The sequence below is a fragment of the Stegostoma tigrinum genome, chromosome 23 (assembly GCF_030684315.1).
Source record: "Stegostoma tigrinum isolate sSteTig4 chromosome 23, sSteTig4.hap1, whole genome shotgun sequence".
Classification (NCBI taxonomy): domain Eukaryota; kingdom Metazoa; phylum Chordata; class Chondrichthyes; order Orectolobiformes; family Stegostomatidae; genus Stegostoma; species Stegostoma tigrinum.
The window spans coordinates 50,389,874-50,652,775 of record NC_081376.1 but is presented as its reverse complement, the minus strand read 5'-3'; the positions used below and the strand labels follow the sequence as shown (position 1 = coordinate 50,652,775).

The 262,902-nt window shown below is 41.5% G+C and overlaps 1 protein-coding gene across 2 annotated transcripts; it reads right to left on the bottom strand.

Annotated features, from left to right (window-relative positions):
- Positions 1–19,843: 19,843 nt before the first annotated feature.
- cpped1 (calcineurin-like phosphoesterase domain containing 1) lies at positions 19,844–204,918 on the bottom strand. Of its 2 annotated transcripts, none has more exons than XM_048552671.2 (4): positions 204,428–204,918; positions 170,857–171,069; positions 90,107–90,529; positions 19,844–20,480 (listed from the first exon to the last, which is right to left on the bottom strand). In XM_048552671.2, exons 1-4 carry the CDS (start codon positions 204,495–204,497, stop codon positions 20,227–20,229), a joined length of 960 nt encoding a protein of 319 aa, XP_048408628.1. In that variant the 5' UTR covers positions 204,498–204,918; the 3' UTR covers positions 19,844–20,226. The 2 variants fall into 2 exon arrangements, with proteins under 2 accessions (XP_048408628.1, XP_048408629.1); XM_048552672.2 differs by lacking the exon at positions 204,428–204,918 and adding an exon at positions 203,665–203,983.
- Between the last annotated feature and the right edge of the window lie 57,984 nt (positions 204,919–262,902).

The following is a 262,902-nucleotide window of genomic DNA, read 5'->3' as shown; positions in this document are numbered from 1 at the left end:
GGTCAAACTACCAGGCTTGAAGCAAAACATATTTTATTCTTACACTATAGTTAAAATACCAACAGAAGAAAGAACAATTGGAATTACTTAACCATTGACAAACTTAACAAAATAATAGTAATATCCCATAAACTCATCCTGTGCAAAGGCAAATTCAGTAAAATAGACTGTCTCACATGCAGTTCTCCAGTCCAGGAGGAAAGAATATCAAGAGAAAACTCTGAGAGAACTCAAGCATTTTGCTGTAGCAGGGAGAAATGTATAGCAGCTTCCAAACCCCAACTGAAAGCTAAACTAAAATCCTGGTTCCATGGGAGTTTGACCCCATCTATTCAGGCTGCTTCTATTGTTTCTAACTTTAAAAAAAACCAAGGCCCGTCAAGCTGTTTATTGGCTTGGAAACAGAATGCTCTGCACCTTCCTCGCAAAAAAAGGACAAAATATACCTTTTACAACCATAGTATTGTCACACGTCCCTCTGTAAAAGAAGAACCATCAATATATAAAGATGGCTTCTTTTTTGAAACCCTTTAGCCTAATGCTGTTAGTACCATACAATGCATACAGATTGTATTGAATCTAAGCATGTTAACGCACACCACGACAGTCCATTTTGGTCTGTTTGTTTCCTCCGATTAGACATTCCTCCCGTTGAACATCTCTGTCTTTTTTCATGAAAGTTATGACGATGGATTGGCAAGTATATTCTCTCATCCTGCCATGTGTATAACTTTGAAATTGAATGGCTACAATAATAAGCTCCATCTAAATAGTCCAGAAATTTTATCCTTAAATTTTTCCAAAAACTTTAAGGAAATATGGTGAATATACACAAATGTCTCAGGTGCATTAGTGGCAACACAAATGTTGAAATGTTGCAATGCTAACACCAAACTCAACGTCTTCTCAATTGTGGAATATTTCCATTGATGAATATTCAGCTTTTCAGAAAAATATCCAATAGGTCTTTCTACCCTCGTTGTCATCTTGTAAAAGTCCAGCACCAACACCCACATCACTCGCACTGATAGCCACCTTGAATAGCTTTGTGTAGTTAAATGTGGCTAACACCAGAGTAGTGATCAACACAGTTTTCAAGTCGTCCAACATCTTCTGACACTTTCACACATTGGAACTTTTTGCACTTCTTCAACAGGTCAGTCAGTCAATAGAGCAACCACACTGCTAAAATTTGGTATATACTTACAGTAAAAAGGAGTAGAGGGTTAAGACTCAGTCCCAGGAATCTTAGTACTTCCCTCTTCGTCGATGGTATAGGAAACTCCCCAATAACCTTTGTTTTCACATTCCGTGGGGCCATCTGTCCATGAGCAATGTCATGGCCCAGAAAAGTGATTTGGGCTTTTACGAACTCATCCTTAGCCCGGTTTATCACCAAGCCCACCTCCTAAAGTTGATCGAATAATTCTGCTAGATGCTCCGAATGTTCCTTCCATCAGTGACTAAAAATCACCAGATCATCTATGTACAACACACTATTGTGAATCCTAAAGTGACTGTCTTGGTTATTTGAAGTGTGGCTAATGCATTCTCCATCCCAAACAGCATGACTTTAAACTAATACAGTCCATTCAGTTTCACAAAAGCCAAAATTTCCTTCATTCTTTTGGATAGATACCTGCCAGTATCCTCAGAGTAATTCCAATTCCGAAATATAAGTTGCTTGCCCCATCTTCTCAATACAGTCTTCCAAACGTGGAATAAGATATGAGACAGCTTTTGGAACAACACTGACTTTGCGATCATCCACACATAATCATTGCATACCATCTGGTTTTGGCACCATTACTCTGCAACTCACTTCAATTATGTCATCTTTGAATATACTTCCAATCTCTTTTTGAACTTGTGCCAACTTTAAGGGGTTAAGTATATAAGGATGTTGCTTAATTGAATCAGCATTTCTACATCATCCATAATCAAAGTAGGACTTTCCAGCCTATTGTTTCATATCTCCTTTTGATCATAATAACTCTTTCAGGTCATCTCAATCTTTCTGTGGAAGGTAATTCAATAATTTATCCCAATTTTTGAGAACTTGCTCATTGTCTGGTTTAATTTGAGGAATGACCGATTCAGAATCATCTGAACTTAGTTCTTCACTTTGTGTTGTAACCAGTAACACATTCTCTTTTTGATTTCCCTCCCCATCAAAACACCTTTTCAGCATATTCACATTGGCACACTCTGTGAGTTTTCTTCCTACCTGGTGTTCTTATTTAATAATTCACCTCACTCAATTACCTTTCAATTTGATAAAGCTTAGTAAAGGCTTTAAAGGTTTACCTACCACTAACACTTTATCTCCATGAGCAAATTTGGGAATTTTTGATCCTTGTCTGCTTCCTGTTTCATCACATACTTTGCTAGTTTAAAATGCTGTCTAGCTAACTGGCCTGCTTGATTTGATCTTTCCCTAAAATTTGACACATAGTCCAGATATGTGGTCTCTACGCTTTGAAATCATGTCAGCATCGCTGTTTTTAGGTGAAGTTGGAGGAAAATCTATGATCATAATAGATAGACCAAATGGAGCAGGTTTGATTGAGACATTTTGACACCATTATTCTCTGAGAAAAATTCAATGTTACTTCTTTGTTTGTGGCTCTATGAGTATTCTGTTTAAAAAGATACTTCCAAAACACTGCTGCTGACATAGCTTCCTTTTTCCAAAACCATGGGTTCCATGGTTGACATGACCCTCAACCGCATCTGACCTGTCACCCATGCCTCCAACCTTTGTCCCCTCTCATCAAATCCCCCTTGTCCTCATTTTTCATCCCACCAGTTTCTGCATTCATAGGATCATTCTCTGCCATTTCAGACAACTCCAGCAGAACGCCATTGCCAAACACATCTTCCCCTCACTCCCCAGTCTGTATTTCACAGTGATTGTTCCCTCAAGGAGACCCTAGCCTGTTTCTCCATAACTACCAACACCACTCCATCCTCCCCACAGCACCTTCCAGTGTAACTGCAGAAGGTGCAACACCAGCCCCTTCAGCTCTTCCCTTGTCACTATCCAAGGGCATTTCACCTGTACCTCCTCCAATCTGGTCTGTTACATTCACTACACCCAGTATGGCCTACTCTACACTGGAGAAACCAAACGCAGACTGGGTGACTGCTTTTCAGAAAACCTCTCGTCCACGTGCAAACATGACCCCCAACCTTCCTGTAGCTGGTTATTTTAACACAGTATCCTACTCACGTACCCACTTGTCTGGCCTTGGCGTGCTGCAACGCTCCAGAAAATTGCAGTGCAAACTGGAGGAACAGCGTCTCATCTTCAGACTTGGCAGTTTACAACCTTCTGGACTTAATATTGAATTCATCCCCTTCAGATTGTGAACTCCAATTTCCTCCCATTCTTTTAGCTTTACTTGTTATGTTCTCTGTCACTATGTCCTCTCTTCCTTACCCAACCCCCCCACCCCCCACGCCAGTGGGACTATCTATTCTTTCCAGTCTGGCAGTTAGACACACCACTGTTCTGCCATTCTCACATTCCAATCACTTAATCTGCACTATCAGCACCTTTTCTCCCCCCAGCAGTCCATCTGCCCACTATTGAGTAAATGCTGCTCCCTCCTCACTTCATGTTATCAACGATGAAGAGTCATATAGACTGGAAACGTTAACTTGCTGTCTCTCCATGGATGCTGCCTGACCCGCTGTGATCCCCAGAATTCTCTATTTTCAACAAAGAACAATCTTGCTGTATTGTTGAGCCTTGATGGTTTACGAACTTATAACCAGTAACTTACAGCAGTGTTTAACAACAATTTTAGGTAAACCCCTCATCGACTTGCTTTCACTAAAATGAAGCAGCATTTTACTTTTCAGTAAGTATGAGCTGTATAAAAAATAGCAAAGGTCATTCAGATAATCTGCACAGTACAAATGGACGAGGAACTTTCCTGTGAAGTACCTGCACACTATATATAGACTTAATATTCCTCGTCACCAACTGTCGGAATGGAAGCCCTTGAACATGGTTCAAACCAACTTCTAAAGTTTCCTCAATGCCTTTATTCTCCTTTTGACTCGCTATTTTGCTTTAGTTTCTTGTTAACCATCTTAAATTGACTCATTTGCCTTCTGTTGCTGAAAGTGATGCAACTGCAGGGTGACAACCAAAAGTGGACGAAGGAGCGAAAAAAAACTGCACAACTAATAAAGGAATCACAGGTCTCTGCTGCTGAGATTGAACTGCAGCCAACACTCTAGTCTTTTTTGGTTGATGAGCTAGCCAGGAAGTACCTGCTGCACAACTTATTTGGTGAAATAAAGAATAAAAGAAGCAGGGCACTTCCTGTAGTGAGGTATCCACAGTGATGAGTTGTGGCTTGGAAATATTAGACTACAGACAGTTCAAATAGAACTATTGTAAACAGTTTTTATTACGGATTATCTGGGGTCTTTAGACAGTTGACCATTGATATTCAGGTTATTATAGTGCAAAGTGGTTCTTGGTAAGTAAGTTGAATGTGCTTGATTGTTCTTGTTCATTTTTAATAAGATTCTGACAGCAGAGTTTTAGAGATCGCTGCTTAATCATTTAAATGAAAAACATAATGAAGTGTAGAACCTGAAAAATTCACGAAACGTTAATTACATTTTAATGTGCTTTCCTACAAGCAAACAGCAGAATGCCACGTCTCTGTTCTCTACTTTGACAGCTGTTAATTTCTTGTTTTAACTGTGTGAAAGAATATGCACTAGACAAGTATTTTCTGCCAGCTTTAAAGGTCGTGTTTAAGTACAGTTCTGACCTTTTGTACAGGTAAAGCATCAATTTGTCCCTAATTTCACAAGAATGGTGACTGGGATTGGAAATGCAAATATTTGCACAGCTCATTGCTGTGATTAAAAACTGAAGGAGCTGTGGATGTTGTAAATCAGAAACAAAAACAAAGTTGCTGGAAAAGCTCAGCAAGTCTGGCAGCATCTGTGAAGGACAAAACAGAGTTAACATTTTGGGTCTGGTGACCCTTCCTCAGAACCGTTCACAGTTCTGAGAATTTGATATCCTCTTCCTTGGGTACTCACACAACTGAGCTTAGACACTGTCAGCTTTGAATAACCTCTTCAGAACTTAACCATAGAATTCTATGCTTGGATCTTTCAAACTTGATCTTGATACTGAGATAACCCATTTCTGGCTTTTCTGAATTAACTCCTTGCTCCAGAAGAAGTGTTTTCTTATATATAACTTCACCCAGGATTTGTACAAATTGAAATAAAAAGCTTCCAAGCTATGGTTATCCACCTTGCAAAAATAAATCAATCCCTGATTCTTCTAAACGCAAGTAGCTTAATGCTCTTTAATGTTTATTCTAATGTTTATTCATAAAACTCTCTCATTGAAAACAAATTAGCACTTTAGGAATGACCTCTCATACTAGTTTTAAATCTCATGCCTTCAAAAGACAAATTTATAATCAAACCCCTTCATACACAGTCCAAAACCCTCATGCCACTAGTTCAAAATCCAAACTCTAAAATAAACGATATTAAAATCTATACAAATCACACATCTTACATCAGAGTATAACAGCAAGAATGCTAACCCTGAAAGAGCAGGGAGCTTGGATAGAATTGTGTAATCTGGAGGATTTTCAGAGAGAGGTCACATGGCCCAGATTATGACTGGAATAAGGCTAGTGCATGTTTGAACTCAGTCAGAGAGCATTCGAATGGCCCAAAGAGCAACAACCCCTTGCTTCCTACTTTTTCTCTTTGCACCTCCTCTGTGCCAGCTGAAAACCATCTTTACCCATCAGAGAGGATTCCTGGACAGGGTTCATTAGAAACAACACCACCATTTCAGCAAAGGGAATTCAGCCAACTCCATCATCATCATCATCATTATCACCATCTGTCGTCCCTCTCGGATGAGGATGACTCTTTTCCACTCTCAGGCTGTGTGCATAAGTGAATTACAGTTAGATTACAATTATAATCAGCCAATTACGACTGTTCCAGCCAGACTCCCCAGGAACTTATGTTGCAGAATATTGTTGGAATCAGAACACGATTTGGGGAAAACTGTGACTTTTTTCGTGAGTTTAGCTCTAATTGACCAAAGTTAAAATGGTAAGTTATCTCATTCAGATTTTTGACACCAATTCTATTTTCTCCAATTCTTTGTTCATACAACACTATACTCACACAGCTAAGTCTGTTCATAGATTTTGGTTGTTTTCACTGAAGAGCAATTTTTTTTGCTTCTCCTCAGACCTGTTTGTGTGTTATTGTTTTTAAAATCTACACATATTATTTTACTAGTTCAAACCATTTGTCAATAATCTTTGTATCTTTGTTTAAGTAGTTTGTTTTTGGTATTGAACCAATTATTTGTTGTTGATGCAAGGAACCCAGCTGATTTGTTCTTAATACTGAACCTGATATATTCTGAGACCTATATAACTGGCCAGATCACAGATGTGATTAATTTTTAAAATTGTTCTGACAATTGGAAGAGTGAGACCAGAAAAGGGAACAGTGAACTTTCCAACCTTGAGCATAATTCTGTTGGCCACTGTATAACATTTCAGTAGCTCCTGGGGTTCAGTCCAAAGAAAGAAGTCTATTTGAATGAGAAGGCTGAATTACGCAGGTTCTCATTTCCACATGGTGACATGCTATGTTTTAATTTGGTTCAAGTATTAGAGAGCTCTTATAGCATCTGTAAGAAAATCCAACTCACACGGCTGCTTATTTCTTCCGAGGCTGGTCTTAATGAGGAAATATTGATTTGTAGGAAATCTCACTTGCACCTTTCACTGAAGTTGAAAAGATATCTACCTAAAACTGGATTAATTTATGTTGACAAACCATCTGTAATCTGGCTGTGTGGATGAAGTACTCTCCTCCATTAGTCATTTTGAGCAATATAATTCTAATGTGTTATACTAATGAGCAATTAGTGCACTCTGTAGCCAGTGATGTAGTTACCACGTGCAGTATTACAAACACATGGTATCACCTTTCATGTACAAAGCAGTTCTCCATGACACAATGCAGGAAAATTAGTAAATTAACTCTGTTCTCCTACTCCTTTACAAATCTCTGAATAATTGTATAAAAAAAGGTGTCAACTTTATATAACAAAACAACCAAAATCTATGAATAGACTTGGCTCTGTGAGTATAGTGTTGTGTGAACAAAGAATTGTAAAAAATAGAAGCAGCGTTAAAAATCTGAATGAGATAACTTAAAATTTCCAACTGATTTGGCAAGAACACTTGATAATGACAGAAGTTCTGTTTAGTTTTTAGCCATCTGTGTTAGCTTCATATTAGCTTTCCATAATATTATCTTCAGACTTTGACTTTCCAAGTTTAGTGTGCATTATTTGTACTGTTTAAATATTCATCCTCATTGAACAATTTATTTTCATGAATCTTGTGTATTTTTCACTTCTCCCAGTGTCTGTGAATCTATTGCCCAACCAACTGCTCTTCATGTATGTTAGATATTGAAATGTGAGGCTGGATGAACACAGCAGGCCCAGCAGCATCTCAGGAGCTTTTGTGCTCCTGAGATGCTGCTGGGTCTGCTGTGTTCATCCAGCCTCACATTTCATTATCTTGGATTCTCCAGCATCTGCAGTTCCCATTATCGCTCTTCATGTATGTGCCTACTTTGTGCATGTTAATAGACTATGATGTCATAGGGTGAGGACAGCAAAGCCTAGCCCTAGCCCTGGTTGTTAACTTCACAAAGAAAAAGATCAAATGTTAGTCCTTAGTTACTTTATTTGTTTTACTCCTCCCTAACTTGAGATATTAACATTGTAGAATTCCATTGTGCTAAGGAGAACCAGAGCATGAGAGAACACAAATTTGAATATTCAATCTTCGTGAACTATACAGCTCCACAATGCACAGTGTGTTTACCATTTGAGGCACTGGAGGATTTCTTCAAGTTTTCAAATTATATTTTCGTATTATTGTTTTTAATTATGTCTAGGCTTTCCCCCCATATATAGTTTTATCTCACAAATATAGAATATGTTTAAGTAATGACAGCATTAATGAGCAACTGCAGAGATTTTAATTGCATTCCTATCAGCTTTATTAATTATTAGGGGTAGTTGCTATCCTAACTATTGTATGAAGAACATGCTGATAAAAGTGAATCCATATACATTCACGTTCACAGTGCATTACAAGACATGGCTCTGAAACAAAGGTTGAAAACAAGATATCTATGAGTGGTCACAAATCTTCAGGCCCAGAGATGTATTTACTTGAATGTCATGGACAATTAATAACATAACTTATATGCTGAAATGTCCTGCATGCATGTACAACATTTGCTCCTCAATTCTGAGTCACACAGATTTGTAAACTAGTTAATCTTGCAGCAAAATAAGATGACATCAAAATAAGGAGGGGAAAGAAGGGCCAGAATCCAGTTATTAACTGTACAAAAAGATTTAGATTGATGATGCAATTGGTCATCCAAATGACAAATGAAATTTCAGGCCAAATAGAAACAAATGCAAATGAATGAAAAATGTGGCTAAATATACACTCTACGAAAGGCATAGAATTGATGTTGAAGCCTTAGGAAGGTATCTGGAAGTGACAGTGAGTATTCAAATTTGAGGTTGAGGCAAAGATTTTAGAATCAAGATGTTAGAAGCAAATTGGAATTTCATTGCTAGAACAATATTGTAAATCTAATCTACTAAAGGTTTGGTTATTGGTTAGATATTATGGCACAAGCAACATGCAACTATCAACAAGGTTCATAAGTGCATCACGGATGACATACAGAGAGAAACATAAATGAATGCAGGAGTAAAGGGGTTGGTCCATAATTTGCTACAGGTTAAGACCATAAAATGTAGAAGCAATGTAGGCCATTCAGCCTATCACTGTTTATCTGATAATCCTCAACTCCACTTTCTTGCCTTCTTCCACAACCCTTGTTTGATGAAATAGCTGTCAGAATCAGCCTTGAATATACTTGACATAGCCTCGACAGTCTTCTGTGGTGAAGAATTCCACAGATTCACTACCCTCAGAGAAGAAATTTCTCCTCGTCTCTGTCCTAAAGCAGCAACCCCTTATTATGAGATCACACTATCTCATCAATGGCTCTCCCACAAAGGGAAACCACCTTTGTCAAGTCCCCTAAGAATCTTGTATGTTTCAATATGATCTTCTCTCACTCTTAATGTGTTAACAAAAAATTAATTTCTTAGCAGAGGGAGATATCCCTAATGCAAATCCGTGTCAGAATGCAAACATACCACATCTGATTTAGCTCGACATTCTGCACTGGAGGCCTGCTATTTCAGGAGCAGAAGAAAGATCACTACAATATGCTCCTATGCAGCCTAAGCCTCAAGAAATGAAGTCCAAGTCTACAAATGTTGGTGCTAAAATAAAGCATCGACTGATGGAAAAACTATTCATACAAAAAATTCAACACCTTTTTAAGGCATATTTGTTTACAAATGGTACACAATTCATTTAATATAACACAAAATAAACAGAATTTTGGAGAAACTCAGCAGGTCATTTCCTAGGATGGTGACGGCGAGCACGAGGGGGCATAGCTTTAAATTGAGGGGTGAAAGATATAGGACAGATGTCAGAGGTAGTTTCTTTACTCAGAGTAGTAAGGAAATGGAAAGCTTTGCCTGCAATTGTAGTAGATTCGCCAACTTTAGGTACATTTAAGTTGTCATTGGACAAGCATATGGACCTACGTGGAATAGTGTAGGTTAGATGGGCTTGAGATTGGTATGACAGGTCAGCACAACATCGAAGGCCGAAGGGCCTGTACTGTGCTGTAATGTTCTATGTTCTATGTTCTGAACTCCTGTGAGTGCAATGCACCCTCATAAGACAGTCCCTCTGTATCAGGGATCAGCGTAGTAAACCTTTTCTAGACTGGAATCAAGTGGCACCTGCTGTCCAATTTGCAAGATCATGTTTTTCCATTTTTGGGCTTTGCATTGCTGAATGTTTGAGACAATAACAAGGCTACAGGAAACCATGCACTTGGAACTTGAACAAAGCAATGAATCATATTGCTATTAACAGTGGAAGGACTGGTAAGAAATGTAAATTCCTTCACTGTAAATAGGTTAAAAGCCTGAAACTCTCTCCCTAACAGTCCTACAACTCGAGGGCTGTAGCGGTTCAAGAAAACAGCTTACCGTTGGCCTTTCCAGGGTATTTAGGAATGGTCGATATAGGCTGGCTCAGCCAGTGACACCCATATTCTGTGAACAAAGTGCAACAAATAATTCTCAAGGCACAATTGGGAAATGTAATTGAAGACTCTCTGCACGAGCGTATGAGTGCAGCTCAAACAACATTCAAGAAGCTTGACACCATCTAGCACTCGATCCACTGCTTTCAACATTCACTTTGTCTACAATCCCTGAAACGAGGCAGTGGTGTATACTTCGTACATGACACACTTTAGTATCACCAAGGATCCTTCAACTGCACCTTCCAAATGCACAATCTTGAAAACAGCAACAATTTATATTTATTTACCAGCTCCAGGAACAAGGGCAGTAGATGCATAAGAACATCACCACTGCAAGTTCCCCTCCAAGACACTGACTTGGAAATATATCACTGTTCCCTTACTGTCACTTTAGAAAGGAACTGAAGAATTTAAACTAACAGCATTGTGTCTTTACCTGAACCACATGCACTATAGTGTGAAAGTAATCACTCAACATACAGTTCAAAAACACAATTCAAGATGGGCTGTGTGGCACTGACATCCCATGAACAAATAAAGAAAAAGGACAAGATCTAACTTTCTGTGGCAAATTTAACTCATTTCTTTAATTCAAAAATAGTCACAACAATAATTGAATTTCAATTGTAAGATAGGCAGTGAAAAGATACTTTTGAGGCAACAAAGCCAGAATGGCATGAGTCAGAGAGCAACATATGGGTCACCTTGTTTAATCTTACACCTGCTTTTGCCTGGAATTCCTGTGCAATTTGAAAAAAATAGAAGTAATTGGCCTTTGACCTTGCCATTACGTTGGCAGCAATTATGTGTGGGTAAGTTATAAAGAAAGACGACCTGAAATGCAATATTCTCGGATATAATGAGGAAATATAAGCAAGGTTCTCTGTTTAGTTTACCTTTAGAATATTTTTTATTTGTTTGCAGGATGCGGGCATTGCTGGCTGCACCTGCATTTATTTGCCTGTCTCTGGTTGCCCTTGAAAGGTGATGGTGAGCTGCTTTCTGAAACTGCTGAGTTGCATGGAATTTAGAAACATCTGCATGGCTGTTAGGAGGGTTTTCCAGGATTTAGATTCAGCAGCAGTGAGGGAACTTTGCTGTATTTCTAAGTCAGGATGTTGAGTGATTTGGAGAGAAACATGCAGGTGATGGTATTGTCTGGCATTTGTAACTCTGAGGAAGGGTCACTCAACCCAAAATGTTAACTCTGATTTCTCTACACAGTTGCTGCCAGACCTGCTGAGCTTTTCCAGCAATTTCTGCTTTTGTTTCTAATTTACAGCATCCGCAGTTCTTTCAGTTTTTATTTGTAGTTCTTATTCTTTGAGGTGTTAAAGGTCACTGGTTTGGAAGGCTTTTTTTAATCAAAGCATCAATAACATGAACAGTTGAATTCTTTTAAAGAGGTAAACACTAATACAATTCATTTCAATATTGTCTGAAAAGTGGCACATTACACCACTGTATGCAAACTGTAAATATTTGAGACAATGTCTGTGAAACATAGGGCACATTCTGAAACTCCTACCTTGGAGTCAAGAGAGTGCTGGTTAAAATTCCACTCCAGAGAACTGAAGACATGAAGTTCGCTAACATTTCAATGCAATGCTGAGGGAGTGTGAGACTACCAAACTTGCCATTATTTAGGCTCCATCTGTCACCTCCAATAGCTGGAAGAAAAATCCATGGCATAAATTGAAGAAAAGCAGAGGCTTTCCCTTTGATATCTTGGCCACCGTTTATTATTCAAATAACACCTTACTCTGGTGCGTCTGCCATTTATTTCATTGCTGTTCATAAATTCACTGAATATTTCCTATACTTCAGAAGTGCTTAACTGGCTGCAGAGCACTTTGGGGTGTTTTGAGATCATGAGGCTACTATATGAATGCAAATAGTTTATTTTGTTGGCTTCTTTGTCACTATGTATCATATTAATTCCATGTTGGAACTCTGATTATACAGTTTACTCAGTTGATATCATGTAGGCAGGGGCACTGAACCAAATATATTTCACTTTTCAGATTCAGTTTATAAACACAAAAAAAGGCTATTCAGTCCATCACCACTGGTGTTATGCTGGTGTTTCAGCCTCTTCCAAGCCCCTGTAATTTCCTGCAAGCCTGGGAGGGAGGAGAGAAATAGAGAAAACTTTGCAGCTTCCCCTTAAATAGTTGCCTAAAATACACCCTCAAAGGTGAATTAGTTTAGATTTCAGGTGTTTCATTCTCTATTTAAACTCATTTCCCCCAAACCCCTCGATTAGATTTCAGTCTAACATACTCTTAGATACCTGTTCTTCTATATATACATCCCATAATTTGATTCCACCCAAGAATTCATAGATCATCAAGGTTGTTGTATCAGAGTAGAAAATTAACTGTTTGACTATATTGTCTAGAGAAGAGCCAGGAGGAAGGGTCAGTCTAAGAACAAGGATTGTTAAATATGTTTAAAATATACATTGAAAATCATCTAAGTTCTAACTTACTTTGAAAAGTTTTACCAAGTACTTTTTGTACTCCTAAGAATGGGCAATAAATGGAGGCCTTACCTGTGAAGAGTACGTTCTGAGCGCGGTTGGTGAGCATGTGGGTCAGAATAATGGAAATCAACCTTTTCTGGCTGTGGTATAATTTAGACGGTGTGGAAAGCAATGGCAAACCAATGCTGACAAAGAAGAACTGCCAAATAAAGGGCTCCAGTTAAAGAATCAAAAAGGAGTCAAGGGGACCTCTTTGCAAGCTAGGCACAGATACCTGACATGGCATAAGTATCAAAAAATGTTCAATGTAAAATAATAGTCTTCTGTGTTGTCAAAATGTAAAAATTTTGTGACTTGATAGTTTTGGGAAATTGGTGGCTGTGATCTCTGCAGGAAACAGTCACCAGCAAATACTCAGCACAGGCACTTTAAGTAAAGCCAACTGCTGAGGTTAAAATGGTTGTATTTTATATGCAGATGTCTGGAGGGATGCAAATTTCTCCCTTAGAGTCATAGAGTCATACAGCACAGAAAGAGACCACTTGATCCAACTAGTCCATGCCAAACATAACCCTAACTAAACTAGTCCCATCTCCCTGCTCCTGGCCCATATCCCTCTGAACCTTTCCTATTTGTGTGTATTTTAAACATTGTAATTGTGCCCGCATCCACCATTTCCTCCGTAAGTTCATTCCACATGTAAATCACCCTCTGTTTAAAAAAATTGCCCCCATCTCTTTTTTTCAAATCTCTCTCCATTCACCTTAAAGATATGCGCCCTAGTCTTCAAATCCACCATCCTAGGGAAAACACACATGCCATCATCCATATATAAAGTATTCATGATTTTTTAAACCTCAATAAGGTCAGCTCTCAATTTTCTACGCTCCAGCGAATAGAGTCCCAGTCTTTTTTGTAATTCAAACTGTCCACACCTGGCAACTCACGGTAAATCTCCTCTTAATCCTCTCTACCTTAATGTCTTTCCAGAAAAAGGCGACCAGAACTGGACATACCATTCCAGGAGAAGCCTCACCTATGTCCTGTAAAATCTCAACATGATTTCGCAACTGAAACAACTGAGCAATGAAGGCAAACATGCTAAACACCTTCTTAACCGCCTGTTCTGCACATAATTATGACTCTGGTTCATTGACAAAGAGCTACTCTGAAAATCACAGATAGAAAAGCTATCTTGAATACTGTTCCAACAGACAAAGTTGGAATGCCAGTTAGTGGGGAAATTGTAAACACTCTAATAGGTGGAATGTTAAAACATCAAAAAGTACTGAACCTGATGCCAACTCACCTAAGGTTTTAATGAAAGTAGGTGGCTGATATGCTGCATCTTGTTAAGATGTCATTGCTGCAGTCAGCCAATCTGAGACATCAACTAGCTTTTCGACTGATAGGCCTTTGAAGAGAAGGAAATGAGAACAGAAAAGGCTGGAATTGTCGGGGGAAATCGTCAGGGGCAGGGAGATCCAAACCTCATGGATGATATAGGAGCATTGTAACTGTGCGATTGGTAATTTAAATGCTGAATGTCTCATATTTATTTACCAGTTTTAATTTAATCTTGTTTCCAGGCCATTGTAACCAAAGCAGCATGGGTAGGTAAAGTCTACTAAATAAGAAGGAAAATCATGGATGCCATTTCATATTATGAGGTTAGTAAATATCACACTTCTTACATCATGACCAAACACCTTGCTGATTTCTCACACACTCCCATCACACAAACCTGATCAAATCCTAGAACCTAATATCATAATAGAATCCCTACAGTGTGGAAGCAGGCCATTTGGCCCATCAAGTCCGCACTGATCCTTCAAAGAGCATCCCACTGAGACCTACCCCAACCCTGTAGCCTTGCAATGCCCATGGCTAATCCATCTAACCTACACATCCACAAAACACTATGGGCAATTTAGCATGGCCAATCCACCTAACTTGCACATGTTTGGACTATGGGAGGAAACTGGAGCACCCAAAGGAAACGCATATAGACACAGGGAGAATGTGCAAACTCCATACAGTCACCCAAGGATTGGAACAAACCCAGATTCCTGAGGCAGCAGTGCCACCATGAGCTGCTCCTATATCATCCATGAGGTTTGGATCTCCCTGCCCCTGACGATTTCCCCCGACAATTCCAGCCTTTTCTGTTCTCATTTCCTTCTCTTCAAAGGCCTATCAGTCAAAAAGCTAGTTGATGTCTCAGATTGGCTGACTGCAGCAATGACATCTTAACAAAAAGTGTGAGTCCTGCCTTTAAATTTGTCAGGGTTTTCAGGGAACCCACTCTTCTGAGTTTCCCAAACTCAAAGCAGATAGCTCCCTACCCCACCCATCCCAACACCGTCCACACAGTAATTTCCTTACCAATGTCTCCAAATATGGACCTCCAAGCCTGTTTTGTATAATATTCTAACTTAAAACCTAAATCTACTTCTATTGATGGTGAGTTTAAGATGTATACTCAATCTTGAGCTTACTACATCCTTCTAGCTTCAATTGAAGACCTGTGGGCTCATTTACAATTTTATTTTTCAAACTTTCTTAAACAAGAGACAGAACAATGCAACATCCAACAATAATATAAAAACAAGAACTGCCAAGCTGGGAAATCTGAAACAAAAACAGAAATGGCAGAAGAAATTCAGCAGGACTGGCAGCAAAGGTGGAGAGAAAGTTAACATTTCTGGTCCAGTGACCCTTGTTCAGAACTCAATGTAACACATTAAACTCAAATTTCACATTAACACATTACAATAATCAGGTTTCTCCACTTGATTAATTTCTCCTCCATTTTGTCAGAACCAATGATCTGACGCAAGATTTTTTTCTTTATTTATTCAAAGGATGAGGGTATTACTGACCAGGCAGCATTTATTCCCCATCCCTAATTGCACAGAGGGCTGTTAAGAGTGAACCACGTAGCTGTAAGTCTGGAGTCACATGTAGCCAGACTAGGTAAGAATGACAGTTTCCTTCCCTAAAATACATTTGTAAGCCAGATTTTTTTTTCCCTGACAATTGACAATGGATTCATGGTGATCATTAGACTCTTAATTCCAGATATTTACTGAATTCAAATTTCACCATTTGCCACGGTGGGATTCGAACCTGGGTCACCAAAATGTTATCTGAGTCTCTGGGTTAGCAGCCTAGTGAGTAATACCACTGTGTCATTTCCTCCCCAAGAAAGATCAGTTTTCATCTGCACAGTGTTGATCGTCTAGCACAGACTGGCCAACTGCTCAACAAGCAAGTGATAGATTGTTATAATGAATAAGTAATAGCAAGATCAGCTCCATTAAGTCAATTTATTTTTATTCATTTGTGGGATGTGGATGTTTTGCTGACTCAGCCAGCATTTATTGTCTGTCCCTAGGTGCCCTTGAGAAGGTCGTGGTAAGCTGCCTTCTTCAACTGCTGCAGTATAAATGCTGTAGGTTGACCCATAATGCCATAAGGAGGGATTTCCAGATTTTGACCCAGTGACGGTGAAGGAACAGCAATATATTTCCAAGTCAGGATGGTGAGTGGCTCGGAGGGGAACTTGGAGATGGTGGTGTTCCTATATATTTGCTGCCCTTGTCCTTCAATATGGAAGTGGTCATGGGTTTGAAAGGTGCTCTCTAAGGATCTTCAGTGAATTTCTGCAGTGCACCATGTAGATAGTACACACTAGTGTTACTGAGCGTTGGTAGCAGAGGTAGTGGATGTGGCGCCTAACAAGCAGGCTTCTTTGTCCTGGATGGCATCAAGTTTCTTAAATGTTGTTGGACCATTCAGGCAAGTGGGGAGTATTCCATCACACTCCTGACTTGTGCCTCATAGATGCTGGACAGGCTTTGAGGAGTTTTTGGTGAATGGTAAAGCTCAATGATGTTGATAGTGGGGAATTCAGTGATGGTAACACCACTGAATGTCAAGGATCTATGCTTAGATTGTCTCTTATTGGAGATGGTCATTGCCTGGGTTTTGTGTGATGCAAATGTTACTTGTCACTTGTCAGCCCAACCCGGGATACTGGACTGCTGAACAGCCTATGACTAACATGAATGGTGCTGAACATTGTGCCCTCAATGGTGAATATTTCCAATTCTGAGCTTATGATGGACGTAAGGTTTTAGATGAAGCAGTTGAAAATGGTGGGCCAAAGACTCTACCCCGAGGAACTCCTGCAGAGATATCCTGGAGCTGAGGTGACTCACCTCCAACAACCATAACCATCTTCCTATGTGTCAAATATGATTCAAACGACTGGAGAGTTTGCTCCCGATACCCATTGATTCCAATTTGACTCGGAGTCTTTAATGCCACACTCAGACAAATGCAACCTTGATGTCAAGGGCTGTCACTCTCACCTCACCTCTGGAATTCAGCTCTTTTGTCCATGTTTGAATCAAGGATGTAATGAGATCAGGAGCTGAGTAGCCCTGACCAAACCCAAACTGGGTGTCACTGAGCAGGTTATTGCTGAGCAGGTGCTGCTTGATGGCTCTGTTAATGACACTTCCCTCACTTTACTGATGATCGAGAGGAGACTGACGGGGTGGTAATTGGATGGTTTAGGTTTGTCCTGTTTTTGTACAAAGCATGTACCTGGGCAGTTTTCCACATTGTTGAGTAGATGCAAGTATTGTGACTCTACTCGAACAGCCACAACCTCTGGATCACAAGTCTTCAATACTATTGTCAGGGCCCACAGCCTCTACCCATTTCTTAATATCAGGTGGAGTGAATTGAATTGACTGAAGACCTGTATCTGTGATGCTGGCAAAGTCTAGAGGAGGCTGAGATGGATTATTCACTCAGCATTGCGAATGCTTCAGCCATATCTTTTGCAATGTACGTGTTGGGTTCTTCCCTAATTGAAGATGGGGATATTTGTGGAGCCTCTTCCTCCAGTGAGTTGTTTAATTGTCCACCACCATTGTTGACTGGATGTGGTAGGCCCGCAGAGCTTAGATCTGCTTTGTTGGTTGTGGGATAACTTACCTCTGTGTATTGCTTGCTGCTTATGCTGTTTGGCACACAAATAGTCCTACTTAGTAACTTCATTTTTAAGTATGCCTGGTGCTGTTCCTGACATGTTCTCCTGCACTCTCCACCGACCCAGGCTGGATGGCAAAGGTTGAATGGGCAATATGTTGGGCCATGAAGTTGCAATTCTGCTGTTGTTGATGCCCAACGGTACCTCATGGAAGTCTGTCCCATTTAGCATGGTGATGGTGTCACACAACACCATGGAAGATATTTTCAGTGTGAACAATTCCACACCCTCTGTGCAGTAGTAGCTCTTACTGATCCTGTCATAGACAGGTGCATCTGTGGTCAACTGATTAGTAAAGATGAGGTTAGGTATGCTTTTTCTTCTTGTTGGTTCCCTCACCAGCTGCTGTGGACCCAGTCTAGCGTCAATACCTTTAGGACCCGACCAGCTCGATCAGCAGTGCTGCTGCCAAGCCATTCTTGCTGTGGACATTGAAATACTGCACCCAGAGTATATTTTGTGCCCTGTCCACTGTCAGTGCTTCCTCCAAGTGTTGTTCAATGTTGAGGAAGAAAACAAGGGAGTACAGATTCATTAGCTGAAAGAGGGCAGTACAGGTCAGGCAGGAGATACAGAAGCTTGAACACAAGCACCAGCAGGTTCAAGAAAAGCTTTTTCCCTACTGCTATTAGACTGATGAATGGATTCTGTGACTTCAAATAATGCTGAAAATGGTGTAACCTGTAGGTGTTACTCTGTCCAAAATTTTTTCACCCTATGATCTATATATCCTCGTTTACTATGATCTGCCTGTACTGCTTGCAAACAAAGCTTTTCATTGTACTTATTGGCACATTACAATAAATAAATCAAATCAAAACAAAAATCAATAGGTTATTTCTTAGCCCATGTTTAACCTGAAGCCATAAGACTTCATGTGGTCCGGAGCCGAGGGCAACTCCCTCCCAACTGTATACCACTGTACCCACCTATGCTGGGTCTGTCTTGCTGGTGGGACAGGACATATCCTTACAGACAATGTCAGGTTGTTGCTTGACTAGTCTGAGAGACAGCTCTCCCTTCTTTAGCACTATCCCCCAAATGTTAGTAAGAAGGACTTTGCAAGGTTGACTGGTCTGCTTCTGCCATTGTCTTTTCGGTGCTAAGCGATCACTTTGGCATTTCTTTTCTTATTTCATTTTTTTTGAGACTTTGTAGGAACTGGTACAACTGAGTGGCTTGCTTGGCCACTTCAGAGGGCAGCTAAGAGTCAACCACATTGCTGTGGGTCTGGAATCACATATAGGCAGACCAGGGAAGGATGGCAGATTTGGTTCCCTTAATGACATTAGTGAAAATAGATGGGATTTTCTGACAAGCGACAATGGTTTCATGGTCATCAACAGGCTCTTAATCCCTGACTTTTTTATTGAATTCAAATTCCACCATCTGCCAAAGCAGAATGAGAACCCAATTCCCCAGAACATTATCTGGTTTTCAGGATTAGTAGTCCAGTGGTAATACTACTAGGCCATCACCTTCCCTTAAACTTATGTTCCTTTTGATAATAAAATTAAATTGAACTAAAGACCGAGCCAGTCTGTTATGAAAGATTATCATTTTGCTTTGTTGTCAATTTTGCATTGTGCTTTCAATGCAAAAAGTTCTAATTACTTCAAAATAACCATCATCAAAGCCATTTCAATTTTGAAAGCTGTGCTGATCTTAATCCTAGATACCCACCAATTTTCAATGAATAGGATGGCTTGCAGATTGTGAAGTTCTCTACAATGCTTAATCTTTGTATTCTTGACGAGAATGAAAATTACTGATGGGCCCAAGCTGTTTTGTTAACACAATGACACCTAATTAACACCCTGGTCGGACACACACCAAAGTGTCTGCCTGAGGTCCTGCCTATCGGCAAGCTTCTGAAGTGATAATTAAAACTCGCCATAGGTGGAATCCTGCAAACTGTGCCTTACATAGAAAAAGCTGTCGCTATAATTGTTAATTATCTCAGCTATGAACATTTCAAAAACAAAATCCTTATTGCGATTTTTTGTTAATTAAGGAAAGTGCATTCGGTATTCTTGTTTACATTGCCTTTATTATTTCATTTATTTCAACGTGTACAGATTGTGTACAACTTGAATACAGATCATGGATTAAAGTGATGACAGTTGGTAGAACGTTGTCACAGATGGTCGCAAAAAGAGTGTAATTAAAGTCTCAAGATTATGTGTGTAACTGCATTGGATATTTACCTAAATATACGGAAAAATGTGCAGCTGATTTGGTAAAATTCACATATATTGGTGCTCCCAGTTAATGCAGCAGAAATAATCTTTCTGGGCATTTCACTGTGTAGTTATAGAATTGAGTTCAACAGATGTTCAAATTTACCCAAAAATGCTGCTCATCTTGCGATGGTCCTTGTATACACTGATTCAACAGCCTCTTCTCACCATTATTAATGAAAAAGACAGGGGCTCTCATCATTTACTTCCAGATGGTCTGAAATCACTTCCTTGACTGTAACGTCATTGAGTTCATCCAAACTGATATACTTGTGATGGATCTTGTCCTCTGTCACCACCACCACCCGCACACCATGCGTGTCCTCTCCCAATTGGCAGCCTATAGCTGAAGTCACCACCATGTCCAGATTGTTAAACTTGCCACCAGCATTCCGATGGTAGTGGCCCGAAAAGACTGCCTTTACACCTGGAATGAGTGAAAATGTTTAGTCAGCATAACAACAACGTCAATGCATCTCAGACTTCTCCATTCAGTTTCTTTTGACAGCCATGCCTGTGCTAAAATACTTGATGATCTTCAGTTTATACATCAGCCACACAAATAATTTAGCTTTTTGAAGCCTGAGAATGGATTTAAAATCTATAAAATACATGTTTGTAATTCTGTTTATTACACCATGATGCTTGATTGAATTTAGCTGAGTATAATCAATGTTGGAACTGTTGTACAGATTCAAAGATTGAGAGGAACTGGTGGAAAATACTTTTCAATGCAGTGAAATAACTTGAAACTTTTTTTAAACAGGGCACAGGTCACATTCTTTTCCGTAACATGCTTTCTTGTGATTCTAAAAACTGTGAACCAAGGCTGACTACTGATAGGTATGCCTGTGCTGGGACCTTGGGAAAGCTGACTAAATTGATGGGACGTCCCAAATACGACCAAAGTCTTGTTTAAGCCACTAGTGTTGCACTTACCAGAACAGACACAAGAATGTTAAAATAAAAGGAAACAATAATATATGCTGAATCAAAAAGGAGGTCTAACTGGTTGGCCAGTTAGCCATACAGCTCACTTCTTAATATGAGCTCCTTGTACTCTTCATCTGCACTTTTCTGTTTCTAGAACTTTCCTCTTACTGACCTTTAAAGGAGACGAGCTGCTTTCTTGCAGACTGTTTTGGAGCTAACCAGACAGCATCTCTTTGTTTTGACTAAATTTGCACAGTGCTGGATTTTCTGGCAGGCTGAGCTTTGCCATGGAGAATGCACCAGAGAGCTGCTGTTCCTTATGCTTTTGTTTAATTCAACAACGGTACAACATGTCCTTTCTGCTTACAGGGGACAGGTTTCTGTGTATGAATATATGCAGCTTCTAGTCATAGTAAGTGAGCCACATTGCAAGCCTGACTGATCATCTGAAACTTGTTGCCAGAGTAATTCATGGCTAACTCAGGATAATTCATTAATGGTGAAATAACATTCAACTTTAGGCATAATTGTTAGATTCCAGCTGGTGTTAATACTGGACAAGTTAGATCCTAGAGAGAAACTTGAATTGACTGACTGTAAGTTTTACTTTTCCAATTAATTTCCAGTGGTGGTCAGTCACTGAACATATTCAAAAGATTCTGCTGATGTTCTTTTGTTAAAAGTACATAAAACTTTACTGTACAAAAACTTGTTGAAACAGTCTTGTTAAAAATATCAGAAATAAAGTTGCTACCCTTTTACCCTCAACAAAAACCTCACAATTACTCAAACCTCAATAAAGGATCAGTCTGTCCCCACTTCAAAAGGTTCTTGTTCAGTTGGCATGACTGTTATTTATCTCATTTTATTATAGTTCTGAATTCATGTTTTTCTTCTACTTATGTTTCTTTTTGACACCCTGAAACAAACTGCTCACATAGCTCACTTCTTAACATGAGATCCATGAAATCTTGTCTTTCAGTTTTCTGTTTCTGGAGATTTTCTTTGACAGACTTGTAAGATACCGGGTCATTTTCTGCAGAATGGTTTGGAGACTGCTAAACTAACATCATCTCTGCTTTTACTGAACTTGCACAGACTGCCTGATTTTCTGGATGGTTCTGTCTTTCTGTAATACTGGACTCCAGTCACTAGGCAACAGTATTTTCTTTTTCTTTTACTATTCTCTACCAATGAACTGAATTATTTACCTTGGGGGTTTTAAAACGTCATTTAAATGTAAACAATTCTCCGGACAACCTGATACCACTCTTGGAATCCAAAAACAGAAGAAAGTCTGACCTTGCCTTCTTAACATGAACGATACAAACATTTTAGAATCCAAGTGATGGATCTTGTCTTCTGTCAGCACCACCACCCGCACACCATGATTGTCCTCTTTCAATTGGCAGCCTACAGCTGAAGTCACCACCATGTCCAGATTGTTAAACTTGCCACCAGCATTCCGATGGTGGTGGCCCGAAAAGACTGCCTTTATACCATTTTAGAATCTAAGTTCCCAAACAGTACTAATATATTTTGAATCTTTACTGCATATTGCTCTGACTTTTGCATGCAGGGCCTATTTGAGTATAGTCAGTAGTTTGCCTGTTGCAGACTAAGGGACGTGTTGTCGTTTGAACAATCATTACCTATTAGGATGTACAAACTACGTACCTGGCATTGCACCAGTACTGAAATTCATAATCCATGTTGTTTAGCTGTGCACTAGACAGAATGAACTTTTGGCTTGACAGTAGCATCATGCTAGTAGACGATAACAATCAAGTTGCCAACTGCAAATTGGTAGCATGACACAGCTACCTTCCCCTGTATAATTTCAGTAGAATATATATCTTTGTGGTCCTTGGGCATATTCATGACTATGCATATTACACAGTAAGGAATGATCTTGAAGGACACTTTGGTGTGTTTATACCTTCAGCATACATCGAGTGTATGGACCAGTGCAGGTAGAAAGTAGTGAAAAACCACTCTGGATTTCTCAATTAACCTGTTGAGGAAAGGGACCACATTAGAAGTTACATTTCAATGATGAATTTGAACACAGGATGGAGTGCAGCATGGTGTGCAAGTAAATTGTTACTCTAAACTGAAAATAAGGATGAAAGTATAATTGCAGCTATACGAAACCCTGGTTAGACCCCACTTAGAGTACTGTGAGCAGATCTGGGTATCTCACCTTAGGAAGGAAATTGGACGGAGTACAATATAGGTTTACAAGAATGATATCAGGCCTTCAGGGATTAGGTGGATGAATGAGAACAAGCTGGCTCGGCAAACAAGTCAACAATCTCACACACAACCTGAGCTACAGTTCTTTGCCAAAACTTTAAACACCTATGGGTGTTACATACTAAAAATTGCCCGACAATGGGAAACTTTTGCCAACTGACTGAGCTCTGCCTGCGAACAACTTAACCCTCCACAGATGCCTCAAGGACCAGGTACTGCCCCACAATGTGAAATATAAAGCTCCACTCAATGACACACAGACATAAAATAGCTGAACAGTCTGGATGCAGAATGCTATGAGCAATGATTAACGATGTCCCTAACTGACTCCACAGCTACGAACAGGAAATATTGCACCAAAAATCACAGTATCTAAGCACTACAGACCAGCAGTGGACTGAAACCCTAGAACAGGCCATCACCATCAATCAACACAAGACCAAAACTAAGAAGAGATGCAGGCTACAGGAGAAACTCACTAAACTGATCAACCACAGAGACAAGGACAACAACAAACTGGACAATGGATAAGAAATCTATCCAGCAGACAACTCACAGAAACTGAGAAAGCTGTTCTATTATGTAGACTGAACATGAATGAAAGCAAGCCAGCTTGACAAGCAAATCAACAACCTTACCCACAACCCAAGCTACAGATCTTTGACAAAACTTTAAATGTCAGGGATTAAGTTATGGGGAGAAGTTATACAAATTAGGCCTGTTTTCTCTAGAATTCAGAAGGTTATGGGGTGATCCAATTGAAGTCTTCAAGATATTGACAGACAAGACAGAATGGATAAAGATAAACTACTGCCACCGGTTGGATATTCTACAACTAAGAGTCATGGTCTAAATATTAGGGCCAAGCCTTTCAGTAAAGATGTTAGGAAGAACTTTTACACTCAAAGAATGGTAGAACTTTGGAATTCTCTTCCACAAATGACAAATGATACTAGATGTTTGGCCAGTTTTAAGTATGAGATAGAGCTTTGCTGAGCAAAAACATACCTAAGGGATATAGGCAAAAGGCAGATCTATGGAGTTAGGCCACAGATCAGCAGTCTCTCACTGAATGGCAGAACAGGCTTGAAGGACTGATGGCCTACACTTGTTCCTATAAAGTCAAAAGGTTGCTTATCAGAAACCAGTGCAGGCCAATGAACACACAGGAAAAATTGATGGGGGGACGTAACTTTGTGTAATAACTGCACATTAGGTACAACTCTGGATGGCATCATACAGAGAGTAGAATATAGCAGACTAGACAGGTGTGTAGGAATGGTCAAGACAAAAGGTAACAAAGGAATGAATTTTTGTTCCAGAGAATCATAGAGCTGTACAGCATGGAAACAGCCCATTCAGTCCAACTTGTCCATGCTGATATCCTAAATTAATCTAGTCCCTTTCTCCAGCATATCTCTCTAAACTCTTCCTATTCATATATCCAACCAGATGCCTCTTTAATGTAATTGTATCAGCCTCCACCACTTTCTCTGGCAGCTTATGCGCACCACTCTTAGGTCCCTTTTAAATCTCTCCCCTCTCACCTTAAACCCTCTAGTATTGGATTCTGCTAACCAAGGGAAAAGACCTTGGTTATTCACTCTATTCATGCCCCTCATGATTTTATAAACTTCTATAATGTCACCCCTCAACCCCCAATACCTTAGGGAAAACAGCCCCAGCCTATCCAGCCTCTTGCTATAGCTCAATCTCTCCAACCCTGGCAACATATGATTTTTTTCTGAACTATTTCAAGTTTCACAAAATCCCTCCTATAGCAGGGAGACCAGAATTAAATGCAGTATTCCAAAAGTGGCTTAACTAATGTCCTGTTCAGCTGCAATATGACCTCCCAATTCCTATGCTCAATGCACTGACCCATAAAGGTAAGCATATCAAACACCTTCTTCACTATCCTGTCCACCTGCAACTCTTCTTTCAAGGAACAATGAACCTACACTCCAAGATCTCTCTGTTCAGAAATACACTAATGGTAAGGTCCCAGGGAGAGCAAGTCCTGCCCTGATTCGCCTTTCCAAAATGCAGCACCTCACATTTCAGCACAAATGAGTTGAGCAAGGCAAAGAACTGGGCATTATTAGAAGTGGAAATTGGTGGTGATGATACGAGTACGTGGTAGGAAACTCATCTCAAGGTTGTGATGAGTTTCGTTTCGTCACAAAATCATTTCCAGGGAGAATGGAGTTGAGAAACATCAGCAATGATAAAATGGTTGGAAAGACTTGATTTTTTTCTTTGGGATTCATGGGATGAGGGTGTCGATGCCTAGGCAGCATTTATTGCCCATCCGTAATTGCCCAAAGGGCAGTTAACAGTCAACCACATTGCTGTGCATCTGGAGTCACATGCAGGTGAGACCAGGTGAGGATGGCAGTTTTCTTCCCTAAAGGACAACTGAGAACAGATACATGGCCATTATAGACTCCTTTTTCCAGACGATTTTTTATTGAATTCAAATTTCACCATCTGCTGCGGTGAGATTTGAACCCAGGTCCCCAGAACATTATCTGGGTGTCTAGGTTAACAGTTCAGCAATAATACCACAGGGCCATCACCTCCCCACTGGTCTGGACAGTCTAACCCTACTCCCATGTCTTATGGTCTGATAAACAGAATGAATCAGTAGGATAAGGACAATGGACAATGCCTTTGGCTTACTCACTGTTTAATTGGACTGAATTTCTGTTCATCCAGTACTAACCGCTGGACAAACCATTTGCTTATTTAGAGACAATGGAGAAGGCAAGGAAGCTGGTGGTGAATGGAGCTAGGTGTCACTGGCTAACACTGCTTTCAGATGATGTCGCAAAGTAGAAACATGGATGAGGGAAATCAGGACAGAGAATCTTCTCTATTGCCGCCATTCAAGTGCAAGAAAAAGCTCAGTTGATTTGGGGGATGTGGGGGGCGCTTCTGTATTTTATCTAGGGGTCAATTTCGAAATTCATTATTAATCTGGCTGTTAATGTGGCAGAATAGAGTGCTCACCTGTTATTCTTCTCAGCAATTTACTTAGCTGCTCTAAGTTTTAAAATGTAAAATGCTTATTCACACGTTTAAAATTATTGGCCACCACTGTTTTAAATGCTGCCATTTTGTCCATCCTGTGGTGAAGTAATTAACTTTATTCAATTGGGAATGAGTATGTTGGCAGTTATGCTTCTGTATTGTATCCAGCCTTTCATAAACAGGTGTAGGCCATTCTTTGAGGAATGGAGTAGTAGTAGACGGATGAAACAGAGAACATAGGACAGTACAGCACACTACAGACTCTTTGGCCCACGATGTTGTGCCGACCTATTATCCTACTCTAAGATCAAACTACCTTGCATAGCCTACATTTTGCTATCATCCATGTGCCTATCCAAGAGTTGGTTAAATGTCCCTAAGATATCTGACTCCACTACCACTGCCCGCAGCGCATTCCACGCACCACTATTCTCTGTGTAAAGAATTTACCTTTGACATCTCCCCTATACCTTCCTCCACTCACCTCAAAATTGTGCCTGCTCATAACAGTCATTTCCGCCCTGGGAAAATGTCTCTGGCTATCCACTCTATCTATGCCTCTCATCATCTTGCACACTTCTATCAAGTCACCTCTCATCATTCTTCACTCCAATGAGAAAAGCCCTAGCTCCCTCAACCTTTCCTCATAAGACCTGCCCTTCCATCCAGGTAGCATCCTGGTAAATCTCCTGTGTACACTCTCGGAAGCTCCATATCCTTCCTACGATGAAGTGACGAGAACTCAACACAATATCCCAAGTGTGGTCTAACCAGGGTTTTATAGAGCTGCAGCATAACCTCACAGCTCTTACACTCAACTCCCCTGCCAACAACAGCCAACACACCATTGTTCACCTTTAAGTCAAAGTTTAGTATTACCTTGAAGATTTTTGACTGAGTGAATCAAGGTCATTATAAACTCATACAGCAGCAAATGAGGAATGATGTTATTGAAAATACAGAGACATAACAGGCCAATTAGCAGGTGTTCTAAGGACATTCAATTGACTTGTCGGTTAAGGAAAAACAAGAAGTGAACAAACAAATAAAATCCAAAAATCGGCAAGTTAACCACAGTGGAAAAATAATCTATCAAGCTGTCACAGACAAATCATGGAACTATTAGGATATTAATGGAAAACAGTGTGCCATTAGCAAAGAAAGTGAGGTGCATGAGTTAAATTGAAAATGGAAAATCCATGGGTCAGTGCAAAGATTGTTTGGCATTAACTGGCTTCTCATATTTGGTGCTAGCCTCCCTCATCAGCAATTCCAACCAAGGTAATTACAGATCATTTCCCTAAGATAAATATCAAATTTAATTATTTCACAATAAAAAAAGTATTCCTACATTTAGGGATAGTGGAACTGCAGATGCTGGAGAATCTGAGATAACAAGGTGTAGAGCTGGATGAACACAGCAGGCCAAGCAGCATCAGAGGAGCAGGAAGACTGACGTTTCGGGCCTTGACCCTTCTTCAGAAAGCCCGAAACGTCAGCCTTCCTGCTCCTCTGATGCTGCTTGGCCTGCTGTGTTCATCCAGCTCTAAACCATATTCCTATATTTAGTTTTCTGTTTTAAAAAAATCCAGCATTGATTGATTATTAAATCTTGAAATTTATTTGAACTCTCCTTTTTGCTTTGATGTACTGAGAAAAATACTTTGACCGAAGTATTTCAGATGGTTTACAAAAAGTAGTTTATCTGTTTATTTTGTGCCTAATGTACATAACTATACATCCATCCTGAATGTAGTTTATGGAGGGTCATTAAGCAAACAATTCGTAATCACTAGAACAAAATAATAGAATTAATGCAGAATGAAAATTTTAACAGAACTTTATTGAACAATTTGAATTTTGAAACTTTCTGCAGTTCAATGTCATTCAAGGCAGTTCTGTGGTAATGTCATTTGAAATTTCTACTTATTCAGCTTGATGACATTTTATGGTATTTGGTCACGTTATTCAGTCATTCAACATTATAAGTAGTCATTCTCAGAGTTGTGCCATGAAAGCTTGACACAATAGTATCTACAGTGGCAATGATGAAAGTTATGTGCACCAATATAATTTAGAATAAAATGATATAAAGATCAATAACTAATGAACAACATTTTGAAGAGGGGTCTAAGAAAAGACTCTGACAATTTAAAAGAAAAATGCCTTCTCGGAATTTACGTTTTGAGTTCTGAAGAAGGGTCACTGGACTTGGAATGTTAACTCTGGTTTCACTCTACAAACGCTGCCAGTCCTGCTCAGTTTCTCCATCTGCCCTGATGTTACATTTCCTGTTAAATATTTTATATTGCATGTCAAGGCATAATTTCCATGACATATTTCTCATGTTTTGTAGGGGTGACCTCAATTGTAATTACTGGGATTATTTTTCTTATAAAATGAATATTTAAAACCCAAACATTTTAATCCCATCTACACAACAAGAAACTAATTAGTGCTTACACTGAGGGATGTAACCTATCGTTAAACACATCTCATTACCTCTTCTAGCTAATTTTAATCCTTCACCAAATTAATTTTTAATGTATGTCGCAAGTGAAATACATTCTGAAGACGGATGGGATATAATTTATATCAATTTAGCATTTTTGAGAGCTAATTATTGTAATGGTTTTACTACATATATATATAGGTAGGTACATAATGCTAATATTTTCCACTTAACCCACTTACAATGAATTGTATCTGGAGGTTACCCATGAGGTTATAATGTCCTTTGCTTCATGATTCTCTTCTAGCTTTCCATAAAGTCTGATGACCCTGGGATCATGTGCATAAATTTACCATTGATCTTTCCTTTTTCATTTGTATACGATTTCTTTGCTATTTTCTCTATATCATTAAGCCCAAAACAGGTTTGTGGGCAGTTCCTTCAAAATAAAAGTTCCCTGAATTCTACTTCCTTACCTTTAGTTCAGAAGATCATGATACTTAAGCCAAACATCTGATTTTGTAAAGTCAGAAGTCACATGACACCAGGTTATAGTCCAACAGATTTATGTGAAATCACAAGCTTTTAGAGCACAGCCCCTTCATCAAGTGAAGTGGAGGTAAGTGCACAGGCACCGAATTTGTAGGGAGAGAGATAATGGCAAGATAATTCCAGGTAATTAAGCGTGACAAAAGATCAGTACAAATAGTGTGAGTGGAGTGTTGACAGGCTGAATGACAAGTCTTTGCAGGTGATCAAAAGTGTAAATGGTGTGTGTAAGGTGTCACCAGCTGAACAGCAAGTGAAGGGATGATTTACGATCTGATTAATTAAGGCAGAGAGATAATTACAAAAAGTCAAAAATAAGATGATGAAGGAGAAGCGCTGTGAAAGCTTGTGGTTTCAAATAAACTTGTTGGATTATAGCCTGGTGTCATGTGACTTCTGACTTTGCCCAACCCAGTCCGACATCGGCACCTCCACACTGATTTTGTAGGATGCGGGAATTCTCAGCTCACTCATGGCCAGAACAAATGTTATCCACATTGCATTTATATGGAGAAGTGAACTCAAGTCAGCTAGCTTATTTTTATATGAAATATCCTTTTACATGATTTCCCCTCAAACACCAGTAAAGTTTCATTATAACTGTCATGCTACTTTGCTAAAGAGAGTACAACTGTAAATGTTTCATAAATACATATTTATTATTCAGTTACTTTGAATTAGATGCATGATTGCTTAAAACATATAACCAGTCTACTATGCTATATAAAATAAAACAAGTGATATATAGTCTACAATATCTGAAATGTTTACATGGAGCAAGGCGTAAGAATCAATGAACACACAGGTTCTGAATGACAGCTGCCTTGAAGGACTCACCATTGTAACATGTCCTCTTGCTTGAGGTGTGGTAACCCTCCATTTAAACCACCACCATTCGGCTCTCTCTAATGAGAGAAGAGCCCTATGGTCATATAGAACAATGGGGGCATGACCTTTCAGGGCTTTTGTGGTATAGTGGTAGGAGCCATGTAGCTCAGATTCTCAAGTCCCGCTTGTTCCAGAGGTACCTAATAACATCTCTGAACAGGCTGATTAGAAAACTACTCTGAACAGGAGATGCAGCGAATTAACATTTTTAATATTCCATTCTTATCCTGGAGATATGAATGGGGGGTCAGGGTGGATACCTGATATGTCGCTGCATTTTTCAGTGGTACCTCTGGTTGCACAGTCAGATAAATAGCAAATGTTGTAAACCTAATTTATCCATAGCCTTGAAATGGCACTGACATTGATCATCATTCCACAGAAAGGCCTTGGGTTTACTGGCCACAAAGCTTCAACAGGAGATTAAAATGTTTATTAAATATCAGGTGAAGAAGAAGCGAGACTCCAAGAGCTTGTGTTTTCACATAAACCTGTTGGACTATAACCTGGTGTCCACCCCTGTCCAACACCAGCACCTCCATATCATGACAATCCTGGAACAGACCTTCAAGTTTCTGTTATGATCTGGAAATGGACCAACAGCTTTTATTTTTAAAGTACAAGAAGTGTGAGATCCAGGGGACTTCAATAGGAGAATAAAGCCACAAGGTTCCACAGTTCCCTCTCAACAGTCCTCTGACACAAACTGCCTCAATGACTGTTTTCATCTTCGTTGATAACCTTCCTGTGTGTTAATATTAAGGGACTCCAAAATTGCACTCCAGTACTTCTTTACAAGAAAAACTCCAGCTGTTCACGAACAGTGTGTACCACCAAGCCAACACTACCACTGGATTTTTCTGAGCTCCAATCTTGCTCAGATCCATGTCATAAATGTTACAGACACTGATTGCTGGCTTTCTTCATACAAAAACAGGATAAAAATAGCAGATTTCAATCACAACTTTGTGAAGAACTGCTGATGTTTCAATTGTTCAAATGTGTTCTCAGTATCTCAAAAAGCTCAGCATCTGTGAATAAAAAAGTCAGAGTTAATGTTTTGAGTCCAGTGATCCTTCCTCCGAATTTCTGGACACAAAACATTAACTCTGATTCTTCTTCACAAATGCTGCCAGACCTGCTGAGCTTTTCTAGCAACTTCTGTATTTGTTCCTGATTTACAGCATCTGCAGTACTTTCGGTTTCTCTCAGTGTTTGTCAGGTGGTACCGAAAATCGCGGACAATATGCATCAAAACTTGATTACACGCCTGTGTAGCCATAGTAGGATGTTTTAGAACATTAAAGCTGCCATGTAAATACAAGTAAAGCCAGCCTTAGAGTTTACTGATTCAGATATTGCCAGGGTATGTGAGCCTCGCTGCAACTTCAGAATTAGCACGAGCACAAATTCACTCAGGCATTCTGAGGTTGCAGTATAAAACCATATGATGTAGGAACATAAGCAAGCCATTCAGCCCACTGAGCCTGCTCCACAATTCAGTGAGATCATAGCTGATCTGTTACTCCTTAATTCTACTTTACTGTCTTTTTCTCATAACCCCAAATTCATTTATCAATTAAAAATCTGTGTATTTCAGCCTTGAATACACTCAATGACCTGCCGTAGACAGTCATTTTGGAATAAAGAATAACACAGATTCATGATCTTCTGAGAGAAGAAATTCCTCCTTATCTGACTTAAATGTGTAACCCCTTATTCTTTTAGAAAAAAAGGAGAGCCAATGGATGTGATCTATTTAAATTTCCAGAATGCCTCTGACAAGGTGCCACACGGGAGGCTGCTAAATAAGATAAGAGCGCATGGTGTTAGAGACAAGGTAGTGGCATGGATAGAGGACTGACTGGCTGGCAGAATGCAGACAGTAGGGATTAAGGGGTCTTTTTCAAGTTGGCAGCTGGTGACTAGAGGAGTTCTAAAGGGTCTGTGTTGGGACCACAACTATTCATATTATACATTAACTATCTGAATGAAGGAAATGAAGACTGTTGCTAAGTTTGTAAATGATACAAAGATAGTTGGAAGGGCCAGCTAATGTTCGGTGAGACAGGGAGGTTGCAGAGGACTTGGACAGACTGAGTGGGCATGAAGTCGCAAATGGAATACAAAGTTGCAAATTGTGAGGTTATGCACTTTGGTAGGAAGAATGGAGGTGTAGAGTATTTTCTAAATGGGGAAAGGCTTTGGAAATCTGAAGCACAAAGGGACTTCGGGGTCCTAGTTCAGGATTCTCTTCATGTTAACATGCATGTTCAGCTAGCTTCTCATTTTGACATTTTGTGCCATCCACATTTACCAAATATATAGTTATTAAAACACACAATTCAAGGACATCTTATGCGCCTACTTATCTTTATCGGTTTAGCTGATAATTAACCAGTTTTAGCCTTAGATACTGGATGAAAATAATGTGCATGGGAGCTCAAATTAAACTAAATGGACTCTATCAGCAGGGATGTAATCTTACTCAGGAGGCATTGCAACTACTCGCTTTTTGTTGCAAATTCTTGTCAAGCAGCCTTTGTATTCATAATACAATGCCTAATCACATCACAGGAGTAAAGTGATGTCTGTTTAGTTCTGGATTATTCCACTAACAAAACCAGTTTTTTTTAAATCCCTGTGTGGCATGAGTGTGAACTTGAGACTTCCCACAATAAATCAAAAATTTATATTAATAAATTAATAGGAAGCTGAAGGTCATTGCTTTCAGCTCAAACTTAATTAGCTTTTCTTAAGCCCTGCTTTAGGGATGAAATGTAGTTGCAATTCAATTGTAAATGGCGTAGAATATTCTTCTGTCATCTTAGTTATATCAAAACAACTGAAATTAATAAAAACAGATTATACTGTTATTAACCTTCATTACACAAAGAGCACACATGGTTCAAGGACATGAATATTAATACTTTTTCAGGATGTAAATTATTTCTCAATATTTTATTCTAATTTGTGTCAATTCTTTCCTGCCCATCACTGGATTTATTCTTACATAGAACATGCATCATTGAACTGAGAGAGAAGACAATACACCACCTATTTGTCTATCAATGGCACCTAAACAAATCAATTGAGACATGTATTTGAGATATAAATGGATTAAATGTTTTAGCCTTTAGGTTCCTTCTCCTGTGGAAGTATCTTTCCTTTAACATATTCCAAAGACACCAAGAAGATAGAGAAGGCACCATGTGGAGAATCAGAGAGACAGAGACTAGTACTTTTGCTCTTTGCTGAGTACAGACAGTCATAAGAGCATGTAGACTAGAACTTTCATCTCATTGCTTAGTTTCTTTAATGGTGCAGTACATCGCAACGTTTTCTCTTTTTTTATGAAACCGGTTTGAATTCATATATGAAGAAGTCTTATTAAATTTCAGGCATTCCAGCTTCCTCTTTAAGAATGGTTGCACCTTTTATGAATTTGCATACATTGCATTTGCTCATTATTCGGACGTTAAAGGCAACCGTGCTTGAATGAGGGACAGGTATCACTATTTGCTTAAAGCCATGTCCTTTCTGGTACAACTGCCTCCATTTAACCTTCATAAAAATCTAACATATTGGGTAGATTTTCAGCTATGTCATTTTAGCATGTGGCAGATAATCAGACAGAAGACCCGAGAGGCCTTTTTTTAAACATCTAAAACCCTCCCAATTCACTCCAATTATGTCAGAGGAGGAGGAGAGGAAACGGAAAAGTGAGAAGCAGAAATCTAAAATAGCAAAGCTTCAGGGAAATACAGAAGTTGTTAAGAACTGGTGCAGGTGGGTAACAATAAATGGTTTTAAGGAGTAGAAAACAAAAATGAAGCATGCAAGTTAAACGGGAAAAATGAGACAAAATGAACAAACACAACGAACATTAAAGAATCACATATAAAGCAGAAATTAAAGGTTAAAATATCCTCTGCTGAAGATAGAGAGTTAACCCTTATTTTTAAGAAGTTCAGATTTTATCACACTTTTGGCAATTTTTTTTCTGAATACTAGGCCTTAAACAAAATTAGTTAGTTAGTCTAGCAATTCAGGCTTCAGCAGAATTGGTTAAAATTGCTGTAGATATCTTTCACTTTGCTTTTTTTCAATAGCAGTTTTTACTTGCAAGGTAGTTAAGCTTATTTTCTCATGACAGCAAGAGATGAATCTCCCTCTTCCAAAAGTACTCCGACTGCATGTTCCTCTTGTGCTCGCATTATTTTCCAAAGATTTCTGGAAGGGAATTGTTATGAACTTCAGTCACCATTTTGATTGCAGAATGAATTGACTGTTTTTCCAGAAACCATCACTACGTCTGGTTTACAATGACCTATTAAAGCAACCTACTCAGCTGTTATAAGCTTATGGGAAAGAATGGTATTGATGATAGCTGCCAGGCCTGGGTGACATGAAGTCTAGAAGGTTTCCACTCCACCACCTTTCTTGTATGACTAAAGTGAAATTTTGTTTCCCACAAAGACTTCAGAATTCCACCATGTCTAATTTTGCTGTTTATGTCCTCTGAGCTGGACTATAACTCTTCTGATGCTCCCCAGTTCATCATGATTCAGACAACCAGCTAAATAAATATCCACTAGCATATATACAGTCTAAATCCCATCTAAAATGGCTATACATTCTGACTTTACTTGAACATGGAAGTGTAGCATTTAATAGCCCCTGCTGTTACTACAGCAGCTGGTGGCACTGGGTGTGAGGGAGGTAAACATTAAAAGGGCAAGGACATGCTTGCCTCAGTGAGTTGATGATCAGATAACTTCACCAGATGGCATACATGAGTGTACTATGCACAGTCAAAGAGGGGTCAATAGCAAGCATGGAAGCAGAAAATAGCTACACATTTGATGATTGAATGCCTGGATTGCAGCCTGGCTGATATCAGAGTTCTCCTGTGGCTTCATGAAAGTTCAGTTACCTTCAAGGCACTGACAGGGGAGGTTGGTCAGAGGGCCATATTTGTTAGATTCCGTACAGTGCGCTCAGGATATCATAAAGTAATTGGCATAATCCCTTTAATGCCTCAAGATTTCCTATGGAGGTCGTTATTGCATATTTGTAGTCAGCATCCTCTTTAAGGATGCTGGTATATTGAGCAGTGTTATTGCCTTAAACATTGCCTCACTAATATTTGCTCCCAACTGTGCTATTGTTCTTTCTCTTTCTTCAGAACAATGTCGAAGAGTGGTACACTCATTGGGAATGCTGTAGCTGATTCCAAAACCTGCTCAATAAGTATGGAGGTCTGAGCCTCCTACAAGTCTTGAATTTACAGACTGTCAGAACCAAATCTAGTACAGTAAAAATAACTGTTTCTAGCTTTAGTATTTCACAGTCCGAATACTAAGAAACTTCAGGCTCAAATGTTCCTGTCTCAGCTCATGCTTTTAAAAGCTACAGCCTTCAGATTGCATTTTATATTACCCCTGTTCATAGCCAGATTTTTGGGTTCCAAAGAACCCTGCCCTTTTCCTATTATTTAAATTGATTTGGATGGGCATCACAGATGAATTGTAGTAAGACAATCCCAATCTCAGACGTACCGGTTTTGAGGCAGAAATGGCATCTACCTCAACTTCCTTAGCATAAAAAATGGTTGTGCTAATTGTAAGCCTCTGGGTGTTTTGTAAATGTTTAGGTATTACAGATATACCTTAAAGCTACAATCCATGTAAATCCTTTTCAACTGCAGAGCTTTGCGTGAGAAGCAGCAAACAGCAAAGTTGCATCAGGGATTTTGTGAAGAAGGAAAGGTTGTAAGCTGTTAAATTTCAAGGTTGTCTGAACTTAAAGTCTTGAGAGAAAATCTGGGCATGGACAATGTAAAATCAATGATCAGTACATCTAAGAATGTGTGGGGATTTTCTTTTTTGGCTGCAAACTGAACCAACATGCAGCAATGCTACTAAACCGTTTTAAAATTTCTGTTTATTCTAACCAATTTAAACTGTTCATTTGATAATACAGAAGAAAATAGAGTTCATATTTTAAAAGGCAGCAATGTTTTGTCTTATACTTCAAAATGAATGCACTTCAAGGAGCTGTTACCAACATAGATGGTAAATTAGGTCAGTTCCAAGTGGATGTAACTTTCAATACAGGACTCTCTGGATTTTGATATCCAGTCATTCCTGCATATTTGTGAGGGTTCTGTTCCTGAGAATCCCCGTGAATGATGAAAAAGCTTGTTAAAAATAGGTTAAAATGATTTAAAATATTGCAGATATGCAATTTTTGCACATGGACCTTGAAATTTATTGTTATTTATTTTTTGACACAGTAGATAAATTCATGATTCATGATTTTGTGGGATTTACAGTATGATGTTATGACACAGGATTAATAAGCCAGAGCAAATCAGACTCATTAACACTGGATTCACAGCACAACAAAATTAAAACATTCGATGACACTCAAAATTGCCCAATTGTACTTAACCAGACTTTAAGAATAACAGATATCACACACTGAATTTATCGCCTGAAGAAAAATTAACTTATTATTATGATGCTGTAACTTTAGCAGAGCAAAGATAAATAACAAGGTATGTAATTATGATTTGTTATTTAAATCCAAATTTCTTTGATTTTTATCCCACTCATACACATAGACAAGACAGACAGGACAGACACACACACGGACACAAAGATAAACAATGAATTAAAAAGAATTGTAACTGGCCAGTTCGATAAATGTTCAATGACGAGTACTAAGTCTTTATGGAATCTCTAAACGACGCATTGTATTACAGACACACAGGATCTTGCTTGATTTCTGAAGTCAGTAGTCATTTGCAAACAGCTTGCAGCAGGCTCTAAGGAATATTCACTTATTTCTTATAAACTGGGATCCTTTACTCAGAACATTCAACAATTCTTCAAAGGAATACAGAGAGAATAAAGCTCAAATATAGCTTCCCAGTTCAGCAGCTTCCAAGCCTTCTGTCCCTCCAAATCAACCTAATCAAACCAGTTCAATCAATGGTTTGTCTTTGTTTTTGGCACATTCTTTGTAGTTCACTAGCAAGTACTGGCATCCTCTTGGCTGATAAATGCAGCATCTAATCAGCTGCCATTCCTTGAGCTAAGAAATCCTGGTACCAAAATATCTGTTGTGTTCTTAGAACAATAATCTAGGCCAGTTCCCACATGTAAATATCAGTTTTTTATTTTTTTTTGAAACAAGGTACTGTTCAAAGTTCAATTCGCAACTCAGCATTCACAGTAACAAACAAATACTAGAAAAATCAAGAAAAACATTGCTGCTCTCAACAATATGCTTGCTGAGAAATTACTAAATCCATCCACATTTTGTGCTGTCCACATTTGGCAATTACAAGGTTTATAAGATTGCTACAAATCATAAGATCATACAGCACAGAAGAGGTCCTTCAGTCCAGATGTGCACCAACAAAATTGGTTTATGTTGGGAATCCTATAGTGGGTCCCAAAAGCTGCTTAACTGTAGAGGAGTCTTGTGAATCTCCTACAGATCTTGAATTTACAGGCAGTCAGAAACAAGCTTAGTACAGTCCCATGTTCCAGCACTTTGTCTATAACCTTGAAAGTTATGACCTTTCAATGTTCATCCAAGTGCTTTTTAAAAGTTGTGAGGTTTTCCATCTCAATTACACCTCAAGAAATTTAATCATGCTTTGTTAAGCATGACTTGCCTCTGACAAAATCATGCTGACTGTCCCTGATCAAACCTTGCCTCTCCAAATCTTTCCTTCAAAATTTCTCCAATAGTTTTTAGATTCCCTACAGTGTGGAAACAGACCCTTCAGCCCAACAAATCCACCCTGCCCCTTGCAGCATCCCACCCAGACCCATCCCCCTATAACCCACACACCCCTGAACACTATGGGCAATTTAGCATGGCCAATCCACCTAGCCTGCACATCTTTGGACTGGGGGAGGAAACCGGAGCACCTGGAGAAAACCCACGCAGACACGGGGAGAATGTGCAAACTCCGCACAGATATTCGCCCTAGGCTGGAATGAAACGTCCCTAGTGCTGTGAGGCTACTGTGCTAACCACTGAGCCACTGTGCTGCCATTGTTTCCTTACCGATGATGAGAGACTCACTGGTCTGGAATTTCCTGTTTTACTTCTACTATCCTTGCTGAGAAGTGGAATCACATTAAAAGTGGTGTTCTCCAATCCTCTTGCATCTTTCCTCTGGCAAGGGACGATTTAAAAATTTGGGTCAGAGGTCCTGTAATTTGCTCCCTCATGTTCCACAGTAGCCTGGGAAAGAACTCACCTGTACCTGGGGATTTATCCACTTTGGAGCCCACCAAAACCTCCAATACTAATGCCCTATGTCAATCTGCTCAAAAATCTTACAATCCATCTTCTTGAATTCTGGTCGTACATCCTTGTTCTCCTGAGTGAAGACGTGAAGGATGAATTTAACACCCTATCCTATTGATGTCCTCCAGCTCTACGCACAGATTGCCTCCTTGTCCCTAAGGGGTTCTACTCATTCCCTGGTTATTTTCTTTTCCTTGATATACTTGCAGGATATCGTGATTCTCCTGAATTTTACCTGTCAGTGTTTTGTCATGCCCCTCTCTTTGCTTTCCTAGTTGCTTTCTTAAGTTCCCTCCACATTTTTTTGCACTCCCTGGGATTGCCACTAATTTGATCCTTTTGTACCTGTTAAAAACCTCTTTTCCTTTTTATCCAGTCCTGAATATGCCAAGATATCCAGGGTTATCTCAGCTTATTGCCCGAGGTAAAATAAAGGGGGTCATGTGACTGGTTCTGAAGTCTTCTGACAACAAGTCTGGGTTATTTGAATGTTGGAGTTTAAAGAGTGGTAAAATGGTTTTACTGGGAAGAATATGTAAAATGTTTCCACTGACAGGCAATGACAGCAGGCTAGGAGTAAATTACTACAGATGTTGCACCACATTCCAATCACTTAATTTGTACTATCAACATCCTTTATCCCCCACCAGTCCAACAACCTGCCCCCAACTGTTGCATAAATGCTGCTGCTTCCACATTTCGCTTCATCTCCATGGATGCTGCCTGACCTGCTGTGATCTCCAGCAGTTTTTGTTTTCGATGACAGCAGCTTATGTTATCAAAGTATAGATTCAGTCTCAAACCTCCCCTAAAAGCGTTGAGTTTCTTGGATTGCAAACCATTATGCTTTAAACTGTCAACTTACTTTCAAGGTAGACAGATGGGTCTCAAGGATATCTAATCATAAATATATAAAGGCATATAAGGCCTATGTGATTCATGCTGCCATTAAAGGTGGGCTTTGAGAGGGGAAGGATCCAAGATATTCCTAAGGTCTCAAAAACAAGATTAATATGCCAGGATCAGACAGACAGTCAGCAAGTTTTAGTAACAAGACACTGGTTAAGGATGCAGGAATATGACTGGGTTTGGTTTCATAGGAAGTTAAAACACAGCTTGCAGGTTCGCTCAGGACTGAGCTGGATGAAGAATCACTTGGGTGCAGGGTGAATGGACAAAGATTGAGTTGATTGTGGATAAGGGTTTATGGGCTTAAGGTTGTTAGTAAAAATAAGGAGATATTTAAAAAAGTGATTTTTAAAAATGGAAAAATTAAGAAGAGTGAGAAGATTTTAAAAATGGAAAAATTGAAAAGAGTAAGATTTTAAAATGGAAAAATTGGCTAGTGTGAGATTAACTTGTCCTTTTTACTGCAGAAATAAGTAACTTGTGGTGGGTTATTCAAAAAAACAAAACAAGTGATTTGATTTGATGGTGAGTATTCAAAATAAAAAGGATGTTGTCATCCTGGTAAAAGCTGGCGGTGTTAAGATCTTCTTTTAAAATACTTTTAATTGGTTTAATCATTACTAATATTTATTTCTTAATAGACACTGACTTAAGAATAACCAAGAGAGAGGAGATTCCAACTCCATTTTGATTTAGTCCCTCCTGTTTGTCCTACATTTCCTTTATTTTTGCTGTGTTCCACTGCCCATGTGGACAGTGTTAATACTTTGTTCTTTGATTAAAGAGTCAGAAGGGTGATTTGGTGGGAATTTAGGAAAGGAAAAGGAAGACAGCTATTCTGATGCCGTGTTAGAGGCATGCCTTAGAAGGTTGACTAAAAATATCCTTCTCTTAAGAAAAAGTAGGGAGATTACACTATCCCTGGTAGACAGTATGTGTTGATTTGGCGGTAGGCACTTCGAAATAAAAAATGATTTGAAGATTTATTTGATAAAGTTATCTGGGTGATTTAGTAATGGGACTTCTTTTTAGTATGTGAAGAGATTGGGTGGGATCATAATTCCTGACAATCTGCCTCCCTTCTGCGGTGATGTTCATGTCCAGGTATTCTTGCAGAAGGAGCATGAGTGTCCACCAGCATCCTCGAAACCTTTAGGAGAGAAGGAGACACTACGGGGGCTGGAGGGTATCTTCACACCGTCCCACACAATTGTAATTTGGTCCCCTCTCTTGTATATCCTAGCCGTTCTTGACTTTTATTTGTTATTGTGACGCTGTCCCTAGTGGGTAATGCTTCAACTTTGGATTTTTTAATTGGCTTACTGACTAATTTGGTGGTGGATTTTTAAAAAGAAGAGAAAGGGAGTAAGGAGAGTAAAAAGAGACAAAAAAAAAATCAGATGCTGGAATCCAGGTAGGACTGAAGAAGGGTAATACCCGAAACGCTGGCTTCTCCTTTCCTCCAATGAGATTAAAAGTTGAATTCTTAGAGGTCTGTGGCACAGTGGTAGTGCCCCTTCCTCAAAATCCAGAGTTTGGAGCTATCTCTTCATACAGAAGGTTTTTAGAATATGGGCTGTTTGCCAGAAGGATTGGTTCAGGTAGAGGCAATTTAGCAGATAACTGAATAAATATTTAATGCAAAAGATGACTTAGGAATATCAGATGAGAACATGCCACAGTGGGATTCATTTCAAGGTTCTCTAGCAAAAATTAAGCACATATATAATTCTCTGAATGTTGACTTTGTGTGCTGGAAGTTGTATAATCAAGATGCGAATGTCTTGCAACACAGTGAGTTGCCTCCCTGCCTCTTAGCCAGATGCTGTGCATTTGAGACCCACTTGATAGCTAACACAACATAATGGGTTGCGTAACAACTTGCAAATTCTTCCGACACATGCCAATAGCAGGTGGCAGAGGTGGGAGAGATTCCTTTCAGCCATGTGATGGAAAGAAATTGGAGTCTCTACCACAGCTATAGGCTACAATATGAACGCAAAGGTTCATGTTGTCACAGTGACGTGGACTCCCTCTATGAACTGTAACACTCTCAGTATGCTCAGGTTAATAGTTGCCTATCCTTAGGCAAGGCCTGGCTTATGGTTTGGGAGTAATACTGAGCACTGGGCGCTCATATCTGCTTCATCTTAAAAACTGTTGAGGTAAAAAAGGGGAGAACGCTGAGCCTAGTAGCTGACCAGAGTGACGTGGCTTTATCTTCATCCCAACATATTCCCTGTCAGTGTCATATGTCATGGAAATAGGCACAATGATGGAATCCATCGAAAACAGACAAGATGAGTCACCCCTGACATTAAAATGTTTCAGAAACATCATTCATCCTCCAGCCAAGAGTCAGAACATTACAAGTTACATTTCCCGTTTAAGAAGAATAGAGCAGCAGTTGGATTTGTGCCTTGTCTCAATGACTCATTTTGGATAAACCCCAATTTTCTGAACATTTTTATTGGGTGCAGGTATCTAATCCTGCCCTGTTTGAGGTTTTTTCTTGTGTTATGGAGCAGACCAAACCCCTCAAAATGTATTAAGAATATAGCCTAGACCCTAACATTTTCTTACTTTAAAAGGTAAGAGTAAAGCATTATGTTCCAGATACCACTAGATTGGTCAAACTACTTGACTTTAAGCAAAACACAATTTAATTTTACACTTAGATTAATATACTGACAAAATAAAACTAAAAGAAAAGGATTGGCTTAACTGTAACTCTATTGTAATGTTTAACCAAATAAAATATATATTTATAACTACTAATTAACTGTTCCAATACAGTGACATCCCATAAACATACCCTTGGCAAAGACAAATTCAGGAAAACAGATTGTCTCACATGCAATTCTAACAGCAGGAAGAATACCCCAGCTTTTAGCTGTAACAGAGAGAGGAATAAGAGCTATATCCAGCTGCAAGACTCCAGTAACTGCAGATAGCTATAGCTAAAAATCTTGGTTCTAGGGGAACATGACCTGGCTGCTTTTATTGTTCCAACTTTAAAAAAGTACAGGGCCTCACAAGCTGTTTACTTTATTGGGTGTGAGCAGACCACCAGGTACCTCTGTCTCAGCCTTTCTTCATAAAAATCCTAGGACAAACTACATCTCTTAAAGCCACAGTATTGTTGCAAACATAAATCATTTACTAGGAGAATGTTGATTAGCATGCATCATTACTTTTTAATTCTATATTGATCTGAGATATTTATTGTGAAAGTATTCTATTGTATATTTTGTTGTCCTTATTCAGACCCCAAAGCATCCAAGAGGTGCAATTGGTTTCTTATATTTTTAGCGAATTTCTGTCCTCATTCAATTAATAAGCTGGAACTGATGGTGAAACTGTGAATGTCTGATATCAAATGTAAGCTTTTCCAGAGGCACACTTCAAGTTCAGTAAGTTGCTCTATTGTATTAATTTACTGCTTAACTTTTCCTTTTGCTAATTTTAAAATAAACATCATTTGTAGTGTACTGCATAAAAGGTTCATTGGTTACAGGAATCAGGACAGCCTGAGCTCCTTCATCTGCGAAGAAATAAAACAGAGTTAACATTTCAGGTCCAGTGACCCTTCCTCAGAACCAGCCCTAAAACGTTAACCCGGTTTTGTCCTTCACAGATGCTGCCAGACCTGCTGAGCTTTTCTGGCAACTTTGTTTTTGTTCCTACTTTACAGCATCTGCAGTTCTTTCAGTTTTTACTGAGCTCCTTCATGGTGGCTATGGGAGGTTATCAGCAGATTAATGGGATACGGTTCATACTTTAATACTAACAGATATCATGTATATAAGGCACTTCTTGGATAAAGGATTAAGAAGCTTTGGTTATGGGAGGGTAGGAAAGAAGTTTTAGAATTAGTGCATCAAAAGGATCTGAAATTTATTACCTTCAAATTCAAAATATACTTGTAAAAAATGCATCCTTCTGTATGATGATTGCATGATTCTAGCGGAGATTTAAAACCGTTCTTTGTGTGAAAATTATAAAAGTAGCTGACAAAATTATCAGTTTTGCCAGAATTTGTTGCTGCTATGGGTTACAATGCATTTCACACTGAATGATGCGAAGAGCTGCTCAAACACAATGTCTGGGAGGTTCTAGGCCCATATTAGAATGGATTTATCACCTAAAATCACAGAGATCACAGAATGATGCAGCATTGGTGGTAGCCATTCTGCTCATCACTTGTCAACTATTTATCCACTTTCCTTTCGGAACTTTTTAGTGAATCTATATCTAACACCCTTTCAGACACCCTTTCAGCATTATTGATAATAACAGCTCATCCCAGGTGACTCAGTTAGTTGTAGGGAGGGATAGGAGAAAAGCTGGAAGAGCAATGGTGATAAATTCCTTGACATGGAGATAAATAGTGATGAAGGGTGAACTGTGATGAAGATGCAGAGATGTTTCAGTGCAATTTGGACAAGTTGAATGAGTAGGCAAATACAGAGCAGATGAAGTGTAACATGGATAAATCTGATGTTATCCACTTTGGTGACAAGAACAGGATAGCAGACTATTAATTTGAATTGCAATAGATTGGAAAAGGGGGAAGTGCAACATAGTTGGGTGTCCTAGTAAGAGACCAAAGAGTATGAAGAGAAAGCGGGAACAGGGTAATGAGTTGGATGATCAGTCATGATTATACTGCTTGTACAGCAGGCTCAAAGGGCCAAGTATCCTATTCCTGCTCCTGTTTTCCATGATTAGATGCAGATGAATACAGGATGGTATGTTGTCAGCCTGGTGCCAGGTCCAAGGATGTCACTGAGTGACTGCAGAGCACCATGAGATGGGAGAATGAACAACAGCACTCAACATGTGATGTCAAGAATAATGGAGAGCATGATGATTAACCAGGCAATGTCCCAAAATCAATTTCTCACTGTTAAGAAAAACTGACATAGATAAGTTCTGCCTTTTTAGATGTTGAGATCAGCCAATCTACATTTGCATGTCATTAATTACACAACTCAGAAATTTGAAGTTTCAGAAAACTGACTGTAAGAACCAAATAAATTTCTCAAACAAAGAATTCTAGAAAACTCATTAGTTCTGGCAGCATCTGTTGAGAGAGAAAGAGAGTAAAAATTCTGCGTGCAATATGACTCTTCAAAACTGGAGAAGAGGAGTCTGAAGAAAAGTCATACTAAGTTTGAAATGCAAACTTCATTTTTCTCCCCTGCTAAGACTCACAGCATTCTTTGTGTAATGTTTCAGATTTCCAGCATCCACAGTATTTTCCTATTATATGTGTCAGGTTTGGTCCTCTGCCTCTACTCTGGGCGAGTACACAGTTGTTGCCTACCACATTCTTTCTCTTCACTTAAGATGGTATGGCTACAACTGAGCAGTCAACTCCATGGTCACTAAACGCAATGTCTCTCTGGATGCCCCATCCACCCAACTAGGCAACAACAACTCAGCAGTGTCAGATTCTAAGATTGTACATTTGTGGACAAGCTCAGGCAGCAGCCTTTCACTGGCAGCAGGTTGGAGGGCTAGGGCAGCTTGTGGCTGAAAGGGAAAACTTTAATACATAAGAAGGTGTTTACCAAACGATGTTTCCCACAGAGGAATGGCAAGCAGCTACAGTATACAGGGAATAACAAACAGTAAATGTAAAGGACCCAGCGAATTCCCTCCTCTCCAACTTCAGTTTGAGCTGATTGAGCTCACTGAGCCTTGAATGAGAAGACGTTTTGAACATTTCCTTCAGATTATTCATATCTCCAAAGAAAGTTTCAGAAAGCAGAATAATTGTGGTTCCACAGTGGGCACAACATTCCAAATCTATAGAAAACCAACTACTCCAGTACCAAGGAATTGTTTCATGCTGTGAGATCCTGTTAACCAAGTGTCTATTAATGGCAAGCAAGTTAACAAGGAAATTTAGGTTTTGGTAGCAGTCAAGATTACAATTTAAAACAAGTCATTCAGGCAGGAAAATTAAATAACATTTTGTAGTTGTTATGTTTAAGAATTCAGGGAGGAACAATTTGATTTCTTACATAAGGTACAATTTGTTAACCACCTTGAAATACTCCAATATCATTTCTCTCTAAAATGTGCATCTTTAAAACAGCACAAAAATTATTAATGAGACCAAATCATGGTTGAGTAAAACTCCAAACCTAGTGAATTGGACTCTTCCCCTCACTTTTATCTTCATTTTTTCATGTATATAAATGGAACAGAGGGCAGACACCACCAGCAATGAGTTAGTAGTGCAGTCATGGGAAGATCTGTGGAAATTCTACAACTGCCTTCAAATAATTGAGCAATTTAGTGGAAGAAATGTACAGAATGGAAACCCACCATCTGTCAACTTTCACATTTTTGCAGATTGTTAAATTCTAATTATTTAAACCCAACAGATGCCGTAAATTTTAAAAAAACTAGGATTTTTCAAAACTTTTTTAAACAGTAAAAATAAACAAACTATAAATTATACTTCACTATCCTGAATATTTCAAGTAGACTAATTTACATTAAGTGACTAATACTGTTTGCAATCCATTCATAGGATATAGACCTTGTTGCGTATATAGCATTTATTGACACCCTTAATTCTCCATAGGAGTTGGAGTCCCAACACTGTCAAAGAAGAACCATCAAAAATATCTTGTACCCCCTTCATGATTTTGTAGACCTAATAGAGGTATTGGAGGATTGGAAAACTGTCACTGTGACACCCCTAATCCAAAAGGGAAGGAGGTTAACTATAGGCTGATGAGCATAACAATGATTGTTTAGAATCGATTATTAAGGAAGTAATAGCAGCAAAAAAAACTAATCTAATCAAGCAGAATTAGCATGCCTTTGTGAAAGGAAAATCGTGTTTGATTAATTTATTATAGTTTTTGAAGGAAGTCCCATCTCGAGTAGACAGAGGGGAACCAGTAGGAGTGTTGTATTTTGATTTTTCAGAAAGCATTCAACAAGATTATTCAACTTGATTGAGATTTTTTAAGAGCTAGCAAAGAAGATAGATCAAGGCATAGTGATAGACGTCGTCTATATGAATTTCAGCAAGGCCGTTCAACTCTGTTCCACACAGTAAATTGGTAGCAAGGTTTGATCGTATGGAATCCAGGGGGAGCAAACCAATTGGATGCAAAATTTCCTGGAAGGTAGGAAACAGGTGTGGCATTAGGGAGTTGTTCTCCAGACTGGAGGCCTGTGATCAGTGATGTGCCTCAAGGTTCAGTTTGGATCTGCTGCTTTTTTCCTTTTATATAAATGATTTAGATTTGAATATAGGAGGTATAGTTAGTAATTTTGGAGATGACATCAAAATTGGTAGTGTAAATAGACAGATGTAATAACAACATTTTGTTACAGTGGGATCTTGATCAGATGGACCAGTAGGCCGAGGAGTAGCAGATGGACTTTAATTTAGATAAATGTGGGATTTTACATTTTGGTAAGGCAAACCATGGCAGGACTTCTAAACTGTTAATGGTAAGGCCTTGCGATGTGTTGCTGAGCAAAGAGCCCTAGAGGTGTAGGTGTATTGTATTTGTACCTTGAAGGTGTTGTCATAAGTTGACAGGATCATGACACTCTTGCTTTCATTGGTCAATGTATTGAATATGGGAGTTGGGGTATCATCTTGCTGCTGTACAGGATTTTTGTAAGCCACTTTTAAAATAATGCATTCAGTTCTGACCATACCTGCCATAGGAAAGATGCTATTAAACTTGAAAGAGTTCAGAAAAGATTTACATGACTGTTGCTGGGATTGGAGGTTTTGAGCTAAAGAGAGAGGCTGAATAGGCTGGGGCCTTTTTTTTCCCTGGAGTGTTGGAGGCTGAGGGATGACCTTTTATAGATAGAAACTTGTAAAATCATGAGGAACATGGATAGGGTGAATAGCCAAAGTCTTTTTCCAGGGTTGGGGAACACAAAACTAGAGGGCATGGGTTGAAGATGATTTGGGAAAGATTTGAAAGGGACCGAAGAGGCAAACTCTTCACGCACAGGATGACGCTTGTATGGAATGAACTGCCAGAGGTCATGGTGGAGGTGGGTACAATTACAGCATTTAAAAGGCATCGGATTGGTGTATTTCCTAGGGTGGAGGTACATAATTTAAAGCGAAAGGAGTTAGATATTGGGGCGACGTCAGAGGTGGGTTCTTTACTCAGAAAGTGGTCGGGGTGTGGAATGCATTGCCGGAGAGGGTAGTGGAGTCGGCCTCATTAGGGACATTTAAGTGGCTATTAGATAGGCATATGGATGATAGTAAAAGGGAGCGGCAGAGGTTAGATAGCCTTAGGTTTCAGATAAAAGTTCGGCACAACATCATGGGCTGAAGGGCCTGTACTGTGCTGTACTGTTCTATGTTCTAATGTGAGTTCAAATCATAACACTTGGTGAAGTTAAATGATTTCCTCCATGTGGCTGTCCTGAAAATTTCTTCCGAGAAATGTAGATAAAATTCTTCCAAGCCAGATGCATATCAGTTGTAGAAGTAAGTTACATTAGTCTTTCTATTTAACTAGCAGAATGATACACCTGCAACGTTACCAAAACAACTGCAGATGCTGTAAAGCAGAAACAAAACCAGAAATTGCTGGAAAAGCTCAGCAGGCCTGGCAGTGTCTGTGGAGAGAAATCAGAGTTAATATTTTGGGTCTAGCAACCCCTCCTCACAACAGAGAGGGTTCTGAGGAAGGGTCAGTCGACCCGAAATGTTACCAGTGTCTTCTCTCCACAGTTGCTGGCTACGCTGCTGAGCTTTTCCAGTAACTTCTGTTTTTGTACTTTCAACATTACACCTGTTTGCCCACAGTGGATAGCTTGCTGGATTAGGTGGAAGAAGGATATGGAACTTTTCAATTTCTAATTTATTTTTCTTATGGATTAGTTGAATTTTATTGAAAGGGGCAAAATATCTGGCCAGGATTGAAACACTGCTGGCTTCTGAGTCAAATTTGACTTGAAATGTTAACTCTGCTTCTCTCTCCTAAGATGTTAACTGACTAACTGAGTGTTTTCTGCACTACATTTATTACTGAAACACTGCATTTTAGTTAATGCTTAGAGAGACTGGGGTGCATTTAATTCCCTCAAACATTTCCTATGACTGTAATTTATATTGAATAAAAACTACAGGGCACAAGTGAATTTCCTGAAACATGATTCCTAAGAATACAGAAATCAATAGTAAGTGACTTGTACTTATGAAATAGACTGTTGAAGTGACCCAAATGTTTTACTGAGTAGGAGCCTGACACTGCAATATTCAATGACAAAAAAGCCCAGCACTGCAGGAGATAAAAATCCCCTTAACTGGAGACAAAACCACTGTCTCCACCTCGTAAAATTCAAATCATCTTCTTAGTGTGATCAACTATTTCCTGATCCATTGTACCATTTGCTGACAATATATTTATTAAATACATATTCTGAAGTCATGGGGATTTACATGGGTGAGAAGATATCACAGGAATAAGCAAACAGTTTTGGGATTTGGCAGCAGTTACTTGACTTTGCCTTGGATGCCATTATTCTTGGCTGTCCAGAAGTGCTAATAATTCATTAAAATGTTAATTAGAAATGCGTTGTAATTGCCACCAACTAATTATTTTCTATATTAAAAGACGTGTGTAGGGATTAACTGAAAATCATAGCATTTGAAATATTTAAGATTTTGTCTTCCAAAAAGTACAGCATCTGCTTAACAAATGTTTCTCATTCATTCATTGACTGTGGGCTTTGTAGGTATGACAGCCATTGTTTATAACGGATTGTCTTGGGAAAGGTGGTGGTAAGACACCTACTTGGATCATTGCATTCCATACGATGCAAGTACACCCATACTGCTGTTAGGTGACAACTTACAGAATTCTGACCCAGCAACAGTGATCAATAGCCAATATTTCTCCAAATCAGGAGATGGAGGTGCCGATGTTGGACTGGGGTGGACAAAGTCAGAAGTCACATGAGATCAGGTTATAGTCCAATAGGTAATTGAAATCACATAAGCTTTTGCAGCGCAGCACCTTCATGATGAAATAAACCTGTTGGACCATAACCTAGTGTCGTGTGACTTCTGAATTTAACCAAGTCAGGATAGTATGCTACCTGGTGGGAAACCTGCAGAGATGGTGGTGCTTCCATGCTCCTACCTCCTTATTCTTCTGACTTGTACACATCACAGAATTAGAAAGTGCTGTTAAAGATATATTCTGAGTTCCTGCATTGCATCTGGAAGAAATGACTGCCTTTGGTATCAAATCAGCATTTGACAGAATACATCAGCCAAGTGTCCTTGTAAAACTAAAGACAACAGAAATCAGGAAGAAAACTCCCCAGTGGTTGGAGTCATACCTTGTACAAAGAAAGATGGTTATGGTTCGTGAAAGTCCATAAGACCATAAGACATAGGAGTGGAAGTAAGGCCATTCAGCCCATCACATCCACTCTGTCATTTAAATCATGGCTGACAGTCATTTCAACACCACTTCCCTGCACTGTCCCCATAGCCCTTGATTCCTTTTGAGATCAAGAATTTGTCGATCTCTGCCTTGAAGGCATCCAACGTCTCGGCCTCCACTGCATTCTGCGGCAATGAATTCCACAAGCCCACCACTCTCTGGTTGAAGAAATGTCGTCTCATTTCAGTTTTAAATTTACCCCCTCTAATTTTAAGGCTGTGCCCACGGGCCCTAGTCTCCCCGTCTAACGGAAACAACTTCCCAGCGTCCATCCCTTCTAAACCATACATTATCTTGTAAGTTTCTATTAGATCTCCCCTCAACCTTCTAAACTCTAATGAGTACAATCCCAGGATCCTTAGCCGTTCATCATATGCTAAACCTACCATTCCAGGGATCATCCGTGTGAATCTCCGCTGGACACGCTCCAGGGCTAGTTTGTCCTTCCTGAGGTGTGGGGCCCAAAATTGGACACAGTATTCTAAATGGGGCCTAACTAGAGCCTTATAAAGCCTCAGAAGCACATCGCTGCTTTTATATTCCAACCCTCTTGAGATATAGTCAATTATTTTAGCCCCTGGACGATGTTGTAGGAGAATCAGGTCCAGGCTCAACCATCTTCAGCTGTTTTATCAATGACCTTACTCCATTATAGAGGTGAAAAGTGGAGGTACCAAGTCATGATTGCACAGCACTCAACAGTATTTTTGACTTCACAGACACTGAAGTGTTAAGTGTACATTGGCAGCAAGACCTGGACAAAATTCATGCTTGGGTCAACAGGTGACAAGGAACTTTCACAGTGCAAAAGTGCTTATTTCCAACAAGAGATTATCTTATCATGACCACTTGAGATTCTACGGCATTACCATTACTGAATTTTCCACCATCAACATCTTGGAGGGTTATATTAACCAGAAACCTAAATGGATGTGCCACATAAAAACTGTGACTATAAGAGAAGGTAGAGGTTGGGAAATTTGCGGTGAGTAACTCACCTCCTGACTCTGCAAACCCTATCACCACCGAGAAATGAGGAATGTGACGGAATGCTCTCCACTTAACTGGATGAGAGTCTTCCAGCAAGAACAATCCAAAATAAATGCTTGATCATCCTCCTTTCCTCCATTTTAAACAGCAGTGCTCAACATCCTCAATGTGCAATGTGCAACTCACCAAGCCCTTTCATAGCTCCTTTCAAACCTATATCTACCACCTCAAAGGATAAAGGTACTGGCAGACACATAGGAATACCACCATCTGCAAGTTTCCTTCTGTGGCACATTGCATCCTGGCTTGGGAAATAATTGTCATTTCTTCACTCTCATTGGATTAAAAACCTGGAACTTCTTTCTTAATAGTACTGTTGGTATATCTAGCCAGTAGGACTACAGTGGGTTGAGAAGGCAGATTTTCACAGGCAATTTGGGATGGGATATGCTCACATCTCATGAATGAATAGAGAAATATACCACAATTATATGGAGAGTGTGTGTTTAAGATGTGGGGTGAGGGGTGGAAACCACACTATCACCCAGTGGTGTGTTAAGGTAGCAGGATAGGCTTCTTTCCAGTGTGTCAGCCACAATCTGACTTTCCTTCTGAAGGGGTGCCAAGATGTCACATCCACCACCCATGTAAATTCAAACCCCGTGCTTTGTTTACTAAGTGCTTTGGGGCATTATAATCAGGTGTTACACATTTCTATCCAGAACTCACATCACCTTTGCTCTTTACACCAATCATACACTTGTTACCATTTTAATCCATTCCTCCTAACATCAACTCGTCCTGCCCAAACCATGTATGAATAGTAACTTTCAAGGTCAACATGACTGGCTATTTACACTTACAAACTTACAAATTCCTCTGAATCCTGGTCACTGAATTGTGGAAACATCTCATCAATAGGAACAAGGCAAAGATAATCTTGCAGGGTTCTGAATAATCAGATACAACACATAGTCATAATTTATAATAAATACAGACTTCATCATCTGTTTACTGAATTTTAATAGGTGATTCATAGAGAACTGATTTTTTTTAATGAGAACTATTGTCAAATAAATGATGCTATTCATTCCTGGTAATATAGCACAACAGGAAAGTTCTCTACCACGACAACAAGCTTTTTTTTTCAAATTTAATTTCAGGAAACTGATCACCTCATTGCTTATTTTCCTCATACATTCTATGGATTGTAATTTTAAAAGATCCAGTCATGATCAGATGATAGATGGATTTGAATATAGCTCTAATTAAGTTGCTTATTTCTACATGAATTTTGCTCCCAGCTTGTGTTATGATATTAATCTGTTTTTTTCTGTATTACATTTTCTTTCTTTAATCATGTAACAAGTCATAAAATTACTACTCTGGTTTAATTTGTCATTAAATTCCTATTTTCATTAAAATTCTGTTAAAAATTGCATCTTTGAATGGACAGGGGTCTCAATGGTCTCTGATTGGCTGGAAAGCAGAGCATTTCTTTGCTTGTCCAATTCTCATCCCCTTTTCTGGTTCAATATTATCTCCTTGGTCATTTAATTGTTCCTATCTTCCACCCTGTCAGTGACCTTCCAGTTTGTTCTTTCCTCCTATCCCCCTTTATTTCCTTAACTCAGTATTTAAATACTGTTAAGTCACCAATTTCTTCCAAATTTGATGAAAAATCATTGAACTGACTTAACTCTGTGGTACAGACTTTCAGCACGTCAGCTCAATTTTGGGCTTCCAGCTAGCCCCATTTGTTGTTAATGATTTCACCCAGATTGGATAAAGAAACAGGGAGCAAGCCCATACTCTGTATTAACAATCTGGTTTGCAAGAATAGGTCTCTTACAGTGACCTACAATTTCTACAGAGGTGGGTCAGCTTCTTCATAACTTGTGGTTCATATTCCTGCATAAGAATGGTGAACTATTGTCTGAATTGACAATGACTGAAAAGCAACATTTTTTCCCAAAGAAAATATCTGAATAAGTCTTTTTTCCCTCTTCCCCTCAGCACTTCAACACTTGCCACTGATGTGGTTCATTTGTTTTGTCCATTGTGTTTACTGGGTGAAGAAGCATGAAAGGCCCAAAGGCAGCCCAGAGGGGACATGGAGGGTAGACCGTGTGAGGGCCTTACATCTTCCAAAACAATTAGAACAAATTCAGGCCTTCTAATCAGCCTACTTTGATACTTGCCCACCTCTGTGGTCACCTATGATCTGCTTCATTGTCGGTGAGCCCAATTCTAAACCATCTCTGCCTCCCCACAAAAAAAAAGATTTAGTGAAACAGGACCTTGAAAATTGAGGCAGATATAATGACTTAAGCATTTATGTGATCCAAGCTACCTGGCTTTATACCAGAAATTCATCCCTGTCACTTTCTGTGCAGATGCTGTTAAATCTATTAAGTGCTTCCAGAATTTTCCATTACTTACGAAAGAAGTGTAGATGGCCTAAATTAATTTTAGAATTCATTTCCAGTTTAAAGTGGACAATTTCCCTACGAAACATAATTTTGTTGTTCTTCATAATTTTGGAAACCTGCCGAGTTAACTCAAAACTCCTACTGCTAAAGAGAACAAGTGCAACTTTATCTGCCCTTCTTGTAACTGACAGTACATTTACGAAAGTGAGCTTACAAACTGTTGAAAGTATTTTCATTTTGCACCAATGCTAAAGATGGAGTGCAAATCCATGGTTAGCTCCCAAACTGATTATGGAATCTGACTCAGATTGCAATGACGTAGTCCTTTGGTTTGTCGCCACATGGGGTGTAAACTCGAACCTGTAACAAGCCTGATTTAAAAAGCAGCCAGATGGCCCAATGACCCTCTAGATAATTTTTAAACTCATGAGACTCCATTTTTGAGACCGAGGATTCTTACCTGTCGTCTAGCACTTATTAAATATTTAAATTTATAACTGTTGAAAGAGACTGTACACACTAAAAAAAGAAACCTGTTCAGAGCATTCTCCCAAGGCTTGATTTTACTGCCTCCTCAAATTACAGGCAGCTCAGACACTGCAAGGGCACTAGAAGTATCGTCAGCCATAGGTACAAAGGGTACATGGGGTAGCATTTGAGGGATTTAAAACAGACTGGCAATTACCTCTTAAATAATGACAACTTAAATTTGAAAGTATGTGAACGTAACTTTAAATATTCCAATTTTTACAAGTAACATTTCTATTACATCATCAGGACCCCGAGATGAATTTTAGCAGCAAGTACAAAATGAAGCCTTGCTAAGGAAATCAGGTGCCGAAGAGGATCAAAAACGTAAGGACAGCATGGACCTTCACTGCACTGACTGTAACTGTCTTCCTCCTCCTCCAGCTGTGTATCTGCCACCTTCAGGGGCACTGTTCTCATGATTTCCATGATTGCAGCCTCCTGCTGTGTTAGTTTGTTTCTAAACTGTACAGAATCTAATCTAATCTAATCAAACAGCCAACTCAGCATCATTTCCATCTTTTTGGGCAATAGGTAGGTGTAAAATTGGACAGACCTTGTGCTCCCTCGCTTTTCTTTAATGTGGAGGTGCCAGTTTTGGGGTGGACAAAGTCAGATGACACCGGGTTATAGTCCAGCAGGTTTAATTTGAATATCACAAGCTTTCGGACCTCAACCCCTTCGTCAGGTGCAGTGAGAGAGCAGAGCATACAACACAGAATTTGTGGGCAGAGAGATCAAAGACAGCGAGATCAAAAGATCATACAACTGGTGTGAGTGGGTGTCAGATGATAAGTCTCTGCAGGTGGCCAAGAGATAGATGGTGAGTAAGGTGTCAACAGCTGACTAACCAACAAAAGGATGACCTATAATCCGACTAATTGAGGCAGAGAGATATTTACAAAAAAGCAAAGTGGTACTGGAGACAAACTAAATGACTGGAATCGCTTGCCGAATTCAAAACTGTACGAACTAATTAAGGTGGAGAGATCATAACAATTTATCAAGGTGATGCTTTCAAAGCAGGTCAGTAAGGAAGACTTTACAGATACAGAACAGTACGGTGGGGTCACCTGTAGCGCCTCATGAACCCAACATCACAGTTGAGGCTGTCTTCATGGCTATGGAACTTGGCTAACAGTCTCTGCTCGATGATTCTGCATGGTTGTGTATCTTGGAGTCCACCTTGGAGGGCGCTTACCCAAAGATTGGAGGTTGAATGCCCTTGCCCGCTGAAGTGTTCCCCGACTGAGAGGAAACATTCCTGTCTGGTAATTGTTACATAGTTTCCATGCATCCTTTGTCATAGCATCTGCATGATTTCGCCAATATACCATACCCCACAGCATCCTTGCCTGCAGCTTATGAGATAGACAACATTGGCTGAGTCACATGAGTATCTGTCGTGTGGGTGGTGGGTGGTGTACCCGTGTGTGTTGGTGGCATCCATGCCAATGATCTGATTTATCCATGGGCTCACAATAAATTCAGGTACTGAGGTATCCATCCTTGATGGAGACGCATGAGTGCAAGAATGAGGCCGATTCTGAAGAGTAATCCATGGTAAATCTGATGGTGAGATGAAACTTGTTGATATTGCTGTGCGGTTGTTTCAGTGATTCCTTGCTATGAGTCCGAAGGAAGAAAATGTCATCAATGTATCTAGCGTATAGCATTGGCCAGAGATCAGGTGCAGAAAAGAAGGCTTGCTCAAACTTATGCATGAAAATGTTGGCAGATTAGGATGCAAATTTGGTCCCCATGGTAGTTCCGTGCATGTGGATGCAGAACTGATAGTCAAAGATGAAGATGTTGTACTTGAAGATGAGGCCTCAACCACAATCTTGGGTTTACATCACACTGCAGGTGACCCCACCATACTGTTCCATAAAATCTTTCTTGCTGTACTGTTTTGACAGCATCACCTTGATAACTTGTTCTGATCTCTCTACTTTAATTAGTTTGTGCAGTTTTGAATTCAGCATGCAATTCCAACCATTTAGTTTGTCTCCAGCAACACCTTATTTTTAGTTTTTCATAATTATCTCTCTGCCTCACTTAATCAGGTTATAGGTCATCCCTTTGCTGGTTAGTCAGCTATTGATACTTTACTCACTGTCTAACACTCTTAGTCACCTGCAGAGACTTATCATTTGACACTACACTCATACCAGTTGAATGGTTTTTGATCTCTCTGCCCAATGAACTCTGGGTCTCTGTGCTCTGCTCTCTCACTGCACCTGATGAAGGGGCTACACTCCAAAAGCTTGTGATTTCAAATAAACCTGTTGAACTATAAACTGGTGTCATATGTCTTCTGACTCTGGCTTCCCAAGGTGATCCCTCACTTGAAAATTCTAGAGAGCCAATCAGAACCTAAAGAATGGAAACATGGTGGTGACTGGCTGGAATACAATGGTAACTGCTTGTCTCAGTTTGGGGGGTTGGTTACCTGAGTTGGCTGACAGCTGAGGTTACCATGAAGAATCCTCCTTGTCAACCTCTCTCCTCACCTGAATGTGTTGTGACCGTCAGGAAACCACATCAGTTCTTCTCCACCCCACCCCACCTCCCCCCCCAGCTTCTCTCTCTCTGACAGAGCAGCTCTCAGTCTGGTAGGACTATGGCAAGTTTACCTTTGCCTCAGATTGTTCAATGTTGTTTTTGAGACTTTAGACTGCTAGGCAGACATAATGGGGAATAACTTAAATTATGGTCAATGGTTTGAAGTAGGCGGTATCTAACTGGTCTCCTATTGTACACCCTCATATAATCATAGGGTACAGAACAGGCCTTCCTGTCCGCTGAGTTTGTACTGCCAAAAAAAAAGTACTTCCTATGCTAGTCCCACCTTCCTGCACTATGTCTTGAATGTTATGACACTTCGAGACTATTGTTCATCCAAATGCATTTTAAAATGTTGAGTTTCCTGCCTCAACTGTCATCACAGGCAGTGCACTCCAGACATCCACTGGATGAAAATGCTTTTCCACACATCTTCTCTAAACCTCTTGCCTTTCACTTTAAAATTATGGTACCTTCTTACCGGTCTTTCAACTAAAGGGAACAGTCCTGACAAATATTCTTTCCTTTTACTACAGTCAAAATTATAATAAGACATGATATGTCATCATGAACGGCCAACTTGATGTTGCCCGTCTTCTATTAAAATGAAAATCACCCCAAAAGAAGTAACATCCAGATGTAACGGGAATCTATGACGTGGTAGTCAGTAGATGAATGGTATTCCAGGGGAAGTCTAAACTGAGATAATGGGAACTGCAGATGCTGGAGAATCCAAGATAACAAAGTGTGAAGCTGGATGAACACAGCAGGCCAAGCAGCATCTCAGGAGCACAAAAGCTGACATTTCAGGCCTAGACCCTTCATCAGAGCTCTGATAAAGGGCCTAGGCCTGAAATGGCAGCTTTTGTGCTCCTGAGATGCTGCTTGGCCTGCTGTGTTCATCCAGCTTCACACTTTGTTATCTTGAAGTCGAAACTGAAGCTGGTTTGCTGTGTAACTGCATTCGAACTATCAGAAAAAAATAATATAAATAAATCACTTAACCTAGTCTGTAAATAAATCATGGCCAAGAATATAAATTTGAACAATCTTAGCATTATGGGCCATAGAATTATAAATAGCAGGCAACAAAGTATTACACTTGTTGACAATACATCTTTGGAGTGAAGTAAAATAACTATCACTTCTTGTGTATTTTATGATAGGTGGAGGTAATTTGTAAGGGAATTATTACTTATTTCATATTCTCCCAAACAAAAATGGTGCGTGGTTTTCAATGTGCAATAATTTTGAAATTTTACATTGAAAAGAAGCAAAGCATATTCTGTTGCTGATTTAAGTATCTTCCTCCAATCACAGGGTTTCTCACTTTTCTATAAATAAGGCTCTTCCATATATAAAATATCCCTAATCATGGCCATGGCAGCTCATTGTCCCCCAGCCACCAATCCACAACTAAATTAATAGGCCTTACTGAGCAGCTGTTCTACTGAGATAATTCCCTCTTGATGCAATTTTGATAATGCAAGTACAGAAAGAATATGACCATGGGGACCATGTTTGAGTACTTGAGACTATGTTTCCAAGGAAAAGATCAACTATGATTATTTGATGGGATCTTACTCAACTGTCTTCCAAAAGTTATGGTCTTGGTAAAGTCGGCCACTGGAATCATACAAAAAATTTCACAATTGGTATTAAGTCCTTGAAACTTTTACAGCAATACAATAATTTGAACGTCAGCACAAACCTCTGTAATAGTACATCTCCCTCTAATGTAGATTGATGCTGTAGAGTCATTCAAATTTATTCCAATTGCTTCAACTAATGATCACTAAATCAAAATGACATTTAATATTAATCTGAATGCTCTGAACACGAAGCATGGTGGTGGAATTTATTTGAATTAAATATGTGCTATCAGTACATTTAACATGATCAGCAATGACTAGTTGGACCAAGGGTCAGTTTCCATGCTGTATAACTCTTATGACTCTAATTTCTACCTAAAAGCAGCAACGTGCATATGCTGTTATATCCATAAATCAGAAACCAAAAATTACTGAAAACTATGCTACTCCTCAACTTAAACACAAAATCTGAGAAAAGTTTGGTAGAATTTTACATTTTATATTAATTTGAGGATACTGCAAGTGGAAACTCGCCCTATTTGTATTTGCGAAGAAAAGGACCGATTAGGTATAGTCAACATGGCTTTGAGTGTAGCAAATCATGACTCATCAACTTGATTGAGTTTTTTTGAAGTAAAGAAGACGACTGATGAGGGTAGAGCGATGGCTGTGATCTATATGGGCTTCAATAAAGCATTTTACAAGGTTCTTCATGGTAGACTGGTTAGCAAGGTTAGATCACTTGGAACTAGCTATATGGATACAGAACTGACCCTGAGGTAGAAGACAGAGGGTGGCGGTGGAGGGTTGCTTTTCAGACTGGAGGCCTGTGACCAACGGTGTGCCTACAGGGATCGGTGCTGGATCCACTGCTTTATGTGATTTATATAAATGATTTGGATGTGAACATAGGATGTATAGTTAGTAAGTTTGCAGATGACATCAAAATTGGAGGTGTAGTGGCCAGCGAAGAAGGTTACCTCAGACTAATGGGATCCTACAATGGGATCTTGACCAGATGGGCCAATAAGCCAAGGAGTGGCAGATGGAGTTTAATTTAAATAAATTTGAGGTGCTGCGTTTTAGAAAGGCAAATCAGGGCAGGACTTATACACTTAACGGTAAAGTCCTGGGGAGTTATACTGAACAAAAACGCGCTGAAGTACAGGTTCATAGTTCATTAAAAGTGAAGTCACAGCTAGTAGGAAAGTGAAGAAGGCACTAGGTGTGCTTGCCTTTATTGGTCAGTGCATTCAGTATAGGAGTTGGGAAGTCATGTTGCAGCTGTACAAGACATTGGTTAGGCCACTTGTAGTACACTGTATGCAATTCTGGTTTCCCTGCAATACAAAGGATGTTGTGAAACTTGAAACGGTTCAGAAAAGATTTACAACAATGTTGCCAGGGTTAATGGGTTTGAGCTTTTGGGAGGGGCTGAATTGGCTGGGGCTATTTTCCCTGGAGCATTGGATGCTGAGGAGTGACCATATAGAGGTTTATAAAATCATGAGGGGCATTGGTAGGATGAATAGACAAGGTCTTTTCCCTTAGATGGGGAGTCCGAAACTAGAGGGCATCGTTTTAAGGTAACAGGGGAAAGATTTAAAAGGGACCTAGGGGGCAACTTCTTCATACAGAGGGTGGTATGTGCATGGAACGAGGGCCAGAGGAAGCAGTAGAGGCTGGTACGATTACAACATTTAAAAGGCATTGAATGGGTATATGAATAGGAAGGGTTCAGAGAGATATGAGCCAAATACTGGTGAATGGGACTAGATTTATTTCAGATATCTTGTCGGTATGAATGACTTGGACCGAAGGGTCTGTGTCCATGCTGTATATCTCAATGACTCTAATGAATTGTTGAAAAGCAGGTTACAGCATAGGGTTTCTTAAAATGCAGGATACTCCAAAAGGAGGGGACATTTCCTAATTCAGCACTGACAAACAATTGTGGCAGAATCCTCCCAGTCCCTGAATGACATGGGCACCACTGAGTCAGTTGGAAAATCAAGCAAGATGAGCAGAAATGAGATTCTGCACATTGAGAGGAAATTGTTCAATTCTCCAGTCAGATTTTGAACTGAGAGACATGAATTCTGCTAATGTGCAGCAGGAGACCTATTAGCATCCATTTACATGCTAATATTATATAATCTTGCCTCACTGATATGAAGTTTCCCACTCTCCTATCTGTCAGGTAGAAACTGGACAGCGACAATTCCAAATATGAAAGTCTGAAAGGGTACTGGACAACCCCAGCTCTCCATTTGCTCCTCTGGGCTTTTATCTAGAGCAGCAATCACCAACATTTCAGTGCATGATCACACCTCACCCATTCATGGACATTGGCATCAGATACGTATCAACATCTACGCATCCACTTACAATATTGTTATGCACTTCGGAGTGTATTAGCACCTTTCATTGTAATGTTGCTGCCAAGACATTTTATCCTCAGGGACAGCCACCAATCTCAGAGATTGGTCCAGGGTGCATCTCAGGCCTCCTCACTTGCTCTCAATGCTCACTTATTTTGTGTCTGCCTTGCCATTTTGCACTTTGACCCTCAGTGACAGGTTATAAGGTCACAGAGCTTCTGTCTTAATTTGCCTTTTAGCACACACACAAAGCCAAATGGTTTGTCATGGCTCTCAGCAGTGACTAGTCATGGGATGGACATATTGCTGGATGGCAGCACGCTGTGCCAATCTCACACTCACAACATGTGCCAGCAGCTTATTCAGCAAACATGCGAATATGCTTCAACCAAATGGCCATATCTCAAAGTCTAAGTAGAGTAGTCCTCAATCAAGCCCAGGCAAACAACCTGCAATCAGATGATGCAGGCACTGTAAGTCAAGGGCAGCCTCCACTATCAGTCCAGGGATTTGGACATGGTTGGCTGGTTGGAGTGCCCAAAAGAACAGTGTTCATATCATTACTGACAAGTAGATTACTGTCAGTCCTGCAGGTTGAGTGCAATCAGTTCAGGGATGTGTGTTTAAGTCAATTAGATATATGTACAGACATCAGATGGGGGACCGGACACACAACAGCCGGGGACGTCCATCCATGTTGGTGAGACAACTGGGCCTTGGTCATTCCTGGGGGTCAGATCAATGAATGTTGAGGGGTTATCAGGAACTACTGCTGTGATAGGGAATGGGGAAGTCAGTTCTAGGGATTGGAGGCAGCGGTACAGAGGGGATGATAACTGTGAAAGATAAACTCAACATATAAAGAGTGGAGAAAGTAATGCAACAGGGAGTGCTGAGAATAGGAATATGGATTTTTGGGGCAAGCCCCTTAAGTACTAGGTTCAGCCTGTGACTTATTGTGTGAAGCATGATCCATGCTGCTCTCTGTAATCATGCAATTCACAAATGCCTACTGCTAATGGAAAAAGACCATGACCACATTTGGAACGGGTGGAGTAAGCGTTCGTTTTCTGTTTGAGTACGGGGGCTCTACTTGTGAATGATGTGAGGCCTTTTGGGAAGCAACTGTATTAATCAGGTACTTTCACAGAACAGGTTTTTAGCACTCTGCATGTGGAATGAATACAGTGTCTAAATGTGTGGGATACAAATTCTGATCACAAGTAATCTTGATTATGTCATGCCAACCAGCAAAAATGCACTAAGAATGTAGTGGTAACACCTTAGCTTGGCGTTTATGAAACATATTTCACAATTAACAACGGAAGACATTGGTCAGTTACCACATTTACACACTAAACTGTAAGTATGCAAATCTGTGATTTTCAAGCATGCCTTTTTGGGAATGGGCCTATCATGGTAGCTTACTGCAAGAATTCCCACTCCCCGAATGTAGCACAAACACTTTGATTCCCAAATTTATGTTGCATGAGGGTTACATATTTCAAAGTTTTTTATGAAGGCATGATACTGACCTACTTGTGAAGCCACCATAGCACACTGTCAGCAAATAAGATGAAGGGTCTAGGCCCGAAACGTCAGCTTTTGTGCTCCTGAGATGCTGCTGGGTCTGCTGTGTTTATCCAGCCTCACATTTTATTATCTTGGATTCTCCAGCATCTGCAGTTCCCATTATCAATGACACTTAACTGTGACTGGTACAAGGATTCAGGAGTACAGTTAGTGAAAACTGTTCTCTTTATGACATTCCCCACAGATCACCTGCTCGTGTATCTGACAAGGGAATTACCACAGCTGGAATCATTGTGATGCTGCTTCGATTATGAAAATAATGCTGAAGAAGACAAAGTAATTGTAATAGGATCTGAAAGCCTAACAAGAACAGCAACCTCCAGAAACTGCTGCACAACCTCCAGAGGGAGGTGGAGGAAGAAACGATCCCCTAAAATGAGGGAGAGGAGAATAGTGTGCATCTATAGACATCGCTATCATTTATAGCAACTCACAGAAATACAGTGCAAGCATTGATTAGGGATGTCTTCGGTCATTAGCACCAAACTGTGTCATCTCCTGGAACATGAATTGTGACCAAATCACTATGAGGCTGTCAAGGTTGCAGCTGCCCTGAATATTTATTTCATCTGATCATCTCAAGGTCAGGCAAGATCAGATTTAACCTGCTGTGGAGTCTTCTCCCCATTAGCAACTCTGCTGGAGCTATCCCTGTAGTTGCATGAGGGATGATCCTATAATCAAACAGGAACTGGGACAGTTTGGTATCTAGTAAAACTGTAGGCTGTTTCTTTAAAACTGTCTTCAAAGTTTCTGCCAGACCATTGGATGATGGATGGTATGGAGCCTTATATGTCCAATACCATTCAACTTTAGGAAATACTCAAATTCTCTGTGGCAGACAAAGGCCTATCATCTGTGACCAATGCTTCCAGGAGTCAGTGTATTACAAAAGATGCTTACAGTTTTTCTGTCGTATTACAAAAGATGCTCACAGTTTTTCTGTCGTATTACAAAAGATGCTTACAGTTTTTCTGTCATTGTTCCCATGTTTGGTAAATGAACTCTCTGCAGGTCTGCCCACTTTGAGTGGGTGTCCACAAGAGCACTGAGCCCATGAAAGGACCTGCACGGTTGATGTGTAACTGAGTCCAGGATATACCCGGCCATTCCCATGAATGTAGGGGGGTGGGGCTGCTGATGGTAATTTTTGTCTTTGTTGGCATTCTGGGCACTGTCCCACAAACACGGGCCACTGGACGTAATTTCTCACCAACGTCTTCATTTTGGAAACCCCTGGATGACCCTGGTGGAATTCAGCCAGTACTTGACAGCGACCTTTGCTTGGGACAACATCTCTTGCTCCCCTTAATAATATGTTGTTCTGTACTGTGATCAGGGTCCCACTGAGTCCAAAAAGGTTTCAGTTTAGTTTATGACAGCTGTTTTGTTTCCCCCAACTGCACCAGCTGTTTAAGTTTTGCTAGGACTGTACCTTTCTGCAATTGACCATTCCTCTAAGGGCCACCTCTGAGCTAATACTGCCCCGAAGCTGTACAGAGAATCATTGCATGTCAAATACCAGATCTTGCTTGGGATCATGGTGTGCCAACACCTTAGAGGACGATAGCTGTTTCCTCACTTCCCTGAAGACTATGGCTTGGCTACATGACCATTTCCAAGGCAGACCCTTGCTTAAAATTGCTGCAAAGGTGCCAGGATGGAGGTCAGGTTATGTACAAAATTTCTACAATAATTCACCATCCCAAAGAAAGACCTTAGCTCCGGTACAAACATAGGAGCCGGGCACTTTTGATCACCCTAACTTTATCTTCCAACACTTTATCTACAACCCATTCTTGTCGATCCTGTAGCCCAAGTAGGCGCTTAGTGTGCATGGATCACATATTTTTCCCTTATAAGGCATGCACCCACCTGGGAAAAATGTGTAAGGACTATGTCCAAATTCTTTAAGTGCTCCTTATTGGTCTTCCCTGTATTCAGAATCCTGGCAACCTCGGGATAGACCTTATAAAATATTCCTAATTGTCTCCTAAAAAATTGCACTGGCTGACAATATCTCAATTGGCAGTCTCATATATTGATACAAACTCTTATGGGTATTACTTATAGCATACTTCTGGGCATCCTTATCTAACTGTAATTGCAAGTACGCACGGCTCACGTCCAGCTTCATGAAGGACAGCCCCACTGCTAGCTTTGCATATAAATCCTCTAATCAAGGGATCGGGTATTTATCCAGCTGTGAAAAGTAGTTTACTGTTTGTTTAAAATTCCCACAAAGATGAAACAACCCACTCTGCAAACTGGACTGGCTTAATGAATCAGACATAATGGGAACTGCAGATGCTGGAGAATCCAAGACAACAAAATGTGAGGCTGGATGAACACAGCAGGCCAAGCAGCATCTCAGGAGCACAAAAGCTGACGTTTCGGGCCTAGACCCTTCATCAGAGAGGGGGATGGAGTGAGGGTTCTGGAATAAATAGGGAGAGAGGGGGAGGCGGACCGAAGATGGAGAGAAAAGAAGATAGGTGGAGAGAGTATAGGTGGGGAGGTAGGGAGGGGATAGGTCAGTCCAGGGAAGACGGACAGGTCAAGGAGGTGGGATGAGGTTAGTAGGTAGATGGGGGTGCGGCTTGGGGTGGGAGGAAGGGATGGGTGAGAGGAAGAACAGGTTAGGGAGGCAGAGACAGGTTGGACTGGTTTTGGGATGCAGTGGGTGGAGGAGAAGAGCTGAGCTGGTTGTGTGGTGCAGTGGGGGGAAGGGACGAACTGGGCTGGTTTAGGGATGCAGTTGGGGAAGGGGAGATTTTGAAACTGGTGAAGTCCACATTGATACCATTAGGCTGCAGGGTTCCCAGGCGGAATACGAGTTGCTGTTCCTGCAACCTTCGGGTGGCATCATTGTGGCACTGCAGGAGGCCCATGATGGACATGTCATCTAAAGAATGGGAGGGGGAGTGGAAATGGTTTGCGACTGGGAGGTGCAGTAGTTTGTTGCGAACTGAGCGGAGGTGTTCTGCAAAGCGGTCTCCAAGCCTCCGCTTGGTTTCCCCAATGTAGAGGAGGCCGCACCGGGTACAGTGGATGCAGTATACCACATTGGCAGATGTGCAGGTGAACCTCTGCTTAATGTGGAATGTCATCTTGGGGCCTGGGATGGGGGTGAGGGGGGAGGTGTGGGGGCAAGTGTAGCATTTCCTGCGGTTGCAGGGGAAGGTGCCGGGTGTGGTGGGGTTGGAGGGCAGTGTGGAGCGAACAAGGGAGTCACGGAGAGAGTGGTCTCTCCGGAAAGCAGACAGGGGTGGGGATGGAAAAATGTCTTGGGTGGTGGGGTCGGAGGATGTTGCGTTGTATGGCGGAAGTGTCGGAGGATGATGCGTTGTATGGCGGAAGTGTCGGAGGATGATGCGTTGTATGCGTCATCTACAATCCGGAGGCTTGGAGACCGCTTTGCAGAACACCTCCGCTCAGTTCGCAACAAACTATTGCACCTCCCAGTCGCAAACCATTTCCACTCCGCCTCCCATTCTTTAGATGATATGTCCATCATGGGCCTCCTGCAGTGCCACAATGATGCCACCCGAAGGTTGCAGGAACAGCAACTCGTATTCCGCCTGGGAACCCTGCAGCCTAATGGTATCAATGTGGACTTCACCAGTTTCAAAATCTCCCCTTCCCCAACTGCATCCCTAAACCAGCCCAGTTCGTCCCTTCCCCCCACTGCACCACACAACCAGCCCAGCTCTTCCCCTCCACCCACTGCATCCCAAAACCAGTCCAACATGTCTCTGCCTCCCTAACCTGTTCTTCCTCTCACCCATCCCTTTCTCCCACCCCAAGCCGCACCCCCATCTACCTACTAACCTCATCCCACCTCCTTGACCTGTCCGTCTTCCCTGGACTGACCTATCCCCTCCCTACCTCCCCACCTATACTCTCTCCACCTATCTTCTTTTCTCTCCATCTTCGGCCTGCCTCCCTCTCTCTCCCTATTTATTCCAGAATCCTCACCCTACTCCCCTCTCTGATGAAGGGTCTAGGCCCGAAACGTCAGCTTTTGTGCTCTTGAGATGCTGCTTGGCCTGCTGTGTTCATCCAGCCTCACATTTTGTTGTCTTGGCTTAATGAATCCTTTGCTTTCCAGCCTTCTGATGTCTGCCTCTACTTTTGCCCGTAAGGCAAATGGCACTGGGTGGGGCTTGCAGAATTGTGGAATTGCCCCCTGGTCAACATGCAAGTGGCTTGGCTCCTTTGATACAATAGACAATAGGTGCTGGAGTAGGCCATTCGAGCCAGCACCACCATTCATTACGATCATGGCTGATCATCCACAATCAATATCCTGTTCCTACCTTATCCCATAACCCTTGATTCCACTATCTTTAAGAGCTCTGTCTATCTCTTTCTTGAAAGCATCCAGAGAGTTGGCCTCCACTGCCTTCTGGGGCAGAGCATTCCATATATCCACCACTCTCTGGGTGAAGAAGACTTCGTAGACCTTCCTGAAACACATCCAGGTATTTAATTAAGACTTTACTCATGCAGCCATTTTCTAATCAAAAAAGTGTTGAGCCAATCTAAGTGAACCTTTCGCAAATCTGGGCCATCAAGTCTGGGCCTGAGCTTTTTACTACAAGCAGTGGTAACTGAACCAGCTGCTTTTCATAAGAGACCAGAGCAGAATTTGTACCCTTAATCTGTAAAGGGTCCCCATTATACATTCTCAGTCTAGCCAAGGCCTGACACATACTTAAGGGTTGGAAACCAGAGTGAATTTGTTAAAAACTGTTTCTGCAATCACTGAACCAGACGTGCCAGTACTGACGTCTGTTAGAATCAAGTAACGATTTAACCAGGCATTTATTTTGATTGGTTCTGAATGGTATGTTGCTAAGCAATTTAACTGTTCTAAACCAGATATAGGTGGACTTTTCAGGGTGTGCACTCTCCTAGATACCAGCCTCTAAATTCTCTTACTCAATTTCGGTCTTTTCTGTTGCCTCCAGTCCACGTACCAGCAGCAACTACAATGGGTTGCCAGCCTGCATCCTGAAGAGAATTCTAACCATTTGGTCAAAGCCTAACTTTGCTTAGGCGTTTTTCTGTGGTTTAGCTAGAGTCCCTCAGTTCAGGATATGGCTTGAGTGAGACTATGCAATTGCCTGCAATCGACTTAAAATTGCTGCAAAGGTGCCAGGATGGAGGTCAGGTTATGTACAAAATTTCCATAATAATTCACCATTCCAAAGAAAGACCATAGCTCCGGTACAAACATAGGAGCCGGGCACTTTTGATCACCCTAACTTTATCTACAACCCATTCTTGTCGATCCTGTAGCCCAAGTAGGGCACTTGGTGTGCATGGATCACATATGTTTCCCTTATAAGGCATGCACCCACCTGGGAAAAACTCAGACAGACCTGCGAAAAACTCAGACAGACCAGCAAGGGTGTCCACTTCTATCACAGTACTCTGCAATGCATATACTCCACTTGCGAAATTTCCCAACGATAAAACTAGTAGACACTTTTTCAATGGTAACATCATTAATCCCAAATCCCAAATGGTCCCTCAGCATCTCATTAAGGGTTAAACCAAAGTCACATGTCTCTGCCAGGTGTCTTAACCTAGTCAAAAATTTTGACAAGGATTCTCCTGGTTCTCAAATTGCTGAGTAAGACTGAGAGCATCTCAGAATTAGAGGAGGCTTGGAGTCAAAATATTCCTTAATGGAATCCATCAAATCTTGAAAGATTTTTGTATCTGGTGCCTTAGGGAAAGTTAGGCTCCAAATAACCAAAAAAGCTGCAGGTCTGCAATCTGTAAGGAGAGTTACTCACTGCATTTCATCGCTTGGCAAATATAGCACATTCTTTCCACATACTGGGCCCAGTCTTCAATGGCAGCCCTGAATGAGTTAACTTTCCAAATAATAGCATAATGCCAGAAATACTTACCACAAATTAAAGATAACTGTTGTGAATGAATTTCTTCAGAAGCGTGCTTTCCTCTCGCCACCAGTGAAAAAATTTCACAGACACTGGTATGCTGTCACCAAGTCATTTTTTATTTAGACGTGGCAAGCCCTTGACGCTGATCTAGCTCCCTCAGAGCCAGCTTTGAGGGTCTAGGCTTGAAACGTCAGATTTTGTGCTCCTAAGATGCTGCTTGGCATCAGCAGTGTAAATATCACTAGCTCCTGGCAACAGTGAGCATATTTCTGCTTCTCTTGCTATGTGATTGCCTAGAACTCGTGACATTATTGATGAGGTGAAGAGTGGAAGTACATTCGGGAAAAATCACCATGAGCCACAGCGAATGCAACACCATGAATCTCACTTCAAAAAAACATTGCCAAACATTGCATGAAAATGGGAAAATCCAGCCTCTTATTTCAAGTCAATGACCACTCATCAGAATTGGAAGAAGTTACAGATGTGGTAGATTTTGACCAAGGGTGGGTGGGACAAGGACCAAAGGATGGTCTCTGATAAATTATTTAAATCTAGCCTACAAATAAATCACAGATATGAATATAAATTTGATTGATCTCAGAATTATAATACTGCAGCACTGTAAATAGCATCATATTGATTTTCACCCTGTAGGACTAACTTTTCTCTCACTCAATCTCTCCTTTCACCTTACCATAGACTTTCCTTTTGCTCTTATTCCAGCCAGACCTTGATCAAAACTTGATGCATTTCAAATGCTTCCTAATTCTGATGAAAAGTCATTGATCTAAAACATTAACATTCTCCTTCCATATGTTGTTTGACCCACTGAATATTTTCAGCAGTTTTTTGTTTTTACTGCATAATGTCATTGTTAATGCTCCGTCTAAATGTGATCTCTACCAAACAGTTTTAATTTCTTTTCCTGACAGCTGGTCTATTTCTTTCTCATTGGGCGGCACGGTGGCTCAGTGGTTAGCACTGCAGCCTCACAGCGCCAGGGACCCGGGTTCGATTCCAGCCTCAGGTAACTGTGCAGAGTTTGCACATTCTCCCTGTGTCTGCCTGGGTTTCTTCTGGGTGCTCCGGTTTCCTTCCACAGTCCAAAGATGTGCAGGCTAAGTAGATTGACCATGCTAACTTGTCCGTAGTGTTCAGGGGTGTGTGGGATGCTCCAAGGGGCAGTATGGACTTGTTGGGCCAAAGGGCTTGTTTCCACATTGTAGGGAATCTAATCATTTCTTTTCTATTTTACCGTCTTCAATTTTCACTTCGTCAAAATGAGATTTTTCTATTGTTTCTTTTTGTCTGACTTATATGTTGTTCAATTAATATTTCAAATTTTACATATGATAGCTATTACCTAGATATTCCCCGATGATTAGTTTGCTTATCAGCTCTCATTTCTCATTACTGAATCCAGGAGCATTAAGGATTGGGATCTCACTCATCAAATAAAGCACAATAGCAAAAAGTAAAAGGCAACTTTTGTCATGTTCACTAATATTGAATGACAAGCTGTGTCAAAATTGTCACAAATTTCTCAAGACTGATTCAAATGCCCTCCCACACACTTTCTACAGCATAAGACTTGAAATTTAATTACAACTGGACTATGTTTCATATCTTCAACACAATGAGACAATTAACTTTGAAGTGAAGACAATTTTAGCCTATTCGTGATTAAAGAGACTACGTGATATTATGAAGATCCTATACCATGTCAAATCAAACAAGTATCACATCTTTTATCTATCTGCTTACAAATATCAGTAAAATGCTTGACCATGCTTCATCTTGACAGGGCAGCACAGTGGCACACTGATTAGCACTGTTGCCTCACAGCACCAGGTATCCAGAATTGATTCCAGCCTTAGGTGACTGTGTGGAGTTCATCTGTTCTCCCTGTGTCTGTGCGGGTTTCCACCGGGTGCTCCAGTTACCTCCCACAGTCCAAGGTTAGGTGGATTGGCCATGGCAATGGCAGAGTGGGGGGTGGGCAATATAGTGTCAGTGCAGACTCAGTGGTCTGAATGGCTTCCATCTGCATTGTAGGGATGCTAAGAATAGGTGCTGAACATCTCTAAGCACAGAATTAATATGGTGTGTTGCATTAAAATTCTACATGTTACATAGCAAAAGAATAACCTACAATTTCCTCTTTATGATGCCTTAGGCAGTAAGACCAAAAAAAGTATAGAGATCTGTTGTGTCAACCATCCATCCCATTGTGCTGACCCAAGATTTTCTAAATCTGAACTTGAGCAAGATAGATTGAATAGAATTATTTTAGTGGATGTAAAGGTTTGAAGAACAGCAAAGATGTTCTCTCTAGCGTCCTGGACAATCTTTATCTCTGAACTAACATCATGAAAACAGGATGATCTCATCATTACTTTATTGCTGTTTGTGGAACTTTGCTGTGTGCAAACTGGCTGTCACATTTGATGTCTCATAACTGTAATTACACTTCACAAGTATTTCTTCAGTTTTAAAGCACTTGGGGCCACACTGAGGTTGTGAAAGAAACTGAATATATACAAGCTTTTCTTTCCTTCTATTATTTCGTCTTCCAGTTGCTTTCGAGCTATATATAAACTACTGTATGTTCAGCATGGAAACTGAATAACCTGAAGCAACAATGAAACAAATACAAATCCTGGGTTGTAAATAGAGTGGTCTTGTAATTTAAAAGCAATTTGAAAAATAAGCTTTGATGCAGAAGTCCAACAACTGCTGAAGAGTTATGGTAATCTATTATGCGAATCCTGGTAGAAGTGAGGCAGCCTCCAAGTGCATGCAACAGAGCTTCCATCTGGCATGGTTCACATCTACTGATCCAGGCAAACTGCTGAAATAGACAGAAATCTCTGCTCATTATTTCAACAGAATTGTTTCTGATGCAGTCTGCACAGATATGAACATCAACTGAAGGGGCTGTTAATTTTAGAAGAAAGCTGAAGTGAATAACCAATTTGCAGCTGAATGACAATGTCTTTCAAGGATCTCTTGCTCATGTGGAGCAAGCAGCAGGCCAATAGTCATTGTAATAGGTTTGGTGCTATCCTAAGACCAGTTCTCTCTCTCTCTCTCTCACACACACACACACTTCAGATTTCATGTCCCTCATATCATGCACAGTACTGTTCAGAGGTAAATCCCAGCTCCCCATGCTTTCACAAGCGTATTTACTAGTCTTGACGTCTATGAATGACATTCAGCAACACATCTCGGAAATTTCTGAACTTTGTTAAGATATTGCAATTACTCTTATGCTCTCAATTCTTGATGAATGATAGATCACATTTTAAGCCGCATTTTAATTTAAAAATGCATGGCAAATTAATTAAATGAACAAAGAACAACAGTATTACACTCACAGATTTCAAAACATATAAAATAGCACCTATACAAGTAATGATAGGCCACAAATCCACATTCTATCCTGGATTTCTATAAACAATTTAATATTCAAGGCAAGGTATAAACACTTCATCTTTTTACATTTTTGTATTTTTGATTGTGGTCTGAAATGGGAAAAGGATTGTTTTAAAAACCAAGGATTGTGGAAAGAATTACTATACTTTGTAGAAGCAAGTTACCTGACATCCATTGTAAGTGCTATTTATATTGCTTTTGTTCCAGCATTATTACAGATTAGTTGGAGCCAGAGGATGTGTATGAAAGAGATTTGGCCAACAATAAGTAGATGATTGGTCTGGGAATAGGTGCCCAGTTGTCAACAACAGAGGCCTTCTGCGTGCTAAAAGCAATGTGATTGGCTCACAGGCAAGTGGACTGCTAATGGGTGGAATGTTTGGTCAGATGCCTTGGATCTCCAAAAAGGAAATAAGTATCTCTTGCTTTGCAGTACAAAAAAAGTTTCAATCCTGAAGAAAGCCAGTTTATCTTCCTTCATCAGTTACCAAAGCTACTGCACTTAACCAATGAGTCTGAGACTTGAAGCGTGAATCGGTCACCATGTGCCTCCTGCAAGTGAAGATACCTGGAGAAGAAAGATCAAGGAGCAGAAACAAACAAAAGGGTCATCTTAGTAAACCCTGTGGACTGGGACCATTGGACTGTCTTCCCTGTTTTTCCCTCTGCCATATCAGCAATTTTTTTTGTATGTATGTAGGGGTGTGTTATAAAGAGATTATCATTTGAACTAGTACAGTCGTATGTTAACAGCACATAATTATTTACCCGTAGCTAGTATCAATTTATTTGTCATAAACAGTAATTCTTGATTAGTATAGAACCTTGTCTGTGTTTTCTGTTACCTGGATCTAAAAGACAGGTAATCTGGGAAGTTTTGTGTACTTTGGTAAAATCTTTACCGTATGTAACAACTCCCGAAATAATGGTGTTTGATTTCCAATGTTAACCCAGTGAGGCATGACAAAGATAATTACAGATGATAAAGATCAACCAGTTTATCTTGAGTCATTAATTCCAAGTGACCTGAAAACTCTCCAGCCTTCAACTGGTCTTGAAGAAGTTCATGCATCTTGCCCTAACCCACTTTCTCTTTCCTTGAATCAATTCTACGGGTTGATAATGCTTTGTGTGGAAAAACATTCTGATATAGGTTCTAAATTTGCTCTTTACTATTTTAAACTTCAATGGTTGGAGGAAAAGAGCAATGAATTCAAATTATCTTCCCAAATTAACATTTTGCGGTGTTATCTAAAATCTTCTTTTTTGAAATATTACCTCTCAAGATGTCTTATTTGAAGCCTGTAAATCCCAAGACCGAAAAACGTAATGATGTCACACCCATTGCCTGCCATATTGTTTATAGTGGAAGTATAACTGTCCAGAGCACTTGAAAAAGGCATTGGGTTTAAATATACAATTAGGAAGCCTAATCCCATTTCAGATACCCTGAAAGCAGCCTATGATTAATAAAAGGATAGCCAAATCTGCATGTGGGTTTGTCAGTAGTCTTAAAAGGAACTTGAACATGGTGAGAGTGTTCCTTCCAGCTCCACTGATATCTCCAAAGCTCCCCTCTATCAGCTCTTTTCTAATTGCCTCACCCATACCCTGAGAACATCCACCTGAGAATCACTGTCTGAAATGTACTGCATTCTTTACAGGCAGCCTGCCAGTCTAATTTAAATGAGACCCAGGATTGAGTCTGCCTTGTGTTTCTGCTTAGTATTACCTCCAACACTTGAATATGTGTTGTGTTTCAGTGACCAGCACTGAGCACAACATACAGGGCTTGCCTAGAGGTGTAGGCACCATTTGGAGTTCTAGGACCCAGAGCACTAAACAGTGACCAGAACTGGGCATTGTAGTAAAAGGACCACATAAATGGATGATATAAATGCATAAATAAACTTCATCTAACTTGTAGTTCTGAGAAAGTAGCATAATATTTTGTGTTGTACACATACAACATTAAGTCAAATAGGCCCCCACATCTTTTCACCTTCTACGTTATACTCATCTTGCAACATAAAGGAGCTGATTGAACACTACTCAGTGATCTACAAAGACCTGATGAATTCAGTTTCACTATGAAATAGTCGTGGATAGTTTGACTTCCAATAAAACAAACAATATGAAGTAAGGCGTGTCGTGGCATCAGTGTTTTTTAAATATATTCTTTGCTGTTGTCCTTTCTGGAATATTTGATGGAACATTCATCCAATTGAAAATAAATGGCAATCTCTTCAACCCGAGATGGCTGAGGTTTTAAACTAAGGTATCAAAGGTGATGATGTGAATTGCTGTTTACTGAAGACTATACCCTCTTTACACTGTGAGCATGACCTTACAAACATAAGAACAAAGGGCAAGAGCAGCCCACTTGGCCCTTCGATTGCCCCGTGTATTCAAGATATTAGTAAACCTTCACTCAACTGCTTCCCATACATTAACATCCTTCCAGTAAATAGTGACCAGTACTGTACACAGTGCTCTAGATGTGATCTCACCAATGTCCTGTATAACTGAAGCATAACCCATAGGCTTGCATTCAATTTCTCTCGCGTTAAAACATAACTTTCTATTTATTAGCTTTCCCGATAAGTTGCTGCATCTGCACACTAACCTTCTCCAGTTCATGCACCCAGATCTCTCTGCATCTCAGAGCTCTGCAATCTCTCACCATTTAGACTATATGCTTTTTTTTAATTCTTTCTGCCAAAATGGACAATTGCAGACTTTCCCACATTGTGGGAAATCTAATGCCAGATCTTTGCCCATTCACTTAATTTATCTATATCCATTTGTAAGTTACTTATGTCTCCATCACAACTCACATTTTTACCTATTTTTGAGTCATCAGCAAATTTATCTAGCATACTCTTGGTCCCTACATTCAAATCGTTTCTATAAATCATAAACAGTTGTGGCCCCAGCACTGACCGTAGTGGCACACCATTCATGACACCCTGTTTGCCTGAAAATGACCCAATTATTCCTACTTTCTACTTCCTATTAGCCAGCCAATCTTCAATCCACGTCAAATGCTACCCCCTACAACATTAGCTTTCTTTTTTGCAATAAGCTTTAATCTGGCACTTTATCAAATGCCTTCTGGAAATCTAAGTCAATACATCCACTAGTTCCACAAGTTACTTCTTCAAAGAACACCAATAAATTAGTTAAACATGATTCCCATTTGACAATACCATGTTGGCTTTGTCTAATGATTATTTCAAACCTATCCAAGTTCCCTGTTAAAAAAAACTTTAGTAACAGCTTCTAACATTTCCTATGACAGGCCTTCAAAGAACAATGTGCAGTTTTCAAAAAAACACTGACCATCAGGGGTTATCAGTTTAATGAAGACAGTGATGGTCCACACACACCACCAATTTTTGACTGTGCTATCTACAATGACAGTCAATTACACAGTCCTTGAGGGAATATGTAACTGCATCTAATACAGAAGCACATGCTCCAGAAATGTCTGCATTGATGACGACGTGGCAAACAGCAAGCTCAGTATTTCACACAAGAGACAATAGAGGAAACAAGACACAAAAACTTTGAACAAAACTTGTGTACAAACCTATAGTAACATCCTGCTCTCCCATATGGCCCGGACATGGACTATGTACTCAGATATTTTAAACTGTTGGACAGATTCCATGAGATGCATTTGGAACATCACGGGCATTAAATGTGAGAAAAAACGTGTCTAATACTGACGTACTTCAAAGAGCAAAAACGTTTGAAATTGAAGAATTATTGGAGCCCAGTTCAGATAAATCAACAGGTAGTATTTATGACAACTTAAACCTGAACACCACGTGGACTTCTTGGATGTAAACCTAAAGAAATGTTGCATGCCCACCACAGACTGAAAGAATATTGTGTAAGATTAATGGTATAGTGGGCAGTGAAGAAGGTTATCTAAGATTATAAATAGATCTCGATCAATTGGACCAATGGGCTGAGGAGTGGCAGATGGAGTTTAGTTTGGATAAATGTAAGGTGTTGCATTTTGGTAAGACAAAAAAAAGGGCAGGACTTATATAGTTAATGGTAGGGCCTAGGTAGTGTTGTCAAACAGAGACAAGTAGGGGCTCAGGTATGTAGTTCTTTGAAAGTTGCATCACAGGTAGACAGGTGCTTAAGAAGGCATTAAGCATGTTTGCTTTCATTGCTCAGACCACTGAACATAGTGGATGAACAGGATGGCGATAAAGCCACTTCTGGAGTACTATGCACAATTCTGGTCACCTTGCTACAGGAAGGATATTATTAAATTGGAAATGGTTCATAAATGATTTACAAGAATGTTGCCAGAACTGGAGGGTTTGACTTGTAGGGAGAGGTTGGATAGGCTGGGACTTTATTTCACTAGAGTGTAGGAAGTTGAGCGCTGACCATTTAGAGATCTATAAAAATCATGAGGGGCATAAATAAGATGAATAGCAAATATCTTTTCCCTATGGGTTGGGGAGGTCAAAACTGAATGACGTATTTTTAAGGTGAGAGAGGCAAGATTTAAAGGGGACCCGAGGGGTAATTTTTCCATACAGGGGGTGGTGCGTTTTGAAATGAGCTGTCAGAGGAAGTGGCTGATGTCAATACGGTTACAGCATTTAAAAGGCATTTGGACAGGTACAGAATAGGAAATGTTTAGAAGAATAATGAGCCAAATGCAGGAAAATAGGCCTAGTTTCATCTGGGAAACTTGGTTGGCCAAGATGAGCTGGGCTGAACAGTCTGTTTCCGTGATGTATGAGTCTATGACTGTAACTGGGCAGTGATCAGTGAACATGGTTGTATTTTCATGAAACAAGCAAGCCATGCAGCAAAGGGTAAAAGGCGAGGTAAACCGAGTTGTCCCACAATCAGACAACTCATCCTTGCCCGCAATGTTGAAAACCATGATTCAGTCAAGAAACTGCAGAAGGGTATGTCACGATTAGCACCAGGCATATCTAAAACGAAGTGTCAACCTGATAAATCCACAATATATAATTACTTATATGTCAAACAGCAGAGGCAACATTTGATACACAGCTAAGTGGTCTCAAAACCAATGGATCAGTGTTAGGTTCTGTAGTCCTGCCACATTCAGTCATGAATGGTAGTGAACTACTGAACAACTAACAGGGGGAGGAGGAGGCTCCACAAATATCCCCATCCTTGATGATGGGCTAGCCCAGTACATCATTGCAAAAGGAAAAGGCTGAAGCATTTGCATCAATGTTCAGCCAGAAGTGCCACAGGGATGATCCATCTCACGTCTTCCAAAGGTTCATTGTGGGATTGAATTATTTTTCAACAATTAATGATTTTGACTTGATTAAGCAAATTGGAGATCATATTATATTCTGTTTGGTTATGCACAGTTGTAAAAACAAGAGAATAGTGACATGGTCAGGGCTAAAATACTGAGTCTTGCCTCCAGAATGGCTGATGATATCCTACTTGGATCACATAACCAGATTCTTGAAGTGACAGTCCAATACACAGTCTAATATGCACAAATACATATTACTTCCCTTTACATCAGAGGTTCCTGCAATAAAAGCATTTACAACAATAAGTACAGCAGGCAGTAGGTAAGATGTTCCAGAGGACTTTGATCCCTGTGTGGCTGTCAGCGCACCTCTGGCATCAGTTTATATTCTCGTTGGCTTTTCAGACCATTCCCTTTTCTCTAATGGCTGTTCTATTTCACATTCCTTTCTCTAGTTTTTATTTCATGTAATTCTCGGGAAATTAATTTACCACCTAATTTACAAAGACAGTGACTCCGATTTTAGGATTCTCTGTTTCACATGCAAAATCTCCCTGACTCCTTTGTACTGACTTGATGAATGGTCAATTTTTTTCATCTTTAAACTACTTCACTAAAGAACGAGGCTTACAAGTTTCACAGCTCAGTAGAATCTCTTTGCCTACTATCGTCACCAGTTCCTCGGTAGCTTTCTGATTTCCGTTGGTTCTTCTCTCACCAATGAGGTAGTTGAGCTGAGGTTTCACATGTGGAAAATTATTGCTCCAGCATCTGAAAAGTGTAATCTCCTTAAGAATGTATTTTGAGCCAATAAAGAAATGCATCAAATTGTTTATTGCCTTCCACTAACTTTCCACAACCCAGTTACAGTCCAATAATATTCATTAATGCTTTCATGAGAAAGTATGCATTCAAAAGATCCATTTTTGCCTGCTTTAATCTCCCTGCTGTTTAGTTGTTTTGTGATTCCATTATTTAGATCTTGCATAGCGACCTTAGCAATTGCTCTGTCAGTGTCGAGACCACAGAGTACAAAGACACTGGCTTTTCTTTCACGTTAAGGGAAGCTGTGGTCTGTTGATTTCCTGAATCAATTCTCCTACATGTTCAGCACCAGTTTGCTTGTGTTATGTTTCGTGAAGGACTAGGAGCCACAACATTTTAAACTACAAAATAAGGAGGTGTTCACTCTGCAAGACAGCAAGCTCGGAGTTGTTTCCTCCAAAATGACTGATAATGCCGCCCTAACTTCACATGACCAGAGTCTTAAAGGTGAAAGTCTAAAATACTTACACAAATACACAATACTCACCAACATCTCACGGCAAACTGCATGGGCAATACTGCTTGCAAGCCCTACCCACAGACGTTGGCATTGGACATGCACCAGCTTTACCATGGCATATTTTTGACTCATTTACAATACAGTCCTCCACTTGAATACTGCACTTTAAAGCACACTGACACCATTCATGTAATGCTGCAGCCAGGCCACTGCGCATGTAGGGATAAGCACCCATCTCACGCATCACAGCATCTCAGGGCTCATCACTTGCTTTCTTACAGGTCATTCACTTCGGCATCTCTGCCTTGCCTTTTTTCACTTCACCACCTTATTCAGAATTTACAGGTTTATGGTATTTCTGTCTTGTCTTGCCTTTCAGCACAGACAATATCAGGCAGCTTTTCATGTCTGACTGCAACAATCAGTCAAGGGGAGGACATGTTGCTATATGGCGCCATGCTATGTCAATATGACGCCTACAACATGGCCAGCAGCTTACATCGTAAACATACTGCATGTGCTTCAACTAAATGGTCACATCAATATACAGAAAATTCTGGCCAATGAGGATATCCCAGACAAGGGGTTTGGATATGGTCAGTCAGTGGTTCCAAAGGACTGTTGGCTAGGGAGTGTGCTATGGGTCAATCCTGCAAGTCCAGAGCAACCAATCCAGGGATTAATGGTAAGTCACCCAGGAAGCTGCAAGGAGATCAGTCAGGGGTTTGATCACTCATTAATCAAAGCTGTCCTGTCAAATCGATCGGGGAGGCAGTGAGCTATGGTCAGTCCTGGGGGCCTGATCACTGAATGCCAAGGCAGGTTATCAGGGGCCACTACTATGATGGGCAAGCCAATTTATAGATGGAAGGCAGCATGCTGGGATGTAGAGTGAACAATAACTGCTACCCAATATTTGAGAGTGGGAGATGGCAGTGCAAGCTGAAGACCGAGAAACTAAAGGTAATGTTGAGAGATGGTTTAAATGAATGAGTTGGGTGGGAATGTGTGGAAGCTGAGACTGATGGAGCCAACAGAAAGTGAAAGGTTTGGAGCTCCACTAGATTGATAAAGGGTTGGTTTGTCTTATGACTGTCTTCTCTAATGGACCAGTCATCCATACATGAAATCTAGGAATTTTCAGGTGATTAGGTTTGATGCTTGGTCTTATCGAGCTTGACATATCAACGTTGTCATATTCAAACGGGATGTATGGTTCATTCCCATCCATCTGAGGTAATTTTCTTTGTTGGGTCACTTTAGTTTGTGTCTTGCCAATTTATTTTCAGATTTCCAACCAGGGAATTAAAAATAAATTATTTGTCATGAAACATGCAAAGCCTGATGCATAAGGCACTTGAGAAGGTAAGATTCAACAGTTTTCTGCACTGGACCTTTCCCAACTCAAAGCAGAATAGATATTTTCAGTCTGGAGGGTGTTCCACCAGGGATTAGGATTACAGTATTGCTGTCTATAGAGGAGACAGTTTCTAAACTTGCATTCAATACAAAAACAAGGTAATGTGATGAAAGGTTATGATCTGAAACATTAACTCTGCTTCTCTCTTCACAGAAAATGTGTAGATAAGATAGAACCGGTACAGTCCAATGTTATATATATGCAGAATTTGTATGAAAGGTGCGACTATCAATTACTGATCTATATATTTCCTGACAACAGTGTTAAGATTTAGAAAAAAATGAAGCCATCTTTTCATAATGATGCTTCATTTTTTTTCTCAAGGGGGTAGGTGTTGCAATGTTGGTTGAAAACCTATGAATTGAAAGGCAGGAGGTTAGAATTTGTTGGTAAAGATGATAGTGGGGTAAAAGCAGTGTGTGGTCCCTTTAAAAAATAGCGCTTTGTCTGTGCTTGAAAATAGCATGTGCTGTACAGAGAGCCTCAAAAAGTGAAACAAGTACATTGAAAGGCTTACAGGCGTCAGGCAAAACAGCAGTCTTGTTTTGATGTTTTGACAAGTTTGAATTTGGCCAATTAAGTTAAATCAAGCACTCAGTGATTCAAAGCCAATTGAATTTAAATACTGATGGAGTTGACAACCTGAAACCAATCATATTATAAGATTTTGATATGTCATAGGGGAGAAATAAGAAAGGCTTTTTGTTTGAAGAGTGGGGGGCAGCCAAACTTCAGCTGTAGCAAACGCAAGTCTATTATCTGACAGACAAGCCTGGCTTTCACACGAAACCATTAAGCTCTTTGAAAAGACTCAGCAAAATACCACAGTAGTTTTAGCTCAAAGTCTTCGCAACAAATTACAGAAAAAAACATTCCTGACAGCAGAATCATCAGAAGAACACATTTGTGGCATAATGGAAAAGCAGACTGTTCCAGAACACACAGTTTGTGCGAATTTGGAGACTAAGTTTTAATTTAGTGTTTCCTATTAATTGGGTTTATATAAATGGGTCTTGTGTTTATTTGAACAGTGCTCCAGTAGAATTTAGTTCAGTTAGACAATAGTTAGTACTTAGGGGGAAATTGTTTGGTTTGTTAGTATCTCTTTTAATTTGTTCATTGTTAGGATTAAATAAATAGACGGTTACTTGTTAGTTATAAAGTGGAGATCAGGGATTTTCTTTCCTTTAACCAATCTTTCAACAGATTACGAAGGGCGAGGTGAGTTTCTATGGGCTATTTAATTATTAGAAGTGAGCCTCCACTTCCATCATAACAAATTGGGGCTTGTATGTTGATTTAATTATTGGAGGGGTTCAACATTCACCGCGCCCCGCCCCCCGCAACAGATGCTGCAAGTTCCTTTAAATATTCCAAGTATTTTCTTCCTTTATCTCAGATTTCCAGTGTCTGTAGAATTTAGTTTTGGGCTTTTATGTTAGGGCGGTGATGGAATCAGGATTAATAGTCACACTCAATAAGGCATTCCTTCTAAATGGTTCCAAAGTAGAAGAAGAATTCTTTCAGGTGTGCTGGCAGGGGTCAAATGATTCCCTGTAAATTCAATAATTCTAAGAATGGAGAGACTATGAACTCTAAAATGAAATAAAATGGATGCATAGAAACAGACTCTTGATTGCTACTACCTATTATGTTAAGGCTTTAACTAGTTTCATTACTCCAAATATTAACATTTATTTTAGTGTCACAGCATGAGCTGAATATTATGTCTGAACGTGGAGACTGGAATGTCCCTAGACCAGCTGTCATTTCATGAGCCTGCACATCTATATACCATAGTGTTCCCAAAGCAATACTATCTGGTCTAAAAATTATTCCAAGAATATTCATTTTTTTGGTCTTTTAGGGTGTAAATGGCAATTAATGCATCGTTTTCACTTGCTGCATAAATGAGGTCTGAGTTGGCAATTATTCCAAGTTTCAATATGACAATGTATTTCTGGCATGCCGACATGGTTTTAACAAGTTGTTATTATTAAAACAAAGAGAAATCACTAGTCATGAGTTGAATGCTGGCATAATTTTCCTATCTAGTTAATAAGGTTTTATAATTGAATTTTTAATTAAGATAACAATTCATTTACCCTTGGAAATGCGAAATCTTCATTAAGTCACTACCATAAGCTATTTCCTGCCGCAAATGATTCTACTCGAGACAACATAAAAACCAGTTTCCAGCACTTCTAAGAAATCTTGGCAATATACTATATGTTAATCCACAGTGAGGTTATTAAATCCATGTACTGCTATGATGGAAAGTGATATCAGAGTGACATCCACAGAAATATATTAGGAAAAGTAGTGAATTGGGCTTGGCAATTTGATTCTGAATTGTCTAAGCTCGATACAGAAAGTTGAGAAGTGAAAAAGCAAATATAAGAAGCAAGAGAAGGGATTATAGATAGAAAACTAGCAATTTACGCAAAAGGAAATCCCAAAGTCTTCTATAAGCACTTCATTAGTGAAAGGGTGGTAAAAGGAGGACCAAAAGGGGGATTTATGCATAGACATAAGAGGCACGAGAGGGTTGATGAGGGAAAGATTATTGACATGGTGTACAGAGACTTCCAAAAGGTGTTCAATACAATGCCACACAACAGACTTGTGAGGAAAGTTACAGGTTGTGGAATAAAAGCAATAGCAGCGTGGATATAAAATTGGTGAAGGGATTGGAAACAGAGAATAATGGTTTTAAAGAATAATAATTAATGAGTATTTTTCAAGCTAGAAGCAGATTTGCAGTGGAAATTGCAGGGATCAGTTTTGGGTACTTGAACAATACCTTCCTGATATGTATATCACAGATGATCAACATCTTTGTGTAAAGGAACAATTTCAAAGTCTGTGAACAACACAAAAAACACAGAGAACTTTGAGGACAGTGTAGAACTTCAAAATGTCAGTGACATATTGGTGAAGTGGGTGGACAAGTGTTGGTTGAGGCTCAATGCAGAGATGTGTAAATACATTTTGGTATAGAAGATAGAAACACAGTGTAAAATTCTAAAGGGTGTGCAGGAGCAAAGAGAGCTGGGTGTATTTTCACATGAATCATGAAATGCGGTAACACAGGTAGTGACAACTGTGAATGAAGTAAACAGCATTCTAAGCTTCATAAATAAGGAGATAGAGTGCAACTGAAAAGAAGTTATGACGAACTTACACAAGACACTGATTTGACCTCAAGTGAAGTACTGTATACAATTCTGGTTGTCACATATAGGAAAAATGTGAATGCGTACAAAAGGTGTTTATGAAAATGGTCTAGGAATCAAACACTTCAGCTATGAAGAATGAAGAAGTTGGGACTGTTTTCCTTGGAGAAGATAAAACTAAGTAAAGATTTGATAGGAGCTTTCAAAATCATGAGGAATTTGGAACAAATAGAGAGAAACTGTCCTCATTTGTGAATGGGTTGAGAATCAGCCAGCACAGTTTTAAACTGTTTTGCAATAGAAACATATGTTAGATGAGGAAAAAGAAACTTTTTTATATAGCAAATTGTTAGGGCTTGGGATGCACTGCCTGGAAGTGTGGTGGTGTTAAGTTTAATTGAGATATTTACTAGGGCATTAGATGACTATTTAAATTGAAACAATGTGCAGGGTTATGGGGAAAAGGCAGGACACTGGCACCAGACAAAGATGCTCAATGTGTCAGTGCAGACACAATGGGCCGAATACTTCTTTATGCACAGTAACAACTGTGTGATTCTGTTTCTGGTTCAAATTGAAAGAGGCCAGGAAGTAGATGACAGTATTGTCCCAAATCTTTTGAAGCTGCGGCTGGTGATTTTACAGTTTCTGGCCCAGGTCTAATCTTCATCTAATTCTGAGAGAATTAGCCACCTGTTGTGCTGCTTGATATTTTGTGTGTGGGGGGGGTGATATGGATAAAAAAATACTATTCTACTATAGTATTGATTGTAACCACTTAGCTGTTAATTTCAAACAAACTCATGTGAAATGTAGCACGGAGATAACAAAGTGTGGAGCTGGATGAACACAGCAGGCCAAGCAGCATCTGAAGAGCACAAAGGTGACGTTTCAGACCTAGGCTCTTCATCAGAAAAAAGTCTGATTGAATGTTTACAGTGACATTTTCCAAAGATTTGGAAATCACAATGATTGATGCACCATCTACAAAACCAGCAGTATTCCGTGGTCCGTGCTGACTTTTCCTGTAGCCAGTCACTGATCCTCCCACTTCCTAATTGCTGCTTTTCTCCCACCCTTTGTCTCCCTCCTGCTAACTTACCCTTCTTTGTTTGCCACTTCTCTCCCACACAAACTCTCACCCCGTTTCATTCCTTCACTTGTCTTTTCCCTCTTGCATCTCTTCCCTGAAGTGAGAGGATTTGGAAGAAGGAAGCAGTGAGCAACACGGTTGGTCAGTGAAGGAAGCAGCAAGTGGGAGGGGCAGTAAGTTGGCTATAAGTAGAAAACATTAGCAAATTATTAAGAATTAGAAAGTTATTAAACACACTGGTAACTGTGCCCATGGTATACTGTATACAGTTGTCACTGAAATTTTTCTTTTATAATTTTTTGTGCATTTTCCATGTTAAGATTCCACTTTGAAAAAGTAATTCTTAATGTTTCTGTAAATAATTTCTACATTCTACTCGCAGCCTGATTAAAATTCAATATTCCAAATTTGTCTTACTATTTTGCTAGCAAGTTGCATTGAACCAAAGTAGTGACAGAGAAATATGTCAACACAAGAACATAACATTCGTAACATTTAAACTGTGTTATCATAAGAATAGCACTGAATTGACAACTATCCCTATCGATTTGGCTCAGCTGTCTTCTTACCAAACTGTGTGTTCTTTTCTGTCACAAAGAGCAGTATCACCTTTTTGTTAATCTACTTCCCAACTGTATGTTCAGTTTCAAATTCCTTTTCACACTGGGTTCCAAAATTAACAATTCTACCAGCACTTTAAAGATTTCCACATATGCATAAAATTGTATCACACATGAAAGCAATTTTCAGTGAGGAAATACATTACAAATACAATAGTGAGTATTCCACAGTAAGAATGCTTTACATAATCTGCAGTAAATGAAGCTAGAGCATTTTTTGTTTTCAGATTAAACAAAAGGCAAATGCTACCAACTACAACCATTGTAATTTTTTTGAACCAACAACTTGATTTAATTGAAATTCTGTTCTAGCAGTTAACAAAGAGTTATCAGGTACACCTTGTCACTCGGTGGGTCGTGCATACTTTCACTCCATGCTTGAATTCATTAGGGTTTCTAACAATATACTGTTGTACTGACCTGCCTTCCCGCTGAACTTCCAAAAGCTCTGCAATTAATAAAAACCTGTTACAAATTACAGCCAATGAGGTCAATGTGAATGCAGTGACTCCTGGATGCTGTAAAAGATTAAAGTAGGCATCCCGTAACAGTAATCAAATACTAGCTCTCATAAATCCTAAGTCTATAAGTGAAATCGATTCTAGCAAAGACATTCTGATTCACAAAAATCAATATACAGCACAGCTTGGGGATATCTTTATTACCAGTGTGTTGTCATTCCCCCCTGTTTATTTAACAGAAGAGACTGGTACTATGTACAGGTTGACTTTTACAGCCTGTGCTATATTGTGTTGATATCAACTTTATTAAAATAACATTAGCTTTAAAGTTATTCTGGTTTCTAACAGACACAGATTCATTAAAGAATCTCCTCATAAGTCATGAGTATTTATTCATATTTACTGTTCCTTTCTTTAAGCAATAAATTAACTATACGGTCAATAGCTTTGAACAAACTTAGCCTTATCAGTACACCTCTGTGCATTTTAACCATTTACTTTTAGCTAGTTCTTCACTAATGTCTTTTGTGGCATAGATCAGAGATAGAGACAAGCTGCTGTTTTCTTTGATCTGTTTTCATAAATTGCTGCAAAAATAAATCTCCAGTTTTTTTTAGATTACATTCCCTACAGTGTGGGAACAGGCCCTTCGGCCCAACAAGTCCACATCACCCCTTGGAGCATCCCATTCAGACCCATCCCCCTATAAACCACACATCCCTGAACACTATGGGCAATTTAGCATGGCCAATCCACCTAGCCTGCAAATCTTTGGACTGTGGGAGGAAACCGAAGCACCTGGAGGAAACCCACGCAGACACAGAGAGAATGTGCAAACTCCACACAGGATGGAACCGAACCCAGGTCCCTGGCACTGTGAGGCTGCAGTGCTAACCACTGAGCCACCATGCCACACCAAATTTTTCAAATTAACATTTCAGAAACTGGATTTATTATTACAGTATTAGCATTTCTAAATCAATTCATGGGATGTGGGTCCCTTTGGCTGGGTTAGCATTTATTGCCTTAAATACCTGTCTTTGAGAATGTGGTGGAGAGCTGCCTTTCTTACCTTTGATTTTGTATTGCAAAAATCACACGTTTAAACCCTGTTAGCGCCTGAGGGTAAAAATTTGATCCTTGAACTGCTGTCATTCATTTGTTCTAGGGAACAGCATATCGACTTGCCTTGTCTACCTTGACAGAAGTGTTTGTGGGTTTCGAATGTGCCACGTTAGGAACTCTGGGGAGCTTCTGCAGTGCATCTTGCAGGTAATACACACTGCTGCTACTGAATGATGATGGTAGAGAGAGAGTGAATATTTGTGCATGTGGCACCAATCAAGTGGGTTGCTTTGACCTGGATGGTATCAAGCTTGTTAAGTGTTGTTGGAGCTGCCCCCATCAGGCAAGTGGGGAGTATTCCATCGCACTCCTGACTTGTGCCTTGTCAATGGTGGTCAGGCTTTGAGGAGGAGGTGGTGAGTTACTTACTGCAGAATTCCAAGCCTCTCACCTGCTCTTGCAGTACTTTTATGGCTAGTTCAGGTCAGTTTCTAATCAATGGTAACCTCTAGTGTGCTGATAGGAAGAGATTTGGTGATTGTGGTGCCACTGAGTTTCAAGGAGAAATGGTGAGATTTTTTTTGGAGATGGTCACCGCTTGGCACAAATATTACGTGCCATTTGACAACTCAAACCTGGATACTTTCCAGGCCTTGCTACATTTGGGCACAAACTGTTTCATTATAGGCAGATATGCATTTTAAAATTTACCCCTTTACATAAAGCCCCCAAATCCTCCAAAATCAATTTACCTCCGCTTTTTAGCTGTCTTGTCACTTCATGCACATATAACTTGACTGCATAAAAGACCAAGTCAAAAACATTGGTAATACATTGATCCCAATTTTTTCACAAGCATTCAACTGCACAGTGAAAAGCAGCAAAGTTACTTATGGCTTGATTCCCCGCTCAGAAAATTCCAAATATTTTCCACTTTTTTTGAGTAAATGATTCCTTACTGATGTTAATTGAAGTTGGGAATTTTCTCAATTCAGCTGCTGCCATTCAATGCTAACTTCATCAGAAGTGCTTTGGAAATTCTATTTTCTTGTGTAAAGCAGAAATAGCTTTAAGGAATTCTCAGTTTATATTTTTTGGCCTCCGTTGATTAGTTAAATGCAATGTAACAATATGGCTTTAGTTCATCTATACCATTTTATTACAAAGTACACTCTGAGCTTTCCCTTAATTCTCTTTTATTACAATCTCAGCTAATGTTTCTACTGGAATGGACAGATCTCAGAGCGCGAAGCTACAAAGGCTACCCATCTTTAGCACTACACTACGTTAGAACCTAGTTTATGGGAGTACTACTCTTTCAAAACGCCCAGCACAGCATAACACCTTTTCATTGTTCAAGGCCGAATGTGGCCCACATCTCTGACCAACTTGGAAGTAAAACTCCAACGTATAGCCAGGCCTCTGAGGGATCTCTGTGAAGCTCGCTGAAATTACTAACCATTAATCCTCTGACTGGTTGCACTGGGCCCGCAGGACTGATCATGGGCTACTCCACGGAATAATACAGAAACCCCCTGAATGTCCCAATTGGCTGACCAACTATGTCCAAGTACCTGGGCTGATATCAGATGATGCCCCTGACTTACTATATCAGGACCCCTGATTTACAACTTTCTGGCATAAACTGACTGAGGAACAATCTCCTTAGACTTTGAGGAATGGCCATTTGGTTGAAACCCATGAAGTGTGTTTGTCAGGTAAGCTGCTAAAATATGTTATAGATGTGACAATGATGTGACACTATGTTGTACTACATGCCCATCCTCTTTACTGATCATTGTTGGCAACCATAACAAATCTGGTTTTGCGTTCTGCACTAAAAGGCAAGAAAAGATGTAATATTCCCAAATTCCATGGATGCATACAACGTTTCAATAAATTGGAAAAATGCTAATATAACATCCTCATTCAAAAAGTGATGTAGGCAGAAAATAAGAAAGTACAAACCAGCTAGTTTAACATGTTATTGGGAAATTATTAGGATCCATCACCAAAGAAGTAATAACAGGACTTTTGGAACATCAAAATGCAATCCAACAGAGTTAGCATAGTTTTATCAATGTAAATCATGTTTGACAAAGTCGCTAGAGTGCTTTGAAGATTTAACAAGCAATATGGATAGTCAGAATCCTGTAAATGTAGTATATCTGGGCTTCGAGAAGGCATTTGATGACACAGTAAGATCACACAAGAGTAGTTTATGATCTTGGACAGAGGATTGGCTAACCAACAGAAAGCAGAGTCAGGATAAATGGATCTTTTTCTGTCTGGCAAGACATAACTAATGGGGTCCTCGGGCCCAACTATTCACAATCTATATTAATAACAGAATAACAGAAAGGCAGTCACATTTATAGTTGAGATTAAATTGGCTGGGAAAGTAAATTGTTGTGAACAACAACTCTTCAAGGGGTTAAAAATTGTATGCAATACTCCACGTACGGTCTGACACCTTGTGCAGTTGCAGCAACTCTTCCCTACTTTTATATTTAATTCCTTTAGCAATAAATGACAAAATTCCATTTTCCTTCAGTATTACTTGCTGTATCTGCAAAGTAATTTTCTGTGATTCCTGCATGAGGACACCCAGATCCGTCTGCCCTGAAGCACTCTGAAGTTCCCCTCCACTTCAATCATAAGTTGCCTCTGTATTCCCCTGACCAAAATGGAAAACCGCACACTCATCTACATTAAGTTTCATCTGCCAAAGTTGGCCCATTTAATTAACCGATCCATATCCATATGTAAATTTCATGAGAATCTCAAATGGATGATCATTCATGAATGACTCCCCAAACTTCAGAAACAGTACTTTCCCTTACTGCTTTAGCAGAAATAATCATATTATCTGGAATCCTTCCATGTAGCCACAGCATCTTATATCCGGTGTCATTCTGTCTGCTGCTTAATTGTTTTACCAAGCTTTTCAGTTGTATCAAACATGGCAACTTGAGATGAGAGGTAAATGCCAGACTTGACAGAAATTCCCACATCTCAAGATAAATACTTAAATAACGCTTCACGATAGCATTTTATGTCCTTTCTATATAGGGGTGTCCTAAGCTCTACACAGTATTTTGATTATGAACTAATCAGCACGTTTTATGAATAATTTCTTTACACTTGTACTCCAAGAAGCTATTGAGAAAGCCATATTCTAGCCATTTTTATTTTATCTACCTGCACTTGCACAAAGAATTAAATGCCTGAACCCCCGAGATGCACAATTTTCCCAAGTTCATCGATGTTTTTCCATTAAACATGTATTGTATTCTTGTTCTTTTCTCACAAAAGATATTGCCTCATGTTTATTTGCATTAAATTGCATCTGTCACCCGTTTGCATATTCCAACAAGCATTTTGTGTTTGGTCAATTTCTTTTTACATATTTAGGTGTTACATTTAATCCATTTCAAAGCAAAAGGAGCTATTAACTGGAAGAAAGTAATGGAGCAATGTTAGAAGAAAATGGATGATGTTTTTCCAATGGTCAGACTATTACCCTGATTTCTCTGAAGCAGATAAGTGACATTTTAATGTTGCTTTTGTTATGTCATGACATTTGAAATGAGTTTGAACCAGATAGTACACTACTGTTTTTTGTGATACTTCAATGAGCAGGTGATGTGACAAGCAATATCTTGTGCAAGCTATTGAAATGTCTTTCAGTTAAACAGCAATGCATTTTTTCCTTCACAGATGCTGCCAGAACTGCTGAGCTTTTCCAGCAACTTTGTTTTTGATCCTGATTTACAGCATCCACAGTTCTTTTGTTTTTTAAACAGTAGTGTACTATCTGGTTCAAACTCATTTCAGATGTCATGACATGCAAAATCAACATTAAAAAATGTCAGTTATCTGCTTCAGAGAAATCAGGGTATTAGTCTGACCACTGAGGTGAGAAACATTGATAGAATTTGGCTAAAAGGCTGTGAGCAAAAGTACTATAGCGTGAAAATGTAATCTCACATACTACAGGCTGAAGTTATGACATTTACCTATTATTTGGAGGCATTTCTCCAATTGTCAGGTGAATACAGTTAGCTGTGACAGTAAGTGGTGAATGGATTTCCTCTATTCGCCCTTCACATCCCTGCTGCACTTGGCTTCAGACATCCCTGAATCTACCTTCAAATACCAGTATAAGACCTATTGGGACTGAACAAGGTCTCATGTGTGCAGCTGGATGAAACAAAAGGGCCCAAGGGGGGAGTTTGAGTTTTATCTCTCTAAAAGGCACAGTGACCCTCAGGAACAGTATACTGCAAGAGGAAAATCTGCACTCAGGTGCCATAGCTTTGAAATCTTTTCTGACTTCTTACTTACTGAATAGAATAACACATGCTACACGTAGTAAAATAGAAAAAAAAATACCTCCTTTCTCAAATTTCTGCAGAAGATCCAGTCGTTTTGACTTCTCCAGGTTAAAATAGCCATCCTCTTCGTCAGCGCTTTGGAGAAATAGAGGGATGTGCTGGAACACAATCACATGCTTGATTTTTAACTGTTCAGCAGCAGCAAGTTGATTATCCAGCCAAAGATCGTGGGCTTCCTTTAGCTCAGGGCAATTGGAAGAATCTTGAAAAAACTGAGAGTTCAGCACAAGAAATAGCACTCCCCCAACCCAGAAACTGAAGTAGTCATCTCCCCAGTTTTTGCAATATTCGGCAACAGTATCTGGGGTTGGGGAATTTCCTATATCATGGTTGCCACTGGCAAATACCAATGGAATCTTAGGATCAATGCCCATCAGAACATGCTTGAGATCATTTGTTTGCTCCTCACGCAAAGGGTTACCTGAAAATAAAAGAAAAAAAACTGGGATTTACGTGAGTTCATCTTTCCCCGAATTCATACCCATAACTGAGAAACTATCTTGCAAGATTTCCACTCTCAATGCAGTAGATTTCCCATTTTGCGATAGAAATTAATGTCTTCACACGTAATACCCATTGCATCCGTTCTCCAGATGATGTGATCTCATCCGAATTACATAAATGGCTTGCCACAGTGAAAGGCTGTGATCAATGTTTCCATTAATGGTGTACAATCTGATGATGGACTGTACGGTATATTTCATATTATTGCATTGCCTCAAGGGAATATTGGTTATATTACTAACTGTATGTCAGAACACCAATAAGGACTGCCACTGTGTTGCTTTATAAAATATTTTGTTCAACATCACGTATGCCGTGTGCAGATTACAGAACTGTTGTAATGTTGTTAGACTATTTGGTGTAGAAAATATAATAGCATTTACTTAGCAAGTAATTTCAAAATGCACATGAATTGGAACATTGAAATTAAAAATAGTAAATATGTATAATCATGAATAATTACTTTTAAATTACTGAACAGTTTTAAAAAATACTCAAGTAAGATGTGTATTTTATTCTTTTAGTACAGAATGTTGACAGAATACATAAGTAAAAATTAAATCTAACACAGTGAATATGGTGCCTGCTAAAAGATAATTTATGTTTGCTGACAAATTTGATTGCTATCATTCTTAGCCTTCACATTGTTATGGATTTTGTTCCTTTAGCATTTGAACCAAAAACACCAAACGTCAGCTTTTGTGCTCCTGAGATGCTGCTGGGCCTGCTGTGTTCATCCAGCCTCACATTTCGTTATATTAAAAAAGCTGGCTTCTGTTACATAATTGTTATCCCTTGTTTTCCAAAAGTGCCGTTTTAGTTCAGCAAGTATATTTTTCTTGCCCAGGGCTTCAGACAAATGTTTCACCAATTACAATTTTTTTCTAATCAACTAATATTGATTTGTGTTCAAATATTTTTCAACAATTTTAATCCCCAAGTTATTATTAGAAGTTGAAAACCATTACACTCTCCAATTTTAGTGCAAAAATAAAAGTGATCAATTTTTGTTTTAAACTCTTCATCTTCAGATCTGATAACATTTCGTCTCACCAAGTCTCTGGATCTTTTTGGTCCTGCAGCTGCCGGCTTTTCTACTCTTGCATTTCTTTTTAATGTCACTCCCATTGCTCTACCATCTTAAGATAGCCCTAGTCTTATTTTCTAAAAATTCCTCCCAAATCGCATTTTATCTCTCACAACATCTAAGGATCTTCTTCAATCCCATCTTTTCCCATCCCAGGGTTTTGTCACTCTAATTTCTCAATCTGCCGTTTAATGCCCAATGAGAAACTCACAAGTGAGTAGCAAGAGACCTACTTTCATTACCATCTAATTGTTACCTAACCTTGCTTCATTTGCACATTGTTTGCTATTTTCCCAGGCAATGGAGAGCAGCTAGATGGCAAGAATTTCCAACAACGTCTGAGCAGGTACCTGGCATTTGTAGCTTATTGTTTGCTCCTCCAAGCGTGCCCATCCTGATCACCAGTCCCCAACTTCTCCAAGTACATTCCATGGGCAGCAATCACCTGCAACAGCTATCTATGAAGGTTGGTATCACACATGTACCAGCTTCATCACATTATCATGGCACACTCTGGACTCACTTGTACACCACTCACCATTTCAATAGCACACTTTAGAGACCACTGACAGCAGCAAAATCTTTCAGGCAGGGTTATGACATGGTATGACACTAAGCACAAGTAGCCTCTATAGCTTCATTCTTGTAGGTGTCGTTACAATGACAGTTGGTCAGACAGCTGACGATGTAAAGTAGTAATGCATTTACAAATATGACCTTTCATTTCCAATGAAGTATCACTTGTGCCACCTAAGTGCCCTCAGAAACTTTTCTTATTCATTTCCCTCTGACAATATCTGCTGTGAAGACCTATTCCTGTCTGGATACATCTGGTGCACAAGGCTTAATTATGGCACTAGTGGCACAAATCCCCCAGAAGATCCCCGCAACAGTGAGCATTTCCGTCACTTGTCAGTGCAAGATAGTGCAAGTTTAGTGCCATAGGTGTGTGGTGCATTTGTAGGAAAATGAGCATCGGAGGATTATATGACATAAATCACTAGAGCTCTTAGAGAGAAACCCTCCATGAATCTTCACTGAAGCAGCCAAACTGCGGCAAAATTCTGCACTGGAAAATCTTGGATTGTTCAGCCACAATAATGAAGCCATTGGAAGGCGACACAAGGTTTTAACATATGAAAATATAATTTTGGACTGATTTTACAAGAGGAAGGCTGTGGGAGGAAGGATAGGAAAGAAGAAATTTTGTAATGAAATATCTACAGCAGTGCTCCATTAAATGGTCAGCCTAATCATCACCCAGATGAAATAAAATTTACATTTTGCTGTGACACAAAGTTAGTGATCTCAGATTGGTTGTTTTTTATTCACCTAGCCTTGTTCTTCAAAATCTGGTACGGCCCACGGTCAGTTATCACTGAAATCAAACATCACAGAATCATACAATTGGCATACTGTGGGTGGTGGCCACTCAGCCCATCACAGACAGGCATCTGAATGAGCAATCTGCCTAATGGCATTATCTCAACTTCTCGCTGTAACATGTCATTCACTAATAAATCCCTGTTGAACCTGCCTCCACTACAGTAATCAGATGCCGAACGGAAAAAAATACTTTTCTCAGATCACTTTTGCTTCTTTTGCTAATTACTTTAAATCTACAAAAGGCCATGCCACCTTACAATAGGCCTCATCAGCGGGAACCCCAGGCAGCTGCACCCCAGACAACTTCAGGCCCAGCAGGGCCTGTCAATCCGTATAGGACGTACTAGGGGTGCCCCGAGGACCTGTATGGGAAGGGTCACTACCCTGTAGTAACGTGGGAGGCTATCCAAGAACCAATTGTACAGGTTAACATAGAGGGGCAGCAGACTCCAGCGATGATAGATACTGAGGCTACATATACATGCTTACAACTGCATTATGGCTCTCACCTTCCCATGTCTAACAAGTTTGCTAAAACAATAGGGTTCTCGGGGAAATCACAGTTAACTCAATTTACAGCTCCTGTACTATTGGAAATGGATGGCAGGGAAATAGTCTTGTCAATACTAGTATTGAAAGAAACACCAATAAATTTGTTAGGTAGAGATGCCTTGCTAAAATTAGAGGTGTTATTAGAATGTACGCAGCAAGGTTTGAGTGTAGAAAAGGCTAACACACAACTAGTATTGCAGGACGAAAAAGATGCCAGTGTATACTGGATAGGTGACATAGCAGATGACATTCAGAAAATCTGGAAGAAGTGGGAAGCGGAAGTGTTAACAATACTGCCCAGGGCAAAGTCGCCCAGGTCCGAGCAGCATTGTACAGTAATATTTGATGAAGCTCAAGATAAAGATCTAGAAAGAAGGTGCCATCAGGAAGTTAACAAAGTGCAGAGCTGGATGAACATAGCAGGCCAAGCAGCATCTCAGGAGCACAAAAGCTCACGTTTCGGGCCTAGACCCTTCAGAGAGGGGGATGGGGAGAGGGTTCTGGAATAAATAGGGAGAGAGAGGGAGGCGGACCGAAGATGGAGAGAAAACAAGATAGGTAGAGAGGAGAGTATAGGTGAGGAGGTAGGAAGGGGATAGGTCAGTCCAAGGAAGATGGACAGGTCAAGGAGGCGGGATGAGGTGGTAGGTAGGAAATGGAGGTGCGGCTTGTGGTGGGAGGAAGGGATGGGTGAGAGGAAGAACAGGTTAGGGAAGCAGAGACAGGCTGGGCTGGTTTTGGGATGCAGTGGGGGGAGAGGAAGAACTGGGCTGGTTTTGGGATGCGGTGGGGGAAGGGGAGATTTTGAAGCTGGTGAAGTCCACATTGATACCATTGGGCTGCAGGGTTCCCAAGCTGTTCCTGCAACCTTCGGGTGGCATCATTGTGGCACTCATGGAGGCCAATGATGGACATGTCGTCTGAGGAATGGGAGGGGGAGGTGAAATGGTTCGTGACTGGGAGGTGCAGTTGTTTGTTGCGAACAAAGCGGAGGTGTTCTGCAAAGCGGTCCCCAAGCCTCCGCTTGGTTTACCCAATGTAGAGGAAGCCACACTGGGTGCAATGGATACAATATACCACATTGGCAGATTTGCAGGTGAACATCTGCTTGATATGGAAGGTCATCTTGGGGCCTGGGATAGGGGGTGAAGGAGGAGGTGTGGGGGCAAGTGTAGCACTTCCTGTGGTTGCAGGGGAAGGTGCCGGGTGTGGTGGGGTTGGAGGGGAGTGTGGAGCGGACAAGGGAGTTGCGGAGAGAGTGGTCTCTCCGGAAGGCAGACAAGGGTGAGGATGGAAAAATAGCTTGGGTGGTGGGGTCGCATTGTAGATGGCGGAAGTGTCGGAGGATGATACGTTGTATCCAGAGATTGGTGGGGTGGCATGTGAGAACGAGGGGGATCCTCTGGGGGCGGTTGTGGCAGGGGCGGGGTGTGAGGGATGTGTTGCGGGAAATGCGGGAGATGCGGTCAAGGGCGTTCTCGACCACTGCGGGGGGAAAGTTGTGGTCCTTGAAGGATGTGGACAGCTGGGATTTGTGGGAGTGGAATGCCTCATCCTGGGAGCAGATGCGGCAGAGGCGGAGGAATTGGGAATAGGGGATGAAATTTTTGCAGGAGGGTGGGTGGGAGGAGGTGTAGTCTAGGTTGTTCCACAGCAACTGAGTGGTAAGGCAATAATAATAGGAGAGCAGGGAGCGATCTTACAGATAAAACGAAATGAGTTTCTGAATGAATGGTATAGTGTGCCAGGTGCTGCACCTCATGTGACATTATTAGTGAATGAGGGATATCAATCCAAGGACTTAGGGGTTACGTCTGAGCAAGAAGAATCAGTTCAGGAGTGGTATGTGCTGACACCGGGAGTATGGGATTCTAGGGATGGCAGCTACATTAGGGTCATGGCATGCAGCAATATGATAGAGAATGCGAAGGAAGTCACAGTGACCCCCCCCAAAGGAGTATGCCAGTGACAGTAGAAAAGAACAGACAACAGGCTGATCTGCAATTGGATACGTTACCGACTATTTTAAGTCAGGTCATGTTACTGATGTGGGAAAAGTGAAATCAGTTAGACCAGTGGAAGTAAAGGTAAAGCCAGGAGCCAATCTGCCTCAGCGACCACAGCATCCCTTGAAACAGGAAGCGATAGCAGGAATAGCAGCAACAATCCCAGGGCTGCTGGAGTCAGAGGTTCTTATAAGGACAAACAGCCCTTGTAACACCCCTTTGTTACCAATTCTGAAAGCAGATGGAACAAAATGGAGGCTAGTACATGATCTAAGAGCAGTCAACGAGGTAGTGGAGGACTGGCCTGCAGAACTCCCGAATCCGCATACATTGTTGACTAATATACCTCCTCAGGCAGGGAGGTTTTCAGCTGTTGATTTATGTTCTGCTTTCTTTAACATTCCTCTAGCAGAACATTGTCAGTATTTGTTTTGCATTTACCTATGAAGGTCAACAATAGACATACACTAGGATCCCACAAGGGTTCAAGCACTCTCCACATGTCTTTAAACAGACACTGAGGGCAGAGTTAGGAGATCTGTTAATACAGACCACACTGCTACAGTATGTAGATGATTTACTTGTCTGTTTGAACAGTTGGGAACAGTGTGAGCAGGACACCTCCTCCTGCTGAGAAAACTGGCAGATGGAGGACATAAGGTGTCTAGGAAAAAACTTCAGTTTTGTCAGCAGCAGGTTGAGTATTTGGGCAGACTAATCTCAAGGGGTACTAAAGCAATTGCACCTGACCAGATTGAGGCCATTGTTAAAACTCTGAGGCCTGAGACAGAAGGACAGATGATGACGTTTTTGGGTATGACAGGATTTAGCTCAGATTGGATTGAGGGATATGCTGCAGCACTTCTAAGAAAGATGAAGAAAGAAGTGGGACATTCATATTTGAAAGGAATGTTGCAATGGAGTGAGGAGGCAGGGACTACGTTCAATACCCTTAAACGGGCTTTGATGTCAGCCTCAACATTAGCCCTACCTGACTATGACAAGCTATTTCACTTGTGTGTGTCAAACAGATGGGAAGGATACGCTGCTGCAGTACTTATGCAGGAGACAAGCGTAGGAAGGTCTAGGTAACCAACTGCCTATTATAGAACTCGATTAGATGAGGTGGCTCAGGGTTATCCACCGTGCTACCAGGGGCTAGCAGCGGTTTATTTTGCGTATGAAAAAGCATTCTCAGTGACAATGGGATATCCTGTTGCTTTGCACATGCATCACAAGGTAGCAGAACTCTTAGAGAAAGGCAAGTTTGTACTGACACCAGCTAGAGTACTGGCATATCGAATGTTATTGACATTTCCAGATGTGACTATACAGAGGTGCACTACAAAAAACATAGCAGACTATGTTCCAGTAGAAGGTGAAGGGGAGCCTCATGACTGCATAAGGGAAGTGACTACGTTTGCTAAATTAAGGGCTGACCTGCAGTCTGAGCCACAGCCTGATGAGGATAAAGAGGTTCTATTTGTGGATGGCTCTTGTTATAGGGACTATATAGGGACAATGGGAATCATTCAGGATATTCAGTTGTCAGACAGGATCAGTCTCAGTTCAGAACAATTAAGCTTGAGTCGTGTCCACAACCTTGTTCAGCCCCATTAGCAGAAATTAAGGCATTAACATCGGCATGTGAGATGATGGCAGGCAAAAAAGCTGACATATATACTGATTCGGCCTATGCGCATGGAGTATTGTTTGGGGCAGTGTAGAAACAAAGAGGCTTTAAGAAAAGTAATGGGGAACCTAAACAGCTTTATCAACAGATACAAGAGCTAACAGCAGCCATGATGAAACCCAGAGCACTGGCCATTCATCAAGTGCCAGGCACACAGGAAAGGAGACGAAATGGTAATAAAAGGCAATCAGGCAGTCAATGAGGCGACCAGAATAACTTCACGATGCTCTTCAGCTATAATTGCTCCCCAGGTGCAATTAGATCCAGAGCCAACAATAGAGGATCTTATAGACATACAGGGGAGGGCAACCCTTGCAGAACAGACACTATGGAAGCAAAGATGGGCCAAACGTAATCAGAATGGTTTGTGGACCACTGAGAGTGGGTTATGGGTGGTGCCCAGTTCTTATTTCAGAAGCACATGGATTGGATCACTGTGCAAGAGGAGAAGTGATGAGGAACATAAAACGGGATGGTTTCTGGTCACCTTATCTACAGGCCTCAGTGGACTATGTACTGTCGCAATGTGAGGTGTTTGCACAATATAACATCAGGAAGGGGATAACAACCCCCATGGGACACACACCAGTACCTGAAGGACCATTTAAGCATTTGGTGATTGACTATGTGGACATTATAAAGAGGGTAAGAGGAAAGAGATACATGCTGGTGGTGATTGATAGATTTAGCAGGTGGGTTGAAGCAGTTCCATCTAAGGATGTAGGAGCAGCAACGGTCGTGAAGTTTTTGACGAATGAAGTGATCCCAAGGTTTGGTATTCCTTCAGAAATTAGTTCATCCAGAAAGTAGTGAAGTTGGTGCGGCAGGCACTGAGGATTAAGCAGAGGTTTGGCTATGTATATCATCGTCAGTCGCAAGGAATGGTAAAAAGGATTAATGGAACATTAAAAGCTAAATTGAATAAAATTTGTGCAAGTACCAACCTTAATTGGGTCGATGCGCTGTCGCTGCCGTTAATGAGTTATCGCATGCAGACTAACCGCATGACCAATTTAACACCGCATGAGATGCTAACAGGGAGACCGATGCCAGAACACAAATGGAGGGGCCCCTATGAAGGGCCCAGTCTGGAGCAATTGAGTCTAGAAATTGAGATATATGCAGCAACTAACCATGATGCGTGAGTCTATCCACATGCAGAAACAGAAAGAACCAGCGCTCGATACTGAAGAAGGACCTATTAAGCCCGGGGACTTGGTGTACGTACGAGCGTTCTGCCGACGATGGAATGAGCCAAGAGAGGGACCTTTCACAGTGACCAAAGCAACACCCACTGCTGTTCGAGTGGAAGGAAGGACTGTATGGTACGACCTTAATCACTGTACCAAAGCTGTCCCACCGGCACATGCTGACACGGGGGAGGAGGTAAGTGAGAGTGAGGCTGAGGGAAGTGGACAAGAGGAAAGTTCTGAATTAGCACAAGAAGATAGCCCCACACTGTAGTTCCCTGAGCCAGTACAAGGTGATAGTCCTCCAGCCCAAGATTCTGAGTCAGCATGAGGTGATAGCACCCCACACCAGAATTTTGAGTCAGCACAAGGGGACGAGGCTCCACAGCAGGATCCCGAACAAGGTACAGAGACAGACTTTGAGAACACTGACCAATCAGGGAATGATAGCCCTGGGGATGTGGAGGGCAGCCCTTCTCCTGACAATGGGGATGAAGGAGGTATGGGGGAGGCCCCGGTGACCCGCCCTCCAGTGCTGACTGCGGATACTCAGACTTTGGGACTATCAACTTGGATGACCTGGCCTGGTAGTGCTGAGGTTGATTAGGTTGGAGGGCACCGGGAAGGTAGAATTTCTGATCTAGCATCCTTAACACGGATGAGGGCTCGCAATAATCACTGGTATCAGTGGGCAAATTATATGGCTGTAATGATGACCAGACAAGATTGCTTTCTATGCACTAAGGCAACTGTTCATTTTATGTTGTCCCCATGCCATATAATTCAACCACTTGTGACCGGTGGCGAGTGCAACATTCTAGCCGACCCCTTAATCCAAATAATACATCAGTTTATACTCAATTTCACTGCCCCTTCTGGTGTCTCCTTCTTCAAGCCTCCACATTTTATCAACAAACTGAAATGGAAAAGCAACAATTTCGTCGATGGTGCGGCTACAGCACCCCATGGTTCACCAGTAAGGCCAACCACATGTTCCCTATGACAGCTTTTAAAATACAGGAGGGACTGAGTTTTGAGTGCTTCCAGCGAAATGGTTCTCGATCAGTAGGCTATTTTACAGGGTTCTGTGGGAATACAATTGAAATTGAGGTAGAAACCACATTTGGGCTGTTTCAAGTTCTCAACTTATTCCACTGGCAGACACATGTTGGCTATGTGCTAAGAAAGGAGGGCTGCGTCCAACTCTACCCATAGACTGGAGTGGCAGCTGTGCCCACGTAATGCTTCTGCATGAGGTTGCTATGTCACCGCATGCCCGGTTTGGCACATCAACACAGTCTGCCATATGCCACTCCAAACGGCGATATGTCCCTGACCCTGATAGTATAGGGCAGCCCAGAGGCATCCCTAATGAATTCAAGGCTCGTAATGAGATCACTGCAGGCTGGGAAGCTCTTATACCGGTGATAGGAATTAGTAAGAACGCTGAATGGATTAATTACATTTATTACAATCAGCAAAGATTTATTAATTATACTGATGCTGCCCTTGAAGCCTTGGGGGAACAACTAGATGCCACCACTAGAATGACATGGCAGAACAGAAAGGCTATAGATTGGATACTAGCTGAAAAAGGCAGGGTTTGTGTGATGTTTAGGCAACACTGTTGTACCTTTATACCAAACAACACCAGCCCCGGAGGTTCATTCACTAAAGCAGTGGAGAAGCTGAAGAACTTAAGGCAGGAACTGAAGGAAAATGCAGGGTTTGGCCATCAGGCCTTTGACTGGCTGAATAATGTATTGGGAGCATGGGCAGCATGGTTCCTTAGGATAGGAATTATTATAGGTGCTGTGTTACTTGTTGCCTTTGTGCTTTTCCTCTCGTTAAGTCTTTTCTAGTACGCATTACTACACGGCAGCTGGTGGCTATCTCGTCGATCGCTGGACACACCTTTTCATATGACTGGAAATCACCATGCTACTACTACAATTCAGCATTCGCATCGGTGCAGGAAACATATCCGACCGCACCTCCTGCAATTGAAGAATGCGCGAGCAGTAGAATGTAAGGGGCCTTGAGTCTTCTTCCCTGTTCTAAGCAATTACAGGACAGGTTTTTGGCTCAGAAGACCCCAGGGCAGAGGAGGAACCCAGTAAGGAGCAGACTCTGAAATTATCTGGTCCACATTGAAACCTGGTGAACCTTGATTGGAATCCAGAGATCTATACTTGTTGGTTTCCTTCGCTAGGTGAGATCTGTAGGTCTCAAAGGGGGGAATATGGAAAATAAAATGTGAACACTGGCAGAATAGTAAGAGGCTGTAAAAGGCTACCTCAGTCAAACAACTATACATTAAGCATGTGATAATGGGAACTGCAGATGCTAGAGAATCCAAGATAATAAAGTGTGAAGCTGGATGAACACAGCAGGCCAAGCAGCATCTCAGGAGCACAAAAGCTGACGTTTCGGGCCTAGACCTCTCTGATGAAGGGTCTAGGCCCGAAACGTCAGCTTTTGTGCTCCTGAGATGCTGCTTGTCCTGCTGTGTTCATCCAGCTTCACTATACATTAAGCATAATGTGACAGGAAGGGGAAACAGGACAAGGGTCAAAAGTCATTAAACTAGCTCAGCACAGTCAACTATAGTATACACAGTCGAGTATAGATAAGCATAGAACAATGGTTGTATGATTAGATTAGTCAAGTAGACTAATTAGGTTAGGCACCCGTACCAGCATGTTTAGGGTGAATGCGACATGTGACAGATAAGATAAATACTAGTATGAGGTAGTGAGGCCACTTTAGGGTTGAAGACCATTGTGGCAGAGATAGCAGTAAACATCTAATTATAATAGAATAAATTAGAGATAAGTCTGAAGCAGAGAAACCATTGTGGCAAGATATAGTCATTATATTATGAATTAAGTAGAAGAAGAAAAAGACCAAAGTGGCAGAAGTAGAAAGATAACACAAACTAATGCCATTGGGTTGCTGCAAGATAACTCGGACTAACACGTTTGGGCATGCTAATAAGCTTAACAAGAGCACAATAACGCAATGATATCAGAAACGTAAGCCCAAAAGACTCGGGGGCATTCTAGAAATGCTTCTGGATTGTCACGGCTTTTATTTGCAAATAAAGGATCATCTTCTTGAGGAACTCTCCGCATCTCCGGGTGTTTTTCTACCACAGTACCATTAAGAATTTTTAAAAAATGTTTGTCTTATCTGCATGGAATAGCATAAAACATGTTTTCCAGATGTTCCATTATAACAGTTGATTTCATCCAATATGATACATTATAGCGGAATTCAGCTCTTTTGACAACACAGTAATGTTTCTGTTTAACAATGAGCAACATTTCCATGGTTCATGTATTAGGAGGTGGAAAGCCTGAATAAGTAATTCAATAAGAATATAACCTTCCAATTAAGAAAATATTGCAATTTGAGGCAGCACAGTGGCTCAGTGGTTAGCACTGCTGCCTCACAGCGTCAGGGGCCCGGGTTCAATTAGATCCTCGGATGACCGTCTGTGTGGAGTTTGCACATTCTCCCCATGTCTGCGAAGGTTTCCTCCAGGTGCTCGGGTTTCCTCCCACAGTCCAAAGATGTGCAGGCTTGGTGGATTGGCCATGCTAAATTGGCCATAGTGTTCAGGGATATGTAGAGTAGGTGGGTTACAGGGGAATGGGTCTGGGTGGGATGCTCTGAGGGTTGGTGTGGGCTTATTGAGCCAAAGAGCCTGTTTCCACACTGTAGGGATTCAATAAAAAAAACTTTTATACGCTTTGCAAGTGGAATGGTGTGAGAAAATGGCAAAGTTACATGGATAATCTAATTACTATTACAGAAACATAGCTGCATGGGATGAAGACTGGGAAATGAATATTCAAGCACACTCAGCGTTTAGGAAGAACATACGAGAAACATAATGGAGGTGGTATTACACTGATAATAAGGATGGGATGGGCACATTAGAAAGGATGAAACCTAGATTGTAAGAACAATATTTGCAATCTGTTTGGGTAGAGCTAGAAAATAGCAAAGGGAAGCAGACACTGGCCACCAAATAGTAGTGGTAGAGTAGGACCATGGCATGAATCAGGAGTAGAGAGAATCATACAGTATGGGCAACACAATTATCATGGGTGACTTTAATCTGCATATAGACTACATAATGTACTGGAGCTTGGACAGACTGCACCGAGGGCACTGTGCACAGTTTTGCTCTTCCTATTTCATGAAATATCATTGTAATAGATGGAATGTAACAAGAGTCCATTGGACTTATTCCCTATAAAGAGTGTGACTGGGTAAACTGAACCTGTATTCTCTAGAGTTTTAAAGAATGAGAGGTGATATAATTGAAGATTACAAAATAGTTAAAAGGGTAGATGCAGATAAGATGATTTCCCTTCATTGGGAATTCAAAATGGAAGGATTGGGTGGGTGGGGGGTACTGTGTACAGTTTATAAGTAAAAGAGAAGTCAATTACGTCTGAGATTTGGAAGAATTTCTTTACTCAGATAGTTGTGAATCATTGGAATTTTCTACTACAGCAGTTTGTGGAGGCTCAGTCTTCCAGTATGTTTATCGTAGTGATTGATAGATTTCTGATTACCAGTTATGGGTTCAGGTGAATAAAAGGTATTAAAGGTGTTCAGTCAGCTTTGGCCAAATTGATCAGTGTCCAGCCTCGATGGGCTGAATGGCTACTATTGGGCCTATGTTCACAACAAGTGTAACCAGACAAAAACGGACACTAAGCCAAAAGAAAAAAAATACTGGGACAGGTAACCAAACACTTAGTCGAAGAAGTAGATTTGAAGCAGTATCTCAAACGGCTGAGAAGTTTAGGGAGAAAGTTCCAGAACTTAAAACCTGGATAGCTAAAGGCACAACCATCAATGGCAGAATGAATGAAATTGGGAAGCATAAGCAGCCAGAGTTGCAGGATCATAGAGACATATAGCTGAAGAAGTTCACAGAGATAGAGTGGCAAGGCCAAGGAGGTGCTTGAACGCTAAGAATTCTTCTAAAAGTGGCAAATTCCTACAAAGTGAAACAGGTTACATCAAAGTCCTAAATTCAGTTATTCATGTCTTATATATTGAACTAGATTGTGTACTGCTGAATGACTAAAGAAAAGATATGTGGTTTCTCAGCACAACTGCACTTCAAACCAATATAATGAAATGTGAGGCTGGATGAACACAGCAGGCCAAGCAGCATCTCAGGAGCACAAAAGCTGACGTTTTGGGCCTAGACCCTTCATCAGAAAGGGGGATGGGGTGAGGGTTATGGAATAAATAGGGAGAGAGGGGGAGGCGGACCGAAGATGGAGAGAAAAGAAGATAGGTAGAGAGGAGAGTATAGGTGGGGAGGTAGGGAGGGGATAGGTCAGTCCAGGGAAGACGGACAGGTCAAGGAGGTGGGATGAGGTTAGTAGGTAGGAGATGCAGGTGCGGCTTGGGGTGGGAGGAAGGGATGGGTGAGAGGAAGAACAGGTTAAGGAGGCAGAGACAGGTTGGACTGGTTTTGGGATGCAGTGGGTGGCGGGGAAGAGCTGGGCTGGTTGTGTGGTGCAGTGGGGGGGATGTGAAGAACTGGGCTGGTTTTGGGATGCGGTGGGGGAAGGGGAGATTTTGAAGCTGGTGAAGTCCACATTGATACCATTGGGCTGCAGGGTTCTCAAGCGGAATATGAGTTGCTGTTCCTGCAACCTTCGGGTGGCATCATTGTGGCACTCATGGAGGCCCATGATGGACATGTCATCTAGAGAATGGGAGGGGGAGTGGAAATGGTTTGCGAGTGGGAGGTGCAGTTGTTTATTGCGAACCAAGCGGAGGTGTTCTGCAAAGCGGTCCCCAAGCCTCCGCTTGGTTTCCCCAATGTAGAGGAAGCCACACCGGGTACAGTGGATGCAGTATACCACATTGGCAGATGTGCAGGTGAACCTTCCTCCCACCCCAAGCCCCACCTCCATCTCCTACCTACTAACCTCATCCCACCTCCTTGACCTGTCCGTCTTCCCTGGACTGACCTATCCCCTCGCTGCCTCCCCACCTATACTCTCCTCTCCACCTATCTTCTTTTCTCTCCATCTTCGGTCCGCCTTCCCCTCTCTCCCTATTTATTCCAGAACCCCCACCCCATCCCCCTCTCTGATGAAGGGTCTAGGCCCGAAACGTCAGCTTTTGTGCTCCTGAGATTCTGCTGGGCCTGCTGTGTTCATCTAGCTTCACACTTTGTTATCTTGGATTCTCCAGCATCTGCAGTTCCCATTATCACTGCACTTCAAACCAAATTATTTTCTTTTGTTTACCTGTTTCCAGTAGTGCTACAAGGTTTTTGCAACATTTTTCATCTGCAGCGATAGACAATGAATAATTCTCTGTCAACAGCCTCAGATCAGAAAATTTCTTTTCATTATTAATCTGCGGCATGTCGGCATTACTGTTAAGGTCAATATGTATTGTTCTACCTATCCTTAACAAAATGATAATGAGTCACCTTCTTGAACTTCTGCAGCCCATCTGGACAAGTGCACCCACCATACTGCTCCAGCAGGAGAATCAGGATACTGCCAAAGCAAGAATGAAGGAACACCCAAACATTTCCAACTCAGGGTTATGCTTGGCTTGCATATGAACTTGTAGGTGCTGGTATTTCCGTGCATCTGCTGTCATATTCTTTCAGAAGGCAGAGCCTCGGGTCAAAAAGATGTTTGCAAAAAGAGGTTTAGCAAATTGCTGTAGTGCATTTTGCAGATGGTACACAATGTATTGGTGGGGCAAGAACTAAATGTTTTAGGCTGGCCGTAATGTTGATATAGGTCCATTTGTCCATTTTTCCTGACCAAAAGTGTACTAATTTTCTAAATGATGAGTGAATAATTTGTGGTCAAGCTGTTTGGTACTGGGATCAACCAGCTGAACATTAATAGCTGCATAATGGAAAACAATAAAATTTGTCAAATATTTCTGAGCACTTGATTCTTAGATAACAATTAAATTCAATGTCAGTTAAGTGGCTGTTGCACTTGGACAGTGGAGAAGACCTGCGTTAAATGGGCAGAATCTTCAGGAAGAAGTGCTAGGCAAACTTCTTCGTATTGGTTTTCAAATAAATCATACAGTGATTTGACTTGCCTTGTCATGATACTGCTATCAAAAATAACACCACTTTTCATAGAACATTATTTACTTAATGCCTGTAATGATGATAGGATGGCAGTAATTAAAATACCATCCATCGCTGATAATGTTTTCAGGTGCTTGTATTTGATTACACAATAAACCAATTTGAAAAAACACAGATCAACTCATTCACATTCAGTGGATGTTGGGGAGGTATGGAATAGGTTCATTGCCGATGACAACAAATATGCATGTTTTCAAACTCCCACTCAAAATATTTTATCATAACACAGTACATATACTCCATATATTCATAAATAATGGCTGATATTGTGTAAAGGTTAATCCCCAATGTTCAACCAAAAATTATTAACTTCTCATGAATCTGGTGTATATGCGTGTCACATAGATCAAACTCGCCCTAGATGCAAACTGTGGCAATACTATGGCTTTAAGAGGTGTGTTTGGTCCGTTTTTTTTAAAATGAAGAGTGTTTGAGACCGAGGTGAAAAAGGTGCCTGCTCCAAGCCAGTAAAGTAAACAGCTGGTGTGGCTTTGGCTTCTTTTATATAAAGTTGAAAGAATAGAAGTGGCCTGAATGGGCGGAGTCAGGTTTCGACAGAGCCAGGGATTTAGTTTGAGTTTCAGCAGTTGCTGGGGTCTTGAAGGTGGACATGGAAACTGTCTCTGCTGCTAGAATTGCTGCTAGAAGAGCAGATGCAGGAAGGCATTCAGAAATCAACTGCTATTCTTCCAAAAAGTCCAGCAATCTGCACAATCTTAACTGCAGACGTAGTGAAGGAGGAGGAAGAACAAAAAAGAACTGGTGCAGGCATAATGGGCCAAATAATCTCCTCCTATTCAGTAACACTTCCGTGATACTGCAAAATTTCTCGCTGAAATCTTGCTAAGTCCACCTCTATTGGCAAACTTCCAATTTATTCAATTATAGAACTCAATGTAGCTGCTGGATCTGACTAAGTTTTCAACATCTTTCCTTCAGAAAAAGTAGCCAGGTCTGCAACGATAATGGAGACTGATCTCATTTTCATTCAATAGTTATGTAATAAACAAATATTTATCTTAGTCAAGAATTAAACTTGCTTTTTAAAAAAAAAATTCTAACATTTGAAAACTATGAAGGGTGCTATAAACTGATTATACAAATTCACAGCTCACAAACCACAAAAAGGATAGTGGTTGTGATAACTGAAACCAAAGACTTTTAAAATGTAGAATGCAGAAGAATGTTGAAGCTATTTTTAAAAAATGAACATCTTTTGTACTCCCCTCCATTTTGGTTCTTGGTTTTTCTACTCTGGGTATTTCACTTAGTTCTGAAAAGATAGTCAATCAAGGATGAATGACAGCAATTTTATCTGTGTCTTTCATTCCTCACTTTGCTAAGTTCCACGGCACTCATTTCTCAAGGGTGAGATTGTAAAATTCTGTATTTTGGAACTATTGGGTGTAAATCTTCCAAACTGTTGTGCTGAGATTGCAATCTGAATGTTATTAATGAATGATATAGGTATTAAAGAGGATTCAATTTAGAAAGCTGAACTAAATTTAGAAACTCTATCAAACAAACTGTTGAAGTTTGATCAAAAGACACAAAGTACCCCTAAGTTATTTTCAAAAAATTAAAATATTCCAAACACTATGAAGGTCAAATGTTAAGGCTCTTTTTTGAGGGGAAGAGAAAAGACATTTGTATTCCCAAAGGCACAAAAGAATTTCTGGAAAAGGACAGCTCACTCTTGAAAAGGACCATGTGCCCTCTCCACTCCTTCGCCACTGTGTATGACAGCAAGTAATTTTTCACTGGTTTAGCACCACAGGGGGATACAAAATAGGTCTCACATCAACATTAAGCTATTCACTAGTTCCAATTATATAAGTGAAATTGTGCATCTGTGTGACTTTTTCCCAGTTTCTCTGTACAAACTACACAGTTGTCCGTATTCCTATCTATCACAACACTTCCCTCCTCAGTCTTCAACAGTGATAATAATAATAGTGATGCATCTAAGCAGTTTTTGACTCAGCATCCACCCATCACCTCAGCAGTGTTCTAACTTAACTAACTGTAATGGGCTACACATTAGCTTTCACAAGACTTTAGCCACATTAATTATAGGGCAATCATTTCGGTAGGAGGCAACTTTCATTTACAGATTAATTTTTGGACATTTAGTGTTCAAGTCACAATGAGCCTATTTTTTACAATGTAAAAAGTGATAAATCAATCATTGAAAAGTAAACATTTACTGGAAAGAGTTATGATAGTTTTACTTGCAATAAAATAATTTTGTTGGTGCACTCATCATTTGATTCCAAAGTCGGTCTACATCATTGAAAGAGACAAATGCAAACAATTTTACATTCACTATGAAAAACACTACATTTGGCAAACAATTATTGGAACAGAATCCCAATTTCTCTGAATCACAGGGCAATTTGGCATGGATAAAAAGCACAAATTAAAACTATACACCATGACTGATAGATTAGGTTATTCAGAGATTTCTGTTTACATAGTTTCTTTGCAAACTCAGGACATCCAAAGCACTTCAAAGCTACTGAAGTCACTTGTGGAAAATAATCATTGCTGTCGTGCAGAAAAGTGGCTGTCAATTTGCACTTGGAACAAGCTCACAAATAGCAATGTGATCCTGACCAAATAATCTCTGTTAAGGAAGTCAGTTCAGAGTTAAGTATTACCTTGAACATCAGTCTGAACCCATTTCCTCTTTTCACGATTGCACCCCAAAGTCTTGAAAATCCAATTGAGAAGGCAAATGGAGTCTCAGTTTGACATCTGACTGAACAAAAGTACTTGCAACTGTGCAGCACTACCAGATTATTGCTCTGAAGTGTCAGCCTGGATGCTGTCCTTTATTCCCTGGCGTACAGTTTGAACCCGAAGACTGCTGATATGGCAGAAAAAATACTATTACTCAGCAACAGTTGCTTTAATTCACAGTCTGCTTCCAGATTTTTTTTTACTAGTTCTTGTAAGTTTTAAGAAGTATGCTTTTAAAAACACAAACACTAATGTTGGCTCCACTATGGATTAAGATCAAAGCTTCATCCAGTTAGTACAATGGAAGATACAAGGCTTGTTGCCTCCCCCCTCCTTTTGTACATTGTGTTACCCCATTTCTGCGTTTATATTTTGTTCCTGGTATTCACTTAGGCCCCAAGAATGGTGTTCTAAGTCAGACCATACTCACGACAATCTATGGGAAGTATTACTTGAATTTAGTCATTAGGAGGCACCTATGCCAGACTTTCTGCAAAGATACTGTACAAAGATAGACTGATTTTCTTAACTCTCAACCCTGTCTGAGCATGTCAGATGGAGTGCACTCATAATGTGCTCTGTCTTAATGGACCCGAACATACACATATGGTCTCAGCGTCCTTTGGCATATGAACACCGTGAGTATCTAACCAAAAACGACAGGAAAATGCATCAAAAATTATAGAAATAAAGCAAATAATATTACAAGCTAATGGATGTCAACTTTTTATCCTTCTGTCATGTTATCCAAAAGCACAAAAAAGTTCTGTTAACCCTCTTTGTTGCTTCAAGAAAAAAAAATTAACTGCTTGGAAATGCACGGTTTCTATTAAACCACATACAAATCAGAGGTTATAACAAAATAAAGGCTCATTTTCATTAGGTGCAGCAATGATGGACCTCCATCAGCTCAAAATGGGCCAGAATAATGACATTTCATATGCTCGTCTGGACATCAATACCACAGCACTAAATTTTAATGTAAATCCTTCTATTTCAAGTAGCATAAGCTCAGAAAACAGAGGTACATGAGAACCTTGAAATGGGTGAAGATGAAACAGACAAAAGTAAGCAGGTCTACATATGTCACTGAAAATTCATTAAAAGCAGCACAGGAACAGCAGATTCAGATAATGCAGTAGAAATAACATATTTGGAACCTTTGAAAAGTCTTTCAGTGAGATACTGCAAAACAGACTCATGACTGAGGTCACAACACATGAAATCAGGCAACAATCTATGGTTGTAAAACAGTAATTGTGTGGACACTTGAAGGAATTTAACTTGCAGAGCCTTAAATATAAGAGAGAATGAATACTAAATTACTCCACAGATCTAGCAAAAACCAGAGCTATACGGTCTCCTTAAATGTAATAATGGTTTTATGAGCGCATTAACAGTCAACTAGGTGCACAATTTTCAACTAAACTGTACTGATCAGCTGCAATTAGAATTTATTCTTCAAAAATTGGTGACAAACTACCATTTAAACTTTGGCAAAGTTTCTGATACATCAATAACTCATTATGGTGTGCCTAAAAATCAGATGGCAACAATGACATTTTTAAAACCTTAAATCGAATGTAGTCTTTAACACAGGCTTTGCACAAATAATCACTCAGAAGTTTTCTTTATGATATTGTTTTAAAATTCTGATTTCAAATATAAATACCAGACCCTTGAAGATTGCAGGCTCATCCTAAGTCCTCCAAGGACTGATGGCTTTGTTTGAAACTGACAGACTTTTCAAATTTCTCCTTTACTACCCCCTTCAACATTGAAACAGTTTTGATGTCAGCGAGAGTGATCTGTGTCATTTCTACTCTCTTGCACTAAAGACAGAAAACACAAAGCAGAAGACAACAGTGCCACTTTTTTTTATTTCTGCAAATCACAAATATATAAATATATAGTTTCTGTGTGATAACAGCTTTAAAAGAGTATGAAGATCTGAATGGGCCTCCTAGAAGTGACTTAACAATACAGGAACTGAGCAACTGGGTGATATTGTTCACCCAGGTAGTATCATATGGCTGAAGTAATTGAAAAAAATTGTTAAAATAGGAAATAAATTTCCTAAAAGATTTTCTGTGTAGTCTGAAAACATTGCTGGTGTTAAAAAGTAACAGCATTTATCAGGACCTTGAATGCTTACATAAAACTGGAGACATCTGATTAATAGAGCTACAGACATGCTGAAGATTAGTTGGACAAGAATAATAATTGGGTCCTTGAACTAGCACAAGAGATGAGGTGGATTTTGGACGGGAAAATAATAAACTGTGCACCACTGTCAGTCAGTTGACATTGTCATTAACTGGAAAGAATTATTGAAAGAGACAAACATGAACGTGATTAGACAAGTGATGGAATGCATGTAACATTAAGGTTTATGCAAAAAGATAGGACTGCGCTGGTCAGCAGCTGATTCACAATAAGAAGCAGAGACAGGGGGAGAAAATGTGACAGTTTATTATAAATTCAAATCACAAAAAAATGGTAAATGAACTGTCTTTCTTTTTGCAATGATTTGACATTTTTAGCAAGTATTAAAGGTAAGGGAATCACTGCAAAAAGAGAAACATGAATAAGCGATCCCACTTATACCCTGGAACAAACACAAAGTTGCGAGAAAAGCTCAGCAGGTCTGGTAGCATCTATGAAGGGAGAAACAGAGTTAACGTTTCGGGTCTGGTGACCCTTCCGCAGAGCTGAACCCGAAAGGTTAACTTTGTTTTTTCCTTCACAGATGCTGCCAGACCTACTGAGCTTTTCCAGCAACCTTTACAGCATCCGCAGTTCTTTCGGTTCCCATTTATACCCGGCACTATTTTCTTATCCATTGACATCTGAAGTATTTTTGGCTGGGGGGCCCCAACCCATTATTTACAAATGAAAATAACTATAATTTTCAATGACTGCCAGGAATTCCTGTATTAAGCAAGGCACAATATCGAGTCAAGCAGTTTCCCAGGGGCCCGATGATCTCTGAAGTTGGGTTTCTGTTGCTTTGGCTTACTTACTATATTTTAAGCTCAAAGAAAACTACCTGTAAGCCAACAGGTGAGCAATGCTTCTTGCATAACATAAAACCCAGTAACTTCCATCCGCATGTGTCTTTCTCTAATACTTCAGTAAGTGAACTTAATAATAGTGAGGTGAGATCGGAATGAAACTTTAAAGCCATGTTAGGGAGGGTGCAGAGATTTTGACTTCTTACTGCAGGCAGAACCTAATTATAGGCAAAATGGTAAACATACCTCATATTCCCAATGCAGGTGCGCAAATTGCCTTTAATTGCAAATGTTAGATGGGACCAATATGAGGTGCCATTCGCCTGGTTATTCCTTCATTGTCAAATGGTAAACAAATCAAGTTCAATGTATATTCTAATGATTTCCACATCACTCAGATTATTCAACAAGAATGATCTTTTTTGATAAGTGGGCAGGAGTCATAGTGTCAGAACTATTAATCTAGAGATCCAAGTACTGCTCCAAGGACTTGGGTTCATATCCCACCATAACAAATAAAAATCTGGAATTATAAGTCAAATGACCTTGCATAATTATCACAAAAACCCATGTGATTCACCTAATGCCCCTTAGGGAAGAAACATGTCATCCTTACCAAGTCTGGACTACATGTGACTCTAGCCCACAGGAATGTGGTGAAATATGCCCTCTGAAAAGGCCTTCCGAGCCATTCTGGTCTATCAGCTGCTCAAAAAGGAAAGAAACCACGTGAACCACTCATGGCACAGAAACGATAACAGCAAAGTTCAGTCTGCAAAGTCCACCTTCCCAACTTCTTGGGGCTTGTGCCAAAATTGGAAGATTCTCTCATACTATATTCTGTACTGATCTGATGCCACGGGACTTCAAGTTAAAAGCCTGACGGTCATAGTCATAGAACACAGGACACAGGACAGTGTATCACATGAACAGCCCTTTGGCCCACCGTATCAGTGCTGACCATTCTGCCATTCTAAAATAATGATGAAATCATGCCTCACAAGCAATATCCCAGGCAACACCATAGTATATATTTGGGAGAGGCTTGCTCTGGGAGTACTCAACATTAACTCTGGACCGCACAAGATCTCACTGCATGAGGTTAAACATGGGCAAGCAAATTCTTGTAGATCATCACATACCACTCTCCTCATCTCTTCAGCTGATGAATCGGCACTCCTTCATGTTGTGCACCACTTGAGGAATCACTAAGGTGGCAAGGTCAGAGAATGCAATGTCGACTACTGACCCAAATGGTTGAGTCCTAAAAGGCATAAGGAACTCAAGACTGAGCATCCAGGAAGCACTGTGGGTCATCAACAACAGGAGAATTGTACTCCAACATAGTCTGCAAACTCATGACCTGACATATCCCCCAGTATACCATGACTATCAAACCAGGAGTTCAATGAAGAGTGCAGAAGATGTCAGCAGCACCACCAGGCCCACCAACCCACTGAAGTTACAAAACATGATGATTGCAAGTGAACAACAGGGATAGGTGACTGCACAACAATTTAATCAGATCCAAGCATTGTAATCCTGCCACATCCAGCGATGAACAATGGCAAACAATTAAACAGCTCTCTGGAGGAGGCTCTACATTACCTCCACCTACAATGACAGGGGAGACTAACACATCAGTACAAAGGACAAAAACATTTGCAACAATCTTCAGCCAGAAATGTCAAATGGAGATGATCTATCAAAGGCCCCTCCAGAGATCCCCAGCAACACAGAAGCCAATCATAAGCCAATTTGATTCACTTCATGTGATATCAAAAAGCAGTCAGAAACAGTGGGTAATGCAAAAGTTATGGGCCCTGACAAAATTCCAGCAATAGTGCTGAAGGTGTGTGCTCCAGAACCTGCTACATCACTGGCCAAGCTATTCCAGCACAGCTGCAACTTAGGCATCCAACCAACAATGTGGAAAATTAGTCAGGGATGTCCCGTACACAAAAATCAGGATAAATCCAACCCAACCAAAAACTTCCAAGATAATAAAATGTGAGGCTGGATGAACACAGCAGGACCAGCAGCATCTCAGGAGCACAAAAGCTGACGTTTCGGGCCTAGACCCTTCATCAGAGAGGGGGATGGGGTGAGGGTTCTGGAATAAATAGGGAGAGAGGGGGAGGCGGACCGAAGATGGAGAGAAAAGAAGATAGGTGGAGAGAGTATAGGTGGGGAGGTAGGGAGGGGATAGGTCAGTCCAGGGAAGACGGACAGGTCAAGGAGGTGGGATGAGGTTAGTAGGTAGATGGGGGTGCAGCTTGGGGTGGGAGGAAGGGATGGGTGAGAGGAAGAACAGGTTAGGGAGGCAGAGACATGTTGGACTGGTTTTGGGATGCAGTGGGTGGAGGGGAAGAGCTGAGCTGGTTGTGTGGTGCAGTGGGGGGAGGGGACGAACTGGGCTGGTTTAGGGGTGCGGTGGGGGAAGGGGAGATTTTGAAACTGGTGAAGTCCACATTGATACCATTAGGCTGCAGGGTTCTCAAGCGGAATATGAGTTGCTGTTCCTGCAACCTTCGGGTGCCATCATTGTGGCACTCATGGAGGCCCATGATGGACATGTCATCTAGAGAATGGGAGGGGGAGTGGAAATGGTTTGCGAGTGGGAGGTGCAGTTGTTTATTGCGAACTGAGCGGAGGTGTTCTGCAAAGCGGTCCCCAAGCCTCCGCTTGGTTTCCCCAATGTAGAGGTAGCCGCACCGGGTACAGTGGATGCAGTATACCACATTGGCAGAGGTGCAGGTGAACCTCTGCTTAATGTGGAATGTCATCTTGGGGCCTGGGATAGGGGTGAGGGAGGAGGTGTGGGGGCAAGTGTAGCATTTCCGGCGGTAGCAGGGGAAGATGCTGGGTGTGGTGGCGTTGGAGGGCAGTGTGGAGCGAACAAGGGAGTCACGGAGAGAGTGGTCTCTCCGGAAAGCAGACAGGGGTGGGGATGGAAAAATGTCTTGGGTGGTGGGGTCGGATTGTAGATGGCAGAAGTGTCGGAGAATGATGCGTTGTATCCGGAGGTTGGTGGGGTGGTGTGTGAGAACGAGGGGGATCCTCTTTGGGCGGTTGTGGCGGGGGCGGGGTGTCTCTCCACCTATCTTCTTTTCTCTCCATCTTCGGTCCGCCTCCCCCTCTCTCCCTATTTATTCCAGAACCCTCACCCCATCCCCCTCTCTGATGAAGGGTCTAGGCCCGAAACGTCAGCTTTTGTGCTCCTGAGATGCTGCTTGGCCTGCTGTGTTCATCCAGCCTCACATTTTATTATCTTGGATTCTCCAGCATCTGCAGTTCCAATTACCCCCAACCAACAACTCCCATTAGTTTACGTTCAATCATCATTAAAATGATGGAAGGCATCATCAACAGTGCTATCCTGCAGCACCTGCTCAGCAGAAACCTGCTCAGTGATGCTCAGTTTGGGTTCCGCCAGGACCACTCAGCTCCTGGCCTCAATACAGACTCGGTACAAAGATGGGCAAAACAGTTGAACTCAAGAGGTAAGTGAGAATGACATCAAGGCTGTATTTGATGGAGTGCAGCATCAGGGAGCCCCAGCAAAAGCAGAGTCAACGGAAATCAGGAGAAAACTCTCTGCTGATTGGCATCATAGCTGGCACAAAGAAAAATGGTCGTGGCTGCTGGAGATCAGCTATCTCAGTTCTAGGCAGGAGGGCCTTGTATCTCAACCTTCAGCTGTTTCATCATTGACATTCCCTCCATCATAAGGTCAGAATTGGGGATGTTTGCTGATGATTGCATTATATTGAGCACATTTTTGTGACTCCTCAGATACTGAAACAGTCCATGTTCAACTGCAACAGACCTAGACAACATCCAGTTTTGGGCTGACAAGTGGCAAGTAACATTTGTAGCAACAAATGCCGGGTAATAACCTTCTTCATCAAAAGAGTATCAATATCACCACCAATGACATTCAATGGCGTTACTATCCCCCACCATTAACATCCTGAAGGATACCATTGACAAGAAATTGAACTGAATTTGCCATCTATATACTGTGTTTATAAGAACAGAAGACAGGCTACATCTTGAGTCAGAATTCAAAAAGAAGCAAGCGCATATTGGAGGCTGCATGAGTAAAACTTAAAGGTTAAAATATCAGGCCAAATAGTTAAAAACTTAGTTGCAGCTCAGGTCAAATGTCACCACCAAAGCAAACAGGCATCAAGGGGCACAGCTACAGAAATGGAAGTAAAGGACCACAAACATTATTCTGAGATCACAGGATTGGTCATGAAGTCAGTAGCTAAAGTGATGGGCAGAGCAAAAGCCTTCATTGACATGACTGAAAGGTCACAGTAAATTTGGGAGACCTTTATTCAAATTGTGGAAAAGGTGAGTAATCCTTCTTGAGAGTGATAAAGGTAAGAATCATTTATTTAAATTACGAGAAATGGGAATCATTTAGTAAAGCAGCAATTGAAGAAGGAATCATTTATTAAAACTGCAAACAGCAGGATTCCTACAGTGAAGATGCAAAATGGCAGCAACGCTCAATTTTACCCATGAAGTGTAGAATCTTTCATTTTCATTGCTAAATCTGGGAAAACCCTTTAAGTCAAAGAGCTGGAGAATTGCTACAACAATGAAAGCATAGTTTGTTTTAAGCATTGAAAATACATCATCACACTGGGGAGGCAATGGTATCAGAATTAATATTGTCAGGAAGCCTTAATTTCAGAGAAGAGGCAAAAAGAACACAGAAATCAACATCTTGGAAAAAAAAATTTCTGTAATATAGAACTTCTTTCAAATTAGATCCTCAACCAGAAGGTAGGACCAAGAGTAGGCCATCTGGTCCCTCAAGACCACTCCCCCATTTGATGTGATCATGCCTGATCATTGAGCTCAATACTCTAATCACAACTTTGCTCCTTATTCTTTGATCCCTTTAGTCACAAGAACTATATCAACCTCCTTCTGAAAAACAAAATGTTTTGAGCTTGACCTTTCTGTGGCAGTGAATTCCTCATGGTCAACACTCTCTGGGTGAAGAAATTTCTCATCTCAGTCTTAAAACGTTGACCCCTAGTTCTGGACTCCTTCACCATAGGGAACATCCTACCTGCATCTCACCCGTTAAGTACAGTTAGAATTTTAAGCTATGAGATACCCCCTCATTCTTCTAGACTCCAGTGAACACAATTCTAACCAACTCAATCTCTCCTTATTCATCAAACTAAAAAGGTAAATATACCTAGAATACAGATGATTATGTTATAGCTCGCCCAAGAGTTAAAGAAGCAACAGGTACTTTTGAAGAATTACCAACAACTGTTTGACAATTACTTCATTATCACGAATAACATTCATGAAGAAACAAGATTTAACAAAATTCAGCAGTGAGAGGAATCCATAAATTAATTTATTAACGATCTCTACAGATTAATGGAAAAATGCAACTGTGGTGACTTCAATCAAAACTCATAAGAGACAGAAATATTGCAGATATTGCTGATAAGTTTGTCAAATTTATTACAGGTAAAATAAAATCTGACTCCAGAGAAAACAACTCAGATGGAGATTGAAGCAGAAGTTCAAAACAAAACAGATCAATCCCAAGAGGAAAACAACCTTGGCACAGGAGATCACTCAACTATATTCAATTCTTAAGCTACAAAACCACAAATGACATGTGTGAAACCATTACACTGATAAGGACAGGCACCAAATATCAGAAATCCTCAATATTGCTTTGGAGCAAAGAAGCCTCACAGGCACAGCCAGTTCCCAGCTGTTAAAAGTGAATGCTTTATCTGTCACACAGTAGGTCATTTTCAGAAAAAGTTCAGAATTTTAACATGGTTTCAGAAAAGTTAGGAATCAAATAGTTACCCACACAATGAGATAGAATGAGATACAAAAGTCTACAGAGGAGAAACCTCAAACGTTTCTTGGAGAAATAGCTTGGGGAAGAGTATGAAGGAGACAGAACTGAGATTAGTTACATGGGCACAAAAATTTATTTCAGAGTGTCAATGAGATGGAAACCTATGACTGTATTAGATTGGCATGAATTTTTCCTATTGCTACAACACTGAAAAGTGGTTAAACTACTACAGCCAGCAAGGTTTGCAAGGGAAAACAAGCAATGAGATAACCAATGAACAGCATACTCTGTTTCAGCCGAATGTGACATCTTTTTTCTTGGAATAAAATGCAGCTTGGTGAACAAATAGCAATGACTAATTCAAATAGGATGTCTGATACTGTGAGATTAGGCAAGTTCAAACATAACATGTGACTTTCTCATCAGCCTGGGAAGAAATCTCAGTAACTGTGACAGAGATCATGCCAAACCAGAAACAATCTTCAAAAAGCAGAACTGAGGAAGTGAACAAAGTGTGGAGTTGGATGAACACAGCAGGCCAAGCAGCATCTTAGGAGCACAAAAGCTGACATTTCAGGCCTAGACCCTTCATCAGAGAGGAGGGTCTAGGCCCGAAACGTCAGCTTTTGTGCTCCTAAGATGCTGCTTGGCCTGCTGTGTTCATTCAGCTCCATACTTTGTTATCTTGGATTCTCCAGCATCTGCAGTTCCCATTATCACTAAGGAACCGTTGGTTTCAGCAACAATGCAAAGGCAAAGGGTGAATGAGAATGTCCAAGTCAAACAAGATGTTGAATTAAATAGTTTACATGCTTCAACACAGACCTACATGTAAACGAAGAATAAAAATTTGTTCACACAGATTTAAGATGTGGTGTGTACAACTCTGTGGAAGCCAGCTGAAAGGAAGAAATTGCCTGCTTCAGTTATTCAGAAAACTGCAAAGAAGAAATTGTAGGCTTGGGCAGGGAATACAAACATCATGAAGAAAATCTCAGACATTACAGATCATCCATTTTGTAGGGACCTACAGATGTCAGACAATCAGGAAGCGAATCAAAGCCAAAGGTCTTCCAACCAGCCTTCCATGTATAAAAAGGAATATGCGCCGAAGAATAGTGTAAGCTCCAGATCATACGAATATGTAAAGTCGGAGACTTGCGGGTGTTGGATAATGATAAATATAAATGTATAATATTAATTGTGAGAAATTAAAGTTGCTGTACGGGCTTTAAAAGGGATCCAAAAAAGTTAATACTGAGGACTATATTAAGCATTACCCACTGTGGTGCTGTCATTGAAACTTGTGGGCACATCAGTTTAGGGTTCACTCCTCTGAGATCCTAAGATCCAAGCTTCCTCATAGTGTCAGTAGCAATATCTATTATATCAAAGTGACCTGTACTTAGTTGCTTAATGATGTAACCTATATCTCGTTAACTAAAAAGTCAGATCAGGAAGTGATTTTCCTCTATCATGCTAGATTAAGCAGTTTCCTACCCCTAAAAAAGGATGGTGGCTCCAAACTTCATCAGAAGCAGCAGCTCATGCAGCATGTGAGCTGGTGTGGCCATTTGCCCATCATTTATGTTAACAATGGGTAAAGAATAAGAAATCAGTACTATATAGGTTATACCTCCATAATCCAGCAGCCCTGGGACTGGGCCTTTGCTGGACTTTAGAATTTGTTAGATCATAGGAGCTCATCTGTCAAGATCAACACAGGAGCTTTTTTAAAAAACATGTTCTAAAAAGTGTTGTGTGGCAAAAATTCAGATTAAAAAGAAACTATTTCTTTAAAAGAACATAGCTGATCTCTCTACCTATTGGTATAATTCCAGACAACCTCGTTCTTCAGAAAGCCGGAAATACAGTGGAGTTCGTGTTGGCAGAATATGCTGGACCAGAAAGAGCCTGATTAGGGAGGTCCAACCTGTATATCATTGTCACTGGTGTAAATAGCAGCTGCTGCTTTAAAACTCTGCCATTTGAGAACTGTGCAGTCTATAAACCAAAATCTTGCTCTGAGACTGTCCCACTATTATGTCAAATAGTTTATGGTTATAGGCATCTTGGTAACCCAAACACAATCTTCAGTTGGCACTTGGCAAATAGCAAGAAGAAGAGTCTTTTGAAATTTTATGAACAAAACCTGTCTGAAAATCTCATGGCAGATTATTATTTCTGAAAAATAGGTAAAATGCCTCGTATTTTTTAAAAAATGCAAAGAATCATGGAACTTCATACATTTGGGATTTTTTATTAGTTTTTTCTATGCAGGGGTTAAATAGAAGTTATCCTTCTGTGAAGTTACCGGCTTGCTTATTATTAAATAGTAAATTCGCTTAATTTTGACTTCAAAAAACTTCAATAACAGGTTACGGAAGCACAATACAGACCACCGTTATTAGTAACTTTCTAGACAGGGTATTCCATTTGATTATCCAGGCTGGCGTCAAGGAGTAGCCACAAAGTAGGGAAATAGTGAGGGGTGAAGCGTAGAGGAGAATTCTTTTCAAATTCCTTGCACATCTCCTACTCACTGGATTATGAAGTTGATGTAAAAGGTTGCCGTTTACATCAATAACAAAATCATAGTAACACAGACTTTTTTAATTCATTCATGTAATGTGGACATCAATGGCTAGGCCAGCATTTATTCCCCATCCCTAATTGGCCAGAGGACAGTTAAGAATTAACCACATTGCTGTGGCTCTACAGTCACATGTAGGCTACACCAGGTAAGGATGGCAGTTTTCTTCCCGAATGGGCACTGGTGAACCAGATAGGTTTTTCTGACAATCAGCAACAACATTGTGGGCCGAAGGGCCTATACTGTGCTGTACTGTTCTATGTTCTATGTAACACATCAGGTTTTAGTTAATTAAACTTCATTATGAAGCACAGGTCAAAAGCCAGGAAGAACAGCACAACATCTCCAGTTTGGCTTTACTGACTTTGCAAACAGTTTTGGCTTTCGTTTCTATTTCTTTTCGAAAGATATTACTTGGACTGACAACTGCAGAATAATTTTTCACCAACTGACTTTCCGTCTTTACTCAGTCTTATATTTAAAACAAAACTTATAAGCATATAACCCCTAACTCAATAACTCCTCTCCAGTTCGGGTAGGTGTCTCTTAACAATTATAATCGCACACACTTTCTGACACAGTTCTACGGCAAGTAGGACTTGAACCAGGACTTTCTGGCTCAGAGGTAAGGACACTACTACTACAACACAAACCCCTATGGTATTTCTTCACATGTACTCCTGTAAAAATAGCCCAAATTCCCTCCATTTGCATATAATTAACCACAACTGATCTACAATTTTCTGACTAAGGCTTGCACAGTCTTAAACCCACCAGCTGTTGCAGCCAGACTGCTGGCCACAGGATTAAGATAGCTGAAACATTGTATGTGGGCAGGATGGTCCTGCCAACCCCAGAAGAATAAAACAAAGCTATCATAACTATATGCTGCCATTCTCAATCATGACTAGATTTTCTGATCCTAAATCCATGTTGTCAGTGGGCCTCCCACCATTTAATTTCCATTTCCTACACAAATTTTGCTTCCAGTCTACCTGTGGTGACATAATTTCGGTTGGCTTTAAGTGTAAGTCAACATCAGGACATACTTAATTCTGTTTAATGCATTTGTTTTGAAAAATACATCGGCTAGTTGAAAAATTACAGTAAAGATTGTATTTACTTCTTGGAATTATATGTTGCTTTGCTAAAAATTGAAATTACATTTCCCCAAACAACTTACATTGCTAGCTTGCATCAAGCAATGCAAGATTATGTTTTAGAAAAAAAATCCAGTTGATAAAGGAAAATGCATTAAATTCATTTTAATTCAACAAGCTTTCCAGTGATTTATTTTCTATGCAGCTTGCAAATTACCACAGCAATTGCAATTTAAAACAAAAGGTAACTCTATAAAAAGCATTTCCTTAACAGAGCTAGCACACATTCCTTACTAAGAGTACTTATTTTCTGCTTCACTCACTTCAATGCTGCACCTCCTCCTTCCTCACAGTAGCTTTTCATTTTAAGCACATGCCAGCCTCCTGCTGGGAATCGGCTTCATTTTTCTTCCCCAGTCTGAGAGGGTAGCATGTAGTTAACATCATATTTAGAGGCAAGGCAGGACCAGGTGCAGAACTGAAGGGGTAGGAGCAGCTACTTGGTATTTACGCGCTGCTGCATTATTCCACATCCTATTTGAGCGCTTGAAAAATCAGAGGAAGATGGTGGCACAGCTGTTGGAAAAATATAAAAAAGACCATAATTTACATGACAGGCAAACGGAAATGCACAGATTTTACTTAGAGTACATGTAAATTATGTTTAGGGTCACAATTATGTTTACAAATAGCATTTCCTGCACTATTAATGGAACAAATTCTTTCTTTTTCTAAGTGGGGCCAACTATAGCTCATAAATGAAACTTTAGGAGGAGAGAATATTCTGGTGCAAATTATCTCCATAAATGTTTCCTGACATCTTTTTTCACGGGCACTATACAGTTACTTTAATGAATAATACAAGTAAACAACTATGGAGTCAATAGCTCTGGTTTGGTTGGTAAGCACCCACCCAAAGCCACAGGTTGTAGGTTTCAATCCCACTCCACAGACTTGCTTGTACAACCAAGGCTACCATTACAGTGTTGTCTCTCAGGTGAGATGCTAAATAGAGGCCTGTCATGAATCACAGGGGTAGCATGCTGGAAATCAAGCCCACTATTCCCAGGGTCATCACAGAAGTTAAAGATGTTAAAGTAAGTACACAAAATTCCCCAATTTGTCAGATTTTCAGATCCAGGTTGATGGAAAGCACTGACCAGGTTTCTATACTTAACAAAAATGACTATTTATTATAAACAATTAAACTCTGGTGAGAGACAGCCATCAGCCTATAAATTTAAATTGTAATCCTTTTATAAACTCCCCCTTTCTAACATAAACAAAAACACATGCACAGATTCAAACAAACTGAGAAGAGAAGAATAAGATACAGGTAGATGAAAGCTGGAAGACAGTTCAGTTGTTCCTATTCATAGTTGCTGAGATGATCCTTACGACTCTCATGCAAGTCAGAATGTTGCTCTCAGTCATCATTCTTTGGATATTTCCATTAGTTTGCAAAGGATACAGGTGACTGGTTCACTTATAAAAGGTCTCTAATGTATCAGATAAAAGTCACAGCCTACAGAAACTGCTGAAGGAAAGAAGAACTTGTTTTCTTTAGGTTTTGAATGGGCTTTAACTGCAGAGAACAGAGAGACAATTTCTGTGCTGGTGGAGAGCAAAACTTTTTTTTAAAATCTTGTTGCTAGCCCCAAGCCATTCAGTTACCAGAGAACCAACCACACAGTTGTTGGCAGACAAAAGGTTCTTGTCATTGATAACTGGTCACTAGTAGACCAATCAACTTCGTGTTGCCATACAGCTGCAACTGTACATATAACTCAACAGCTCCAATTTGTCTGTAATCATTTCAATTTACTGCCTGTTCAAACAGCTGTACAATCGATCACTTGCCATAGGTGTCAGGTTGTTTGCTTTTCAAAACATGCAACAATCCTTTAAAACACTGGTTTTAAAACTGTTCTCCCTATTTCAGTGTAAAATTTTAAAAAGCACAGAAATAAGGAGACACAGACCCCCATCTGTGCCCTCAAATGGGTGCAAACAATTCCATGACACTATTTCAAAGAACAGCAAGAAAATTCTCGCTGTGGTCCTAGCCAATGTGACCTAGCCCTCAACCAACATCAGTAAAATCAGATTATCTGGTCATTTCCTCACTTCAACTTAAATGCAAGGTAGATAAAGACAACGATTTCAAATTTAAAGCACTCGCTGCAGAAGAACTTGGACTGGCTAGGAGAGTGGGCAAAAAAGTGGCAAATGGAGTAAAATGTGGGCAAGTGTGGGGTTATGCATTTGGTAGGAAGAATACAGGTTTCGACTATTTTCTAAATAGAGAAAGGCTTCAGAATTCTTAAGCACAAAGGAACTTGAGAATCCTAGATCAGGATTCTCTTAAGGTTAACAAGCATAAAGCTGGCAGTTGGGAAGGCAAATGAAATGTTGGCATTCATTTCAAGAGGGATGTACTGCTGGGACTATGCAAGGTTCTGATCAGATCACGTTTGGAATATTGTGAGCAGTTTTGGAACCTGTATCCAAGGAAAGATGTGCTGGCAACAGAGGAGGTCCAGAACGCATTTACAAGAATGATCCTGGGGATGAATGGCTTGCCATATGAGGACCGGCTGATGACTCTCTGTTGGTAGTCAATGAAGCTTAGAAGGGTGATGGGATATCTACCTTCAGAATACTGAGATACCTGGATAGAGTAGATGTGGAGGTAGTTTTTCCACTAGTAGGAGAAACTAGGACCCGAGAGCACAGCCTCAGAGTGAAGGACAGACCCTTTACAACTGAGGTGAGGAGGGATTTCTTCAGACAGAGGATGATCAGTCTGAGGAACTCATTATCACAAAGGACTGTGAAGGCCCAGTCATTGACTTTATTTAAGACAGAGATAGATATGTTCTTGATTAGAAAGGAGATCAAGGTTTGAAGGGAGAAGGAAGGTTAATGGGGTTGAGTAACATATCAGCGATGGTTGAATGGCAGATAACATTTGACGTCTTGAATGGACTGATTCTGGTACCATATCTTAAGGTCTTCAGACACTTGGTTGCCATTCTGAGGGAATGCTGCATTATCAGATGTACTGTGCTTCAGACAAAACATTGATTCAAAGATAAATCTGCCATTTCTGTTGGAATTTAAACTTTCCATGCTTCTAGAAATGGTTGAGCAAGGAATTCAATCATTGTCTTTCAGCCATTATATTCTCCCAATCAGCACAAGGCAGAAATACGCACCCAACTCATGGATTGGTCGCTGCTTACTTGTTCTCTTTGTACTCACTTACTTAGTGCCTACCTAGGTATTCATAACAAACCTGCCTTGGCTTGCCTTATGGCACTTTGCTCCCTTAAACAGATTGTAGAGGGTCAAAAGGACTACTGTATTGCCTTACATTCTGTGCAACACAAAGCCAGGCAGCTTGCCATGATGGTCAGTATTAATAGAGGAGGTGGATATCCCACCAGTGGCAGCAGAAACAAAGGCACCTTACCATTTACCAAGTCCTACCTTGGTTTGATTTTACAGTTATCTGCATTGAACTGCATTTGCCAATCCTCAGCCCACTTCCCCATCTGATCAAGATCCCTTTGCAATTTTTGATAATCCTCCTCACTATCAACTATACCTCCTAAATTTTGTGTCATCTGCAAACTTACTAATCATGCCTTGTACATTCACATCCTGATCATTTATGTAAATAACAAAAGTCCCAGCACCAACCACTGTGGCACACCACTAGTCTCCGGCTGAGAAACAACATTGACCTATCACCCCCTGCTTCCTATCGTTGAGCAATTTTGAATCCAATTAGCTATGTCTCCCTGGATCCCACGCGACCTAACCTTCATGACTAGCCTGCCGTATGGGACGTTGTCAAAGGCCTTACTAAAGTCCATATAGGCAACATCCACTGCCCTATCCTCATCCATGGAGAGAGAGCAAGCTAACGTTCCGAGTCTAGACTCTATGATTTCCAGTATTTGTTGTTTTCATGTCTATAAATTATATTACCATGGTATCCCAGGGGGACTGTCAGAGTTCTTATATGGAATATATATGTCTTCTATGTAGTATGCATAAAACGGCAGTTTTTAAGACAAGTCAAGTGACTCATCACCATTTTAGCTTAAAGTATACATTTGCAACAATGTTGTCTGAAGTAGCTGTTGCTAATGCATACTTGTATTAGCAAAGCACAGGGATGACATTAAAAAATTACGGGCTAACGTTGACAAACACTACATTGGACAAACAAACAGGCAGAAAGCTAGCCACCAGGATACATGAACATCAACTAGCCACAAAACGACATGACCCACAATCACTCGTATCCTTACATACAGATGACGAAGGACAGCACTTTGATTGGGACAACACATCCATCCTAGGACAAGCCAAACAGAGACATGCACGGGAATTCCTAGAAGCATGGCATTCCAACTGGAACTCCATCAACAAACACATTGGCTCCAAATCAATCTACCATCCTCTGAGAAAAAGAACAGGAAATGACATCACCAACCCAAGGAAACCTAAACAGATAATTAGAAAGCGGGACATAACACCAGCGCTTTGTCAGAGGCTCACTGATGATGTTACCTAGAATGGTGACAAAATGTCTGAAAACTAACCTTCCAGCTCAGCGAGCAAACTCACATCCAGGTCATACAGAGTTTGTATTGTGGAGAGTTTGGCGTTGCGAATAAGTCGGGGAACATATTGCATGCTATAGTGACAGTGGTACTGAATGAGCCTAAGTGAGAGGTGAGTGCAGTAGTAGAGATAGGGTGAGTATGTAATAGTAGGGAGCAGATGGTAGCATTTACCCAGCAGGGCAAATGAAGTCTTCTGTACTTTTGGCCATTCCTCTGAAATGTGGAAACAACACTGATCAGGTTGGTGTTCTCCAAGGAGGCTGGCAGGGTCTGGTGGCACATGTCCTCTGACAATCCTCTGGATAGATGAGATTACATTACACTGCCCACCAAGACGTCCAGGTCCCTGTCAACAAAGCAGAATGCCAATTTCCCCTGGTCAGCCATGCCCAGAGAAAACATCTATAAGCCTACATGGCTGCCTCAGACAGCCAGCAATTGACCACTTTTATAAACTGCCTTTTAATGACAGCACCAGCAACAGAGGATGCTATGATATGCTGGGATAACCAGGCTTTTTAATTGTGATTAGTTTTTTTTGTAATCCAAGGAGGGCTCAGCATAGTATCAAGCAGTGGTGTAACGGTAAGGTCACTGGATTAGTAACAGTTTTGAATCATGCCCTGGCTGATAATGAAATCTGAATTCAGTAACGATCTAGAAATTAAAAAAAGTAAGCTTAATGGCATAGCCCCCATCGATTGTAGAAAAACCCATCTGGTTCATTAATGCTGTTTAGGGAAGGTAATTTATCATCTTTATCTGGTCTGGTCTACATGTGTCTCCAGACCCGTAGCAATGTGGTTGAGTCTTAACTTGCCTCTGAGCAACAAAGAGATGGGTGATAAAGTTTGGCCTAGCAGGTGATGTCCACTGCCAATGAATGAACAAAAAAAAACTTGATTGGTTACTGAGCAGGTGGCTTAGGAATGGTCAATATGGCAAAAACATCCACTCTGCAGCGAGCAAGCATCCATCTCTGTCTCCCTCCTGCATGGAGAAGGGGGGAAAAAAAACCTCATCGCTCTCCCTCACCTTTTCAATCTAAGTTGTACTCTCCACAAATCCAAATCGAATATGGTTAAAAAAGAATTCAGAGACAAAGGAGCTAATTCTCAAACAGTGAATAAAACACTGAGAATTGGTGTGTCCAAAATCTTCTGCCATTAGCACAGAATCAGAGTCAAAAGAAAGCCAAAAGAAAACAACTCATTGATATTATGATCTAGCCTGGTGACAGACCTGTGCTTCCACTAATTTCTTTTTGTCTTTACCCACCTACAATATTTGCGTCTTTTACCCTTGTGTGTCTGTTTGTATGCGTATCGGAAATTTAGGACGCAGACAGAGTTCAAATTGTGGAGTTTATAGATTAGCGATTAGAGAGTCCCTTTTTTTGCCATTGGTTAAAAAAAGGTTTGAATACGATGAATAATTATTTCTCTTTTTTGTGGGGGCAGGGAAAATTTGGTGTACATTTCTTTTAAAGTGACGTAGACAGGTAAAATTGCACAATTCAATGCTTTAATCAAATGTTCACGTTTATGACGACTCCAGGAATAGCAGGGATTGATTTTCAATGCACTATTCCACTGAGTCATGAGGGTATTGCTCACCAAATCCCACCCATGTGAATCAGATACTGCAACCGATGACAGTGTTAACTAAGCTTTCAAACAATGTGAGAAATACACATATGCACACATACAGCAAGCGCATCCTAATAAAAATTTAAGTAACTATGACATTTTAGAAAAGTAAACTAGAATTTTATTTACATTCCAACTAAGTTTGTTACTGGTGTAAAATACCATTAACAGTAACTATATTGCAATATGCAGTTCCAAATGTCCATTGTTTAAGCAATCATATGATTATTAGGATAAGCAATTAATTAAATCATTGAAATATAAGCTGTGGAGTTCTCAGCAACGTTTTCCTATATAACAACAGTGACTGATCTTCAAGGTTGCTTCATTGTCTGTGAAGTGCTTTGTGGCTTCCTTTGAGGACATCTAAAAGTTCCATACTTACTTCTCTATTCTATTAAATCTTTTCACAAATTCTGCACTAAAACAATCACTGAAGGCAGCGTCTTTAGACATTCAGTGTTTCATCCTTATACTTTTTATCTGATTTTCACATTGAAGAGTTTGGAATTTAAAAGTTGACATAAATGGAATGCTGTACAGCCAACAGTCAAGTGTGTTAAATTTGTACAACTTCAGAGATTTAAATGTGATACGTGTTTAGAATTACATTCATGTTCCAACGTTTATGTCTATGTGGCGAAGTCACCTAATCATTAGATCAGAATGTGGTGCATTTATAGTCCATGAATACTCTAGGCTAACACTGCTGTGAAATGAAATATTATTGGAAGCTTGTGCCTCTGAGAACACAAAGTGGAGGTCCTGATTACTATTCAGGTAAGGTTTAATAATCACGAGGCAATATTAAAAGAAGAGGGTTTGCCCTGGTGAATTGTTTTTCTTTCAAATAATGACACCAAAACAAATCGGATAAACAACTATTCACTGATCACATTGGTGGTGTTTGATAGTCATTGATATTGTGGAATATCCGTTTACATTCACAAGTAATGTATTTTCTGAGGTGCTTTGAGGCATTTTGATGTAATGGAAGTAATGGCAATGCAGTAGACTCCAAAACATTATTTCATAAAGTAGAACATAATACACCTGTTAACAAATTTGAAACTCATGAAATTAAAGGAGCAGCTAGATAAAAAGCTGATAAGAGAACCAAACTATGATGAGTATTTTTTAAAGACTGGAGGGATGTTAACAGCAGTCCAGGGGGATTTCAAGACAACCGATAAAATACAATCCCAAAAGCCTCCTTTATAGTCCCCACGCATTTATAGTTCCTTCTATTTCACATCTATCAAAGATTTATCGGTGCAAAAAGGCTCTTAGCCCATCGAGTCTGCACTGACATGATGATCACTAAAAGTGTGCTAATCCCAATTTCCTGCACTGTCCTATATCCTTGAATGTTATGATATCTGGAGTACACATCCAAATTTTTATTTTACAGATTGTCAGGTTCCGGCCTCCACTACTTTTCTCAAACAGTGCGTTCCAGGTTTCCACCAGCTGCTGAGTGAAAAAGTTTTTCTTCAAATCTTCTCTGAATCTCTGCTCCTTATCCTAAAACAAGCCAAACAGAGACATGTCAGGGAGTTCCTGGATGCCTGGCATTCCAACTGGAACTCCATCAACAAACACATTGAACTGGACCCGATATGTAAATAACTGAAAAACAGAACCAGAAGTAATGCCAACCACCCTAGCAAACCAAAGCATATAAATAACAAGTGGAACAGAACACTAATGCTTCGCTGGAGGCGCACTGACGATTTACCTAGCAGGGTGGTAAAACATCTGCAATCAACACACTGGCTTGGCAAGCAAGTCTACAACTTCATCCACAACCCAAGCTACAAATCTACTCCAAAATATTAAGTGTTAGGTTTACTCTTACTTCAATACCCCAGCTTGAGCATCTGATAGCCTTTCCTACTATGGGAAGGTAATAGCTTAGTGTTATTATTACCAGTCCGTTAACCCAGAGACCCAGGTAATGTCCCAGAGCCTGGGTTCAAAACTCTCCCTGGCAGATACTGAATTTGAATCTTAAGTCTGTAACTAAGAATCTAATGATGACCAAGAAACCACTGTTGATTGTAGGGAGAAACCCATCTAGTTGACTATTGTCTTTTAGGGAAGGTAACTGCCATCCTTATCTGGTCTTGCCTTTTTTTCATTCATTTGTGGGCTGTGGGCATCATTGGCTGGACCAGCATTTATTGCCCATTCCTAGTTACCCTTGAGAAGGTGGTGGTGAGCTGTCTTCTTAACTGATGCAGTGCACCTGCTGTCTGTTGACCCACAATGCCCTTAGGGAGGCAATTCCAGGATTTTGACCCAGCACCAGTGAAGGAACAGCAATATATTTCCAAGTCAGGATGGAGTGTGGCTGGGAGCAGAACTTGAGGGTGGTTCAGCTCCTATGTATCTGCTGTCCTTGTCCATCTAAATGGAATTGGTTGTGGAGATGCCATCAGAAGACCTTTGGTGAATTTCTGTAGAGCATCTAATCTTGGACAGTACACACTGCTGCTGCTGAGTGTCAGTGGTGGAGGGAGTGGATGCTTGTGGGTGTCATGTCAATCAAGTGGGCTGCTTTGTCTTGGATGGTGTCAAGTGTCTTGAGTGTTGTTGGAGCTTACATATGACTCCAGATGCGTAGCAATGTAACTGAACTGTAAACAATTAGGGATGTGCGAGAAATACTGGACTAGCCAGCAACATATACACCCAGTGAATGAATTAAAATAAAGTTAGCAGGGAAAGGGTATCAGATTTTCAAGATGGGGCATTAACAGCCACAGTTAAAGTAAGCTTTATCAGTGTGAAACAGAAAGGAATTCTCTCCGGTGAGGGAGATTATTTTGTAATTAGTATTAGTTAGTTAGAGATTAGTTTTTTTGAGAACTTTAAACCTGTGCAAATAGTTTGTTTAGTTTATTCTTCCTTAATTTCTTTTGCATAATTAATTTACATTTTGCTGTTAAATATAATTCTGCAAAATTGCAGCGAGTGATCACCTCACTAAAACCAGAAAAAATACAATGTTATCAAGCCAGATTCCAGTCTAGGATCTGATTTTCCTGTAACAACATCAGTTCAGGGATCATAATAGTGGTTAGATGCATAACAATTGCAACTTAATGTAGAGAAATTTCAAATCAAACATCGTAGTTGGAAGAATGAGAAGAAGCAAGATGAAGTAGATCTTTGAAAGACAGGGTAAATTGAAACAGTTGTTAAAAAGCATATGAATTCCTATTAATCAATAGCACAGAAAGGCAATATTAATCCAGCAACTCAAGTATTATGTTAAATTCTGAGAATTACAGTTCAGGAAGAATATGAGACCTAAGGATTGGTGCAGATTTATGAGAATGGCACCTGAAAGCAAGATTACAGTTAAATGGAGAGTTGGAAGAACATATTTATTCTCTTTAAAGCATGAGTTTAAAGGGAGATTTAATATACACTCAAAATCTTGAACATTTTTGAATAAATGAAAGGAATAGAATGGCAGAAGAGTCATACCCAGATGACACAGATTTAAGGCAATTGTTAAGATGAGAGAAATTTATTGTATTTAATGATGTGGAATACACTGGCTGAAATGATAGTGAAATCAGATTAAATAACAAGTTTCTAAAGGAAATTGGATAAATATTGACTAGGAAAGTGTGTATGGCTCTGAGGGAAGGACAGCAGAATGGAACTATTTGGATAGCTCTCTCACACAGGGCCCGACAGGCCGAATGGTCTCTTTCGGAGTTTACATCATTTTGTGATTCTCTAATCTCCTATTCATATCTCTCCTCATGATTTTTCTCCCCCACATATATAAAGATAATGATTTAACCAGGAGTACTTCCCTACAGGTTACTCTGACTTCAAATTAAAAAGTGGTGCATTTGCTCTCAGTCAGCAAAGGCCAGGTATCCATGGCAACTTTCTCAGTGTGATTGCCAGTATGCATTCTGGAACATTCGCTGCCCAAAAAATAACCGCACCGGAACAACAACAAAGATTCACATGGCAATGCTATACTTGATACAATGTCAGACAAACTTTTACAGATATCACTAAATGTGACACAGTGGCAGTGTCCCTACCACTGGATCAAGAGGTTCAAGTTGCATCTGCTCTACAGGTGTGTATAACATATCTGAACAGGATGATTAGAAAAATAGGTTAAATTGAAAATAGAATAAAATGAATGCAAACCTGCAGCTAAAATTAAATCCCAATAACTTGCACATATACTTTTCGGCATCAGAAGTATGATTGAATTGTGGATTTCCTGATCACAATGGCACAAATTCTTATCTTAAGGTATTAAAACATTAGGGAGGATTTTTGCCAGGTATTTTGTTCTTAACACAATAACGAAGGGGTTACATATCTGCATTCGATCAATGCCTTCGTCTTTACGTCCAGAAACACAAATAATTTACAAGTAACACTGCCACATGGTTATAAAGTTATAAAGCTGTTGTTTCATTCAAACACAATATGTATTACATTCCATCGTATGCTGGATAAACCAAAACTCACTTACAAGTCTTGAGATAACAAGGTGTAGAGCTGGATGAACACAGCAGACCAAGTAGCATCATAGGACTAGGAAGGCTGACGTTTCAGGCCTAGACCCCGCTGCCAATTGCGCTGGCAGCTTGCTCTATTGGTTGGCTGTTAAGCTGTTATGTTATGGATCAGCTGTGTTTAAGTGCCAAGTAACCAAATCAAAACTGGCATGGTAATGTCTACAAGTCATGAAGTCAAGATAATAAAATGTGAGGCTGGATAAACAGAGCAGGCCCAGCAGCATCTCAGGAGCACAAAAGCTGACGTTTTGGGCCTAGACCCTTCATCAGACAGGGGGATGGGGTGAGGGTTCTGGAATAAATAGGGAGAGAGGGGGAGGCGGACCGAAGATGGAGAGAAAAGAAGATAGGTGGAGAGGAGAGTATAGGTGGGGAGGTAGGGAGGGGATAGGTCAGTCCAGGGAAGACAGACAGGTCAAGGAGGTGGGATGAGGTTAGTAGGTAGATGGGGGTGCGGCTTGGGGTGGGAGGAAGGGATGGGTGAGAGGAAGAACAGGGTAGGGAGGCAGAGGCAGGCTGGACTGGTTTTGGGACCATCATCTCCAACACCATTCATGACCTCATCACCTCAGGGGACCTCCCACCCACAGCCTCCAACCTCACTGTTCCCCAACCCCGCACGGCCCGTTTCTATCTCCTTCCCAAAATCCACAAACGTGCCTGTCCTGGTTGACCTATTGTCTCAGCCTGTTCCTGCCCCACCGAACTCATCTCCACCTATCTGGACTCCATTTTCTCCCCTTTGGTCCAGGAACTCCCTACCTACGTCCGTGACACCACCCACGCCCTCCACCTCCTCCAGAACTTCCAATTCCCTGGCCCCCAACACCTCATTTTCACCATGGGCGTCCAGTCCCTATGCACCTGTATTCCGCATGCAGATGGCCTCAAGGCCTTCCGCTTCTTCCTGTCCCGCAGGCCTGACCGGTCCCCCTCCACCGACACCCTCATCCGCCTAGCCAAACTCGTCCACACCCTCAACAACTTCTCTTTCGATTCCTCCCACTTCCTACAGACCAAGGGGGTGGCCATGGGCACCCGCATGGGCCCCAGCTATGCCTGCCTCTTTGTAGGTTACGTGGAACAGTCCCTCTTCCGCACCTACACAGGCGCCAAACCCCACCTCTTCCTCCGTTACATTGATGACTGTATCGGCGCCGCCTCTTGCTCCCCAGAGGAGCTCAAACAGTTCATCCACTTCACCAACACCTTCCACTCCAACCTTCAGTTCACCTGGGCCATCTCCAGCACATCCCTCACCTTCCTGGACCTCTCAGTCTCCATCTCAGGCAACCAGCTTGTAACTGATGTCCATTTCAAGCTCACCGACTCCCACAGCTACCTAGAATACACCTCCTCCACCCACCCTCCTGCAAAAATTCCATCCCCTATTCCCAATTCCTCCGCCTCCGCTGCATCTGCTCCCACGATGAGGCATTCCACTCCCACACATCCCAGATGTCCAAGTTCTTCAAGGATCGCAACTATACCCCCCACAGTGGTCGAGAACACCCTTGACCGCGTCTCCCGCAACACATCCCTCACACCCCGCCCCTGGCACAACCGCCCAAAGAGGATCCCCCTCGTTCTCACACACCACCCCACCAACCTCCGGATACAACGCATCATCCTCCGACACTTCCGCCATCTACAATCCAACCCCACCACCCAAGACATTTTTCCATCCCCACCCTTGTCTGCTATCCAGAGAGACCACTCTCTCCATGACTCCCTTGTTCGCTCCACACTGCCCTCCAACCCCACCACACCCGGCACCTTCCCCTGAAACCACAGGAAGTGCTACACTTGCCCTCACACCTCCTCCTTCATCCCTATCCCAGGCCCCAAGATGACCTTCCATATCACGCAGATGTTCACCTGCAAATCTGCCAATGTGGTATATTGTATCCATTGCACCCAGTGTGGCTTCCTCTACATTGGGGAAACCAAGCGGAGGCTTAGGGACCGCTTTGCAGAACACCTCCGCTTGGTTCGCAACAAACAACTGCACCTCCCAGTCACGAACCATTTCAACTCCCCCTCCCATTCCTCAGACGACATGTCCATCATGGGCCTCCATGAGTGCCACAATGATGCCACCCGAAGGTTGCAGGAACAGCAACTCATATTCCACTTGGGAACCCTGCGGCCCAACGGTATCAATGTGGACTTCACCAGCTTCAAAATCTCCCCTTCCCCCACCGCATCCCAAAACCAGCCCAGTTCGTCCCCTCCCCCCACTGCACCACACAACCAGCCCAGCTCTTCCCCTCCACCCACTTCATCCCAAAACCAGTCCAACCTGTCTCTGCCTCCCTAACCTGTTCTTCCTCTCACCCATCCCTTCTTCCCACCCCAAGCCGCACCTCCATCTCCTACCTACTAACCTCATCCCACCTCCTTGACCTGTCCGTCTTCCCTGGGCTGACCAAACCCCTCCCTACCTCCCCACCTATACTCTCCTCTCCACCTATCTTCTTTTCTCTCCATCTTCGGTCTGCCTCCCTCTCTCTCCCTATTTATTCCAGAACCCTCACCCCATCCCCCTGTCTGATGAAGGGTCTGGGCCCAAAACGTCAGCTTTTGTGCTCCTGAGATGCTGCTTGGCCTGCTGTGTTCATCCAGCCTCACATTTTATTATCTTGGATTCTCCAGCATCTGCAGTTCCCATTATCACAAGTCATGAAGTCAGTTTGCTTTCATAACATTGACAGATCCAATATTATCACCCATTCTTCACCCCAATTTTCCTTTGCATTTGCTTGTCCAGCGGAGATTCCAACAGATGATCCCTGGAATGATAGATTTACGTACGATGAATAGCTAAGGATCCTGGGATTGTATTCAGTCCAGTTTAGAAGGTTGAGGGGAGATCTAATAGAAACTTAGAAGATAATGTACGGCTTAGAAAGGGTGGACGCTGGGCAATTGTTTCCATTAGGTGGGGAGTTGAGGACCTGTGGGCATAGCCTTAGAATTAGAGGGGGTAAATTTAAAACGGAAATGAGGAGACATTTCTTCAGCCAGAGAGCGGTGGGCTTGTGGAATTCGTTGCCTCGGAGTGCAGTGGAGGCCGGGACGTTAGATGCCTTCAAGGCAGAGATCGAAAAATTCTTATCTCACAAGGAATCAAGGGCTATGGGGAGAGTGCAGGGAAGTGGAGTTGAAATGCCCATCAGCTGTGATTTAAATGGCAGAGTGGAGTTGATGGGCCGAATGGCCTTACTTCCACTCCTATGTCTTGGTCTTATGCTTCTCAAGGGCAACTAGGGATGGGCAATCAATGCTGATCTCATGATGCTTACACCCTGTAAACGAACAAAAGCAATTGATTCTCAGGGAACTTGATGGGCTGGATGCTGATAAGGTGTTTTCCCCTTAGGACGTAATCTTTAAAAATAATGGGTTCCCCCATTTAACTGTTTTTCTTGGACAGTCCCAAGTCTATGAAATTTTCTACCCCAGAGTGGTGGAGATGCAGTCATGGAATTTTTTTTAAGTGCAAAGAAGTCAGAATGAGTCAATCCATTAATCCAAAGCATGGGTTCTGCCAAAGTTCTGCCATTCCCACCACCAGCAGAACAGGAAAAAAAAACATTCTGGACTAGTAACTGTGGATTAGCCAAATTCAGAGAACTAGCTCATGGCCTTGTGATCATGCCAACCAAATGGAGCAAAGTTGGGTCACAGTACAGCATAAAATCAGAGGCAGTCATCAGTGAACACTGAGCTCTCTCTGTGAAATCCTGCAACTATGGCTAAACTGGTCAAAAAGCTAAAACTACCATCCATTGGAGACAAAGTGAAGTTGACACTGCAAGTGGAAACGTGTGGTATGAAGCTAAAAAGCAAACATTGTGAATGAGTAGAAGATTTCACCAGAGTTTGTCAACTATCTGAAGCACAAGATAAAATCACTGGAATGCTCTAACTAGCAAGCATTTTCTCCTGAAGAGAACTTTTCTCCCAAAATCTGTGGAATTCTCTACCCCAGACAACGGTGAAGATATGACCAAGGAATGTTTGATATGTTCCAATGAAGAGTGTGCTCTGCTAATATGATTTAAGATAGCTCAAGCCAAGAGTGTTCCCATCTCTAGTTCAATCTTCTAGGAAATGAGAGTAGTTCTGGTAAAATGAATGGGCCACAAAGGGTTCACTTGCAATGATGGATAGCTCAACCAATACAAGACAAAGCACAGCATTGTCTTCCACATGTAGGGTTGCTACAACAAGAATAAAGATGACTGACTACAAAATTTTCTTGAGCACATCCTAGACAAGTATTCACCAAGGGGCATTTTTGATGCACCTGAATCCGAATTGTTTTACATCCTTTACCAGAATGGTCTTGCATGGTTGAAGCTGAAATGTCAAAAGGTGAGAAGTGAACCATGGGACAGATCACTGTTCTGGTCTGCGCCAACATGAATGGCAACAAAAAATCTTCTCCTACTTTTGATAGGAAAGTCCAAGAAAGTACGTCGCTTTGTGAATATCAAGACTGTAGTCTCAGACAGCACAGCTAACACAATTACCTGGAACACTTGCAGCATTTGAGGATCAGCAAGATAGACAAAACGTAATAGGAATAAATGATAATTTTATCATTACAGACAACTGCCTTGTGTCTGGATGTGAGTTTGCTCGCTGAGCTGGAAGGTTAGTTTTCAGACGTTTCGTCACCATTCTAGGTAACATCATCAGTGAGCCTCCGATGAAGCGCTGGTGTTATGTCCCGCTTTCACCGAATGGTGACGCAACGTCTGAAAACTAACCTTCCAGCCCAGCGAGCAAACTCACATCCAGAAACTCAACCTGAACTACAAATCTTCTCAAAACTCGCTAACTGCCTTGTGTATTCTGACAATGCTGGCCTCAAGAGTATCAAGCTGATGCTCTTGCTTCCCAACACAATGGTGAAGCTCGAGCCAATGGTTTGAGGTTGATTAGGAATTTATAAAAATCTACCAACAGCAGCAGATTTTTCACATTATTAAAGTCACTCATACTAAGAAGGATGCAACCCAAATGTTCTGGAGACTGCATTCACGATGAAGGCAGCATGAAAGATGGTGATAGATGCCACAGTCACTAACTGCTTCAGGGATCAAATTGGCTACAACTATGCAGGAAGCCAAGAATGAGGAGGAGCAGGAAGAAACAAACCAATGTCAAGGCTCTTCTTACTCACCTGGCAGGAGGCCAGCAACGAAATTCCAGAACAGGTAACCATGGAAACTTACACCAAGGTGGATGACACTGTTCACAGCAGAAAGAACTGACAGTTGTGATAAATGTACACATTGTATACTTTTCAACCAAGCAGCCTGAAGATGCTGGTGATCCTGATCCTGAGTACTTTGGTGAATGGCTGCCCACCCAACTGTTCTCCTAGCTGAATTCACAAAGGCCACTGGGATGCGTTGCAAAGACATGGAGAAGCTTAGCTTGACTGCATTGATGACAATGACGGACTGTACATACTCATCCAAAGACAGCAAAATAAGCAGAAAATGACTACTGAGCTTTTCCAAAGCTAATACTCTATATTTTCAATGCCTTTTGATGCATTCGATCAAGCCATTGTAAACCTAAACAAATAAAAAAAGGACATTTTTCACATATTTACTGTATCACCAATTTCATTTGTTTTTATGACATTGGGCAAAACTGGGTGGCATAGCAGCCTCCTCTGCTATTTCAAAGATACACTTAACAGGAATTTGTGGATGAACTCTGCCATTTATCTTATTGCAATTTTACTCCATTAGCTAAAAAGGGTTTTGAGCTATCCAGCGGTGATGAAATACACAATTTAAATGCTAGTCCCACTTTTATTTAAATCAGCTAAGTCAAAACATGCATGGGTTCTAAGCATTGTGCACTATGCCGTTCATGTACCTATTACTGGTTATAATACACATCTGGTCATCCTGATAATCAAATGAATATAATTTCACTTGCTTTCCAACTCATTTTTGAGGATCAGAAGTATTTTTGTTGGGATGAATGTTTAGTATTCATAGCTGCACTAATGAAAATGCACTGAGCTAGCAAGTGAAGAAAAATAATGGTCATTTCACAGTGAAGAAACAAAAATTAAAATTATCTTAGTGAATTTTGAAGGCACAAATTGCATTAAAATCTACAGGTTTTCTTTTTTTAAAACCCCACTACTCATTCCAAGCTAATAAAGCAATATGCCAAAATTATGCTGCTCATTTGCCTTTGTACAATATTGTATTAAGACTCCTATTTGCACACAAGTCATGTCGGTGCCACTCGATGGTTTGTCACATTTTTGTTAACTTTTTCTTAATAAATTGTGATGTTCACATTAATGAAGAGAATTGTCTCTGTTAAGTTGTTACAATCATTATTCAATCATATTGTTGTGGGACTGCTTCTGACCATCTTTGAACTTTTCCATATTAGTTTCCTACTGTGGTATGTTTATGCCAAACATGAACCTTGATTTTCACGGGGTGGGAATCCAGGCAGTAGGAAGCAAGAGGAACATCAATTCTCCCTGGCCTTTTCAACTGAGAGGTTGGATGATTTGAATTCCTGGGTCTCATTTGCATAGACCCATCCAGTTGCTCATCAAAAACCAATAGAAAGTGGTTGGCAGGAGACTGGAAAGTCAGATAGCAGAACCAGAATGACTGCCATCTTTGCCAACACTGTCACGAGTTATATGTTGAAAGCAAAAGCAAGTAGATTATTTGAAAATTCTTCACACAATCTTGTGGACATACCATGTGCCCCAATTTCTTCTTTAAAGTTGAAAAAAAATCAAATCTAGGATGGGGTTGAAGAGCATTTTGCAAGAAAAATGTAGCTCTTCTCTGCAGTGCTGTATTACTTACATTAATCAAGTCATAAAACAAGAAATTGCAAGTAAAGATGCTAGTTGCCTTACAAAGACGTTACTTGCTTACAATGTTTTGATATTTAGGTATCTTCGTACTCTTACTACAACATTTATAAACTGAACATATTGCTTAGAAGATCCAGCTGGTATTTTCACATTTAAATAAAGTAACTTAAGTAATTGAGGTGGGAAAAATGAACTCGATCTAACTAATATTTTTAGAAACTCATTGCAATTGAGACTAGGATGTATGGTGCTTATTTTTCTGGCAAAAACAGGCCGAGAGTAATTGCACTGAGACAGCCTGAATCCAATTTCGATTTAAATGTTAATAAAGGCTTGCTGCATGGCTCCAACACCCCTACCAATTCCCCATCACCTGCCAAATCCTTTCTGGTGACCAAAGGACATATCTTCTTTATTTATGCATTTGTTGGATGTGGGCATCACTGGCTGGGCCAGCATTTATTGCCTGTCCCTAGCTACCCTTGAGAAGGCGATGGTGAGCTGTCTTATTGAACCACTGCAGTTCACCTGCTGTGGGTTGACTCAAAATGCCATTAGAGAGGAATACCAGGATTTGGAACCAGCAACAGTGAAGGAACGGCGATATATATCCAAGTCGGGATATTGAGTGGCTTGGAGGGGAACTTGAAGCTGGTGGTGTTCCCATATATCTGCTGCCCTTGTCCTTCTAGATGGAAGTAGTTGTGGGTTTGGATAGTGCTGTATGACAATTTTTGGTGAATTTCTATAGTGCATCTCGTAGATGGTGCATGTGCTGCTACCGAGTTTCAGTGGTGGAGGAAGTGGATGCTAGTCGATGTAGTGCCAATCAAGCAGGCTGCTTTGTCCTGGATGGTATCAAGCTTCTTGAATGTTGTTGAAGCTACACACATCCAAGCAAGGAATAGAGTATCATTCACTGTCAGAAATACAGCAGTACAGTGAAAAGTTTTTACACTGGCTAGCTCTAAGGGCACCATTTTAGCTACAAGTACCTAGGTACAAGTCTTGGAAACAAAACTGGAATAAAAGGAAAAACAGTGGCATTACTTAGTGTCTAAAAAAAGTTAGAAATAAGGTAGTTATAGTAGTCCATCACACTCCTGGCTTGTGCCTTGTGGATGCTGGGAGGCTCTGGAGAGTCAGCAAGTGAGTTATTCCACACAGTACTCTTAGCCTCTGGCCTGGTCTTGTAGCTACTGTGTTTATGTGGTGAGTTCAGTTGACTTTCTGGTCAATTATAACCACCAGAATGTTGATAGTGGGGGATTCAGTGATGGTAACACCATTGAATATCAAGGGACAGTGGTTAGATTGTCTCTTATTGGTGACGGTCATAGCCTGGCATTTGCATGATGCGAATGTCACTTGCCACTTGTCAGACCAAGCCTGGATATTGTCCACATCTTGTTGCATTTGAACACAGACTGCTTCAATATCTGGAGTCATGAATGGTGCTGAACATTGTGCAATCATCAGTGAATATCCCCATTTCTGACTGTATGATGGACAGAAGGTTGTTGATGAAGCAACTGAAGATGACTGAACCAAGGACACTACCCTGAGATACTCCAGCAGAGATGTCCTAGGCCTGAGATGACTGACCTCCAACAAACATGACCATTTTCCTTTGTATCAGGTATGACTCGAACGACTGGAGAGTTTGCCATCCAACACCCATTGATTCCAAGATATCAAAGTGTGGAGCTGGATGAACACTGCAGGCCAAGCAGCATCACAGGAGCACAAAAGCTGACGTTTCCGGCCTAGGCCCTTCATCAGAAAATTTGACTAGGGCTCCCTAAAGCCACACTCCATTGAATGCTGCCTTGATATCAAGGGCTATCTCACCTCACCTCTGGATTTCAGCTCTTTTGTTCATGTTTGAAACAAGGCTGTAATGAGGTCAGGAGCTGATTGGTCCTGATGGAACCAAAACTGGACATCACCAAGCAGGTTTTTGCTGAGCAGATGCTGCTTGATAACACTGTTGATGACATCTTACATCTCTTTGTTGATGATTAAGAATAGACTGATGGGGCAGTTGTTGGCCGGTTTGAACTCGCCCTCCCTTTTATGTACAGGATATACTTGGGCAATTTTCCACAATGTTGGGTAGATTCTAGTGTTGTAGCTGTACGGAACAGTGTGGCTACCGGAGCGGCAAGTTCTGGAGCACAAATCTTCAGTACAACTGCTGAAATGTTATCAGGGCCCATAGCCTTTGTAGTATCCGGTGTCTCCAATCATTTCTTGATATCTCAAGGAGTGAATCAAATTGGCTGGAGACAACTGCAGAAGACTGATATGGGCCCATTTTGTTTTCATAGAATCCCTATAATGGGCAGACAGGCCTTTCAGCCCAATGAGTCCACACCAATTCTCTGAACAGCATCTCACCCAGACCTACATCCACAACCATCCCCTTACCCTATCCATGTAACACTGCATTTCACTTGGCTAAAACACCTAACTTACAGATTCCTGAACGTTATAGGTAAATTAGCATGGCCAATCCAACTAACTTGCACATCTTTGGACTTTCATTGCGGTTTCTTCAGAGGACCCTGTCACCAGCAGTGGATGGAAAATGAAAGGTCACTGCTGGCAAATCAGTCAGTTCAAAATCAGATCATGAGGTCTGCTGTTAAAACAGATGCAATTAGTGGTTCTATATCATCACATATTGGTAATCGAGAGTGGAGCAGCAACTCCCCCCAGTTATTCAGATCTCTTTAGGAATGCGCTTCCTCCTCCCTCTATGAAAATCTACTACATGATGTTTATTTTAGTAGATTGGATAGCATTACACTGCAGGTTGCTAATTAAATTTTGTACCGCCCTGGAGTACTTCTCAGCAACAAAAAATCTCACCAGAGAGTGTAGCTGTTCCCCTTAAGTTCCAAGGTCCACTTTCTGAAGCTAAATACCAACAAGCATTCAATGGAGCAGTTGTAAATGATGGGTAGATGAAGAAAGATGGTTAACAATCATGTATTTCACCCCACTGCCTGTAATCTTGCAGAAATGGAAATTCTGATCAAAGGGTCGACCATTGGAGGTTATCATCCTGAGGCTGTCCTTTCTTTGTTATTTTCCAAATTAAACATGAGTGTCAACTGAAATGCAAAAATACTGCTGCATTTATGCTAATTCAAATTTATTACAATGTTGATCCTCACTGATTTACACTATTCTGTGTTAAAGATCAATTGAGAAGGGCATGAATGGTGGCTGATGTCTTAAAAGCTACCAGTAAGTATCCCAGCCTATTAAATTATAATTTGACATCATGAAATGTTTAATCAAGTGCAAATGCTTTCTATGACAGTCGAAGAATGCAGGAATATTCACTTTAATACTTCTGCTGCACGGAATCATCTCAGGAGACCTCATTAAAACAGAATACTAAATGTAGATATGAACTAAAAGTGTGCAACTGCACAAGATGGCACCTCTGTATAACCGCGTATAGATTTGAAATTTAACTTTCAAAACAGTAACACAAATACAGTGAACCATTAGTATGCTACCAGACTGAGAAGTGTTTTTAAATACATTTTATAAACTCTACACGAGTAATTCTCTATGTCCAGTTGTTTCATAGCTTATGAGCCACTTTAGCAGTAAATTTGATTATCTCCCAAGGACTGACATCTGTCTTGTTCCCTGGGTTCCTACTCTCTACATAAGTCATAGTTTGAGAGTGTAACAAATCAATTTCCTAAACATAACTCTCTAAATAAATACACAGGCAAGCAGGGTGTTTAGCACCACTTGCAATTTCTCACATAATGAAGCAGTCCATTCCTGCACTCAGCACGATTTGGAAAACAGCCAGGCTCACAAGTGGCAAATAAAATTTGCACCACACGACCACCTGACAATGTTCATCCCCGAAAATACAACAGTCTAACCACCAGCTTGGTGCTTCACCTCAACATCAACATATCCTATGTTTCACATATGGGTGTGAAAAGCCAGCAAGGAATACAAGTGAAGTGGGGATAATACTTCCTCTTTTTTTGGGATTCTGTGGATGGCATTGAAACCAGAAATCAATGCATTGGCACACCAACTGCCATGGGCAGAACCTCGGAGCGGCTGCTTGGCTGCAGGGCTTATAAGAAATATTAAGTGAGGCACAAGTTGGACAAGGCTAGAAAGATGCAATGCAGGCCCTTTTTTAAAGTCCTATAATCTATCCTCAATTTTACATCAGCCTTGTTTCAAAATTGTATGTCAAATACACATAATTGGAGGTGCAGGTTAAATGTGAGTTGAACTGGATCCATGGCTGGCTTAGTGAAAGAGACAAAGGATATTGGTCGATAGCTCCCCTTGTGAATGGAAAGCTGCTTCAAGTGGTGTTCCGCAGGATCTGGTGTTGGTATCCCTCCTGCTTGTTTTATAGATTAATGATTTGGACGTGAACATGGATAGCACAATTGGGAAATCTGCAGACAGAACAAAGATTGTCTGTGTAGAGGATAGCTGAAAGCTCCAAAATGTTACACATGGGTTGGTGGAGTACAACACTGTCAAGTCTGATGTGTCTGCTTTACAAGGTCAAACAGTAAAAGGGAACACACAATAAACAGGAACATAATAAAATGCGAGGCTGGATGAACACAGCAGGCCAAGCAGCATCTCAGGAGCACTAAAGCTGACGTTTCGGGCCTAGACCCTTCATCCTCTCTGATGAAGGGTCTAGGCCCGAAACATCAGCTTTTGTGCTCCTGAGATGCTGCTTGGCCTGCTGTGTTCATCCAGCCTCACATTTTATTATCTTGGATTCTCCAGCATCTGCAGTTCCCATTATCTCTCATAAGCAGGAACATACTGAGAGGTGGATGAGGTGAGTGTTTGGCATGCAAGTGCACAAGTCCCTAAAGGTAGCAGTGCAGATAGATAAGGTGGTAAAGAAGACAGGAGGGATAATATACAAAACTAGGCATATAATGATGAAACAGTTAAGACATTTGTCAGGCCACAGCTGGAGCATTTCGTGCTGTTCTGGTCACCACATTGCAGAAAGATCAAAATTGCTCTGAGAGAAAGTGCAGAGAAGATTTACCAAAATGTTGCCAGGACTGAAGAATTGTAGCTACGACGACAGATTGGAGAATTTGGGGTGTTTTGAGGAAGGGTCACCAGACCCAAAACATTAAATCTGATTTTTTTTCTTCACAGATGCTGCCAGACCTGCTGAGCTTTACCAGCCGCTTCTGTTTTTATTCCAGATTTACAGCATCCACAGTTCTTTTGGTTTTTATTGGAGAAGCTGGGGTTGTTTTCCTTGGAACAGAGAATATTGAGGTATACAAAACTGTAAGGGTTAGAGATGGAGTAGGTAGAAAGAACCTGTTTCCCTAGCAGAGAGTTCAAAACCCAATAGTCATAGGTTCAAGCTAAGTGGCGGAAGGATTAGAGGGCCATGAGGGAAAATGTTTGTCTTCAGTGAGTGGTGGATGTCTGGACTTCCCTGCCTGAGCAGAGATTTAGGCAAAGACCCCAAACTCCTTTACAAATTATCTGGATTTTCAACTTCAGTGCTGTAAACTGCAGGGATATGGGGTGGGTTTAGGAAGATAGGATTAATAAGGGCATCTGGCAGTCTTTGGCCAGTTGGAATTTCAGATGAGATTGTTAGTAATGACAGCGGAACTGAAAAAGACTCATTGGACCTGAATCCTGTTTCTTTCTCTGCAGATACTGCCAGATCGGGGTTTATTCAGTATTGCATCTGTTTGTTAAAACAGATATTTGATTGCATTGATCGTAAACAGGAGTATATCAATACTATGAAGCAAGACATATGCAGCGCCTGTCAATTGATTTCATTGCCCTAATCTCTATATTTGTTTGGTTACTGTTTCTAGTTCATGGCCCATTGGTGTACAAGGTGGTTTGGCTACTGGGGAGGTTATTCTAAGTCGGTGTCTACGAACAGACTTGAAATGTTTGATTATTTCAAATCAGGCAGAGGAGAATGTAACAGCCTTGCATGGGGCAACAGCTATACATATTTTAAACTACAGCATTTTTTTGGGAGGGGGAAGCCGTCTTGCACTCCATATTTCGTGCTGCATTACTAGGCTGTGTGCTGCAGCGGACAATATTTGTTCAAAGCAAGCTGACTGCAAATCCAAGTCCATTCATGTCATGGTCTCTTGCATTTCTTGTGGGAGAGGGAAGATGCAGAAATTGTCCTTTTCTTTCCTGTCACTGCTAATTGGATCTAGAAGTACTGTATTACTATTCATTCATATTTTTACATTCTGGCTGCTGAGAATGCTTGTTTCTTTTTCCTCTAACTTGTCACCCTTCCTCTCCTTTCCTGTCTTTCTAAATTATCTCACTCTTACTCATGACTTCTTAAAACATACATAATTTTAAAGCAATTAACAGTACTTCATATTTCACGTGGGGGTTGCAGAAACAGCACATCATATTTCACTTGGGAATCCTGCAGCCCAATGGTATCAATGTGGACTTCTCAAGCTTCAAAATCTCCCCTCCCCCAACCGCATCCCAAAACCAGCCCAGCTTGTCTCCACCTCCCTAACCTGTCCGCCCTTCCTCCCACCTATCCCCTTCTCCCACCTCAAGCCCCACCCCCACCTTCTACCTATCAGCCTCAGCCCACCTCCTTGACCTGTCCGTTCTCACTGGATTGACCTATCCCCACCCTAACTCCCCACTCACCTTTACTGGCTCCATCCCCACCTCTCTGACCTGTCTGTCTCCTCTCTACCTATCTGTTCCTTTATCCATCCTCAATCTGCCACCCCCTCTCTATTTATTTCAGAATCCCCTTCTGTTCTCCCATTTCTGAGAAAGGGTCCAGACCCGAAATGTCAGCTTTCCTGCTCCTCTGATGCTGCTTGGCCTGCTATGTTCATCCAGCTCCACACCTTGTTATCGCTAATTTTAAAGCAACATGTATTTCAGAACTGCTATCTGAATATTAGCCTGTATTACTTTCCATCTCCTGGTGGCTTCACTGTATTGGATTTCAGCAAAGTCAAGACTTCTTAAACAATGCCCATGGCGGTCAGCAAGTTGAGAGTTCTGCAGCATCCCAATGGAGGTCTTGGGTCGTATATCAGTCTTGGACGTTCTTGCCAATGATGCTTACGGGAGAAAATCACCCATATGAGGGGGTGTAAGAACAATTAGCTAAGTAAATACTGGTGAGAAAAAAAAATGCTCAAAATAAATTGGGGATGTGGTTGGAACTAGAGTTAAAAACAGTGGCAGGGTGATTTCAACTGTAATGAAAATTGTGACCAGTAATCCCTTGATTTTAAAATTCTTGTCCTTGATTTCAATTCTCTCCATAGCCTTCACCATCCCTAGCTCTGTAATTTCTTCCAGTCTTACACTGCTCAAAGATATCTGCACTCTTCTAGTTCTTGTCTCATGAGCATCTCAAATTTTAATCACTTCACCATAGTGACTTCAGTTGTCAAGATCCAGCACCCTGAAATTTCCTCCTCAGCCTCTGTCCCTCTCGCTTTTGATGGTGCAAAATTAATCAATGGCAATGTCTTTAAACATCAACAGAAATTATTATGTTCTCTCTTCTAGGAGATGGTAATTGCCTGGTGCTTCTATGACACGTATCTTACTTGCTACTTATCAGCCCAAGCCCAAAATGTTGTGCAGGTCTTTCTACATAGTTTGTACCTATATGTCATTATCTGAATAGATAGGAATGGGACTGAACACTTATGAATAAACGCAGGCAAGACGGTAGGGTGGTTCCCCATTTTTTTTTCACCACTTCACTGACTACAGATACATGCATTTTTAAGATTGCAGAAAGTATGATTTAACCCCTTGACTACTGTGACTGAAAACAAATACAGGCAAAAAGGTTTTCTCATTAGTTTTTTTTAGAAACAATTGTTTATTTCTCAATATTCAAAGTATTCACAGCAGCACCCATACAGACGCAAAAGGTGATCTTACAAAGTAGCAATCATGTTGTGTCAAACCCCACTGGGGTGGACTGCTGGAAATTGGACCCCCATGACTCCCAATGTCGTCACAAAAATTAAAGACTGCAACAAAAAGTATGCAAGATTCTTCAATTTACCAGTCCTCCTAGCCTCAGGTTAACAGAAAGCATGGACCAGATTTCTATACTTAACAAAAATAACTATCTACTACAAATAAATGAACCATTATATCGCATTACTAGTTAAAACTTTCTGATTTTCTGAAGGGTCCAGGCCCAAAACATCAGCTTTTCTGTTCTTCTGATGCTGCTTGGCCTGCTGTGTTCATCCAGCTCTACACCTTGTTATCTTAGTTAAAACTCTAACTCTCTTATAAAACCTCTTGTACACAAGGGCACAAGAATGGTGTGATAAGTGGAGGAAAAGAACTTTGAAAACAGTTCAATAACGCGTCTACGGTTTTATTGAAATGATCCTTTTTGTTTGCCGGGACTTGCTGATCTGCAATCTCTCTTCTCCAGTTACTTTCACTTCCTTGCAGGTCACAACTTATTTGTTAGCAGCAGTGTAGAAAAATTGTCTAGAACTTGGATTTTCATGGAACTGCAGTGTGAAAAGGAAAAAGAATCTTATAATACTCAGCAAGGCTGGAAAGAAATCAGAGTTAATGTTTCAGGTCCAGTGACCCTTCCTTTGAAGGGTTCGTGAGCTGTGAAGAAGACTCGCTGTCTGAAACATTAACTGATTTCTCTCCACAGATACTGCCTGATCTGCTGAGTTTTGCTAGCAATTTCTGTTTTCGTTTCTAATTTCCAGCATCTGCAGTTCTTTCTAGTTTTCTTCTGTGTAACGTCGTTGTTTAGTTTCTTTTACCTTACATGTATTTATAAAATCCTTTTCTATTTCTTTTGGGATGTTGATCTTTCTTCACAACTCTTCTTAGTATTGCCAGTCTTTCAGATGAAATTTTAAAGCCAAGGTTCTGTCCACTCTAGAAAGGTGGATATAAAAAATTCCCTTACAGTAATAAGTTCCACAAAATAAATCAATTAATCATTCTCTGGGTAAATAGGTTTCTGAATTCCTCATTGATTTATTAGATACAATATTTATGGACCCCAATTCTATTCTCAGCTGTGACCAGAAATATCTTCTCAATGTCAACCCTATCAAACATTTCAATCTTTCCATCCTTAAGCCCAATACAACATCTTGATGCAACACATTTCCCCTTTCTCTAGTGACAGCTTCTTACAACCAAAATCTTGATAGAGAGAACTTTCTGGACTCCGAAAGTATTTTACATGACCTGTTAAACTTTACAGTAATTAAGCCAAACTTCCACAGCAGCAAAACAGCACCCTTCAATTAAAATAAAGATGATAATGACACAAATGTAGCATGACACCAATTACTTCAGTTGTTTTGGACTGAGAGACTTTCAGGACTGTTGAAAATTAAAAGCTATTGGTCAATTACTGCAAATAACAAATTTTATAATGCTAAATTGGCAAGTAGTTTTTTTTTACAGTCATGCTAAATAGAAAACAAAATGCAAACTCCTCCTTCATCATTGTATTTAACTGCCGGAGGGGGTCATATTTTCTGCAAGAACAAAGGATTTTTTTTAAAAGAAAAAAGTCTTCCAGTTTATAAAGGTGCTTTCTATAAGATGAAGAAAATTTACAAATATTTTGCAGATATTTGTAGAATATAGCATATTTAACACTGAAAAGGCCCAACACAAGAAAATGGATCAGAAAACATTGGTGTGATCGAGTGAAGTAATTCCAGAAATGCAAACAGAAAACACAGGATTTAAACAGAGTCTGGCAGCATTTATTGTCAGATAAAGAGCTAAAATTTCAGGTTTAATGACCTGAAGAGTCATTGACCCAAAATGTTAACTGCTTTCTCTCTCCATGTGCTGCCGAATTCACTGAGTATTTTACAGCATTACATTCAACATAGAACAGTACAGCCTTTTGCCCACCATTATCTGTCTATATTTCAGATTTCTGCCATACATTGCATTTTGCTTTTTGAGTTATGGAGTAAATTCAATGCAATTTATGTTGTATTTCAGAAATACAGTGGGAGGGGGAGGTACTGTGGGGAGGAGCAGGGGCAACATCTGAGTAACATTGTCTTGCTGCATCCATGTTGCTAGGCATAAAAAAAGAGATTTCAAGATGCCACACTGACATACTTTGTATTTCTCCTGCCGTCTTGTTAGTGTGAAGTGTAATTCTAAACATGAACACCTTGCACAATCTAACAAGGTTTACAACATGTATTCTATTGGGAGTTAGATAAGCCACTAGAGTAAATGATTGTTCAGCAGTAACACTAGTTCAGAGAGCTGATGTTCCAGAGCCAAAGTCTCACTGATACAGTCACTGACCTGGCCAAGAATATTGCGCAGACTGTCTCTAAAGCATTTTGAACCACTGTAAATAGGGAAAATAAATGTCAGCACAATACTGTTCATAAAGAATTCTGTATCCTACCTAACAAAGATGAAACTATAGGAATGAAAACCTATGGGGGACAAACTAACGGCAAAAAATGGGCATCCACACCCAGAACACCTTTATTCGTGATGCAGTGTTTACATTCACGGGAAAGGTGAACGCTGTATGCTGCAAAAACCTGCAGGTGAATCTAGAATGACCGTGGATTGCAACCCAAAGTTACCATGCTCAACTATCCGAGTTAAATACTCTGCAAGCATCCACATCAGAATAAATCAATAAAACACAGAAAAAGAAAGAACGTTTTAAACTCCTTTTCCCATCAATTTTTAGTGCTACACTTTTGTCCGGAAATTACATTCTAAATCTAAAAATCATAGATTCAAATTAGCATTAGTTGAAATATTTTTAGGATAGTAAAGAAAAGACATTTGTTTCAGCTGGGGTTGAGATCCAGCTGTTCATTCCAGATAACAATATCATCAATCCATAAAGTACATGATAGCAAGAACAGTGACAACTGCAGTGTGTCTGAATGACAGCCAAGCTTTGCTGAAACATATGGCTCAGCATCTTTATGGGAAACTTTAAAATTCATTTCAATTTCTTGAGGGTAACTTACTGCTCAGGGAGTGTTCTGTGGTGTTTCAACCTGACCCTCTTTTGACCCTTGTTTTCATGTCACATAATGTAATCGGACCATGAAAATACACTGTAAAATGTACTCTCAGATATACTTGAAGAACAAACTGTCCTCTGTTCAATGATTCAATTCCTTCCCAGCGACAGGAACTAACTGCGGAGAAAAAGCCTTGGGCATAGTGTGCAAACACGTATTATCCAAGGTGAAAATTTTTTAATAAGTCGGAGTATGGGTTTAAGCCTCAAATATTCATCCTTTTGCTTCATTTTTATTTTATTAGAATTTAGTTTTTTCAAAATTTATTACATAGCGCAGGGCATTGGATTCAGTCAATTCTCATGCTTCCATTTGTCTCATTACATTTTTTTTGTACGTGACTTTATTTCATAAATGTATGTGGGTGATTAAAACAGAAGCCCAGAGAAAGGAACATAACAAAACGTTCATGTGCAGAGGTTCAGCTACAATCCCAGAGATCAGAAGAAACCCTGTAGAAATTCCAGGCGTCAAAAGGGATTCCATTACATGTGAGCTTTTTCTGCCAGAGACAGTTCTTAGGATGTGTCTCCTGATGCTTCATCCATTGCTGTTTCGCCTGGCACTTGTAAATCAACCAGTGGTTTGTCATTGCTTTTAATTCCCAGGGGAGGGTGAGGAGGTGGCTCCAAGTCTACCACAGCCTGAGGAGGTAATAAATTTGTGCTACCGATGTCATTCTGAACCACACGCTAGCCATCCAGCCAAGAGAGCTAAGTGGCTCCCAGGCTATATGGAAATGGGATGAAAATATGGAGTATTTGAATATTTCAATTAAATGTGGGTTTCTCAGAGTTTAGGTAACACGCACATTTAAAAGCCATATCCTGCTCAGCTAATCTTACTTTGAAGAAATAACAAGAAAGTGCAATGGGTGTACTCCATATGGACCTTCAAAAGGATTTTGATAAGGTATTGAGGCAAAAATGAAATATTTCCACTTCAGTCTGGTGAAGTGCCACCGATTCAATTTTTGCCTCCCTCCCCACTCTTTCCATGTGCTTGAAAAGACAAAGAAAAAACCCCAAGAAAGGTCAAAAGTAAAATTTCTAACAAGGAAAGTTCATTTACCCATCAGATCAACTAGCAAAGTGAACATCAATCATCTTTATGGCGTATCATTATGGCTAAAACCCAAAGAAACTAAAAATAATTTAACACATCTTTGTGATTAGGACTTTTGATCTTCAGAATTTTGTTTTTGGCCCAGAAATTTTCCACCCACAATGTGTATTAAACTATCTTTTGCTCGTCTTATTCGTGAATGAGTATATATATTGATTTTTAAACAACTATTAAAAGTAGGTTCAATAGACCCTACTCCTGCCTTTTTTTTAACCCCCTATTCTTAATGCAAAAGGCATCAAGGAATTGTTGTGCCTCGGAAGTCACACAGACTAGACCAGGCAAGGAGAGAAAGTTTCCTTCTCGAAAAGGATAATGGTGAATTAGATTTTTCAAAACACTGTATTGTGACACAGATGGTTGTGATACTGATCACCAAGGCAGTCGCAAATCTGGACGAGGACCAGGCCCTTCCCACAAATAACATCAGGTGCAGTGTCTATCAAGCTTTAGGCAGGTGAATAGCCACAGCTGGTGCCTGGTAGCAGACACAGAAATTGTTCATTTCAGTGGAATTGGCTATATAGTTAAGCTTAAAAATTACAACCTGAGAAATGGTACATCTATTGTGCCCTATCAAAGGTGAAAACTGCATTTGTCTGCAGTATGGAATAAGTGGTAAGGACAGTTTAATGTTACCCAAATTCTTTGCAGAAAACCCACACTCGTAAATAAAACTTTATCCCAGTTCCACCCAGCCTATGTTAAACCAGACACTTCCTCAAAGAGCATCTTGCATATCGAAGAATTAGAAATATTTATTTTTAAACAACACACCTATTATTTTCAGCAAAAGTGATGCAGACTGGTTCTGCAGAAGTTGCTGGGACAGAAAAAGATACCTGCTGCTCTTTTAATATTTCCTTAATGAAGATGAAATGGAAGTAGCTCTCTTTTCTTCCTTTGATTTGAGTAACTCTACCTATGGTCAAGTCTGAAGAAGGAAAGGGGCTTTAAAATTGTAACTAATGGTTTTAGAAATTAAAGGGCCTCCTCACTGCAGGAACACACTTTGCACTTAATCATCTAGAAAGGAATAATTTGATTAGGGATAGTCAACACGGTTTTGTGAAGGGTAGAGTTCTTTGAGAAGGTGACTAAACAGGTTGATGAGGTGTATATGGATTTCAGTAAAGCGTTTGATAAGTTTCCCCATGGTAGGCTATTGCAGAAAATACGGAGGCATCAGATTGAGGGTGATTTAGCAGTTTGGATCAAAAATTGGCTAGTTGGAAGAAGACAGATGGTGATGGTTGATGGGAAATGTTCATTCTGGAGCTCAGTTACTAGAGGTGTACCGCAAGGAACTGTTTTGTGGCCACTGCTGTTTATCATTTTTACTAATAACCTGGATGCGGATGTAAAAGGATGGGTTAGTAAATTTGCAGACGACGCTAAAGTCGGTGGAGTTGTGGATAGTGCGGAATGATGTTGCAGGTTACAGAAGGACATAGGTGGCAAATGGAGTTTAATGCGGAAGAGTGTGAGGTGATTCACTTTGGAAGTAGTAACAGGAATATAGAGTACTGGGCTAATGGTAAGATTCTTGGTAGTGTGGATGAGCAGAGAGATCTTGGTGTCCATGTACATAGATCCCTGAAAGTGGTCACCCAGATTGAAAGGGTTGTTAAGAAGGTATACAGTGTGTTTGGTTTTACTGATAGAGGAATTGCGTTTGAAAGCCATGAGGTCATGTTGCAGCTGTACAAAACTCTGCTGCGGCTGCACTTGGAGAATTGCGTAAAGTTCTGGTCGCCGCATTATAAAGGATGTGGAAGCACTGGAAAGGGTGCAGAGGAGAGTTACCAGGATGTTGTCTAGTATGGAGGGAAAATCTTATGAGGAAAGTCTGAGGGACTTGAGGCTGTTTTCGTTAGAGAGAAGGTTAAGAGGTGACTTAATAGAGACATACTAGATGATCAGAGGATTAGATAGGGTGGACAGTGAGCGCCTTTTTCCTTGGATGGTGATGACTAAAATGAGGGGCCATAGCTTTAAATTAAGAGATGATAGATATAGGACAGATGTCAGAGGTAGGTTTTTTACTCCGAGTAGTAAGGGCGTAGAATGCCCTGCCTGTAACAGTAGTAGACTCGCCAAGTTTAAGGGCATTTAACTGGTCACTGGATAAATATATGGATGATAATGGAATAGTGTAGGTTAGATGGGCTTCAGTTTGATTTCACAGGTTGGCGCAACATTGAGGGCTGAAGGGCCTGTGCTGTGCTGTAGTATTCTATGTTCTACTTCACAGTTTCCTCTACATATAGTAAGAGATAAATAATGGAAGATCAGAAAGATGAGTTTCTCAACATCCAAAAGGAAAGTCTGATTTTCCACTCAGGGTGTTAACAGTACGAAAGAATCTCAGTTAGCACTGACGGGTCTACTTGCATGTATTAACATATTATTGTTGTTGGATATATTGGATATTGCAATTTGCTATTTCGAGGTAGTGGAAGGAAATTAGATGGTAACATTTCTGATATTGAAGTCTGAGCTAATAGCTCCAGTTCACCACTTGCTTCTCCGGATGTCCATCATAGTGAGCACTCCCAAACAACCACCTGCAACAGCCCTACCGTTAATGAAGATTATACAAAAGAAGGAATCTAAAACAACTGCCATTACTAGGGAAACAACCACCATTACTGAGCAAAGTGGGATGAAAGGCAGCCATGTCCCCGAGGCCTAATGCTTTACAGGGTCTTAAAGGGTTGAGGTTCTTAAAAGGAAGTGGCAGCAGAGATCCAAATTCAGTGGATTGTAAAGGTTCCAGTAAATTGGAAGAATGCTAATGTAACATCTATATTCACAAAAGGACTGGAAGCAGAAAATAAGAAACTATAGGTCAGTTCGTTCAACTTCTGTCATTGGCAAACAATGTCAACGATTCCAATCAGGATCAATTATTAAGGAAGTAGTAATGAGATATATGGAAAACTGAAATTTAATCCAGAGCCAGCACGGCTTTGTGAAGAGTATATTGTGTTCAACTAATTTGCTACAGTTTTTCAAAGAGGGCAGCACAGTGGTTGGCATTGTTGCCTCAGTGCCAGGGAGTGGAGTTCGATTCCACCCTTGGGCGGCTGTCTGTGTGCAGTTTGCACACTCTCCCTGTGTCTGCAGGGTTTTCCCCCCAGATGCTCCAGTTTCCTCACGTAGCCAAAGGTAGGTGGATTGGCCTATTTCTTATTTCTTAAGCTCTTATGTACCAGAAATGCACCAGCCTCACGACACATGGCTCATTTCCAACTCAATTATAATATGTTCATAATTTCAGAAGTCAACTTTTGAGCACACTAACATTTTCATTGCAAGTGTCTAGGGGTTTGCAGGGTAGGTGGATTAGCCATGGGAAGTGCAAGGTTTGGGGTGGGTCTGGATGCGTCAGAGGGTCAGTGTGGACTAGAATGGCCTGTTTCCACACCGTAGGGATACTATGATTCTAAGTAACAAGCGAACAGGATAACAGGGGTTTAGATATAATATACTTGGACTGCCTTAAGGCTTTTGATAAATTGCTACTCAGAAGGTTAATGCGGAAAATAAGATCACACGGGATTAAGGGTAATATATTATCTTAAGGACTGGCTAACCAACAGAAAGCAGACAATAGGGATAAATGAGCCTTTTTCAGTTTGGCAATCTAACTAGTGGGGTGCCACATGGTTCAGTCCATGGGCCCCAACTATTTGCAATCTATATTAACAATTTGGATGCAGGAATAGGACATACTACAGCCAAACTTGCAAGTGATGCTGACATAAGTAGGAAAGAAAAGGTGCAATGAACAAATAAGGAATTTGACAGCTGGAACTTAACATGGATAAGAGTGAGGTTATCCATTTTGATCAAAGCATAAAAAGGCAACTTATTATTTAAATGGAGAGAAACTTCAAATTACTTACATACTAAGGAATTCGAATGTTCTTATGCATGAATTACAGAACGCATTATGCAGGTATATTATATTATACAGAAGAAAATGAGGAGGTGGAAAAGAAATCTTGGCATTTATTGCTAACGTAAAGGAGTATAAAAGTAGGAAAGTGTTGGTACAACTGTATAATGCATTGTGAGACTGCATTTGAACAGTGTATAGTTTTGGTCCAGTTACTGAGGAAGGATGCAACTGCATTGGAAGCAGTTCGGGGAAGGTTCACCAACTTAATTTCAAAGGCAAATAGCTCGTCTTGTGAGGGACTGAGTGATTTAGGGCTATACTTGCTACAGCTTAAAAGAATGAGAGGAGATATAATCAAGGAATGTAAGATACTAAAGGGGATTGACAACATCGAGGTACAGCAGAGAATGTACAACGAGTGGTTATATTTTTAGGCTAAGGGAAAACAGATTTAAAATTGAGATGAGGAAGAATTACTTCCCTCAAACGGTTGTGAATCTGAGGAATTCACTATCCAGAATGTAGTGGGCAAGGGGGAAGCTGAATAAATTTAAAGTGGAGATAGATTTTTAGTAAGTAATAGGTTAAAGGGAACAGGCAGGAAAGTAAAATTGAAACTGAGAGGAGATCAGCCATAATTGTCTCAAATGGCAGAGTAGGCTCAAGATGTTGAATCGCCTATTCCTGCTTCTATTTCTTAAGCTCTTATGTACCAGAAATGCACCAGCCTCACAACACATGGCTCATTTCCAACTCAATTATAATATGTTCATAATTTCAAAAGTCAACTTTTGAGCACATTAACATTTTTATTGCAATTCATCTGCCAGGCAGTTTTGTACAGAGACACAGGCACACCTCTCACAGAGATGGGCACGTTCTGGAGTCTTCACTTGATTTCTTAGCAATTATTCACTCTGTGCCTATCTGGATGTTCTTAGCATCGCTCTTGTATTCTCAACTCAGTCAGAACCTACAGGCTCATAGCACTTTGGTTTTACTTTTCCTTCTGGCACAGATACAAAGCCAGGCAATTTGTCTCCAGAACCATTCTCATAAGTACTTTCTGTACATTCCCCATGCCTTCCTACATTGCGAGGCCCAGGATCGGACATGATATTGGACAAAATCAGTGTTTCATAAAAGTTTATCATAACTTTACTGCTTTTGCATTCTATACCTTTACTCAAAGTCCAGGAAGCCGTAAACATTCTTAACTACTTTCTCAATGTGTCCTGAGATTTTCAACAACTTGCGTACATGTACCACCTGTGCCTCTCAAAGCCCACTACCCTCCACTATCCACTACTCCCGTCAGCTTAAACAATTTGTGACATTTGCATTTTGAAATGCAGACCCAAGTCAAAGTTAGCAATAAATACCTAGAAAACCCAACACCCGAATACCAAGATAATAAAATGTGAGGCTGGATGAACACAGCAGGCCAAGCAGCATCTCAGGAGCACAAAAGCTGACGTTTCGGGCCTAGACCCTTCATCAGAGAGGGGTGATGAAGGGTCTAGGCCCGAAACGTCAGCTTTTGTGCTCCTGAGATGCTGCTTGGCCTGCTGTGTTCATCCAGCCTCACATTTTATTATCTTGGAATCTCCAGCATCTGCAGTTCCCATTATCTCTGATACTATTTTAACCCGAATACCACTTGCTTCTCCAAGTGTCCATCACAGCCAGCACTTACATGGAAGTTTGAATCTAAAGTTTTACAGTTGGCTGATCATTGGAGGTGCTATCGGTAAACAACTCCACCTCAAGAATTCTCTCAAAAGATGACTCTGCATACTATATTTTGGTGAGGCAAAGAAAACTAACTAAACATTATAATTCTGTAGGTGAAGAGGAACAAAAGGAGGTCAATATTGATAGTCATACTTAATTTGGCATGTACTGAATTTTTATGTGAATCACATTGTTTCATGAAGGTGTCATCCAATAGTGTTGGTGAAGAGTGTGCCCTGGATTAGGGTTGCCAAGCAGAATGCATTAATGTGGAAGAATGATTAAAAATAAGCTAAATACTGATTGATTCATTCATGTGTTTACAAATGTAAGAGAAAGACAAAATTAATTTATCCGTTTCATCAGTTTGGTAATGATGTAATTTTAGACATGACATCTGGTTCTTCCACCTTCCAGAAAGAAAATGGGGTTTGGAGGGACTTGGGAAACTGTTTAAAAAAGGTACACAAAAATGTCAGGTAACTATGGGTCTGTTAGCTCAACTTCTGCAGTGGGAAAAATTCTAGATTCTATAATCAAGGAAGAAATAGCAAGATATCTGGATTGTAATTGCCCCATCAGCCAGAAGCTGCACGGGTTCACGAAAGGAAGGTCACATTTGACTAATCTACGGGAATTCTTTGGGACATTATAAGCGCGGTGGACAATGGGGAATTGGTGGATGCAGTATATCTGGATTGCCAGAAGGCAGCTGACAAGGTACCTCACAAAAGGCTGCTGCATAAGTCAAAAGGTACACAGCATTATGGGTAATGTATTAACATGGATAGAAGGTTGGTTAACTAATAGAAAGCAAAGAGTGGAGACAGATGGGTGATCTTCTGGTTGGCAATCAATGGCTAGTGATGTGCCTCAGGGATCAGTGCTGGGACCACAATTGTTTATAATTTACATAGATGATTCAGAGTTAGTAGTTAGAGCATAGTATGTCAAAGTTCTCAGATGACACCAGGATGAGTGGTACAGCAAAGTGTGCAGAGGGGTAGAGATAGGTTAAGTGAGTGGGCAAAGGTCTGGCAGATGACATAAAATGTTGGTAAATGTAAGGTCATCCATTTTGGTAGGAATAGCAACAAATGGCCCATTATTTAAATGGTGAAAAATTGCAGCATGTTGCTGCGCACAGGAACCTGGGTGTCCTTGTGCATGAATCACAAAAGGTTGGTTTGCTGGTACAGTAGGCAATTAAGAAGGCAAATGGAATTTGGTCCTTCATTGCTAGAGCATTGCTAGAGTTTAAAAGCAGGGAGGCTATGTTGCAGCTGTATAGGGTGCTGGTGAGGCCACACCTGGCGTACTATGTACAGTTTTGGTCTCCTTACTTGAGAAAGGATATACTGGCACTGGACGGGTGCACAGGAGGTTCACTAGGTTGATTTCGGTGCTGAGAGGGTTGCCTTATGGAGGACAGATTGAATAGACTGGAACTATACTCCTTAAAATTTCAAAACATATAAAAAGTATGAAGGGAATAGATTAGATAGAAGGGAGGTTGTTTCCACTGTCAGGTGAAACCGGAACCAGGGGGCATAGCCTCAAACTAAGGGGGAGCAGAGTTAGGACCGGAGTTAAGGAGGAACCTCACCTAAAGAGTTGTGAATCTGGAACTCCCTGCCCAGTGAAGTAATTGAGGCTATCTTGTTGCAGGTTAAGGCAATGGTAGATAGATTTTTTGAACAGTGAAAGAATTAAGGGTTATGGTGAACTGGCAGGTAAGTGGACCAGAGTCCACAAAAAGATCACCCATGACCTTACTGAATGACAAAGCAGGCTCGATGGCCCAGATGGCCTACTCTTGCTCCTATTTCTTCTGTTCTTGATCTTCAAACACTGGTAGTGGTAACAACATATTCCAGAACTTGGGAGGAGGATGTAGGTACAGAATCCAGCAAGAGGGGCTACGAGGCTCTTGAGCAGTTTGACATTGGGGTGAGATGGTACTGAAGATTTCGGTTGGGTTAAAAGTGGACAAATCCCCAGGGCTGGGTGAGCTGTATCCCAGGTTGCTGTGGGAAACAAAGAACGAAATTACAGGGGCTCAGACCCAAATTTTTACTTTCTCCTTGGCCAGACAGAAGATGCCAGAGGGCTGGGGAGTCACCTCGTGTGACTCCACTTTTCAAGAAAGGTGGTGGAAAGTAAAATAGGGAATTAGACACCAGCGAGTCTCACATAAGTGAAAAGGAAACTATTGGAGAAAATTTTGGGAAGGAGCTCTTATCTCCACTTGGACAGGTGAAGTCTGATCAGGGTTCTGTCAGAGGCAGGTCGTGCCTAACAAATCTGGCTGTACTTTGACAGGAGGTGATCAGGTGAGTAGATGTGATTGATGTAGTTTATTTGAATTTCAGCAAAGCCTTTGACAAAATCCTACATGACAGACTGATAAAGAAGGTGAAAACACATGGAATCTAGGGTAACTTGGACCAGAGGATATAGTCTCAGAATAAAAGGAGCATGAATTTAAGGCTGAGATGAGGAGGAATTTCATCTCTCAAAGGATTGAGAGTCTTTGGAACTCCTTGCCAGGCAGAGTGGTGGGAGTAGAGTCCTTGTGTAGATTTAAGCCTGTGATAGATAGAATGTTGATCAGTCAGGGAATCAAGGATTTAGGAATCAGGCAAGAAAGTGGATATGAGGAATGACTCAGTCATGATCCTATAAATGGCAAAGCAGCAAAGGGTCTAATAGCCTTCTCTAATTTCTATTACTTATGGTCTTAAAGCTGCTGTCACCATACTAGACTAGATCTCCTAAGTGAAGGTGCTTAACTACTGGAATACCTTTTATAAAGCCTCCTTCTCAGTCTCTTTTTCAATGAATGTGACACAAAACACACCAATAAAAGCACTGAAATACATTCAGTTTCAATCAAGCAAATAAGCAAAAGCAAACGGAATAGCTGAATGACAGTCTTAAATATGATGATGCACGCATTTCATGACGCACAATAGTTTGAGTTGGAGTTTCAGCCTCTCAGCTAATTCAGTAGACCTAATATGCATAATAATCCACTCACTTTCTAAGTAGCAAGTTTTAAACCTTCTGGTCAGTTATATAAATAATAGAATTATTTATTAAAGAAAAGCAAAACATTGAGGTTATGTTTTAAAGCTAATGTAGATCATAAAGTTACATTGCTCCTTATCCATCCGTTTGTTGCATTAACAAAAATGTCTCCCTCTTGTTGTTTATCCATTGGTCTGCCCAAATACATTTTCCTGCCATTACAGTTTGCAATGTGATCAGGTACAAGTCTTTAATGCACCAAAGATTTCTTATCCTGTCCCCATTGCTAATTATTAGTTTTCTCATCAAAATGTTTATACATTTCTCAACTTCAAGAAAATAATAAAATGACGGCAATCACATAAATATTATTTTGCCTTAGCTCCATCATAATGTGATTTTCTGCTTCAGGAAAAAAGACCTTTAAACTGACCTGAAGCTTGGTGAAAAGAAGCAACCTCTCTCACTGGTCTCCCCCTCCCCCGCTACATCACAAAACCAGTCCAGCTCGACCCCGCCTCCCTAACCTGTTCCTCCTCTCACCTATCCCCTCCTCCCACCTCAAGCCGCACCTCCATTTCCCACCGACCAACCTCATCCCGCCTCCTTGACCTGTCCGTCCTCCCCTGACTGACCTATCCTCTCCCCACCTAATACTCTCCTCTCCACCTATCTTCTCCTCTATCCATCTTCGGTCCGCCTCCCCCTCTCTCCCTATTTATTTCAGAACCCTCTCGCCATCCCCCTCTGATGAAGGGTCTAGGCCCGAAACGTCAGCTTTTGTGCTCCTGAGATGCTGCTTGGCCTGCTGTGTTCATCCAGCCTCACACTTTATCTTGGATTCTCCAGCATCTGCAGTTCCCATTATCTCTCTCACTGTCTATTGTAATTCCTTTTGTTTAAACAAATACATATTTTAGTGAAAAATCTAAACTACTCAAATTAATGATAAGAAGTTAATAATCAACTATCCACTTATACACTTAAAATTTCAACACTGGTTCAAAGAGAGTAATGTCAGAATCTTCATTTAGAGCAGAAAATATGCTTAGGCACGACATTGTATGCTATTTGTTACTTGATGCTGAGTCAATGTTACTTAGGTTTCTGTCAGAGAAACAATCAAGATGGTTTCCAGGTTTACATACATTCCTGGGCTTCTTGCTATCATGTTAATTTAAATAAAAAACTTTTTGCATATGCGCACAATTGCTTATCCATAGAAAATGTATCAATCAAGGTTTCCAATGAATATAATGCATACCAATAACTTCATTACAACAGTATGTTGTTTGTATAGTAAATGCATTTTAATAACTTAAATAGATGTCGTCAACCAACAATTAAAGTTTTGTCTTTCTGTATGGAATTCTATAAATCTCACGCAAGCCGAGGCTGTTATCAGTTCATAGCTCAGTACTCTTCAATTCCTTCTGTTCTGCTACACTTGAAAAGACCAAATTTAACTTTTATAAAGATGGACTGTGATCAGGTCTACAGTGACAGTAATTTTATTACTACGTAGATATGACTTCAATCTTAATTCAATTAGCAAATAAAATGGAACTAAGTGGACTAATCAAGCAACAGAAAATCTGCCACCTATGATCATCTGGATTAGTGGAAACAGTTCGGGTGCAGACACGAAGGGCCAAATGATCGTTTTTTACACTGTAACAATTCTGTGGTTCTGAATATCGATGTTACTAGTTATGTAATTAAAATAATACTGTCTCCACCCACTCTTCCGTTCTCTTTCTTCTTCACAAGCACATCTCCTCAATTAATTGGTTATGTCTATTCATTCTTAGACAGATCAGTTCACTTTACATTAAATCAACCTATTTCTGGTTCATCAACCTACTTCATCAGTTCAACAGTCTTTAGTCCTAACACACAATGGCTAAGAAATTACATCTTGATTTAATAGGGCACTAGGGATGGGCAATAAATGCTGACCACCCAGCAATGCCCTCATCCCACAAAATGAATAAAAACATTTCCTACATGACCTGTAGGAATGGAGCAATGATAATTCTGTTCCAATTTTTTTGAAAACAGTCAGTTCTTTATGTATTTTACAAGTATAAGCAACAACTACCAGCGCACACCTTACATGATATAATTTTCAATCTAGCTACTGACAAGCTCGTCCTTGGTATTTTGTAAAAGGTTTTGATGCAGAAGATAGCTTTTCAGCCCCACAGGCCGAACGGTGGCTGTTTGGAAGAGCTATCTAAATAGTCCCACTCCTTTGTTTTTATCCCATAGCCATGTTTTTTTATCCCTTTAAAGTCTTTATCAAATTTGCTTTAGAAAGTTTTGTCTCAAATCATCTTTCAAATAGTATATTCCACAGGTCCCAAAAATCAGCCGGAATTTAGAAAGAAAAAAAAAACAACTTGGGTCAAGAGAGTACTCGATTCATTTCTACATTTTAATGACCAACATCAATTCGATACTTTACACTCCCAAACTAGCCTTAAATACTTGCTGTATTTTGCACAAATTATCAAACTGATCATAATTAAGTTATTATATATTTTTGAATCCTGTACAAAATATGCTGAACTCCATTGTCCCTAATTACCTGCACAGGGAAGTTATTTTTAAAAAAGGAACCTTCCCAAAATACAAGTAATATTCTGCTGAAAGGTCATCAACCTGAAATATTAATCATTCTCCTCTCCACTAATGTTGCCACACCCAAGTATTTTCAGCAGTTTGTGTTTTCATTTCAGATTTCTAGCATTTGTAGTTATTTGGCTTTTGTATTACTTCTTAATTCTGTTTTTCCAACATTCGTAACAGCTAAAGTAATTTTCCAGTGAAGTCCATAGCTGAACCTGTTGTTTAATTCAATAATAGGACGTAACTGTTTATTAAAAAAATCTAGATATTAAAACTCAAATTATTTAGCAATCATCTCCTTTACTGCTAATGTTGTCTTCTGGAACTCAATTTTCTCTTTCATCAAGGTTAGCAGTGACTTAGCAGAAACAATCTCACCTTTGAGTTAGAAAGTTAAATTTGATTGACTGTGGTGTCAGGGAATGCTAGCAAAACAGGAGTTAATGGGAATCAGGAGGAAAACACTCCGTTGGGTTGAATTAGACTTAGCACAAAAGGAACATGGTTGCGATTGTTGGAGATCAACCATCTCAGGACATCACTGCAGGAGTTCCTCGGGAAATATACCCCGCCAAACCATCTTCAACTGCTTCAATGATCTTTCTTCCATCATAAAGGTTGGGGTTAGGGTTTGGGGTTATTCACCGTTGACTGTGCATTGTTCAGCCCCACTTGCAACTCTGCAAGTATCAAAGCATTTACTGTCCAAATGAAGCAAGCCCGGGACACCAGTTAGGCTTGGGCTAACAAGTGACAAGAAATGTTTTTGCCACACAAGTGACCACTTTAATTTTTCCATGACCCCTTTCACTTGTAACTGGGGTGGTGCAGGGTTCAGTTCTTGAACCTCAATAATTTACAATCTATATACATGATGTGCAAGCAGAGAGAGAGGGTAACATAGTAAAATTTGTAAAGTAAAGTAAAATGATACTAAAATAGGTGGGAAAGCAGGCTGTGATGACAAGACAGAGTTTACAGATGGATAGTGATAGACTAGAAGCATGGGCCAGAATCTGGAGACAGGGTTTAATGTGGTTTAAATGTGAGATTGTCAATTTTAGCCGGAAAAATTAAAGGGCAAATTATTATTTAAATGGGAAGCAGATTCAAAGTGTGTCAGTGCAGAGGGATAACAAAGTGCGAAGTTGGGTGAACACAGCAGGCCAAGCAGCATCTGAGGAGCACAAAAGCTGACGTTTCGTGCCTAGACGAAATGTCAGCTTTTGTGCTCCTAAGATGCTGCTTGGCCTGCTGTGTTTGTCTAGCTTCACACTTTGTTATCTTGGATTCTCCAGCATCTGCAGTTCCCATCATCTCAGTATAGAGGGATCTGGGTGTCCTTGTGCATGAATCACAGCAAGTGGATAAACAAGTGCATCATATAATAAGAAAAGCAAATGGAATCTTGGTATTTATTACAAAAGGACTGGATTATAAAAGCAAAGAAGAGTTACAATTATATAGGGCGTTGGTGAGTCCACACCGAGTATTATGCCCAGTCTTGGACTCCTTAAGGAAGGATGTGGTGGCACTGGAATCAGTCCAAAGAAATTTCACCAGATTGACTGCAGGAATGAAAGGCTTGTCATATGAGGAGCAATTGAATAGCTTGGGCTTGCACTCACTGGAATTCAAAAGAACAAGGGGGGGATCTGACGGATGTACATAAAATGCTAACAGCGATTGATAAGGTAGATGTTGAACAGATGTTCTAGACTGTCCCACAGGGAGAACAAGAGATTATACATTTTGAGGGAAAGGACGTGGGTTCAAAACTGAGATGAGGAGAAACTACTTCTCTCAGAGGGTTGAGAATCTGTGGAACTCATTGCCCTAGAGAGAGTGTACTGGAGGTAGAATCTGTTGTTTGCTTCAAGAAAGAAATTGATATGTTTCTGATGAGAAGCAGAATAAAGGGCTATGGGGAGCAGGCTGGAAAGTGGCACTGAGACCAGGATCAGATCAGCCATGATCATGTTAAGTGGCACAGCAGGTACAAAATGGTGAACAGCCCACTCCCAATTCCAATGTTCGTATGTAAGTTTTAAGCCAGCAGATACATAGAAAAATAGTATCTGCAGGTTCCTTCCAAGTCACACACTACTATGGCTTAAAACTAATGTGCCATTCTTTCACTTTCGCTGAGTCAATAGGAACTCCCTCCTTAATAGCACTATGAGTGTACCTACTTCCTATGTACTGCAATGGTTCAAGAAGGAAGGTGACCACTTCTTTCTCAAAGACCACTATGAACAGGCTATAAATACTGAAATGAATAAAAGAAAGGCTATGGCTTCAAGTCCCATTCCAGAGATTCGACTACAGTCAAGTCCAACAATTCAGTGCAGTACTGAGGATGTGCTGCACTGTCAAACGTGTCATATTTCAGCTGAGACGTTAAACTGAAAGCCCAACTGTCCTTTCAAGTAGAAAAGGGGATTCATCCACAATGTCCACACAGTTCTCATTCCTGAATCAGCATTACTAATAATAAGAAAACCTGTTCGTCATCACATTGCTGCTGTGTTATCTTGCTGTGCATAATTTGACAATTATAATACTGACTAGTCTTCAAAAATAATTCTGTGAAACAGTTGGGACATTTCACAGCAATGAAAGGCAAGTAGATATTTTCTATTATTATTTTATCTCTCAATAGTTCTTAACTCTGTAAAGCCCACGTTAATCCAAGAATTAAATGGTGCTCCCTAGCTGGACAAAAAAAAATCTGCTACTTCTTTGCAGAAGGCAGGGTATAAGTCTAGGCTAATTAGCTGAGGGCATTCCCTTCACTACCTTTCTTACTTTTTGCGGTTAGTTCTCTTTGCACTTTCCACATGCTAAATTTACCACCTTACATTCGTTGTGATCTCTGTATCTTTGCAGAATTGCTAATTGAGTCTCATAATAATCTCCTCTCCTAATGTTTCCTTTCTCATCCATAAAACCATGCTGGTATTCCCAATTATTAATTTCTGAAAAGGTATTTTTCCCCCACTCTGTTTGCTTTCAGTGATGTCCTGTACAACGGGTCAGCATCAAGTACAAAGAGCTCAAGGCCCTTTTGTCACTAATATCATGATGGGTTATTCAGCAGCTTTTGCTGCTTCCCTCTCTTAACCGCAAGTCCTGAGGTGCTCTCCTAGCTCTGGACTCAATTCTCTTTTATTTCTGTTCGATTTCCATCAAGCCTCGATAGGATGATCTTGTCTCCTGATCAGGCTGCACTTCTATTTAGCTGGATCATTAACAGTCAGATCCTCAGGTACAGTCCGACTCTCCTTCAAATCTGCCAATAGTGTCCTCCTAATCAATAAGTTAATATTTGCCCCAGCCCAAATAATCAGAATAGCTGTCATGAGGTCACAACGGCATCCCATATGATTGTGATCCCTTCTTGCCTTTTCAAACCCATCTGTGCAAACTATCCTCCTTCAAAGCTTCTCTACTTTAGCCCACTGATGGTACTGCACTCACCTGATCTCATTATTATCAATTTAAACATAGAGAATTACTTGAATTGGCTACAATTCCCATCTCATACCATTCTCTTTAGTGTCCCCCAAAAGTCTATCCTGAATCCTCTCTTATTTCTCATTTGTACACTTTTCCTTGGAGATATTATTTGAAAGCAGCATCAGGATGCTGAGATCTCCCAACTTTACCCCACCACCATCATTCTCAACCACTACCCTAACTAATGATGATTAACAGCATCTAGCACTGAATGTGCTGAAATTTAATTCAACCAAATATTTGGAAGAGACTATTGTCTTTAGTCCCAGCCCCAAATTTCTTACCTTAAATCCCCAATTTCATTCCTTTCCCTAGCAACTCTTTGAGGTCAGTGATGCTTCTTTTTGCAAACTGGTGTTTTAAAACTTTAATGTGGTTTCACAAGCTATCCAGTCTGATAGGATTACATTTCTTCTTTCAGCTAACTGTAAAACCATTTCATATGGTCAATCCTAACCAAAAGTTCTGGTGGGTGAATACATCAATATTTGCAAGTTACACTGGAGAACGCAAATAATGGTTGTCATGAGGTAAGTACAATTTCACAAAATACACTAAGACTGAGGTTGGACCTGAAACTAAATTTTAGGAAGGAATTTGGCACCATATACCTGCAGTGATTGTCTCGATGTGGACAGTCATTCCCCAAATAGAAAAAAAAGTTCTGTTCCCCATTAAGTTAATCATGAGCAAACAATGTATAAATTTTAAAGTCCTGATGAAGGATTTCAGCTTGAAATATTGACTTTCCTGCTCCTCCGGTGCTGACTGAACTGCTCCACTGTTGAACGTCCAACTTCACGGTTATTGACTCTGGCTTCCAGCATCTGTAGTCCTTACTTTCTCCTATAAATTTTATATACCACTTTTTGCAAGGTCACCAGATGGAGAAGAAATCACCTTCGGTTACATATTGGTTGCAAATTCATCTGAGAATGTGACAGAACTGTAATCTAGTGCAAGTGACCAGTATATTGTTTCTTTTTTAAACATACCTGGAAGCTTCAGCAGAAAGCAACGCTGTGGAAGTAAAGTACACATTTCCTTCAGCAGTCTAAGTGTACTAGGATAACAACTACTTAGATGCTTATAAGTAATACTTAAGGCAAAGATAAGTAAATATTCAAGTTTGTTCCAGCAATAATGAAATAGAGTGGCTGCAGTAAGGACTGCTTATGTTCATCAAATAGGGTGGATGGTGATTGACTTGAAACCAGAAGTCTTTAAGTTGTACAATTGATCGTGCATTCCTCTCTCACTCAAGCCTAACCAACCCACAGTCATTGCTATTCATCCAGCAGCTGTGAAAATATTTTAGTAGGGCATACAAGTGCAGCAGTAACATAAATTAACAGTTCTAAAAAAAAACTGTGTTCTGAGCACAGGTAATAGTAGCCTCCTGCACTGTCTTTTATACGCCACCTAGAATGTGACAGGATAGGTTGAGAGATTATGCTGCAATGATCTTTTCACTCTCCCTCACACACACTCTCAAAACACAAAATGTTTCATGGTCACTTGTGTTACCAATTGAAGCACAAGAAGAGCAGCACAGCAACAAGACTTCTCACAGGTAGAGAGAGCACAGCTCCATAAGTTATGAAATTATAAAATTGTCCATTTACAGTTTATTGCCAAAAGAGACATAATAATGGATTCTGTGAACAGAACACAAAAATAGTTTCAGTTCCTTCCATTTGATGAAAGACAATTCAATACACACAAATATGGCTCCCCCCTGGTATTCAAAAGATTAACAGCTCTGTCAGTTGCACCACAGTGCTTCGCTCACAGTCAGTATAGCTAACATACAAATTCAGACAGCCCTCTCCCATCCAGCAGCTGTGAAAATATTTTTGGAGGGCGTGCAAGTGCAACAGTAACCCAAATTAACAGATAAAACATAACAAGTGTCCCAAGCACAGGTAACAGTAGTCACATGCACCATCTTTTACATAGAATATGATAGGACAGATAGGGAGACAGTGGGCCAGCTCTCTAAAAAGAACAAGAGACTCGTAATTTAGTTTCTGTTCTGACAGCTAGGGTTGCAATACAGCTGCAGCAGAGTCAAATCAGGAGTAACCTTTTCCCAGAAAATCACATTATTAGCATTGCGAGCTGACTTTGCTTTCAACGTGGAGGCTCAGTATAAATCCCACTTTATTCTTTTCTATAAATAATTACTCAGTTTACAAATCATTTACAGTAACCACGATAAGAATTACACAAACAAAGTGAAGACTTTAAAGTTGCAATGGTTTTACTAAAACAGGAGATAAGAGGTAGTATTTTAATGATACCGAACAAATTCAGAATATGGTGTTAAATCCCAGTTACCGGTGACTGACTTACGGAAGAGGTGAATAGTTTTACTTTAAACACTTTAGAGTTTGAGCTTTGTAGACAAGACTTCATATTGTCTAACATTGTTGCACCACTACTTTTTGTGCCTTTGTGACCAGCTGTCTTATGGACAGTCATCTCTTCATTCAAACAGTTGAAGATCAGTTACTTATATCCTCACCATCTCAAAGATTCCTGCTTCCATCTCTGTACTATCAACAGCCATCTTTATAACATCACCCATGTCTGTACTTGCCTCAAATCATCTGCTACCAGCAAGTCAACCTTTAGTCACCCCAAGATTCAACTATTCTAATAAGCTCCCAGCGAGGCCCCCATCTTCATCCTTAATCTACTGATCTTTAGAACACTACTGTCCATGTCCCATCTCATATCAAAGTCATGCTTGAGCATTCACTAATCTATTCCGATTCCACAAATTCAAATTTCTCATCATCATGATCAAGTTCTTTCTTCATCTGTCCCAATCTCTGTAACCTTCTCCAGGCTAAAAGCTCTGCGCTCCTCCACACTGACTTCTCATGCATTTCACTCCAGCACTAGTGGCAGTGCCTTTAACCATCCAGGGCTGCAGATGGGGAACGTCTTTCCTGACACACTATTTCCTTTTCTTCCTTTAAGGCCATGCTTGAAACCCACCTCACTGCGAGTCACAATGATCATTTCAGCTAATTCCTTACTTGAAATCAACTTTTTTTTAAAATGTATGTGTTTCGGTTTCCGGAACATAATTTGTTCCATTTGCAAAACTGACTTTAGTTTGACACATTATTCATTAGATCAGATCACCGTTGCATATCACCAATGAAACTTAAGTGGCAGTCAACTTATCGGATCCTGACTTTTCCTATTGTATAGGGAAAATAGATGTGTTGAAAATGCAAACCGTTTTAGTGGAGACAGCACAAAAGAAAACACTAATTCAGTTTAATCTAACAGCTGCAATATTTCTTTTGAGTCGGTTTTGCAAATGTCTACTTCCTGATCTGTGTATTTCAACTAAACTTTAATTCCCAAGGCTAAAAATTTTATTCGAACAGTAGAAATTGGATAAATGCAAATAAAGCATGTTAAAATCTATATACTGAAGATTAGGTCATGTTAAGAAGTTACTTATGTTTGTTTAATTTTGAATAGAAGACATGGAGTTCTAAAAACAGTAGGTGGCTTGCCGAGTTAAAGAGGTGGAGTCTATAACACTTGTAACGAAGACACTTCAGGGGTTGTTTTGGGAGCTGAAGCCAAAATTAGTTGAAAGTATTCAGTGAAGTCAGGCTGTAAAACCCATTAGGTCAGAAATAAGTTTGCTGAAAGAAGTTAGATACAGTTACAATTTTTGCGGGGATAGTACTGAAGCAAAGATGAGGATTCAGTAGTGTTGCTGTTAGCAATCTCCAGGCAGTTACGGCAGGAGAAGTCCCTGAAAACCATCGATAGTTCAGTGTGGATGAATTAAATCCACAATGAACTTGTGCAAAGAAATACTGGAGCTCAGAGAAATCCTAGGGGCAGTGTCTGCTTAGTGAAGTTAGCTGTCAATGAAAAGAACTGAACAGATCCTGGACTGCAGTTTGGGAATCCAGTGGAACACAGTGTCAGAGAAGGAGACTGAACTACCTGAAAGTGAGCAATAATTGAGACAGCCTTTTACAGAGGGGTATTTGAGGATGTTTCAAGACTAGATCTTCAAGAGTGAAGCATTTAAATCCCTTGCACAGGAGATAGAATTTTCATGAAATTTGATTACTCTCAGTATCACTAACATCTGGGGATTTGCCAAGAAATCTGTGAAATCCGTTTTGATTGCATTTGCTATTTAATGTGCCCTTTGGGGTGTTTGACCACTACATGATTTTTATTGACAGACTTACATAAATTTGGTGGTCTTGTCAGGGATCATATAAACAGTAATTTACATTGTTAAAATGAATAACAGCAACACTTGGTTGAAAAGTGATCAGTAGTAGTTATTCTGTCTTTTCAGGACCAAATGGTCTCTTTTGTCATTAACTGGTGTATGAAAAAAATGTATTCAGTTCTTCGCTAATTTAAATTGATTTCCAAACTGAACAAAGCCTCACCAATGATAAGACCATAGTAGTAATCAGCAGGTATGTGCATGGAGCTTCAACTCATTCACTTTCTGTCCTCTCTCTGATGACACTGCCCCAAAATAAATTTCCCTGTGATTGAATGCCAATGATTAACTCAACAGAGGAGAGAAGTAAAGAATGACCCATATTCCATCACCTTGGTAAACTGCAGCACTAATACCCAGCATCATGCTTATTGCTTTAGATGGGGGAAGAGGGTTGGCTTGTAGGGTGGATTTCTGCTTGCTCACCATAACTTTGGTGCAAGGGCAGCAGAGAACAGAACACAATGATTTGCATGGGTTTTCCATATTGTTCTGGAGGTATTCATGCTCTTCAGTCGTAATTAAGTCAGGCAAACAGGTGAAGCCCTGCAAAAATTCACCCTTTATCGCGAGGCTTGTTAAGCGTTGTATTCTACAAACACAATAACAAATATTTGTAGAAACAATAGGGAATTTCTGTTTCTCGGCACAGTGTATTTTGGAAACAGAGTGGAAGACATTTAATGCATTTCACAAAGTGGTGTAAATATACTGCTTGTGTCAGATGTCATGGCATTTGCAATAGGTGTTGTTGACAGTGATTACCTGGCATTGCGTGAATAAGATCTCCGCACAGTACAAAGAACTTGGGTTTCAGTGTTAACTTGTTGATAGCCTGCACTGCTTGCTCCGTGAGCTTGATTTCTTCCTGCCATTCATCCCCGCTATTATCATGATCTCCAACCTTCCATGCCTTCATAAGGCCAAATTGTGGATCGGCTCCTTGTACGAAGTAGAAAGGTCCTTTCCAATCTTTCTCTAAAGAACAGTTTTTTAAAAAAATCGTATTCAGACTTTTGACACCTTTTTACAGTCATAAGACAACATAACAACAAGTTGCTCCTCTCAATATGGCTATACCAGCTGCTATGTTCCTACTGAGAAAGAAGAGAGAAAGGTGAAGAAGTGAGCACAGTTCAAGAGGGAGACAGATAGAGCAGTTCAGGGAGGAAAATATAGACTGCTGGCGATTATTTTGTCCAATGAATGAAGCAGTAATTTTAATGCAGCTCCCTAGTATTGCCATTTACTCTTCATGAAGTAATCTTCTCTTCAAAGAACTCAAACTTCCAACTGGAACTCAAAAATAAGAGTTCATCACTGAATTTATTTCTACGCTTATCAAGGTAGAGATGTCAGTGTGAGGAAATGTAATACTACACTTCTCTGCTCAGGTATCAGAATGAAGCATTCTAAAATTAATGCAGGAATAGTGTGAGGAGCTTACTGATTTGTTCTCTGCCAAGGTTAACAATCTTCTGTGCCACCCCTACCCCTCTTTAGCACTATTTGAGATTCTTTGGCTAGTTTTCTCATGAGAAACTCGGACCTGAACTTCAGGTAAGCCGTGCAGCACATAAAACAACAGGTGGACAAACAACAAACGCAATACAATGAACAATTCTTGAGATAAGTCTGGTTATTTAGTCTTTGGTGTTAGCCGTCACTTTTTGTAATTGTGGAGGCTGTAAGAAAGATTTGTAATACGAAGAACATCATAACAGAAGCACAATGGAAAATCGGTCAGATAGAAGCAGGTAAGACCATAAGACATAGGAGTGGAAGTAAGGTCATTCCGCCCATCAACTCCGCCATTTAAATCATGGCTGATGGGCATTTCAGCTCCACTTCCGTGCACTCTCCCCGTAGCCCTTAATTCCTTGTGAGATCAAGAATTTGTCGATCGCTCCCGAGAAGGCATTTAACGTTCTGGCCTCCACTGCACTCTGTGGCAAAGAATTCCACAAGCCCACCACTCTCTGGCTGAAGAAATGTCATCTCATTTCCGTTTTAAATTTACCCCCTCTAATTTTAAGGATGTGCCCATGGGCCCTCGTCTCCCCGCCTAGCAGAAACAACTTCCCAGCATCCACCCTTTCTAAGCCATACATTATCTTGTAAGTTTCTATTAGATCTCCCCTCAACCTTCTAAGCTCTAACGAGTACAATCCCAGGATCCTTAGCCGTTCATCATATGCTAAACCTACCATTCCAGGGATCATCCGTGTGAATCTCCGCTGGACACGCTCCAGGGCTAGTATGTCCTTCCTGAGGTGTGGGGCCCAAAATTGGACACAGTATTCTAAATGGGGTTGCTGGTTGAAGAAAGATTGTCTTTGCCTTGGCAATCAGGTATTAGAGTTTGAGAATGACCTTTTCCATTTTGTAAGGACCCACAGGACACGTGATTAAATATTCTTTATTTATTCACTGGCATGCAAACATAAACTGTATTAGTTACATCAGATGTTTTTATCCTTTAGTGTTCTGTATCGTTTTGTCAAAATGCAGCATAAAAACAGTTTACAAATCCAACCAAATGACATCTCACATACGGTCAGTGAAATAACACACAGTAACAAAGAAGCTACATTTTACACCCTTAAGTACTAACACGATGCTCTATTTATAACCAATGGGTGTCATTTGCCATTAGAGAAAGCAAATTGCTTAATGGAGCAATTATCATCACTGAATTCATGAAAGCATAGTTGGTAGATTTGTATTGTTATACATCTCCTTCCAGTTACACCCATGGTCTCTACCACCTAACACCACCCTGCTATCTTTTCCCCCGCAACACCCCATTCACTTCTCTAGTCTGTGGCCCATGCACTTATCAAAAGTCATCACTGATATCCTTTCTGACTTCAATCATTATATGAATACAAGTATGGGTCAGCTTCTATTATTAATGTCAATTTGCTCAAAGCTTCATCGTCTGCATCATATACCATAATATAGCTCTTCTCATCATTACTCCTCGTTCATTTCCATTGGCTTCCCATCGATCAATGCAATTAATTGAAAATCCACACACTCATTTACAACTCCCTCCAAAACCCAATGTCCTAGTTTGTTCCTAGTTCTTTGAACACTCATCAAATATTCACTCCATTCACACTCCACTTCCTAAATCAGTGACAGACTTGAGAGACAGAAAATTTGTGTGATAGGTCATTGACCCGAAAAGTTAACCTCATCTCCCTTTCTCAGGTGCTCCCCAATCTGCTGAGCACATTCTGATTTTATTTCGCAGTTCTAGCATTTGCAGGATTTATATCCATTAATATCTTAAATACTTCAAGCTCAATTGACATCGATCTTTGGAGATGCAAGAGACAGGCAGCTTTTGTTTCATTGGTTTCAACTGTATTCGAATCCACTGATCTTTTTCAAACATAATCTTTCATCTTACCTGGAGTTCTATGAAGAAATGAAAGATAAGCAATGTTGACAGAGTGTGCTATTTCGGTCAGTTCCATTGCACATGAGGCAAGTTGGAAAACTAATAAACAATGATTTAAACAATAAAATGAGGGCTGAGAACAAGAGAAGGAATGTCACTGCATAAAGCATAGTGATTAGGAGTTTGTCTGCAAGATCTCAACACTAGCAATTGTAGAATTGTGAACATTCAGCAAAGCAGTAACTGCAGGAGAGAATAGTTTGTGAAAGTGCATTCTTGTAAATTAACAGTAAAGTCACAAATGTAGGAGGTTTGATCGGCAAGTTTACAGATGGCACAAAAATTTCTAGAGAGTGAGGAAAGTCATAGATTACAGGATGATATGGATAGGCTGGTCAGATAACCATAACAGTAGCAAATGCAGTTTAATGCTGATAAATGTGAGGTAATGAATTTTGGGAAGATGAACAATGAAAGGGAGTACATGATAAATGGTAGGGCCCTGACAAAGTATGAAAGATTAGAAGGACCTTTATGTGTATGTCTACAGATGCTTGAAGGCAACAGGGCAGATTAATAGGGTAGTTAAAAGTCATATGGGATAATTGCCTTTATTAACTGAGGTACTGAAGACATGAAAAATGAAGTTAGAGCAGGGCTGAATAAAATATTTGTTGGGCCACAGCTGGATGCATTTCTGGGTGGCCACAAAATGTGAAGGATCTGATTATACTAAAGAGGGTACAGACAAGATTCACCAGGATGTTGTCCAGTCTGGATAATTTTAGCTATTATGAGAGAGTAGATAGGAAACAACCCCAGCCTTCAGGCAGAGAAGACTATGAGGAGATCTGGTGAGATCAGCAAAGTGATGATGGGCGTAGATAGAATACATAGGAAGAACTCATCCCTTTAGGAAAGGTGAATAACTATGGGATACAGATTTAAGGCAAGGGGCAGGATGTTGAGGGGATTTAAGGAAAATTGCTTTCACTCAAAGGTAGTGCATATCTGGTATTCAGTACCTTAAGTAGTGGTAGAGACAGGAACCATCACAATATTTAAATAAATACCTGAAAATGCCATGCATTAAAGGTTAATGGCCAAGTATTGGGAAATAGAATTAGAGTAGATAAGTGCCTGACAACCAGTGCAAACACAGTGGGCCAAAAGACCTTCTTCCACGCTATAACATTTTATGACTGTAGCACTGATGCTCAGTGTGCCATACATGGTAGCATAGATGTCAAGGGGGATGAAGATGCAATAACTGGAGCAGGACGAACAGGATAAGTGGAAAGAGCAAGTCTAGAAAAAGAGACTCAGGCTTCCAGGGAAGACATGGTGGTGAGTCACGATAGGAAGAAGCACGCCATGCGGGTAGGTTCAGGTAATTATGGCCGATGAAGTTGGGGGGTGTAGGACGCTAAACGCGAGTCCATCTCCTTCTTCTCGCACAGAAGATTTAAAAAGTGATGGGCATGTCAAGAAGTTCAAATGAAAGGGACAGAAGCCATAGGGAATGGTCGGTACATCTGTTTGTAACAGAATTATTCCCTGATAAAACAAAGCTTTTGAGTTTGCAACAAATTAATGGGAGGTGATTTGTCAACAAATAAAAATTACTTAGTTTCTCAGAAGACATATTCAAGTTCAGCATTTTAAACTTTTACAGATGATATAGATGAATGTGTTGATAAATACCTTTTAAAAACTGTGTGATGAATGAGTAATAAAAATATAATTTAAAGGTTACAGAAAGAAATAAAGATGATGAAATACTCTATGGAATTATAGGCAAAGATTTCTGCTGTTAATAATTTCCTGTGACATCTTAAAAAGTGTTTTTATTCATACATTTTATGATCTTGATTCAAACAGTGAATCGTAGAACCCTTTCTTAATTATGGTTACTGCACTACTGGGACCATAGAAATGTCATCTTTGAAATGACTAGAGCTTTTTAAAAACAAACATTGTAAAATTAGATTCATATCCTGGTGTTTTTCCTGATTAACATTATGGATCACAGTTTTATCTACGGGATACAACTTCCCCAAGAGTTTAAAATTGATGGATTTGTTCACATAAAAATGTACATAGCTTTCAAGTAGCGTCCTTTAATTGTCTATATGCTGAGACTAAAACTTTGCTCAATGCTCTTAAATTAAGCACAATATCTTCCTTAAAACCCCCTAATCATGTCACAACCAGATATAATACTGAATCCCAGTTTCTTCAATGCAAGGCCAGCAAAGTTTATTCACATTTCTCAAAATGAAATGTCAATGCTAAATGCATCAATGTCCAGCCTTACAATAGCAAATATTAAACCTAATATAATCCATTTCATGAAGTAGTGATCCACATAATGAATTTCGTAGTAATTGTTGAAAAAAATCCAAAACAATTTCTTGTACCTCCAGCATATAAAAAAATGGCCTAATTAGAGCCTGAAGGAAAGAAATTCAAGAAGATGGCCCATTTCTTTCAATTGTGTTGATTGCAAACATTAAGTAGTTATTTTTAGTGTCCAGTATGCTTTACTAAACATGCAAATCAAAAATAATGGTCATAGGAGTACAAAAGGAGTTCCATGCAATTACTGACAATTATGAACTACAACTCTTTTCCCAACGGGACCTGGATTGTGTTTGATATACTAATCATTCAGAATGCAGGAACCTGATCAGGATAAACAGTAAACTCTTGATCATTTCAAAGATGGCATCACAGTGGTCCATGTGGTGGACTAATCATAGTGATAGGAAGAAACATGACATTGATAACTCCAGTAAATAGGTGGAAAGAGCATCCTGTGGTGGACTGTCAATAAAAAGCATCCAATTGCAGTGATGTTAAAAGTAAAAGGTTGAATGGAATACTGGACACTTCATGCAGGGGCAAAAAAAACTTACACTTAAATGTTTTTATGAACGCTCGACTGCAGTTAAATACTTTCTGCCTAATATCCCACTAACAATACTTCACTCCGCTTTGTAATAATTCTTCTTGAATGATGTAAACTGATTTGGATTCTTCCAGGAATCTGTTCCACATCCTCAAAATGGTGTTCATGAAAAAGTTCTGTTTTCAGTCTTTAAATACCAGTGGATGAATTTCATCTCCACATCATTAAAGGTAGCAACAGAAGTAGGCCATTCAGCCCATCAAGTACACCCTATCATCCAATGAGATCAATTTGATCATTTTCATCTCCACTTTCCTACTTATTCTCCTTAATCATAGACAGAATTCTGATCAGTAAGGGAATCTATCTCAGCCTTGAATATATTTAACAAACTAATTACTACAGCTCTCTGAGATACTACTCTCAAAAGAAGAAATTCCCCTGCATTGCTGTCTTATATGGGTGACCCTTTATACTGAGATTACACCATCTGGTCCTATGTCCTTCCACAAGGAGAAACTACCTTTCCTCATCTATGCTGTCTATCCCTACAAATCTCACATGTTTCAATAAAGTCACCTTTCTTTCTTCTAAACTTCAATGACTACAAGTACAAACAATCTTAATGTGTCCTCAGGAGGAAGTTTCTCTGCACCCAGGATCAACCTAATGAACCTTCTTTGAATTGCCACTAATTGGGGGGGGGGGGGGGGGTGTGGTGGCAGGGGTGATGGTGGTGGTATATCTTTCTTTACATGAGGGAGCCAAAACTGGTCTGACTAGTGCCTTGTATAATTTCAGCACAAACTTCCTATTTTCATATTCCATTCCTTTTGAAATAAGGGCCAATCGTCCATTTATCTTTCCTATTACACACAGAACTTGTGTGATGTTTTCTTGTGATTCATGCATGGATTAAGAGTCTAATGATTACCACAAATCCAATGGCAATTGTCAGAACAACCCACCTGGTTCATTAATATCCTTTTAGGGAAAGAAACTGCCATCCTTAACTAGCCTTGTGCAATGTGGTAAACTCCTGACTGCCCTCTCGGCAGTTAGGGATGACAATAAATGCCGCCGAGACAATAACACCATATCCTGTGAATAAACTTAAAAAAAACTCCAAATTCCACTGTGCTGTAGCTTTCTGCAGTCTTTCCCCAGTCAAATAATATTCAGGTCTTCTTCCTGTCAAAGTACATAATATCACACTTTGCCATATTATATTCCATCTGCCAAGTTTTTGCTCAATCACTTAACCAGATAATATTTCTCTGTATATTTTGTGTGTCAGCCTTACTATACGCCCTCCCATATATTTTAATGTGATTCATAAACCTAGCAATATTGAGTGTATGTTTGGTCCCTCAGTAATCCATATTGTACTTTACTAGTTACAGATTACTGTCTTGAAAATGCTCCCTTTATCCCAGCATTTTGGTCTCCTATTAGTCAGCCAATCCTCTAGTCACCCCAGTTGATCATCCCCAAAACTACAAGCTCTTACCTTTTTGTGTAGCTTTGTGAAGTATCTTATCAAACAGCTCTTAGAAATCCAAATATATTATACCTACTAGTTCTCTTTTATCTATCCTGATTGTCACCTTCTCAAAAGAATTAAAGTAAATTTGTCAGGCATGATTTCTCTTTCATGAAGCCATGCTGACACTGTTGGTTCTATTCTCTATTTCTACACGTTCCGCTATTAATATTTTCTCAACAGCACATGTTAAGCTAACTGGCCTATAGTTCACTGTATATTTGTCACCTCTCTCTGAATTAGGGTGTTATATTGGCAGTTTTCCAACTCTCTGGGATTTTCCTGGGATCTAGGGATTTTAAAGATCAAATGGTTCATTAATAGTACTTATCCTGTCCAAGAAGTGGAATGCAAAATAACACTGAATTTTAATCTCAGTTGCGTTCAATTAACAGAGATAGGGACATTTTAAATTCCACAGTCAACAGAAAATTGTGAAACCCTTTGAAGATCTACAAAAGGAAATCTCAACTCATCAGAATAACTAAGCAAACTGAAAGAACTGCAGCTACTGTAAATCACGAGCAAAAAAAAAGTTGCTGGAAAAGCTCAGCAGGTCTGGCAGAATCTGTGAAGGAAAGAAACACTGCTAGCACTTCAGGCACAGCAACCTTTCCTCAGCTTTTCCAGCAACTTTGTTTTTGTTTCATCAGGGTACATGGGTAACAAAAGAGCAACCCCAAATAAAGAGGGTTCAGAAATTAACAGGATACCTGATGCTGTATAATGGCTGTTAAAGTTAAGGACCTAGATCCACGACTGCCTTCTGAGCCTCTGGAACTCTAGCCCCAAGAAGACAGTCCTGTCATTGAGAAAATACTAGACTCGATTATGAAGGGTGCAAAAGCAGAAAATTTAGAAACACATAATATGCTCAAGCAGAGTCAGCAAGGCTTCATGAAGGGGAAATCAAGCCTAACAGATTTACTAGACTTCTTTAACAAAAGGGTAGATAAAGAGAAGACGTGGATGCAATAGGCATTTGATAAGGGACAACATTAGGCTATTTAACATGATGAGAGCCTATAGCATTGGAAGTATTACACCAGCATTGATAGGGGATAACCAATAGAAGACAGAGTTGGAGAAGAAGGGCATTTTCAGGATGGCAACCGAGAACTGGTGATGAACCACAGGGACAGTGCTGGTCAAATAACGCCACAGACGCTGGTATCTTGTCACCAAGTCACCCTTTATTTATACATGCACAGTACTTGACACTGGTCTGGTTTCCTCAGAGCCAGCTGTCAGAGTGAACAGAACTTCTGACAGTTCTGATTATATCAGCCAGCACTCTATCATTGGACCAGGTTAACAGTCCCAATCAGGGAACTCATTCTCAATGATATCCACCAGGCTGAACTCATTACAATCCCTTCGACTGGTGCCACAACTATTTGCATTATGTATGACTTGGACAAACTAAGCGCATATTCAATAGCCAAGACTGTAGATGACAAAAATAGGTGGGAGGGCAAATGGTGAGGATGACAGAGATTTCAGAAGGAGATAGACAGGTTAAGCAATAGCAAAAACTTGGCAGATGGAACATAAATGTGAGCTCTGTACTTCAGCAGGAAAAACAGGGGAGCAGAGTATTATTTAAATTGGAGAAAAAAAATGCAGAAAGTGACAGAAGAGTTTAAGGATTTAGGAGTCCTCTACTATAACTCACAGAAATGCTAGCATCCAAGTTCAGTGGGAAACAGGGAAGGTAAATGGGCTAGGTAACAAAGTGTGGAGCTGGATGAACACAGAAGGCCAAGCAGCATCTCAGGAGCACAAAAGCTGACGTTTCGGGCCTAGACCCTTCAGCTCCACACTTTGTTATCTTAGATTCTCCAGCATCTGCAGTTCCCATTATCACTCTCCAAGGTAAATGGGCTGTTCACCTTTAGTTCAGAAGGAATGGAGTACAGAAGTAGGGAGATTTTGCTAAGCTAATAGAAGGCACTAGTCAGACTACACCTGGAATACTTTAAAGAGTTGTGGTGCCCTCATATAAGGAAAGCTACATTGTCAATAAAAACCAAAAGAACTGCGGATGCTGTAAGTCAGGAACAAAAACAAAGTTTCTGGAAAAGCTCAGCAGGTCTGGCAGCATCTGTGGAGTAGAAAAGAAAAGAGTTCACGTTTCAGGTCCGGTGACCCTTCCTCAGAACTGATATATTGCCATTGAACACAGTCCACAGACAGGACACTAGGTTGATACCAGGTACGGAAGGGCTATCTTATGAGGAGACATTGAGTAGAGTGGAGTTGCATTCATTGGACTTTATAAGAATGAGAAGTGACCTTACTGAATTTTCTTTGAGGATCTGACACTCGGAGAGTTACATATACAAATTAATTAATTAAAAACTTCTAACTGATTAAAGATTTAACAGCATGTTAGGTTTGTTTAATACATCCTCAGTGGCGTGGGCCCTTTGATCTTTTACTTATGAATTCTGTATCTGATACTACCTCTCTCACTAATGCCTGAAGAAGGAGCAAAGCTCCAAAAGCTTGTGTTGTCAAATAAACCTGTTGTCGTGGGATTTCTGATCTTTCCACCCAAGTCCAACACAGGCACCTCCACATCATAGCTACCAAACACAGATAAGACACAGGAGCTGAAATTAGGCCATTCGGCCCACCGAGCCTGCTCCGCCATTCAATCATGGCAGAAAAGTTTCTCAACCCCATTCTCCCGCTTTCTCCCTGTAACCCTCGATAATCAAGAACCTAACTATCTCCGTCTTAAATACACTCACTGCCTCCACAGCCTTCTGTGGCAGTGAATTCCATAGATTCACCACTCTCTGGCTGAAGAGGTTTCTCCTTATCTCTGTTCTAAACGGTCTTCCCATTCCTCTAAGGCTGTGCCCTCGGGTCTTAGTCTCTCCTACCAATGGAAGCATCTTCCCAACATCCACTCTGTCCAGGGCATTCAGTATTCTGCAAGTTTCAATTAGATCCCCCCCTCATCCTTCTAAACTCCAATGAGTATAGTCCCAGAGTCCGCAAATATTCCTGATATGTTAACACTTTCATTCCTGGGATCATTCTTGCAAACTTCCTCTGAACCTGCTTCCAGGCCAATACAATCCTTCCTAATGCATAGGGCCCAAAATTGCTCACAATATTCTAAATGTGGTCAGACCAAAGCTTTATAAAGCCTCAGAAGTACATCTCTGCTTTTATATTCTAGTCCTCTCAAGATAAATGCCAACATTGTATGTGTCTTCCTAACTACCAACTCAGCCTGCAAATTTGCTTTAAGAGAAACTTGGACTAGGATTCTCAAGTCCCTTTGCACTTGAGATTTCTGCGTTTTCTCCCCATTTAGAAAATCATCTATGCCTCTTTTCTTCCTACCAAACTGCATTGCTTCACACTTTCCCACATTGTATTCCATTTGCTACTTCTTTGCCCACTCTCCTAACCTGTCTAAATCCTTCTGCAGCCTTGCCTCTTCAATACTACCTGTCTCTCTACCCACCTTTCTATCATCTGCAAACCTAGCCAGAATACCCTCAGTTCCTTCATTTATGTATAAAATTTAAAAATTGAGGTCCCAACACTGACCCATGTGAAACACCGCGAATCACCAGCTGCCATCCTGAGAAGGACCCATCTACCCCACAATCTGATTGTCTGCCAGACAATCATCTTTGATCCATACTAGTACCTTGCCTCAAACACTATGGGCCCTTATCTTACGCAGCAGCTTCCTGTGCGGCACCTTGTCAAAGGTCTTCTGGAAGTTCAGATTGATAATATCCGTTGGCTCTCTTTTGCCTAACCTGATCATTACCTCCTTAAAAGAATTCTAACAGATTTGTCAGGCATGACCTCCCCTTGATGAAACCATGCTGACTTTGCCCTATTTTACCATACACTTCAAAGTATTCAGAAATCTCAGTCTTCACAATGGACTCCAAAACGTTACCAATGACCAAGATCAGGCTAATCATCATGCAATTTCCTGACTTTTGCCTTACTCCCTTCTTAAAATGGGGGTGTACGTTAGCCATTTTCCTGTGATTTCTGAAAGATCACCACTAACACTCTAGCTATCTCCTTCAGAACTCTAGGGTGTAGTCCATCTGGTCCCAGTGATTTAGCCACCTTCAAACATTTTCTAGCACCTTCTCCTTGGTGATGGACACCGTACTCACCTCCTTCACCCGCACCAATTCTCTTGAATTTTTGGGATCTTACCCCTGTCTTCCACCGTGAAGACAGACACAAAGTGTTTGTCCAGTTTCTCTGCCATTTCTTTGTTTCTTGTTACTACTTCTTCAGCATCATTTTCTAGCAGCCCAATTCCACTTTTGACTCTCTTTTGCCCTTTATATACCTAAAGAAACCCCTAAATCAATTCCCTGATATGATGTACTTTGACTCGCATAACACATACTCATGTTGTAGGAATCCAACAGCATATTTAAAAATACCTCAAGTTCAGAATGGGTTTGAGACACACTTGATGACCCTTTGCATTGCATTGCATTTGTTACACAATGAAAAAAAACAAACATTTTGTTCTGGTATCTGACCCAGAGCCTGAGGTTACAAGCAATGCAAACTCTAAATCATCTTATGGATTCATAAATTGCTACAACCACCTAGATTTCCAGAGTAACTGGCCAGCTTCACCAAAACACTGGCCATGTTAGCATCACAAGCATGCCTCAGAATCTAGATAAACTGAGCAATGCTATAGTAGATTACATTATTGTCCAAAACAGTTGGTTGCACTCTATTGTTTAGTACCAGCACCCTCTGGCTAATTTGTTACAATGTTCTGAAGATTTTTAAGAGCATCACAACCTAATGTGTGACTTACTAGCTTTGATCAATAGTTTTTTTTATTCACAGAAACAAACCTGATAACTCTGAAACCTGTCACCCGAGATTCTTAAATACAAATGAACTTGTTCCATTTACAAAACCATCCCCAGTGAGTGAAAATAAAGCTGTCAAGTCTGATTTGCATTTCCACTGAATTTTGCAGCTTCAGAAGTTTTATTTTTAAAAAAAAAATCACCAAATCCCTTCAGATTCATCTCCATTTATACACCAAAATACAAAAATCAAATAGCGATTAAAGTGGAAAAAATGAAAGCCACTTTTTGTGCAAGTCGATTGCTGACAAAACAAATTGATTAGAAACAGAATTGGATGGGATAATACCTTGTGAGGATGATTGGTCCCAGCATACCATGCATTAGAGTCTTTTTTTTTAAGTATAAAAGTTTAAAGGTTTAACTCAAAATCTGCAAGCCAAATTCTACACAGCATTTGGACATTAGGCAGAGTTGAGATTGGGCCTCTTTAGTTTTCCTCCGTCTGGAAAATTGATAAAAGCAATGACTTTGCTATCTAGGCAAAGTAAGCAATATAGAAAGCTAAAAAGGAAGGCAAAGTAAAATAAAATTTAAAAAAAGGGAGAGAGAGAAAATCCAAGAAATTACAGGCCAGTCAGTCTAACATCATTAGCAGGTAAGAAATTAGAAAGAATTGAGGGATGGGATGTATTTTCACTTGGAGAGACATAGATGATTAGTCATTGATGGCACCAATTCCCCCATTTCCTGATGTTTTTCTGGACATGGCAAATGTTCAAGGCCAGTTCCAACTGACAGTGCTTATCCAGATGTACAGAAGTCTTTTGAAAGGCAGCACTGCTACAAGGGATCAGAGAAAATGGGAACTGCAGATGCTAGAGAATCTGAGATTACAAAGTGTGGAGCTGGGTGAACACAGCAGGCCAAGCAGCATCTGAAGAGCACAAAAGCTGACGTTTCGGGCCTAGACCCTTCACAGAAAGGTCAGTCAATTCTGGAATATACAGTTGTTCCAGGAATAGTGCATGGTAAGGTGGGACAGAGGTCAAGATAATATTGGGGTGAGGTAGGCAATTACTGAGGTAAGCTTGATTAAAAAAAAGGGCATCATGGCAACATCTGCCATTCTCACCTGGGTCTGGCCTATATGAGACTTCAGACCCACAGAAATGTGGTTGACTCTCAACTGCCCTCTGAAATGGCCAGCAAGCTATTCAGTTGTATCAATCATTACAAAGTCTCAAAAAAATGAAACCAGATAGATCACCTGGCATCAACTTAGGCAATGGAAAAGGCAGAAACAGCCCTGTTAACCCTGCAAAATCCTCCTTACTGACACATGAGGGCTCATGCCAAAATTGGGACAATGGTCTCACCAACTTGTCAAGCAAATCTTCAGACAGCACCTTCCAAACCCACAATCACTTACATCTTTGTGAAGGCACTCTGACTCTTAATCTCCTATTCCTTGTAGATGCTGTTTAAAAGCCACCTCTTTCATCAAGCTTTGTCATCTCTTGTTACTATATTTTACCCAAATCAATTTTTATACAGCTATACATCTAGAGTACAGGTTGTTGGTATTCATATTTCTGTGGTTAAGCTGTTTGCAATTCATCATTTTTTCCTGAGGGTAATATCTAAATTGGTTATTTAAGATGGCTGCAGGGATGTTGGCTTGTAAACTCTATCCACTTTCCTTTTTCTTCTTCTCTCGTTTTGCCTTTTCTTTCAGTTTTTTTTTCATACTTACCTACCTTCTGGAGAGAGCTTGGTCATGGAGGGCATCATAGCTCATTGCAGTCTAGAGTGTGGCAGCAGCTGGGGACCTGGGACAGGACTTCAGCAGTCAGAGACTGAGTCCAAAGCAGGAAGAGCGAGCCCAATGCAGCGGTGAGGGAGGCATCTGGGGTGGTGACGACAACAGGCAGTTTGAGCTCTCCCTGACGGAGGGCTAAAACAGAGGAGATTGAGCCCTTGGTCGGGACTGTGAGCCCAGCATAGCTAAGCACTTAAGACTGTGGAACTTTTACCTTTTTTTTAAAAAACATTACAGTCGTTTTTAGTATTAAGTAGAACTTTTAACTTTATTTCTTCATTTTTCTACTTTGTACTTAAGATTTTGTTCCTAGGTACATGGCACCATCTTCGGTACAAGGAATAGCAGCATTGTTCACTTTTCACTGGACTTGTGTACTTCTGTACTCGAGTACATGTGACAAAAAAATCTAATTCTAATTCTTATCACCTTCAGATTCGCCTCCAAGCCACTCACTATTCTGACTTGCAAGTACACTGCTGTTCCCTCGTTGTCACTGGGTCAAAATCCTATAATTCCCTCCCTAATGGTATTGTGGGTCAACCAACAGCAGGTTGACTGCAGAGTTCATAAGACAGTTCACCACCACCTTCTCAACAGCAACTAGGGGTGGGCAATTGGCTGGGCAATCCGGTGACACCCACATCCCACAAATGCATAAACAATTAAAAAATCAAGCTGGATTTCAGTCTGAGATTGGGCTGGTCTACTTCCATAAACACAAAAAGAACTGCAAATGCTGTAAATCAGGAACAAATCTGGCAGCATCTGTGAAGAAAAGAATCAGAGTTAACGTTTCAGGTCCGGTGACCCTTCCTCAGAGGGTCCCTTCTAAACAGAAGGGTCACTGGACCCAAAACATTAACTCTGAATTTCTCTCCACAGATGCTGCCGGACCTGCTGAGCTTTTCCAGCAACTTCTGTTTTTGTCCAGTAACATCATCATTTGAAATCCTAACAATGATCAAGAAGTTCACAGGTGCCTCAAACGTTAGTAGCATGGTGAACAGATTAGCCAAAAACTGCAGGATATGAACAGATTGGTCAGGTGGGCAGAGTGTTAGCAAATGGATCAGTGATTATGGGAACTGCAGATGCTGGAGAATCCAAGATAACAAAGTGTGGAGCTGGATGAACACAGCAGGCCAAGCAGCATCTCAGGAGCACAAAAGCCAATGTTTTGGGCCTATACCTTGCAGACAGCAGATCTGATGAAGGGTCTAGGCCCAAAACGTCAGCTTTTGTGCTCCTGAGATGCTGCTTGGCCTGCTGTGTTTACCCAGCTCCACACTTTGTTATCTTATGTTAGCAAATGGAATTCACTCCAGAAAAATGAGAGGTTTTTGCATGGGATGGTGGTGCTAACGAGGCCAGGTATTACTCTATGAATGGTAGGGCCTCCGAAAATTACTGAAGAGCAGAGGGATCTTGCTGCGCATACCCACAGACCTTTGGAGATACCAGGACTGTTGGCAAAGTATTAAGACATATCAGAGACTTGCCTTTATTAGTGAAGGCACAAAATACAAGAGCAGGGAAGTTATAGAGTCACAGATGTACAGCACGGAAACACACCCTTCAGTCCAACATGAATGTGCCGACCCAATACCCTAAATTAATTTAGTCCTATTTGCCAGCATTTGGCCCATATCTCTCCCAACCCTTCCTATTCATGTACCCAATCAGATGCCTTTTTAAATGTTCTAATTGTACCAGCCACCACTAATTCCTCTGGCAGCCCATTTCATTAACACACCACCCTCTGCGTGAAAAACTTGCCTCTTAGGTCCCTTTTAAATCTTTCCATTCTCACCTTAAACCTATACCCTCTAGTTTCAGACTCCCTTACTCTGGGAAAACAACCTTCGTTATTCACCCCGTCCGTGCTCCTCATGATTTTATAAACTTCTACAAGTTCATTCTTCAGCCTCATGCTCCAGGGAAAATACCCCAACCCATGCATCTCTACCAATAGTTCAAGCCCTCCAACCCTGGCAACATCTTTGTAAATCTTTTCCGAACCCTGATTCATCCATAACTAGAATACTGCTGTAGACCTAGTCACCAAATATCAGGAACATTATGATTGCACTACAAAGTGCGCAAAGGGGATTTTGCTACATGGGCTGGAGGGTCTGAGCTGTGAGGAAAGACTAAATAGCCTGGAGATCCTTGCAGCACTGAAGGTTGAAAGGGGCCCAGAGCACTGTATAAATGTTATGAGGGACACAGATAGGATTAATAGAAATCCTATAGGTGGATTTAAACTAGCTCAGCAGGGTGATGGGAATCTGTGGTGTAGTTCCAGTACACAAGAGAGGACATGGACAGGATTTCACTGTCACAGGAGTGTGCTGGCAGTGAGCTGGTTTGAAGTGTGTCCAGAATAAGTGCGTTGTGGGCATTTCGGAGAGATGGATAGAGCAAGGTCAGGAATGGATGTTGCAGGTTCCAGGGTTTAGATCTTTCATAAAGATCAGGAAAGGTGGTAAGAGAGGGGCAGGTGTGGCTTTGTTAGTCAAGGACAGCATAACGGTGGATGAAAGAACTTTTGACGAGGACTCGTCTACTGAGGTGGTATAGGCTGAGGTCAGAAACGGGAGAGGAGAGGTCACACTGCTGGGAGTTTTTTTTTTAAAACTGGCCTCCGCAAAGTTCCAGGGATGTGGAGGAGAGGAGTGGCAAAATGATTCTGGGCAGGAGTGACTTTGACTGGAAATGCTATAACTCTAGTACGTTGAATGGATCAGTTTTTGTCCAATGTGTGCAGGAGGGTTTCCTGACACAGTATGTCAAAGGGCCGACAAGAGGGGAGGCCACACTGGATCTGGTACTTGGTAATGAACCAGGCCAGGTGTTTGATTTAGTGGTAGGTGAGCATTGGAGAGAGTGACAATAATTCGGTTACATTTAGTTTAGCGATGGAAAGGGATGGGAACATGCCACAGGGCAAGAGTTATAGATGGGGGAAGGACAATTATAATGTGATTAAGCAAGACTTAGGAGGCATAGAATGGGGTAGCAAAATGCAGGAGATGCAGACACTCGAAATGTGGAGCTGGTTTAAGGAATAGATATTGCGTGTCCTTGATAGGTATGTCCCTCTCAGAGAGGGAGGAAGCGATAAGGTAAGGGAACCGTGGTTTACTAAAGAAATTGTATCTCTTGTTAAGTAGAAGAGGGAGGCTTACGTGACATTGAGACGAGATGGTTCAGATGAGGAGATGGAGAGTTACAGATTAGCTAGGAAGGATTTAAAGAGAAAGTTAAGAAGAGCACAGACGGGACACGAGCAGTCATTAGCAGGTAGAATGAAGGAGAACCCTAAAGCATTCTACAGGTATGTGAGGAATAGAAGGATGACTAGGGTAGGAATAGGGCCAGTCAAAAACAGAAGTGGGAAGTTGTGTAGACCCTATGGAGATCGGAGAGGTGCTAAACGAATATTTCTCATCTGTTTTCACTCAGGAAAAAGGAGAATATTGTAGAGAAGAAGACTGAGATACAGGCAATTAGACTTGAAAGGATTGAGGTTAATAAGGAGGAGGTATTATGAAGGTGTGAAGGTAGATAAATCCCCTAGGCCAGATGAGATTTCTCCGAGGATTCTCTGGGAAGCTAGGGAGGAGATGGCGGAGACTTTGGCCTTGATCTTTGAGTCGTCATTGTCTACAAGTTTAGTACCAGAGGACTGGAGGATTGCAAATGTTGTGCCCTTGTTCAAGAAGGGCAGTAGAGATGACCCAGGTAATTATAGGCCAATGAGCCTTACATCTGCTGTAGGAAAGGTTTTGTAAAGGATTATAAGAGATAGGTTTATCATCTGGCAAGCAAGAATTTGATTGGAGATAGTCAACATGGATTCGTCAAGGGCAGGTCGTGTCTTACAAACATCATTCGAGTTTTTTGAGGTGACCAAGCATGTGGATGAGGGTAGGGCAGTTTATGTAGTATACGTGGACTTCAGTAAAGCCTTTGATAAGGTTCCACATGGTAGGCTATTGGAAAAAATGCGGAGGCATTGGATTGAGGGAGATTTAACAGTTTGGATTAGAAACTGGCTTTCTGTAAGAAGGCAACGAGTGGTGATTGATGGAAAATATTCAGCCTGGAGTCCGGTTACCAGTGGTGTGCCACAAGGATCTGTTTTGGGACCACTGCTGTCTGTCATTTTTATAAATGACTTGGATGCAGGCATAAGTGGATGGGTTAGTAAGCTTACAGATGACACTAAAGTTGGTGGAGTGATGGAGTGTGAAAGAATGTTGCAGGTTGCAGGGAGACTTGGATAAACTGCAGAATTGGGCCGAAAGGTGGCAAATGGAGTTCAATGTGGATAAATGTGAGGTGATTCACTTTAGGAAGAATAATAGGAAGGCAGAATACTGGGTCAATGGAAAGATTCTTGGTAGTGTGGATGTGCAGAGGGATCTTGGCGTCCATGTACATAGATCCTGAAAGTTGCCACCCAGGTTGATAGTGCTGTTAAGAAGGCTTACGGTGTGTTAGGTTTTATTGGTAGAGGGATTGAGTTCTGGAGCCATGATGTCATGCTGCAACTGTACAAAACGCTAGTGCGGCCTCACTTGGAATAATGCGTGCAGTTCTGGTCACCCCATTACAGGAAGGATGTGGAAGCATTGGAAAAGGTGCAGAGGAGATTCACCAGGATGTTGCCTGGTCTGGAGCGAAGGTGTTATGAGGAAAGGCTGAGGGGCTTGGGTCTGTTCTCATTGGAGAGAAGAAGGCTAAGAGGGGATTTAATAGAGACATACAAGATGATCAGAGGATTAGATAGGGTGGACAGTGAGAGTCTTTTTCCTAGGTTGATGACGTCGGCTTGTACGAGGGGGCATAGCTACAAATCCAGGGGTGATAGATTTAAGACAGATGTCTGAGGTAGGTTCTTTACTCAGAGTGATAAGGACGTGGAATGCCCTGCCTGCCAATGTAGTTAACTCAGCCACATTGGAGGCAATTAAACAGTCCTTGGATAAGCATATGGATGATGCTTGGCTAATATAGGGGGATGGGCTCAGATTAGTTCATAGGTCAGCACAACATCGAGGGCCAAAGGGCCTGTTCTGCACTGTATTGTTCTAAATCTATGTTCTAATTTTCCCATTAGCACAGAGATCAATAACCAGGGGCATAGATTTAAGTAAAGAGACAGAATGTTAAAAGGAGCGTTGAGGGGAATTTGTCTCACTCAGGAGGATCATCAGAGTCTGGAATTCACTGCCTGAAGGTCTGGTTGAATCGAGAACTCTCATAGTATTCAAGCAGTATTCAGATATTCACTTGCCATACCCTAGAAAAATAGGATTAATGTAGCCAGCCAATTGTTGATCAATGTGAACATGAGTGGCCAAATGGCCTTCTTCTGTGCTGTGAGCCTCTATGGTGTCTATAAAATCGAAGATATAATCAATTAGCTACAACAACATTTGTGGATGTACTTTTAATCATTGTATTCAGATGTTATGACACATGTCTAGGGCAGGTGGGACTTGAGCAAAGACCTTCTGATTCATTGGTAGGGGCACTACCACTGTAAGAATATCTTACATATGTTGCACATTGAGTCCTTCCAGGTTTTCGTCACCTAAAGCAATGAATGAGAGTGTACTGATCCTCAGCCAAATGGGCCTAATTGGAAAACACTGTTGGGTAAAGGAAGGGAATATTTCATGATTCATTATAAATATAGTATTCTGGTTGAATGTTCAGAGTCCCATTAAACATCGACCCATACATTCAACACTATTTTTTGAAGCAGGTCAACGGTATTTAATTTTGTGCAGCTTGAGTTTTCCTTGAGCATAAATAAAAAAGCATTTTAAAAGGGTCTTATGACTCAAGGATTATGGTCCTACTTCTAAGTCAAGAGGCCCAGGTTCAATTCCCACCTGCTCAGAAGCCTGTCGTAACCTGTCTGAACAGGTTGATACAAGTATATCTGAAATGGATAGTTAACCCAATATCATCTACCTTTGTACCACTGAAGGGCTAAAATTCCCCTTACCATTTTTAAAATACTGTAGTATTTACTACATTACGATATTTGTCACAAAGCCCCTTTTAAAATCACTCTTCCACAGCATCTGACAAGAGTGGTATGCACAGAAGTTAAAATATCACAAGTCAGGACTTATCAAAACCAGTTTCTTCACATGCTCTGCCCAAATAGTTAACAGGCATGTTTCAGGCTGCGAGACCCTCATCCCAGGCTACTGATGTCCAATCTCAGTCAAATTCGGAATATAATTTTAACCTGCAGCAAAATTCAACTGCATAAAAAGGCCCAAAATAGGGAACAGGCTCAAAGGCCAAGCGGCCTATTCTTGTTCTTTGTTCATAGACAAGTACTCACTTGAAATGTTGAAAGGCAATACCATGAAAAAGGAAATGGATCAAAAAGAATTGCAGCAAATCTTTAAAGCTGAGAATGTCAAAATCCAGTGCTCAAAAGTGTTGTATCATTACCTCTTTTATGTGCTAAGTAACTAATAAACACATTCCTTTAACTCAAAGAGGCCTGATTAAATTGTTTCTTTCTTAAAACAAAATCTGGTCTGGGAGAAAACTTCCCTTGTGGATACCTATCTTCTTTATAACCTTATTGCAATTAATTGAGGAGACAGGTTTACAAAGAAAGGGAACCAATTCATCCCTCCTCACCAGAAATCATAATTTGGAATATCCTGTCTGGAAATGTAAATTTGAGCCTCACCTAGGACTGGTCATACTATACCTTCCTCCTTCGCCAATCCACATGCTTTGTCAGAGACTCAGCCACGATATTAAAAAGGATGGAGCTGGAAAAAATTCCCATCTATTGGTTCAGCCAAATCAACGGCTTATATTGTGTCTTTGGGCACCATGAAGGGTAAAAGTAGGACACATGTTTTATGGAATCAGCATGTCCTCCCACTTATAAATATTTGTGTATCTGTGTTCCCAAGTCTCTCTGCTCATCTACCATTAAAGTTTAATGTTAATTACAATTTTTGTGTTCATTAACCAGATTACATCCCCTCACTTACTGCGTTAGTTTTCACTAAACATCCATTTTGTCAATTTACAAACTTGATCGTAGTCTTGAAGTCACTTAGTGTTGTCACCATTAACAAGACTTTCTATTCTCGAGTTGGCTACGAATCTTTGATAATCCAGATCAATTACATTTAGAAGAGGTGCAATCACTTCATAGGCCCTCTGAACCTAACCAGTCAGTGAAAAACATTCAGCAATTGCCCTTTCAGCTTTCTGTTCTTTAACCAACTGTCAACCTACGATGCCACATTTCCTTCAATCCTTGTATTTTACTTTTAATCAAACCTTTAACATAACATATTTTCAAACACTTAAAATTTCCATACGCACATCAATAACTACATTTATGCAGATTCTTTAATGCTATGATGGTACAGGTCGCTTCACAGGAGCGCTGTAAAGTATAAAACGTGACATTAAGGCAGACTGGGAAATGTTTAGACAGAGGTCCAAGTAAGTTTTAAAGAACATTAAAAGAAAATGAAGATGTGTATATGGAGAAATTTAGAAGGGGGGGTGAATTTCAGGCTTAGAGTCTTGGTTAGAGTCAAAGATAGGAGTGCTTGAAATCAGTAAATGGAGAATGAGGCCAGATTTGAAGGAGATCTGATGAGGGTTATAGAGCCAGAGGTGGTTACAAAGAAAGGAATAGACCATTAAAAAAAAATCAGAACAGGAGTAGGCTATTTGGCCCTTTGAGGCTGGTCCACCATTCAACACTCCCATATCTACACTTCTGCCCTTTCCCTGTACCCTTCGAGTCCACTCAACTGGTCAAGTATCTACCCCAGCCTTAAGTATACACAGGGACTCTGTCCACACAGTTCTCTGTGACAAGCAGTTCCAAAATCTCAACCCTCAGGAGAATAAATTCCTTGACATCTCAGTCTTAAACTGATGTCCCTTTATTCTGACACAATGCCATCTGGTTCTACTCTCTCCCATGAGGGGAAATATCCTCTCGGCACTTACCCTGCAAAGCCCTTTAAGAATCTTACAGGTTTCAATAAGATCACCTCTCATTCTAAATTCCAATGCGTACAGTTCCAACGTGCTCAACGTTTGCTTGTAAGACAATCCCTCCATACAAACCTTTTCTTAACTGCCTCCAATGGAATATCTTTCATTAAATAAGAGAACCAAAATTGCTCATAGTTCCAAATGTGATCTCACCAGCATCTTGTACAGTTGCAGTAAGACTTCCCTACTCTAATCCTCTTGAAATAAGGGCTAACATGGATGACGTTATGGAGGCAGTTGAAAAAGTTCAGTTATTTTGTCAAAGGATTTTTTCAGATATGGCTTAGCTTGTATGAATCCATATTTGGTATCCTCAATTAGCTTTCTTTTTCCTACAGTGGCATTAATTTTATCCTACACTACCATACCTTTTGGAAGCTTACCTATTACTGATGTTAGGTGGATCGGTTTAAAAGTTTCCTTGCTTTTCTCTTTCCTCACATTTAAGCAGAGGTTTTACATGGGCAATCCTTCAGTCGTCTATTTTAAATTTCATATCCAAGACTGTTTGAAAGATGTAGTCAGAATATTTGCTATTTCTTCCCTGGAAGGCAAATACATCTGACCCTTTTTCCATTTTGGGTTCAGCCATTTTTATCAACATGACTCCTTTAGCTACAATTAACATTGCTAATCCCTGTATTCATTCTCTTACACTATTTAATTCCCACTATCAAAGGACTCTGTGACAACCAATATTTCCTCCATTGCTTCATTCTTCACTTGCAACGTGAAGTGCATCAACCCTTGCAAGATTAGAGTTAAATATAAAAAAGATGTGTTTGTATTAACATTATCAATACTACATGGTATCAATTACGTACAAGGAATAGTCGAGATCAGCAAATAATGATTAAGTGCTTTTAGAGCATTTAAACGCTTGCATTGAAGTAGCTCTTGTTGTTTCGGGCACTCATCCAGAACTCTGTTAAAATCATAAAGTGTCACTGATATAGTCGTTCCTGTTGAAACTAATCTGGACGAGTGTAAGAAACCACTGATTTGTGGTGTGTGTGTATATATATATATAAAAAACATATCTTGAGCATTGATCAGAGAAATGTTTTGATCCTGACTATGTGAAATTAACAAGTGTTTCCTTGCCCCCTGTTTCCTCTCCCTCATAGGCGTTTATCTTTTCCATGAGCACTACATCAGGTTAATGAGTAACCAGAAGTTGCAGAAATTTTGAGTTCAATATGAAACATCTCTCCTGCAGCACAATAGATTATCTGACTCATAACCTATGATCGACAATGTTCAGTATTGACGCCAGAGGTTCTACCAGCTCTAAGGCTATCAGGAAATTGACCTTTCCAGTAAATATGGCCAAAGAGGGCGTTGGAACGATGTCTCATTCAAAGCATGGCCCCAGCGCAGCACTTAAACGGCTTTTTAAATATACATATTGTGGAGCTTGTCTGACTCGGGGTGAGAACTCTAGCAGTTCTTTGAAGCTGACAACACAGTAACAACAATAATAAAAGGGAATGTTTCATAAACTTGCTAAAGGAGAACAAAGTCTTGAGGACAAAATATTACCTGAACCTTTGGCAAACAGCATAAAATAAACATACTGATCTCAATGTAATGATAGCAAATGAGTGTGACATATCACCGTTCTCAGCATGGTTCAACTGAATTCCCATAGGAAAATCCACCCCTTACTTAACTTTTGGTAAGTACTTGCATTTATTTTCTTCTTTCATTTTATGTGTGATACAAGGTTAATCGCATTTTTGTTTATTTTCATTGATTTGACAATAACTCAACTTGAAGTTTTCAGATATGAAAAAAGCGAATTAAAGTAACAAAACACAATTATTATATGCCAAAAAAATTACAACACTCAGAAGGCAACAACAGGTCACCATTCCGAAGGTACCTATAATCAATTCATGACTTCAACGTTTTAGCTTCACTTGAGGAAATGTTTAGAACTCATCATGACTGACATTATTGCAATTGCACTTTTACAGATCGATGAACCATCCCTCAGAAGGGCTGCTTCCGAATAGAAAATGACGGAATCATAGAGGTACCGTAACCAAGCAGTGGCCATATCGTTCCTCATGCCTGTGTCAGTACACTATAACCCACTTCACTGCCTTTTCCCACAATCTTTTGTTCCATAAGTATCAAGCAATTGCATTATTACTAAAATATCTAATGATACCCTCCTTTGTATAATATTGCTGCAATGGAGAATGAAATTGTTCTCATATCCCAAAACTACAGTAACTTAGTACTCGTGAGACTCACTCACTGCAGCTATTTGAATTATGTAATTGACTAGCCTTACAAACATTTTTGGGGACTTTTTAAATACATCTGGGTAAGTTGCTTTGAGGGTAGGTGCGGAATTGATGGGCTGAATGGCATCTAACTGCACTCTAGAGGTTCTATGATTTATAAAATTCACCACTGGACGTGCAGAGATTTTCACCAATTAAACATTGGGAAGACTGAAACCATTTACGAGTCCATAATTCATGCCTTTTTATTAATTTAAGTTCCATGCCTCAGGACTTCCTGTACAATTCGCACCTGACTGATCTCCCACATTTTACTCTCCACAAGCTAAGCTCATCCTAAACACTGCTGCCCAAGTTTTAACTTGTAGCAACTCCTATTCTTTTATAGCTCCTTATTAAGATGTCTGTTTTTACATCTTGTGGTGTGTGTGAAGTTGAAGTAGGGGGCTGCATTATCTTAAGGCATTGGTCCTCAATTTCTGGTTACATTTCAGTCCTATGCTCCTGATCATTAGCCACACAGCCATGGGCAGATCTGTTGACTTAGGCTGCTCCTGATTAAGGTGACTATATTAACAAGTCATCGAGAGGATTGCCCAGCCAGAGGGGATAGAATTTTTGCAGGATGGTGGGTGGGAGGAGATGTATTCTAGGTAGCTGTGGGAGTCGGTGGGCTTGAAATGGATATCAGTTACAAGCTGGTTGCCTGAGATGGAGACTGAGAGATCCAGGAAGGTGAGGGATGAGCTGGAGATGGCCCAGGTGAACTGAAGGTTGGGGTGGAAGGTGTTGGCGAAGTGGATGAACTGTTCGAGCTCCTCTGGGGAGCAAGAGGCAGCGCCGATACAGTCATCAATGTAACGGAGGAAGAGGTGGGATTTGGGGCCTGTGTAGGTGCGGAAGAGGGACTGTTCCACGTAAACTAAAAGAGGCAGGCATAGCTGGGGCCCATGCGGGTGCCCATGGCCACCCACTTTGTCTGTAGGAAGTGGGAGGAATCAAAAGAGAAGTTGTTGAGGGTGAGGACGAGTTCGGCTAGGCGGATGAGGGTGTCGGTGGAGGGGGACTGGTCGGGCCTGCGGGACAGGAATAAGCGGAGGGCCTTGAGGCCATCTGCATGCGGAATACAGGTGTATAAGGGACTGGATGTCCATGGTGAAAATGAGGTGTTAGGGGCCAGGGAATTGGAAGTTCTGGAGGAGGTGGAGGGCGTGGGTAGTGTCACGGACGTAGGTAGGGAGTTTCTGGACCAAAGGGGAGAAAATGGAGTCCAGATAGGTGGAGATGAGTTCAGTGGGGCAGGAAAAGGCTGAGACAATGGGTCGACCAGGGCAGTCGGGTTTGTGGATTTTGGGAAGGAGATAGAAACGGGCCGTGTGGGGTTGGGGAATAATAAGGTTGGAGGCTGTGGGTGGGAGGTCCCCTGAGGTGATGAGGTCATGAATGGTGTTGGAGATGATGGTTTGGTGCTCGGGGGTGGGGTCATGATCAAGGGAGCAGTAGGAGGTGGTGTCAGAGAGTTGGCGTTTGGCCTCGGCGATGTAGAGGTCAATGCGCCATACTACCACTGCGCCACCTTTGTCTGCGGGTTTGATCGGTCAAATGCACAAACCAGTTTCTGTACTTAAGAATTACTATTTGTTACACGGAATCAGACTCTAGCTATAGGTAAACAGTTGCAAACTGTCAGTATATAACACTACAAATTAAAAGTCTAATTCTCTTTCAAACATCCCCTTATAAAAACTGGGAAATAAAATGGACAGAGGGAAAAACTGGGAAAGCAGTTCAGTAGTCTTGACAAGATCTAGTGTGTTGGTTCGTGCTGATCGGTTTTCTTCTTAGCCTTCCCTTTTCTGAATGTTTCCACCAGTTTGCAAGTGACACAGGGTGGCTGGCTCACTTCCGAATGGATTCATGCTTATCAATTTAAAAAAAGTTACAACTTATTGCAACTCATGAAGGCAAGATAAGCTTGTTTTCTTCAGGTTTAAAATGGGTTTTCACTGCAACGACAGAAAGATAGTTCCTCAGCTGGAAGAGACGTGATCACCTCACTTCTCTGTATCTTGTTCCCAGCCCCAAGCTGTTCAGTCACCCAAAAATCAATCACATGGTTGTTGGCAGGTAAAGGCCTTTGTCATCTGTAACTATTTCACTAGTCCATAGGCCAATCAACTTTTTATTGCTAACCAAGTTTCATCCATCATCAACCAGAGGATGCAGTCTCAAGACTCAGGGTAGACCATCCAGAGCTCTGAGATGAGCAAAAGTTTCTCCACTCAAAGGGTAATGAACCTGTGGAATTATTTACCACACAAGGCTATGGAGGCCAAATCATTGGATATATTTTAAAACGCTGCTTTTTATTTTAAAGGCACGAAGGGCTATGGGGAGAAAGTGGGATAACGGCACTAAGACAGAAGATCAGCCACGATCACATTAGAAAGCAGAACAGGCTTCAAGGGCCAGATCATCTACTTCTGCTCTATGTTTCAATGTTCCAATTCATCTACAAACACTTCAATTCCTGCTTATTCAACCAGCTTAATAATGGAACAACTGCCATGAGTGATAAGTTATTTGCTTATCAAAAAATCTGCACACATTTTGTTACCATTCTAGGCAACATCGGTGCAACCTCCCATCGAAATGTGTCTTTAATGAGCAACCGTTTTCTAAAAAAAATGAGATTCTTTGTTTGTAGATGCTCCCTCAAAAAGAAAGATCCTTTCCACCTTCATCCTGACCAGATCCCTTGGGATCTGTTGTTTCAATCAAGTTACCATTTACTCTTCTAAATTGCAAAGATGGACAGGTGAGGCTATCCAAACATTTCTCACAAAACAAGCCCCTTATTCCAGATATTAGTCTTAAAGACCTACACTGTCCTGCTTCATCTGCATTATTCCTTAAACAGGTGAACAATACTGTGGACACAATCCTCTGGATATGGGTTCACCAATGCTCTGTGAAGCATAACATCTCTAATGTTATGCTCAACTCCTTACATAGTAAACAATAACCAATACACAGAACTTATTGTAGGTAAACATAGTGTGGGAGCACTGGGAGGAACAAGGGACTGTTCCGACTCAATCACTGTTCAATTTAAAAGAATCTTCAATTTTGATTTCCAGGCTACATAAAAAAGTAATATATTTTTAAACAAGATCAGAGTTTGCTAAGAGTTCACACAATTCTTACAGGAATTGATATCCACCCAAAGCTTCAGCAATCCTTTTCTCCTATGTCATGTAATTGATGAGGCTGTGATCTTTGATGTTTTATAATTGTAAAGGTATGGAACACAAAATTATGAATTCACATAAGGTACAATTATAAGCAAACATATGAGTAAAATGAAGCATGACCCTTAGTTCTTTGACTGGGCTTCACATTTACTGCCTCCAATGATGATTCTCATATTATAGTGAGTTGTTTGAGATGGAGCTCTTACTCTGGATAGCATGACAGTCAGAAAACAAACAACAAATGGACACCCAAACATCCTGAACTCAAATGATAAAATCATGCAATAAACTGTGAAACTCTGATTTAGAAAGTAAAGATTAAAGTAAATGCAAAAGCAGAAAGTCTGTTTGATGATAAGTGTTCAGTAAAATTTTTCAGACCTGGGTGTATCAATTTGGCGACACCATTTTGTATTGGCACAATATTTGGGTTTTACTAAGCTATTTGGCTGACATATTACATTAATTAGGAAAGAATGAAGAGTCCAGGGTTCTTTTCTCTTGAAAAAAAGTTAGAGGTGACCTCATGAAGGTCAAAAGATGAATTAAAAAATGCAAACAGAGATGTATGTATCTGCAAGATAATAAAATGTGAGGCTGGATGAACACAGCAGGCCAAGCAGCATCTCAGGAGCACAAAAGCTGACGTTTCGGGCCTAGACCCTTCATCAGAGAGCTGCAAACGAGACCAGGTCTGGAAGCCATAAATGAGTTTTCTACCAGTAAATCCCATAGGAAATTCAGACTCAGCATCTTGATCCAGAGCTTGGAAACAGACTCTTCAGTCCAACCAGTCCATGCTGGCCCTTATCGTTCCAAACCTTTCCAACTCATGGACTTATCCAAATGTCTTTTAAACGTTGTAATTGTAACCGTGTCCACCACTTCCTCACGAAGTTGATTCCACATTCGAAATACCCTCTGTGTAAAAAAATTGCCCTTATGTCGTTTTTTTTAAACATCTCTCTCCTCCTACCTTAAAATTGAGCCACTTCATCCTGAAATTCCCCCATTGTAGGGAAAAGACAACTACCACTAACTCAGATTATACCCCTCCTTATTTTATAAATTCTATAATGTTGCTTCCCAACATCTTATGCTCCAATAAAAAAAATTCCAGCTTATTCTGCCTATCTTTATAACTTGAACTTTCCATATGCTGCAACGTCCTAGTAAATCTCTTCTGAACCCTCTCCAGCTTAATAATTTCCTTCCTATAACAGGGGACCTGAACTGGACATTCCAGAGGAGGCCTCACCAATGTCCTGTACGACACTATACTCAGGAGGTGTGAGCAACGAAGGCAAGCTTGCTAAAATATTTTTTGCTGAGGATTTTTCTGAACAAGTGTCTCAACCTGAAACGTCAACTTTCCTACTCCTCTGACGCTGCTTGCCGTGTTGTGTTCATCCAGCTCTACATCTTGTTATCTAAGCTTGCTAAAGCCTTCTTAACCACCTTGTCTATATGTGACACAAAGTTCAAAGAATTATATAACTGTATCCCTAGGTCCCTCTGTTCAACAACATTACCTAAGGCCCTACTATTAATTGGATAAATCTTATCCTTGTTTGTTATACCAAAATATAATACCTCACATTTATACAAGTTGAAGTCCTCCGCCATCTTTCAACCCATTGACCTATTTGAATTCCTTTATAATCTTAGAAAACCATCTTTACTGTCTAACATGCCACTAATTTTTGGTATCATCTGGAAACTTCCTAACCACACCTTTAATATACCATTCCAAAGTCTTTAATAGAAATGGGAAACAAAGGAGGACCCAAAACTGATCCCTATGGAACAGCGCTGGTGACAAGCCCCCTGTCAAAAAAGCAACCCTCAACTAGCAATTTGTCTCCTGCTGTTCAGTCAATTCTGTATCCAATTGGCAAGCTCACCCTGAATCCCATGTGACCAATTAGTCTACCACACGGAACCTCGTAAAACGCTTTTCTAAAGTCCAAAAAAAATGTCTACTGCTGTGCCCTCAACCTTTTTGGTAACTTCCTCATCAGCACAATCAAGTTTGAGAGACACGATTTTCCTTGCACAAAACTATGCTGACTATCCCTAATCAATTTCTGCCTCTCTAAATGTCCATAAATCCTATCTTCTAAAATCACATCCAACAATTTACCCACAACCGAAGACAGACTCACAGGTTAAGAGTTCCCTGGTTTCTCCTTACAACCATTCTTAAACACAGGCACAACATTTGCCATCTTCCAGCCATCAGGCACCTCTCCTACAGTTACAGGCAATGCATATATTTCTTAAGGGATATCACAATTTCATCCCTTACTTCCCAATGTTCTGGGTGACATTAGATCAGGTCCCAGAGATTTACCCACCTTTATATTCTCCAAGACCTCCCATAACTGCCTCTTCTGCAACGTGAACCGTTTTCAAAATATCAGAATTTATTTCTCTGCATTCTCTAGCCTCCATTTCTTTCTCCACAGTAAAAACTGACAAAATATTAATTTAGTATCTCTCCCATCGCCTGCAATTAGTATTTTTGTGAAATCCCCTTAAGAGTACTAGAAAAAAAATGACAAAATGCATATTTTTTCAGCCAGACAACTTATGTACTATCAAATGACAATTTGAAATTAAAAGACTGAAATGACAAAGACAAAAAAAAGAGACCGGATGGGAAAGAAGTCTCATTCCTTTATTATACGTAAAAAGTACCATTCATTTTGCAGGACTTTCCCCAGGGCATATGGCCCATATTGTTACTGGATTGCAACCAGCAGCTCAAAAGATTAAAGCAGAGGAGAAGGCAATTTGGTCCATGTTAACTGCATTGACTTTCTATATATAGGGAGGGGAAGAGAGAGAGGACTGATTTAACCTGAAAGTCACCATGCCTCAGCAAGGGGAGGGGTGCACATAATCTAGGCAACTGCATGAATTGAACCCAGAGTTGGTGTTAACTCAGCAGTGTAAACCAGTCGTCCAGCCAACTGAGCTAACTGACCCCATTTTAGATCAGAATGCTAGACTCTTCCTAGACCACAGGGTCTCTCATTAGAAAAAGATGACTGATGGTGATTTAACCCAAGGGTCACCACAGATGAGGAGAGGGGTTCAGGTGGAGAAATCACCAAAGAAAATGTTGAACCAAAAGGGAACCCAACCTTTAATGGTAAATTATAAAAGGGGGAGAAAAGTTTAATGTATCAGATGATCAAAAATCATGATCAACCCTCCAGTTAAAAAGCAGAACCTCAAGAGGTAGTAATCTCGGTTTTACACCTGGTTGATGTATTAGTAGGAGTAGCAGTATTAAGATGGGGCAGATAAATCAGTGGCTATGCAGCTGGTCTAGGGGCAGGGGTTCAGATTTTTGGATCATTGGGATTTCCTCTGGGGCAGAAGAGACTTGTTCAAATGGGACTGGTTTCACCTGAACCAGTGGATGCTGATATCCTGGCAGGGAGATTTTCTAGTTCTATTCAAGAGCCTTTTAAACTAGTAGGGAGAGGGTGATGGAAATCCTAAGAAGTCGTGAGAATAGGGAGATAGATAGAGTCACAGAGTTGTACAGATAAATAAAGATATTGAGGCTCTGGTCAAAAATAAAAAGGATGGATATGTTAGGTGTAGACAACTGAGATCATGTGAATCTCTTCAGGAGTGTAAGGGTACTCTTAAGAGGGCGAAAGGGGAGATGAAACAGCTTTGGCAGATATAGGTGACGGACAGGGACAGAAAGACCTGGAAACCAGGGAAATAAATGGTGATGTCTTGAAAACAATCCATATTAAAGAAGAGGAAGTGGTGGAGATCTTAAAAAAAACACCAAAAGTAGATAAATCTCTGGGACCTGATCAAGTGGATGCCAGGACGTCGTGGGAAGTTAGGGAAGAAACTGTGGGGCCCCTGGCAGAGATATTCCAGGGTTGAGGTGCTGGAAGACTGGAGGGTGGTGGATGTTGCGCCTTCATTTGAGAAGCCTGGGAACTATACACCGCTTGTCTGACATCAGTGATGGGTAAGTTGTTGGAGGGGATTTTGAGAGATAGGATTTACATGCATTTGAAGAGGCAAAGGTCAGTCAGGGATAATCAGCATGGCTTTGTGCATGGGAAACCATGTCTTAAAAACTTGATTATTTTGAGGACGTAGCCAAAGACTGATGAAGACACAGCAGTAGACAATGTCTACATGGATTTTAGAAAAGCCTTTGACAAGGTTCTGCATGGTAAACTGATTAGTAAAGTTAGATCACGTAGGATTCGGAGAGAGCTTGACAACTGGATACAAAATTTGCTTGACAGGATGAAGGAGAGTTGTTTTTCGACCTCGAGGCCTGCAAACAGTGTTCCACATTTATATAAATAATTTGAATGTGATTTTAGGAGGAATGGTTACTAAGTTTGCAGATGACACCAAAATTGGTGGTATAGTTGACAGTGAGGAAGGTTATCTCAGATTAAAAAGGGATCTTGATCAATTGGATCAATGGGCTGAGAAGTGGCAATGGGGTTTAATTTGGATAAATGCGAGGTATTGCATTTTGGTAAAGTGAACAGGGACAGGGCTTAAATCAATACAGCATGGAGCTAGAGGAACACAGCAGGTCAGGCAGCATCACAGGAGCAGGAAGGTCGACATTTTGGGTTTGCACTCTTCATGAGAGCCCAAAGCGTTGACTTTCCTGCTCTTCTGATGCTGTGTTCCTCCAACTCCAACATCGGCCGTTCTTGCTATCTCCTAAGGGCAGGACTTATATTGTTAATGGTAGGGCCTAGGCATTGCTGACAAACAGAAACATACGGGTTTACATTCACAGCTGTTTGAAAGTTGTGCCATGGGGTGGTTAAGAAGCCATTGAGTATGCTTGCCTTCATTGCTCAGAACATACGAATACAGGAGTTGAGGCATCATGTTGAGGTTGTACAAGCCATTGGTGAGGCCACTTTTGGATTACTGTGAGCAGTTCTGGTAGTCTTACTTTAGGAAAGATATTATTAAATTGGAGAGGGTTCAGAAATAATTTACCAGGACATTGCCGAGACTTGAGTGTTTGAATTATAAGGACAGGCTGGATAGGACTGGCATGTTTTTGACTGGACCACAGGAGGTTGAGGAGTGACTTTATAGCAGTTTATAAAATCGTGAGGATAGGGGAGTTCAAAATTAGGGGGCAAACGTTTAAGGTTGAGATTTACAATGGACCCAAGGGGCAACTTTTCACACAGACAGTTGTGCATTTAATGGAATGAAATGCCAGAGGAAGTGGTGGATACAGGCACAGTATAATATTTAAGACATTTGGGCAGGTACATGAATAGGAAAGGTTTAAGAGGGATATGGGCCAAATTCAGACGAATGGGACTAGTTTGTGAATATGTTCGTCATTGACTGGTTAGATTGAAGGGTCTGTTTCCATACTCCATAACTCTACAAAAACAAGCATGTACAGTACACGGTGAACCCTAATCCGTCAATCCTACCATGTTAATTCTGCTGCACTAATTCACGGCTGATGGACGCTAACAGCTGCCTCCAGGCCCTCACTCAGGGACAACTTTCTGCTCGGCGACAACTTGCCGACATTTTAATGCAGCGGCTGTCCTCCCTCACACATAAGTCATTGTCCTTTCTGTGTAAGGTCTGAACGACAGAAACCCCACACAGAGCGTGATAATGCCATCCTCGAAGTGGTTCCGTCTCCTCAGGACCCGCTCTCTGAAGGAACGTTACCCCACAAGCCAACGGACAACACCGAGCACGCGGGAAAACGAACGCGCACAAGCGCGAGTCTCTCTCCAACCCATCACAACCACAAACCAGGCGCACACCCGCGAAAACAATCCCTGCCACCCTACAAGGCGCGCACCCGCGAGGGGAACACCCCCACCCCAGAACCGATGCGCGCACCCGCGAAGAGCCGAGCCAGCCCCTCCCGCTGCGGCTCCAAGGCGCGCACCGACGAGGAACCCCGCCATCCCGCTCCAAGGCGCGTACCCGCGAGGGGAACACCCCCACCCCAGAACCGATGCGCGCACCCGCGAAGAGCCGAGCCAGCCCCTCCCGCTGCGGCTCCAAGGCGCGCACCGACGAGGAACCCCGCCATCCCGCTCCAAGGCGCGTACCCGCGAGGAACCCCCGCCCCAACGCGCGTACCGGTGAACAGCCCCCTCCCGCTCCAAGGCGCGAACCCGAGAGGAACCCCCAGTTCAAGGCGCGCGCTCTTTCTCTCTCTCTCTCTCTCACCTTTGGTGAAGCCCTTGAAGCGCCTGCATTGGGCTCTGTGGAAAATGGCCTCCTTCGCTCTCGCCGCCATGGGTCGCTTTATCTGATCCGGTTCGGAATTGACGGACTGTGCTCCCGAACACGGTCCAACTGAGTGGGAGGGGGGGGGAGAGGGTGGCGCCCGGTTTCTGCCTCCACGGGGTAATGGCTGCGGGCGCTGCTCTGCTTTCGCCTTCAACAAGACGGGGAGGCCCAGCAGGCAGCCTCTCCTGTCTTAGTGGCCTTTCTTTTAAATGGTAGATATATGATGATTTTCAAAGTGGATTGGTATATTGTTCTGACTTGGTGATCCTGGTATTAATATCATCTCCTCCACTTCCTCCCCAGCCTCGTCAATGAAAACGTTCAGTACTTTTGGGAAACTCTTCATTTGAACTTCATGAAACACATCGGATGCGCCACTTTCTATTAATGTGTTGATACACTGAGCGAAGCTGCAGACAGATCAGAACTATTTATGGTTCAGTCTTTATATATATATTTTTTAAAATCTAGTTAGGTACAGGAAACAGCCGGTTGTTGTGAGTGCATTACGTCAGAATGAGTGGTTTATCTCAGGCATTATTGTTACTGCTACTTATCACCTTGATTCAGAAACTTAAGGGCAGCTAGCCCTTAGTACTTCAAGGAGAGAGAAATATAAAAGTTATGCTGTTGGGAGTTTTTAAAAGAACATATAATTTCATGGAATGTTGGCGTCACTGGCAAGTTTGCCACCCAGCCATAATCACCCTGAACTGTGGGACTTGCTCAGCCATTTCACAGGGATGACTGAATAGACTTTGAAGGGCTGAATGGCCTTTTACCTGTTTCCACCTTCGTGTAAATAGAATGGAATTGGAGGAGGTAGTTCAGAAATTATGGAATGGGTTGTGCAAAATGTGGAAGGGCTCTGTGAGAACAAATTAATGGAAAATAACTGTAAAGTGCCACACTTGGGATGGAAATATAGTTGATATTTGTAGCTCATGAATGCTGTTGGAATAGTCTACCATAAAGCTTAAGGAAAGTTTCAAGTTTAAATATAGCCAACCAATGTATTGCAGAAAGCAACAAAGCCAATCGGATGTACAATGATATACCTATATAACCAAACACTGGAACATGTCAGAGAATGTAATGAATTATTACAGTGCTGTAGTTATGACATTTGTTGAATAATGTATGCAGGTCTAGTCACTATGAAATATAAGAAAGAACAGTTGGAGGCCATGTGGTAAAGAAATGACAGGCTGCTTCCCAGTATGGGAGTTTGCATTTTGTGAAAAGGCTGGAGAATCAGGATTTTTCAGCTGGAAACAGCAGTGTCTGGAAGTTGATCTATCTCTTTGTTGTCTTCTGTAATATTTCAATATTTCTCTGAAAAGATACTTCCAACCTCCTTTACTACAAACATGAGCCTCCAAACATCTATTGCCTAAATCTGACCAGCATTAAGTCTCACTTACCCATCTGCGCTGTTCTCACTGAACTACATTGTCTCTGCTGCTGATGAACTCCAATACACACAGACTTTAAATTATCCTCTTTCATTAAAAGAACACCTTACAAGATCTTGGTCATCCCTATTTCAAGCATCTCCTACCACTTGGTTGAACTCTCCAATTCTTTGACTTTGGCCTCTTATGCATTTTCTCCTACTACTTGTAGTCTCTAGTCACCTGGGTTCAAGCTTCGATAATTCCCTCCCAAAATCTCTTGTGATGTACAATATATCCTTTCTGATTCTCCTCAAAGACCAAAGTTTTTGCTAAACTCACATTCGGGGACTTGGAACATTTTCACTGATTATAACTGTTAAGCTCTTTGAGAAATCTTTTGAAGTTAAGATTTAACTATTAATATAGGGTTATTGAATTATTTACACTGCAATTTCATTAATGGTAGAGAAAAAAATAAACCCACAATGATACTTTAATGTAAAATGTGGAAATTATACTGATTGAACATATGCTCATTCTAGCTACTTGCAAAATCTAACTTTCATACTGGTATCAGGAATTTATTGTTGCTCAAAAGATAATTAATGTGTCAAGTTCAACTCCTGATAAAGTATATATTTAATAGAACCCCTACAGTATGAAAACAGGCCCTTCAGCCCAACAAGTCCATATTTTCCCCCCCCACAACCCACCTAATCTACACATCCCCAAACACTACAAGCATTTTAGCTCAGCCAATCCACCTAGACTGCAGGAGGAAACTCACGCATATGGGGAGAATGTGCAAGCTCCACACAGACAGTTGCCTCAGGGTGGAATTGAATCTAGACTCCCTGGTGCTGTAAGGCAGCAGCTCATACACTGAGCCACTGTGCTGTCCCTATGTGATGACAAAATCCTAGAAACGACATTGGAAGCAATTGGAAAGGTACTTCAGGTAACTCAAACAATAACTATGATGAACTGAGATAACAAGGTGTAGAGCTGGATGAACACAGCAGGCCAACCAGCATCAGAGGAGCTGGAATGCTGATGTTTTGGGCCTAGACCCTTCAGAAATGCGGAAGTGGGTTCTGAAATAAATAGGGATAGAGGGGGAGGTGGATAGAAGATAGAGGAGAAGATCAGTGGAGAGGAGACATACAGGTTAAAGAGGCGGGGATGGAGCCAGTAAAGGTGTGTAGGTGAGGAGATAGGTCAGTCCAGGGAGGACGGATAGGTCAAAGGGGACGGATGCGGTTAGCAGGTAGGAGATGGGGGTGGGACTTGAGGTGGGAGGAGGGAGTTAGGACAGGTTAGGGAGACAGGGATGAGTAGAGCTGATGTTGGAATGTGGTAGGGGGAGGGGAGATTTTGAAGATTGTGAAGTCCACATTGATACCATTTGGTTGCAGGATTCCCAAGCGGAATATGAGTTGCTGTTCCTGCAACCTTCAGGTGGCATCATTGTGGCACTGCAGGAGGCCCAGGATGGACGTCATCTGAGGAATGGGAGGGGGAGTTGAAATGATACTGAACTAGGAGGTGCAGTTGTTTAGTGCGAACAGAGCATAGGTGTTCTGCAAAGCGGTCCCCAAGCCTCCGTTTGGTTTCCCCAATGTAGAGGAGGCCACAATGGGAACAGTGGATGCAGTATATGATATTAGCAGATGTGCAGGTGAACATCTTCTTGATGTGGAAAGTCTTCTTGGGGCCTGGGATGCAGGTGAGGTGTGAGGCATAGGGGCAGGTGTGGCACTTCCTGCAGTTGCAGGGAAAAGTGCCGAGAGTGTTGGGCCTGGAGGGGAGTGTGGAGTGGACAGTGGAGTCACAGAGAGAGTGGTCCCTCTGGAAAGCAGGTAAGGGTGGGGAGGGAAAAATGTCTTTGGTGGTGGGGTGGGATTGCAGATGGCAGAAGTGTCGGAGGATGATGCATTAGATCCGGGGGTTGGTGGGGCGGTACGTGAGGACGAGGGGAATTCTGTTTTGGTTGTTATTGCAGGCATAGCTTGGGCCCATGTGAACGCCATCGACACCACTGCTGATGCCACTGCCTCCATCTCCGAGGCCAACACCACAGACACTGAGGACGTACCTACCATCACTGCTGCTGCCGCCACCTACCTCACTCCGCCGACGCTGCTCCACCCACTATCGATGCCAACACATCTCTGCCCACCACTGAAGCTGATGCAACTTCACCCACAGCCAATGCCGCATGGCCCACCACCGCCGATGTTGCTCCGCACATCACCTCCACAGCCAGCATCTCCAGAGGACACTGTAGCACCCAGCCCTGCTGAGTCTTCACCGTCCCCCCAGACCTCCTCCTTACTGAAAACGAACGGTCAGTCCTCAGTAAAGGGCTCCCCTTTGCCCCCCTCCACCCACACATCAACAAATACACTTGGCCGTTGAACAGTTTTTCCCCCGCCTCTGCAATTACTTCTTTAACTGTGAGCCAAATCCTCCCTCTACTGACTCCGTCTCCCGCTTCCAACACACCCTCTCCTCCTGGACACCACCCCAAGGCCTCCTACCCTCCCTTGACCTCTTCAGCTCCAACTGCCTCGAGACATCAATTGCCTCAATCTCTTCACCCCTCTCACCCACTCCAACCTTTCCCCCGCAGAACATGCAGCCCTCTGCTCCAATCCCAACCTCACCATAACACCTGCAGACACGGGAGGCACAGTTGTATAGCGCACTGACCTCTACATCGCTGAGGCCAGGCGCCAACTCTCAGACACCACCTCCTACCACCCCCTTGATCATGACCCCACCCCAGACTACCAAACCATCATCTCCAAAACCATCCACAACCTCATCACCTCAGGTGACCTCCCACCCACAGCCTCCAACCTCATTGTTCCCCAGTCCTGCACTGCCCGCTTCTATCTCCTTCCCAAAATCCACAAGCCCGCCTGCCCTGGTCAACCCATTGGCTCCGCCTGCCCCACCGAACTTATCTCCACCTATCTTGACTCTGTTTTCTGCCCCTTGGTCCGGGAATTCCCTACCTATGTTGATGACACCATCCACACGCTCCACCTCCTCCGGAACTTCTAATTCCCCGGTCCCCAATGCCTCATCTCTAGTAGGGACATCCAGTCCCCATATACCTGCATTCCCCATACAGATGGCCTAAAGGCTGTCTGCTTCTTTCTGTCCCGCAGGCCCCACCATCCTCTTCCACTGACACCCTCATCCGATTAACCGAACTCATTCTCACCCTCAAAAAGCTTCGCTGTCAATTCCTTCAGCCGAAGAGAGTGGCCATGGGTACGTGCATGGGCCCAAGCTGTGCCTGCCTCTTTGTAGCTTACATGGAACAATCCCTTTTGCGTAGCTACAGCGGCCCTAAATCCCACCTCTTCCTCCGTTACTTTGATGACTGTATCGTTGCCACCTCATGATCCCACGAGGAGGTCGAACAGTTCATCCACTTCACCAACGCCTTCCATCCAACCTTAAGTTCACCCAGACCATCTCTAATACCTCTCTCTCCTTCCTGGACCTCTCTGTTTCCATCTCTGGCAACCATCTAGAAACCGATATCCACTTCAAGCCCACCGACTCCCACAGCTATGTAGAATACACCTCCTCCCACCCACCTTGCTGCAGAAATGCCATCCCCATTCCCAATTCCTTCGCCTCTGCCGCATCTGCTCCCAGGATGAGGCACTCCACTTGTATACATCTCAGATGTCCTCGTGTTTTCAAGGACTGCAACGTCCCCCCTGCCGTCAGTGGTCAAGAATGCCCTCAACCATGTCTCCCGCATTTCCTGCAACTCATCCCTCACACTTTCTCCCTGCAATAACAACCAAAACAGAATCCCCCTCGTCCTCACGTACCTCCCAACCAACCTCTGGATCCAAAGCATCATCCTCTGACACTTCTGCCATCTGCAATCCAACCCCAGCACCAAAGACATTTTTCCCTCCCCACCCCTGTCTGCTTTCTGGAGGGACCTCTCCCTCCATGACTGTCTTGTCCGTTCCACACTCTCCTCCAGCCCCGCCACACCCAGCACTTTTCCCTGCAATCGCAAGAAGTGCTACACCTCACCCGCATCCCAGGCCCCAAGAAGACTTTCCGCATCAAGCAGATGTTCACCTGCACATGTGCTAATGTTATATACTGCATCCACTGTTCCCATTGTGGCCTCCTCTACATTGGGGAAATCAAGCGGAGGCTTGGGGACCACTTTGCAGAACACCTACACTCGGTTCATACTAAACAACTGCACCTCCCAGTCGTGAACCATTTCAACTCCCCCTCTCATTTCTCGGATGACGTGTCATCCTGGGCCTCATACAATGCCACCCGAAGGTTGCAGGAACAGCAACTCTCATTCCACTTGGAACCCCTGCAGCCCAATGGTATCAATGTGGACTTCACAAGCTTCAAAATATTCCCTCCCCCTACCGCATTCCAAATCTAGCCCAGCTCGTCCCTGGTTCCCTCACCTGCCCTTCCTCACCACCCCACCCCCCCACCACCGTCCTCAACCTAGTAACCTCATCATGCCCCCTTGACCTGTCCATCCTCCTTGGACTGACCTACTCCTCACTAACTCCCCACCTATACTCACCTTTACTGACTCCATCCCTGCCTCTTTGATTTGTCTGTCTGCTCTCCACCTATCTTCTCCTCTATCCATCTTCTATCTGCCTCCGCCACACTCCCTATTTATCTCAGAACCCCCTTCCGCTGTTCCCCCCCCCATTTCTGAAGAAGGGTCTAGGCCTGAAACGTCAGCCTTCCTGCTCCTCTGATGCAGCTCGGCCTGTTGTGTTCATCCAGCTCTACACCTTGTTATCTCAGATTCTCCAGCATCTGCAGTTCCTATTAACTATGATGACCTGAATGGCTTTCCTCATCTATAACAGTTTTTCTATTCAGACAAGTATTTCAGTCATGAGATTTACTGTTGCAATTGAAGTTAGGGTCATAAACTCTCCTTCAACCACAATTTCTTTTTGTTCTGTTCAGAAATGTTTTTATACACTTCTGCAGCAGGTGGAACTTGAACTTGGGTTTCCTGGTTGAGCAGGGCGGGGGGACTTTTCCACTGTGCCTCAAAAGGCCTGTTGAAATGCCATTTTAGGTGAAATGGATATCATCTGATATTAGTTATTTTAGGAGAATTAGGAAATTTGATGAAATAGCCAGCAGTTATGTCATTGAATCCCTGCTGTGTGGAAACAGGCCCTTCAGCCCAACAAGTCCACACCGACCTTGAAAGCATCCCACCCAAACCCTTCCCTCTATAACCTACCTAATACACATCCCTCAATGCTACGGGCAGTTTTGCATGCCAATCCACCTAGCTTGCACATTTTTGGACTGTGGGAGGGAACCGGAGCACCCAGTGGAAACCCATGCAGTCATGGGGAGAACGTGTAAACTCCACACAGATAGTTGCCAAGGGTGGAATTGAACCTGGTTCCCTGGCACTGTGAGGCAGCTCTGTTAACCACTGAGCCACCGTGCCACCCCTAATTACTGATTGCTGATAAAGAGCAAAGTCAAATTATGACTCTTTGGAAGTATATATATACTGTCTGACCAGACTAAAGGTTGAGGGAAACTGGACCTTGGCATGACAGTACAAGTGCTAGCTGATTGAAGATGTTTTAACTTAATTCACAGAACTGTGTCAATTATTCCACTGCCACCTATGGCAAATGAGGAAAATTGCTGCTTTTTGTTAATTCAAGACTTTTTTCCAAGGCACCGTTGATGTCAATATCTCAGTTTTCTTTGAAACACAGGAATTGTCAGTTAAAGTGAAAGGGACTGTCTTGGATGATAAAAGGTCCATTTCTGGAAACCTTGGCCTTGAATTAGGTATGCACAGAAAATGATCAATGATGAAAATATTTGTGGACTGTTCTTTGAGGGATATCATGTAATTTGTAAAACAAGTTTTCTTGAGAAGGTGTCACTCTCAAATGGTTTCCTAACGGCACTTTGAGCAATTAATTATTTTTCTTTGACTGTCAAAATACTCCAGTAAGTAGTTCAAAAGGGATCAAAGAGGGAATAAAATGTGAGGCTGGATGAACACAGCAGGACCAGCAGCATCTCAGGAGCACAAAAGCTGACATTTCGGGCCTAGACCCTTCATCAGACAGGGGGATGGGGTGAGGGTTCTGGAATAAATAGGGAGAGAGGGAGAGGCGGGCCGAAGATGGAGAGAAAAGAAGACAGGTGGAGAGGAGAGTATAGGTGGGGAGGTAGGGAGGGGATAGGTCAGTCCAGGGAAGACGGACAGGTCAAGGAGGTGGGATGAGGTTAGTAGGTAGGAGATTGAGGTGGGAGGAAGGGATGGGTGAGAGGAAGAACAGGTTAGGGAGGCAGAGACAGGTTGGACTGGTTTTGGGATGCAATGGGTGGAGGAGAAGAGCTGGGCTGGTTGTGTGGTGCAGTGGGGGGAGGGGACGAACTGGGCTGGTTTTGGGATGAGGTGGGGGAAGGGGAGATTTTGAAGCTGGTGAAGTCCACATTGATACCATTAGGCTGCAGGGTTCCCAAGCGGAATATGAGTTGCTGTTCCTGCAACCTTCGGGTGGCATCATTGTGGCACCGCAGGAGGCCCATGATGGACATGTCATCTAAAGAATGGGAGGAGGAGTGGAAATGGTTTGCGACTGGGAGGTGCAGTTGTTTATTGCGAACCGAGCGGAGGTGTTCTGCAAAGCGGTCCCCAAGCCTCCGCTTGGTTTCCCCAATGTAGAGGAGGCCACACCGGGTACGATGGATGCAGTATACCACATTGGCAGATGTGCAGGTGAACCTCTGCTTAATATGGAAAGTCATCTTGGGGCCTGGGATAGGGGTGAGGGAGCAGGTGTGGGGGCAAGTGTAGCATTTCCTGCGGTTGCAGGGGAAGGTGCCGGGTGTGGTGGCGTTGGAGGGCAGTGTGGAGCGAACAAGGGAATCACGGAGAGAGTGGTCTCTCCGGAAAGCAGACAAGGGTGGGGATGGAAAAATGTCTTGGGTGATGGGGTCGGATTATAGATGGCAGAAGTGTCGAGAATGATGCGTTGTATCCGGAGGTTGGTGGGGTGGTGTGTGAGAATGAGGGGGATCCTCTTTGGGCGGTTGTGTCGGGGGCGGGGTGTGAGGGATGTGTTGCGGGAAATGCGGGAGACGCGGTCAAGGGCATTCTCGACCACTGTGGGGGGAATGTTGCGGTCCTTGAAGAACTTGGACATCTGGGATGTGCGGGAGTGGACTGCCTCATCGTGGGAGCAGATGCGGCGGAGGCAGAGGAATTGGGAATAGGGGATGGAATTTTTGCAGGAGGGTGGGTGGGAGGAGGTGTATTCTAGGTAGCTCCTGCAAAAATTCCATCCCCTATTCCCAATTCCTCCACCTCCGCCGCATCTGCTCCCACGATGAGGCATTCCACTCCCGCACATCCCAGATGTCCACGTTCTTCAAGGACCGCAACTTTCCCCCCACAGTGGTCGAGAATGCCCTTGACCGCATTTCCTGCAACACATCCCTCACACCCTGCCCCCGCCACAACCGCCCAAAGAGGATCCCCCTCGTTCTCACACACCACCCCACCAACCTCCGGATACAACGCATCATCCTCTGACACTTCCGCCATCTACAATCCGACCCCATCACCCAAAACATTTTTCCATCCCCACCCTTCTCTGCTTTCCGGAGAGACCACTCTCTCCGTGATTCCCTTGTTCGCTCCACACTGCCCTCCAAAGCCACCACACCCGGCACCTTCCCCTGCAACCGCAGGAAATGCTACACTTGCCCCCACACCTCCTCCCTCACCCCTATCCCATGCCCCAAGATGACTTTCCATATTAAGCAGAGGTTCACCTGCACATCTGCCAATGTGGTATACTGCATCCATTGTACCCGGTGTGGCCTCCTCTACATTGGGGAAACCAAGCGGAGGCTTGGGGACTGCTTTGCAGAACACCTCCACTCGGTTCGCAATAAGCAACTGCACCTCCCAATCGCAAACCATTTCCACTCCCCCTCCCATTCTTTAGATGACATGTCCATCATGGGCCTCCTGCAGTGCCACAATGATGCCACCCGAAGGTTGCAGGAACAGCAACTCATATTCCACTTGGGAACCCTGCAGCCCAATGGCATCAATGTGGACTTCACCAGCTTCAAAATCTCCCCTTCCCCCACCGCATCCCAAAACCAGCCCAGTTCATCCCCTCCCCCCACTGCACCACACAACCGGCCCAGCTCTTCCCCTCCACCCACTGCATCCCAAAACCAGTCCAACCTGTCTCTGCCTCCCTAACCTGTTCTTCCTCTCACCCATCCCTTCCTCCCACCCCAAGCCGCACCTCCATCTCCTACCTACTAACCTCATCCCACTTCCTTGACCTGTCCATCTTCCCTGGACTGACCTATCCCCTCCCTACCGCCCCATCTATACTCTCCTCTCCACCTGTCTTCTTTTCTCTCCATATTCGGCCCACCTCCCCCTTCTCCCTATTTATTCCAAAACCCTCACCCCATCCCCCTCTCTGGTGAAGGGTCTCGGCCCGAAATGTCAGCTTTTGTGCTCCTGAGATGCTGCTGGGCCTGCTATGTTCATCCAGCCTCACATTTTATTATCTTGGATTCTCCAGCATCTGCAGTTCCCATTATCACTAATGCTGAGGGAAACTAGTGATCCATTCCCAGTAACATTTAGCATAAATCACAAGGAGCATATTAATTCCAAAAGCTGTTTAGTCTTGCCAATCCTCATCCCTCGCCTGCTACCCCTCCAGGTTTTCTGGCTTTCACTGAGGATATATAGCACAGAGACAGGCGTTTCAGCCACGCCATTCTGTGCCGGTGTTCCTGCTGTAGGAGTATCTTTTCAAATTTTCTCATCTAAATTTACTAGCGTAGTCATTCATTGCTTCTTGCTCAGTGCTAACCCCGACAATGTTACTGATGGGAAAACCTCCATGGTCAGAACTGAACTGGACCTACCATATAATGCTGCAGATACAAGAGCAATAGAGGCTAGGAAATCTGGATGTAACCCATCACCTGATTGTCAAAATTTGGCTGCCGTCTACAAGACACAATTTAGTAATGTAGTGAAATGTGGTCCACACGTCTGGATAAGTACAACTCCAACACATACATCAGTACAGCTGCTGGTTTTCACATCTGCCACATTACCTACCTTAGTCAATGGTTTGTTAAAGCATTGATTAGTCTCTTCATCACTGTCAGACTTGAAGGCTCCAAAAGCTTTCTTGCTCTCATCCTCCTTTCTACCTCCATGAATATAAAACAAAGGTCATTGCCAATCTAAATTAAGTTTAAAATCTCAGGTCTGTTTTCCTCATGGCATTGCCTCACACAATCTTTGCAACCTCCTTCAGCCTTAAGTTGTACTAAACACTTCATTTCTCTAACTCCAGAATCATGTATGTCTGTTATGCAACATCTCATCCCTTAAATCATCTTGCCACACTGAGCACTTCCAGACTTTGACACCAGGCTTTTTTAGGCTTCTACGGTCTTCAATTTCTTTCCTTCCTTTTCCTAAATCTTTTCTCACAACTTTTTTTTACCCTTTTTCAAATTTCTCCCCTGCTAGCTTGACTTTGTTTTACTTGTCTGTGAAGTAGTTATTTCAATTGACATGTTTGGACAGGCTGTGACATACTGCTGAGGCAAGTGGATCTTGAGCCCAATCCTCATGGTGACTCAGTGGTTAGCATGCTGCCTTACAGCACCAGGGACCTGGGTTCCGTTCCAGCCTCAGGCAACTGTCTGCATGAGGTTTATAAATCATCTTTGTCTGCATAGGTTTCCTCCCATAATCCAAAGATGTGCAGGTTTGGTGGATTGGCCTTGGGAAATGCAGGGTTACAGAAATAGGATAGGTTGCTCTTTGGAGGGTCAGTGTGGATTGATGGGCTGAATGGCCTGCTTCCACACTGTAGGGATTCCGGCTCATAAGTAGGAATGCTACTACTGCACAACCATATCTCCTAAGCAGTAGCATTTAACAGTGGTTAGCACTGCTGCCTCATAGTACCAGGGACTTTGGTTCAATTCCACACTCAAGTGACTGTCTGTGTGGAGTTTGCACATTCTCCCCATGTCTATGTGAGTTTCCTCCTAGTGCTCTGGTTTCCTCCCACAGTCCAAAGATGCGCAGGCTAGGTGGATTGGCCATGCTAAATTGGCCACAGTGTTCAGGGCTGTGTAGATTAGGTGGGTTATGAGGAATGAGCTTGGGTGGGATGCTCTGAGGGGTGGTTTGGGCTTGTTGGGCCAAAGGGCCTGTTTCCACACTGTTGGGATTCTGTAACAATGACATGCATTGTGAGACTCAAACCCGCAAGCCTAAGATTAAAAGTCTTATGTTGTACCAACTGAGATAACCAGCCACCTTATCTGTGAAACCCTGGAATTTTTTTCATGTTTAGCGCACCATCTAAATTAAGGTAATTGTGGGAGTCACACTTTGCTGTATTTGTTAGGCGCCTAGGGATATGACATTTAAGCAGCTTAGGCCTCACATCTATCACAATTATATTGATAAGAAAACATTCCTCAATAACAAAAACCTATCTCTTTGGAATGGTGCATTCTTTTGATGTTTTAATTTAATGAATATCAGAATTACTATAAAAATTCCCATTTTGCTCTGCTCTTCAGCAGTAACATTGGTTAACTATCATAGCACTGCTCTGTCTTGACATTGTCAAGCTATTAGCTGAGAAATGAAAGGATAAGAATACAATGACTTGGTGAGAATAGTGCTGGTGGGTGAGGGAGATCTGGTGACAGTTCATGAGTAACATTTTGCAGGAATTTTAAAAACTCACCAGGAGGCATTTGTGAAAACAATAAAAATTCAGTTTCAAGAAAGGAACTTTGTTAAAATCTGATCTAATTTCATTCTCTTTTCTAGAAATGTACATGATTTGGCAAATTATTAGAAATACTTTACAAAACATTTTGACTTGAATATTACAAAATTTGAAATAAAATTCAACTTGTGCCCATACAACATATTAGTGGAAAGGATGTAATATTAATAATCAACAACTGGAGCAATAATAAAAGATGACCTGGGTTCAGGAGATCAGGATGTCGAATTGGTTTGGATGAAGATGACAAATAGTAGGGGAAAGAAGACACCACTGATAGTATTCTACAATCCCCCTTTCAGTAACGACAATATAGGATGAAGTGTGCAAGAAGAAATATTTGGTGCGTAGGATAAAGGGACAGCAATAATCATGGGTGACTTTAATCAACACATAAATTGGAAAATTCGGCTTAGTGCCTGAGAAAGGACTTCATAGAGTTCTTTCAAGATAGTCTCTGAAAGCAGTATATTTTGGAATCAACCAAAAAGCAGGTTATATTAGACTTGGAAATGTGTAATGAAATAGGATTGATTAATGCCACCCCTGTGGGCAGCAGCGACCACAATATGATTGAATTTTACAACCAGTTTAAACAGAAGATGAACGGGTCTGAGACCAGTAATTTTAAACTTAAATAAGGACAGCTGAAGCTGAGCTAGTTGAAATTAACTGATGCCAAGCAAGGGGTTAAACCTATAGAGGAGCAGTGTCAGACACTTAAGGAAATATTTCATAATATTCAGAATAAGTATATTCCTACAAAAAAAGCAAAGTTGTAATAGAAGAACACACCAGTCATGGCCATCTAAAGAAGTTAAGTCACACGGTATATTTTGAAGCGTTTATTATACGTGGAGTTCATGGAGATGGAGAGTGGGAAGTCAATAAAAAAAATTTGGAGTATTTAAGTCTGACAGTGATGAGGAGACACTGCACACAGCCTAAACTGAAAGACTTTCAACAGTGATCTATCTCGAATGTGCTTCTTTAGCAGCTGCCTCAAATTTTAGCACAATAGTTAGCACCTAGTCCTGAACATTAGTATGTGCAAATCTGCAACTCCCAGTCTAGGGCAATTCTACTGGAAGTCCAAGATAACAAAGTGTGAAGCTGGATGAACACAGCAGGCCAAGCAGCATCTCAGGAGCACAAAAGCTGACATTTCGGGCCTAGACCCGAAGGATCTAGGCCCCTAACATCAGCTTTTGTGCTTCTGAGATGCTGCTTGGCCTGCTGTGTTCATCCAGCTTCACACTTTGTTATCTTGGATTCTCCAGCATCTGCAATTCCCATTATCTCGCTACTGGACGTCCGCAAACTTTGGGCAGATCAAAAAGTGTCTTCACTGAGTTGATTATCTTCAAGGTGCTTGTCTCAATGTGCATTCCTGGGTGAAGTTTGTAGAGCACGGAGTCCTGTGGAGCTGCTCAAGATGAATTTCAACAAAAACTGCTACATCTCTCTAGAACTTTGCAAAGGCACGTTCCACAAGAAGGTAGACAGCAGTCTTTTTCTCCTCCCACTGCTACCTCAAGGGCAACACGCAATGGGGGTCAGACTCTGAACTTGTAGGAGGGATCTGAAGCAAAGGGCCTTTCTCACCACCAGCAAAACTAAGTGTTGGTGCTGGCTTGTAAGTTGTGGCAAAAAGGCATTCTGCCAAATGGCTTAGGAAACTATCTGATAGGATCTGGCATCTTGTCCTGCAGGATCCTGAGCCTGATGCAATGTGGTCAAAGGTATTTTTTTCTATGATGGACAGGTGATAAGACACGATCCAACTACCTGGAGTGCTCTGCAACAATGTGGCCAGACCTTAAGGTAGGCACAGGTAGAACCTCAGCACGTACTGCAACTTGGTATTTGCATACTGATGCAGCTGTACAAAAAAAATGGCCTCCAGGATGAGGGTCATGTTGGCTACGTCTTTTCGCCCTTTATCTAGAGATTTGTAAGTTGTATCTTTGATCTGATTTCATAGCCTTAACATTGTATATTTTGTCTGTTCTGTAGAACTTATTTATTTTGATCAAGCAAATTAGAGTTGAGCACATGGAATAGTTTGCCAGTGGAAGTCGTGGAAGCGGAGTCATTAGTGACATTTAAGCGACTGCTGGACATGCACATGGACAACAGTGAATTGAGGGGAATGTAGGTTAGGTTATTTTATTTTTGGATTATGATTTTTCCATGGCACAACATTGTGGGCCGAAGGGCCTGCACTGCGCTGTACTTTTCTATGTTCTATGTTCTAAATGCAAGACATGGTCTGTTGAATATACCTTTCTTGAATATGCTGAAAATTATCAGGCGATTGTTTTTCTGTGAGCTTGGGGTTAAAGACTGTTGCATTTAAAAAATGAATGCTTTTATTTCATTACAGCAGTCTGATTATGCCATTTGTCCTAATTTTACTACCTCTTCTGAAGACAATGACTTGTGCTGGGCTATCGTTACGTAAGTGTCAGCAGTGATCCAGCACCTCGCACCAGTAATTGTTAATGTACAAGTTTAACTGTGATGTTGAACTGTTAGTTAGCTTTGGTGATCATGACTGAATTTTATTTTGTCCTGGTTGGTATCGATATACTTCCAAATAGAGTTCACTACATAATGATCAGGTAGAAGGCACCCAGACAACTTTGCCCTTCTCTTTCCCTAACAGTCAACAGCAGCACCTCCAGGTATGGAACTTTTCACCTCCCTGGTCAATGTAAAGGTAGTAAATATTTGTAATTCTCCCTCAAAGGTCAGTTGTAGCTTTTGAGATTGATAGTGACATTTTTTGTATCTATGATCATGGGATATTAAACTAATGCTGGTAAATTGAGTTGAGGTACAAAATTTGCAAATAATAAAGGAAATTAAGGAAAGAACTTTCATTTACATAGAGCCTTTTACCACCTCGTGAGTGCCCAAACCTACTTTAATAGTCAAGGTAATTGTACTCATAGATATATGAAGACAATGATCCAGATCATCCAATCAGTAGCAATGTTACCTGTGAAGATCAGTGCACCCTGAACATTTTGCATCCTTCTAGCTAGGACATTTTGTCTGGACTGCAGCAGTAATGCCTCAGTGCATCAGCGAAGCAGAGTAGCATAGGGAAAACACACTCTGTTACAACATCAGCTGCCACAATTGGCCAAGTATTTATAGTTATAGAAAAATTATAAAATCCCTACAGTATGGAAGCAGCCCGTTTGGCTGATCAAGTCTTTTTTTCCTTTTTTAAAAATTCATCAATGGGCTCAGGTTGTTGCTAACTACATAGCACTTAATGCCCATCCCTAATTGCCCAGAGGGCAGTTCAGAGTCAACCACATTGCTGTGGGTCTGGAGTCACCTGTCGGCCAGAACAGGGAAGGAAGGCAGTTTCCTTCCCTAAAGGGCATTAGTGAACCAGATGAGTTTTTCCGACAATTGGCAATGGATTCATAGTCGTCACTAGATGTTTAATTCCAGATTTTTTAATTGAATGCAAATTCCACCATCTGCCATGGTGGGATTTGCACCTGTATCCAAATCCTGGGATTTGGGAGTTCAGAGTTAACTAGGAGTTTCCCAGCCACCATCAGTTCTGAGGAAGGGTCACCGGACCTGCGATGTTAACTCTGATTTTTTCTTCACAGATGCTGCCAGACCTGCTAAGCTTTTCCAGCAACTTCTATTTTTGTTCCATCTGGTGCTACTGTGTTTTCAAGGCTCTAGCTTAATACAAAGGTATTAGTCTGTTGTATCAATCTCTTGTACTCCACTTCCATAGAACAAACTTAAATTGATATGAGTACTCTAACTAAAATGACTGGTTATGTTGGAAGGTGCAATTATTTAATTTGTATTACAATGGTCTCCAAATACAAGTATTAGCCATTTTTAATTTTTGGCATTCCAATAAGCACCTGGTCTGCATGCCTATAGTCCTGAATTTTTCTCTGCTTTGTAATATTAATTCTGATGATATTGCAGAAGTGGCTGAGTAACAGATTCATATTTTCAGCTGTTTCCAGAGGTGATGTTTAAAATATTTTTGTCTTAAAAATCCTGCAATGCTTGGAAATCTGAAATAAGAACAATAAATACTCTAACCAGAGCCCAAGTTAGTACGCACCCAGAAAATGTAATGACTCCAGTGTAATATTTACTGGATAGTTATTGTCTTTCCTATTTATGGTGCAAATTGAACTGCTATGTATTGGTCGGGTTCAGTCTTTGTATGTTTCAGTGTCAATCATGGATGTTTGTAGCATCCTTGCCTCCAAGTTAAAGTGTTGTCAGTTCAAATCTCACTTGATCACAAGGAGCTAAGCAGAGAAAAAAGACAAACGAAGAAGTGCTGCACCAACAGAGGTGCCATCTTTCGGGTGAGATGCTAAATTAAGGTCCTCACCTTTGTCCTTCGGTAGTTAGTTATGACCAATTCTGAGCCCATCTGAACTCATTTCTGAGGAAGGGTCACAACCCAAAATGTCAGCTTTCCTGCTCCTCTGATGCTGCCCGGCCTGCTGTGTTCCTCCAGTTCCACACTGTGTTATCTCTGACTCCAGCATTAGCAGTTCTTACTATCTCTGGGTAACTATCATATTGCTGCTTGTGTGTATATCAGCTGGTGGGTTTCCTGCATTACAAGTTATGATGTAGTACTTCATTGGAAAGTTATTTCTTTGTTTTCAATTACCAGTAATTTCACTAACAGTGTATTTTCTTTTTATTTACTCAACATTATATTTTGGAATTTCAATTTTCTGTTACTCCTGGCTGTCACATTTGTCTCAGGCCATTTGCACTTCCTAGGTCTTCGAAATGCTACCGATAGAATTAGAAGTAACCACACTGAAATCTATAAAGTGCCAGGAAGTGGTGATTGAAACACATTGCCCAGCTCAGATGTGCCTGTTCTATCAATATAGCAGTCATGTTTTCTAAGGGCCTGTGAAAGAACTGGAAACTAAGTAAATGGTATTTTTGTGGACCAGTCACGTACCATAATAGAGATATGCCTTCCTTTCTAAAACCTTTTAAATGTTCTGCTGTAGGAGAGCCCTTGATTATTTTGTGACTATCACTTCAAAGTTATTTTGTGTTCAAAACGTATTAGCAGAGAGATGCTAAAAGCATCTTAGCATGGCTTTTATCCCCAGACTGTTGAATGCTTTCCTATATTGGCAATGAATCCATAACTGTGATTTTCTGGTCTCTACTGCAATTTTTGAACATTATCATTTTAATGCTTTTGTTCTTTGTGAAAACTGAAGTGGGGTAGGTAGGGGAGGAAATAATTTTGTTTGCATCAAAAATTGATGTAATTGACAGTATCTGTTTTGCAGAAAATTTGTGAAAAGTTTTCTTTGGTACAGATTGAGTTCTCAGTGAGTGAATAGATTTGTGTACAAGCTTCTGGTTAGCCATCAGTTCAGAGCTAGCCTTCATTTAGCCTTAGCCACACACATTTATTCGTACCTTTATGTTGCACATCTCCATGCCCCATAACAGCAGAATTGTAGACTAAGGTTAAAGATGTTTTACTTAGGCATGCTTATTTTGTGTTATAGAGCATGAAATGTTGATAATAGGTATATGTCATGTCATGATATGCACTTTGCCCAAAGGCCGGTCTGCTGATGTTTCACCCTGAGCAATTTCTTTGGCAGTTTTTTATTATCATTGGTGTTTCTAATTGTCCCCCACTTTCAGGGACAGAGGAGGAGGCAAGTCCCAGGTCTACCTCAGCCAGAGCAAGAACCAGACGTGTTTTGTCGGTGTCCTGAGCCACAAGTCAGCCACCTATTCAACTGAGCTAACTGGTTCATAGATCTATACAAATTCAAATGCTAATAGGCCTCCTTCAATGGAATGACCACACGTTATACCCTCCATGAATTTAGTTACATGTCTACTACTCAAACAAGCTATTCCTGAACTTCCCCAAAAGTTTGCTTTTACCAGTTGGAATTCCTTATCATTGTACAGATGAGAAATAAACGGGTTGCAAAAATTTCCAAGATGTTCATGAAATTTTCAGATCAGTGCTTAGCGCTGCTGCCTCACAGTGCCATGGTCCCAAGTTTGATTCCACCCTTGGGCGACTGTCTATGTGGAGTTTGCACATTCACCCTGTGTCTGCGTGGGTTTCCTCTTAGTGCTCCGGTTTCCTTCCACAGTCCAAAGATGTGCAGGCTAGGTGGATTGGCAATGCTAAATTGTCTGTTGTGTTCAGGGATATGTAGATTGGGTCGATTATAGGGGGATGGGCATGTGGGGTGGGATGCTCTGGGAGTCGGTGTGGACTTGTAGGGCCAATGGGACAGTAAACACACAGTAGGGATTCTATGGTCTATGATCATTTATGTAAGTATTTCCTTCATGTATATTCATCCATTCCTGATTGCAAACATTTCTGTATGTAAGGTAATCAGGTAGCCTCATCCCTTGTCTTTTTTTTTCACTTTAGGAAACATCATTTTTGCCAACTATGACAACAGCACCACTGAATTCTATTTGATTCATAAAACAGGTATCTATTTCTATTCAGTAATATGTTGCAGAGCACATTTTCCCTTACGTGAGTCAGTTGCCTAAATTCTTCCCAAATCTTCTGGTATCAGCCTGGTTGGGGATGCTGTGTTGATTCTCTGGATGTCTTCATCCAGGGTATGAAGTGAGTGTGATCTTTTTGCAGTGTAATATTGTAATATTGTAATATGTAGCAGACCTAAAAACAATTAATTGTGAATTCAGCATCACATCCACCCAGATTGAAACTGTATGGTTTCTAAATGGTACTTTCCTCATTTGTCTTAAATGAGAGTTCTCAAGCCTCCAGTTTTGATTGCTGTCTCTATATCAGTTATTAGGATTACTAAGAGGTGCCAAACAATCTACTTACTCATTGGCTATTTTTATGTTAGCAGGAGTGAACAGAGGAATAATTTATGCAGCAATATTTATCGCAGTCACACTAACTCCCACTAATCTCTTCCAGTATTAATGGTATGGCTCATCACCAAAAGCAGGGACCTTGATCCCTGGCCTAGTCCAGACGGCAGTCTTCAGGATATCCACCATATGCAAATTAGTGTTGTTGTTATATCCTTGCAGAAGAGAAGATTAAAATGAGAATGATTCCACATGGATGCAAGTTGAATGTAAAGGCAGTAACCTTACTTAGGGCGTGGCAGAGAAATGATCTCGAGCAGGTCTCAAGCAGCCAATCATTCAAAAGGCCACTCCGTATCTTTCCATGGAAGGTCCTGGCTCTGCATTGATTGTCTGATTTGTTCACCCAGCACATTGGGCACAGGGACTTGTAAACCCTCTGGTACTGTTTGTGTTGTCAGACATCTTTGCCACTTGCCAACAACACCTTCTAATAGTGATGATAATCCAGATAGTTCAGGAAACAGTTGTGGGTCTGGGTAAAGCTGGGAAATTGAATGGTGAAGGGACCTGACTTGAAGTATTTGATGCATTCCTGGATAGTGGTTATGCCTGATGAGGATTTGCCTTTCGTGAGAGCTATGTGGAACTCCTTCCTGAGGAAGAGTAACTTGACCTGAGACGTTAACTCTGATTTCTCTCCACAGGTGCTACTAGACCAGCTGAGCTTTTCCAGCAATTTCTGTTTTTGTTTCTAGTTTACAGCGTCCACAGTTCTCAGGGTTTTTTTCAGCCAATGCTGTCGTCCACATTGGCACACCAATTACTGCGTGTGGAACATCAGAGTTGCTATGCACGCAGCAAGTTGAGAGGGAAACTGCCTGACTTAGTGTCAGCACTAAACAACAGGGCAATGCAGCAGGACAATGAGCCATTAAACCCTGATTGAGGGGAAAAGCACAAAAAGTCAACACAAAGATGAAATGCTGGCAGCATCCAGATAAGCGCAAAGTGTGTAAGCATTAACAGAGCAAATCTTTTGTTTTTATTCACAGGATGAGGGCATCACTGGCTAGGCAGCATTTATTGTCCATTGCTAATTGTCCAGAGGGCAGTTCAGAGTCAATGACATTGCTGTGAGTCTGGAGTCACATGTAGGCCAGACTAGGTAAGGGTGGCAGCTTCCTTCCCTCAAGGATATTAGTGAACCAGGTGGGTTTTTCCTGACAATCAGCAGTGGACTCACGGTCATCATTAGATTCTTAATGCCAAGTGTTTATTGAATTCAAATTCCACTATCTGCCATGGCTGGATTTAAACTCTGGTCCCTAGGACATTATCTGGGTCTTGAGATTAACAGTCCAGCAATAATACCACTAGGCCATCACTGAGTTGCTCCATAGTCCAAACTGTGTGCTGGAATGCCTATGTGTAATGTGCTCTTGCAGCATCATTTCAATGATAGTTGCCAATATATTGCTGATATATCATTGTAGTGAAAAACGGACTACAGGTGGATTGGAGATATGCTATGATGGCACTAAGATGCTGGCACATGTTGGAAACCAATCTGTGGATGTGGTGTGTGCATGGCGCTGCCCACTGAGCCTGCCCTGAGATGTTGGTGCTGGGTATCCAAAACTGAGGTCTAGAGGAGCAAGTGGTGAGCTGGTATCAAAAGATAACTGCTCAGACTTCCAGGTCAGGTATTCTCGGTGTTTAATTTTCTTGTGGCGGGTGGTATGAAAGAAAGCTGCAAATTAATGAGGCAAAGTATTCAGGTAATGAGGGATTAATAATCCCCATTAATTAGCCCCTTGCTGCTGCCTAGTGACAATCATGTCCTGAAGCTTGGAACTGTGCTGGAAGATGCAGGTGGTTAGTCCGGACATCGAGGCAGGCCTCACTCAACTTCTCACATGATTCTCCCAGATTTCTTACCTTAGCCCTCATCGTTCAAGGTCTGGTGAGATTCCATCTATAGTTAGCAAAGGGTAGGCAATGTCTTAGTGGTATTATCACTAGACCATTAATCCAGAAACCCAACTAATGTTCTGGGGACCCAGGTTCAAATCCCACCATGGCAGATGATGGAATTTGAATTCATTAATTAAAATGAAAAGTCTGGAATTAAGAATCAACTGATCACCATGAAATCATTGCCTATAGTTGGAAAAACCCATCTGGTTCACTAAGGAAGGAAATCTGGCACCCTCACCTGGTCTTACCGACATGTGATTCCAGACTCCCAGCAATGTGGTTGATTCTCAATTGCCCTTTGAAATGACCTAGCAAACCACTCAGTTGTACCAATCGCTGCAAAGTCTCAAAGTAATGAAATCAAACATATCACCTGGGATTGACCTAGGCACTGGAAAAGACAACAATAGAAACAGTGCTGTGGACCCTGCAATGTCCTCTTTGCTAACATCTGGAGGTTAGTGCCAAAATTGGGAGAGCTGTCTCACAGACTAGTTAAACAACAACCTGACATAGTCATACTCAAAGAATCATATCTTATAGACAATGTCCCAGACACGACTATCATCATCCCTGGATATGTCCTGTCTCACTGGCAGGACAGAAATAGCAGAGGTGGTGGCACAGAGATATACAGTCAGGAGGGTGTTGCTCTAGGAGTCCTCAACATTGACTGTGGACCCCATGAAGTTTTATGGTTTCGGGGTAAACATGGAAACCTCTTGCTGATTATCACACACCATCCTCCCTCAGCTGGTGAATCAGTACTACTCAAGGTTGAACAACCCTTAAAGGCAACACTGAGGATAGCAAGGACACAAAATGTACGCTGGGTGGAGGATTTCAATATCCGCCGCCAAGAGAGGCTCAGCAGCTGATTGAATTGATAGGGTTCTAAAGGACATAGCTGCTAGACCCGGTCGGCAACGGGTGTAAAGGGAACGAATAAGAGGGTAAAACATTCTTGACCTCATCCTTACCAATCTGTCAGCTGCAGTTACATTTGTCCATGACAGTATCAGTAAGAGTGACCAGGAGGGCATACCTGAAGATGAGATATCAACCTGGTGAAGCCACCAAACAGGACTACTTGCATGCCAAGCAGTGAAAGCAGCAAGTGATAGGCAGAGCTAAGCCATTCCACAGCCAATGGATCAGATCTAAGCTCTGCAATCTTTCCATATAGTGGTGAATGGGGTGGTGGACAATTAAACAATTCACTGGAGGAGAAGGCACCACAAATATCCCCATCCACAATGATGGAAGAGCCCAGCATGTCAATGCAAAAGATATAGCTGAAGCATTTTCAGCAAGCTTCAGCGAGAAGTGCTGAGTGAATGATCCATCTCAGCCTCCTGCAGTGGTCCCCAGCATTACAGCTACCAGTCTTCAGCCAATTCGATTCACTCCACGTGATATTAAGAAATAGTTGGAGACATTGAGCACTGCAAATGCTATGGGCACTGACAACATTCCAGCAATAGTACTGAAGACTTGTGACCCAGAACTTGTTGCTTCCCTAGCTAAGCTGTTCCAATTCAGTTACAACACTGGTATCTATCTGGCAATGAGGAAAATTGCCCAAGTATGTCCTGTACACAAAAATCAGGACAAATCCAGCCCCATCAAGTCTACTTTCAGTCTAAAGTGATGGAAGGTGTTATCAACAGTGCAAAAAGCAGCACCTGCTCAGCAATAATCCGTTCAGTGATGTCCAGTTTGGGTTTGGTCGGGGCCATTCAGCTCCTGACTTCATTACAGCCTTGGTTTAAACATGGACAAAAGAGCTGAATTCCAGAGGTGAGGTGAGAGTGACAGCTTTTGATATAAAGACTGCATTCAACTGAGTGTGACAGCAAGGAGCCCTCATAAGATGAGAATCAATTATATCGGGGGCAAGCTGTCTGGTGGTTGTAATCATATCTGACCCACAGGAAGATTGTCATGATTGTTGGAGGTCAATTATCTCATCTGCAGGACATCTCTGCAAGAGTTCCTCAGGATAGCGTCCTCAGACCAACCATCTTCAGCTGCTTCATCAGTGACCTTCCCTCCGTCATCAGGTCAGAAATGCGTATGTTCACTAATGATTGTGCAATGTTCAGCACCATTTGTGACTTCTCATATACTGAAGTAGTTTGTGTTCAAATGCAACAAGATCTGGACAATATCTAGGCTTGGGCTGACAAGTGGAAAGTGACATTCACGGCACACAGATGCCATGCTATGACCATCACCAATAAGAGACAATCTAACAATCATCTCATGACATTCAATGGTGTTACCATCACTGAATCCCCCACTATCAACATCCTGGTGGTTATCATTGACCAGAAACTGAACTGGACTCACTACATAAACACAGGGGCTACATGAGAAGACCAGAAGCTAGGTATACAGTGCTGAGTAACTCACCTCCTGGCTCCTCAAAGCCTGTCCATCATCTGCAAGACACAAGTTAGGAGTGTGATGGAATACTCCCCACGTGCCTGGATGAGTACAGCCCCAATAACACTCAAGAACCTTGACTTCAGCCAGCACAAAGCAGCCCACTTGATTGGCACCACATCCACTCCTTCCACCACCGATGCTCAGTAGCAGCAGTGTGTACTATTTACAAGATGCACTGCAGAAATTCATCAAAGATTTATCAGACAGCACCTTCCAAATCCACATTCACTTCCATGTAGAAGGATAAGGGAATCAGACATATGGGAACACCGCCACCACCAAGTTACCCTCCATCCCACTCACCATCCTGACCTGGAAATATGTCACCGTTCCTTCACTGTCGCTGGGTCAAAATCCTAGAATTCCCTTCCTAATGGCATTGTGGGCCAACCCACAGCAGGAGGACTGCCATGGCTCAAGGCCACTTACCACCACCTTCTCAAGGGCAAGTAGGGATCGGCAAGAAATGCTGGCCAGCCAGTGACTCCCACATCCCACAAATGAATAGAATAGTTAGCCAGCAACTAGGTGGTGTTCTGGTGCACTGGTTGTAATTTCTGCTCTCAACATTTGGGGCTGTGAGCTTGCATGGACTGCCTATTACCTGACATCATTACTTCTATGATCATATGTAAAGAGGTGCATGGCTCAATGCCTGGCTCATTCTGCAACTTGCTGCAAACAGACAAGAACTCAAATAACTGATGTCTTGTCTGAAAAGCAGCGAGAATGCAACATGGCTACTTTGCCTACTACATGCCCATTTTATGTTAAAGTTAAAATTCACTTGCAAAGTCTACCAGTGGTCTGAGTCCTCTACTTATTATATTGTCAATGATGGCAAAAATAACTTGTACTTTTGTAGGTAAGAACAGGTCATTATACAGGTGACATGAACCTGGTTCATTTGGTGAGATGTTAGAAGGATCCAAATGACTATGGAAGTGTAACACTTTAGGAGTAACAGGTTAACAAAACAAAAAAACAAACAGGTGAGAATGATGAGATAATGGGAACTGCAGATGCTGGAGAATTCCAAGATAATAAAATGTGAGGCTGGATGAACACAGCAGGCCAAGCAGCATCTCAGGAGCACAAAAGCTGACATTTCGGGCCTAGACCCTTCATCAGAGAGGGGGATGGGGTGAGGGTTCTGGAATAAATAGGGAGAGAGGGGGAGGCGGACCGAAGATGGAGAGAAAAGAAAATAGGTGGAGAGAGTATAGGTGGGGAGGTAGGGAGGGGATAGGTCAGTCCAGGGAAGACGGACAGGTCAAGGAGGTGGGATGAGGTTAGTAGGTAGAGGGGGGTGCGGCTTGGGGTGGGAGGAAGGGATGGGTGAGAGGAAGAACCGGTTAGGGAGGCAGAGACAGGTTGGACTGGTTTTGGGATGCAGTGGGTGGAGGGGAAGAGCTGGGCTGGTTGTGTGGTGCAGTGGAGGGAGGGGACGAACTGGGCTGGTTTAGGGATGCAGTTGGGGAAGGGGAGATTTTGAAACTGGTGAAGTCAACATTGATACCATTAGGCTGCAGGGTTCCCAGGCGGAATATGAGTTGCTGTTCCTGCAACCTTCGGGTGGCATCATTGTCCCCACAGTGATCGAGAACGCCCTTGACCGCATCTCCCGTATTTCCTGCAACACATCCCTCACACCCCGCCCCTGCCACAACCGCCCAAAGAGGATCCCCCTCATTCTCACACACCACCCCACCAACCTCCGGATACAACGCATCATCCTCCGACACTTCTGCCATCTACAATCCGACCCCACCACCCAAGACATTTTTCCATCCCCACCCCTGTCTGCTTTCCGGAGAGACCACTCTCTCCATGACTCCCTTGTTTGCTCCACACTGCCCCCCAACCCCACCACACCTGGCACCTTCCCCTGCAACCGCAGGAAATGCTACACTTGCCCCCACACTTCCTCCCTCACCCCTATCCCAGGACCCAAGATGACATTCCACATTAAGCAGAGGTTCACCTGCACATCTGCCAATGTGGTATACTGCATCCACTGTACCCGGTGTGGCTTCCTCTACATTGGGGAAACCAAGCGGAGGCTTGGGGACCGCTTTGCAGAACACCTCCGCTCGGTTCGCAATAAACAACTGCACCTCCCAGTCGCAAACCATTTCCACTCCCCCTCCCATTCTCTAGATGACATGTCCATCATGGGCCTCCATGAGCGCCACAATGATGCCACCCGAAGGTTGCAGGAACAGCAACTCATATTCCGCCTGGGAACCCTGCAGCCTAATGGTATCAATGTGGACTTCACCAGCTTCAAAATCTCCCCTTCCCCCACCACATCCCTAAACCAGCCCAGTTCGTCTCCTCCCCCCACTGCACCACACAACCAGCCCAGCTCTTCCTCTCCACCCACTGCATCCCAAAACCAGTCCAACCTGTCTCTGCCTCCCTAACCTGTTCTTCCTCTCACCCATCCCTTCCTCCCACCCCAAGCCGCACCCCCATCTACCTACTAACCTCATCCCACCTCCTTGACCTGTCTGTCTTCCCTGGACTGTCCTATCCCCTCCCTACCTCCCCACCTATACTCTCTCCACCTATCTTCTTTTCTCTCCATCTTCAGTCCGCCTCCCCTCTCTCCTTATTTATTCCAGAAACCTCACCCCATCCCCCTCTCTGATGAAGGGTCTAGGCCCGAAACGTCAGCTTTTGTTCTCCTGAGATGCTGCTTGGCCTGCTGTGTTCATCCAGCCTCACATTTTATTATCTAGGTGAGAATGATGAACTGGCAGGAACTTGTGTTATGTGTAATTTCTTTTATTCCCTTTTATTTCTCACCTGGGGAACATAATCTGAAGCAGAATTTTTTTCTGAAGCATTGTTTGTTGAGAAAAGATACCCAAATCAGAATCAAAAAGAACAAACTAGAGAACAAAGCAGAATGAGATAAATGATTGTTGCACTCTTCTTCAGTGACACATTGTCACTAAGAGTAGAATTTCACCAGTCACGAGGAGACAGCATGGGAGATGAGGTGTTGCTTTTTGGTAAGGCAACTCAGAGCAGTACTTATACACCTAATGGTAGGTTGCTGGGCTGTGTTGCCAAACAATGAGACCTTGGGGGCGCAGGTTCATAATTCTTTGAAGGTCGGGACACAGTTAGACAGAGTAGTGAAAAAGGTGTTTGATGCACATGCCTTTATTGGTCAGTGCATTGAGTGTAGGATTGGGGATGTCGTGTTATGGCTGCACAGGACATTGGTTAGGCCACTTTTCAGATACTGCATTCCATTCTGGTCTCCCTGCTTGTAGGAACGATGTTGTTAAATTTGAAAGGGTACAGAAAAGCTTTACAAGGATGTAGCCGGGGTTGGAGGGTTGACCTACAGGGTCTGGAGCTATTTTCCCTGGTGTGTTGGAGGCTGAAGGGTGACCTTACAGAAGTGTATAAAATCATGAGAGGCATAGATAGGGTGAAAAGCCAAGGTCTTTTTCCCAGACTAGGGTTTTTCAAAACTAGAGGGCATAAGTTTAAGGTGAAAGGGGAAGATATAAAAGGGGCTTAAGAGCCAACTTTTTCATACTGATGGTAGTGCTTGTTTGGAAGGAACTGCCATTAATGAAGCTGAGGTGAAGAGAGGGTTGAGAGTGTCAAGTTCCTTGGAGTGATGATAACCAACAATCTGTCCTGGACTTCCAACGTAGATGCAACGTTCGACAAGGCACAACAACACCTCTCCTTCAAGTGCTTTAGGAAATTAAGCATGCTTGTAAGGACCCTCACCAGATTTTACAGATGAACCATACAAAGCATACTATTTGGGTGCATAATGGCCTGGTACAGCAACTACTGTGCCCAAGACCATAAGAAACTACAAAAGGTTGTGTACACAGCCCAGACTATCATGGAAGCAAATCTGCCATCCACTTTTACACATCTTTTTGCTGTAGAAAGGCTGCCAACATCATCAAAGACCCCTCTTACCCCGGTAATACTCTCTTCCAACTTCTTCCATCAGGCAGAAGATACAGAAGGTTGAACACACACACCAGCAGGTTCAAGAACAGCTTCTTCCTTGCTGTTATTAGACTGTTAAATGAAGTATCTTCAAATAATGTTGATCTTGCTAATGCTCATCTTGCTTTGGCACATCTCCTGTGCACTTGTAACCTATTTGCCTCACTTTAAGCACTGTATGATCAGTGTGTCCTTGTTTGTTATAACCTGCCTGTACTGCTCGCAAAAAAATTCACTCTACTTAGGCACACGTGACTACTATAATTCAAATCGACTCAAACGCAATTTCAACATATAAAAGGCATCTGTATGTGTACATGAAAAGGAAAGGTTTAGAGGGATGGTGGGAACTGCAGATGCTGGAGAATCCAAGATAATAAAATGTGAGGCTGGATGAACACAGCAGGCCAAGCAGCATCTCAGGAGCACAAAAGCTGACGTTTCGGGCCTAGACCCTTCATCAGTTTAGAGGGATATTGGCCAAATGCTGTCTAGTGGGGCTATATTAATTTAGGATATCTGGCCGGCATGATTGAGTTGGACTGAAGAGTCTATTTGCATGCTGTACAACTCTTTGATGTGTCAACTCCCTGACATAGCCACTGGGAAAATGCCCCAAAGGCGTGACTGGAACAGCAGCTTCATTCCAAGGAGCAGGCAACCAATTCGTAAAATTAGCAGCCAAGAAGTAATTCATAAGTAGAGGGGTCATTTTACAGCATTTAGCTGACAGTAGGGCTGAGTAGGAGGCAATGCGGAGGAAGGAAGGCAGAGGCTTGAGCACTGGAAGTGGGGGCACACATAGTGAAGGCAGTCCTTGTCACTAATGATCTTCTGACCCATGAACCCCTGAACTCTGGATTTTCTCGTAAACTTGCCTGACCCCCAGTTCTTGAATCCTTTACATGTCTTGATCAAGGTGACTACCTTCTTTTGATTGGACCAATTGTGCAACCGTTGAGGCAGTTCCACTAGCAATAAACAACAGTGAAATACCCTCATTTTTTTAGTTTTGTTCTGATATGATGTTGGCAACATCAGCTTTTGTTAAATGTTTTTAATTGCCTCAACAGAGTTGCATGCTAAGTCATTTCAGAGTCAAAATTGTTGCTCTGGGTGTGGACTCACACTTAGGTTAGACCACATAAGAATTTAAAATGTCCCCTTCCCTAAAGAAAAGAACATCAGTGAACTGGACGGGTTTTTTTAACGACAATACGACTGAGTGGATCGGCAAAAGAAACAACTCTCAGCATTACGGTTGGGAAAACATTTACAAGTTTACATTGCTGATCAAACAATGGAATTGTAAGTAATTCTAAATATGTAAACAGAAAGGCAATATGTTCTTGAAGACACAGAACTCCTCATATGCTACTTTACTTCTCATCAGTAATATTTGAATTATTATAACAGGAATTCAGATCCTCAAACATTTCTGCCTCAATGTTCCAAACTTGTCAGTTATACTAAGTTTAGTCAGTTAGACTAAGACATGATCCAGAATGTCTGTTTTCTACGTAAGAATGGGGTTATTACTTGCAAATCACAATGTTTGTCTTTATTTGACTAGAAATAACTCATGGGTCACAATTGATGAGATTGGCTTCCATTTGCAGATTTTAAAAAATTATTGGAATTAAAAGTCCACCAATTGCCATGGTGGGATTTGTGCCAATGTGCATAGAACACTGGTTTCAGAGATAGTAGGAACTGCAGATGCTCGAGAATCTGAGATAACAATGTGTAGAGCTGGATGAACACAGCAGGCCAAGCAGCATCAGAAAAGTAGGAAGGCTGACGATTCGGGCCTAGACCCTTTCCTGAAGAAGGGTCTTAGCCCGAAATATCGGCCTTCCTGCTCTTCTGAGTGCTACTTGGCCTGCTGTGTTCATCCAGCTCTACATCTTGTTACTTGCATAGAACACTATCCTGTTCTGCTGGATTACTAGTTCAGTAACGTTACCACTATTCCAATACTTTCCTTCTTTTCATTCTGACTTTGAGTTTCTAATTTCAAAACTCAGCCCAGAATGTACTTATAATAATTAATAAGTTGAAGGGTTTTGGAGAGGGGACAGGAGATTGGAGTTGAGGTTGAAATGAAATCAGTAATGACTGTGTCAAATGGCAGAGCAGGCTCAAGGGGCTGAATTGCCTACTCCTGCTCCTAGTTCTTATGATCTTAATGAAGCTATAACATTCTGAACTACTTACTACTGAGCAGGTTGATCAATATGAATTGAGTGCAGAACTGAGGCATTGAATGCCAGTTAACAGCATATGAGAAAGTACTGACTTGTTCCTTAATGTTCATTGTGGAAATAATTTTTGAAAGTTTAATGAATATTGCTTTCTTTTTAAAAGATGTCCTTTTCAAAATTTAATTCTCAAAGTTTTGACAAAATATGTCTTTTTCCACAGCACTCAAGTTGTGTACTACCAAGAGACAGTTTGAATTAAATGACTGTTTGAAATCTAAAATTTGAAATCATTGGTAATCAGATTGGCTTGAAATGGTGACTGAATCTGTTTACATGAGGGAGTAGAATTTACTTAGACTCATTAACCCAGAGAGTCGCAGCAATTATGGATATATGCTGTACATTAATTCAGCCTGGTCAACTGTTAATTATATTTGTTATTTTAATAATTGCAGTGTCTCCTGCCTATTCAACAAGATCAACATTGTGAGTGACATGATTGCGGCAGAATATTGATGACATTTTGAAAGTGTTCTGCTGGAGTGAAGAAAACACTGTAACTGGTACACATTAGCATGTGTTAGCAATGGCAGTTTTACACCGAGAGGTGACTTCTATCTTGTATTCAACACTACAGTTATTTAACAGTCTGTGAAATAAATACCTTTTGTTTTAGGTTTACCAGTCATACTGGGATCATATGATTGCCTCTGTCTACAAGCCTCCAAGTAGTTGTCCTAAAGCAAGTGCAATTGTTGAATCTCACAGGATAGAAGGGTCAGTTCTTTGAAAGAACTATCCAATTAGTCCCAGTCCCCTACCCTGCCTCCACAGACCTGCAAATATTTCCTTTTCAAGTATCTATCTGTTACTGGTCAAAAGTACCTCCAATTTGCGTAATAGCTCTCAATGAAGATAAAAAGTCCCAATAAGTTACCGCTGAAACTTTAATCTAAGCTCCTTTTCTATAAAGTGAAAATTTCCAAATAATAAGGATGCACATTTCTTTAATCATCATAAATGATTATACCCATATGTTATTTCTGCTTAAATAAAGGCAAATATAATGGTTTGCAAATGATAATCCAGTTCTTACATAGAAAGTAGTCATTGGAAAGTCTTCATTCTGGACCAAATGCTTATCTAGTAGTACTGACAGGTTTGGAAAAGATTTGTACAAGGTTGTTACAGTTTTGTAAGTAATTCTAAATATGCAAATAGAAAGGCATAGCGTTCTTGAAGAGCCTGAACTTTACATGCTGCTACCTTGCCTCCTATCTGTAATAAGAGATAATGAGAACTGCAGATGCTGGAGAATCCAAGATAACAAAGTGTGGAGCTGGATGAACACAGCATATGCTGCTAAAATGCTGCTTGGCCTGCTGTGTTCATCCAGCCCCACACTTTATTATCCTATCTGTAATATGTGTTTATGTGGTGGGTAGAGGTTGGGGAGGTGATGTTGGGGAGTGTTGATTTGGCCATCTACTTCTAATCTGTGGTCACTGACATTTACTAATCAGTACATGATCATTATTACACTCTCAGTTTGCTCTGGTGGGATTCAAACCTGGGTCTCTGTATTAATAGTCGAGCGATAATACCACGAGATCATCCCCTCCTTCCTGTGCCCTCTTTCCAATGCCTTCATTCATTTCCAAAAGTGTGATGCCCAGAATTGAACATACTAGCTGAGGTCAAACCGGTGTCATATATGCATTCAACCAAAACTGAATTCACATTTGAAGGTCTAGAGATCATGACGCTTAAACAGATTGTTGCTGCACTTAAGGAGCTTTTACATTTACTCCATAAATTTGTGACTTTCACACTGCAGGTTAACACTCTCGGAACTGCAAAAATGGGAACTGTTTGAGTTCAGCTTGAATTTCAAATGGCCCTGCTGTGTTTGAATTCCCTGTATGATTCATGCGCCTCCCCTTCTTCCTGTCAGCAAAGATCTGACGTTTTGGAAATGGAGATAGGACTTCTGCACCTGGGCCACTCTTCCTATTCTCCAGAGTCATGTAGCGAATAGAAGAATCATGTAGACTCCACAAAAATCAGCCATTTTATGTGAGGATGAGCTTCATGGAAATTCAATTTGTTGTCAACCTAAAGCAAGAAAAGTAGCAAATATCAGTGGCCATATATTACAGGTAGCTATCCAAAGCAACCCCTCCTCCACAATACTGATGTTAGGCAAATTGACAGCGTGCAGAGTTCAGTATCTTCAAGAACATTATGCCTTTCTATTTGCATATTTAGAATTACTTATAGTTTCATTGTTTGATGCATACTCCAGAGTGAATCTGGGTCAATGTCCTGTAATCAGCGCACTATTAGAATTAATATAGCCTTGAATTATGCATATTAAAACTAATTTACATTATCAGATTGCATTAATTAGAAAATAGACTTTAATGCAGAAAGTGCAAGCCATATTTTTATGAAATTCAAAGGGAATTAAGGATAATACATGAATGAAGCCTGCTAATTAGGTACCTTTGATGTCCCTGAATTTGAGTTTACTTTAGCTCAATTTTTGCAAGCTGTGGTGAGTTTTTCTGTGGAATAAATCTGAAGTTAAAACTTTGCTGAAAGGTAGTTGGGGTTCTGTACTACCAACCTGATTAAAATATTCAATTTAAGATTAAATCTTAGGATCAAATTTTGTAAATGGTCCTGTGCTTTTCTTTTGTTGAATATTAAACTGTCTTGAATATTCTGAATGCCCTGCAATTAATGTAATTTCATGTGGTAGTATTGTGGTGGCATGATATTATCATGCAAACTTTGTGTCACTGTAGGTCCCAGTGAACTCTAAGCAGATTTGCAAGTGTCATTCTGGGGATTAATTTGTTTTGACTTCAATAATGACTCTTTATGCACCTCACACCCAAATGTTACCATCATTTCCACATTTAGCGCTAATTGTGTGACCGATAGCAATTTTGAGAAGGTCATTGAAGAGTCTATTGTAAGCACAAATTTAATGAGGAGAGCGGTTTTGTTAGACTGCCTTAAGAAATCATTATTTTTGTGAGAAAGTAGCACTATTTTATGCTGTGAAAGCATTATTTTATTTGGATTATTATACCCCTTTGGCTAATATTTCTATATTGATTAGGAGGTTATGCTTTCTGTCTTTTAGTAGTTGCCACACACACAAGCATGCTAACTTTGCATTTATTTCCCAACAGCATTTTCCAGCAGGCTCTAAAATGTGTGAACTCTCATCTCTATTGCTCTGCTCTAAAAGGAAAATGTTGAATTTTAGTCACCTATAGCTATTGAAAACCATCCCAGAGAAACTGAGATCGTAGGAACTGCAGATGCTGGCGAATCTGAGATAACAAGGTGTAGAGCTGGATGAACCCTAGAGGGTTGAGGCTCGAAACATCAGCCTTCATGCTCCTCTGATGCTGCTTGGCCTACTGTGTTCATCTAGCTCTACACCTTGTAATATCAGAGAAACTGAGATCTGTGTTAAGGGTCACGGCTAAAAGTGCCAAAATCTAAAATGAAGAAATGAATTTGACAGCATATGGTAACATCACACATAATAGAATCTGACACTAATGACCCCTTATTGATAGGCTTACAAACTTGACAGTACATCTTGAGAAGATTTTAGAGACCATTTGGAGAGAACAACCTAAAGCAGCTGCCTAGAATTTTGGGGCAACATCTTTCCGAATCTGCAGGATCTACCTTGATGCCATTAGATCTTTAACCCTTCTAATTAATGAAAAGCTACTGAGATGCAGGACAATCATAGTGGATTGTCTCCGCTTTCATCGTGCTCTTGCAACCTCCAGCTGACAGCCCATGTTATTTTCCAGCCACCTGGCTCAGGTCATGGTCATCTAGGTACAGACCAAGCTGCCTATGAACTTTCAGTGGCAATACGGAGGTTACAAAAAATGAAAGTTGGGTGGGATTTCAATGAGCTGCCGGTCATCTGTTGCTTATTCTGCTCCGCCATCATAGACTATTTCCACGACGCACATATAACCTTTGTAACCTTATATCAATAAACAGCTGCACTGTAGAAACACCTAACAGACAGAATGGCCACCTGTGCTACTCTACTTTGTGATTGCAATTCTTATTTCTTAAATGGATAAAGTATTTTATTGGGCAACAATAATCTTTGTATGACTTGATTGGGTAATACCTTGTAGCACTTATTGATCAACTTTAAAGTATTCTATTTCTAATCACTTTTATGTATGTACATATAAAATTGCTAATGAAAAGGAATGACTATCAATCATACTCATAGGAAGACACAGTTTATTTTAATTACTATTATAATGTGTGAGGAAATAGCTGAGAAATTTCCATCAAGTAAGAATGAGGTGACAAATGTACCTTAAACGATAATTAAAGGACATTTATGTAGGCACGTTTACAAAACCATTACCCCTGTTTTTGTTTTGGATTACACATATAGTGCTGATGGTCTCATTGAGGGCTGACTTGGCTCAGTAATTGAATCAAACAGTACAAAAGCTGAATTAGAGTTATTGGAGATATGGTTACAAATATTATGTTTTTCAGTGTTAGATGAAGGTAAGTTCATTGGACCACTGACCAAGAAAAATGCTGTTTGGATTTAGGACTATAACATGTTTGCCATTTTTCAATCCAGAGCTCCCCAAGTGTAGTTTCATGCTGGGAGTTAGGATCAGTGAATTTATCCTTTAATTCCAACTTTGATATTTAATATCCCCATGCTGTCAGGCTCAGAGTCTCCTCTGAGACATTTCTCCTCATCATCAGTCATTGTTATTAAACAAAGGATAGAAAAGCTAATCCTAATTACTAATGTTTGTCATTTTGACAGAAATACTGCTGGTTGAACCCATATGTAGGTTTAAAATATCCCATTGTTCTCAGAACAAACCATTGAAGTTCTGTATATTTTTACTTATATCGTCAAATTTACATTCAGCATTGACAGATAAATAAACTATATAGGAAGAAGCAATGATTTTGAAAAGAAATGTTTTTATGGGCACTCAATATTAGTGACCTATTCTAATCGGCAAGCACCTAAATTGAGGCCATTTTTGAAAATCCATGTGATAGGTTAAAGTAACACAAACTGAGAAAAGCAATTAAATGTCATGACACCTGCATAATTGAAAATTTCAGGAAATTCCCAGGCTTCAGACATAAAGGTATGTCTGACTGAGGCAAACATTCCTGACACATTTCCATTTTAATTATCCAAATGTATATTTGTTTCCTTTTCAGAGTTTCAAAGTTCTGGCAGATGTTGGGTTACAAATTGCTTTACACTCAGCTGTTTAAGAAGAAAAATGGAAGGTAAAACTACTTTAAGAAATTATTAAAAGCATTTGATCATTTTTGACATACTTTCACTTAGTAAATTGCAACTTTGGGGAAACAATAATCAAGTTAAGAGTTGAATTTTCTCCAGTTCACTTATTTCTAATTTTTAATCTAAGTACATCTTCACACACTTCCTTTACTCTCTGGGGAATAGTGGAGAGTTGGTAAAAGAATTTTCAGACTGATTATCATCCCACTGAACCACACAATGAATGCTCTTTGCGTGACCAACAAATCCTGGCTTGGAACTAGACAGCGAGCTGTTGGCTAAGAACGAAGGACTCTAACATCATGCTCGAAGACTTCTGTTTCTCATTGATGTTCGTTGAATTGAGTGCTTTTCATATGTGTGTTTAATTAAGTAAATATTTGATTGAACAATAATAGCTAAATTCTCATTTCAGCCTATGACTAATTTTTGCTCTATGAATGTGCAACCTCCTTAAGAGTGACATTGACGATAAAATACGATGCAATGTAGACATGTCGGACCAATGCTTAATGAACAATTACATAATCCTTTGATAGATTCTGAAGAAGGGTCATTCAACCTGAAACGTTAAGTCTGATTTCTCTCCACAGATGCTGCCAGACATTTTGAGCTTTTCCAGAAATTTCTGTTTTTGTTGTTGTAGACTATCCTTTAACCCTATATTTTTAAAGGAATGCAAGCCTAATCTATGCAATATGTCACTAACTCTTTAAATCATTTTCTGAAGAAGGGTCTAGGCCCATCAGCCTTCCTGCTCCTCTGATGCTGCTTGGCCTGCTATGTTCATCCAGCTGTACACCTTGTTATCTCTTTAAAACATTTATTCACTTTATGTCTATACATTTTGTGTAACACAAGTATCCAAAATTATTTTATAATTCAAATGCACCTGTATCTGAATAATGCATGAGCAGTCAATTGTGATGACCAGAATAATGAAAACAGTAAAGAGTCATCACTTGAACTAAGTTTATAAGATTGAATTTATTTGCAATCTTTTAGATGGAGCAGAACAGAAAATCCGTAGAGTACATTTAAGTGTATATTGACCCCCCTCAATTTTATGTAACCTTATTAGAAGTAAGCTGTTGAAAAAGATTATATAAAAACAAAACACAAAATATAAACTGCTTAATGCTAGAAATACAGGAAATACTTTGGGTATGTCACTTGTTGGATTGCAAGTTAAATTCCAAACGGCATGATAAATAGAAGCCTCTTAATCTCAGTCATTGAAAACAGATGTTTTCTGGTGCAACGACAGAAGGTTTTCCAATTTGATCGTTGTAGAAAGCTCATTTAAGACAAACAGAATGTTCTGGACAACTTTGGGAAGCCTCAAATCCTCGTGCAGACTACTATAAGGACTGGTATCCAAAGAATGTTTGTTCATCATATCTGTCAAATTCATCACTTGAAAGGTCATGGGCATTTGGTTTGGATTAGGTTTTGCAAAATGCTAAATGTTAAATCTCTTGAAGTGAACTTTGGATCTATTCTCAAGATTAATTGGCAATTGTAATTAAGAGGTTTATACTTTTAGAAAAGTTGCTCAATGGCTAATCTGTTTTGATTTTGTTTATTTTGTCTTTTTCTGAGCAGGATTGTCACATATATTCATTGCTCAGGGAATGGCAAGTAATATATTCAAAGGCTTCTGTTCATGTTGCCCTTTAGCTTCCTGACCTGTGGCAAAGTGCCGAGCTTCTGTTTGTTGGATTTCTCTGCTGGATTGGACAGAATCAAAGTCTCACAGCTGGACAATTACAGGTATGAATCAATGTCCAAATATTTTAAATAACAGTGGATTATACTGGTCTTTAGTTCTTTGAGAAGGTGACCAAACAGATGGATGAGGGTAAAGCGGCTGATGTGGTATGGATTTCAGTAAAACGTTTGATAAGGTTCCCCTTGCAGAAAATACGGAGGCATGGGATTGAGGGTGATGTAGCGGTTTGGATCAGAAATTGGCTTAGCTGTAAGAAGACAGAGGGTGGTGGTTGATGGGAAATGTTCATCCTGGAGTTCAGTTACTAGTGGTATACCGCAAGGATCTGTTTTGGGGCCACTGCTATTTGTCATTTTTCTAAATGACCTGGATGAGGGCGTAGAAGGATGGGTTAGTAAATTTGCAGATGACACTAAAGTCGGTGGAGTTATGGATAGTGCGGAAGGATGTTGCAGGTTACAGAGAGACATAGATAAGTTGCAGAGCTGGGCTGAGAGGTGGCAAGTGGAGGTTAATGCGGAAAAGTGTGAGGTGATTCACTTTGGAAGAAGTAACAGGAATACAGAGTACTGGGCTAATGGTAAGATTCTTCGTAGTGTGGATGAGCAGAGAGATCTCGGTGCCCATGTGCATAGATCCCTGAAAATTGCCACCCAGGTTGATCAGGTTGTTAAGAAGGTGTATGGCATGTTAGGTTTTATTGGTAGAGGATTTGAGTTTAGGAGCCATGGGGTCATGTTGCAGCTGTACGAAACTCTGGTGCGGCCGCACTTGGTGTATTGCGTACAGTTCTGGTCACCGCATTATAGGAAGGATGTGGAAGCATTGGAAAGGGTGCAGAGGAGATTTACTAGGATGTTGCCTGGTATGGACGGAAAGTCTTATGAGGAAAGGCTGAGGGACTTGAGGCTGTTTTCGTTAGAGAGAAGAAGGTTGAGAGGTGACTTAATTGAAACATATAAAATAATCAGAGGGTTAGATAGGGTGGATAGGGAGAGCCTTTTTCCTAGGATGATGATGGCTAGCACGAGGGGACATAGCTTTAAATTGAGGGGTGATAGATATAGGACAGATGTCAGAGGTAGGTTCTTTATTCAGAGTAGTAAGAACATGGAATGCCGCGCCTGCAGCAGTAGTAGACTCGCCAATTTTAAGGGCATTTAGAACATAGAACATAGAACATGACAGTACAGTACAGGCCCTTCGGCCCTCGATGTTGTGCCGACCTGTCATACCGATCTCAAGCCCATCTAACCTACACTATTCCATGTATGTCCATATGCTTGTCCAATGACGACTTAAACGTACCTAAAGTTGGCGAATCTACTACCGTTGCAGGCAAAGCGTTCCATTCCCTAACTACTCTCTGAGTAAAGAAACTACCTCTGACATCTGTCCTATATCTTTCACCCCTCAATTTAAAGTTATGCCTCCTCGTGCTCGCTGACACCATCCTAGGAAAAAGGCTCTCCCTATCCACCCTATCTAACCCTCTGATTATTTTATATGTTTCAATTAAGTCACCTCTCAACCTTCTTCTCTCTAATGAAAACAGCCTCAAGTCCCTCAGCCTTTCCTCGTAAGACCTTCCCTCCATACCAGGCAACATCCTAGTAAATCTCCTCTGCACCCCTTCCAAAGCTTCCACATCCTTCTTATAATACGGTGACCAGAATTGTACGCAATACTCCAAGTGCGGCCGCAGCAGAGTTTTGTACAGCTGCAGCATAACCTCTTGGCTCCGGAACTCGATCCCTCTATTAATAAAAGCTAAAACACAGTATGCCTTCTTAACAGCCCTGTCAACCTGGGTGGCAACTTTCAAGGATCTGTGTACATGGACACCGAGATCTCTCTGCTCATCTACACTGCTAAGAATCTTACCATTAGCCCTGTACTTTGCCTTCCGGTTGCTCCTACCAATGTGCATCACCTCACACTTGTCTGCATTAAACTCCATTTGCCACCTCTGAGCCCAGCTCTGCAGCTTATCTATGTCTCTCTGCAACCTACAGCATCCTTTGTCACTATCCACAACTCCACCGACCTTCGTGTCGTCTCCAAATTTACTAACCCATCCTTCTACGCCCTCATCCAGGTCATTTATAAAAATGACAAACAGCAGTGGACCCAACACTGACCCTTGTGGTACACCACTAGTAACTGGTCTCCAGGATGAACATTTCCCATCAACTACCACCCTCTGTCTTCTTTCAGCAAGTCAATTTCCAATCCAAACTGCTATATCTCCCACAATCCCATTCCTCCGCATTTTGTACAATAGCCTATTGTGGGGAACCTTATCGAACGCCTTGCTGAAATCCATATACACCACATCAACCGGTTTACTCTCATCTACCTGTTTGGTCACCTTCTCAAAGAACTCAATAAGGTTTGTGAGGCACGACCTTCCCTTCACAAAACCGTGCTGACTATCCCTAATCAATTTATTCTTTTCTAGATGATTATAGATCCTACCCCTTATAACCTTTTCGAACACTTTACCAACAATTGAGGTAAGGCTCACTGGTCTATAATTACCAGGGTTGTCTCTACTCCCCTTCTTGAACAGGGGAACCACATTTGCTATCCTCCAGTCATCTGGTACTATTCCTGTAGACAATGACGAGTTAAAGATCAATGCCAAAGGCTTGGCAATCTCCTCCCTGGCTTCCCAGAGGATCCGAGGATAAATCCCATCCGGCCCAGGGGACTTATCTATCTTCACCTTCTGAAGGATTTCTAATACCTCTTCCGTGTGAACCTCAATCCCACCTGGTCTAGTAGCCTGTCTCTCAGTATTCTCCTCAATAACATTGTCGTTTTCTAGAGTGAATATTGTTGAAAAATATTCATTTAGCTCTTCCCCTATCTCATCTAACTCCATACACAACTTACCACTACTATCCTTGATTGGGCCTAATCTTACTTGCGTCATTCTTTTATTCCTTAAATACCTATAGAAAGCCTTAGGGTTTACCCTGATCCTATCCGCCAACAACTTCTCCTGTCTCCTCCTGGCTCTTCTGAGCTCTCTCTTTAGGTCTTTCCTGGCTACCTCATAGCCCTCAAGTGCCCTAACTGAGCCTTCACATCTCATCCTAACATAAGCCTTCTTCTTCCTCTTGACCAGAGATTCCACCTCCTTCGTAAATCACGGCTCCCGCACTCTACAGCTTCCTCCCTGCTTGACAGGTACATATTTATCTAGGACACACAGGAGCTTTTCCTTGAATAAGCTCCACATTTCTAATGTGCCCATCCTCTGCAGTTTTCTTCCCCATTCTATGCTCCCTAAATCTTGCCTAATCTCATCGTAATTGCCTTTCCCCCAGCTATAACTCTTGCCCAGTGGTATACACCCATCCCTTTCCATCACTAAAGTAAACATAACAGAATTGTGATCGCTATCACCAAAGTGCTCACCTACTTCCAAATCTAACACCTGGCCGGGCTCATTACCCAGTACCAAATCTAATGTGGCTTCGCCCCTTGTTGGCCTATCTACATACTGTGTCAGGAAGCCCTCCTGCACACTCTGGACAAAAACTGACCCATCTATAGTACTCGAACTATAGTGTTCCCAGTCAATATCTGGAAAGTTGAAGTCCCCCATGACAACTACCCTGTCTCTCTCACTCCTATCGAGAATCATCTTTGCTATCCTTTCCTCTACATCTCTGGAAATATTCGGAGGCCAATAGAAAACTCCCAACAGGGTGACCTCTCCTTTCCTGTTTCTAACCTCAGCCCATACTAACTCAGTTGACGAGTCCCCAAACATCCTTTCTGCAACTGTAATACTGTCCTTGACCAACAATGCCACACCTCCGCCCCTTTTACTATCTTCTCTGTTCTTACTGAAACATCTAAATCCCGGAACCTGCAACAACCATTCCTGTCCCTGCTCTATCCATTGTCATTGGATGAACATATAGATGATAATGGAATAGAGTAGGTTAGATGGGCTTCGGATTGGTTTCACAGGTCAGCACAACATTGAGGGCCGAAGGGCCTGTACTGTGCTGTTATGTTCTATGGTCTTACATAATACCAGTGTAGAGATTGAGGAATATATTGTGCTTAAACAAATCATCTCAACAATGGTATTTGTTGAAGTAAGTGTTCACATTACTTGCTGTTACATTTTGTAGTTAATAAGTTTTGTTTTAAACTGGGTTGAGGAATTAATTGACTAGGAGTAATTTGCATAAATAAAATAGTAATGATTGGAATAAAAATCATTAACTGGAAACATGGTCTACTGTAATTATTCTTTACTTCGTAACAGACAAGTATTAAATTATGCAATTGCAATGTGTACAGTTAGCCCCAATATTAGTGTGAGATCAATGGCGACGTTTTCTTGATCTACACACTACTATCATTGTAAATATGAAAGACCAATCATTCCACAAGTAACAGAAAATATCAGAAGTCATTTGCTTTTTTGTTACAAATTACTGAACCATGACGAAAAGGTCCAAAGTTTGTCATGATGATATTTTCTCAAAGCAAATAGAAATGGTTAGTGTAACATTTAATTTCTTCAACAGAGCCAATGTTTGTCTGAACACTTTTTGTGAAAAAATGTTAATCAGGCTACATACTGCAAACAAACAGAAATTGCTGGAGAAACTTAGCAGGTATGGCAGCATCTATGAAGAGAAAACAGCATTAACATTTCGATCCAGTAACCCCCCCTTCAGGTTCCACAGTTCTTTGTTTTATTATGTACTTTAAGCCCCTTTATTCCTAAGTAGAGAACAATATAAGATAGAAAAAGGCTGGTCAGCCCATTGTACCATGCTAGCTCTTTGATAGAACAGTCTAATATCAAAAGCAAAATAATAGGATACTGGAAATCTGAAGTAAAATAGAAAATTCTGGAGAAATGCAGTTAGTCTGGTAACATCTGTGGAAAGACAAAAACTGAGTTAATATTTTGAGCCCAATAATTGTATTTGGTTCTAAACACCTAAGTATTATCAGCATTGTCTGTACAATCTATTATTAGTCTCAATGTTCTGCTGTTTTCCTCAGCCATGAATCTTGCTTTGCTTCAAATATTTATCCATTTATCATTTAAAAGATACAATGATCCCCGCCTCATCTATTCCCTGTGGAAAAACAATTGCTGATCCGGTAGCTCTGCATTTTAAAAGAAGTCCTAAATTTGTTCCTCAGAATTAGTGACAATTTCAAATTGACGATCTTGTGTCACCAACTGCCCAACCAGACAATATCATCTTTCTCCATTCGTATTATCAAAGGCCTTCCTAATTAAAATACCTTCAATTAAATCTTCTCTTTTCCAATGTAAGTAGTCCCAGTATCCCTCTTATGAAAGAGCACTGAAACAGTGCAATAAAAATCCCTTATTTAGTAATGATATAAAATGCTTTCAGAAAACAGTTGCTATAATTCAAATACTATAAGTAATTGTACAGCTCAGGAGCTAAAATGTTTTATTATTATCATTTATCAAATAATTTCGAGCTCATGCAGGAAGTAACATCTTGGATAAAGAAACCAATCAACACACATGAGGGAGAGAGAAATCCACTGAATGACTTTAGGGACATATTTTGTCTGGCTTTTCAGAAGTTGAATGACTATTGGACATCATCAGTTATGAGGCATGAGTGGAGATTTGAGTATGATTAACAATATTAAAAAGTGGTCCCACTGCAATGTAAATCACCAAGTGCAATAAATGCAGTGATTGCCATCTGTAAAAAGACATGGCATTCAAAGCTAAGTGTTTTTGCCCATTTTATTTTTATTGATCAGGTTAACTTCTTTAATTCATTCATTCATGAGATGTGAGCATTTTTGGCAAGACAATCATTTAAAGCCCATTCTGACAATGGATCTTGGTGAGTTTCTCCAATGCATCCTAACATGGTAAACACCATTAAAACCAAAAGAACTGAGGATGCTGTAAATCAGGAACAAAAACAGATGTTGGTGGAAAAGCTCAGCAGATCTGGCGGCATCTGTGAAGAAAAAAATCAGCATTAACATTTCGGGTCCGGTGACCAGTTCCAAGGAAGGGTCACTGGACCCAAAACATTAACTCTGATTTTTTTCTTCACAGATGGTAAACACCATTACCACTGTACATCAAGACAGATGGGGTGCCAATTAAGATGACTGGTTTGTCCCAGATGGTGTCAGGCTTCTTGAGTGTTGTTCCACATATCCAGTCATGTAGATAGAATTCCTTTAAACTCATGACTTGTGCCTGGTAAATGCTGGATAGAATTTGGAGAGTCAGAAGATGTGATACACATGGCAGAGTCTGAGCCTTTGTAATATTGTAGTCTTTGATTAGTTGGTCAAGTTAGGTTTATGGTCAATAATAACACTCCAAGATTTTGTGGGTGGGAGAAGTCAGCAATGGAAATGCTGTGTGAATGTCAAAGGGAAGTGGTTGGGTTCTGTCTTGTTGGAGATGGTCAATGCCTGCCACTTGTGTGGCCCAAGCCTGAATGTTGTCAAGTCCTTGTTGTATGTGGGCCCAGGCTGCTTCATTATCAGGAACTCAGGAACAATACTGAACTTTGTGTAATCTGTAAACTATACAGTTTGTCTTTCCTAGGAACATCACAATCCAATCTGTCAGGAATGAACCACCCTTGTAAGTCTTAGAAGCACTGGTAACGGTACATAAATGTCATGGAGACCAAAACTGTGCACTTTGCGCTAAATGCAGCCTGATCAGGGTTCTGTCATAACTTCACTCCTTTTAAATTCTTTACCCTTAGGGATAAATTTCAGTGCTGTTTTTAGTATTTTTAATTGCCTTGCAGATCTATGACCTTTGAAGAATTTGTTCACCTACATCCCTTTGCTTTTCTATGCTATTCAATTTATTTTGGAAAAAAATTTCTTGATCAATTCAGGGTGAATGTGGAATTTACTACCGGGGGAGTGTTTGTAGTGATTAGTGCAGAAGTATTTAGCAGGAAGCTGACAAGCATTTGAGGGAGAAGGAAACAGAGAGTTATTACGTTGATTTAGATCTGAAAAGATGGGAGGAGGCTCAAGTGTAACACAAACACTAGCATGGGCTGGTTGGCCTGAATGGTGTGTTTCTGTTAGCTATGTTCTAAGGAATCTACTGTTTTTACTTTTCCTAATGAAGTGCATCACCTCATATTTATCTATGTAAAGACCTATTTGCCAGTGTATTGCTTATATTATGTTGCACCTTTCCTCACTGTTAACCAGCCCCTCACTTTGTTACCATCCACAAACTGTGATACTGAGTGAAGATAACAAAGTGTGGAGCTGGATGAACACAGCAGGCCCAGCAGCATCTCAGGAGCACAAAAGCTGACGTTTCGGGCCTCGACCCTTCATCAGAAAGGGGGGTGGGGAGAGGATTCTGGAATAAATAGGGAGAGAGGGGGAGGCGGACCGAAGATGGAGAGAAAAGAAGATAGGTGGAGAGGAGAGTATAGGTGGGGAGGTAGGGAGGGGATAGGTCAGTCCAGGGAAGACGGACAGGTCAAGGAGGTGGGATGAGGTAGTAGTAGGAAATTGAGTTGCAGCTTGAGGTGGGAGGAAGGGATGGGTGAGAGGAAGAACAGGTTAGGGAAGTGGAGACACGCTGGGCTGGTTTTGGGATGCAGTGGGTGGGGGGGAAGAGCTGGGCTGGTTGTGTGATGCAGTGGGGAGAGGGGAAGAACTGGGCTGGTTTTGGGATGTGGTGGGCGAAGGGGAGATTTTGAAGCTTGTGAAGTCCACATTGATACCACTGGGCTGCAGGGTTCCCAAGCGGAATTTGAGTTGCTGTTCCTGCAACCTTCGGGTGGCATCATTGTGGCACTGCAGGAGGCCCATGATGGACATGTCGTCTAAAGAATGGGAGGGGGAGTGGAAATGGTTTGCGATTGGGAGGTGTAGTTGTTTATTGCGAACCGAGCGGAGGTGTTCTGCAAAGCGGTCCCTAAGCCTCCGCTTGGTTTCCCCAATGTAGAGGAAGCCACACCGGGTACAATGGATACTGAGTGACTTGTTTCTGAGCCTAAAAAATTAATGTAAATTATGAGTAGCAGTAGTCCCAGCACAAATCATTGTGGAATGATGCATCTTACTTTTCTACATTCTGAGTAACATTCTACCTACACTTTGCTATTTTACTTTCTATCTTTCTCCAGACTCCACACAATAAAATCTTTATTGTGACTCTAATGTGCAGTACCTTAGTGGAAGTCCTTTGAAAACACAACAATGTGACCTCTCCTATATTACCTTTGTCTGCTTTAAGACCATAAGACATAGTTTGTTTGTCTGCATGTTTGGATGGGTGTTGGAGAACAGATTTTGAAAGATATTGTAGGTTGTTTTTCTTGACAACCAAATTTACAATTTATTGTAAATAGCCCTTCATCTCTTGATGGCGAATTATAACATTAAATCAAGGCCTTTCAGCAGTGAAAAACATCTACAGCAGGTACACAGCTGACTTTACAACATGTGAATGGGGGGCATTACCAAATGTGATATTGTGCTTTTTATTTAGATTTGCTTTAGTAGACCAGGTGTTCGTTTTCTGAACTTTCTTTTGACTATTTTAGTGACTTATCTGCCTGGTTAGATGCTTCCCTATACTGTGGTGTCTTTAATGCAGCCCTTCAAATGCAGTGCTTTGTTTATTTTACCCAGTTTATCATTACCGATTTCTTCAGATTGGAAGCTGGACTATTGTGGTCGTAAACTTACTCCCGGATGATTGGAAGAATCTTGGGCTCCTAAAGGAAAATTGTTTAACATAGAGTTATTTGACTTTGTCAGTACAGTTTTTGAACTTGACAGTTTTAAGTCAAGACACCTTCCATTCTCTGCTGGAGAAAAAGTACAAAATATTTCATTGGGTTTGCACAATATTTTTCCTTTGATTTTGGAAATATCTGTGTTGATTTTAGATTTCCCTGGTATTCTTACTTGTTTGCATGAAAATTCTTCTCTTTGCTTCTGAGTTCAAGGTATCAGAACTTTTAAGGTCCACAAGCATTTGTAAACATTTAGAATGACTTTGTCTTCACATGTAGTTATTTTTTAAGAAACTCTTTTAGGGTTTTCTGTTTTTGTTGTTCCTATTAATTCTCGTATCACTTTCCCAAATGATTTCATACGCAATTTAATTTTTATATCAATTTACATTCCATGCTGCTCTGCCATTTCTTTCGTGGATCTTTTATTGGCAGAACATATTAATGTTGAGGTGTTAGATGCATCTATTTATAGCATGCTGCCATGAAAACTCGATCTCATGTTGAAGCCTATTAGTGTAACTGACACGCTGGAGGCAACCTTGTGCTAATGTGTCCATCATTGACATAGCTTATGGAAGAATGACATTCAAAAATGTGGTTGGGTATAGTGCCCTTCTATAAATGTGGTTTGCTTGACTTAGTAGTTCAAATAACTTGCATAATTCATGCAGTTTAAGGAATTTTGTCTTGAGTGCAGATTAATTATATAATGAATCAGTAACTTATAGAAGTAGTTTATATGCGTTACCCTTCAATAGCACTTAACACATTCAAATTCTGGGTGACCACACACACATTCTTCAAACACAAGCAACAGTTGAGAGTTTAGCTTTGCACATTCAATAATCTTGTATTGGGAAGTCTGGCTTTTACAAATATTTATATTTTGAATGTATCTTGGTTTGTTTCTTAAGAGCTTTCCCATGATGAATGAACTGTCCAAGCTTGTTTTACTAAATTAAAGGTGTTCCAGAAAAGAAAAAGTTTTGGGATGGTTCATGCACCAGCTCTGCTTTGAAAAATTGTTTATATTCTTGTTTTCACCATTGTGGCTAATGCGTGCACAATACAAAATTTTAGCATAGAGCAGAAATTTATTATCATGTATTCTTTTACATGAAAAATACAGTGAAAATGTTTATAAGTCTTCCCACCATGGCACCTATACTCAGATTTAATCGTAGTTCTTTTTCCAGCTGTTATCTCTTTATTCAACAAAGATTCCATTTATATAGAGCCATTTGCAACCTCAGATTTTTTTCAAAGTCCTTAATAAGTAATGAAGTACTTTTGAAAGTTTAATAATTGTTGTACTGGACAACACATTAACCATTTGGCACACTGGAAGTTCTCGCAAATGACAATGTGATAATGGATGGCACGGTGGCTCAGTGGTTAGCACGCTGGTTTGTTTCCAGTCTCAGGCACCAGTCAGTATGGAGTTTATATGTTCTCCCTGTGTCTGTGTGGGTTTCCTCAGCTGCTACGGCTTCCTCTCTCAGTTCAAAGATGTGCAGGTTAGGCGGATTAGCCATGGGATATGCAGGGTTACGGAGATTGGGTGGGGAGGGATGGTTTGGTCTCTGTGTGGGATGCTGTTCAGGGGGCCAGTGTGGAATCGATGGGCTGACTGGCCTGCTTCCACACTGAAGGGATTTGATGATTCTATAATGACCAGTTGGTTGTATTTTGTGATGTTGGACACTCCCTTTGGATAACTCCCTTTCTCCACCTGTTAATATTGTATTAGGATCGTTTTAGCCAATCTGAGAGGTTGGATGGAGCCTTAAATTAAAGTTTCATCCAAAAGGCAGCACTTGCAGTGGTGCAGCATCCCCTTGGTATTGCATTGGAGTGTTAGCCTTGATTGGAACTTAAACCCATAACCTTCTAACTGGAGAGGCAGCCAAACTATCAGGTGAGCCATGGCTGACTCTACAAATCTTTGTGTTTAACACCATATTTTGAATGAGTTTCCATTCTAAAAGCTTGTACAGTTTCACAAACAGTTCATGGAGAACATAGCAGCAAATACAGTCAGTTTTGAGATGATACACCATGGTGATGATGTCTTTGTTTTTATTCAATCTTGGGATGTAGATGTCACGTTTATTGCCCATCCCTAGTTGACCTTGAGAAGTTGGTAGTGAGCTGCCTTCGTTGACTGCTGCAGTCCATGTGTTGTTGGTTGACCCACAATGCCCTTAGGGAGGGAATTACAGGATTTTGAATCAGTGAAGGAATGGCAATATATTTCCAAGTCAGGGTGGTGAATGACTTGGAGGGGAACTTGTAGTTGGAGGTGTCCCCATGTATCTGCTACTCTTGTCTTTCTAAATAGAAATGGCCATGAATTTGCTAGGTGCCTTCTAAGGATCTTTGGTGAATTTCTGCAGTGTGTCTTATAGATAGTATACACTACTGATAATAAAATGTGAGGCTGGATGAACACAGCAGGCCAAGCAGCATCTCAGGAGCACAAAAGCTGACGTTTCGGGCCTAGACCCTTCATCAGAGAGGGGGATGGGGGGAGGGAACTGGAATAAATAGGGAGAGAGGGGGAGGCGGACCGAAGATGGAGAGTAAAGAAGATAGGTGGAGAGGGTGTAGGTGGGGAGGTAGGGAGGGGATAGGTCAGTCCAGGGAAGACGGACAGGTCAAGGAGGTGGGATGAGGTTAGTAGGTAGCTGGGGGTGCGGCTTGGGGTGGGAGGAAGGGATGGGTGAGAGGAAGAACCGGTTAGGGAGGCAGAGACAGGTTGGACTGGTTTTGGGATGCAGTGGGTGGGGGGGAAGAGCTGGGCTGGTTGTGTGGTGCAGTGGGGGGAGGGGATGAACTGGGCTGGTTTAGGGATGCAGTGGGGGAAGGGGAGATTTTGAAACTGGTGAAGTCCACATTGATACCATATGGCTGCAGGGTTCCCAGGCGGAATATGAGTTGCTGTTCCTGCAACCTTCGGGTGGCATCATTGTGGCAGTGCAGGAGGTTCATCCCCTCCCCCCACTGCAGCCTCCTGCACTGCCACAATGATGCCACCCGAAGGTTGCAGGAACAGCAACTCATATTCCGCCTGGGAACCCTGCAGCCATATGGTATCAATGTGGACTTCACCAGTTTCAAAATCTCCCCTTCCCCCACTGCATCCCTAAACCAGCCCAGTTCATCCCCTCCCCCCACTGCACCACACAACCAGCCCAGCTCTTCCCCCCCACCCACTGCATCCCAAAACCAGTCCAACCTGTCTCTGCCTCCCTAACCGGTTCTTCCTCTCACCCATCCCTTCCTCCCACCCCAAGCCGCACCCCCAGCTACCTACTAACCTCATCCCACCTCCTTGACCTGTCCGTCTTCCCTGGACTGACCTATCCCCTCCCTACCTCCCCACCTACACCCTCTCCACCTATCTTCTTTACTCTCCATCTTCGGTCCGCCTCCCCCTCTCTCCCTATTTATTCCAGTTCCCTCCCCCCATCCCCCTCTCTGATGAAGGGTCTAGGCCCGAAACGTCAGCTTTTGTGCTCCTGAGATGCTGCTTGGCCTGCTGTGTTCATCCAGCCTCACATTTTATTATCTTGGAATCTCCAGCATCTGCAGTTCCCATTATCTCTAGTATACACTACTGAGTGTCTGTGGTGGAGGCTGTGGACATAGTGCCAGTCTAGTAGGCTGCTTTGACCTGAATGGTGTCAAATTTCTTGAGTGCTTCTGAAGCTGCACATTTCTAATCATTTAGGGAGTATCACATGCCTGACTTATGCCTTGTAGATAGTGGGCAGGATTGGGGTACTCGGAAGATGAGTTACTGGCCACAGTATTCCTAGCCTCCTGACTTGTTGAGACCAGTTGAGTTTCTTATTAATGGTGACACCCACCCCCACCCCACTCCCACCCCCGACCCCCAGGATCTTGATAGTGAGGTATTCAGTGTTACTAACACCATTGACTGTCAAGGGGTGGTGGTTAGATTCTCATTTATTGCAGACAGCCGTTGCCTGGTATTTGGGTGGTGTGAATATTATTTGCCACTTGTCAGTCCAAGCCTGGATATTAACCAGATCTTGTTGCATTCGAACATGGACTGCTTCAGTATCTGAGGAGCCATGAATGGTGCTGAACATTACGCAATCATCAGGAAACATCTCCACTTCCGACCTTATGAAGGAGGGAAGGGTACCAATGAAGCAGCTGAGGATGTTTGGGTCAAGGATACTACCCTGAGGAATTTCTGCAGAGATGTCCTGGAACTGAGATGATTGATGTCCAACAACTATAACCATCTTCTTGTGTGCCAGGTATGACTCCAACCTGCAGAGAGTTTGCCCTGATTTCCGTGGATTCCAGTTTTGCTACGGCTCCTCCATACCAAACTTGGTTGGATGTGGCCTTGATGTCAAGGGTTGTCACTCCAGACATGCATCTGATATTCAGGTCTTTTGTCCCTAATCCAAACTGAATGTCACTGAGCAGGTTATAGCTGAGCAGGTACTGCTTGATAGTGCTGTTGATGACACTTTCTATCACTTTACTGATGATCCAGAGTAGACTGATGGGGCAGTAATTAGCTGGGTTGAATTTGTCCTACTTTTTGTGTACAGGATGTATGTAGGCAATTTTACATATTGTTGGTTCGATGCTAGTTGTAACTGCACTGGAACAGCTTAGCTAGGGGAGCAGCAAGTTTGGTGCACAAGTCTTCAGTACTATTGCTGGAATGTGGAGACAGAGGTGAATATGTAAGTTAAAGATGAGGGAGTAGGGCAGCAGATGGGTGGGTGAGAGGTAGAATGGCAGGCCCTGCATGAAGGGCTAGGGTGGTATGTGGATTGGTGAGGGTTATAATGGATCAGGTGTCAGTAGGGGGTGTGATGGGGAGGTAGTAATGTGGTATTCCTTAGATGGTCAGTGTGAGTGACCAGAATGAGGGATTGTGAATGTTTGGAGCTTTTAGTGTGAATGGGTGGGATGGGGAAGTTCAGTGTGAGTGATGGCTGTTCAATTTCATAGTTAGCAAGGAGTTAGAGCAGGTTTTAATTGCTCTACTCTTCCTGTTTAAGTACTAAACCCTCCAAAATCTTCGACTCTGCCTCAGAGTTAGAGCCTTTTCCTGAGGGTTCCAGACGCTTGGTAATTGTCAGTCTGTAGAATTAACTTCCTGGACAGTTCCCACCTGTGCACTGGATATTTTGTAGATCATCAGACTTAGGAACAGAAGCAGGCCATTCAGCCCTTTGAGTCTGCTGCACAATTCAATAAGATCATGGCTGATCTGATAATCCTCGACTCTAATTTCCTGCCTTTTCCCCATAATACTTGATTCCCCTGCAGATTAAAATGTTGCCTCTCTCAGTCTGCTTTAAAAACATGCATCTGTCAGGGCACAGCCAGTCTCCAGCAGCCTTTGTCCCACTCTCTCATTAAAGACGGAGTAAACTGGTGGTGGTCATAGAGTTTAGAAGGATGAGAGGGGATCTGATTGATGCGTATAAGATTATTAAGGGATTGGACACTCTGGAGGCAGGAAGCATGTTTCCATTGATGGATGAGTCCAGAACCAGAGGACATTGTTTAAAAATAAGGGGTAGGCCATTTAGAACAGAGTTGAGGAAAAACTTCTTCACCCAGAGAGTGGTGGATATATGGAATGCTCTGCCCCAGAAAGCAGTGGAGGCCAACTCTCTGGATACTTTCAAGAAAGACATAGATAGAGCTCTTAAAGATAGAGGAATCAAGGGTTATGGGGATAAGGTGGGAACAGGATACTAATTGTGGATGATCAGCCATGATCATAATGAATGGTGGTGCTGGCTCAAAGGGCCGAATGGCCTACTCTAGCACCTATTGTCTATTGTCTGTTGTTAAGAAGGAGTCTCTTTCACGGTAATGAAGATAACCTCGGCCAGTGTGGAAATTGAACCCACACTTTTGGAGTCACTCTGCATTGCAAACCAGCCATCCATCCAACTGAGCTGACCATCTCCCATGTCTGAAGAGCTTAAGATATGGGGCAAGACATTTAACAAAGTATTTCATCTTTATTGTTCAGTTCTTTTAATGTCAGTCTGAACATTCACAGTTAAATCTAGGGATCTGATCTTACATATTTACACCACCATCATGTAGTTTAGACTGTATTGTGTGAGAATTGTGTGTATTTTAATCTCTTTTTGGTCAACAAATCCCACTTTTCAAAGTCCAGTCACAATATACAAGCATCTCAACTATTTCAAGCTGTTCACTAGGATCTTTTGCTTTGCGTTAATGCCCTGTATTTACCAGTCTAGTAAGAAATATCCTGTTTTCTATATATCACAGCAGAAAATTGCGACATTAATGACATTCACACAGATGTGGTGTTTTCTGCCACTTATCTTAGCTATATGAATGATGGGAACTGTACAAACATTAAGCTGCAAACATGAACTGATGGATTCCTGCTAATGAGTAAGCATTGCCCCTTTGGAATGACAACAATGACATTTGAGCATCCACAAAAAGCACTGTGATTATCTATTATTCAGACAACATTTCTGAGTTGTTTATGTTAAATTTAGAAAGCAGTAACAATGAATGTTCTTGGTCAAAGTGGACAATCAGTTCATGTTTTGTTACAGAATAAACTATGCATCACAACAAATGAGAAATGATAATTGTACTCAGAGATAATGGGAACTCAGATGCTGGAGAATCCAAGATAATAAAGTGTGGAGCTGGATGAACAGAGCAGGCCAAGCAGCATCTCAGGAGCACTGAAGCTGACATTTCAGGATGTGAGTTTGCTCGCTGAGCTGGAAGGTTAGTTTTCAGACGTTTCGCCACCTTTGTTTATTTGAAAAAATATACTTTATTCATAGAATGTACAAAAAAAAACATTTATACATCTACCCAGTCATGCAAGCCACTCAGAGTTATCCAGGGGGTACATACACCAACTAAAGGAAAAAACAAAACAAAGAAGAAAAAAAACAAAGCAAAGAAAATAGCCCAGCAGTCGTCACCCCGCACAGTCCCCGTTGGCCCCCTGACCAGTTGGGTAAGGCGCCAGCTGGGCCCAGTTACCAGATAGGGTTCTTTTTTCTATTCTGGACGAGGGGGTTCATACGGTGGTCTTTCCCCACCGCGCCTTGGCGGTGTCTGCCCCAAGCTTTAGCGCGTCCCTCAGCACGTAGTCCTGGACCTTGGAGTGCGCCAGTCTGCAACACTCGGTCGTGGTCAGTTCTTTCAGCTGGCAGACCAGCAAGTTGTGGGCAGACCAAAGAGCGTCTTTCACCGCATTGATGGTCCTCCAGGCGCAGTTGATGTTGGTCTCGGTGTGCGTCCTGGGAAGCAGCCCGTAGAGCACGGAGTCCCACATCACGGAGCTGCTCGGGACGAACCTCGACAAATACCACTGCATCCCCCTCCAGACCTCCTGCGCATAGGCACACTCCAGAAGGAGGTGATCGACAGTCTCGTCCCCCCCGCAGCCGCCTCGAGGGCAGTGTGTGGTGGCGCAGAGATTCCGGGCATGCATAAAGGATCTCACTGGCAGAGCCCCTCTCACCGCCAGCCAAGCAATGTCCTTGTGCTTGTTTGAAAGTTCTGGCGATGAGGCATTCTGCCAAACGACTTTGGCAGTCTGCATGGGGAACCACACGACGGGATCCACCCTCTCCTTTTCCCGAAGGGTCCTGAGGATACTACGTGCTGACCACTGCCTGACGGCCTTGTGGTCAAAGGTGTTTCCTTTCAAAAATTTCTCCACGAAGGACAGGTGGTACGGAACGGTCCAACTACTCGGAGCGTTCCGCGGCAATGAGGCCAGGCCCATCCTTCGCAACACCGGGGACAGGTAGAACCTCAGTAAGTAGTGACACTTGGTGTTTGCGTACTGAGGATCTACGCACAGCTTGATGCAGCTGCACACAAAGGTAGCCATCAGGGCGAGGGTGGCGTTCGGTACGTCCTTTCCCCCATTTTCCAGGTCTTTGTACACGGTGTCCCTGCAGACCTGGTCCATCCTTGACCCCCAAATGAAGTGGAAGATGGCCCGGGTGACCGCAGCGGCGCAGGTCCAGGGAATAGGCCAGGCCTGCGCCACATACAAGAGTACCAAAAGCACCTCGCACCTGACAACCAGGTTCTGACCCGCGATGGAGAGGGACCGGAGCGTCCACCTGCCCAGCTTCTGCTTCAGTTTGGTGACACACTCCTCCCAAGTCTTAATGCACGCCCCAGCTCGACCGAACCAAACACCCAGCACCTTCAGGTAGTCTGTCCTGACGGTGAAGGGGTGAAGGAGCAGTCGTCCCAGTTCCCGAAGAACATGGCCTCGCTCTTACCCCTGTTGACTTTCGCACCGAGGCCAGTTCAAACTGGCCGCAGATGTCCAACAGCCTACTCACCGACCAACGATCGGAGCAGAAGACGGCGACATCGTCCATGTACAGGGAGGTCTTGACCTGAAGGCCTCCGCTGCCTGGATAGTCACGCCCTTCAAGCTCATGTCCTTCCTGATGGATGCGGCGAAGCGCTCCACACAGCACATGAACAAGGCAGGAGAGTGAGAGCAGCCCTGCCTGACTCCAGATCTGACGGGAAAACTACGATTCCCACCTGTTGATCGAGACTGCGCTAACGATGTTGGTGTAGAGCAGCCGGATCCAACTGCGGAAGCCCTCCCCGAACCCCAATTTGGAGAGGACATCCCTCATGTAAGCATGAGAGACCCTGTCGAAGGCCTTCTCCTGGTCCAGGCTGACGAGGCAGGTGTCCACCCGCCTGTCCTGTACGTAAGCAATTGTATCCCTGATGAGCGCGAGGCTCTCAGCGATCTTCCAGCCCGGCACAGCACAGGTTTGGTCAGAGTGAATCATCGACTCCAGGACAGACCTGACTCGGCTATGACCTTGGCCAGGATTTTGTAGTCCACATTCAATAATGAAATGGGACGCTAATTCTTAATTTCTTCCCTCTCCCCCTTCCTCTTGTAAATGAGGGTGATGATGCCCTTCCTCACGGACCTGCACATTTCCCCTGCCTGAAGCGCACTATCGTACACCTCCAGCAGGTCCTGGCCGACCTGGTCCCACAGAGCAGAATACAGCTTGACCGGTAAGCCATCGCTCCCGGGAGTCTTATTCCTCTCAAAGGACTTGAGGGCTCTGGTCAGCTTGTCCAGGGATGTTGGCCGGTCCAGCCACTCCCTCGTGCCATCGTCTAAGACCTCTATGATAGACGACAGGAACAACTCGGAGGCCGTGCTGTCTATGGCCTTCGCGTCACACAGTCCGGCACAGAAGAATCTGCTGATCCTCAAAATGTCGGGCCGAGTCGACGTCACTGAGCCGTCGTCCTCCTTCAGCCAGCTAAGCACACAGCTCAAGATAATAAAGTGTGAAGCTGGATGAACACAGCAGGCCAAGCAGCATCTCAGGAGCACAAAAGCTGACGTTTCGGGCCTAGACCCTTCATCAGAGAAGGGGATGGGGAGAGGGTTCTGGAATAAATAGGGAGAGAGGGGGAGGCGGACTGAAGATGGAGAGAAAAGAAGATAGGTGGAGAGGAGAGTATAGGTAGGGAGCTAGGGAGGGGATAGGTCAGTCCAGGGAAGACGGACAGGTCAAGGTGGTGGGATGAGGTTAGTAGGTAGGAAATGGAGGTGCGGCTTGGGGTGGGAGGAAGAACAGGTTAGGGAGGCAGAGACAGGCTGGCCTGGTTTTGGGATGCAGTGAGGGGAGGGGACGAGCTGGGCTGGTTATGTGATGCAGTGGGGGGAGGGGACGAACTGGGCTGGTTTTGGGATGCGGTGGGGGAAGGGGAGATTTTGAAGCTGGTGAAGTCACATTGAGACAATTGGGCTGCAGTGTTCCCAAGTGGAATATGAGTTGCTGTTCCTGCAAACTTCGGGTGGCATCATTGTGGCACTGCAGGAGGCCCAGGATGGACATGTCGTCTAAGGAATGGGAGGGGGAGTGGAAATGGTTCGCGACTGGGAGGTGCAGTTGTTTATTGCAAACCAAGCGGAGGTGTTCTGCAAAGCTACAACCGCACCTCCCATTCGCGAACCATTTCAACGCCCCCTCCCATTCTTTAGATGACCGCTTTGCATTGTTCTGCATTAAGTAAAGCTGCATTAGAACATTATTCCAACAAGCCACCACACACTGCAGCACTGAGGAACTACGAAGAGCAGAAGAAAATCACCTATACAGCGTATTCAAAAAGAACGGGTACCCTATGAACACAGTCCGCCGATTCCTCAGCAATAAACCCAAACAAACAGACAAAACGGGCTCAGAAACCATTACCACTCTCCCCTACATCAAAGACATTTCCGAAATGACTGCCAGACTACTCGGACCTCTTGGCATCACAGTAGCCCACAAACCCACCAACACACTAAAACAGCAGCTAATGAACATAAAAGACCCTATACAGACAACAAGCAAAACAAACATCATCTACAAAATACCTTGTAAGAACTGTGACAAACACTACATTGGACAAACAGGCAGAAAGCTAGCCACCAGGATACATGAACATCAACTAGCCACAAAACGACAAGACCCACTATCACTAGTATCCTTACATACAGATGAGGAAGGACACCACTTTGATTGGGACAACACATCCATCCTAGGACAAGCCAAACAGAGACATGCACGAGAATTCCTAGAAGCATGGCATTCCAACCAGAACTCCATCAATAAACACATTGATTTGGAGCCAATCTACCATCCCCTGAGAAAAAGAACAGGAAATGACATCACCAACCCAAGGAAACCTAATCAGATAAATAGAAACCAGGACACAACATCAGTGCTTCACCGGAGGCTCACTGTTGATCTTACCTAGAATGGTGATGGATTGTCTGGGAACGAACCTTCCAGCTCAGTGAACCAGCTTACATCTGGAACAAAATAAAGACTCACTCTTTTGTGGACTGAGAAGAGGAGAGTGTGACTGTGTTGGAGGTGGAAGGAAGATGTCGGGTTGGCTGTGCACCCTTGCAACAGGTGGATCTTAATGCTGGCTTTGGCCTCACGCTGGTTCAGGGGAGCAGCCAACCTGCAATGACGGCTGCGGCAAGTGCTCGTGCCCCAGGTCAGGGGGTCCGGAACACCATCCGTGTTTCTGTGAAGAAGGTGGATGAAGGTGCACCTGTGGATCGCACCTTCTTCTTGAAAAGGGTCCTGTTGGACTGTTGTGGGTTCGCTGCTACGGACATTTACTGCCTGCAGGATTTCCCTGGAGGAGGTTTTTACGATGTAACCTTCAGGAGTGCCAAGCTTTGCAAGCGCTTCCTGGAGGCTTTCAAGGAGAAAGGAGGTGAGGGCCCCCTCTCTGTATTGACCGCTGTCCCGCTGTTCATGATGCCAGCGCAGAGGAGCCGTATGGTGACTGTACACATGTACAACCCGCATGTGCCAGCAGTTGATGTCCTGACCTTCCTCGGAAGGTATGTGAAGGTGGAAGGGGACCTAACCAACATCATGGACCCCTACGGGATCTGGATCAGTAAGAGGCAGGTCAGGGTGACGCTGAGGACAGGCGCGGATGGGAACATCGTACACCCACCGTCCACCTTTGCGATCGGCAGGAGCAAGGGCTACCTGACCTACGCAGGGCAACCTAAAGTCTGCCATGCCTGTGGTAGGTCAGGTCACGTGACGGCTGACTGCAAAGCCACCATCTGCAGGAACTGCAGGGAGGAGGGGCACCTTGCAAAGGATTACCCAACAGAAAAAAGCTGCGACCTTTGCAGGGAAGTGGGCCACCTCTATAGGGCATGCCAGCGGCGGGGGACCACCTACGCCCAGGTCGTCGGCAGGGGCAATACGGGGCAAGCCCCATCCCCCCCAGAGGAGAGGAAGGCACCAGACCCCTGCAAGGACACCCCTAATGTGCAGGAGGGCCAGGTCGTGCAGGAGGGCCCAGCCTGCAGGACGGACCCAAGGCCAGCAAAGCACCCCTGCAGGCTCTGTTCCCACCCCCGCCACCCAACCCCCGACAACCCGGAGTTGATGGAGGAGGCGACAGGTGACCCAGGGGAGTGGACGACAGTCCGGAATGCGAGGAGGAAGGCGTGCCGCCGGGCCCCGGACATTTACTGCCTGCAGGCAACCATCAGGTGGGAAGAGGCAGCTACAGGGGGGGCTATAAGAGCTCCTCTAACGAGGGGGATTCGGAGGAGGCCCACCCAAAGCAGAAGCTAAAGATCTCAAGGGAGAAGGAAAGCAGCACCCTGCTCCCAGGTGATGGGAGGTATCCTGAGACTCGTTCCGACACCCAGCCACGTGCTGCTGGGGCCCTGGAGGCCCCCCCCGGAAACTTCAGGCGGGAAGCAGGAAACAGCGTGCCCCATCCTGACCCAGAGCCGGACTCTCCTGCCTCCATACCCCCGACGGGGGGGGATGTCACCCAGAAGGCAGCACGGATGGTTTCCTGAGCCCCGGAGAGCGTCCAGCAGTTAGCCTGGGCAATGTGCATGAAGGGACAGATGGAGGGGCTGGACCTTGGACTTGGGGAGGGTACTGCGGCCACTGCCCACAATGGGGGTACGAGTTGCGAGCATTAATGTGTGCAGCGTCAGGTCCACCGCAAGATGTGTGTCCACGTTGGCCTACCTGACCACTGTCAGGGCGGAACTCCTGTTTCTGCAGGAGTGTGGGATATTGCACCTCAGCAGGTACAGGAAATGGTCAGGCGCCTGGACCTGTGGGCCTTTGATCTGGTCGGGGGTTAACGACTGTCGCTCCTCGGGCCT

What these genes read in the sequence shown, in the direction of transcription:
- cpped1 (XM_048552671.2), bottom strand. Translation starts at nt 204,497, where the DNA reads ATGGCGGCGAGAGCGAAGGAGGCCATTTTCCACAGAGCCCAATGCAGG. An exon ending in TCTTATTCACGCAATGCCAG is followed by an intron (nt 90,530 to 170,856) that starts GTAATCACTGTC and finishes TTTTATTTTCAG; the next exon opens with GTAACCCTTTGCGTGAGGAG. An exon ending in GCAGAAATTTGAGAAAGGAG is followed by an intron (nt 20,481 to 90,106) that starts GTATTTTTTTTT and finishes CACTCATTCCAG; the next exon opens with GTGTAAAGGCAGTCTTTTCG.